The sequence below is a fragment of the Pinus tabuliformis genome, chromosome 9 (genome assembly GCF_031772625.1).
Source record: "Pinus tabuliformis cultivar Carrire ecotype Pingquan chromosome 9, CPIR1, whole genome shotgun sequence".
In the NCBI taxonomy this organism is placed as follows: domain Eukaryota; kingdom Viridiplantae; phylum Streptophyta; class Pinopsida; order Pinales; family Pinaceae; genus Pinus; species Pinus tabuliformis.
Window position 1 is genome coordinate 708983096 of NC_142307.1, and position 288358 is coordinate 709271453.

Sequence of the window (288358 nt, forward strand, 5' to 3'; positions counted from 1 at the left end):
TTGAATAGATGCGACTGTTGGGCTTTTGAGCCTACATGAGTTGTAGGTCAGCTTGATAATAATTCCATAAACAAAATAAATTCATATCTCCATGAATACTTATCAGAATCGGATGAGCTTTATATCAATCCTACACCTCTCGACAAGAGGAATCTAATAAAAATATTATTAGCCATGAATAATATGACCCACATAAAGTTTTTCCCAAGTTTCCAATTTTAACAACATGTCTCATAGTGTTGTTGTGTGTTTATCACTATATGTGTAATAATAGATTCAACCAATAGAGATTTTGCACATTTTTGTTAACTCATAAACATGATTGAGATCTACCTATCTATATAGTGGATTTACATATTCTGAGAAATTAGAAATTGATTCCCATTCAGATCAAGCAATATGTTTATCAGAACAAAAGAGAAAAAAGAAGAAGGAAAGAACATAAATCATAGATAAATCTAAGTCCTCTTGGGAAGGATTCCTTAAGAAAAAAGTATATAGATTATGGATGAATATTCGATCATATTCATGAGATTATGTAAATATCCTATTACATGGTATGTATTGAGCGTAATAACAGAACGATTTACTTTTTTTACATCCTTCTTTGTTATTTGAATGATTAACTTCCCCACAAGGAAGAGCGCTTAGATCTTTCTGTACAAAGAAGCATGATAACCCTGAAGAAGGGGAAGATAAAGAAAAAAATGAATTAAAGGGAGTAGGGGGGAATGGGGAAAAACCCCAACATCGAAATGATCTTGGACAACCCCAAAAAAAGTACAAAATCCAGGATCTTACATTAAATTGATTTGTGTTTAAATTCAAATAGTGTATAACCACATGGATAAGCTCACATTAACCTGTCAATTTCGAATCCAATTTGTGATTTGGAGGAATGATATGATCAATAAGGATAATTACAATGTAAGATCTAAATACCTATCTTTCCAAAACTTCCGTGTTAACTATTTTATGGTTCATTTTTTTAGTCAGCCTATTGATAGAAATCAATCGTTTTCTAGATGCTCTGGTTTTTCCCTATTTTTAATTTTTTTCCCTCCCCTTAAAGCCAAGGGAAAAAATATTGTGCTAGATTGACTTCTCCTACCTCTTGGATAAATTAGTGAATTTAGCCTAAAAAAATATAATTTTAAGAATGGAAAGGGGTAGAATTTAAGTAGAAATCTCGATCTAAAGATTCTTTCCACATTCAATTTTGTAAGTACAACTGAAAACTCCTAATCTATCATTTTTCTACTTTCAAATGTTTCATTGTAGGATCTCCAACTATCAACTTCTATACCTTTTACTTTTTTAGGTTGAAAAGAAAATGAGACCCAATATTAAACGTAATTTTATGGCCAAGAGTGGAGGTATAATTTTGGAGAATGGAGAAAGGAGAGATTATTGTGAGGGGTTCTTGAGGCTTTTTGTACAATTGCATAATAGAGCGCCAACTACTAAGATTGAGGAATTTAATGTAATTTGAGTTATTTTGCATAAAAAATGAAGAGGTCACTCTATTAGAAGCAAACCCAGAGATGTAGCCCACACTAAGTGAACTTCCTTATCAATCTCATTGTGTTCCTTTTATTTATCTGCAACTATTTCTTTTTATTCATAATTTTTTCAATGCTTTTTGTTAAGTTCTGTATTTCACATTTTGTTTAAGATGAAAAATCATAGGCTCATCATAAAAGATCTTGATCACTCATGGTTCTAGTGTTGGCTCATAGTTCTGATGCCTCAAGGTTCTGGTGTTTTCTCACAATTCAAGTGTTGCATCTTCTTCGTGGATGTTGTAGTTTCTATAATTTAGCAACTATATTGCAACTATGTGACTATGTTGCAATAATGGCATTGCAACAATTATAAAGGAGTGTTGCAACAACTACAAATGAGTGTTGCAACAACTATAAATGAGTGTTGTAGCAATTGGAACCAAAATACACCTTGTGGAAACATCACAACCTATAAACCATCATTTTAACTCAAAGATAAATATATGATCTTTTTCTAATGGTTAATCATAAATTCACGTATAACACTAAATAAATGTAATTGAAACACATTAGGTATAAATTTCATACAATAATGGATTAATACAAGGTTTAGGTAAGCAAAGAGGGATTAGAAGTAGGAAAAGGATGGTATTTCTGGAGCCCGTCATCTCCCCCAAGCTGAAATGTTGCATGCCCTCATGCAACCCGGTACCTCTTTATCAGCCAAATTGTAGGGACACTTCTTTTCTTCCACTGCATACCTTCTTTGTTCTTAACATTTTTGAGTTGCCTCAAAATTTTTCCATGAATTGTTATAAATCATGCTTCAAACTTCAACATTAGCCTCGTGAAAAAATTCTAGTGATCTTGCAACAAATTTGATGGAGTCACAACAAAATTGTACAATGGGTTGCAATTAGAGTGTTGTAGGATTAGCAACAAGATCCTTTTATCCTTTTTCTACGAATCGATTTACGAATTTCTACAATCATACTTGTCATATTTCATTCATTTTCTCCAAAAAGTATCATGACCATCTGGTGCACAGATCTCAAGATATAATCAAATCATCCTTTGCGCATAAAAATTGGAGTAGCAGCAATAGTGTTATAACAAAAGTAACAACAATAAATCATAATAGTTTAAGTCTTATGGCATGGTGATGTTTCATTTTTATTTTTTTTTGTATAGCAGCGACAAGACTTCCTATTATTGCTTCGTGTGTAACAGTAATAGGGAATCCTTATGTCATTGTTGCTAAAAATGATAACAACTCATTTTTTTCTATGTAAATGTATTCTATAGTAGTGTCTTCTATTGTAGGTTATTGTAGAGTAATTTATTAGTCTCCAAAGTCTACTGAAAGGCTATAATTTACTGGAGAATATGTTGTTCAAAACCATCTTATAATATAGTGTACTTGAAAATTCTCATGGATCAAGCAAGAGAGATATGGAATTAAAAAAATATTGGTTGTCCCTTTCAGCTACGTAGCTTTTTATTGTTGGTTCTTGTGGAGCAACAACAATACCTTATTTTTCTCTTATTGTTGGTTTTTGTGTGGTAGTAGCAAGTGTTGGGCCTCACAATTATCATGATTCCCTTATCCTATTCCTTAGTTTGTTGTTTTCTTTTATTTTTCTTATGTTTATGATATATTAACTTGTATAATATAGGACTTAAAAGGAATTAGTTTACCTTTATTATTTAGCCTTTATATGTGTTGTTTTGATTACAAAAGTGTTATTTATTCATGATTGAATCTTTATTATGAACGGGGATTTTGTGACATAACAAAGGCAACCGACACTTGATGTCACTTCTAGAACTGTCGGTGGTAACATCGGGATAGCATGATGTTGTTTCAACCAACTGTGGCAGATCAAGCGAGATTGACTCTTATCCAAGTAAATGTGTTAAGGACAAAGCCCTTGATTTTCCTATTTGGGTGATATTAATACTTTTTGAAACTAAAAATGAGCATCTTGAGAATCGATTTTTTTTTGTTAAAATATTTATTGTTTTTATCTCCCTTGACTGTAGTATAAAGACATGGGCTTATGTCCTGAAAAATAATTTTTTTTGTAACTTTTTCATCCATTTGATAGATTCGCTAAAAAGCGTTAACTGTAACCATTTTTCATAATATAATGCAAGTTTTCATAGCTGAGAATTAATCCATTCTTCTTATCCTTTCTACAAGGCATTGTGACTCTAATAGTTTGGGTCCACTTGTTGATGAGGCGTTGTCTTCATTTGTATTATTAAGCTCACATTTTATCTTCTTTCATCGATCATCTATCTATTAGATTAGTTGTAAATCGTCTATTCCCTTTGAGTAGAGATAATATTGATTGTCTTAATATTGATGTGTAGGTATTTCTCATTTAGAAGTTGATTTGTATTTGTTATTTCTTTATTGTTGTTTCCTAGAGGTTATCTTTTAATTGTTGATGCTTTAATACTAGTTGGATTTCCCTCTTGTTATTTCTTCTTTCCTTTTTCATGGGTATAATTTTGCAACATCGTTCCTTTGATTTTACCACTGTTGTTTTCTAAGTAGCAGCTTAACATTCTATAGATTTTCTTATTGTTTCCTGTTAAGAGTGATCAGAATTCAATACTTTTGAATGGTTTTTAGAATACATTCGACCTGAAATATGGATCTTATGAATGCATGCTTCAAGTTAGGAATCGATTCTTTCATTTTAGTTAATTTTCTTGTCAATAGAGAATTAGTAAGCATTAGTTTTAGACCCATATCTTGCATATACTTTGCAGATAACCTTGAAATAACTAGATGAATCATTGGGTTGATAATTTAATGTGTGGTAGTTAGTTGCTTCCTTAGAACAACTAATTGTCCCAACATTTTGGTGTTATTTTCGGGGAGGTTGCTAAAATAGAGCACTATTGTATTTAGTTGCATACCTGACTCCCTAAGGGTTAGATATTGAAGACGACAGGTAAGAACTTGCGCACACACCTTGGTCAAAAGAAACTTGTGGTGGTGTCTACCCTCGTTTAAAATATTTAGGCTATTTAGTATGCATGACTAGGAAGAAAATTAGAAGTAGGAATCAGATAGAAATAGATCAAAAATATGCTTTTAAAAGTACCAAATTCTAGGGTCAAGTTGGTCTTTGACGAGTGACCTTTATAGACAAAATAATTCAAAGAAAGGAATCTCAAACCTTAGTAGGCCCGCAAAGGATATCTAGGAAGGGATCTACTATTATTACCCCTCCAGTAGAAGAATATTCTATTGTGGCTGAAGCGATGTTTCAGAAGTTGCAAAAAAAACCCATTTTAGAAGAAATAGCGCTGAACCTTGGGTCTGAATTTCAGAGCTTTTCGTACTATATTTGCGGAGATATGATCTGAGGAAGTTTGTCTTTTTGCAGACTCCTGAATTACATTCCAAACAGGTGACTTGGGGAAAATCGTCATAACTTTCTTTCTGAGCATCAGATTGAAATTTCGTAAGAAGGCACAGAAAGAGGACGGACTGCAGTTTTTTTGTATATATTTTTCAGAGTCAAAGGTCGAAACAGTGACACGTGGCACTTCATACAAGTTCGCTCTACTGAACTAGTCTATAATCAGGTCACTGCGGGAGATTGTGCATAACTCTTTCTTGGAGAATCCAATTTGGATCAGACTAGTGGCATTGGAAAGAGGACACAGAAGGCTACTACAAGTCACAATTTTAGAACTGGATGATTCGAAATTATAGAGATACATCAGATTCAATATCAGGCTTCTACAAAGTGAAAAAAGGTGTGTAGTTTTTTTTTTAAATTTTTGCGTAAGCTTGGTTTGAAGGAATTCAAAGGGCATAGTAAAGCATTATTATCGGTAATTGATGCCCCGAGGAAAGAAAATGCAAACACCTAGTAAGCAACCTGAAAGCTCTAGCATGACTTATGAAGAAGAGGAAGAAATGCAACATGATATATCAAAATTACAAGACCAAGTGCAACAAGTGTCACTCGCACAAAAAGGAACAGAATCTAAGATGGATGGTTTAAAGAAAGATGTAGAAGCTAAGATGGATGGTTTAAAGAAAGATGTAGAAGCTAATATGGATTGTTTAAAGAAAGGCGTAGAAGCTAAGATGGACGATTTGAAGACAGACATGGAAGAATTGAAGAAGTTGCTACAAGAAAGGGTCACTAATGGTGAAAGGGTAGTAAAGGAAACTCATGATGAGAACAAAAGAAATGTTAATCATGATTCCATAGACTCTAATGTTGGATCAAAGACCCACCATATTCCAAAAATCGATATGAGGAAGTTTGATGGCAAGGATCCCGCAACATGGATATTACAGATGGAGCAATTCTTCGATCTCAATAATGTGCAAAACACACAAAAGGTACGTATGGCAACTTTATATTTGGAACCAAATCAGTTTGTATGGTATCAATGGCTTTGCTCTCGTAAACAATTTATCACTTGGGCAATTTTTACGGAAGAATTGATAGCACATTATGAGGATACAAAAAGCAACACTTTTTTTAGCCAATTGATAAGTCTCAAACAAAAGGGTTCAATAATGGAGCACATTGAGGAGTTCCAAAAATTGAACATAAGGGTAAAAGATATTCCAGAGGAGCATAGGATTGATGTGTTCATAGGGTCTTTAAAGGATAATATCCAACATGATGTTCGCCTTTGGGAACCTGATTCATTAGAGAAGGCATTCAGGTTAGCAAGAAAAATGGAAAGCAAAATTATGGCAACCAGGAAGCATACCACTCACAACTATAAAGACGGAAGTGTTGTTGCCCCTAGTCTTCCACAACCTATAAGGTTGACACCACAACAATTGGAAGAAAAAAGAGCAAAAGGGCTTTGTTACAGTTGTGATAGCAAATACACTAAAGGTCATAAGTGTGCTGAGAAGAAATTATTCTACATAGATTGTGAAGAGGAAGAAGAAAAGGAGCAAGAAAGGTCAAAAGAAGAGGATATACTCCAGGAACAAAGCCTAGATGAAGAACAAATAAATCCGACCATATCTTGTAATGCATTGGCGGGAATTACCACTCCTCAAACCATCAAGATAGAAGGACAAATCAAGAAGAAAAAGGTAATAGTGTTGATTGATTCAGGAAGCACCCACAATTTTATTCATTGTAAGGTAGCAAAAGAATTGAATTGCTTCCTATATCCAGCACCAGAGTGTCAAGTGATGATTGCAAATGGAGGAACAATAAATTGCTCTGGAAAGTGCCATAATATCAAGCTATCCATGGGAGAATATGTATTGACTAGCCCAATGCTTTCCATTCCAATGGGAGGTGCTGATGTTGTACTAGGAGTCCAATGGCTACAATCCTTGGGTACAATAGCTTTTAATTTTCAAGAACTTTTCATCAAATTTTCTGTGGAAGGAAAGGAAGTTGAATTAAGGGGTATTGCAGGGAAACCAGGAAAGATAATCAGCTCTAATGGTATGACAAAGCTTCTAAAAAAGGAGCAAAGAGGTGTAATTGCACAATTATGTTCGCTAGATGTTTCCACATTGGAATCATCTATTTCTCCAGATCTCCAAAAAGTCTTGGACAATCATTCCAAGGTATTTGAGACTCCCAAAGGTCTCCCACCTATGCGTGATCATGATCATGCTATTCATCTGATTCCAGGAAGTGTTCCTCCAAACATCAGGCCGTACAGATATCCCTATGTCCAAAAGAGTGAAATTGAACGTATGGTTGCAGAAATGCTAGAGGCTGGTATAATTCAACCGAGTCAAAGTTCTTTCTCTGCTCCAGTAGTATTGGTGCACAAGAAGGATGGATCATGGCGCATGTGTCCGGATTATAGGGAGCTCAACAAGCTCACTATTAAAGATAAGTTCCCCATTCCTGTCATTGATGAATTACTGGATGAATTGCATGGATCAATTTACTTCACCAAGTTGGATCTTCGTTCAGGATATCATCAAATCAGAATGAAGATTGAAGACATTCCGAAAACAGCATTTAGAACTCATGAGGGTCATTATGAATTTTTGGTCATGCCTTTTGGCCTTACCAATGCACCTTCAACATTTCAAGGTTTGATGAATTCAATTTTCAAACCATTCCTTAGAAAATTTGTGTTAGTATTTTTTGATGATATACTAATCTACAGCAAGTCTTGGAAGGATCATGTTGAACATGTTGACAGGGTGCTACAACTATTGGAGGAGAAACAATTATATGCAAAAAGATCCAAATGTTTCTTTGGAGTCCAGGAGGTGGAATATCTGGGTCATATTGTATCTCATGAAGGAGTTAAGGTAGACCCTAGCAAAATTAAAGCCATTAAGGAATGGAAAATCCCCACATCCATAAAGCATCTGCGAGGATTTCTTGGGTTGACAGGGTATTATCGCAAGTTTGTTAAGAATTATGGGAGAATAGCAGCACCTCTAACAACATTATTGAAGAAAGATGCATTTTCATGGACTCCGGAAGCAACAAAGGCCTTTGAACATCTTAAAGAGGCAATGTGCCAAGCACCGGTCTTAGCTACACCGGACTTCACAAAAACCTTTATTGTGGAATGTGATGCTTCAGGAAATGGAATTGGTGCTGTTCTAATGCAAGATGAAAGACCCATTGCTTTTGAAAGTCGTCCAATCAAGGGAAAGTTTTTAAGCAAAGCTATTTATGAGAAGGAAATGTTGGCAATACTCCATGCACTTAAGAAATGGCGACCCTACCTAATGGGAAGACACTTCAAGGTAAAAACGGATCATGATAGCCTTAAATACTTTTTAGAACAAAGATTATCCTCTGAAGAGCAACAAAAGTGGGTCACAAAGATGTTGGGTTATGACTTTGAAATCATCTACAAAAAAGGGAAGCAAAATGTGGTGGCAGATGCACTCTCAAGAAAGGATGAGGATGTGGAAGCATTGTTGTGCGCCATTTCTATTATCCAACCAGATTGGATAAACGAAGCAAGGGAGGAATGGAAGAATGACGAAGAAGTGTGGGCACTTATTCGAAAGTTACAACAAGATTCCAGTACGTCTGATACATTTAGCTGGCAAAATGATTCGTTATGGTACAAAGATCGCTTATACCTCTGTAAGAATTCCCAGCTAAAACAAAAGATTCTTATGGAATTGCACACTTCTCCCTTAGGAGGGCACTCAGGATTTTTAAAAACTTACCACAGGGTTAAGAAGGAATTTTTTTGGGATGGCCTTAAATCAGATATTCAAAAGTTTGTGGCGGAATGTTTGGTTTGCCAACAAAATAAAGTTGAAACAATTAAGACACCGGGTCTATTACAACCTTTATCCATTCCAAGCCAACGTTGGGAGGAGGTTTCAATGGATTTTATCACAGGTTTACCCAAGTCTGAGGGAAAGAGTGTCATCATGGTGGTAGTTGACAGACTTACCAAGTATGCACACTTTTGTGCATTATCACATCCATTTAAAGCCAGTACAGTTTCTACTGCATTTATGGAAACAATTCAAAAGCTACATGGAAACCCAAAGATTATTGTAAGTGACAGAGATCCCATTTTCACTGGAAATTTTTGGACAGAATTATTTTCTTGTCTTGGTACTCAGTTAGCTCATAGCTCATCTTATCATCCTCAATCTGATGGGCAAACTGAGATAGTAAACAAATGTTTGGAAGGATATCTTCGTTGCTTTGTATCTGATAAACAGACACAATGGGTCAAATGGTTGCCTCTGGCTGAATGGTGGTATAACACTTCCTTCCATACAGCAACAAAAATGACCCCATTTATGGCACTTTATGGGTATCAACCACCATCCATCACATCATATTTAAGAGAAAATTCTAAGGTTCAGGCAGTGGAACATCACATCGAACATCAACAACAAGTCCTCCAACTCTTAAAGGATAACCTCGTGTTGGCACAGAATAGAATGAAACAACAGGCAGATCAACATCGCAGTGAAAGAAGTTTTGATGTAGGTGATTGGGTATTCCTACGGCTACAACCATATAAGCAAATGTCCCTCAAGCAAGCTAAGAAGGATAATAAATTATCACCAAAGTATTATGGTCCGTACAAGGTGTTGCAAAAGATTGGTACTATGGCATACAAATTGGAGCTTCCTGCAGCTTCTCGATTGCACCCAGTTTTCCATGTTTCATGTTTAAAGAAGGTTATAGGCGACAAGCTCCCAGTTCAAACAATATTGCCAGAACTTGACGAGGAAGGAAAAATTATATTGGAACCGGAAGCAGTCACAGAAACAAGAACTCGACAGCTACGAAATCGATCAATTTCAGAGTATCTTATCAAGTGGAAGAACTTATCCGCTGAAGATTCCACATGGGAGGATGAGAATTTTATGCAGAAGTATCCAGAACTACTCAAGCGTTGAGGACAACACTTTTTTGAAGGAGAGGGGCATGTTGGGTCCCTATAATACTAGTGATTACCCCATTACTATTGTAGTTATACCCCTTATTAATATTGTTGTGCCCCTATTGCCCCCATATTGTTATTACTGTGCCCATAGAATCCCTCTATTGTTATTTTTGTGGCTTTATATTATTATTGTTAGGTCGGCTGGATTATATTGTGACTCCTTAGACTCCTATATATAGAAAGGAGGTTTTGTCATTTGAATCATCCAAGAATTGTTCATTTATGTAATGTAAAGGAGGTTGCCCCCTCGAAGAGGCTGAATTCTAAGGCGTTGATCTATCTTTTCTATCTTTTCTTGAGCTGGTTTCATAACAGATCCTCTCAGCAAAACCAATAGAACTGCAGGCAGCGGAGTCTCGCATGGTGAAACAAGGTAATATATTAGAAAATTTTAAAATTGATATATAAGCAAACTGACTACACAATTGGACTTCTTGCAAATAAAGCAGACGCAGACTAAAGCATAAAATGCATTAGCAATTTTCTACCCTTGTTTCCAACGGAAGCATGGTTGTGAATAATTCTCATTGGATACAATGTAGGTGTGTGCTATCTGTACTAGAGAACACTCAACTAATTGTCGTCCCTCTCTCCCTAGATTGAAGGTTCTATTTAAGGAAGTTAAAGAAGATTTAGAACGTGCATATTTCATAGCACAACGATGACAGTGGGAAAACCATCCTACAAGTATGGTTCAAGAGCCTTCCATGTTCTTTTCTGGATAATATAGTTGACAACAGTTTCCTAGACTTACTTGGTAGGGGAAATAACATTCCAACATCACCTAGCAGACTCAGCCATATTCCCGATCACCTTGGTTAAATCAGTCATTTCTTGGACCTTATTGGTCGAACCAACAATATTCTACACCACCATGGCATAATTCATCCCTCACAATAGTCAAACAAACCTACTCAGGGGCCAATGTGGTTCCAAAAATGGCAACACCCCTTTGGGCCTATCAATCAATCGTTGGGCACATTGCCTCAATCGCAGCCATCACTACAACCACGGCTTCAGTTACCTCCAAATGCTCCACCTATGTTACACCCTCAACTACCTACACAACCAAATCCAAATTTAAATAATAGGCTTGTGCAACTTCTAGAAATTGTTGGCACTTCTGATTGTTGTCCTCGCTCCTTAGAATGTAATGAGTTGTGCTTAAGATTTGGGCAGACCATTTTTCTAGAGGACCCGCAAAGTAACTTAGAGCAATCAAAAGATGAAAATTATTCCAAAGAGTAGCATTAGACAGACAAACCCCTTTCAGTTGTGATAATCACTGAAACAGAATCACCTAGTAAAGTAACTAAAAATCAGGAACCGAGTAAATCTACAGATGGTGTCCCTCCATTTCCAGAGAGACTAGCCATAGTAAGACCGTTTACATATCCTAAATTTGATCTTGTAGGGGAATTACAAAACTTATGTATTAAAATTCCTCTTCTCTAGGTTATTAGAGACATACCTATTTACACTAAAACTATCAAATATCTATGTGTCAAGAAACCTAGAAGAAAACCAAAATACCCTCCTATAGTCCATGTCATCAGAAAAATTTCTGACCTTATCTTAGGAAGGTAGATACCCATTAAGTATGATGATCTGAGAAACCTCGCGGTCACCATTTAGATTCAATGTCTCAACTTTCCAAATCTAGTGGACTTAGGAGCTGTTATAAACATCATAACACCTTAAACATGTGCCCTCCTTGGAATAAACACATTAAAACCAACCCCAAGCATGTTGGAGTTAGCTGACAAATCTATGATAAAGATGAAAGGAACCCTGGATGATATTATTATCTCCATGGATTCCTAGGAGTGTCCGATATATTTTTTGGTCCTTAATCCTAAAATTAAGTTGGAAGGAGACCCTCTCATTTTCAGAAGACCATGGCTTGCCATAGTTGATACATACATTGGGTGTTGGACTGATAGCATGACTATTTCCAAAGGAAAGGTCATTAAGAACCTTATTTTATATCCACCTTCTAGACCCAATGTATCATCTGACAATCTTAAGTGGCTTCCTCTTAAGTATGAAGAAGGCGGATTACATTCTCTTCTTACTATTGACAAAGCTATTATTTTCAAAAGATAGACTGAGGATGACACAATCAGAGGTTTTATCAGTCATCCCTCCACCGTAGGACATCCAACATGTCAAATGTTGAAATTCGTACTTGATAATGAAGCCCAAGGTGATCCAATCAAGGAGTCAAACAATGATCACATACCTACAACTGCAATCCATAACAATGTTCCTATTGAGATTGAACCAGGCAAAACGTTGAACATTAGTGCTAGTCTTGATAACCTTTGGCATGATAAATCAATACAAATCCTTTGAAAATACAAACAAGAATTTGCTTGGGATTGTGTAGACATGAAAGACATTGATACATAGTTACGTATACACCACATCTACATTGAAAAATATGCTTGAGTTATTCTTCAACCGCAAAGGATATTGAATCCACATCTTAGGGACATAGTCAAGCAAGAACTCCAAAAACTACTTGATGTCAACTTTATATACCCTATATCTGATAGCCAGTGGGTTTCACCATTGGTTGTAGTCCCTAAAAAGAATGGAAAATGGAGGATTTGTGTAGATTACAGGGAACTAAATAAGGCCACACAAAAAGACCATTTTCCTCTCCCATTTGTAGACCAAGTCCTTGATACACTTGCTGGGAAGAAATATTTTTCCTTCCTAGATGGATTCAGTGGATACAATCAAATTCAGATTGCTCCAGAGGATCAAGACAAAACTATGTTCACCTACTCACGGGGAACATAAAAAGTCTTACCATTCAGGCTTTGTAATGCACCAACCACTTTTCAGAGAGAATTTATGAGTATATTTTTTTATCTAATCAATGATGGACTTGAGATTTATATGGATGATTTTACTCCTTATGGTAACAAATTTGATGAATCTTTGGATAATTTGGAAAAGGTTCTTGTAAGATGTATAGCTACCAGACTATGCCTCAGTAATGAAAAATGTCATATGTTGATGACAAAAGGTGTAGTCCTGGGACACTTTATTTATGTTTCAGATATTCAAGTAGACCCAGATAAAATTGAGGTAATCCTCAAACTTCATGTTCCTCATACACCAATAGAACTACATATCTTCCTTAGTTGTGTTATATACTATCGTCGTTAAATAGCACATTTTTCAAAAATTGCAGCTCTATTATATGCATTAACTGGACATGTGGAATTCGAATGGACTGATAAGTGTGATATTAATTTTGCAAAGTTGAAGATGTTGGTGTCAACAACACTTGTGCTGCGGAGACCATATTGGAGCCTGCCATTCCATTTATCTTCATATGTATCTAACATGGTGATAGGGGCAGTTCTAGGACAAGAAGAGGATAAGAAACCTTATGTAATTTATTATATTAGTGAAAACTTAACACTTGTAGAAATAAATTACATTGTGACAGAAAAAATAATTTTTGGCTGTTGTTTGTGCTATAAACAAATTCCATCATTATATAACAGGTTATCCAGTTTTATTGTATACTAATCATTTTGTTATTCTATATTTATCCAATAAACCTATTACCAATGGAAGATTAACTCATTGGTTACTTTTTTATAGGAATTTGACATCACTATAAAGGACCGAGCTGGAAAGGAGAACCATGTCGCAGATTTCCTATCTAGAATTCCACCCATGATCGATTCCTCACCAGTAGAATATCGATCCCTGAATGAACATTTGTTTGTCATGACTGTCAAAAAATTGTGGTACACTGACGTTGCAAATTACTTGGCGAGTGGAAAACTATCATCACATGTCACCCCGAGAAAAGAATCACATTATTCAACGTAGTTCTTAATTCGCATGGATAGGCTGTTATCTCCTTCATACAGGGGCATATCTCCAAGTTTGTAGATACAATAGAGAGGACTAGAACTACGACATCCTTAAGGCCTGCCACGATAAACCCTATGGAGGTCATTTTGTCGACCACGGGACTAGTCATAAAGTATTGCAGATGGGCTATTTTCAACCCACAACATTTAAAGACACTAAGAAACATGTCAAGAGCTGCAATAGTTGTCAAAGGATGGAGCATCCCATTCAACCTGACAAAATTCCTCTCCAACCAAAGCTTGTATTGGAACCATTCGAGAGATGGGAGATGGACTTTGTAGGTCCCATCATCCCATCTTCAAACCAAAAATCACACATTTTAGTTGGCACATACTATGTCACAAAATGGGTTGATGTAGTAGTTGTCTGAAGAGCCACATAAGAGGTAGTCATCAAGATCCTATTTGAACTATTTGTCTTATATGGTTTACCTTGAGAACTTGTAATCAACGGAGAATCATAGTTTACGGTCCACAAAATCTCTGCAACGTTTCAAAAGTATCACATCAAGCATAGAATTACTTCATCCCACCATCCACAATAAAATGGTTAGGTGGAAAGCACAAATAAGTCTTGGAAGGAATCCTAACTAAGACAGTATCTACAAATCTCTAGGACTATGCCTCTAAACTCTCGGAAGCCTTGTAGGCTTATCAGACAACCTACCGTAATACTACCATATTTTCACTGTATCAGCTTGTTTTTGGTAAGGATCCTAGTTTTCCGATCGAATTTGAAGTTAAGACTCTTAGAACCGCTTAGGAAGTTGGTCTGGACCTTTCAGAACCACAAAGGCAGCACCTTTAAAAACTCAATTAAATGGATTAAATGCACCTTGTCGCTCTCCAACATATAACTATAATTCAGCAACAAAGAGCTAAGTGGCACAACTGTTTGATTAAGAAGAAGACATTTCAAAAGGGGGATTGGGCACTATTACATAAATTTAGATTTCAGGACTTCCCAAGTAATCTTCAAACAAGGTGGCTGGGTCCTTACGAAGTTAGTGAAGTTTACGATAATGGGACGATATGCCTTACTACGATTGACAATTCTGAAATTTCCTTTCTTGTTAATGGTCATCAACTTCTCCTGTACCATCGGCCACCTACAAAAGAGTCATTTCTTCATTAAATCAATAATGATGCAAACTTGTAGGTTGTAGTCGAGTGGGGGTATGTCCCCACGGCCACGATCACGTAAATCTTCTTTGAAATCCTTCATTACCACGTACATAATGTAAATAATTTTTACCTTTTTATGATGTGTATATTTTCTTTATTTTGGAGAACACTGTGATCAGTTTTGAAAACTTTGTTGTTACAATGTTGCTGCAATCACTGTTTCCTAGGTCACGATGTTATTTCGTCAATCTTTGTTTCCTTTGTCACAATAATGTTTTCACAGTTGTTGTTTCCTTAGTCACAACACTATTTTCATAGTTGTTGTTTCCTTGGTCACAACATCATTTTCACAGTTGTTGTTTCCTTGGTTACAACATCATTTTCACAGTTGTTGTTTCCGTAGTGACAACATTATTTTCACAGTTGTTGTTTCCTTAGTCACAACATTGTTTTCATATTTCTTGTTTCCTTAGTCACAACACTATTTTTAAATTTGTTTTATCCTTAGTGACATAACTATTTTCACAATTGTTGTTTCCTTAATCACAACACTATTTTCACTGTTGTTGTTTCCTTAGTCACAACATCGTTTTCACAGTTGTTGTTTCCTTAGTGATCACAGCACTATTTTCACGGTTATTGTTTCCTTAGTCACGACTATTGTTTCTGTAGACGTGATTGTTGGTTTCTTAGATGTGGCTAGTACTTATGAGTTGTTTGCAAATATCTTTGTTTTTCCTGGGATAAGGAACATTTTAAGACCTTCTTCAATATGATGGTTGGGTAACTAGTTTGTTTAATGTTTATCACATAAGAATTTACTTTAAAAAGGAGAATTTCTTTTAATATGACTTTATCATATGGATTTTTGAATCTCCTAAAATACTTAATTCCCTAATTTTGTAAGAAATTTATAAAGTATTCATTATAAATTCCTTCTATCACCACCTAAGGGGCCATCTTTTTACTCCAATTTTAAAAACAATTCTACAATTATTTTGAAGAAATTAAATTTTGGAAACAAGATTAGCCAGCTAAAGAGTAGTTATCATAAAACTTTTTATGCCATCCCTAACTCTTAAGGAGAGTATTTTCCACCCCATCTATTAAGTAATCTTCTATGATTAACAAAAATCATAGGAGAAAAATAACATAACTAAAATTCATCAAAGGATAAGAGGTCTCATCACGAGCCAACCTACCATGATCATAGGACCTGGTGAAATGGAATTACTACTTATGATCATCGAGCCAAGTGGTGGGCTCCAGTATTGTAGCAATAATGCTACAACTCCTGGAACTCCCTTCTTTAATTTTATCAACCCGGTAGTTCGTAACAAACTTGGAAGCGACGGTGCTGTATGCACAAGTACTAGCTCTTGCTGCAGCTGTCACTTGGTCAGCTGGCACAAGTCCGCTAGGGGCTCAAGCCAACTTCTATGAGCTCTTAGAAGAAGCTTTTTAACTGATGGACGAAAGCTAACTCAAAGGAAGCTAATCCACTTGCGGAAAGAAACTGAAAGCCAAAAAGAAATACAAACCCTAGCAAACCCTAATTCTACCAACTAGTCCTACTGATGCAAAAATGAGAATGCAAACTACGAGAAGAGATGCCATTACTTCTAGGAAGGTAAAATGCATGTGTCTAAGTTATCACTATCTAAAGAAAACATCTTTTTGTATTTTTTATTAAGTTATTAGAATTATCATGCATGTGCTTTTAACTATTTTTGACTGTGCAGAGGTGGATCAAGGAGGAGAAATGCTTGGGAAAGGTTGGGAAGGTTCAGAGAGGGTCTAAGGGGTCCCTAACACCCTTCCAGAGAGTCTCACAAAGTTTGGCTGCCACGAAACCGCGTTTATGAGCTTCTACAGGAAGTCTGCAGGGGTTCTACAGGATGTTCTGTAATTCTCCTACAGGATGTTTAGTAATGGAATTTTGGAGCATGGATGGAGGGAAAAAGGTGGAGGAATGAGTATGGAGGTGAAATAGGGGTGTAGGGGAGTTCAAGACTTGGAGGATGTAGTTGAGGAGAAGGTGTAGATGGCTAGACTTGTTCCAAGAAGGGATGAAACGAGGTTGCACAAGAAGATGAGAATCATGGCAAGCGAATGAGGTAAATGTAAGGTAAGGGTTCTGAGTGAAGGATGAAACAGGTAGGTTGGATGGGGTATGTGCAGGTAAGGAAGGGTAATAGGTCCTCTGCAAGTGGTATTTCAAACTGAACACACAAACACTTATAAAACCTATGACCTAGTTACTTAACTCTATTCTGACCTAAGTAACAACAAAAGGAAATGAACAGCAGTTTATTCGAAATGAAATGCATGAACTAACTTATGCCACTAAGAAATCATCAACTGAAGCATTTAAATACTACTAATATCGGCATCTACAAAAGAGGATTCCAACACTAAGAATTGCATGGCAAAGCAAAACAGCGTTTTTGTTGGCAGCAAAGTCACATTGGTCCCAGCTCATGATTCCACTGAGGGGGAGGTGAGATCCAAGGTGTTTGGTAGCCTTTTTCTTGTTATTATCCTACCAATCTATTCTAACCATGAGAATCTACTTTAACCATCAAAAGAAATCTAAATAACAAAACAAGATTTAAATACAAATAGCAGATTTTATTCTAAGAATGCAGCAAAGACACATAAAGGTAAACAAAGGAGGTACTGGGCGCTTGAGATGGGCCCAACCCCAAGAGCTACAGCCTCCCAAGAGAGATTTAGAGTTGGTGCAAAGCTAGATTCATCTTTATTGATTAAGAAATGAAGAGTTACATCAAAACTGTCCACAAGAAGGACTTGAAAATGAGCTGAAAGCAAAGCTAATCTATTGCAGAAAAATTGAACTACAAACTAGCTAACTAATGGCTGCAAAATGACTAACCACTAGCTACTATCTACTGGCTAACTAGCTAACATCCACTGGCTAACAAAATGACTAACTGGCTAACCAAAATGAGGCCCTAAGCCTTCTTATTTATACAATTTGAGGACCCAACAGTCCTCCTAAAATTTAGGGACTCGGCTGCCCAAAACTTGGAGTTAACAGCAGTCCTACTTGACTTGCTTGGCTGCCCTTGTGCTGATTGATTCGGTGGCCCTTGAACTCCGAGCTGATGGTGGAGAATTCGATGTAAGGGCCCATAAATGAAGGGGACACCTTCCTACAAATCCTCTCCCTTGTTCTCCCACGAATTTGGCTGCCAAGTGCTCATTAAGACCTTCAATTTTGTCTCCAAATTGACCAAAAAGGCTACACAAAGCACCCATTAGACTTGTTGGCATAATGACTAACCAAATTCACTCTATTAGCATAAATATAATCAAAAACATGCAATAAACTAATGAGAATGGTGGATTAAGTCAAATTAGGAGGTTGAATGAGCCCAAATAATTATCCATTTTTGGGGCTCATCACCAAGGTAATGGCCTTCAGTCTTAACGCCAAGGGACAATATTTCTCATCACAATCTGGCATGTCCTCTTTATTAGTTCCCGTGAATGGCATTGTTATTAACTAGTCACCACGCCAGGGCAATGGCCTTCCGTAGGAATTTAATAAAATTTAAATAAACTTATATATATGAATCTATTTTTAATAGATGGGACACTTGCATTTAAATAGGTTAAAATGAAACCCTTTCAAGGTTATGGATGCCTGCTGGCAGCAGTGGACATGCATACGATATTAAAGTTAACTTAAACACTACAATTTAGTTAGCTATGTTGTCTCCTCAAAATCAATAATCAACAAAGGAAACTATTAGATTTGCTAAAATATACTTTGGGGTACTATTAATATAGCTCCTATAAATTGATGATGTTGGTTGTTAATGAGAACTAATGGTAATTCTACATATCAGGGATAGAGATTTTGGGACATTCAGAAATCTAGCATTTTTCATCATCTTTCCTATTAACTCTTTTTATTTTTATTAACCGAACTTAGTTTCCAACAACCTATTATGTTTAAATCATCGCCTTCCCATGCCTTTTATTTATTTTAACATTGATGTTTTGGTGATCATAATGATTTTCGTCATTATTGCACTTTATGATTGGATGGTCAAGTTAATGATTATTTGGCGTGATACAAACATTTCTCATCCTCCCCACCATTTTTTATGGTTGTTTCCCATGATTAATCAATGCAGCTTTATCTTTAAATTATGACAAGATCTTGTCAATTCATTAAATTGATCAACGACCACATTCGACCCTCAAATTTGATTGGGGGACAAGAAGGCGTTGTTGCATGTTATGCTCACTGAATTTCCATACTTTTCATAGTGTTGTTACCACATTATACTTTGAGCTCTGTTATTTCCATTTGCAATCATTCCTTGTTGAATGGATAACAATGCGAGGTCATTTAACACGCCATGAACCAACCCAATTATAGGCCATGGAAGAAGCGCGCAATATTTTCAATCAAGCACGATGCTAGACTATTTTAGATGTTTGTAGGGATTCAATAATGAAGTTGCACTTGAATTCATGCAGAATTTGAATGCAGGGGTAACAATGGTAAAGAATGTGTAGATACAAGTCAGTGAGGAAATAGTAGCAGAAGTAACATGCCTCTCGTCAGAAGGAGAGAAATGGTAGAAAGTACCTACCTCGCTAAAAAATGCGGCCCTTCTATTTTTGAATCCAGGGGAAGAACTAGTTAAGAAAGGAAAACGATATAACCCCAATTCACTTCCAAAACTTCGGAAAGAGTTAGAAAGAATTTTTCAGCGATACATCACTTGCAACAGAAGGTATGATGTAGTTTGGGGTCGTCACCTTAAGTAAATGGCATATCTAAGATAAAAGTTAGTCTTGAACCTTCCTTATTTTATGTATTTGCTTTTACATGAAACTATCAGTAGATAAAGAAGTTTTAAAGATCATTTTTTAGTTGTTAGCCATCATGGGATCATTAAATTTATAGTTTTGAGGAGTTTAAATCAAATACAATATAGAGTCGAAAAGGATTTTTAGGAAACCCTAGGAATGAGCAAGAAATCCCCTTAGGAAGTGAAGGGATTGCTGAAACACTTGGAAATATTTTTGTTGATAATGAGCACACAGAAAAAGGCAATGAAACCAACCAAAATGAAACCTCAATGATAGGAGATTCCTCATAATAAGCTATGAAACTTGAGATTATGACTCATCATAAACTTAGAAGAGCAAAAAAACAAGTGGCATCCTTTTTGGACTCTTTGCTCAAAAAGAGGAGAAGGTCAGCTAGACTAGTTAAACTGCATCAGGGGAAGAGTTCCTTAAACCCCCCTGAATATTCAGTGAAATAAAACTTAATTCAATAAATTTATGATGAGGAAGGAACACAACAGAAAACCCCTAAAGAAAATGTGACTCAAGATTAATCGGCACCAGAATGAACGAATCTAAGATAGGAAGAACAAAAAATAGAGGTGGCTCAAGCACTAGAAGGATTAGAAAGCTTATTAGAAATAATGAATCTAGGGGAACCAACATCCACCATAATAGAGGAGCCTACAAATCATATAGGAGCCCTCTTAATTCTAATCAAGATGCTTCGCCTAATTCTCCAGCCGCAACTCCTTCTGTTGGATCCCCAACCACTGTCATTTTAGATCCATCCATTGATTCTGAAGTTATTTCAACTCAAGAGAACTCCATGGATTTTGTTTCCATTGTATTAGAACCCTCTTCTCTAGAAGATATGGCTCCACAATTTCCTTCTGATGATTTGATTGATGTAAGCCAAGAGCTTAATGTTGCTCCTTCATCCACAACAAGTGGACCTTAAACTGATATTCTAATTAATGTTCCCTTATAACCTTTGATCGATAGAGTGCTAATGGAAGTTTGTAACTCACCTATTGATCCTTTAGTGGTTGATTCTACCCAAAAGACTACTATCAAATATTATGAAGTAACAACTTATGTCTCTCCTACTATTGCTTCAACAGTTTTGGCTAGAAACCCTACTCAAATAACTGGAGGTACAATACTTGTGAAGAATAAAATAAAAGGTAAACTTCTCAAGGAAATTATTACACTAAGGAAAGAAAATGATAAGTTACAAAGGAAAGTACAATAGCTGAGAAAATGGTTACAAACTAGTAGACAATTTTATGAGAGTCATAAGAAGAGAGTTGAAAAATAACTTGGAACTGAAGGTGGGAAGAAAGTTTTTAAGGTCAAGAATGTTGAAACTCAGACTGATATTACACCTGTTTCTAATGAAGCAGAAGTTCAAACTGATCTTGCATTTGTTTTCAATGAAGCAGAAGTTCAAATTGATCTTGCAGGAACTCAAACTGACTTTGCACCTCTCTCTACTGAAGCAGAAGTTCAAATTAATCCTACACCTATTTTCATGAAGTCGAGACCCAGATTGATCATGTACTCATTCTTATTTAAAGAGGAGCGCAAACTGATGTTGTACCTCCTTACACTCCATTAATTGTAGATGTTGTAATAAGGGTGTTGAACAAAATCCTTGCAGAGCATAAAGAGACCATAGCTAAATATCGAGGGGGAAATAGTGCCTCAAGGGGAATATCAAAAGTTGCTTCAACGGTTTCAGGCATTAACAATAACAAAGGAAGAAACACATGTAAAGCTAAGAGATGCCAAGAGGAAAATTCAGGTATTGTAGGAATGTATTCATAAGGTCATAGAGCAAAAGGATGAAATTTGTTCTATTTTTTCAAATATCCTGACATGTAGATCTCCAGCACGTAATTATGCTTTATTCCTACTTGAAAAATATTTGTTGCTTAAATATAAGGCTATACAATGTGGCCAACCTTATGAATTCAATAGTGTGCTAGATTTCATCATTGTTTTTCATAAGCAGGATGAGAAAACAAAGTATCTCATGTGTGAACTCTACATGCATAACTTCCTTTTGGAAGAACATTTAAATGAAAATATTGTTCCATTCATTGGATATGTCCAACTTCAGGCTTTTATATCGTTTGCACTAAATCAAATAAAGTGGGAGAAATATTATCACACCTTTTAGCAAAGAGAAAATAATATTGATCTTTGGGTTAGAGGTGACTCGGAGAAACCCTTTGCTACACTTCATCACCATAATTCCTTTATAGAGAAGCCTGACGTTGTTTCCTCTCCTAAGCAAATTCATAATGACGTATTACACTTAGGATGGGAAAAACTAGAAGACATAAAAGATGAGGCTATTAGTGGAGCTAAAACAATATGGCAAGTGTCATCCAAAGAAATTAAAAATATGGAACCTTTTGGGTTATACAATTTCCAGCAAGTTATATCCAAAGTGCATGATTATTGTAATATTGTGTTGGAAGAAGGAATCAAATATATGGGATGCAGATACAAATTCCCTATGATTTGGTGTCCTAAACCTTACTATAAGTCTGATTATGAATTGTCAAAGGCAAGTAAGTATGTGGCTTTTTAGGAAATCAAAAGTAGGAGTGGATTCAGGCTCAGAGGAGAAGAACCCTATGGAGCCTACTCCTTAACTACCTTACATGTTAATTATTTATTTGCATGAGGACATGAAAAAAGGTCAGTTGGGGGGTGATGTTGGGCCTCACAATTGTCATGATTCCCTTATCCTATTCCTTAGTTTTAATGATTGTTTTCTTGTCTTTTTCTTAATTATTTTACCTTTATTATTTTCCTTTCGATGTGTTATTTTGATTAGAAAAATGTTATTTATTCATGATTGAATCTTTATTGTGAATAGGGATTTTGTGACATAACAGGGGGGCAGTCGATACTTGATGTTGTTTCTAGAATTGTTCGTGGTAAAATAAGGATAGTGTGATGTTGTTTCAACCAAATTTGCCAGATCAAGTGAGGCTCTCTTGTCTAAGTAAATATTCTAGGGACAAAGCCCTTGACTTTCATGTCTGGGAGTTATTAAGACTTTTTTGTAACTAAAAACGAGCATCCTGAGAATATTATGATTCTCAAGATTTCTCTTTATTAAAAGATTTACTACTTTTATATCGCTTGACTATAGTATAAAGGCAGGGGCTTGTGTCTCAAAAAAGATATTTTTGTAACTTGTTCATCCATTTGATAGACTCACTAAAAAGAGTTCATAATATAATGCAAGTTTTCACAACTGAGAATTAATCCACTATTTTGATCCTTTCTACAAGGAAGTCCGACTCTGTTTGTTTAATCCCACTCTTGGATGAGGCGTTGCCTTCATTTGTATTATTAATCTCGCATTTTATCTTCTTTCGTCGATCATCTATCTACTAGATTAGATGTAAATCGTGTGTTCCCTTTGAGTACGAATAATATTGATAGTCGTGATATTGATTTGCAGGTACTGTTCCTTTAGAAGTTGATTTGTATTTGTTGTTTCTTTATTGGTGTTCTCTAGAGGTTATTTCTTATTTCTTGTTTCAAGGGTATAATTTTGCAGCAGTGTTCCTTTGATTTTACAATTGTTGTTTCCTAAGGGGTAGCTTAGCATTCTATAGATTTTCTTGTTGTTTCATGTTAAGAGTGATCAAAATTCAGTACTTTTGAATGTTTTTTAGAATATATTATGCCTGAAAGATAGATCTTATGAATGCTTGCTTCAAGTTTGGAATTGATTTTTTCATTTTAGTTAATTTGCTTGTCGATAGAGAATTAGTCAGAATTAGTTTTAGAACCATCTCTTGCATATACTTTGCATACAGTCTTGAAATAACTAGATGAATCCTCGAGTTGATAATTTAATGTGTGGTGGTTAGTTGATTCCCTAGAACATTTAATTGCCCCAAAAACAAGGCTTTATATTGTTCTTATTGTTAGTTCTTACGTGGAAATGACAAGGACTTTTATTGTTCTTACTATTGATTCTTGTGTGGTGGCATCAAGGACTTTTGTTATTCTTATTGTTGGTTTTTGTGTAGAAGCAACAAGGATTTATAAGGCAAATTTGAAACCTTCTCATGCATGCATATTAGAGTGGAGATGGTGAGGGAATGTCATGGAATGTAAAGGTGATGGTGACCCCCCTCCCCCAAATTGAAAATATATTCCACCCTCAACAAGTGGAAAATGATTTAGAAGTAGGACAGAAGCCTAATTCGTTTTCCAAATACAAATCCATAACGTCCAATGAACTTAGATTAAATAAAAGAAAAATAATCATGCATGAACCTACCTAGTAAGTATTATAATAGTTGATTGATAGGTGTTGCAATAATTGACTAGTAGTTATTGCAACAACGAACTGACTGATGTTACAATCTTTGATTGATATGTATTGCAACAACTAGGTGATAAATGTTGTAGTGTTCGATTAATAAGTGTTGTTATCACACAAAACGTGATCATGTAACAAAAATTACTAATAGGGTCAAAATATACCATGTTAGCATTGGTTTCACACATTAAAACCCACTTTCCCCTAAGGAAACATTGTAAGGAACCACTTTTCTTAAGTTATTTCCATTAATTTACCCATTTCCATCAGAATAATCCATAAATTCATAATTTTATATTATTCTCGTAACTTTACTCTTCTAGATGAAGATAATAGAATTTTCAACCATTTTATTTACTAAGCATAGAAATAATTTAATAAATCATTTATTTATGGATTTTTATTTAGCAAAGTTATTCACTAATCTATTTGACATAAATTGAAATTTGCTTGATCATAATTAAACTGCATGTTTCAAACGAAAAAAAAAAAGTATTGTGGCATTTTAAACAAGCTACACACAATTTCATGAATTTATTCACTACAAAAGTATTGGACTATCAATGGCACTTCAACTGTCATCACTTTCACATTTATTCTTTATTTTGTGGGGTTCTTTTCTCATTTTTTTTCTTTCTATTTTTTCTATTTATACCCTCTTTTCATTTTTTATTTTCATTTTTCTATCTTTTTTGGAAATCATTTGCAGTATGCAATATTATTTACAAACTGAAATATTGAAAGAAATCATTCAATCATCATTTGATCCTATAAATTATCGGACCCTAACAGATTCCTAAAAAGATAGGAGTCTGACTAAGTTAATTTGAGTTAGGGACATGAAGTTCAGTTGTGTGTAGTGGGTTCCTAAATTTTAGGAGCCTAGGTTGAGTTAATTTTAGTTGTAGAAATTTAATTCAGTTAAATTGAGTTATGGTCAGTTAAACTAGTTCTAATTGTCGGAGGAACTAGTGGAAGGTCAAGTTGTGGAAGAGGAGCTTCAACCACACTGAGTGATAATACAAATAACTAATCAATTAGCCTAAATTAACTCATGCATGTACAGAATTCGAGTTACTCGGTTGATATTGGAGTTCAAGGGCAGTGTACTATCAGTTGTAAACTATTCCAAGTTGTACAAGTGGTGCATGCAGTCAGAGAATTGACCTAAAAGATTGGTACAATCCGGATGAGGGAATTTCCTAATTAATAGGGACCTAATTCCCAAGGAAACAACACAAGGAATTAGGAACTTGGAGGGCTTGAAAATTGGCTAAATATTGGTCGGGTTCAGTAAGTCAGGCAGAGGATAGAAGATACAAGTGCAGGTTGTGCTTGATCTTGAGCAAGCTTATTGTACTCATCCAGATTATTTGATTAATGCAATACAGATACTAAGGGGTTTTAAGCAGTTGCTTTCCCCTAAATAACTCTTTTTGCATGTGTCATGTTTCCTTTTTCATGTCTATGATTCTTTCTTTTGATGATGAATTTGCTATTACAAATCAATAGAGTAGCTTCAAGTATTGTCATTTAGTAAATATCATGAGAAGTATTGAACCTACAAATTAATTTCTACAAATTGAGAGAGAGAGGAAAGCAAATGACAAGAAGAGGAAGCAAAGAGTAAGAAAAGGAAAGAAAGGGAGCACAAGGAGAAGGTTGGATCAACAACTTCAGTAAGATGATTTTGCAGGTAACGTTGCATGTGTGATTTCGTAGCTGAGGTGTGAATACATGGTATATGCATTTGTTTATTTGGTTCATTTGTTGTCATTGGCATAGGTTTTTCCTAGTTTTACAGTGCTTTCAATATTGTCTTTCCATTTCCTGGATAGTCATGGTGTGATGGGATTCATTCTTGGTTTAGCTTTGGATTGTCGGAAGGTTTTGGATCTGGGTGAGGTGGTCTCAGGAAAATCCCAAGAGTTGGGCTGGAGATGGTTTTCTCCAGGAATCCCTCGACAGGTGGGTGGAGATAGGAAAATTCCTCTCAAGGTATGGTGAAGTAATTTTGAGGCATCCATGCTTCGTTTGGCGTTGTGATCTCGGGATTGGTTTAAGTGAGATAACGGTAGATTGAGGGTGGAGGTGGTTTAACCTTTAGATTCCCTGTTTGATTTTATCTTGGTTTATCGCATGAGATCACACATTCATGCTTGGAATATGGCATGGGGGTGATTGGCTGAAAGAGAGATTTGGTTTAGCCCAATCTATGGTTGAGTGGTACGTGGAAGTCCCTAACTTGGTTTCCTTTTGTGTAAGAGTTATTTTCCCTATTATGATATATTATCACTTGTACTTGTTATTATGTGGATTTTATGGCGGACTTGTCATGGTTTCTATTCTGGTTATATGTTGGTTCTATATTTGGTTATATGATGTTGTCTAGCTATGGATCTCCTTTATTATTTGATAGTTTATTAAATGGTTGATGAATGCATGGGCTAACAAGTGTTATTGCAGCTAACTTGAGAGGGCATTAGGCCTTCTCGATGATTCTTATATGAAGTTCAGACTTTTATGATCATATATGCCTTCATGACCTGTATCTTATATGTTTGTCACATGTTTGAAAAAATGTCTATCTAGGATTATGCATGGCTAAGTCAAGTTCTTGTTCAAGTTATGAATGGTTAGAATTTTGAGCATCTTGTTTATGTTTCTAGAAAGTTATAAGAAGTTTTGGGCAATGGTCTAGAGGCTATCTTGAAAAGTGGCTCAAATCTCAGAACCCTAGGCACAAAATTGTCATAACCGCATGGAAGCAAGCCTATGCGTGCGATTGGGACCTAACAACCACACTGATTTTGTGTTGTGCGTGTGGTTAGGGAGTCTCTCTTGTGAAAAGAATTGCAACTTGTGGATTGATCACATGGGGTGGTTTGTAGTCCTTGCAGGATGTCTATAAGTTGTGGATGTGTTGGACCTGCTTCCATAACTAGAACTTGGAGGTCAAGTCATATCATAGTAACACTCATCTCATGTTCACCCTAGGGATCTTGTAAAAGTGGGTAAATGTGGGTTTACACATTAGTATCAGAGTGAGGTTGAAGCACTGGACCTCAGGGTGAAAGAAGATCGCCATATAGGTTTACACGTTTGGCATGCAGGTATGATGGCTAATGGTTGTTATATGCATCACAATTATATGCATGCCTGTAATTTTATTGATGTTGTGGTTACATGTATGATAGATGCTAGTTGATTAGTGTGTTCATATGCACGTGCATCGATTAGTTATGCATGATAGTTAACTTGTTGCTATATTGCTTTGCGGTCATGTGCATGATGATTATTGTCACCACAGTTAAGTTCTTGCAATTATTATGTATTGTCCTAATCTGGATTGATTTGTGCAGACGAGATAGCCTCCCCTAAACTTAATTAAGGTGAGTTTGATCATGTTTATATTTGGTTTATCTAACATGGAATGCTTGTAGGAAGAAGAAGATCAGAGATGACAAGCAAAATGGTGGATTATAGTTCAAGTGACTCTCCTTACATATTAGTTGAACAACAAGGAGATGAGTATTCTCCTGACATCGCAAATACATTGAGAATTTTGAAGGTGGAAATCATAAGTTGCAAGGCAGATAATAAAATGATGATTGAGACACAGGAAAGGCTTGCCATAGGTTAGGAAAAGTAAGTAAAGGTTAATATAGTGATCCTCCATAGCCTATTAGAATTGCAGAGATAGGGTTAAATAAGGATTAATCATGGATAGGAGGAAAGGACTAATGGGGCATATGGCAGCAGGTCTCTATCATGATACAAGTTGGACAAAGAAGATATAGTCAAAGGTGGCAGATGGTTGGGTACACCTGACAGAAGAGGTAGTTCTTATGAAATCTATTCTAGTTTTGGTTCAAAAGGACATCATTTTCATCATCATCATCATCCTTATAGGAGGAGCGAGAAGCAATACTTGCTAAAGGAGTTCAAGAAAGTCAAGCCTCCTACTTTTGATTGAGAGATGAAGAAATCAAAAGATGTAGAAGCATGGTTGCTTGGTATGAAGGAGCTCTCCAGATTACATGATTATACATAGAATATGAAGGCCAAGATAATGATCTTCGGTCTCAAAAGAAAAGTAGATAGATGGTGGTCATATGTGATTCATGTCATAGGCATCAAGCTATAAGAGTTGAGTGGTCATGAGTTTAAAAGACTATTTGGGAAAAAGTACTTGTCTGAGAGGTATTATGATGAAAAGGCAAAGGAGTTCTATGAGTTGAAGATGGGTTCCATGACAGATGAAGAGTATATGACCAAATTTCTGGAGTTGTTGAGGTATGTGCCTTATCTTAAAGATGAGAATACAAGGGTTCAAAGGTTCATCAATGGACTGCCATTAGCATTCAAGGATAAGATTGAGTATGATGAGCCTCGGTCATTGGAGGAAGTCATCAGAAAATTGAAGCATTTTTACGAGCCGTCGAAGCACAAGTCTAAGCCTAAGAGGGATTGGAAAGGGAATGAGAAGGGTAAAGGAAAATGGCCTCAGAAGTGGAGAAGACCTCAAGATGCAAGTCAGAAAGAAAATGTGGCTCCTTACAAGAAATTTAATGCAGTTGAGAAGGGATATGGGCCTCAGCCTTGAGAGCAACAAAATAAAGGTAGTGGTAGAGAATTGTTGCAGTGTTGGATTTGTGCCAAGGATCATCACAAGAAGGATTGTCCATTGTACTAGGGTGGCAGGCCTCAGATCTACAGTGCCCAGAAGACACATACAGTTGAGGATGTTAGTCAGAGAATTCCTTAAATTTATGCAACACTTGAGCTAATTATATTTATGTTAGTCCTGACCTGGTGAATAAGTGTGGCTTGAGTAAAGAAGTGAATGCAGAGTCTTGATTAGTGCAGTTTGATATATGAACCAAGAAAATAGTTCATAATTGGGTGAGAGCTTATGCATTTGAATTGAATGGTATGGATACATCAACACATCTAAATGTGCTTCCTTTGGGTTCTTATAGCATGCTTTTGGGTATGGATTGTTTGTTTACACACAGGACCAAGGTAGATTGTTATGAGAAAGCTATTATGTCTGGATGATGATGGAGAAAGGAGAATATTGTGGGAAGAAGAAGCCTACATCAATGAGGATGGTTACAGTTATGCAAGCTAAGCACAGTTGTAGGAAAGGGTGTGTATTGTTTGCAATGCATATTTCCAGTGACAAAAGAAAGGATGCTTAAGAAGAGGAAGTCTTGAAGAAGTATCTTGTTTTGTAGCAAATTCAAGATGTGTTCCCAACAAAGAACTTAGAGTTACCGCCTCATAGAGAAGTGGATTTATCTATTGAGTTGGTACCAGGAGAAACACCAGCATGAAAGGCACCTTACAGGATGAGTACTCCAGAGTTTGTGGAATTGAAGTTGTAGCTAGAGGAAATTCTTGATAAAGGATACATAAGGCGAAGTGTGTTGCCTTGGGGTGCACCAATGTTTTTTGTAAAGAAGAAGGATGGCACTATCATATTGTGCATTGATTATAGGCAGTTGAACAAGGTTACGATTACGAACAAGTACCCATTGTTACGGATCAATGACTTGTTTGATCAACCGAAGGGAGCAAAAGTGTTTCAAATATGATTTGAGATGATGATATCATCAGGTGCTTTTCAAAGAAGAAAACATTTACAAGATTTCACTTCGTACTAGGTATGGGCATTATGAGTTTTTGGTGGTTCCTTTTGGTCTTACTAATGCTCCAACCACCTTTATGTGCTTGATGAATAGTGTGTTTCATCCTTATCTGGACAAGTTTGTGATAGTTTTTATTGATGATATATTGATATATTCTAAGAATGAGGAGGATCATGCAGAGCACCTGGCAGCAGTATTGATATTGTTGAGAGAGCATCAGTTGTATGCCAAGCTCAACAAGTGCAGTTTCTTTCAGTCTCAAATTCATTACTTGGGACATGTTGTTTCCAAGGATGGGATAACAATGGATCCATAAAATATTAAAGCTATCATGGAGTGTCCAACTCCTATAAATGTGGGTGAGGTCATATCATTCAAGGGATTAACAAGTTATTATAGGTGGTTCATTAAGAACTTCTCATAGATTTCCTATCTTATTACATCTTTTCGAAGAAAAGGAGAGAAGTTTAAATGGAATGAGAAGCGTTAAACTATTTTTGAGAAGTTGAAGCATTTGCTTACAAATGCTCAAGTCTTGAATATTGCAGATCCTGATAAGGAGTCTGTGGTATGTGCAGATTCTTACAAGGCAGGACTTGATGGAGTGCTGATGCAAAAGGATTGGTGGTATGTTATGAGTTAAGGAAGATGAATGAGCACGAGCAGAACTATGTGACCCATGATCTCGAGTTGGAAGTTATCATTCATGCCTTAAACATGTGGAGGCATTATATTCTTGATAGGAGGCTTATTCTTATGAGTGGTCATAGTGGATTAAGGTACTTGTTTGACCAACCCAATCTGAGTGTCAGGAAAGCTAGATGGTTGGCTACCCTCAGTGACTTAAATTTTGAGATCAAATACATTGAGGGCAAGGAGAACAGGGTTGCAAATGCTCCTGGTAGAAGAGCGGAGGTGAATCACATTTTAGCTATGAGTTCTTATGACACAAATTTGCACGAGCAAATTTTCTAGGCAGGGCAGCATGATGAAAGGTACAAACAACTGAAGCATAGGTTGCAACAATAGAGTGAAGGTTAAATGGATGAGTTGCATCACCTCACGACATATGGCTTGGTGAGATTTAGGAATAGGATTTATGTGATAGATAACAATGAATTGAAGAAGCTTATATTGAAGGAGTTTCATGTCAACTTGTATTCAGGTCACCCATGATATCAAAAGACTTTGACAATAGCCAAGAAGTTTTATCATTGGTCGAATGAGAAGAGAGAAGTGGCTGAACTTGTTGGCAGATGTTTGGACTTCCAGTAGGTGAAAGCTGAGTGTAACCACCCAATTAGTCTATTATAGTTGATTCTAATTCCAGAATGGAAATGGGAGGTCATTTCCATGGACTTCATTACAGGTTTTCCGAGGACATCCAAACAACATGATTCCATCATGGCTTTGGTTGATAGGTTGAGCAAGGTAGCTCACTTCATTGCGGTGAAGTCTACTAGTTCAGCTAGTGAGGTAGCTTAGATATTCATCAAGGAGATAGTGAGGTTGCATGGTGTTCCAAAGAAGATCATATAAGATAGATATGCCAAGTTCACTTCCAAGTTTTGGAAGGAGTTGTTTGCAGGCTTGGGGACAGAGTTAGATTTCAGTACAACTTATCATCCGCAAGCAGATGGACAGACAGAGAGGGTTAAAAGGATTCTTAAGGACATGTTGAGGATGTATGTCATGCATGAACAAAGGAAGAGGGAGGAGTATATTCCACTAGTAGAGTTTGCATATAGTAATGGATATCAGGAGTCCTTGAGGATGAATCCATTTGAGGCTCTTCACGGGCGAAGTTATAATACTCCTATCAACTGGAGTGATGCAGTGAACATGGTACTAATTGGACTGGATATGTTGGTTGAGATGGAGCAGGAGATGTAGGTTATTAGAAGGAATTTGAAGGCAAAACATGACAAATAGAAGAGTTATGCATATCAGCATAGAGCATTCAAGGAGTTTCAAGTTGGGGAGCATGTGTACTTACGTGTAAATCCCAAGAGGAGGTCCTTGAGAATTGGATCATGTGCCAAGCTGGTGATGGGTCCCATTAATAGGTATATTTTGAGTTTCATTGTGTTATCTTCTAGCCCTTAGAATTGTCCTTTTCTCACATTAATTCGCATTTTTAGTCATACTATGCTTAGCATGAAGAGTAAAAAGTGTTTGTCGTAGTATGTGGCCTAATGTGATTAAATTGTAGGAAAAAGGAACATTGTTTAGGCATTTATTATGCAGGGGGTTGATGGAGACAACCAAGAGATAAGCTAGGGAGGCTTGTCCATCTCCTTAACTCTCTAGCTCGGCTTTAGATCATCAAATCCTCACTCACAAGATTGAATTCACTAACAAATGAGTAACTCCGAGTGCAATTGAAGCTCAAGGAGGACCAAATCCACAATTTTCGACTTATTGGAGGGAACCACTCCTATTTTCAAGGGAGATACCATCAGCTAGCTTTTTGTATAAATAAACCAGCTGAAAGTATCATTAGGATTCAAATTTTTTATTTAGCTAGGAGTAGCTCTTAAGCCCAAGTCTTGACCTTGTTATTATTAACTTTCATGTGATGTATAAGACTATTATTTTATGCTAATGAGAAGTTTGTTATTGAAATGCATCTGAGCTGGTTCTAGAGGGTTGAAACCCTTGGGTTTGGGCCCAACCCAGAGGCTTTAGTCCCTCTTTTGTATTTATGTATTGTTCTTGTTTCTAAGAATTTCATGTCTTTGTTTTGTTGCAGTAGATGTTAAGATATAAAAACTTGTGATTGCAGGCTTCCCTATAACCTCTTTTGTGGGGAGAGTGATTGGAAGGATTTACAATCTTAGTTCAAAAACATTTGTTTATGATTTATTGGAAATAGATAGATGTTAGTTATCCTTTTACATTATTACCTTCTACAACTTAGGAGTTATTTTAGTGATCAGAGTATTGTTGTGAAATAGAACAGATGCATGCATTTGGTCATTTGATGCATGCATTTGGTCAGTTGCAATGTTGTGATTGATTTGCAGGGGTGGGAACATCTTTTCATCTCCACTTGGACTTCTCCATCTTCTCCCTTTACCCTTTACACATCTTCTTCCTTTACCCTTTACACTGCTCTCAAACTATGTTTCCATGGTCATTTTGTTTAGGCAATTAAGGACACTGTGGGCATCCACCTTGGTGCAAGACAGACCTCCGAGAGGTCTTGGGCTTGGCTAGGATGCCTCCCCAACATTCATTCACTCCCTCCTACCTTCATCCATCTTCTCCTACCCTCAAAACACCATCTCCACCCTCAAAAGGCTCTCGGAACCCCTCCTGTAGCAATACAGGGCCTCCTGTAGCAATACATGACCTCCTGTAGCAACACCTATAGCAGGCCTATAACACCATTTTCCTCCACCTATTTTTATCCCCACTTCAACCTTAGCTTGGTTAAGATGAATAATGACCCCCAACTTGTGATTTGATGATCTAGAGAAGCTCTTAGACCATTCCAACATGTTTTTTTCCTCACTCCAAAACATAGTAGAATTAGTGTTTTTAATTCACAGGCATGTTACAAGTTAGATTTCTTATTTTCAAGCAAATGTAAAGTAGACCAATGATACATGCAAGTAGGTTATTGATTTGATAAAATGTGAAAAATAGAGTAGCTTCACTTCTGCAAGTAGACTAGCCCTTTTTGTCTCATGTAATGTTAATTAGCATTTACAAGTTGAATCAACGACATTTCCAATTTCATAGTTAAAATCAGTTTCATAAGGAGTTTTCACTGTAGTTAAGTTGGAGGAATGGTCTTTGAACACCTTGATCTGGTGTCATGACTAAGGGTGCCATGAGTAGAACCTAACCTACTGTGCATATAACATTGTCACCTATAAGTTTGTACGAACCCTGTGTTGATAATTTAAGTTGAGGAGCCCTTGGAAGTTGCAACACACTTGGTGCAATACCAAGGCTGACCACTTTTTGGCACCATTGTCAAGGAGGTGTCTATGTAGGTGTTGTTTCTGCTTAAGCATTGTTATTTTTTCCCTGTTTTACATCAGTATTATTACTTTGAAAAAAAAAAAATCATGCCTCGTTGGAGTAGGGATAACCAAGGAAAATTCTCACCAAAAACCCCCACACCCTCAAGCAACCAACCTTCACTCTTCTTCGGTGGTTGTGAACTTCCCTCTTTGACTACAAGGGAGTTAGAAGACTCTCTAGGTGAGCCAACTGAAACTTTTGAAGAGCCTATTGGAGAAGAAGAACCTACCTCACCTACTCAAACTATGGATGAAAACTAGAACAATGAGATTTTCCCTATCAGAGAAACCAATAGAGAGGCTAGAATTAAAAATATAAGCCTTGTTTCCCTTCCACATTTCCATGACCTAACCTCTTAAGATCCTGACACCTTCATGTCTGAGTTTGGTGTTGTCTATAGGACCTATGACTATGCCTCTGATGAGCAGAAGTTGAAGATATTTCCTTCTACCCTCAAATATGCAGCCTTGCGCTAATTTATGAGTCTACCTAGAGGCAACATCACTACCTGGGCCCAAATGCAACAAACCTTCAATGATAAATACCGGGATTACTGTAGGTCCAAAGAAACAAAGGAGGAAATCTTTAGGATGACCCTTGGACCCAATGAATCTTTGGAGGACTATGAGGAAAGGTTTCAACTCAATTATAGGAGGGCCAACAGTACCCTTCATACTGAGTTACTCAAGCTAGTTCTTCTCTGAGGGATCAGGGAAGAGGTAATGGAAACCCTCAACATGCTATCTAGAGGATATATCTACCAATTTCCTTATGATGACATCAAAATTGTATTCAAGAATTACTCTAGGGTTGTTAGGAAGAAGGGTAGGTCTAGCCAAAGCTTGGTCAGTTCCTCTCCCTCCACAACATCCATCAAGCATGAGATAGGGAATATGTTGGAGGATTTCAAGAGTGAAATGTTGCATACCTTTGCCCTGCAAATGGATACTATGCAAATCAAAAGGAAACAAGAGGAAGCAGAAAGGGCACTAGCTATTTTCTTCCCTAGATGTACTAAAAGACATCCTAGGAATGAATGCCCATTGAATGTCATAGAAGTCTGCCTAGTATGTGAAGAGAATCATGCAACAGAAAAACGCCCCTCTTTGCCATGCAAGTGGGCTAGAACAATTTTTCTTCATTAACAAAAGAAGACCCCCAGGAACTCGACCATATCAACAAGGCATGCAAGAAGCACATTATCCCCACTACAATCCAAATCAGAATGCACCTTTCTAGCCTTGGTACCCTTCCACTAATCGATCATGGTCCACACCTCTTCCTTGCCCTTATGCTCCCCCATATTCTCCTCAACCTTTCAACCATCCTTTTCATCCATATCCAACCCAATCTTCCTAATGGGGAACCACTCACAAGGGTGGAGGCCTAAAAAAGACCAGCCTCCTGCATTACTACCTCAACCACACCTAACTCATCATATCCCACTTAAGAAACCTCAAATGCTTGGTCAACCCAATCCGAACCCGAACAATAAGCAGGCACAACATGTCTACAGTGGAGAGACATCCTATTATGCTCATGCTACGAAAATTCAAGAGATCAACCTTCGGTCTAGGAGGGTTCTCCCAGATATTCACTGACCTTCTCCACCTGAAGAGTTTGAAGAAGAGAAGGAAGAGAGTGACCATCAATTCTACATCCCCCTATCCTGAAACGTTAGTCTACCCTAACCAGCACACCGCATAAGAGGTTGAACTTCTTGGAGAATTGAATAATTTTTGTGTCAAGATACCCCTTCTCCAGGCCATTAAAGATGTTCCCATTTACAACAGTCTTATTACGGACAAATGTTTCAAAAGGCCTGGGAGAAGAAGAAGAGATACCCCCACCATCAATGTTGTTGGACAACTATCTGATCTAATTCTTGGGAGGTGTTGTAGTGGCTACAACCACCCTCCAAAATTTTGCCTTAGCTTTGTTTTGGAGCCTCCCTACCAACCATCCTCAACAGCATGTATTGCACTGTCAAGTACATGAGCTTTAGTAGTTTTTCAGAAACTTTCCAACTCGTGCATGATAGCTTTATTCACTCCCCTCACAAGTTGCTACTCCAGACTTGGTCTAGCTGTTGGCTGAGAAACTCCCTCAAGAAATTGCGCAAATCTGACTGGCAGCCTACTGGGCTCAGAAACTGTGCAATCCTGTCACACAACCTTCCTAGTGAAAACTGCGCAATCTGGCCCAGCAATGCTGCTCAGCCCATAAATTGTGCAATTTTGGGCAGCAGTCAGCTACTCCTCCCAGAAATTACGCAATCCCTCTAGACAACCAGCCCAGCTTCCTCCCAGAAATTGTGCAAAATTTCCCCTCAGTCAAGCAGGATGTTGCATGTGCCCTCAGGTTGACTGGTTCCACCTGGGACCAAGAAAACTTGACTTGCATGCATGGATTTTTTTCCCAAAATAGCAAAAAGCATCCCTAGATTTTAGGGAGTTATTTTTAGCAGATGGAGGTTACATGCAAAGATTGTTTTAGAAACTTTATTCCAAGCGTCGCTTTTTCCTAGATTTGTGGCATGTGCATCATGAGCCTCACACTTATTTATTTGACGCTTCAAAGCTCATTCTTCACATCGATCTTGGATCTTTGACATCCCACACCACATTTAGGAGTCTTCAACACATCCATCTTAGCTATTTCTGAGTAATTCTGCTTAACTTGTCTTTTGCAACATTTCTATCGCTTTTTGTGCTTTGGCTTGTGTGAGTGTTGTCCGCGTGATTTATGTGAATGCTTGTTGCCGCTTGCATGCATATTAGCTTATACAAGCACCATTTTAGTTTTCGTTAGCATCTCACTATTGTCACATGCATGACACTGTTTTGCACGAACGGTCACCTATTTGGCGGCTCGTCTCACACACATGCATGTTGTTCCATTTTTTGAATCTTGCATTCACTGTTTGCATGCATGATCATTCACCTCTACTTACACTCAGTATTTCCATGCATTCACATGTTCATTTGCTTTTAGTTGCTCGTCGGTAGGTCTGGGCAACCTTGGCCTGGACTCTGCCTCACCAAGACGGCATTACGCAATCCTGAGAGGGAAAGCTCTACCTTCCTCCCAGAAAATGCACAATTTTGGCCAGTGACTACCCTCTAGTCTTGCCTTACACAATTTTGAGAGGCAGTGACTATTGGCTCAGAAAATTGCGCAATGCAGTCCCTGAGCCTGCAGCACTTGCGAGCTGAAATTGTGCATTGTGCAGTCCCAACACCCAGTAGGCCAGTCTGGATTGCGCATTGCACAATTCCAACTACCAACCAGCCTCCCGACAATCTGGATTTCCTTTTGCACAGTTCCGGTAGTCAGTCTCCCGACCTCCCAACGAAAATTACACAATCCTTGCCAGTCAATCCCCAGGTATGTTTTCTTTGGTTTTAACTGACATATTTCTTAACATGCATGTCACCATGTCTCCATGTATAGCAGGTGTTCGTTTGTCTCTCAGTAGTTCAATATCAATGGCCTCCAAGAGAGCAGGGTCAAAGGACACCGACGGAAGCACAACTGGAGTAGCAGTTGAGCAAGTGTCTACGAGTTTGCCGATCTATGAAGACACGAAGCTGATCGTAGATAGAGATATCAAGCTGAAATGGCAAGAGGTCAATGATTCATTCTCAAGCACATTTGGGGAAGATTTCGAAGACCACCGAGTCTATGTGAACATTCACAAGTCCGGCTTGTATCGAATTGCATGCAGGTATCTCGCATTCCCATGCGCAGACATGATACATTGGATCGTCTCGCACATTAATCCCGAGACGATGACATTGAGCAGTGTCAACAAGACAGAGATTTCTACCTTCAAGGCATAGGATATCAACAAATGTACCATTTGTCGAAGCTAGTGATCACCATGGAGACACCCTTCAGCATACTTAGCAGCAATGCCAACTCCAGGGATATCTTGAAGAAGTGGGTAAAGGAGCTAGCCAAGTTCAGGATGACAGCCAACCAGATTTACAAGATGAAGATATTGTGGAAGGCGTATCAATACTTGGTCATCTTTTCATGTTACTTGTATGGTCAAGAGAGCACGTTGACCTTCTCATAGAGTTGGGTGATCGCGTTGGACCAACTGGCCAGTGAAGGCAAATAATGCAACTGGTCCAACATGTTGGTCCACAGGCTGAAGGAACAGGTCACAGTAGCTCAGGATCCGTCCAAAAGTCAGTAAGCAGAAATATACATGTTCGCCTACATCTTAGATGCAATTTGTGCCCATCTGGAGTTCCTAGGCATGAAGTGGGCATGGACATCAGCGGAAACCTCTGTCAATACTTATTGTAAACTGTTTTCTAAATTTAGCTTTAGAGGAGTTATCACACGGCTGTCAGATCATTTTGTCACCCCGGTGTACAAGACGATATTTGAGCAGGATCCACCTTGCATGTCGAAGGCAGCAATGGAGGCACTGATTGATACAGCGGATTGGTATGCCTCACCGTACGACACCTTATATGGGTGTACAACATGGAGAAGCCTCTGCATGTTTTGCCAAAGTTTGCCATGGACAAGCTCATCATGCAAGAAGTATTATACCACATCTCCGTAGGAATGTCAGTTAGGCTGCACCGAAAGAAGAAGGCACCTTGGCCCACTCTTCTGTTGCGGATCGAGCTGTACGAGATACGGAAGCTCAAGCATGCGGATGTCGAAATAGAGGAGATCAAGAAATATCCTTTCGACATCCGAAGCTTCAATCTGTATGACCCACATTGTATTGTGAAAGATCACTACACAAGAGTACAGTTTCAGTGGATCCATGGGGCATGTCATTGGGCGAAGGAAGACCCATGGAGATATTGTTACAGCTTCTCCAGGCCAAATGAATCGGTCGACATCACTGTGGAATGGTTAGCGAAGCAGCATCTAGGAGAGCACCAGCAACAACAGAGGTAAACATACCGGTGCGCGACAAAGGCAAGAGAATGATTGTCGACTGTGCGGAGGCTGAACAAAGCTATAAGTTCATAGCAGAACCACTTGTACAGAAAGTAGCTTCAATAGAGGAAAAGATGCAACAATGCGACAAGAGGAACACATAAAGGCAGAGAGAAAAAAAGAGGATGGAGGAAACACTGAAGAAGTTGCATGAGTTAAAGGAGCAACTCCGGAAGGAACACGAGTTGCACAAACAGGAGAAGGAAGCACAACAAGAACAAGTACAGCAGGGGCGCAACATGTACATACAAATGAAACTGCTCCCGTACAGGTAGTATACTCATTCGAACAACTGGCACCAAGCAAATAGGGTGAGCAGTCACAGGAGCAAGAATTTGCTCAAGAGATTGAACAAGCACTTGAGTAGATGGATATGGAGCAACAAGAGTTAGAGCAAGAAATCTAACTCATGCCTTACCACCAAGAGGTCGACCCACCAGCTTCACCGGATCACAAAATGGAGCAAGTCCCAAGCAACCAAGGAAACAATGAGATCCTTGGAGACAATCTAAAAGAAGAGATGCACAACATATAATTTGACGATTCATAGCATAGAGTTGTGCAATCACGCAGAGTATCTACTTCAAATGAAAATACATATCCTGCGCAGTTTGAGGAACTAGTGATCGTGTCTGACGTGCACAAGCATCTGACAGCATTGGCTGATGCTACCAGAGCATATGCCGAAGCCACTAACTCGAGTGTTTGCTTCTTGATAGATGAGAATGAGTGAATGACTAAGAAGTTACAGATGGCCAAGCAAGGAGGAGCACTGGTTATAGCATCTGCTCGAGCAGAGTTGAAGAAGGCGATACTAGATGAAGTATTGTCTCAATGGTTGGCAACAACAATGTGCTAGGAGAGAACATATATTCTCAAATGTGCATACTGTTATTGACTACATGCAAACATGGACAATGAGATACAAGGGAGCCTCATTACACTTGCCCAAGATGATGAAGCCCAGAGCAGTCGAGCTGAAGGCACACATCCAACGTCAGATCCAGAACTATGAAGAACCACCGCAACTCATCACTAGTTTGTAGGCTTCGCATGCACGAGTATTCAGGATTATGGATGTTGTTGTGCACTCACATGCGATCCCATCTATTGGGACACTCGCAAAGGCAAATACAAAGGCACAAGTCCGACTGGAGCTTGACTCATACTTTGACGAGTTGATGCGCATAGCCACCAACGCAAAGTTGGTGATTAGTGCAGACACCATGCATAAGTATGTTGCTGGTACAACCAAACTCAAGACAATTATGCACATGTTATTAGACGAGTTGGACAAAGGAGCCATAACAGTGTACCCAAATTCTACAGAGGCAAGAGTTCATTTCCAGAAAGATGTCACCATAGAGTACACGGACACCATTGCAGACTACCGAGCTTGGCAACAGTTTGCTACTATCTACCACCATGAGGATGTCAAACAGTCGGTCTTCCCACAGCTGTCCAAGTCATAGTGATGTCTTGCATCGCTTGCTCAAGCCTATTTTCTCTCACATGGGTACATGTGTAGATTGTATGTAACGTCTTGTCAAGTGGAAGTTCAAGTGTTGATAGTTGGATGTCACAGTCATAGAGTAAATGAAGAGTCATGAAGGTAGATGAACAGTCACAAAGGGGAATTTCAAGGGCCACCCCACCCTTTGCTATATATAATCCCTCATAACTCATTGTATAGGCTTTTGGTCAACCAAGCTTCCAATAAGAGTATCTTAGAGAAAGCTTGGAGAGTATTGTAACGAGCCTTGGCTTCTCCATTGTGCAAAGCTAGTACATCTCTTTGGAGGGGCAGGCGACAATGATTGTAACGCTCTGATGTGGGGCCTAGTGGTCGGTCATGGTTGTACTGTATGATTGGAACTTTCACTTCTTAATATAATAGAACGATCACGTTTCATGCATATGTTGTATTGTATTTAAGCTATCTTATTTCCTCTAAATGATATATGTATATGTTTGCTTATGCATGTGTGTATAGACTCTTTCTGTATATGTATGTATGAATCTTACTAAAATGTCTTATTGGTTTAACCATCACTTTGGATTGCTAGCTTACTTTCCTTCCAATGTGTGATGCATCTTTGCTCGTGTGTTCCCTTCTTAACTTCGTGCTTTCACAGGTTTCCAAGAAGCACACTCACCTCACTCTGTGTGTGTTAGAACCGCTCATGCACCTTCCTTGACTTGCTGCATATGTCACACCCTTGCTACCAACATGGACATCTTACTTGCCTCTGTGCGCAACCGCAGTCAAGGCGATACCGTACGACCCACTGCTGGGACTCCTACACCAAACGGCCTGAGTTCTAGTTGGGACTTCTTACCGAGGAGATCCCTTGACATGTTGGCGGGTCCAGCACTGTCAACAGGAGGGTGATCTCCCCAAAATACCTAGACCCTGGTAGCTCAGTAATGGATGCGCACATCGATGGCATTATGGTCCCTAATACCCTGATTGATCTTGGGCTGCAATAAATGTGATGACTAAGGAAACCATGTTGAAGCTTAATCTCCAAGGGGCTTTAAGAAATACCACCACAGTGTTGCAACTTGCAGATAGATCCACAGTAGCTCCTGAGGGAATTATTGAGGATGTCATGGTCTCCATTGCCTCTTGTGAGTACCCTATTGATTTCTTAGTCCTCCAATCCAAAACCAAGTTGAATGGCTATCCTCTCATCTTAGGAAGACCTTGGTTGGCCACTGTTAATGCCTACATTTATTGTAGGGCTGGGAACATGTCCATCAAGAATGGACATTTATCAAAACAACTTGTGTTGTATCCTCCTGCTCAACCTTCTATTGAACATGATTTACCCATATGGTTAGAGGATGAGGAAGAGGATGAATTGCATCACATAACCCCCTCCCCAGGCTCCACTCTAGATATTGTTATAAGAGGGGGACAAGTTGGTGAAGATGTCCTTATGGACCATATCTTACAAAACTAGCCTCCCACTGCCATACCGGTTGATGAATTGCTGAAAGAATCTAAGAATAGTCCCTGGACAGACTTGTGCTCTCTTGACTCTAGCCTAGAACATATCAATATTGTGGAGTTTGGCCCATCTAGAACTCTAAAGATAAACCCCTCTCTCTCAGCCAAACTTGAAGAATAGTTGTGTAATGTACTCGTGCAACAACTTGATGCTTTTGCTTGGGATTATAAGGAAATTAAAGGTGTACATACCCCAGTTTGTACTAATCATATTTACATCAAAGCGGGATGCAAGATTATGCACCAACCCCGGAGAAGGATGAACCCAACTCTTAAAGACATTGTGAAAGAATAATTACAAAAACTACTGGATGCAGGGTTCATATACCCCATTTCAAATAATGAGTGGTTGTCACCTCTTGTTTTAGTTCCAAAGAAGAATGAGAAGTGGAGAATATGTGTTGATTACAGAGAACTTAACAAGGCTATAAAGAAGGACCATTTTCCTTTTCCCTTCATTGACCAAGTCCTAAATGGTCTTGCGGGAAAGAAATTATTCTCCTTCTTGGATGGATTTAGTGGATACAACCAAATCTAGATCAACCCTGAAGACCAAGATAAGACCACATTTACATGTCCTTAGGGTACCTTTGCCTATAGAGTTCTTCCATTCGGTTTGTGCAATGCCCCTGCTACTTTTCAAAGGGTAGTTCTAAGTATTTTTGTTGAACTTGTTCATGACTCTGTTGAGATATACATGGATGATTTCACTCCTTATGGATGTGACTTCCAGGAAGCTCTTTCTAATCTGTGCAAAGTCTTGAAGAAATGTATTGAAATGAATCTCTCATTGAGCCCTGAGAAATGTGATTTTTTTATGAATGCAGGGACTATCCTTGGCCATTCCATATCCAAAGAAGCAATGCAGGTTGACCCTAACAAGATTTCCATAATCAAAAGGGTCCCTATCCCTCAACTTGGATTAGATGGGTATTATAGAAGGTTCATTAAATATTTTAGCAAACTGGTTTCATCCTTCTTTGGACTGCTCGCTAAAGATTCAAGTTTGTGTTGGAGAAACAACTATCAAGAAGCCTTTGAAATACTAAAAGAAAATATGACCACTGCACCGATACTTAGGGTCCCAACTCAGCATTACGTTTCCATATACAGACATATGCATTAAACATAGTTGTAGGGGTTGCCTTAGGACAAGTGGAGGAAAAATTGCCTTATGTTATCTATTTCATTAGTAAGAATTTTTCTAAAGTTGAGTTAAATTATACTATCATTGAAAAGGAACACTTGGTTATGGTGCATTCTTTGAACAAGTTTAGGCATTATATCATTGGTTATCAAACTTTGGTTCACACTGATCATGCAACCATTAAGTCTTTAATGAATAAACCCGATATCAATCCTAGCATAATTAGATGGTTGTTATTATTTTCCTATTGTTGATAAACTAGGGCAATAGAATTGCAAATTGCTTGTCAAGACTAACCCTGTCGGCAGGAAAGGAATAAATGACCGATGATCGAGTTCCAGATGAACATCTCTTTTCCATATCGGTGATTTCTCCTTGGTTTGATGATCTAGCCAACTATTTGGTTGCTGGGAAGTTCCCTCCTAACCCATCCTATAGGGAGAAAATCAAGATTGTCAGGAAGAGTGCCCCATTCACTTGGATTGGGGGAAACCTTTTCATATTGGGGCCAAATTAAATCCTGAGAAGATGTATGAGGGAAGAAAAGATCTTTGAAATCCTCTCAGCATGCCATGATGGACCTTCTGGGGGCCACTTTGATGCTAAGAGGACAACCTTCAAAGTTTTACAATGAGGTTATTATTGGCCCACTTTACATCAACATGCAAGGAGGTATACCAAAAAGTGTGATTAGTGTCAAAGAATGGGTAATCCAACACCCAAGGATGAAATGCCCATACAACCTCAATTGAATCTAGAGCCATTTGAAACTGGGGCATGGATTTCATTGGACCTATGGATCCCCCACCAAGACAAAAAAGGTATATCATTGTATACACTGATTACTTGACCAAATGGTCTGAAACAAAAGTAGTAAAGGCAACAACTGAGCATAAGGTGTGTGAATTTATGAGGGAGAACATCTTCTACAAATTTGGCTTTCCAAGGGAAATCGTCATTGATCTATTAGCACAATTTACATCAAGTTTGATTGAAGATCTTATGAAGCAGCACCACATTAAGCACAAGACATCAAATGCCTATCACCCTCAAGAAAATAGGTAGGTGGAAGTCACAAACATCGCATTGGAGAACAATCTTACCAAGGTTGTTAGCAACAATAGAAAATATTGGGCATACAGACTTGTGAAAGCCACTTGGGCCTACAACACCACTTTGAAGACCACCACTGGATTCACTCCATTTGAGTTGGTCTATGGGCATAAGGCCCTATTGTCTATTGCATTTGAGTATAACACCTTGAGGATGGTAGCTCAGTTAAAATTGGATCTCACTATAGCACAATATGGAAGGTTGCTCCAACTCAATGGTCTAGATGAGTTCAGAATGCAAGCTCTCCTACACACTAAGGTAATCTAGCTACAAAGGAAGATTTGGCATAATAAGCACATTAGGGAAAGCACTTTTCAAAAAGGAGATTGGGCCTGTATGATTCCAGATTCAAGGATTTTAAGGGGAATTTAATGACAAGATGGTTGGTTCCTATCTGGGAGAGAATTGTCATGAGAATGGGTTTGTCCAAATCAGAACAATTAATGAGGTAGAGATTCCCTTACTTATCAATGGTCATAGGTTGAAGTTGTACAAGAAACCTTTATCCAGGGAAAAATTTGTCATTTTAGTCATAAAAGAGTTAAATGTGATTGGGAGGCTCATAACCCTGAGTCCACCAAATTTATATCAAAATAAAAATAAATAAGAGGGCCTAGATGAAAACCTCCACAAGGCATCTGAGGCCAACTCCTAAGTTGAAAAAAATCTCTGAGGAAGCCCAGGAGCAAGAAAATAAAAATAAAAGATCCCCTGGTGAAAACCTCCTCTGAGGCACCTAAGGCAGGCATGCAGGTTGAAAACCACTGTAGAGGCAGCCTGCTTGTCTAAAAAAAAAATATAAAAAACAAAAGAGAAAAAAGAGAAATAGAATGAAGGAGTTCTTACACCACTTATGCTAACATTTTCTTATTGCAGGACTCCAAAGAGTGACAAAATCATGGTTACAAAGCATAATCTACAAGTGTATTCCTCCATTCTTCCACATATACATTTCATTTCCACACTCTCTACTCACATACCCACCTCTCTCCATCGTCCAATCAACAAAATACTCCAATTTCGCCTCCTCGTTGTGATGCTACTGGAGGTCCTGTAATGCTACAGGAGGAGGATCCAATAGGAAAAAGAAACCAAAAGGCCATGTGGTCTCTAGGAAATTCTAAGAGGGGTCCTCAACCCCATCACCCATTCACTCCATCTAGTAAAAAAAATTGCTAAAAAATTCCACTCTGACATGCATACAAAAAACACAAAAGATCCTTGTTTTCTATTCTTCTACCACCTACACCACTTCCTCATGATCCTAATATTGTCCTCATTCCTTTCATCACTTTCCCTCAACCTGGCATGCAAAATGAAGTTTTGAAGGGAGGATTAAATGACTGCTACAAGAAGGAAACTCCTCATGTAGCAGCCTGTACAGTCACAACAAAGCTCCCCGAAATTATTTTTTCAACCACAAAGAGCACCATGGAGCCATTTCTACAGCAGAGAGGAGGCACATCATCCTTATGACCCAGGTCATCTACTCCACCAGCAACAACTTGGACACAGGGAAGGCAACTACACACATATCAAGGTTATCAGATAGAAGATCATCAAGTTATGAAGGCTTGAACAGAAACAAACCAAGTAAATCAACTCCCTCAAGATCATAATGTTATGAGGCCCAACTCCATCATGCAACCATCTCCAACAATTCAATCCACATGTAGGCTTATGTATGACAACCCTCACCTCTTCCTTATGCATAAAATGCTAAAATGTGTTAATGGTCGAGAAAGGAGTTTTAATATGCTGGAGGTGGCCAGTGAACTTGGCCACCCTCTGGTAGTTAAATAAAGTTCATATTAATTCATCCATTTATGTGGGGATGTCAAATCAAATGGGGTGGTGATTATGAGGGGTGAGGTGATATTCACGAGGAGAGGGGTAGTGATTGCAAGGAGTGGGAACAACGGTTCAAAAAAGGAAACTTGTGTATGTGCCATGTCACCAAATCGCTTTGAGAATTTACCACAAATGGAATATTATATTCTCAGCTCGACTTCATTTGCACCATCGCTCATTTCAAAAAAGAAGTTAGAGGAAGGTTGAGCTATTGCTATCAAACTGCATAGGGTGCCACCGAGATGTTTCGAACCCTGTTTGCAAGTGTTATAGGAGGAAGCTACAGGAGGGTCTAAACTGCTAGAGGAGGGCTAAGAAGGAGCTAGGGGAGGGAATTTAAGGGTGAAAAAGAGCCATATTGACCCGAAATTGTCTTCAACGCTCATGCACATACAAAGCTATTTTGAAAAGGAGTAAGTGGCTTCCTCCCTCCTTGATTTCCATATGATTACATGAGAAATTATGCCTGAAGTTGGTAACCTTTTATATACAATTGAACAACATGTCTTTTGGAAATTGTTGTGTGTAAAGGCAAGATAGGGGTAGAGAAAAAAAAAAAAATTGATATAAATTATAGCAACCTTCTCCCTCACTGATAAAAAGGACGTTTAACACTGTTTATACCACTGAGATTGCTCTGAAGAAAATTGAATTCCACACCTAAGTAACACCAAGAAGGGGCAGTAGAAGAAATGTGGGGAGGATTTAAAAGAAGAGAACACACAAACACCAAGATAATTCACCAACACCGTCCTATAGTGAACATTTTTAAATGATATTAATGGTTGGGTTTCTTTGAACTGTTAAAAGTGTGTGATGATGATACCACTTATGAATTTTCCATGTCATTGCATTCTTAAGGAGAAGATAGTGCCACCATCGTTTTCCGAGGATTGGCCATCTCTTTAAGCCCTGAAACTATAAGCCGAGTGACCACATTACCCTTGGGAATTCTATGGAGCAAAGAGGACAAAGAAGTGAGTGTCACAAGTAAGAAAAACTTCTTCATTCTGAAAGAAAAAACCTGTAGAATATAAGAATGGAGTGAGAAGGGAGAGCCTACCTTACCCCTGGGATGAGGTGGCTTATCACATCCTCAAATATATATCTTGTGAAGGGAGATTGAGTGTGGTATATGCCTACCATTTCAGGTTGCTCCATGAGTTAAGATTCAAGGCATAATTGCCTCTCCCTCAAAGACTTAGTGTTCCCCATTTCCTTCTATAATCAATCATTGAAATGAGCCAAAAAGTGAGGGAAGGAAAGCATCAACACATAGCCCACAATATCCTCATCACTTTAAATTGTGATGGATGCTTTGAGCCACTTAAGGAACCCTATCCTATGGACTGATTTTTTTGACATGGACAGGAATGTCACCATTGAAACCCAAGCCATCACAGTTGGAGAAACACCAGCCTCTAGCACTAGAGGAAGGGGAGGAAAAATAGAGGAAGAACAGGCAGGAAAAACATAGGAAGAAGAGGTGGGAAAAACAAAGGAAGAAGAAGTAGAGCTTAAGGAAGAATAAGGAGAGAAACAAGTAGAAGAAAAATAAATCCTTGAGAAGACTTCTAATACCCAAGGAAAAGAGAAGCAAGGACATCAAACAAGTATCTCTCCAGGGAATACAAAGCAAGAAGTGGTGTCACATTTGCCACATTGAGCACACATGTGAAGCCCAAGAGGAGGCAACTAAGTCAAGGTCCCTTATATCTAAAAACAAGAAAGAGTACCAGGATTAAACAAGGGAAACCAAAACCTCCTTCAAAGGTCCCTATAACTATTGAGGAGTCACCGAGTAAAAAGGAAGAAGTGGGGCCTAGTGAAGGAAAAATTGAGGAGATTACCTCTCTTAAGGGAAAAGTCAAACCACCTGTGACATGTGTGAGAAGCCCCACCACCAGGGAAGTGACCTTCAAGAAACCCAAGACACAAATTGCCCTTGAGCAAGCAGAAAAAGAAGAGCTACAAGAGAAACATGGGTTGCTACAAGAGAAATAGGGGATGTTACAGGAGTAGAAAAAGGAGCTACAGGAAGGAGCAACCACCTCAAAAGCAAATGAAAAAGGCCTCCAAGAGCTTCAAAAGCCTAATCCACACCTCAGTCTAGAATCCTACTACAAGTTTGTTGAAGGAGGTAGGATTATACCCCAAAAGTTCGCCATCCGCTCTTCTTTGAATTAGAAAATGAAAGAGGAAGGACACATAGATGAATGCAGATTGCCAAATCCAAAAATGTAGAAGATGTGGGCCTAATGGAGGAAAAGATAAATGAAATGGGCAAGGAATTAAATGACCTAAAACTAAGGGAGTCAACCATGAGGGAGCAGCTATAAGCAGAAAATATAAGACTGAAAGAACATCTGCAAGAGAAGGAAACACAACTTGCCACTACAACAAGTCTCTCTATGGAGGCCATATAATGCAGACAACCATCCAAACCCTATGCTCCTTTCCTCAAGGAGTAGTGAATGTAATTTCAAATTAAGACACTAGCACAGTATGCGCCTTTTCCTTTCCAATACTACAAGCAATTTTTGAGTTTTGCAAAAAGGCAAGTATGGAGGATACGACAAAAACTAGCTGAGTTTTATATGCATAATCTGATTCTAACATATCTGAAATTTTGGGACCCTAATTCAAGATTGGGAGACATGTAATTAATGGCATTATCATCTTGGTTAACACATGAGGAGATAAGGGCTGAAGAGGTAAAGAAGGTGATGGCAAAGGAAGAGAAAGAGCCCTTATACATCATATAAGAATTGGTAAGCCCTGAAACTATCATCAACAATAAAAACCACATATCCTCTGATTATGATATAGCACCTAAGTACATAGCAACCCAAGAGAAATCCATTCTACATTTTGAGGACACTTTTAGGATGTTAGGAAGAGAGAGCCTACATGCTTTTTAGAGACGGTGGCATGCCTTACCCCACATTCTGCAAATTAGAGAGTATCACTCTCCTGAAAGGCTGAGGAATGCCATGGAAACAACCCCATTGTACAAAAGAATCACACAAAGCCTGAAAATCAAATGGATAGGACTCAAAATCAGTCTACCTGTGTTGTTGGGCTTACAAGAAGAAAGAAACCAGGTAGAGGAAAAAAAGGTATGGATAGAGATAGAGGCAAATGGAGGTTTTTAACCATAGGAGGGCACAACATCTGAGGTGCCTTGGGATGTCAGGGAGGCCACGAGGGCCATGAATGAGCTTCATATGGATGACTAAGTTACTAAGAAGGTGAGCACACCTCTAGCAAGAGGCTGATGATGGGTCTCATTAATAGGTATATTTTGAGGTTCATTATGCTATCCTCCAACCCTTAAAATTGTCCTTTTCTCACATTAATTCACATTTTTAGTCATAATATGGTTAGCAAGAAGAGTAAAAGGTGTTTTTCATAATATGTGGCGTAATGTAATCAAATTTCAAGAAAAAGAAGCATTTTTTAAGCATTTACTATGTAGGGGGTTAATGGAGACAACCAGGAGAGGATATAAGGAGGCTTGTCAACCTCCTTAACTCTCTAACTTGGCTTGAGATCACCAAATCCTCACTCACAAGCTCGAATTCAATGACAACCGAGTAACTCCAAGTGCAAGTGAAGCTCAAGGAGGACTAGATCCACAATTTTCGAGTTATTGGAAGAAACCACTCCTATTTTCAAGGGAGCTCTCATCAACAACCTTTTTGTAAAGATAAACCAGTTGAAAGGCTCATTAGGATTATAATTTTTTATTCGGATAGGAGTAGTTATTGAGCCCAATGCTAAACCTTGTTATTGTTAACTTTCATGTGATGTATGAGACTATTATTTTACGTTAATGAGAAGCTTGTTATTGAGTTGCATCTGAGCTAGTTCTACAGGGCTGAAACCCTTGGGCTCGGGCCCAACCCAGAAGCTTTAGCCCCTCTTCTATATTTCTGTCTTGTTCTTGTTTCCAAGCATTTTGTGTCTTTCTTTTGTTGCAGTGGATGTTAAGCTATACAAACTTGTGATTACAGGCTTCCCTATCACTTCTCTTGTAGGAAGAGTGATTGGAAGGTTTTACAATCTCAGTAAAAAAAACATTTGTTTATGATTTCTTGGAAATAGATAGATGTTAGTTATCCTTTTCCATGATTACTTTCTGCAACTTAGGAGTTAGTTTAGTCATCAGAGTAGTGTTGCGAAATAAAACACATGTTAATCAAATTCAACTCATCTTTTCCATGACAATTTATCTCACTGTTTTATTGATCATTTGATGCATGCATTTGGCCAGTTGCAGGGTTATGATTGATCTGCAAGGGTGGGCACATATTTTCATCTCCACTTGGACTTCTCCAACTTCTCCCTTTACCCTTCACACTGCTCCCAAACTATTTTTCCACATTCATTTTGTTTATGCAATTAAGGACACTGTGGGCATCCACCTTGGTGCAAGACGAACCTCCGAGAGGTCTTAGGCCTAGCTAGGAGGATTCCCAACCTTCATTCACTCCCTCCTACCTTCATCCATCTTCTCCTGCCCTAAAAACACCATCTCCACCCTCAAAAGTCTCTTGGAACCCCTCCTGTAGTAGCACTTGCAGCAGCACTTGTAGCAGGCCTGTAGCACAATTTTCTTCCACATGTTTTGCTCCCCACTGCAACCTTAGCTTGGTTAAGATGAATAATTACCCCTAACTTGTGATTTGATGATAAAGAGAAGCTCTTAGACCACTCCAACCTCCTCTTTTCCTCACTGCAAAACATATTAGAATTAGTGTTTTTAATTCACAAGCATGTTACAAGTTAGATTTCTGATTTTCAAGCAAATGTAAAGTAGATCAATGATACATGCAAGTAGGTTATTGATTTGATGAAATGTTCAAAATAGAGTAGCTTCACTTATGTAAGTAGACTAACCTTTTTTCTCTCATGTAATGTTAATTAACATCTACAAGTTGAATGAATGACATTTTCACTTTCATAGTTAAAATCAGTTTCATAGGGAGTTTTCACTATAGTTAAGTTTGAGGAATGGTCTTTGAACACCTTGATCTGATGTCATGAGTGAGGGTGGCATGAGCATAACCTAACCTACTGTGCATACAAAATTGTCACCTCTAAGTTTTTACGAACCTCGGGTTGATAATTTAAGTTGACGAGCCCTTGGGAGTTGCAACACTCTTGGTGCAATACCAATGCTCATCAGTTGGCACCTCAATATTGTGGGCCTTTTGAGATCCTTGAGAGGATTGGACTAGTGGTCTACCAACTTACACTACTGCCAACAATGAATGTCCATGATGTTTTCCATGTTTCATTACTTAAGAGTTATGTGCAAGATGTTGATCATGTCACTGATTGGTTTGTATTGCAGGTGGAACCAGAGGGAGAGTTCTAGCTAGAATCTCAATGTATATTGCAACAAAAATAATTCATGCTCCAAAACCAAAGATTAGAGCAAGTTAAAGTGTAATGGAAGCACTCTGGGTCCAATGAAGCTACATTGGAGATGGTTGATTAGATGCGGACTTTGTATCCTTCATTATATATATATATATATATATGAGATTTATTATAATGCTCCAATTAGCGGTATGTTTGTTTTGTTTTCAAGAGGATGTCATTCTAAATATTGCATCAAGATATGTATAAATCTCCATAGGTAGTATGTTTTGTTTTCAACGGTTTGTTGGTCAAAGGTGTCATAGAAAACCAAGGACGGTGTTCCCCCAAGGGGCAGGGGTTCTTAACAACCCTGGGTTAAAGTTTCATGTAATAAAGGATAATAAATGAAAAATAAGACCAAGGTCATGGGACACGTATTCCAAGCTGAATGTTGGGCAAAACATCATAGTGGGCATCATTTGTCGTTTATTCATGTCTATGGAAATTGGCAAAAGCAAAGAGGTAATAATTGGCATTTAATTATGAAAATAAAGGAAAATAGGAGAAACGGAAGGTGAACAAACACAAATATGCATGCAAGTGAACTTAGAGGAAAAATGAAGGAAAATGAAGAAAAATGAGACATCGATAATAAAAAGGCATTAGAGAAACAATTCACAATTTTTTGTCAGTTTTGGCTTGGATCAATTTAGAGCGAGAGAGAGAGAGAGAAAGAAAGAAAGCAATTAAAGGAAAACAAAGTAAAAGCAAAGGACAAGTAGAGGCAAGCAAAGGAAAGAAAAGGATAAGCAGAGGCAAATAAAGGAAAGTAAAGGACAAGTAGAGGCAATCAAAGGAAAGCAAACGACAAGTAGATAAAGCAAAGAGAAAACAAATGAAAGCAAGGGAGTGTAAGGAGAAGGTTGGATCAGCAACTTCAACTAGCAGATTTTGCAGGTAACAGGTTGCATGTGTGATTTCCTAACTGAGTTGTGAATGCATGGTACATGCATTTGTTTATTTGGTTCATTTGCTATCATTGGCATGGGGTTTTCCTGGTTTGAAAGTGGTTTTAGCCTTGCCTTGCCATTTCTTGAATGAACATGGTGTGATGGGATTCATTCTTAGTTGAGCTTTGGATTGTTGAAAGGTTTTAGAACTAGGTGTAGTGGTCTCAGGAAAATCCCAAGGGTTGGGGGTGGAGATGGTTTTCTCCGAGAAGCCCTCGACATGTGGGTGGAGACAATAAATTCCTCAAGGTATGGTGAAGGAATTATGAGGCATCCAAGCTTGGGTTGGTGTTGTGATCTCGAGACCAGTTTAGGTGAGATCACGGTAGCTTAAGGGTGGAGGTGGTTTAACCTCTAGATTCCCTATTTTATTTGGCCTTGATTTATCCCATTAGATCCCACATTCATGCTTACAATATGACACAAGGGTGATTGGCTGAAAGAAAGATTTGGTTCAACCTAATCTACGTTCAGGTGGTACGTGGAAGTCCCTGACTTGGTTGGCTTTTGCATAAGTTAATATAAGTTATTTTCCCTATTGTGATATATGAGCACTTGTACTTGTTATTATGTGGATTTTATGGAAGATTTGTCACAAATTCTATTTTGGTTATATGCTAGTTATATACATGGTTATATGATGTGCTCTAGCTATGGATCTCCTTTATGATTTGATAGTTTATTGAATTGTTGACGAATGCATGGGATAACAAGTGTTATTGCAACTATCTTTAAAGAGAATTAGACCTTCTCAGTGATTCTCAGATGAAGTTCAAAAATTTATGATCATATACACATTCATGACCTATAGCTTATATGTTTATCATATGTTTGACGAAATACCTATCATAGATTAGGCATGGCTAGGTCAAGTTCTGAATGGTTAGCATTGTTAGCATCTTGTTTATGTCTTTGGAAAGTTACAGACATTTCTAAGAGTGGTTTGGAGGCTAGCCTGAAAAAGCGGTTCAGAACTTGGAACCGCTGGCACAAAATTGGATCTTTTGGGTCACAATCGCTTGGAAGCAGGCCTATGCATGTGGTTGGGACCTCGTACCCACATTGATGTTGTGTTGTGCGTGTAGTTGGGAAGTTTCCCTTGTGAAAATAACAACAACTTAGGGATTAATCACCCGAGGTGGTTTGAAGGCTCTTGAGTGGTCTATAGTCCCTGAGAGATGTTTGTAAGTTGTCGGTGTGTCAGCCCCACTTCCATAACTGGAACTTAGAAGTCGGGTCATATCATAGTTACACTCGTCACATGTTTACCCCAGGGAGCTTGTAAAAGCGAGTAAATGTGGGAGGGGGCATTTACACTTGTGATATCATAAAAAATAAGACTTGGCACCATGACATCCCTAATTTAGAGATGAAAACAATCTATCTTATTTTTTTGAAAGGGCTCTTGAAATTCCTTTGGATTTGCATTACACAATAATACTTTTCCCTTGTAGATTGTAGAGGAAACATACCATTAATAAGAGTATATAAACATTAGAGGCCACAAATTTATTAGAGGAGGAAAGGGGCCACCCATTTTTTTTACACCAACCAAAACCCTCTAAACAAAATAAAATAAAGGATTTATCACACTTATTTGGTAAAAAAACAATGACCGACTGATATATCTATATTTCAAGGCAATTACATCATAAAATTGCAGTGACCGTTGAATCTAATATTGACTTATAGTTTCAATTAGATGAAAAAAACAAAAAAAATGAAAGTTGTATTAGCTTATGAAGAGGCCAAACACAAAAAAAAGAAGAAGAATATCAACAAGAAAAAAGAAATGACAAATGAGTTAGTTATTTGTTTGGAATTTGTATTCTCTAAACATTTATAACGAATATATTGAAGAAACTGAAGAAGCCATTAAAGCTGTTGAAATCACTTAAAAAAACAAAAAAAAGGTTTGGAAACAATCATTTAAAAATCCAAACTTGAAGGTGACAAACTTTAAGTGAAAATAACAAATGTTAAATGACAAAAAAAAAACTAAAACCCTAATTAGAAGATTACTCTATATTTATTATTATACTTCTATTTTTGGCGGAAAATCCACAAGTTGTTTTATCTAACCATTCAAAAATGGTCACAAGTCATTAGATAGGTACAATAAAGAAATTTGAGATTGACACACTAAGGTTAATAAAAAAACCATCTTCTAAAGTATTTTTTTACAATAAAGACATTTGAAATTGAAGCAGTAAGGTTGATAGAAAAACCATTTAAAATATTTTTTTTTAAACTTATATGACAATGTTATTTTATAATTATCTAAAATATGTTTCATTTTTTTTTTTTAATTTTAAAAATATTTTTAACATCATTTAAATTGATTTTTAGTGTGGTTCATTATAACTTATATTAAAAAAAAATTATATCACTTATCATTTTTTCACAATTTTTGTTTTCAAGAATTATAACTTTGAAACACTATAATATTTTATAAACATTATTGAAATATCATAATAATTTATAAGCATTATTGAAAATATTATTGAAATATCATAATAATTTATAAGCATTATTGAAAATTACATACATTATGTTCAGTGTTTTTACTATCACAATAATTTTATGATAATTTTATAAAATATTTCAAATCATCTTTATCATTATAATAAATTGTGTGAATACAACAAATTGAACAAAAACATTTAATTCTAAAAAGGATGTAAAATCTACTAATATGTAAATGGCTTGAGGATAGTGTCCAACATTTCGCGTAGACACTCCACCCATCCTTAAGACCAAAGAAACTAAGTGAAAACAAAGAAGTTATATAAAACCTATTCAAAATTTTCAAATTCAGAATTTAGAAATTTCAAAAAAAGAAATTAGCGACGAAATAAAATGGTATCCTAATTTATTTGTTAAAATATAATAATTTTCTTGTTAAATATCCATACTAAACTTCTTAGTAAATAAAAAATATATATAATGAAGATATTTACTAAACTATTCAAGAAAATGATAAAATAAATGATATATATATATATATATATATATATAAGATGAATTATAATGTTTTTTTTTATTAATGATGTATGCAAGTTAAACAAGACTTCCACTTTTTATGAACAATTTTCTCAAGTCAAAAGAAATTATTTTAAAGATGATTTATGCACAGGAAGATTATGTTTATCTGATTTCATAGAATCTGCTACCTCAACAATCACAACATCTTATAAGTCCACTTCCAAATTAACAAAAACCAATTTGATGTAGACTAAAAAGAATAAGATATTTTATAATTTTAGAAGCAATTCAAAGATATTGTAAAATACACATATTTGACTATCGTTTCAATACATGTATACACATACATCTTATCTTGGAGAGCGCTGGAGTGTGTTGGGGAGAGTGTTCAAGTATGAGGGCGGAGTGTGAGTGTTGTTGGAGTGTGAGTAGAGTGTTGTTGCAGGAGGTGCTTGCTCTACTCTTTCTAGTTGCGAGTGAGTACAAAGGGTGAGGTGAGTGTTGTTTGTTGCGTGTTACGGGATAGTGTTGTCTGTGCTCTCTGTGTGTGTTTTGGGTGTTGCGGGAGTGTTGTTGGTGAGTGTTAAGGGTGAGGTGAGTGTTGGGGGTGACAGAAGTTTGATGATGAGGTGAGTGTTATGGGTGAGAGGAGGTTGTGATGAGTGTTGAGGGGGAGGGGAACATTGCTGCAGATGAGAGGAGGTTGCAGGTGAGGTGAGACCGAGGAGCGCGGGTGAGGTGAGATTGAGGAGTGCGCATGAGGGAGAGATAAGTGTTGCGTGAGGGGAGTCAAGGCATCCAGGAGTGAGGCTGCGTGTAGGGAGGTTGTGTGTGAGGGGGAGCCGAGGAGTGTTGCGTGTAGTGAGGCTGCGTGAGGGGAGTCGAGGAGTGACGACTAGGGACTAGGTTAAGCGGCAAAAGGGGTTAAGTTGAGCAACAACAGGTGGTGCAAGTAAGGTCAAAGATTATTGCAAAGTTCTGCGATAATATGTATGCCACATTTTCTCACCTTTGTTGATATCAAGACAAAATTTGTAACTTTCCCTCATTTTTTTGCATGCTGGCACTGAGAAATAATTTTTCACTGCTATCAAGGGGGTAGGGAACATCAACGTATCATCTAAAACCATGCCCACTCTTGAAGTGGGCCAAGGTAGCATTAAAATAAGTGATTGTAGATCTACGACTATTAAAAACCAATTTTCAGTTGAAAACATATGCCCATAAAATCTTGGAATAGTAAAATGGACTACAAACCGTTTTGAGACAGTGAGAAGGCCTACAGAAATATATCATGACACGAAATGGAAACCCCTTTTACTAGAGTTTCAGCAGGTTAACACAAGTAGCTCGAGTGATAAATGGATCTTTGTAAATGAGAAACAATACTTGGGGATATCAAAGCGCAAACAAGTTAGTAAAAGGAAACCATAGTAGGAAAAGAGACACATCGTGTTTTTACCAAAAGTAACAAAAAACAACTATGTGGCAGCAGATACAAGGTACCATACTATAGTGAACCAGACTAACCATGGATGTAACGAGGGCAAAAGGAAGGAGGCACTCTCATCCCGAGAAACATATAAAACAAAGCAAGTTAAAATTGAAACCTCTGTATTAAACAAAGGGAGTAGAGAGGAGGGACCTCAAAGCAACAAAGCTCTATACAGTCCCACAACCTCACCTTTGGTATGCTCTCCAGAACTTTATGTAAATGAGTTCATGAACATGAAAAGGATGATTGAAATTTTGGAGGCAAAAGTAAAATAGGAAGACAATGAAATAAATTAAGTCACAAAAAGATAGAGGGGGGATTGAAAGAGAGAACAAGTTGCTAAAAGAGTAGGTAAGAAGCCTACAAAACCAAATGAAGAAAGGGAAACAAGATCTAATCAACTTAAAACAAGAAATTGAACAGGCAAGAGTAACAACAAAAAAAATCATTTGGAGCCAACGGGAGCAACTAGCACAATTCGAGTGGAAAAAATTTAGTCAGTAATGGTAGACATGGAAATAAGAGAAAGTAAGCTAATGAAGCAAATAAAAGAGGTTAAATCCTGGGCTCAGGTAGTAAAAGAACCGACAAGTGAACAAAAGGAAATTATAGAAAAACAAATCAAGAGACAAATGAGAGAGGAAAAGGACAAAGAAGAAAAAGTGGTAAATATCATCATCAAAGGCGTGAAGGACTTTGGGGAAAAAGAGAGAACGAATATTCTAGCAAGGAATTTTCTCAAGGATGAGTTGCATTAGACATGGGGGATTCAACACGCCATCAAGATAGGAAAGAATATGGGAGAAGGAAGGAATAGACATGTCAGAGTTACTTTAAGAAGTATAGAGGACAAGTCTAAGATCCTAAAGAATAGAGAGTTGCTTAAAGGCACTCATGTCTACTTAGAAGAATATTTAACATTCGCCTGACAAGAAGAAAGGAGGAAAGAATGGGAGAAAGTAAAATCAACAAGAGAGGCAGGAAAGTGGGCATGGTTGAAAAACTGGAAAGCCCAAGTCACTGCTAGATTAACACACAAGAAATATGGATTTGGGGCCTCACAGGAGTACCTAAACACGGTAAGTTACCCATGGAGAATAGGACCGGGGTTGGCGCCCATAATAGAGGATAAAGACATTATTTGCCTTATGGAAACACATGAGCATAATGGATGTAGAGTTCCAGACTTTGAAGGATACACTAAAATCTTTGTTTGGAATGAAAAAACTAAATCAGGTAAAGGACATGGAGGAATAACAATCCTAATAAAATAAATGTGGATCAGGATTATAAAATTGGAGAAAGAAGACCCAAATAAATAATTTATATGGTTGAAAATAACAAATACAAATGCAACAATATGACTGTTTGCTTTTTATTTTGCTCCAAAAAGCTTAAGATCTAGAAATTTCTCTATAGATTAACTTGATAATGCAATATGACTAAAGCAAAATACTTTAATCTGCTTCTACAATTAAACTTGCGGAAGCTTAATAGATTTGAGCAAGATCAAGCGGAACACATATAACAAGAAGAAGAAGAATTAATACACATGAAATGCAAAAAATACTCGGGGGAAAGCCTCAGCTAAAAACCCCACTATCTGTATTATCATACAAGGTGAAAATACATCAGAATTCTATAAAGCCTTAGCTCTCACAGCTAGCCAGCTCTCAATACAATCCTCCTGGATGCTCATAGGCAAACAAAGCTTCTCACAAGCCTTCTCCTCTGCCCTCCAAGCTCCTATTTCCTTGCGCAGTTACCTCTGGGATGATCTCCTTCACCCAGTGTAACACTGCTCTAACACACTGTCAGAATTGCGCAATCCTCAAGGAACCTTCCCTTGACTGCATGGATGAGTTTCCTTTATAGGAAAACACATGCAATTGATAGTAACTTGTCCTTGACATTTAGCTCAACTGGGTCTTTCTCAGAATAGACATGCATGAGTTTCTGATGAGAGAATCTTCAGTTATCTGGAGTACACTTGTTGAGTGCATGCATGCATCAACTGACTGATAACTCACAATTAGTTCCTCAAACAGTTTGGAACTAATTTAACTGGACTTAACTCGGTAAACTGAGCTAACTAATTACAACTCAATTATAACTCATCCTTATCTCCTTAATTTAAGGGATAACTATTGCATGACTTCAGCAAGACTTCTAGCTTGAATTTCTCCATCTAATTAACTCAAGATGAATTAATTAATTATTTTTCAAGCAGCTCGTGAGACTAAATTCGAATTTAATTCACAATTTTAATTCAAGGACAAATTAAAATTGGAATATTCTGGATTCTATTTTTATCATTTCTTGTTGCTATTTTCGACACAAAATTATACAAAAAAAGGAACCTAGAGAGTGAAGACCCCTATGCTGCACTAAAAAGAGATATCTCAAACTTTAGTACTAAGGGATAAATATTTATAATTAGTGATTTCAATTCTAGAACAACAAACAATCAATCTATTCAGTTGGGCTGCGATATGAGGGAGGATAACAATCCATTATGGCCAAAAGAGAATGAAGAACACCCGTGGAAGAGGACATCATAAGATGAGAAAGGGAAGGTTTCTCACTTTGGAGCAGAATTAGTAGGCCTTTGTAGCCCAAATGACATGGTTATATGTAATGGCATGAAAAATTGGACCTCCAATACTATCACTTGTAAAACATACAACGGGCAAAGCACAATAAACTATGTTATATGTTCTCAAAGAGCTATGCCTAAGTCGTTGAACTTTAGTATTGAGTGTTTTCTTATAGAGCTAGACTCTAACCATTTGCCTCTCCTTATTAAGCTTGGTATGAATACGAAATGCCAAAAGGGGGAACATACCCAATACTCACACAAGAAAGTTCATGATCAAGGGAGAATTATCCTAAATTGAGAAAATCAAGAGCTCTTCAGGGTCGGTCTTAAAGAACACCTTCAGTTGGCCAAAAACAACAATAGGGGCTACGAGGAAAATGGAAGAGATAAAAGATATATTTGCAATAATATGTTGATTCTCTTAAGACACCAAGCCTTAATTGTATGCAAGAGATATAAGTCTATGAAGAGGATCTGAAATACCTTCCTAGCTAATCCTTGGTATGACAAGGAGTGCAAGGAGGCGAAAAGATCCCTCAAAGAAAAGGCAAGCAAAGAAAACAAGATTATATATAAGCAATTAATAAAAAAAAGAAAAGAAAGAAAGCTATGTGATTGCAATAAGGAAAGAATTGATTTCTTTCCAGAAACATAATCCCAAAGGTTTGTGGAAGGAACCGCAACACAAGAAAAAACAAATAGAAAGTAGTATCACAGATGCCCAGTGGTTAGACTATGTAAAACTTCTATATGAGTAGACAAATGAGAAAAGTAAGCCTCTTATATCTGTATCCTCAACAAAGCTATTTTCAGTTGGGGATATTGAGCAAGATATAAAGAAATTAGCAAATGGTAAAGCGCAAGACATCGATAGTCTGTAGACATTTTTTTAAAATGGGGTGTGAAGTTTCTATCCCCGCACATTAAGGAGATATTTAACAGAGTCAATTAGGGTAGCTTTTCAGTTGAATGGAAAACTAGTGTTGTTATACCTCTTCACAAAATTTGAGACATCAATAACCCATATAACTACCATATTATTATGATCAACCCTCTTCTTGGAAAACTTTTCGAGAGCACGTTAGAGAGCAGAATCAACGAGTGGACAGAAAAAGAGGGAAAAGGAGAAAAGGGGCAAGCTGGCTTTAAAGTATTCTACCATTGATCATTGCATCACTCTAAGGCATCTTATCAGAAAAGTTTGGGATAGCCAAGGTGGGGAAGCATTTTGTTGCTTTGTTGACTTCAAAAAAGCCTTTGATATTGTCCCTAGAGATAAGCTAAGGCACATAATGGAAGAGCTACAAGTCCAAAAGGGATATAGAGTGGTAGTTCATAAGATATATGAGCGCGTTAGAGCCAAAATTAGAACGAAGGAGGGTATGTTTGAATGCTTTGGCAATGACATAGGAGTCAAACAAGGATGCCCTCTTTCCCCCACATTGTTTGGTTTATATATTGATAAACTTGAAGAGTGGATAAGCAATATCGAAGGAGAAGGCATCCAATTAGCAAGATATGTGGTGAAACTGCTTTTATATGCAGATGACCTTATCCTTATTGCCAAATCCATGCTAGGTTTGAGAAAGCACTTGAAAGCTCTAGAGTTCTTTTGTCAAGATGTAGGAATGCAAGTAAATATCAACAAAACTAAAGTCATGATTTTCTCTCTGAAAAGAAAGAAACAACATGATACTTTTCTCTTTGAGGGCAACCCCTTGGAGGTTGTATATGAGTACAAATATCTAGGAATTGAGTTCCACTACAGGCTCAGTTGAGAGACATGTATATCAAAGAGAATCTAAGGAGGGTGGAAAGCTTCCTACCTTCTTCAGAACAGGTGTAGGCAAGCTGAATTATGGGATTTGAAGACTAAGAAAATCATCTTTGGTTTATTAGTGGTGCGGATTATCCTCTATGGTTGTGAGATATTGGGGAGTAACATGTTAAGCCTCAAATGATGACAAATAGAAAGAATCCAAAAGAATATAATCACAAGTAGCCTCAAAGTCAAATCAACGGTTCCATATGATATACTTTTAGTTGAGGCTGGTATTTTTCCAAACGAGGCTTCAACGATCATTCATTTGGTAAGTTACCTAAAGAAGGTTGAAAATATGGATAAGCACTGATGGCCCAAGTTGGTTGTTAAAGAAGAGCTAAGTCATCGGCAAAAGACGTGGATGAAGAAAAATAAAAAGTGTTTAGGCAATGGGACGAAAATCTGCATGATTGTCCTCACGCTAAGGAGGAGATAAAAAAGTGGGTGTTAGAAAAATTCAGGACTGCCATGTGGACAAAACAAGTAGGTAGAAAAAAAGCATATTATGTCAAAGAATTTAACCTCGTGTGGAAGCATGATGATAAAGAGTATTTGTGTTCGCAATCAAGGGAAAAGCTAAAATATTAATTGTGCAGTTAAGAACCAGCTCCCATCATCTAAGGTGTGAAACCAGTAGATGGGCGACCCCTAAAGAAGAGTGGGAAGAATGAACTTGCATTTTTTGCAACATTGGGGCGATAGAAACAGAGTGACATTATATCAAAGAATGTGCAACATATGAAGGTATTCATCATCAGTTTGATAACAGTCTAAAGGTGAACAATCTTATTGAGTTTTTTGAGGAGGAAAGACTTCACAAAACAACAAATTTCTTACTCCAAATTCACAACAGTAAAATTAACATGGAAATTTTTTTGAATATGGTTTAAGTTGTTAATTGGCGGTCCCTTAAACTGTGGGGTCTCGTGGACGTCATTAAAAACCATTCATTCATTCATCACATAACATGCCCTATAAAAAAAAGAAAATGAACACGTAGACATTCTCATCCTCACCTTGCAATCAATAAATTATTATGTTAATAAAAAATATCACTTCTAATTTACAACTAATTAATCATTAATAAAAATAACTAATTCTCTGTAATTTATAATATTAATATAATAATCTAATATATCACACTTATAATTATAATATAAGATTAATAACCCATATAAAATAATATATAAGAGGAAACCGCAAAGTACCATTCCAAATATAGTATATAGAAAATGAAACATATAAACATGAAAAATGACTACCACAAATATTAAAAAAGGAAGAAGGAAGGAGGCCTCCACCACAGCCCCAAGAAAAGAATTCCAGTCCCATAAATTTGGCAAAAGAAAAATAATCCACAGGTCATACCGATCGAAGTCAACAAATTTCAAATTTGTCTTCAAACACTCCTTCCCGCTCTCGGCAGGTACAACGAAAAGAAGGGCGAGAGAGGCGAAGCGAGACAGGGGAATCCACCCATCAATGGCAATGGTTCAATTCTGCGGAGACGACAACGATTTGGACGATGCCGAGCTCTGGGCCGTAATCGATTCGGTCGCTGCCCACTCAGCTCAGAAGAAACAATCGCGCAAACCATCTTCCTCACCGCAGAACCAGAAAACAAATTCTAGCAAGCTTGAGGCAGCACTGACCGTGAGGGAAGTTCCCAATTCCCCGGCTCTTCGTCCTCCTCAACACCTCTCGGAGGTCACACCCGACCAAAAACGGGCACAGAAGAGCCACCGGAGATTTCCAGAGCACAATGCCCTTCCTCTTCCTTATCCTTCTCCTCAGCAGCCGGGGCACCGTGTCGATGAAGAATCGAACGGCGGGGAAGTTATCCAGCGACCCTGGTTGCACCGTCCACCGCACGCACTTACCATTTACGACAATTCCAACATTGAAGCCCGCAGGCACCATTATAACAATAACGACAATTACAGCCACAATCGCAATTACAATTACAATTACGCTTCTGCTGCTGTGAAGGCCAAACCCTTGCAGCAAATTGCTGTAGGATCTCCGCCCCCAAAGAGGCAGCACCTTGTTCAAGATCTGGCCTGTCGTCCCGGCGGCAGCATGGACGAAAAGGAAAACAACCCTGCCATCATCCCCGCCTCTTTGGATGGCCACAATAGCTTTTGGAATGTTGGAGTTCCCTCCGCCACGTTGTTCAAGCAATATCAGAATACAGCCATGTCAGTAAGTCACTCTTCCTCTCTGAATTAATTAACTATTTTTTTCTTTATGGAAGTCGCTTCAAGAAGCACATCTGAGGTTTCACTGTATAACTCATTTTTCCTTCAGTTTGAGTGCCAAGTTCGAGATTAATTAGACTTACACCTGGCCTCATCCCTGCTATTGGTTGCAACGCATCTTAGTAGAATCGCAGCAGACAACTTACTACTCTATCAAACTCACCAGTATATTGAGGTCTCATTGGCCAAATTAATTTAATTGACTTTCCTTTTTCTTTGCCCATGCCATTTGCACTGTGAGAATGGAACCCCAGTAGACAACTTAGTACTCCACCAGCCTCACCAGTAGGTGAAGGCCTCTTGACCAAATTAATTTAACTGACTTACCCTTGAAGCCACGTTGGCAAAACAAATAATGAAAAGAAGTCTGAAGGAAACTGCTGTTTCCGAAATTAGTTAGGTTAGTTTTTGTTGTATTTTTTAGCTGGAGGAAAGACAGAAGGTTGGGGATGAAAAGGTAGAGGAGGAAGAGGTTGCAGTCGCACAGGATGCAAATCTAAACAGAGCACATGAATCTTTTTGCAAATATCGGGGTGTAAGGACTGTAATTCTGTAAACCTACTTATATTGTAACTCTTTGATCTGTAAATTGCCATGGTTATATCACTGGAACAGTTTGTCACAAAAGATCTTATAATATCCTGAAATTTTAGATTATGCAATTTATTTCATTAGATAGCAAATTAATTACTACTACAAAATCTTGGCACTATGATGTGTATCACTGCTGCAAAATCTTTTACTCTTTTGCTATGCTCTCAAATCCTACTCCTATATGCTTTACTATAACCATGGAATGAGTACAATTTTAAAGAATGCAACCCTTTCTTCTAGTGGCCCAATATTTAACATAGCTTGATAGTTGTCTAGGGTTAGGGTTTTTGCATCCTTGACCCTTAATTAGTGATAAGATTTTGGACCTAGAATCTTCTTCAAATCCACATGCGGCTAGTGCCACATGTGAGTTATGGGGGTTGATGTAGTATCTACTTGTTACCATAGTTGTCAACAAGTTAAGTCAACTTGTGGGAGTTCAACTCGACATATGAGCTCTAATTGAGGTGATTTTTGCACCGTTGGAAAAGTCTTGCTATGTAGAAATATTGTTTAATACCTCAAAGTGGTTCTAGAAGAGTTCGGCCTCAAATCTCCAAACCGGGACATGCCATTAAGACAAACCCTGCAACCCAATTGCTCCTTTCCATCCAAATATTATCAAGACAATAACAAATTATATATAATGATCTAGTCTGGATCACTTTTTGATGAATATATCTTCATCCTTTAGGTTTGTTCATTTGGAAAGATTTTTTTGTGTGCAAATATGTATAAGATCAACCATATCCAGTTGATTCTCCCATGTGGAAGTATGTGACAAAGATTGGAAAAAGGAGAACCCAGGTAGTAGCTTCTCCCATGTGGAAGTATGTGACAAAGATTGGAAAAAGGAGAACCCAGGTAGTAGCTTCTCCCATGTGGAAGTATGTGACAAAGATTGGAAAAAGGAGAACCCAGGTAGTAGCTTCTCCCATGTGGAAGTATGTGACAAAGATTGGAAAAAGGAGAACCCAGGTAGTAGCTTCTCCCATGTGGAAGTATGTGACAAAGATTGGAAAAAGGAGAACCCAGGTAGTAGCTGCTGGTGGAATTGTTGCAAGTGCAAACATAATATTATAGGCTCATACATGATGGTTAAAGCCCATTTTTTTGACTTTCTAATGATGGAGTTCATCATTGCACAAAATTCCCCAAAAGGATGTGGATGGATATTGAGAGTAGGATGTTGTAGATATAGCTTAGGTAGAAATGAGGGGTGACAATCAAGAAATCTCAAACATGGGAAATGATGTTTCTTTTATTATTGAAAAAATTTGCAATAGTTTGAACAATGGGCCCTTGGCCATGTCACCCTCTCACTTCTATGAGTAATTAGAGAAGATTTTTCTTTGATGATCGACATCATAGACAGTGGTCTTGATGATGACGTCCAACATTCTCCACAAACAATTGCCCACAGATGCCTCTCACATTATGCCCAACTCACTCATTTGATGATATCAATGCTCGAGACATATAAGGTACATTTGTCCATAGCTTTTTTTTTGTTGAAGCAAGTATGGATCCTTCTATATCATTGAGTCAAAAAAATAGTGTACAGTATATACAAACGTCCACCCGACGCCGAAGAAACAGAAAAGAAATAAAAGCTTTAGCCACCAAGGGCTCAACCTTACAGCATTACATCCAAAAATTCGTGCCTAAGAAATAACTAACATAACTAAAGTCTAACCCTCGGAAAGCCCGCGAACATTCACTCTGCCTCCCTCCGGAAAAATCAAAACCATAGATCCTTCCCAACAAATCAAGAAGATCAACGACCTAGGAGAAAGACGCATAGCAAAGGAGTCCAAAGTTTAACGGTCCTTCCCCACCAAGTAGCACTGTCCCGGTCCACCGTTGATTTACTTCACCCGAATCCAACGGTTGAGAAAGATTTCGCATAGGACAAGAAGGTGCAAAGTTAATCTGCGATGGAGGGCAGTTTTCAGAACACCCCCCTGCCACGTGTCGCAGGAAGAATGGGATCGCAGCGAAAACGCCAAAACCATTACCACTATGAAGGCGACGTGATCAGTCGAAAACCGCCTGGGAGGTGGTTTTGCAAATTGGACCCTGAAAACTAAAACCCCCAGATGTCGAATGACCTGGTTCCACTTGCAAATGTTAAACTCCCTCGCCTAGGTTTGGGATGTTGTGAGGGTGAGCATGTTCCATCGTGCAGAGACAGATGGGAATCAGCTGAGATCTTTATCACCCTTACTCCTTGAGTCCGGGCGACCAGACATGGTACTCTTCTCTTCAGCGACCAGCAACTCAGGAACTGAAGACACATATAGGGGAAAATCAAATCGAGCTGGTCCCCATGGTTTGGAGTCTAAACACTTCCCTATCTTCTTTCACCTGTTCGCAGCATAGAGCTCTCAGTCTGCTTGGACTCAACTCCTGCCACTTCCTCGACACATTATTCTTTGTGCAGCTGACTCCCTGGTTGGCCAAAAGATCCACAAGCTTATTTGCCTTTCTGCGAACATGGTGGAAACTGACAGTGCGCAGGCCCTGGAGATGGCTTTGAATTCTTTGGAAGACTCAAATTAATTTCCAATGCTTAGAGACTTTATCCGACGCAGTTCCATTATGTATTTTTTGCACTGAGTTGATAATTAACTCCGAATCTGCCTCTATCATGACATTTAGACAGTTGTCCTGTTTCAGTAAATCCAGGCATTGTTCCATAGCCATTAGTTCAGCCATGTTGTTGGTGGCTATACCTAGGTGGCAATGGAAGATGAAAACAATACTTCCCTCTGCATTTCTGAGGACCCCTCCATACCCTGTTGTTCTCGGGTTCCCTTTTGAAGCCCCATCAATGTTGAATTTTAAATAGCCTTCCAGAGGAGGATGCCAAAATTCCTTCTCCGTATCCGAAGAAATGATCTTCTTGTCAAGGCCTAGGAGGGTGAGCTCCTGCATCCCCAGTTGCCTGAGAATTTTTAATTCCGCTTCTGAGAGGGGATTTTTAGGGGGGGTGCGAACAGTGGTTCCCACAGTCTCCTTGAGCTATTTCAGGATTATCTCCAGCAGGTGTTGTGGGGGCTTTTTTTCCTCCTTAAAAATTCTTTTGTTCCTCTCCTTCCAAACGTTCCATATGATGAAGCTTGGTGTAAGAGCCCACGCTGAGTTAAGAATTTCATTATCCGAAATTTTTTTCCTCCAGTTGCTGAGGGTACTAATGATGCTTCCTCTGTCTCTATCAGACTGTTGAAAGATTGTAGCAAAAAAGTCCCATAACCAGGAAGTGAAAATGCAGTTGTTGAGTAAATGTTCCAAGGTTTCTTCTTGAGTTTCACAGAGCAGGCATCTTGAAGGCCCCTGAACACCTCTCTTCCTTAAGTTATCCCAAGTCAGAATTTTCTTGTGATATACAACCCACATGAAGAGTTTGATTTTCATCCACCCTTGATGCCTCCAAAGGTTTTGCCATATTTTGTCCGGAACTAGGGGATCGAGCTCAAGGAGAATGTTTTTTGCTTCCTTAAGATTAAAGGTGCCCTCTTTGTTATTTCCCCATCTCAGTTGGTCTTGTCCCTCTGCCACTAAAATCTTCCTTTGCTCTACTATTTTCCTGAGCTCCTTTGCTTTAGTTTTCAGAAGATTGTTATTTCTGCAATCTATGTCTCTCCAGATTCTCCACTTATCCGTAAGATGCGAATGATTCCAGAAATCCTTAACCTTTATTAAACCTTGGGAATCTGACTCCTGTTTAAGATCAAGGAAGTCTTCTTTCACCAGAATTGATTCTTGTTGCCACTTGTCTTCCCAGAAAAGAGCAAGATTTCCTTCTCTGATTTCCCAGAAGCTATTCTCTTGTACTAGTCTTCTATTCTCCCAGGCTTTGTTCCAAATATAAGAACCCTTTATATTTCCTGACATTCTTATAAGATCACTGTTCTGCTAGGAACTAGCATATTTTTCTTTCCAGATTTTTGCCCATTGAGTCTCTGGATGCTGGACCCAGCGCCACCAAAGTTTAGCCCCTAGAGCCTTGCTGAGAATCTCTTGATCATCCAATCCTAGCCCTCCATGGTTCTTGGGCTTACAATTTTTTTTCCAAGACACCAAGGCCCATTTCCTCTTGGTCTGCTCCCTGCCCCACAAGAAGTTTCTTTGAATATTTCTCAATTGTTGGAGGACCCCTTTTGGAGTTGGGAGGGCTGATAACATGAAAATAGGGATTGCTTGAAGCACTGCTTTTGGAAGAACTAACCTGCTAGCAAGGTTTAAAGATTTGATGGTCCATTTATTGACTTTGTCCTGCAACTTGTTGATCAAAGGTTCCCAAATAGTTTTGAGCATTAGTTTTGCAGTTAGAGGGACTCCTAAATATTTTGAAGGAAGGAAATCCCTTTGAAAGCCCAGAATTTTGGAGATGTTTTTTCTGAATAGCAATATTGGTATTGAAGAAGAAGATTTTTGATTTAGAGATATTAACTTCCATACTTGAAGCCGACGCAAAAAGATTCAGAACTCTTTTGTAGTTTGAAGCTTCTTGGACTGTGGGGATTCCCTGTAGCATGGTATCATCTACAAGTTGTTGGTGAGTAAGGGCTTGCCCATTATCAGTAAGCTGCAGACCTTTAATCTTTCCTGATGATTTCGCCTGCTTTATAGCTCTACCCAGTCCTTCCATCATGATGATAAAAAGAAAGGGGGAGAGCGGGTCACCCTGTCTGAGGCCTCTAGAGGGACTGAAAATCCCCGAGGGAGAGCCATTGACCAAAATAGAAAAACTGGAGGAGGTCACCAGTGCCATTACCCATCTGACCCAGATATGATCAAATCCAAATGCAATCAACATTTTCTTAAGGTAGACCCAATTTACCTTGTCATAAGCTTTGGCAATATCTAGTTGCATGATCATACCCGCCTGTTTCTTGCTAGTTAAAGAGTGCACCACTTCTTGCGCTTGAATGATATTATCCAGAATTTGTCTGCCTTCCACATAACCCGATTGCTCCCCTGATACCAGAACCGGAAGCAAAGGTTTGAGTCTGTTAGCAACAATCTTGGATATAATCTTATAGATTACATTGCATAGGGCTATGGGTCTGTATTTATCTGGTGTATGAGCAATCTCCTGTTTGGGGATAAGGGCGATGAAGGATGTATTGAGGGCTTTCAGAATGGTTTTGTTTGACCTGGAATCCTCCACGACATTCAAAATGTCCTGCTTAACAATATTCCAGCAAGCTTTGAAAAAGTCCACATTGAAACCGTCCGGGCCCGGTGCTTTGCCATTCTGCATGTCTTTGAGGGTGTCACATAGCTCCCCTTCCGTTACTGGTCTATTAAGGTTAAAGTTGTCCTCTCTGGAAACCAGTTTCGGTACATTACTAGTTATTTCCCTGATGGATTGCTCTCTATCTAAATTGTTCTCCTATGTTATACCTTGGAAGTGGTGGACTAACACAGATTCGATAGCCTTATGGGAGATCTGAAGTTCCCCTGCTTCATTCTTGATCGAAGAGATGCTGTTGTGAGCTCTATTGGCCATGGTGGTTCTATGAAAAAACTTAGTATTACGCTCTCCTTCTTTTAGCCATTGAACTTTGGACTTTTGTCTCCAAAATATTTCCTCTTGTTTACATAGATTCTCCCATTCCTGATAATGTTTATCCGCTTGATCATTGATATCTTTATCAAAGCCTTCCTTGATTAGAGCTTGGTTGAGACCCAGCATTTTGTTTTCAACTACTTTCTTTTCTTCAAAAATATTACCAAAATCCTTCTTGTTCCATTCCTTAAGCCGGAATTTGATGTGCTTTAGTCTTTTGTGAAGAAGATACATTTTGGTCCCCTGAATTTGCAAGTCTTCTGACCACCATTTTTCAATGTTGCTTGTGAAGTTTGGGTGTGACAGCCAGATATTTTCAAATCTGAAAGGTTTGTTCCTAGGAGTGCTTATACCCTTGATTTCCAATTGAATTGGCCAATGGTTTGAGCCTCCAAAGGGAAGAACTCGCACTGTTACCTCTTTACCATTTAGCATAAGATTCTTAGAGATGAAGAATCTGTCTAGCTTTGAGGCAATAAGGGCATCTCCTCCCCTCTTGTTATTCCAAGTAAAGAGGTCAGTATTCCAATTAGTATCAACAAGATTTATGTTGTCAGAATAGGTTTGGAAAGCCATGGAGTCTTTACTTAGAGATCTTGTTCCTCCTTTTTTCTCTGAAAGAGATTTGATCATGTTGAAGTCCCCTCCCATGATCCATGGTATATCTGCATGTCTGTTCCTGAGATCCACCAAGGTATCTAGAAACCTAAGTTTGTCATCTATTTTCTGAGGACCATAAACATTTGTGACCAGAAAGGTGTCCCTTTCTCCTACCGGTTGAATAACAACCGATAAATAATTTCTGGAAGCCTCAGCCTCCAGAATGCCTATTCTGTGTGGATTCCATAGAGTGAGTATGCCCCCTGCTGTATTCTCTGCTTTTACTTCTAGAAACTCATAGCTGCTGAGCCATTTGTTGTGGATTTGTCTTACCTTTTGAATGGAACATTTCGTTTCTTGGATGAACATTATATCTGACATTTCTTGTTTCATTCTGTTACTAAGCATTCTCTGCTTTCTCTTACTTCCTAGACCTCTAATATTCCAAGATGTCAACTTCATTATAAAAGATTTGTAAAGGAGTAGCTGGCTAGATCTTTCATCTTACCTGAATCAATCATCAGCTTTCCACACTCCATCAAGAGTTCATTCTGCTTTTTTCTACCTCTTTTCTTGCCTGGGTTTTTAGTGGCTAGTCCCAGCGTAGTTTTCATTGTTTTCACACCTCGGTTGTCCTACTTATCTATGTTGTTCCCTCGCTCTAGCTTCCCAGTTTGCGTTTTCCATAGAAACAGCTGTTGTATTCTGTTGAGTTCCTCTTGAGGTAGCGAATCCACTCCCCCTGTCGTTCCCTGCCTCAAGAATCCTTCTAGGTCTAGGTTTTCTTTGTCAAGAATTTCTAGTAGTTCATGGTCCTCTGGGTCCGTATCATTCTGGGTCATTTCCTGATCCATTTCTTGTTCAGCATCGCTCATAGTGGCTTCTTTCTGGTACTCATTATTTTGTGTTTGTTCCAGGTTTTTTTCCTTCTCCTTTTCTACAGAACTCCCTTCCATTGCTTGATCTTCTTTAGTAATCTCTTCCTCTTCCTGAAGCACCTGAAAACTGTTCTGCCTGAACTGTTGTCCTTCGCGCTGCTGATTTTTCGGTCCTCTTTTACTTCCTTTACTTCGATTAACCACTTTCTGGAAGCTATCTGATTCTTTCATTGTGTTGATTCTGCTTTTGTTTATTTCTTTGTTGAGCGGACAGTCTCTGAAAAGATGTCCATGTTCATGGCATTTGCGACATCTGAATGGAATGTGCTCATAATCTACTGTTTGCACCCATTCTTCATCAAAAACTTCCAAGAAAACCTCCTTCGGTAGAGCTCCTGATAGATCCATTTCCACATATTCTAGCAAAGGAAGTATATTTTCCCCTTCTAGTGGCTTCAGAGGCTTTAACATAGCGACCTAATTTATTGCCTATGGTTGCTAATGATTCATTTTACCAGTAATCAAAAGGTAGAGAATAGAACCTTACCCAGATCGGTACTAAAGTAAAAGTTTCCTTTTCTGGAACAAAGTTCATCATCCATGGTCTCATGTAAAGCCCTGCATCAGCATAGAAGTAAGGCCCTCCTTCAAATATTCTGTCATTGTTTTCAATATTTGTGAACACCACCGTAAAAAAACCCTTAGACCCGAGATGAAGATCTATGCTCCCTTTAGGTTTCCAGTGGTATTTAATCCACCACTGTAAAGCTTTTTCAGTGGGCCATAGTCCCATGAACTTACAGATGATGGCATATGTCCCCATGTGCTCCCTGTGCGCCTACAACCCTAGATTATTCAAAATAACCCTGGGAATGAAGTCATCTTTGGGTTTGTAGGGTCCCTTGCTTTTCTTGTCTTTAGTTTCCTGTTTTTTGTCTTCTACCTCTTTGTCTTTTGTGCCATATTGATCCTTATCTATGGGTTCTTCTGTTTCCTCTTCCGTAATTCTTTTTCCTTCCACCCCTGTTTCCCTAGCATTTTCTAGAGGCTTCTTGCCTCTGCTGGCCACGGCCTCCTTGTAGGAGGGAGTGGAGCCCCCTCCTCTACTGCCCTTCATAGGGCTCTCTGACTGCCCCTGTCTGCGCTGAACGCTGTTCGCCCTCCACTGTTTGCTCTCCGCTGTGCCCGCTCACATCTGCCGAGCCGAAATCCTTGGCCATTCGTGTTTCTTATATCTTCACTACAAACACAAATCCCAAATTTATCCATCACGAGAAGACCTCTTTGGTTAGATCCATAGTTTTCTATGGAATATGTATGGCTACAATATAGATATGATACCACATTTGTCCATAACTTCATTTTAAGTGTTTATGTTCAATATATTTGGCATGATAGCAAGGATTATGTGCTGAATTAGATAATGAATCGTGATGCTTGGAAGCTATGTCTTTTGCTTTGTTTCACCTTGGTGGTCATCATCAATTTTCTAGTCAAGTGTTTCCACTCTTGGAAAAGGGCTACTACTGGGGGCCTTATAAGGGTAATTTGTCCATGTCTTTTTCCATTTTTAACATACTCCATCTATCCTCTGTTCCTTGTTCTTTCTTTTGGGTTGGATGTTACATGTATCACAAATAGGTTTGTGCTTCATAATCCCATGAGAAGAAGGGGTTTGGATGCCTTAGGTTGATGTATTTGTATTAAGAAAAGAGAAAGGGCACGATACAAATTTCAAAATGCAAAGGAAAAATGAAAGGGATATTAATGATGATTCAAAAGCCAAAGTAAGCTTGAGCTCTACCCCCTTGCTATGAGGCCATTGCCCCAAGTCCTATGTAATGAAATGCATAACGAAAGGACTAAGTTAGGTAACCCCTACAAAATGAAATGCATATACAAGAGAAGAGGGGCTTGTGAAGAAAAATAAAAGATCAAAAGATAAAAGCAAGAAAAGGGGTAGTAGGACACATTATTAAGGAAGGAGTAACTCAATGCATAGGCATTCCCTCTTTATATACAAGAGAAGAGGGGCTTGTGAAGAAAAATAAAAGATCATAAGATAAAAGCAAGAAAAGGGGTAGTAAGACACACTATTAAGGAAGGAGTAACTCAATGCATAGGCATCCCCTCTTTTAAAGGTGTTCACGAGGATGAATATCTTATGTAACCTTACATGTCAATGATAACATTCCCATGGAGTAAACCCCAAACCAAACCATTGCCATTTACACTTATTCTTTGATGGGTTTCTTGTGAAATACTTCTCTTCCTAGGTACTAGTACACCTAACAGGAATTTATGATGATCCTCCTACACCTAAACTTAGGAAATTTCATCAAGTGATAAGCTAGCGTGAAGTTTGAAGAAGATACCTAATGGCTTTTACATTGGATGTGCCTCAATTTTTATGTTGCATTGACTCTTGTACATACATCGGATGGTCATACTTGGATGCTTGTAGCCCCTCCTTGATGATAATGCTTGCATAGATCTGGGCTTTTGGAGGATGTTGATGGTGCTGTTTTCCACACTTGATTGAGGACATTCCATACCTATTTGAGGATGATGGACCTTGTGATGACATGGTTATTGAAATTTTGTAAGACACTATGTGGATCTTCTTGGGTTTGTGGTGGACAACCCTAGATATTCCCCTAGATCCATTTACTTTCTCCCAAGGGAGTACTTAGTTGACCCCATGTGTCCCCAAAAAATAAGTAGGCACTAGTCTTCTCCCCATAGTCAATCATAAAATCCAAAATTTAACTTTTGTTTTATTGCTTTAGCTGTAGGGTTAAATTAGGGTTTATAACAACTTTACATGAATTTTGAGCCATTAGCAGTCTGGATGTCTAGGGTAATTGTGCATTCAGTTGGCTTAGAACTGATTTTATCATCATACATTACATTGCTGATTTATTTTACAGCCCTTCTAGGTTTATATGTGTTGTTTTCTAAGACTGTTATATGTATTTTAATTTTCAGTTTTAGCTAGTTGATTAAACTCTAGTTTAATTCTTAATTTTAATCCCTAGTTTCATTTGCTAATCACTTATTTAAGGGCTGATTTTATTGCTACTGTAATTACTTGGTCTATTTCTGCAATACATCATCTTTTATGCAAGTTTTACAATGTCAATGGCATTTTCTTCTTTTGTAGTGCTTGACGATATTTCTTTCATAAATACTTGCCAAGACTTCTAAATCGATGTAGATCCTCATCCATTCAAATTTGGAGATTGCATCAATTAACCACCTTTTCCTTACCTTGAATATCATATCCTATTGGCGGTAATTGAGTAGCTAGATAGGCCTCCTTAGACTTGATTTGTGGAAAGTATAAATTTCAATTTCCCTAAAATGAAAATTTGAAATTTGATTTCAAATCAAAAGTTTTGTTTATGTAGGAAATGATAAATCTAGAATTCTAATTCAAAAATTAAGCTTTGCTTGATCTTTCTTTATTATTTTTGTAATAGTGGCACTAAATAGAGAATAGAAACTAGAATTCGAAATTTCGAATCTTGTCTATGTCTACAATATGATTCATAAACTTTGAGTGATGAATCTCAATATGGAAAATGAATATGAAATTTGAATAGTGAGGATTGAAGCAATTTTTTGATCATTATGTATATTGAATGCCTATTTTTTTCCCAAAACTTTAGTTCAATGAAACCATAATTGCGATTTGAATGTTAGTTTTTTATTGTTTTGGTAGCATTAGACATGTGCTCTATTATCATTTTGTGTATAAGAGGCTAAGGAACATGAGATCTCCAAAACCCATGAAAGGTTTCACGAGATAAGCTTGTGAAATGCCTTAATTAAATTAATTAGCCATCATGTAAATATTTCGTAAGTCTAACTTAGGAAAATTGGTTAATTAAGGTGGATTAATTAAGGAGATCGACTTATGCTCTAGAAACTTCTAAAAAATCACACAGATCAAATATGATATGATCTTAGCTATTGATAAGGATCTAATCATGGTCGTTGGTGCTCCAACAAGAGATTATAAGAGAAAGTCGATGGGATGGAGAAAGACATAAGAGGGGAGTGAGTTACCTTGGCAGATTGAGCTATCTAGTTGTCGTGATTCAACAAGGAAGAGGGTTTGAGCCAGAAGGAGAGCATCAATGATTGAGGGAGCAACAAAGGAAACTTTCTGAGGAGTTTCCCAACAATTTTATAGTGTGAGAGAGGCAAGAAAAGGGAGGTCAAAATCTTCTAGTCATCCTAGCAGTGTGAGTTAGCCAACCCAGCAAGGCGAGTTGTCAGGAAGGATTCGTATCAGTTGTAGAGGTCAGATTTCAGTTTGGAAGGAAGGGCAAAAATTTTCTAGTGGCAGAGGGAGGCTAGATGGCCCAATAGGAGGTAGATCAGGGGCTGTATCGCTTGCATCAGGCTGACAGTGCCAACAGCCAGAGAGGCAGTGTGAGTAGGCCAAAGGGAGGCCGAATTATCTTGTAGAGGGAGAATCTTTATCTTAATTATTTTGGCTTGTATTTTTACAAGAGGATTGCCAGTGAGGCATCCAGATTATTGTACACTCCATTTTTGCTGCATAATAAAAAAATAAACCCTCATTTGTTGCACCGACTTTCCCTTTGGGGTTTTTCAAGGGACGTTAGTCCAAAAATATTGGTGTCGATTTTTATTGTGTGTGCATCTATTTCTCACTTCTTGGTTTTTATTTTATGCAACGTGTTTTATGGTGAATATTGCAATTGTGAATTATTCGTTTTTGCCGTAAACAATTAAATTGATAACAATTAGGGGAATAATATCCATTAATTGCAATCAAGGAATTTTCACATTGAAGCACATTTTTTGAGCTTGAATTGGATTGACTTCCAAATGATCTAATTCAAAGCATGTTGATTCAAAACTTGTGTTGGCAAAGTTTGACTTGATCTCATGATTTTAGCATAGATTGCAATTTCAAATGGTGAGTCAAGGATGGATCATGCTAGTTTGTTTATAAAGCAATATTTTGTAGGTTTCCCTCATTTTTTTCCTGTTTGAGCTAGTTTCTTTTATAAGCAAATGTTTCTAGTTCTTAGTTTGGACTTATATTATGTATATGAGATATTGATTCATCCATGACATTTTAGACATCTATTGATAATGTGCATTTCATGGACATAACTTAATTGAGTATTGAGTATGAAAAAAGAAATACTCAATTAATATTGAGTATTGAGTATTAATTTGAAATGTGTGTACATATTTATTTTTTTCCAAAGAAAAAAGTACATATTCTATTTATAGTCAAAATAATATACATTGAGTCTAGATGTCATAACATTCTAGTGGCACAGAGGCACAAAAAATATTGTTTGGTTGGATGACCGTTTAGTTAACATATGCAAAGTACATCAACTATTGTTATGATCCAAAACTGATATCTTCCAAAAATAAAGAGAGCCCTTGATAATAGATGAAAACATCATCTAGTGTCTTGTTTGAAAAAAATTGTTTTGTAAGACCATACTTCTGCAAAAGTAACTTGTTCCGAGGAGCCAAAAAGAGGGGGAGTTGAGATTCACGTTTCCACTGTTCAGTGCCCTATTATCCAAAACCAACATATAAATCTTGTAGATTCCAACAAGTGAAATGTAACCATTAAAATAGAGTCAAAACAATGTTTGCATCAAAATGGTGCTGCTCTTACGACATGAAAGAGCTGTGTAGGAAGAAAATCTGATTGATTAGTTATGCCTAAGGGCATAGCTAGTGTTGCATGATTGAGCCTTCATTGCTTTCATGGATTTCCCATTATCCCTGATCTAGTGCCAATCCTCTCGTCGAATTTTGATCAGTTGTTTTTGTTTCGTTCCCTGTAGATATGAGTGAAAGATAAGTGAGAAAAGGATATTGTTTTATGGATGACATTTTGGTACAATTTAAGGAGAGTAGTGTTGAAATATGTAACTAGGTTCAGTCTTCATAATATGTCATGTACTCTTGATTTTTGTATATTTTGTAAAAAAAAGAAAAAGTTATTATTGTTATTTTATAACATGGGTTTCATGCTCAAAGTCATTTTTATTTTAGGTCAAAGCACCCATTGTGTGCTTCTAGGGATTGTCAAAGTGTCATCGAGTCAATAGAGTCATTATCTTATGTAAAATACCCCTTTGGGCATTTTATATCAAGTCAAAGTATTTATTTTCAAGTAAAAAATGTAGATCTACCCTTCCAAGATCTAGTTGTACTAGTAGTGAAGAAGTCAACCTCATTAGGGCTATTTGTCCTCCTTAGACCTATATATATGAAGCCATCGACCTCATTTGAAAAACTATCGATCAATTTGATCAAGGAAGAAAGAACAAGAAGAAAGAAGGCAAGCGAAGATCTAGAAGAAAGAAGGGAAGACGAAAAATCTGAATTTTCTCTCTATTTCTATCACACGTGTGAAGGAGGCTAGGGTTTTGCTACATCTACAAACCCTAATTTCTGAACTATCCAAGAAGAGATGAAATTTGAAGTAAAGAAGTCAGCTTGATCATCTAGAAGCCTTTGAAGAAGAAGCAGCCCAAGCGAAGGAAGAAACCTAAAAGAGCCCTAATCACCCACACGTGCAAAGTTGCAGCTAATCGCAGGTGGGCTGAAAGTTACAGGATTGTAGTGAGGGCTGAATTTTGTTGCTGGGGATTGAAGTTGAGCATTAGGAAAATATTTGACTTGGTTTGACTTGGTGAAAAGAAGCATATCCTCAAGAAGGTTGACTTGGTCTTGGAAGGGTCTTGGTAGCCTACATCTTGTGTCCATTTGTTTTATTGATCTTCATGTTTTAGTATCTGTTTGATGATAGGAACACTATAATAATAAGAGAAGAAGAAGCTAATCATAAAGAAAAAGTAAAAGAATATCACAAGCAATTATCAATGTAAAGAGAAATCACTTAATCTAGCTACCCTAAATTTCTCAACATGGTGTCAAATCTAAGGTGACAAGGAAAGGCAACTTGAAGATCATTCAATTGAAAAGGATACAAAGGGCCGAGCATAAGAAGGAAGAGCATCGAAAGAATCTAGTCATCACATTAGGTGACCTTATCATCTTAAAGAAAGAACTTTTGGAAGAAGGAAATAGACCTCAAAGACCCTACCTCCATCTCATCATCTAAAAGAAGGAAAGACACTACACACTTGAAGCATCTTGGAAAGCCTCCCACATTCTACATCAACATTAAAAGGAGAAAGAAGACAAGTGACCTTTGAAGAAAGGATCACACCTCAAGCATCTTGAAGAAGAAGCATTTTGAAGAAGGAAGATCATCCCTCCCTCATTCTAAAGCTCACACTCTAGTGGAAGACATCATAATCAAGGAGGCATCTTCATTTGTCAAGTAAGTACTTTTATATTCATGTCTCTATCTACAAATCAAATGACTACTTTTTGCAAGGATAACAATAAACTTGTTGGGTCATCAAACTATCTTGCATGGAAGAAGAGAATAGATTTGATCCTCATAAAAAATGAAGTTTTTGATTATGTCATGAGATGGATCACCAAGCCTCCTTAAGATCAGTCTCAAGCATTATCAAAATATATGAAAGGAGAAGAGCGAGCTCAAAGAGTCCTCTTTGAATCTATCAAGGATTCTCTCATTCCATTTGTAGTAAAATTGAAGACATCAAAGGAGATTTATGACAAGTTGGTAACTCTGTACTCTATAAGTACAACTCGGGAAATAATATCCTTGAGGACCGAATTATACAAAATGAAAGTAACAAATGAAGAAGGGGTGGCTTCATATCTCATGAAGGTATCTCAAATTAAAGATCAACTACAAGAGCTAGGAGAAACAATGTCAGATCGAATATGACAACTTGTGTACTCAATGCACTATGAAAAGAATGGGGCAACTTTGTATCAAGCATCTATGTAAAGAAGGAAGCTACACCATTCAATGATCTAAGGGCATTATGTAAGATTGAAGAAACCAGATTAAAAGCAAAGGATGACGTTGAATTAAATGAGCCATCACAAGCATTTGCAACAATGTCAAGAAAGAAAGGAAGGTTTGGAAAATTTGAGCCTCAAAAGAAATTTCAAAAGAAAATTGACGTGTCTAAGATTCAGTGTTATGAATGTAATGATTATGGGCACTACAAGAGGAATTGTCCTAAACTCAAGAAAGGAAACAAGACAAGGAAAGAAAGAAGTGAAGCCCATGTAACTGAAGAAGTGGAATAACATGATGAAAAGAAAGCAAAGAAAGAAGTGAGAGACCTCTACTATTAAAGGTCTCTCATGTATTGAAGTTCATTTTCAGATAACAGTCATGGTAGAAAGCATTGCAGTTAAAATAGGATGCATTGTAGCTGTATTGAGATGGTGTTAAAATTGGCAATTAGGGCCAAACTCCACATGGGTCATCTTATTTATGACAGCTGATATTTTTCTTTGATTACTCTCTCCGAGAGGTGGAGGATTGATCTAAAGATCATCCAATTTTGACATGTACAAATGAAGTTATGAATTTATTTTGATTATGGACAAATTGTCAAGGTCGGCCAGCAAACTCATGCAGGCTCAGAAGCCCAACAGTCACGTCTATTTATCCTCAACATTAGCCTATAAATACATGATGCCTCATCCTCATTTGAACACCACTCATCTTCACACATCTCTCTCTCTCCTCATCTGATTGGGTAGGGATTTATGGGCAGCTCCTCTCTCCACACGTGATTGGGTAGGGATTTATGGGCAGCTCCTCTCTCCACACGTGCGAAGGAAAGGAAGGACATTTTTTGGGTTAGCGTTGACCAGGTTTGACCGAATTTCTAGAAGGCTATTTTGGGCTGCGTTGACCAAGCATTGACTTGTTTGACTGCGTTTTTGTGAGGGTTATCTCTCATTGGGCAAGCCGCAGAAATCGAGGCAATCCGTTGACTGTTTGACCAGTGCTGATTGTGGTTAGGGCTAACTGCAGGTTGACTGGGATGAATTCGGCTGTTTTGAGGGTTGTTCCATCTTGCTGTTTGGGGGCTGAAGTTGACCAAATCTTTGAGGGTCAAATCTGCACTGTTGACCAACATTGACTTTTTTGGTTAGGGTTCTTTTGCTGCTGTTCTAAATTATCAGAATTTGTAATTTGTACTATCTCTCTTTGTTGAACTATTGAAGACTAAAAGAATAATTGATCAAGGGTTTCCCCACATTGGGGTTTGTCCCTGGCTGGTGCCACATCTTGTGTCCTCTTGTCTTCTACTGTTTATGTTTATGTTCTGTTTGCATTTTACTATCATGTTGATGTGATTGCTAAACTGGATATTGATATTGGGCTAATAAAGAAATTGAAGTAAAATTGCTCTAAAGCATAGAACATACCATTGTTGCCTAAAATTAACACATCATATTAGAAGCATAAAAGGATAGCCGATGTAGCAGTTTGCATGGTTGATGCAAGTCATCTAGCAAGATTGGAAGATGAGAGCTCATCACACCTCATCATCCTTAGAATGAAGTATTTGTAGAAAAGGATCTTTAAGATCCTCCACATGAATCTTTGTTGAAAAGGTGCATCAATACTTGAAGCAAATGTTACTTAGAAAGTCTACATTCCACTTAATGTGGGATCCACAGTTTAGAAGGATGAAGGTATACTGATAGGAAGTGTAGCATAATGGTTTGTTTGAAGTATTTCCCATCTTCAAACAAGGGAAAGGAAGCCGCTAAAGGAAGTCTAGATGACCATACTTAGAAAGAGGTATGCATACATTTGATAACTTTTTTGATAGACAAGCAAAGTCATGTCTTCATTTTGTTTCAGAAAAGGATGATTGAAATGCTCTGATGTAAAGAAGGATTGGTTATGACATCTCCTTGAAGAAATTATGAAGACCCTGATAAGTGTGATGAAGAAGGAGAACCTGGGTAATGGAAGCCTTGGAGATGGATTTGTATAGAAAAGTATGTTGATGTTGCAGAAGCAGATGATTTGACAAAGGGTCATCATAAAGAGGTAATTCTGGTTTAATGTTCACTTTTGGTTTTTGAAAAAAAGCATTTGGTTGGATTGGAACATGGCTACCTACAGAAGGTTGTAGAAATTCACCTACAACTAGTACACATAAATTTGGATGGATGATTCTAAAGGGAATATGACTTGGAAGAGGTAGCAGTATGAAGGATAACTAGATAATGAAAAAGGTCACTTTATGATGATAAGAAGGATGACATGACTAGTTCAACACTATGTTTTGTTGAAAGAAAGTGATGAGAAAGATGGTTGAAGCCCTACAAAGAAGTTATGGAAGAAGATGGCTCCTTGATGTAGAAGTTGAACTTTATTCATGACATGATGATGCTGAAAAAGGATCCCTACAGGCAACAAATAGTACCATTATCTCCACAGAAGAATCGATAGATGTTGTCCCTAGTTAAGAGGGAGCTTGGTTATATTCCTTTCATGTAAAGGAATGAGTAGATCCTCCCTAGTTGAGAGGGAGAGATCTTGTCTTTGCATCATGAAGAAAGAATGGAGGATTGGGTAAGCATCTGAGATCGATACTTCTTGGGATAAAAGTAGTCTCGGGGACTAATACTCTTTGAGGATGAGGTAGGGCATCTAAGACAAGAGTAGTCGAAGAGGAGATTCCTTGAGGATGTGTAAATCCAAGAGGGGAATGGTCCTAAAAGGACATACCTTGTAAACATCCGGATGGGGTATGTACCTTGAGAGACTATGATGAAGGTGTCTATAAATCAGTCTTCCCAACATTGTGCTTTAATCTAGCAGAGAGATAGAGCTGCTAGTCAAGGCCTTGCTATATGACAATGTTGGTTGATATGATGAGATGCACTGATATAAGTTGAAAAGATAACTTATGAGATGGCTTACCAATCTGACTTCCTATGAGAACTCTTCAATATGAGAATGTCCTTGTACCATTGATATTATGAATACCTCCCTAGTTCAGACGAAGTGTTGAAATATGTAACTAGGTTTCGTCATCATAATATGTCATGTACTCTTGATTTTTGTATATTTTGTAAAAGGATAGAAAAAATTATTATTGTTATTTTATAGCATGGGTTTCATGCTCAAGGTCATTTTTATTTTAGATCAAAGCACCCATTGTGTGCTTCTAGGGAGTGTCAAAGAGTCATGGAGTTAATAGAGTCATTATCTTATGTAAAATACCCCTTTGGGCATTTTGTATCAAGTCAAAGTATTTATTTTTAAGTGTAAAATGTAGATCTACCCTTCCAAGGCCAAGTCAGCCTGGTAGTGAAGAAGTTGACCTCATTAGGGCTATTCGTCCTCCTTTGAAGCCTATATATAAGAAGCCATCAATCTCATTTGAAATATGATCCATCAATTCGATCAAGGAAGAAAGAAGCAAGCGAAGATCTAGAATAAAGAAGGGAAGACGAAAAATTTGATTCTTCTCTCTATTTCTCTCACATGTGCGAAGGAGGCTAGGGTTTTGCTGCATCTACAAACCTAATTTCTAAACTATCCAAGAAGAGACAAAATTTGAAGTAAAGAAGTTAGTTTGATCATCTACAAGCCTTTGAAGAAGAAGCGACCCAAGCGAAGGAAGGAGGAAGCCTTAAAGAGGCACAATCACTCACACGTGTGAAGTTGTAGCTAATTGAAGGTGGGCTGAAAGTTACAAGACTGCAATGAGGGCCGAAGTTTGTTGCTGGGGGTCAAAGTTGAGCATTAGGAAAAGATTTGACTTGGTGAAAAGAAGCACATCCTCAAGAAGGTTGACTTGGTCTTGGAAGGGTCTTGGTCTTGGAATTCGTCATTTGAAGATTCTATTAGAAGAAAATAGATTTTTTGTGGATTTTCATCTCTGGGAGAGGTTTCAGCCTTGGCTAGCAACCTACATCGCGTGTCCATTTTTTCTATTAATCTTCATGTTTTGGTAGCTGTTTGATGATAAGAACACTATAATAATAAGAGAAGAAGAAGCTAATCATAAAGAAAAAGTAAAAGAATATCACAAGCAATTATCAATTTAGAGAGAAATCACCTAATCTAGCTGCCTCAAATTCCTCAACATATAGTTTTTTAGTTTGGTTGTTCCCTGCATCCATTTTATAACGACTATGGAGTCTCCATAAATATGAAGCTCAAAGAGATGTAGATAATTTGCTAATTGTAGTAATAATTTGAGAGCAAATAACTTAGCGAATTGTTTGATGCATTGCCAATGTTGTAAGAGAATGAGAAGAAGTGAGTATTTGTCAGATAAATAAGATCCCCCAAGCCTCCTAAAGAAGAATTTTGTTGTGATGCCCTGTCAGAAAAAGCCTATGATTTGTATTTAATAATTTCAACTTCAGAGTTGTTTCGGACATGAGTAGCAGGTTGGTTTATCGGAATAGAAGTCAGAAGGGCAAGGCTATTTATTGCCAATTTGATAAAAGATTGACCTTGGTTCTCAAAGATAACGTTGTTTCGTTCAAGTCATATGCCCCGACATGCAATTAGGGTGGAGAGCTCTTACATTATTGGGGTGTTTCTTACCAAGCCAATCTTTTAGGCATCCATCCACTAAGTTCCCTTGCCATGTATGGGTGGTTCCAATATATTTCTTAATATAGGCCTAGGCTCTGACAATAAACAAACATGTTATCAAGAGATGAGGGATATCTTTAGCATCCTCCAATCAAAGTGAACATCTACTAGGCTTGCAGAAAGATCTTTTTTGAAGAATCTACCAGGTTGGGGCTTTATTTTTCAGGAGCAACCACATAAAAAGCATTGTTTTTAGCAGGCAATTTTGTTTCTAGAGCTTTTTGACCCACCAAGGAGGTGGGTGGGCTGTTGGCCGTTGTGCAATAGCAAGATACCCATATTTTGGATTGTAGATTCCTAAAGGAACATAAGATGAGACTAGAGTGCATGTCCTAGGTGAGAGAGAGACAAGATTATGGCGAAGGGAGTTGAGATACTTGTTCCATTCAATAGTTCGAGCCCCCTCAAGTTGTAAGTATTTTTCCCACTTGCAACCTTGTTGGCCCATGAATCACATCTAAGTAGATGCGTGATTTGAGAAGAAAATTCCTTGAGAATGAAGATGATGGGTGAGTTGGTTAGTAAGACTGTGTGTCTCACTGCTTCTTGTCCATGGATCCTTCCCAACTAGTAGCTTTGAACCATCCCTAATTTTCCATTTGAGGCCTTGAAGAATGACAATTGCAAAGTTTTTAATAGCTTCCTAGACTAGTGATCTGGAAAGTGATGGTCTTCTGGGAGCTTTGAGCCAATCTAAAATTGTAGAAGGATAGATGTATTTTTTTGCTATTATTTGAGCCCAAAGCCTAGAAGTCTAAATTAATAGCCATACTCCCTTTGCAGCTAGCACTCTTGAGAAACATATGAGGTCTTATAAACCCCAACCTCCAAGTTGCTTTGGAAGGGAAATAAAATACCATGCTGTAAGAGTAAAGGGTTTATGATCTTGTTTTCCAATCTAAAGGCATCTTAAGGGGTTTTGCTTAATTTTTTGTAAGATGCCCATGGGATCCATGCAAGTGATGCCTAGTATACATGAATAACTTCTGTCACAACCTTGTGAAGGACCAACCTGCGAACCCTAGATAGTCATTTGTCACTCCAATTTTTGATTATGAGTTCAATTTTTGCGATGAAGCAAGCCCAATCCTACTTCTTGTAGCTATTAGGGTTTAGAAAGATATTTAAGGGTATCACCCAAAGGTGATGGGGTAACTAAGAGGATCTTATATACAAGGTCAAAATCTTCTTGGTCAAGGGCATTTTCAACCAAAGTAGATTTGGTTCGGTTAATCAACATGCAGGTAGCCATGGAGAATAAGTCTAATATGCGATTTATAGATTGAAACTGCCTACATCCATTGCTAGAAAACGATGATGTCATCCATAAATAAAAGATGTGTAAGAGAACAAGCATGAGAAATCTCAATACCCCTTATAGGATGGCGTTTATTCGCATTAATGATAGCCCGATTGAGAGCTTTGACCACAAGCAAAAAGAGGATACGGGACACGGGCAATCTTGTTTGTGACCTCTTTGAGGATTGAAGAAAGGTGAAGTCGATCCATTGATTAATAGGGCCATCGAAGAAGTACTAATGCAACTGTAGATCTAGGATACAAAAAGTAGGTTGAAACCAAGTTGAAGAAGAATCAATCTAATATATAGCCAATCCACCTTGTTGAAAGCATTAGATAGATCCACTTTATAAATAACACTTTTTGCTTTTGAGTATGGATGGAGTGAAGGCCCTCGTGAGGAAGACCAATTGCCTCATGGATTTGTTGATCCTACAAAAAAACAAATTGCTCCAAGGATATGTCCTAAGAGAGGAGAGGCTTTAAAGAAGGGCTATGATCCTAGAGATAATCTTATAAATACAATTGCAGAGAGAGATGGAATGAAATTCATTGAAGGAGACAAGCTTATTAGATTCGGGAATAAAGGTAATGAAGGTTGTGTTAAAGGGGGCAAGAATATCCTGTGTGGTTTGGAGTATTCCACCACTTGCAGTAAATCATCCCCAATAAATTCAAAGCAAGCCAAATAGAATTTAATGGAAAAGCCATCCGGTCCAGGGCTTTTGACTTTTTGAAAACCATGAAGAATTGCTTCGAGCTCTATTTTTGTGATTTCTTTCATTAGCTCTTCATTGTCATCTTCATCAATAAAACGGGGAAAGAGGGCAACCATTCAGAGAATCTTGCCAATGTTTGCCCTCCCAAGCAATTTGAAAGTGTCTTTAGAATATGATACCTCCTCTTTAGAGGTTTCCTTAAAGGAGGTAGCTTTGGATCCATCATCCTTATTGATTTCCCAAATAATATTTATGAAGTTCTTGTGGTTTGCTATTATGTGGAAAAATTTCGTGTTGTCATCCCTAGCCTTCAACCAAAGGGCTCTACTTTTCAGGTGCCATTCCTTCTCCTTTTACTTTAGAATGGTTCTCTTCTTTGCTTCTAGTTCTTTCTTGACTGATAGTTGCTTACCAAAGAATGAGGAATGGTCCCTATTCTCCATGAGGTCCTTAATTTTTTCTCAATTTCACATAGAGACTGTTTGCCTTGACGTTTTTTCTCCATTGTCCATTAAGAGATGGTCTTTTTAGCCCTTTTTAGATTCTATTAAAATTGAATCGGAGGGGGTGATCCTTGAGTGGGATTATATGAGGACTAATCTGCCTTAATTTTTCCCGTAAGTGATGGATGTTCAAGCAAACTAGGATTCAGTTTAAATGGTCCCATAGGGTTTTGAGAGCCAAGAATCATGTTCATTATAACTGGGATGTGATCTGACACTCTCCTAGAATCTACCCACTAGTGAATATGAAAGGGTTGATCCAAAAGTTTTTCTGAGATGAGGAAGCGGTCCAATCTCTTAGCAATATATGAAGTACTAATCTTGTTATTCGTCCAGGTTGGAAGAAGTTTTGCAAGGAGGACATCTATTAACCCAACATTCTTAATACTGTCCACAAAATCATTCCCAATTGGGTCGAGATGAGCTAAAGGGCCCCAAATTTCGAATTTCCCTAGATTGAAATTTAGGTCCACCCAAAGGTGGATGAAATCTAATCCAAAATAGGGGAGACTGAAGTTATTATCCCAGAATGATTTCCTCTCCAAATATGGTCTGTATGCATTTAGACAAGTAGAAGAGAAGCTATCATCCCTTAAAGTAAAAGTAGTAGCCAAACATGACCCGGAGGCCCATGCCAGTGAGAAAAATAATAGAGTAGGGTTCCAACAAGTGATCAACCCTTCAAATTTCCCCAATGCATCTGTATGGTGGAAGGACTAGTTTGTAACCAAGGGTGACAAAATGGACTCCACGTTGTGGCCTTCGATCATAGTCTATTGCAAAAAGATAATATGTGGCAAGAGGGATGCGATCAATCTCTTTAGAGCCAAAGTTTTTAAGGGTTGGCTAGACCCAAAATAGTCAAGGATAGTAATCTCATTTTGAAACCTTCCTGGGGCCTGCTGCTTTAAGAACCCTAATGATTGATTTTTGCTTCCTCTTTTTTATCTTTGAGGAAGCTTGTTTCATAGCTACGAGGGATTTCCTTCCTCTGCATGAGCCTTGAGGTATTTGATCGTCGATAGTACCAAGGCCTCCACTATGTTAGGATTGATATCTTTTTTTGGAGGGTGCTCTTTGCTGGGTTGGAGGAAAGTGATATGAGGTTATAGTGATGCTTCTGAGAAACAACAAGGAGGGGAGGGAAAGACTCTTGAGAGAGGAGAGAAAGGTTGGTGATAGGGGATAAGGGATTTGAAGGGGGAGAAGGGGTAAAAAAGAGATAGAGGGAGAAGGTAGGGGGATAGATAAATTTGGAAGATCCCTAAGGGGGCAAGAACACTGGGACAATAAAGGAGGAACAAATACGTTTGCAAATAAAGAAGGGGAAGAAGAAGTGATGGGAGCTGACATACCCGATGAGGAGGTCTAGGCGATTGTAATAGGGAGTACAACTTGTCTTTGAGGCTCTTGTGAGGCTGCTACAATTTCTCCTTTAGGCTCCTCCGAGGCTGGAATAGGTGTGGCTTGAATATTTCCCATTGGGACCGACCCCTATTGAATGGTGTTTTATTGATGCCAACATGAGTCTTGAATGCTCTTAATATATGTCATCAAGTACATCATTTGGAAATTCCATTAAACAAGAAGCCGTGGAAGGAAGGAAACCCCAGAAGCCCTGCACTTGTTGAAGTTTATAAGGGATGAAGATTAGTGAATTTTCTCTAGAGATCTTCATCAATTGATGCTCCTTGTCGTGCCGATTCTAATGATATGTGGCACATCATGAGGCTCTTCACGATTTGGGAGATATGTTTGATCAAAGAATAAATCCCCCTTCTTATGGTTGAAGTCCCCAAAATGAGATGGTGATGACTTCACGGTTTGGGAGATATGCTTGATCAAAGAATACAACCCCCTTCTTGTTGTTGAAATCCCTAAAATGAGATGATGTGGCAGCTCATCATTTGCTAGAATATTGAGACCAAGAAGGGTTTTCTTTGAAGAAATAAATTAAATAAAATATTATCAAAATTAATTTGGTCCTATTGTTTGTGGGGTTTTGGCTCTAAGTCAAATTCAAATTTAATGGTTGCCTCGAAATTTAAGTTGACCTAAATGATTTGGCCCCAAAAATGATTTTTGAAATTCAAAATTTGAAATATCTTGATGGTTAGCTCTCTCAAATTGACAAATCAACTTGACCCCCTAAAAGGCACCTCAACCTCTATAAATACAAGACATTTTTGTCCTCCACATATACATCTCCTACACTATTCTTGTGAGAATTTTTAGAGATTAAATTCGGCCTTGTGGACCAACAAAATATCATTATGGTGGCCCGAAATTGCAGTTGTATTGGCATGTTCTTTGTTTTTTGGTGAAAAATATTCTCTGCTGGGACAGATTGTTTGAGGCTACTCAACCTCCATATCTAAGGTGATTTGTTTTTTTTTTTTTGGGTTAAGGGCTTTGTTGGACCACTATGGCCATTCGACCTTTCTTTTCCGAAGTCATCAGGACTAAACTGAGACAACTTTTTGTGGGCACATTTCTACATTATTCTTGGAACATATGCGGTAACTCTAAGGGAAATTTGAAACATCTTTTGAAGCCAAATTGAAGGTTACTTGTAGAAGAATTTTCAGCCCTAGTGGAATGACTATTCAACCTCCATCTTGAAGGAAATTCGCATACAAGTTGTGGCGTTGATTAAGGGTCTCCTATGGCACATTTCTGATATTGTGAGGTCATTCTTTTGAAGATTTTTGTGGGCATATCTAAAGATTTTAAGGCAAGTTTTATGTCCTCTGAAAGCAAGTTTCGCTAAGGTCATTCGACCCTCTGGGTAGACGTATTTGTGGTGAACATTTTAAAGATAGTTTGTTATCCATAGCAGATCATCCTAAGAAGCCATTTGGTGGCTACACTTAATGAAGTTTTTTGAGATATTCTTGTGCCTTCAAGAAGGCTTTCGTGCCCTAATCTCGGTCCTCTTGAGAGGCCTAATTTTTGTGGACAAATTTTTTGAAGTGGACTGATCTAGGGATAATTCTGTCTGGCTTTAGGGCTTTGACCTGGTTAAGGGTGCCATTTTCATAGAAGTATCGTAGACTTGGTTATAAGGCATATCTTGTGATTGTCCTGAAGCTTAATTCAACCCTTTGTCTTACTGAGATCTCATGGAGTCTTTAAGGCATAAAAAAAGCGTCCTCTGTGACATTCTGTTGAGAAATGTAACTAGTTTCGGTCTTCATAATTGTTGTACTCATTTCAATATGTATCCTATTTAACAAACAAGAAAAAGAAAAGAAAATTATTATTATTAAAGCATGGGTTTCATGGTCATATTGATGGCCTTTTAGGTAAAAGCATGTTCTTCATGCTTTAGGGTTTGTTAGGTCTTAGGATTCATAATCATGAGGCAAAGGAGTCAACATCATGTTTATAAGACCTTTTTGGGCAATTTGTAATTGTAAAAAGAAATATTTTTGAGTCTCGAAAGTCCAGGAAACTCCAAGAGTACAAATCGGCCCCCGGATCCTCAAGTCGGCCTAAAGGAGGGAATTCAATCCCTTGAGAAGGCTATATAAAGAGCAGTTTGACTCCATTTGGAGACACACTCACTCACAATTTTGATGATCAAGAAAGAATTCGATTTGTAGTTGGGAAGAAGAAGAAAAGGAGAGCGAACATATGGAAGAAGTTGGGAGACTGAAATATCTTGTCTTTGGGCTCTATCTCTTTCACACATGCGAAATTATAGGGTTTCTAAGTTGCAGTTGCAGGGCTGAGTTGTTGTAGGACGAAGTGTAGCATCTTGTAGCTGGGAGGGAAGAAAATTTTGTTTACACCTCACTGACCTTAGAAAGAGTTGTCTTGCTCTTCGAAGGTTCTAGAAGGAGTCAAAGTGGCAGGTTGAGTAACACTATTGTAGTTGGCAAGTCGAAGTTGTAAGGTGTAGCAGTTTGGTGCAGAATCAAAGGACTTAATGCGAGGTTGACTTGGTACTAGGAGAAGGACTTGGTTTAGGTATTGGGTCTTTGTATCTCATTTGAAGCAGATTCTAAGAAGAGTTTCTGGGTTTTCTCCTCGGAGGGGTTTTGCCTTGACTGAGAGCCTATATTTGTGTCCTTTATTGTTGTTGCTGTTCTTGGTATTGTTTGATGAAAGGATCTTACTAAAAAACATTAAAGAAGATAATAAAGATTCACAAGCAAATATTAAGGTCAAAGAAAATAAGTATAATAATTTGCCTCTATTGATTTCTAACATGGTATCAGAGCTAAGGTGAGCAAGGAAGGCAACCGAAAGGACATGAGAAAGAATTGTTGGTCAAGGGATAGGAAGCTCTCAAGGCAAAAAAGAAGAAGATTGTCTCTTAAAATCTCTTTGGTAGAAGGCCCATCTAATCTAGGGTTTCTACATTGAAGAAGATCAAAACTACATCCATCTTGCAAGGAGAGCATTGATCTTGCAAAAAGGAAGTCTCTTTGCAAGACATCAATTTTGGAAGTTGTTGGTGGAGGAATCATAGGGAACATCTTTCAAGGGCATCATCAAGAACTCTCCAAGGATCTTGAAGACATCAAGAAGGTTGGAGATATTATTCAAGTATCACACTATCTCATAATGGCTGAATCTTCAAGTCATGTAGGTTCTTTCTGCAAGGAGAGCAATAAGCTCATTGGGGCTTCAAACTATCTAGCATGGAAGAAAAGGATTGACTTGATACTCACAGAGCAAGATGTAATGGGATATGTTACCAGAGAAGTTACTGAACTGAGAAAGACAAGACACAAGAACTAGCAAGGTACAAGAAAGGGGAAGTAAGAGCTCAAAGGATCATAGTTGAATCAATCAAGGATTCTCTTGTTCCATTTGTGGCAAACCTGAAGACTTCCAAGGCAATGTATGACAAGCTAGTGAATTTGTACTCTGTAAGTACAAGTCAAAAGATGTCATTACAGAAAAACTATATAGAATGAAGAAATCGAAGGATGAGGATATGGCATCCTTCCTCATGAGAGTCTCTCAGCTAAGAGACCATTTGCAAGGACTTGGGGAACCAATCATTGATTTTGAGGTGACCATATGTGTTCTAAATGCATTGCCACCAGAATGGAGCAACTTTGCAACAAGTGTCTACTCCAAGAGGGGTTCAACTCCCTTTGATGAGTTGTGGGCACAATGCATACTGGAAGAATTAATGATCAAGTTCATGGATGGCATTGGATCAAATGAGCAGTCTCAAGCCTTTCTAGCTCAAGTCAAGAAGATGAAGAAAGGAAAGTCTGGCAAGTTGAAGAAGAAAGATATGTCCGCGGTGCAATGCTTCAAGTGCTATGAGTTTGCTACAAGAGGGACTGTCCAAATCAATAAAACAATAAGAGAAAGGATAGAAGTGAAGCTCATGTAGCCGAAGCAATGGGAGAACCTGAGAAGAAGGCAATGAAGGAAGAAGTGAAGCATCTTTACTACTAAAAGAAGGTTCACCGAATTCTAGGTTCTTTATGAATGTTGATTTCTCTTTAGATGATATGTTTTGCATAAGCATCATAAGATAGAAGCATATGATAGTAGCATGTCTGGAATTTATTATGTTGCTTAGTAGAAATCATCTAGGATATAATGTTAGACCATTTTGCATAATGTTCATCCAGATTATGTTAGAGATTGTCATCTTGCTCTATGAAGGACCATCATCTTGGAAAGTCCTTGGGAAAAGCATCATGACAGGAATAATATGTATTCTATGTAATGTGGAAACATACTGGTAAAAAGGGATGAAAGGTTGCAATGGGTTAGGATACAAACTTTTTGTGAGATATATGGATATCTAGATGATTGCATGAAAGCATAAGAATGTATGTTGAAAAGTAAACTTACATAAGATTCATATGTGCAAGAATCTTATGAAATGAAGTTGGTTACAAAGATATGCTTAAGTACTAATGACGCTGAAAAATAATAGAATGTGACTTACTTAAGAATGTATAGAAGATTGGCACTTTCTCTAAAATATGTATTTGATATTGATTAACATCTAGTATAATCTCTGGAAGAAAAGTTGTAACTTGGTAATCAAGTTCAATCCTTGGGCACTCTGATGCATGAAGGAAATATCAAGTGGAGATGGTCAATGTGGATGTTGATAGTACGAGAAGGTCACCATGGTGAGGTAAACCTATATCATTTATGGATTGGTTATTTTGCTAACATATTATTTTTGGCTACTGGGAAAATAATGTTGCAGGAATACATGATGACAGTTGGGGCAAGTTCAATTGTATGGATGAAGAATGTTGAGAATGTCTGGTACCTAGCAACTGTAAAGTCAAGATGAGTCCATCTTGGGATTGAAAGGGTAGCTGTACGAGAAGATAACCTGAAGGTCAAGGAAGATCACTTTCATGATCAGATTGAAGATTAGGAAGGCTCAATGCAATGCCTTCATGATTGAAGAAGAAAGTGATGAGCAAGTAAGATGACCTGGATCTTGTCACAAGTACGAAAGAGTGGAAATGGCTCCATGATACCTCAAAAGAAAACAAGTGATGCAAAAGAAAGAGGGAGCCATGTGGCTATAAAGATCAAGTAGCTGATACTCTCATGAAGACAAGCAATGAGGCTTATGATGCTGGCTTCCATTATTGGAAGGAAGGAATCTCCTTTGGTTTGAGAGGGAGCAAAAGGAGTCTCTGTGAATAAGGAGCAAGGTTCTATTCTCAAGATTAAGGGAGAATAGGGATGTACTCTCTGGTTGAGAGGAAGTGATGATGAGCATGACATATGCACTGTCCTCATCGGGAGAATGACAGAGGATTAGATAAGCATCTGTGGTTTCCTTAAGAAAGGAAATGATCAACACTCTTTGAGGATGAGACAGGAATCCAAAAGAAGAGTGGTCGAAGAGGAATGATCTTTGAGGACTCATGTACGGAGATCCAAGATAAGAATAGTCCTAAAAGGACATACCTTGTGGACATTCGGATGGGGTACATACCTTAGAGAGGTAGTGCAATATCACACATAAAGCCTCTTAGCATAACACTCTTGAATAAAAGAAGAGCTTGTCTAGTTGGGCCTCAGAAAAAGTTTTGGTTGTAATGATGATGCTTACAATATGGCTTATCAATTTGACTCTTCTTCAAAACTCTTCAGTTTGAGATATGATGTTGTTCTAGTTGAACAATTATGAATACCTCCCAAGTTAAGAGGGAGTGTTGAGAAATGTAACTAGTTTCGGTCTTCATAATTGTTGTGCTCATTTCAATATGTATCCTATGTAACAAACAAGAAAAAGAAAATATTTTTTTATTATTAAAGCATGGGTTTCATGCTCATTATTGATGGTCTTTTAGGTAAACACATGTTCTTCGTGCTTCTAGGGCTTGTTAGGTCTTACGATTTATTGTCATGAGTCAAAGGAGTCAACATCATGTTTATAAGACCCTTTCGGGCAATTTGTAATTGTAAAAGAATTATTTTTGAGTCTAGAAAGTTTAGGAACCTCTAAGAGTACAAGTCGGCCTAAAGGAGGGAATTTGATCCTTTGAGAAGGCTATATAATGAGTAGTTCGACTTCATTCCGAGATACACTCACTCACAAGTTCAATCATCAAAAAAGAGTTTGATCTGTAGCTGGGAAGAAGAAAAGGAGAGCAAAGATTTGGAAGAAGTTAGGAGATTGAAATGTCTTGTCTTTGGGTTCTATCTCTCTCACACATATGAAATTATAAAGTTTATGGGCTGCAGTTGCAGGATCGAGTTGTAGTAGCATGAAATGCAACATCTTGTAGCTGGAAGTGGAGGAAATTCTGTCTATACCTCACTGACCTTAGGAAGAGCTGAGCTACAAGGCTGAAATTGTAGAGTCAAAGTTGTAGGTTGAGTAGTAGTATTGTAGTTGGTAGGTTGAAGTTGCAAGGTGTAGCAGTTTGGTGCAGAATCAAGGAAGTACTTGAGGCAAGGTTGACTTGGTACTAGGAGAAGGACTTGGTCTATGGATTGGGTCTTTGTATCTCATTTGAAGCAGATTCTAAGAAGAGAAGAGTTTCTGGGTTTTCTCCTTGGAGGGGTTTTGCCTTGGCTGAGTGCCTATATCTGTGTCCTCTATTGTTGTTGATGTTCTTGATATTGTTTGATGAAAAGATCTAACTAAAGAACATTAAAGAAGATAATAAAGATTCACAAGCAAATATCAAGGTCAAAGAAAATGAGTATAATAAGCTGCCTCTATTAATTTTCTAACACATTCTTTAGGGATCAGAGTACTTTTGACGACAGGATTTAGTAGGCCAATGTGGTAAGCCTTGTTTAACTTACTGGAAGCATTTCTTGTGACAAATACAAAACTTGGTGAGGACTATGGTATAAATCTGAGGCTGTGATCATTAATATCTGTTTGAAGTTTATTAAGGAATATTCTAAAGTTGTGGCAAAATTTGTTAAATTTCCATGAAACTCTGCAGCTACTTAGTGAATTACTGAAAATTAAAATCTAGTTAACTTTCACCATGATATATAGCTTCTTTACAACTTATAAGCAACATAATAAAGACACATAGATAAAAACACATGCACAAATTAACACACTTATTTTTCTCAGGAAACCCAAAAGAGAAAACCTACTTCCTTGATGTGGCTATTTTATTGATTGTTCTTGAGCACTTGGATCTATTACAAAACAATATATTTGTTTGAGAAAGCTTTTTGATTCTCTCACAAATATTAGCTGATACAATTGATCTTGGCTGGCCTTGATCTTGCTTGATGTCGGTCCTCTAGCACAAAATTGTTCGTCTGTTGCCTCCTTGACTTGCTTTGCAAAACCTTCTCTCTTCTGCTTGATCTCTGCGTGCTAGAGGCTCCCTAATCCTTAAGCATGAGGTCCCTATTTCCTAGTGCATATCAACCCCTATTCTCTAGTGCAGATCAACTCTTATTTTATAAGGAAAATCCCTATTTCCTTGCGCAATTCCTGCCTCCTATTTCTTAGAACACAACCCCTCTTCTTAGCGCATAACCAATTCCTAAATCCTACCGCACTTGTGCCTTCTATTTTCTAGGACACAATTCCTGCACTCTCCACAATCAAGGTTCTCTCACAAACTTGTTAGTTCTGTCTTGTCATACAAACCTTTCTGCACAAAACAATGAATTCCTTGTGCCTTTGTCCTCTTCTTTATAGGCACAATTCGAACATGCAAGGAGACACAATTCAAATTTAGAACTCGAGTTCTGATTGAAAAGTTAATTGAGAATAACACTCTTTCTCTCTCCAATCAGCAATGGAGTTCTTAACTCCTCCTTCCTTCAATCAAGATAAAGACTAAGTCGCTCTAATCAAACTTCTAACTACCACCTCGTTTTGTAGTCAAACTAATGAAGATTCCTCTTTAACTGAAGCTCCAACTCTATGCATGCTAACTTGATGATTATTCCAGTGAATTGGAAATAACTCATCCTATTTGAAGTATAACTCATGAGGAAAATTCGAGGTCTTCACTGGCTAAGGGACAAGCCATAATAACTTACTCACTACATTTTCAACACTCCCTGTTAGCGAGGAAGGTACTTTTGGAAGAACCTCTTCCACCTGGATCTGTCTTCAGCACTGCCACATTATCTTTGTTGCAGCTGCTTCCTTTGAATAGAAAGACTTCCCTGCTTGCTATTGCGGAATTTGACCTGAAGACTTGTTCTTTCAAACCATGCTCTTATGCTTTGAGTCTATCACCTCAGTCATAAGCGCCATGTACCCCATGTATCTCTGTGGCTGCTTACTCTGCTTGAAGGTGGTATTGGGAGGTCGAACTCTCTTTTGATCTTCCCTAAACAACTCATTTTCTCATTTGACTCGAACTCTCCCTATACTATGAGTCACTGACTGAGTGGCTGCCGTCGCTCGCCCTAGGCCCTGCTCCTCATCATCTTGCTGGTTGGCCTAACTTCCAACTAGCTGAGACTCAAATTGTGATATTGGTTGAGGTTCCCTCTTGAGTAGCTTCTTCTTAGGTACTCTAACTTGTCCTTGCTTTAGGGACCGCTTCAAAGCTATGCTCTCCTCAACCATCACTTCTCTATTTTTCTTGTCATGTTTCTCAAGGCGACGCCTGTCTCTACCTGGAACTTGTATAGATTCTTCATCCTCACACCTCTCTGCTTCACACATCCAAAAGCCAAGTGCTTGAGGTCAGCCTTACTTCTGTTGAGGATGACATCATAACCCTTGTCCTCAAGGTTAGCTACTGTAACAAGGTTTTGCTTTAGGCTTGGAACATAGAGGACATGTCTTAGATGGAGAGAGCTACCCGACTCCCTCTCAAAACTGATAGCACCAACTCCTGTAGTCGCATACATGCCGACATCTCCTATCTCAATCTGAAATTGCATGTACTTCTCCTTCAGGTGGCTGAAATACTTCTTGTTCCTAGTCATTTGGAAGGATGCTCTTGAATAAATATACCATACATTGCTGTGTACTGAGCTTGCCATGCAAGCTATCAGTGAGAAATATTTCTCGAACTGAGCAGAAAACACATCTACCTTAGTTGCTGCAACCACATGATCCTTACTGGACTCCTTCTAATTAGGACACTTAGTGGCATAGTGTTTGAATGGATGGCAATGGAAGCACTTGATCTTACTCAAATCCTTCTTCTTCTTGCCCTTCTGACTGGACTCGACCTCTCCTTAGCCCTTCATGTCCTTGGATCTGCTACCTTTGCCTGCCATGGCAAAGTTCTCCTCGTCCTCTTCTAGAACTTCTCTACCAACTCTCGTCTCTCTCCGGATTTCTTCTTGAACACAGTCACTCCATAACCTTTCCTAATTGGTAATGTTTTCTCTGCCACTTACGGCATCCTGAAAACCATACGAGAGTTATGAAGTCCTAGAAGCACAAGACTCACAAGTTCACTGTTTGCTACAATCACATCCACACCACCTAGGTTATCCCAAACCTCAGTGAACTTTGAAAGATAGGTGATGATGGGCTCTCCTTTGCTCATCGAAATACTCCTTAGCTTCCTCTTGAGAGCAAGCTTCCTGGCAACACTAGAACCCTGATACAAATCTAAGATAGCTTTAAACATCTCATATGCTATCTTCTTCTCATGGAGATGAGGAATAACATGATCTCTGATCCCCTCAAGAATGACCCTCCTCGCCTTGGTGTCATTCTTGTTATGCTGGATTAATTGTTGGGTATCTTGAGGGGGAGCTATTGCCTGCTTCACAAACTCGAGCACTCCATTATCTTCCAAGACCACTGAGATTTGCTCCTTCCATGAGTAGAAATTCGAGGCTCCCTCTAAACTGTGATTTGACCTTAGTCCTTGGAACACCATACTACTATCCAAAGAATTGCTTTGCTTTTCAAACTCTAACGCAAGCCTTCTACTTGATCTACGTTATCCACTGACCGCTCAATTTGGTGCTGGTCTTTACACTGATCTCTGCTTTGATACCATGTTAAATTTCCATGAAACTTTGCAACTACTTAGTGAATTATTGAAAGCTGAAATCCATTTAACTTTCACCAAGATATAAAGCTTCTTAACAATTTATAAACAACATAATAAAAACATAGAGATAAAAACACATGCACAAATTGACACACTTATTTTTCTTTAGGAAACCCAAAAGGGAAAACCTACTTGCTTGATGTGGCGATTTTATTGATTGTTCTTGAGCACTTGGATCTATTACAAAGAAATCTGTCTCTTTAAGAAAGTGTTTTGCTTCTCTCACAAATCTTAGCTAATACATTTGATCTTGGATGGCCTTGATCTTGCTTGATCTCGGTTCTCTAGCACATAATTGTTCTTTTGTTGCCTCCTTGACTTGCTCAACAAAACTTGCTCTCTTATGCTTGATCTCTATGCACTAGAGACTCCTTAATTCTTGCGATCTCCCCATTTCTTGCAATCTCCACAGTTAAGGCTCTCTCACAAGCTCATGTGCTCTGTCTTGTCACACAAACCTTTGTGCACAAAACAATGATTTCCTTGTGCTTTTGCCCTCCTCTTTATAGCCCAATTCGAACATGCAAGGAGACACAGTTCAAATTTAGAACTCGAGTTTTGATTGACATGTTAATTGAGAGTGACACTCTTTCTCTCTCCAATCAACACTGGAGTTCTTAACTCGTCCTTCCTTCAATCAACACTGAAGACTAACTCGCTCTAATTGAACTTCTAACTGCCACCTCGTTCTGTAGTCAAATTGATGAAGACTGCTCTTTAATTGAATCTCCAACTCTATGCATGCTAATTTGATGATTATTCTAGTAAATTGGAAATAACTCATCCTAATTGAAGTCTAACTCATGAGGAGAATTCGAGGTCTTCACTGGCTAAGGCACAAGCGAAAAGACCTTGCTCGCTACATTTTCAACAAAATCATGTTATATTTGATCTCCTGAAGCAAAGCATTCTTATGAATCATCTCTTGTTGTGACAAGTCTAAGTCTAGATAGGTAGCAAACTATTCAGGGCCTACTACAAACATATCTAAAGTTTATTATCAGTACAATAATCATTGAGCAAAAGCAGCCCTAAAATGAGCCAATAACTTCCTTGACTAACAACCTCATCGTTATGTTGAAATATGTAACTAGGTTCGGTATTCATAATGACATGTGTAATCAAGATTTTATGTAATTGATGTAAAGAAGAAAAGTAAAATTATTTATGATATGCTTGAGTCATGGGTTTCATGTTCAATTTTATTTTTATTTTTATAGATGAACCTCCCATTGTGAGCTATTAGGTTTGGTCATTAAGTCATAAAGTCAATTAAGTTATTGTCATGTATTAAGCCCCATTTTGGGCATGTTACATATTGTAAAAGAGAATTTATTTGAGTCCTAAACCCTCCAAGACCTCGTCACAAGCACTCATTCAAGCCGACATTCCAAATAAGCTAGAGATTGTTCTAGAAGAAAATGTCAGCCTTGACACAAGCACAAGTTGGCTCAATTTGCATGGACAAACTACTATATAAAGGAGGACTCAACCTCACTTGAAGAGCATTCACTCAAGCATATGAAATAGAAGATCAAGCGCGAGAAACACAAGAAGAGAAGCCTCTCATCAAGCGAAGAAGGGTGAAGAAGGAGCCGAGGTAATTTTTATCTGTTTTAGGGCAAATACCTGTCACACGTGTGAAGAAGAGTAGTAACATCTGCTGTAGAAGGAGCTGAGTTAACACGACTATCCTAGGAGGTAGAATCAAGGAAGAAATCAAGTCACTTCACAAGCCGAATTGCAAAAGAATCAAGGAATAAAATCATCGTTTATCCCACATGTGCTGCAATTTGGTTTTTGAAGAGGTCGAGAATTGCAGGTCTGAGTCAATTAGTTGAAATATGAAGAGAAGTCGAGATCTAAGGTGAAGCAATCAGTTTCACTAGCGTGGAATCAAGGAAGAAGAATTGGTACAAGGAAGTCTTGTGACTTGGTCTTGGAGGGGTTGTTAGGTCAAGGGTATTGGTCTTGTAATTCACTACTTGAAGATTCTATAAGAAGAAGAATTCGTTTGGGTTTTCCTCTCAAGTTGAAGAGGTTTTGGCGTTGGCTGATCGCCTATATCTTGTGTCCCTTGTCTCATTGTTGTTCATATTTTGTTAACTGTTTGATGAAAAGAACACTATAACAATCAAGTTAAAGAATAACCTAATAAAGCAAGTAAAAAGTATTCACAAGTAGTTATCATCACTAGAGAAATCACTTCTTGTCTCTGCCCTAGATTTCTCAACATGGTTTTAGAGCTCATAAAAGGACACTAAAAAGGGCAGCTCAAAAAGGGACACTCAAACCCTCAAAGATCAAGGATCTAGAAGGATATCAAGGACCAAAGAGTGAGGAAGATCCTCTCATCTACAAGGCATCTTGAAGACAAAGGCTACATCATCATCTTGAAGAAAGTGTCAAAACCCTAAGAGAGCTGGGTATAGGGCCTTTTCATTACTTCAAATAGGAGCTTCACAAGACTATGAATGGGTCTCTATTAACAACAAATTAAGACCTTTCCAAATTGAGGATTAGGGCCTTTATTTTGACCTGCGTATAAGGCCTTTTTTGCGGGCGTATAGGAGCCTCTTGACAACGCATGGATGACCTTGGATTAGGTCTTTCTATAGGTGAACATTCAGTATTCTCCATGTTCACCTATTCCTTAAACTGTGAGTAATTGGTGGTCTAAAGCCTTGTAGTATGGGTGTGTTCACCCATGTCTAATGTTAATCATAGTAGAAGTGGTTATCTGGCTTGAATATGCATCATTCTTTCCATTCATCGACCATTTTTCAACATTTTTGTTGAGTTTGTAATGTTCTCGAGCAACTCTGATATACAACCTAGGAGAGTTTCTTAGGGTGATAACAGGATTCATTAATGCCCTCCTATGATGGGTCACTTCTTGTTGACATCAGCTCATTATCCAAGAAATTGACCTAGGAACAACCCTTTCGGTACTTTGAAGCTTGCATGCCTCAATGTCAAGTTTCTCACTTCCGGCGATAGGTTTACATTAATGGCCTTCGACCGAAAGATTTTTCGTGGTGTTCGACATCGACTCATGTATTCACACCACGTGAATTGTACTGCAATACCTTGAGGGTCATCATCATCATCGGTGATTCCTCTCGCGCCTGTTAACAGCTTACATCATTGGCTGGTAATCAGGGGATGTCTTTCCATGTTCGACATCAGAACATCTTTTCACATGGACTGACTTGTACTTTCGGGCGAAGGTTGAATGAGTTTTGAAGACCCCAGATCTAGTTTCATCCATCTGGGCTGCGATATATTCAGGAAAATAAAGACGTCAAGTGTACATCATTGCTGCACAAATAATCATCCAAACTAAAGGATGATGGCTCTACCAGAATCATCGGTTTGCTACATAGACGGTTGTCTGTCCTATGTACATGAAAATGAATTTATAAAGCTGAGCATGGAAATGCCCGCCTCGGCTAGATCATGAAAATATTATGAAGATAATGTATTGTATTGTATCTTATCAGAGGTCACCTTCCAGTTCGAAAAACCTCGGATCCTCATAATAAAGCATTTCACCAGACATCAAAAGATTTACGACCTCATGCTTTAGGGGGAAACTGTTACAGACATATTTGGGCACTGCAACCCCAATCATATATGTCCATAAACCAAGGGCTTCTAAGTCCCTAATGTTGTTTCATACCCTAAAGGAGCAAGTGTGTCAAAATGACTTGAAAATCTCTTCTATTTATGATAAAACGTTGAAGATAAGTTGGGGTAATTTGGTTGTTGGCCAACCTTGACAAATTGTCACATAACACAAATAAATTCATATCTCCATGAATACATGTCGGAATCGGATGATCTTTAGATCAATCCTACACCTCTCGACGAGAGGAATCCAAGAAAAAATATCATCTGCCATAAATAAGAAGACACACATGGAGTTTGGCCCTAGTTTCCAATTTTAACACTCCCTCTCAACTAGGGAGAACTCCATTTGATAATCCATCTGCCAGTCCGTACTATCTTTTTCATCAATGTAGTTCCCTGCACTGGTCTGCTTTGCTGAACTATGAAGAAGAAGAAGTGATCGAGAATGTATCATACCATTCTCTATTGACTTGAAGTCAGTCCCATATAAAGAGAGTGTCTCATACCCTCTTATTGATCCGAAATCAGTTCCAAATAAAGAGAGTGTCTCATACCACTCTTATTGATCCGAAATCAGTTCTAAATAAAGAGAGTGTCTCATACCACTGTTATTGACTCGAAGTCAATTCCAATTGATCCCAGATCAATATCATCCTAGCATAGGGAGTACGGTAGTATATGATGCATACATCGGTAGTACTATGGTCCCTATCCTCATTTCCCTGCTCATTGGCCAGATGAGAGGTACTTCCCATGAGTCCTAGACTGCATGGGTAGGATGTCTTAGCATGAGAAGGATGAACCACTCATCTTGCCTACATGTCGCCATGGGGTATTCCAGGGGAAGGCTGAAGCACTCAACCTGTACACAACAAATCACTAGGGGAAGGTTGAACCACTCATCCTATGATTATGTCTCAGCAGGAGAAGGATGAACCACTCATCCTGGCTACGTAGCAAACCACTAGTGGAAGGCTGAACCCCTCACCCTATGGTTGCTCATCGCTCCAAAAAGTACCCCAAGACTCCCGGAGCTCCTAGAGCTCCATATATCATACAAGGCCCTCAGAAGAGGGTCTCTCCTCGACTCCTAGTCATTCTCAGAAAGTCAAGAATTTGACCTTTCCCAGGGGCTTCATCTGAATATTAGCGACCAACACATTAGTCCCAATGTTTTGGAGCCTTCTTGCTCCTTGTTGCACCATATCCCAGATAAAGTGATACTTGATGTCTATATGCTTGGAGCGATCATAGAACACGAGATTCCTCAACGATCGAATCCCCCTCTGGTTGTCACAGAAGATCACAATGGTATCTAGGACATGTCCAAACAGCTCACAAAAGAGCTTCCACAACTAGACAACTTCACAGGAGGCCATACTCTCAGCTATGAATTTGGCCTCAAAGTTGCTCAAAGCAACCGACTTCTGCTTCCTGCTCATCCAGGATATCGAAATAGAACTTGAAGGTAAACAACACTTAAAAGTGCTTTTGTGATCCTCCACAATGCTTGCCTAATCAACATTAGAATAACAATACAGCCTCACAACTCCTGCAATATATCTCAGTCAATGAGTGATTGTGCCCCGAAGATATCTCAGACGATTCTTGGCACCAATCCATTGTGAGTGTCGAGGCTCAGCCATATGTTGGCTCAACATGCTAATTGCAAAACATATGTCTGGAAGAGAGTTCACCAAGAACATCAACGCTACTATGAGTAGATGTAACTCAGAGGCATTTCGCAAATCATGTCCGACAACACTACTGCATAACTTCTTAATGTTAAGCTCCATTGAGGTAGTCACGGGATTGCAGTCCACCATTCCAAATTCAAAGTCCAACTCCCTCTTACTTTTACGAATGAGAGGGTCTGCACCTGTCAGAAAGAGGTCATCCATATAAGGTTCCAGTATGAGAGGTCTATCATCCACAACCTTAAGGCAAAGGTTTGGATCGACTTCACTCCTAATGAATCTCAGCTTCATCAGATAGCTATCAATCCTCTAATTCCACACCCGAGGTGCTTTCTTCAAGCCATAGAAAGCTTTCTTTAACCTGCATACATGAGATTCCCAATCATGAATCTCAAACCCCTCAGTTGTTCGACATCTATGGTCTTGCTATTACATGAGGGGTATGGTCCCCTTGTAAGTTTTCCTTTGGGACATCTCGGACATGAACCTTCATGCTCTTCTTTGAATTCAAGCATCGTTGACACCATCTGTCTCACATCCGGTAGGGCCTTACAATAAAGATGGGCAGACCTCCGGTGCCATTGAAGAGATGTGTCACACGAGATGGTCCCCAATGGGCTTCCTGGAACTTGATACAAAGTGCCAACCATGAACCCAAGAGTAAAAGCATCTTTAAAATTCCTTTTCCAAGCACGTATCTTTCCATCTATGAATGCCACATTGTAACCTTTGTCTTCCATTGTCGAAATGGACACTAGGTTCGTCTTGAGATCAAGTACAAAAAGAACTTGCGAGTTACCCTGATCCAATTGAAGAGTAACATTCCTTACACCCTTTACGGGATAGGTGGTATCGTCTCCATGTATAATCTCCAAGTTTGTTTCCTTCTCTATCATATTAGAGAGTGCTTCCTTGTATTCGGTGAAGTGCCTTGAGGCACCACTATCAATAAGCCAATTTCCCAACGAGTCCGGAGGAGAGGTAGAGGAGAGGGCCGATATAAGATAATATTCTTTTTGCTTATCAGAAACAACATTTGATTCTTCATACCTAGAGTTCCTTGCTTTCTTGGAGAGTCGGCCATTTCCTTGATGTCCTGCATTCCTTTTTCCTTTGCTATTGTACCTATCATTCCTTCGATCATTGAAAATGCCCCTAGAATGATTGTGATCATCATCATGTGATGTGTCCCTTCTATTTGGACACTCCCTCACATAATGGCCAAACTTATTGCCTGCAAGGCATCTGCCCTTCCTTCCACCCTTAGATTCCGACTTTGACGCTTGTCAATGGAATCTCTGATAATCTTCTTCGCTTCGACTTCACCCTTGGTGTATTTGTTGTTTGGAGCAACCAGTGCATTTGATGGAGGCTCCGAGATTTTACCCTTCACGTAATCCAACACTTCTTGCTCTTCCAATTCAGCCGAGAAGTGGGATGAGGAACCCATTGAGGCTTTGACTTTGTCCAACTGTCTTCGGTGATTTCTCTTTCACTCTTGCTTGGGCTTTGTCTTCATCTCTCCTCTGATACGATGTTAATTTTAGGTATGTTCTATGCTTAGCGCAATTTACTTCAATTTTTCATATTAGCCCAATGTCAATATTCATATTAGCAATCACATCAGCTTGATAGTAAAGTTCAGATAGAACATAAACATAAACAGCAGAAGACAAGCCAAGACAAGAGGACACAAGATATGGCACCAGCCAGGGACAAACCCCAATGTGGGGAAACCCTTGATCAATTCTTCTTATATTCTTCAATAGTTCAGCAGAGAGAGAGAGATAGTACAAGTATACAAAACTGATATTTATGACAGCAGTAGAAAGACCATCATTCTACTAATGATGACAGTTCAGAGATGCAGTCCTGAATTCCCATGACAGTCTTCAACCAATGAGAGTGCTGTAGTAGATCATCAATCTAGAAGCCCTTCTTATTGCTGCAACATTCCACTGATAGCTTGCAGCACCTACAGACTTCAAACACTCATGAAGAGTAATGCAGCACCTACAGACTTCAAACACTCATGAAGAGTACTGTATCATATCCTTTTGGAGGATCATCAATGCTGCTGCAATATTCCTCTAATTTCCTGCTCCAGCAATTCTAGATAGGGCACAAGAAGAATCCCTTTAACCTTCCATACTGTCAGCCAACTAAGCCCTCCAAGGGCTGCAATCCACCTAGGAGAGTCTCTCCTAATCCACGCTGCCACCTGTACTCAATGTACACTGCAATGCTGCCTTGGAACAGCCTTAGCTGCTTGCTATGGCTTGCAGCCTAGCAAAGCAGCTAGCTGTAGCTTCAGATTCTTCCAACAGGCCCAAGTAAATCCTTGACTCATGCCTAGTCATAGCCTTTAATACAACGCTGTCACCTACAGCAATTTATGCTGCGATAGGACTCCTTTTGCTGTGGCTAAGGGTCTCTCTTAACTGTGAATAAGGGCCTTCCTTAACTGTGGTTTGATGCCTTCATAAGTTGCTGATTAGGGTCTCTCCAACTGGCTAAGAGAGGTGCGTATAGGGTCTTTTCATGACAGCAAAGAGGAGTCTTCACAAGACTACGAATGGATCTCTCTTAACAGGAGATTAGGTCTGCGGAATAAGGACCTTTAGGACAGCGGATTAGGACCTTTCCAAAATGAGGATTATGGCCTTTATTCTAACCTGCGTATAAGGCCTTTTCTGCCAGCGTATAGGAGCCTCTTGACAGCGTATGGATGACCTTGGATGAGGTTTCTCTAGACTGTGTTTTAGTCTCGTCCAGGATTGCGGATTAGGGCACCTTTAAGACTTCTATTAGGGCCTCTTCCTTGCTGCTAGATAGACCTCCTTAGATTGCGGTTAGGGCACCCTTAAATATGTGGCTTTATCTCTTCCTTACTGCGGCTAGGGTATGGCTAGATCTTCCTCCCTTTAGGACTGCGGCTAGGGCATCTTATTACAGCGGCTAGGTCTCCATTAAGATCTGCGTCTAGGGCTCTCTTAGAAGACCCTTTCTTCACTGCATCTAGGGCTTCTCCCTCTTGATCTCTCTAGCCACCAAACCCAAACGAGTGGAGAGAGATCTTAGGAGAAGTGTGTGTTAAAATGACTTGAAGACCTCTTCTATTTATAATAAAACGTTGAGGATAAGTTGGGGTAATTTGGTTGCTGGCCGACCTTGACAAATTGTCACATAACACAAATAAATTCATATCTCCATGAATACATGTCAGAATTGGATGATCTTTAGATCAATCCTACACCTCTCGACAAATCCAAGAAAAATATATCAGCTGCCATAAATAAGAAGACCCACACGAAGTTTGGCCCTAGTTGCCAATTTTAACACTTGTGCATATTATAGTTGAACTTGCCTTTTACATTGCTTTTGTAACTTCATTAGTTAGTTTTGCTTTTAATTGTCATTATAAAGCATTTCTTTTCATAGCTAATGCATCATTGTAATAATTAAAAGCTACCTCCAATTATAATATATCTTGGTTGAAGTAGACGATAGGGATCCTCCACCCCTATTGACTCCTCACTCTTAGTTCAGGGCCTAGGCGAGGGTGAGGTTTGGGGAAACGAGTTCTTTGAAATTTGTTTCAGATTAGGACTAACTCAAATTAACCAAGATAATCTCATCACATATCAGAAATCATGTACATTTCGAGGTAGTTTGGTCTAAGTTTGGTTTCATGGTTCATATTTGGAGTTGGGCTTTTAACTTGGATAAATCTTATTGATTCACGAGCATCCTATTTGTCTTTCATATATTCCTTGTAAGTTGATTAACACTTGTTTCCTTTGTTGCATTTGCTAAAGTTGTTACTTGCCAGCATTATCTTTGAAAGCAACTATCTTGTGGCTTTTGGTTTACTTTCCAAGTTGTTTTGCAAAGCTGTATCTTTACTTGGAATCTTTGGCAAGCATCTGCTTTTGGCACTGGTCCCATGTCAATACTGGTGAATCTATATTTATTATGTGCTCATTGAGCTTGTAGATTCACTTGGATGGTATATCTTGAAGTGTATCAATTTTGTAATTAAGTCTTAGGAAAACTAACTTGCTAGCTTGAAGCTAGCTGAACCTTAGACAACTTTAGGGTCTTCCCCCCTTCGCATTGCTAGGAGTAAGCCTAGACAGAAGAGTTGAGAATTGAGTGCCAGTCTCAACTCGAAACTTGCCTGCAGGGCCACACAAAGTGGAGTTAAAGACTTTCTGCATGATAATTCTAGGTGTGGGTTAATGCAGCAACAGGGTGCATATATCAAAGTGGCACGTAGTGTAAATGGTACAGCTAGCGTCATTAATTATTTAAATGTGTTTATGAAGGAACTTCCACGCAGAAAGTGGAATCAGAGAATGAAAAGGCTATATGATGATTATACTTATTGGTCAAAAGGGAGAGAAGTCCGTTGGAATATACGGCTTACATTTGTGGTAAAGTCACTTTATGATTTCTGGATATGTTGATGTTTAATTTTTTTATAAAGCAGTGAATCCCACATTCATAAGTGCGAATGATTTGCTTAGTGAACAATTGTATATAAGGCGGTAGACTCCATTGTAATATGTGCACCAGTTATTCTTTGATAATATCATATTGTGTCATTCTGAGAAGGTTCCTTTGAGCTTAGATATGTGACTCAATTCTATCTATAGTTTCCCTTTTTAGTGATCTAGCTCATTTTGTAATAAAGTCAACGAGTTGTTATTTTATTAAAATTTATTACGTGGATTAAAATCAGCCTATAAATCTTGTTTGTTATTAATATTAATAATTGTTTTGGGAGAAACTTTCATGTGTGTATCAGACTTTTGTTTGTTCATATAAACACTATTTAGTATTACAATTTACAACTACTCTTGTATGTCCTGTCTTCTGTATGTCCAATTGAATTACATTCTTTTTGATATGCTGTCGAGACATTTTCCCATGTGCACAAAATATGAGTAGCTTCGGGTCATCCTCATCCCTGCCATGAAATTGTGAGGATTAAAGAACACATCCAACATTTTTATTTAACTTAAAGGTGTTATCTGCTTAGGCATTATTTTTACGGATGGTTTTTTTATTGCAGATTTTGGAGAAAGGTGACTATGTTGTACTGCAGGGGAAACCATTCATCAAGAAGACTGGTAAATGTAACATGAAAGAAAATTTTTAACGGGTTATTTGGGTTCTTAATGTTTCTTTTGGTGCCATTGATGTCTTTTTGTGTGGATGCACTTGGCAATATGCAAAGCTTGTTGGTTTTGTCCTAACTGTTTTTGTTGGTTTTTTTCCCATAGGATGGCGTAAGATAGCATTTTTCTTCAACATTTCATTTGAGATAAAAGACAGGACCATTCAACTTGATGAGAGATCCAATGTGATCCGTGCTGAATTTGTTGTCCGTGCAAGCATGCAGTATGTGTTGTAGTTTGTGGAAGTCAATAATTTTTATTAAAAAGTCTAGGTGAGCTCTGTAATACAATTATTCTTTTGGTCTGGCTAGGGGTGGAAGATTTTCAGATGGATGGGCTTCTTGTGATCGTGGAGAGAAACGATTCAGTAAGCCCAATCATGATATTCCAGGGACAGCCGAGACAAGGGCCAAGACTAGAGCTTGCCAGGTTGATACTAAATCTTTCTTATATTGATTTGAATTTCAGAGAATTTTGATTTGTTTATTATTGTAACATATGTCAGATGTTCTCTTCATCAGTGCTAAACACTGTGCAATGTGAATACCTTTGAATTTAAGGTTACATTGTTTTGGATGTGAAGCATTTTTATTTGTATATTATTGTAACATTTATCAGATTTTCTGTTTATTTGTGCTGAATGTGGGGAAACATTTTTTTATTTATGTATTATTGTAATATATGATTGTAACTTTTGTCGGATGTTCCGTTTTCTAGTGCTGAATGCTGTGAATACTTTTAAATACGCATTTATGTAGGCACATATTTTAATTATTTCTCTTTTACTGTCGATATTAGTTCTGTAATATCAACAAGACTAGGAAGCAAGGATACACCATGTTTTTGACATTGTTTATGTGGTAATCCCCAAATTTGAAAAACATATGGTGGAGAAAGCAAATGTGATAAATACCAAAAAGTGGGATAGGTAGAAAATATAATAAATATTGAAATTTAGAATAACTCGCTAGAGTTATTATGACATCCTGGTAACTCACCCAGGTTATTAGCAACTTTGGGATCTTTATCCTCGTTTCCTTTTAGAATTTAGACATTGTAACTTTATATTGCATGGGTAAGGTTTTGATTTTGGATCAATTTCTCTAATTGTGTTTGGGCTAACATTCACTGAGCAAACTTTTAAGCACACTGTATTGGGGCTGTTGAAAGTTGGCAGATTACGCCCTGTCCAAGCTTTAAAAAACGATCTAGTTCTCTGAAATATCACAAGTGAGAAAAGTTCCATGTTTGTGATGAGACACATTTCAAGAAGGGAAAAATTCCAAAACAATTAAAACTCAGAAAAGTTTCTTCCTATCAATGTTTCCATTCTGTTCCATGCAATATCGTGCAAAACATTTATCAATTGCGAATTTGCGATATTACACAAGAACAAAAAACAACATACTTCATTGTATTAGATCACAAGAGAAAATGTTTTCTTACATGACATTTGTAACTTTATGATCTGGATTGGATCATTACATTGTTTGTCATCCATCTCGATGCTTTTGGAGTGGAAATAGTGGAGGAATCAACTCATCTAACCATTTTTATCAGCGGGACCCAGTTTGGCAAATAGGGTCGGAAACCTCTCCGGAGCATTTCGAGGCACTAAGCTGTTGGAAAATGTAACTAGTTTCGGTCTTCATAATTATCTTTGTACTTGTGACATTGTATATTTTTGTAAAAGGAAGAAAAAGGATTATTATTTTCTAGCATGGGTTTCATGCTTAAGTTGATTTGTCAGTTGGTCAAGCGCGTTCTTCATGCTTCAAGGGTTTGTCAAGTCAAAAGAGTATTTGTCATAAGTCTTGAAGTCAAGTTCCATTTTGGACTTTGAAAAAAAATGTAAAAAGAAATTATTTTGAGTCAAAATGTCAGTTTTGTCCCTACAAGACCAAGTCAACCTTGTCTCTACAAGTCGGCCTAGTTTTGGGTAATTCGACTTCCTTAGATGTGTATATATAAGAGCAGCTCGACCTCATTAGATACACTCATCAAGCAAGCCTGATTTCTTGAGAAAGGAGGAGAAGAATCATCAAAATAGACAAGGAAGAAGTCAAAGGAAAGAGGAGAAGAAAAGCGAAGTCAAAAAAGAGAGAATTTGCCCTAGAAAACCTCACATGTGCGGAATTTCAGGGTTGTATGAAGAATGAAAATTGTATGTCTATTGCAGGAGGCCAAAATTTTGTTGTAGGGGCTGAAATCTAAAGTTTGACAAACTTTTGGAAGGGTTTGACTGTAGTTGACTTGAGGTGACTTTGACTTGCTGGAAAGGCTTCAAAGCAGGGTTGTCTTGGGGCTTGTGAGTTGACTTGGTCTTGACATTTGGGTATTGGATTTCATATTTGATCTGATTCCATAAGAAGAAAAGACATTCTTTTTGGGTTTTCCCCCTTTGAGAGGTTTTGCCCTGGCTTGGAGCCTATATTTTGTGTCCATTGTCTTTTATGATGTTGATGGTTTATGGTGTTGATAATTATTTGATGAAAATAATCTAACAAAAATAATAAGAAACTAATATAAGTTTACAAAATTCTATTAAGGATAAGGAAAATTATTTAAATAGATGCCATACTAGATTCTCCAACATGGTGTCAGAGTAAATGTGAGAAGAAGGCAACTTGAAGATTATCATTGTTGGCATAAGTGAAAGACATCCATTGAAGGACATCATTTGCTAAATGACACAAGGAAGGGCTCAAGGAAGAAGACCTAGTGACCTAAAAGGAAGAAGACTATAATCTCTCATTGAAGGCTCTCTAGTACAAGAAGAAGAACATCTATCTTTCTCTCTTGAAGCCTCTTTACTATTGAAGGACATCTTTGATGCTATTGAAGGTTCTTGAAAGCCTCAAAATAGTTGAAGGCATTATCAAGGACACTTGTTTCACAAGTACCGTATTTTTCTCTGTTTCAATCTACAAATCAAATGGCTTCATTTTGCATGGAAAGCAACAAGCTCGTTGGATCAACAAACTTTATAGCATGGAAGAAAATGATTGATTTAGTGCTCATAGAAAATAAAGTCATGGAATATGTTCTTGGTGAAATTACTCAACTAGAGAAAGAGAAGACTCAAGAATTAGTAAGATACGAGAAGGGAGAATTAAGGTCACAAAGGATTCTCATTGAATTTATAAAGGATCATCTCATTCCCTTTGTTGCTGATTTGAGTACGTCTAAAGCAATCTATGATAAAACAAGGATATCAAAGAATGAAGATATGGCCACATATCTTATGAAGATCTCACAATTAAGGGGTCAATTGCAAGGGCTTGGAGAAGTCATCTCCAATTAAGAGATGACTACTTGTGTATTAAATGCCGTGCCACTTGAATGGAGTAGTTTTGCAATTGGTCCTACTCAAGAAAAGATACTACTCCCTTTGATGAACTATGGGCTCAATGTATCTTGTAAGAAACAAGATCGAAGGCAAAGGATGACACTGAATAAAATGAAAATTCGCAAGCCTTTGTTGTAAAATCCAAGAAGAAGAAAGGCAAGTTTGGAAAGTCCAAAGGAAAACAAGATATGTCTAAGATACAATGTTATGGCTGCAATGAATATGGACATTTTAAGAGGGATTGTCCAAACAAGAAAAACAACAAAAGGAAGGAAAGGAGTGGAACTCACATAACTGAAGAAAAGGAAGAACCAGAGAAGAAGTCAAAAGGTGAAGATGCTAAGGATTTATACTATTGAGGGAGCTACACATTTAGTAGGTTTATTTGTAGTTTGTCTTTCTTTTATTAGAAAGTAACAGTTAAAGTAGCATGCACCATTGCATTCTCTAGAAGAGTATTGATTTACATGGCGTCATAGAAGGAAACATATGATTGTAGAAGATTTAGAGTCTACATGATCAAATTGCTTTGGAAGAATTTATCTAGCTGACAAGAATTGAAAAAGATTTGGACCATCTTATACATCACAGTTCATCCAAGTATTTTTCTGACATAATGTTAGAGGTAGTCATCTTGCAGAAAGGATCATCGAGATCGTCAAATAAGAACTATCATTTAAGGGAAGGTTCTTTTATATTGAGAAGCATTACGACATGACATATATATTCCATTTAGTATGGAAACAATTATCTTGAAGAATGAAAGGATGTTGATGGTCAAGTTGCGGTTTGAAAGGCAGAACTGAAGTCTTTCTCCTCCTTGGAAAGGAAGCTTATCTTTGATAAGGAAGCTTAAGAAGCAAGGTCATCCAAAGCAAGGATGGGTAGATGGTTAAGGTATGCATAACTGTTCTCTAGAAGGTAAAATTCATGTCTACAGGAATCTTGTAGAAAGAGTTGGTCGTAAGAATGTGCTTGGTAACATGGGCATGAAAGGTATTGCATATTGTTACTCGATGCCTGTAAAAAAAGAGTGCGTATGCTTTGGAGTGGCAAGGCTCTTCCATAAGATAACGTGTCATAGAGATTATGATATCATTCAAACATCCAAATGGTCTCTTAAAGAAAGAAGATTGACAATGACAACTTCAAGGAGAAGTTGTTTTAGCTTGTTGATTAGTTCGTTACATGGGCACTTTGATTGAAACTTAATATCATGGAAAAAGGATTTTGATACAATATGAAGACAGACCATGCAGAAGGATGTTGATCTCAAAGGAAACAAGTAACTGATATTTGACATATTGACAAAAGGCCATCATGATGAGGTAATTATGATATTGATGTTTTGGTTCTCTGGTTGGTAAATGGTTTCTCTACCTGGAAGAATGTTGCAGAAACTGAGAAATGCATAATGGCGGTTTAGGCTAGTGCATCTACAACTGTTTGTTTTGAACTCAATTAAAAGTATACATGGATTGAGTAGATGGCTTTAGTAATCCTTGGAGGATTATATGGTCAAGATGTCTAAATCATCTTGCGATTGAAAGGTAGCAATACAAAAAGTTAACTTGATGTTTATGTTTCATGTACAATGAAGATCACTTTCATGATAAGAGGGAGCTATGACTAGCTATACTTTGTTTGGCTCAATATAATGCTCTTGTTGGTGATGACTAGAGGAAAGTGCTATGAGAGGTTGATGGCCTGAACCCTTTCATAGATTGAGGAAAGAGTTTGGCTCCATAACATTCCAAAAAGATTAAAGCTCAATATGATGAGATGCAAAGAAAAGGAGTCATGCAACTACTTGAAGATCTCCATGAAAGAATCAGTAGCTGATGTTTGCGACATGTTAAAAAGCTTGTGCTTATGTCTTCCTATTTAAAAGGAAGTGAGGAATCTCCTCTATGCTTTAAAGGGAGTAGGAAAGTCTCCTTAAATGATTGAAAAGGAGTAAGGATCTATTCCCTGATCAAGAGGGAATGAGGATCTCCTTTCTGGTTAAGAGGGAGTGATGATGGACATCATATTCTCTTCTTCATGTGTCATGCATTAGGCTAGGACTAACAACTGTACGTTTAGTGAAGGCCATGGAAGAAGAATGGTGACTGGAGGATTGGATAAACATATAGGATTGGTACTCCTTGAGGATTGAGAAATCCAAGAAAGGAAGTAATCTTGTGGACTGATGCTCTTTAAGGATAGGATAGGGTATCCAAGACAAGTGTGGTTGAAGAGGACTGATATTCTTTGGGGATTGGAATTCCAAGACAAGAATAGTCCTAAAAGGACATACTTGGTGAACATCCGGATGGGGTATGTGCCTTATGAGGCTAAGATGTATGCCTTCCAGCATTGTGTTATAATCTAGTGGAGGGTTGGAGCTTGTTACTCAAGGCCTTGCAATGTTGATATTGGACAATGCTGGATATGATATTGATGCTTAAAGATGGCTTATCAATCCAACTCTCCTTATGAGAATATTTCAGTTTGAGAGAATCTTTGTACCAGTTGTGTAATTATGAATACCTCCCTAGATAAGGCAGTGTGTTGGAAAATGTAACTAGTTTCGGTCTTCATAATTATCTTTGTACTTATGAAATTGTATATATTTGTAGAAAGAAGAAAAATAATTAATATTTTCTAGCACGGGTTTCATGGTTAAGTTGATTTGTCACTAGGTCAAGCATGTTCTTCATGCTTCTAGGGTTTGTCAAGTCAAAAGAGTATTTGTCATAAGTCTTGAAGTCAAGTCACATTTGGACATTGAAATGAAAATGTAAAAAAAATATTATTTTGGGTCAAAACATCATTATCCCTAGAAGTCCAAGTAGGCCTGGCTCTTCAAGTCGGCCCTAGTTTGGGGTAATTCGACTTCCTTAGATATGTATATATAAGAGCGACTCAGCCTCATTCGATACACTCTTCAAGCAAGTTTGATCTTTTGAGAAAGGATAAAAATCAACAAAATAGAAAAGGAAGGAGTGAAAGGAAAGAGGAGAAGAAAAGCGAAGTCAAAAGAGAGAGAATTTACCCTAGAAAATCTCACATTTGCGAAATTTCAGAGTTGCAGGAAGGCCAAAAATTGCAAGTCTGTTGTAGGGGGCTGAAATTTTGTTGCAGGGGCAGAAGTCTTAAGTTTGGCCAACTTTTGGAAGGGTTTGATTGTCGTTGACTTGAGGAGACTTTGACTTGTTGGAAAGGCTTGAAAGGAGGGTTGACTTGGGGCTTGTGAGTGGACTTGGTCTTGACATTTGGGTCTTGGATTTCTCATTTGATCTGATTCTATAAGAAGAGAGGAGATGCTTTTTGGGTTTTCTTGCTTTGAGGGGTTTTTCCCTAGCTTGGAGCCTATATTTTGTGTCCATTGTCTTTTATGATCTTCATGGTTTATGGTCTTGATAATTGTTTGATGAAAAGAATCTAACAAAGAATAATAAGAAGCTAATATAAGTTCACAAGCTTTTATTAAGGATAAGGAAAATTGTTTAAATACCTGCCATACTAGATTCTCCAACACAAATAATGTTTTTTGGAGGGTAAATCTTCTTCGCTTTAGAGTTGCACCTTTTTTCCTATTCTATACACAAAGACCTTTCAAACGATGCAAGAATCGCCACCATCGAAGTTTGTGTGCAAAAGTTGACTTTCCTGTTTTGTCCACCATAATTTGAGAGGATACCACGCCATCTGCCATTACTCATGGAAAAGGGGCTAGTTGATGTTTGTTGATTTTTACCGATATTTTGATTGTGTCTTGATTTTGCTGATGTTTGCTGATTTTTACCAGAATTTTCCCGATTTTTACGATTTTTTGGTTTTCCGGACCCTAGCGATTTTGACAAGAATAATAAAGCTTGCAATTATATATGAGCTCACAATTATAATTACCAATGATCAAATGATGAATGAATGCAAGGTCTATTGAGCGTGAAATGGAAGATCTTGGTTGATTTTAAGTATATGCCTAATCTAGATGAAAGCCTCCTTCTCAATTGTTTTGAAACAAGTCTTAAACAAGGTTGTAGAGAGAACTGTGGGCGAAGGAGTTTAAGGCCTCATTAACGATACCTGCCTAGGAGTTCTAACGACCCAAGTGCCTCCGTTCCAACAAGGGATTTCCCACAAGAGAACTGCAAGGTCACCTGTTTTAATCATTGAGTAAGGGTCAAGCTTGTCAAATTGTGTGAAGAAGGTGGTCCTAATTTTGTATCAACCAAACTTATGCTTGGAGGTGAGTTTTAGGAATGCAAAACTAAATTAGAATGATAATGCAATTGATGATTAGATTAGGTAGTTTCAAAGAGATACAATAATAACAATATGCTTCAATGTGGGAGATATAAAACACTTATAACCGAGTTTGATGAAAGCAATTTAGGATTACTCGATGAAGCAATTACAACAATATCAAATGCCTTAGTTATAATGTTTGTTAAGATGCTCTTCACTCATATGATATGACAATGAGAACAAGTGAAAATTTAAATGATGCTAACACAATTAACTAATGACAAATGAGATTGCTATCAATGATTTTAATGAGAGAAACAACTCAAAGACTAGATCTAACTCTGATATCAATGAAGTCCTATCTAATCAATGAGAGCAAAAAGAGAGGGTTAGTATCTAAATCCAAAACAAGAGAAGTTAACTAATAGATAGAGGCTCCTCCCAATCTGAAAATTTCATCTATTGCAACAACTGTAAATTATTCTTCTAACTGTAAATTTAATTATGTAGTTTGTTTGCTACAACAAACAACAAATAAAATCACGACTGTAATTTTCACCATAAAAATACTACGGAAAATAAAAATACTAGAAACTGAGAAATTCTAACACACACAAGAATTTTAACATAGTTATTTTTGGACAATTGTCCTTGGAAAAACCCAATGCGGGAAAACTAGTGCAACAAATGATGGTTTTATTATTCTTCTTCAGCAACAAATCTAAGTACAATAATTTTGATGCTCTACTGGCAATCTAATCCGAGGAAAATACTGGCAAAATTGTTGTGATATTTTTCTCTCACTCCACCCCTTATTTCTGCCACCTAGATTGGCTTCCTAGCATCACATTGGAGCTTCTGTGTCACTTTCTACGCAGTGGCTACACAGAGCCTCTGTGGAATTTGACGTTCCTCTCATTGCCTCTTCCTGGAATTGGAAAACTTCCTCCTGGAATGTTGCTACCCTCCTCAACCACCTGCTACTCACCCTCTGGCTCTATCTTCTGTGCTGAACCACTGCCATTGAGAAAATCGAACTGCCTGGGCAACTGAGTGTCTACACTGGTGTGTTCTCCATCACCACATCGATCCCTTCTTATATGTTTCTGTTGGGACTCCAATGACCAAGATTAAATAATCAATGGCTCAAATCATTTCTGGATCGGTTCGTGTGAGTTTCTAGACGATTCTGAACTTATCTCAATTAATACTGATTAATTAACCATATTCCCTAAGTTTAGACTTATGAAATAGTTAAAAAACGATTAATAATCTAATTGATATACTTCTAGGCGGAATTTCCAAAAATGATTTTTGTGTTTTGGAGATCTCACGTATTCTATCCTCTCCACCAAATTCCGTGGCTAGAACGCATCCGATGCTACAAAAACTAAAACTCAAGACCTTGAAAAGAGCACAAGAAGATGAGCAACTTTAATAACTAGAACTACTCTTCAAGTTATCAAACATCAAAGAGGAATCCACAAGGCAATAGATGGTACACTCCAATGATCAACAACTTTCACGAGATCTCAAAATCCCCTCACAACCTTGATGGATCAGTAAACAAAGCCCATTGCCAAGCAAGAGAAAAGGCTGTAAAATTTTATTAGATTTTATGAGTTATATGTGACCAATTATGATGAATTTCAAGCCTTTTATCTTCAAATTTTTATGTTAAAACCCTTAATTTAATTATGCTTCAGATATGAGTGGTATTTGGCCTCCTTAGGGCCTACGACTAGGAAGGATAAGGCTTGCTAGGCCCATGATATACACTGAATGAATATGTGTCACAATGAAGTGTCAAAGGGCTAAGCCCTAGCCACAAACTAGTGATAAAACCCTTCAAACCAAGGAGCAATACTCTTGCAATCACAATGTGTTAGTCCTTGAAACAAATGAAGCTAAGAGCAAACCTTAAAAGGCTTTGCGGCTAGGCTATATGAGGCTTCCAGGTCTTGCGGCTAGGCTATAAAAGGCCTCCATGCCTTGCGGCTAGCTCTCAAAGAAACCTCCAAGTGATTAGACCCAAAACCAAGTAGACAAACACTGGCAACGATGGATATAAACCTGCAAAAAGTGTTTGAATCATATGCAACAAGAATAAGACCCTAATAGGTTCGCGACTAAGGAAATAGGCCTCTAGAGGCTTGTGGCTAGACCTAGGATAGCCAATAGGGCTAACGACTAGCCACAACAAGCCTTGTAATCAAACTTGAGCCACAAGAATGAGTATATATGCTTGCAAAACTAAACCCAATTAAAATTTTGATGGAAAAATGGATGAAATAATTTACAATTTTTTTCAAGCTCAAACCATTGCCAAACAATTTTTAATGTGAGACCAAGGGCCTAATCCCTAGCAGCTCCTTTAGACAATGTTATATCATAAAGGGAGTGAAAAAATGATGGATCGATGTCTTTAGAGGCCTTAGAGACGCCTTAAAACCCTTGCGACCATAAAGAGAAGCGAGACAACCCTCCAAAAGGTGAGACGTTGAGCCCAAACTCTAGCCGTCTAGGTTAGGTGAGGGCTGAAACCCTCTAAAAATTGATCTCTTCCTTGAACCCTGAATATCCACATGCAAACAAGTTCAAGAAGAAACCCTAGACATCCCCTTGAAATCTGCAAGAAAATTAAGCTAAAAATCCCAATAGCTATATACAAAAATTTAAAAGCTATGTAGAAGGGTTAGAAACAATTATTTACAATTTTGTTTACAAATTTAGAATGATTATATGGCTATTATAAGCAAATCTATTCAATTATTACACAAATAAATTAAAAATAGAGGAGCGAAATAATTTTATAGGTGAGCAATAGCCAAGGTCTTTGCAAAACCAATTGTTAGATAAGTCTTAAAAATTTAACAAAGTGGGCTCTTTTGCTTTCTTATCTTGTGAGTTGGCTGGTCCAATCGAAGACTTCCCCTCACTCCCAAGATTTGAATACCATATAGTCCCTACAGTGTACACATTTAAGATCAAGTTATTAGATCAATAGGGGCTATATACACATAAAAACCCTCAAAATCTAGAAATACCTGCTAGATCAGTCTAGTTAGAATGGTTTTCCAAACCCAATAACTAACGCAAGATATTTGTGCAAATAGTTGATCCATCCACTAGCTAATGAAATAATAACTTATAAAATATTATTTAGTAGAGCATTAGGAACCTCATCTAGAGAAACATTACCACAAGAAGTAGAAGAGGAACATCACCATGAATAAACCCCAAAGATTTTTGCTTTATTGTTCCAGAAAAATATTACAACAAACATAGCTTGACTGGGAGCTCTATCACATTTTTTCTGATGATTAGATGATACAATGAGGAGCAAAATAGCTTGCTTATATAGAAAATTAAGAGCATCAAAGCCCTCCAAGTGGAAACAGTGGCTAGTTCGCTTGATCCATGGTTTGATCTTTGTCAAAATAGTTCTAATCCTTGATAACTATAGTACAGATCTACAGGAAAATTCGAAATCCTTGATGGGTGTGATGGATGGACCAATATTTGACTTTTGGTTGTTAGAAAATCAGAAAGGCATAAATATTTTCTTATATAGATAATTACTTGTGATTTTTTTATCTTTATGTTCTTTTATCCATCAAGCAATTACCAAAGCAATAGCACAAAGACACTAGATTTAGGCGGACAACCAGGGAAAAACCCCCATCTAGGGGAAAACCTAGTCAACAATTCTTCCTTCAATAGTTTTACGACAAAATCCAAGACTCTTGACCTAGACAAAGACTCCCCCCACACCAAGTCAACCCTTTCTTCCTTTTTGCATATGATATCCCTTCAATAACAATGTCGACCTAGCAACAACAACACCAACTTCGATCTGACAAGAGAGACTTCAATCTCGTAGAGGAATCCACCTGAGAAAGAGAGAGATAGGACAAAATTTCGATTTTCCCTTTTTCTTCTTCTTCTCCAATTTCGCACTCCCTTTTGTCTTCCTTTCTTACTTCACACTTCCCAACTTCTTTCTTTTGGATATCGAATTTATGAGAGAGAGAGTGAATGCTCCAAATGAAATCGAATGCTCCAAATGAAATCGAATTGCTTCAACATATAGGCTTCTGGTGAGGTCAAATTGCTCAGTTGAGGCGGACTTGATGTCGTCTCCTTGAGTCCGACTTGGTGTGGAGGGGACAAATATCATATTTGACTCCATATTAATTCTCTTTACATGATTCAAAAGCCCAATAAGAGTCTCTTTAAATGGACAATGACTCTAATGACTTAGAATAAATCCTAGAAGTCCTCAATGGGGACTTTGACCTAAAACATGATGACCCAAGCATGAAACCCATATAAATTGTCAAAACCCGTATAAATTGCTAAGCCGATTGGGGGCACACTGGTCCATGTGCATTATCTCATGTATAATTTGGGGCAACGTACAAATTGTTGGGGATGCTGAAGGTGCCCATGGAGTGGAATGCTGCTCTGCAAGTGATAAGAGTCCCATGGCTCTCAACACTTCATCTTTAGGGTGTCATATACTCCTCTAGTGGACTTGGGCCCCAATTACATTGCCCAACCCATGATGAAACCACTTGCCAATCACAGATATTGTCTAGTGCGACAAATTCACCAGTAGGTACAATTAATCATTAGTGCTTTTAGGTGAACCAAGCTTGTTAGTCAAGGGCATATTCAAACTTCATATGGGGCTTGTCCTCCAAATTTGGGGCTTTGATCTCAAAGTTATGTTACCACCCTAGGTAGGAGTGGCTAATAAATGCTCCTATTAGGTGATCCAAACCACTAAGGGGAATTGCATGTCCATGGTGCATCATTCAATTAATAGGTGGCTTGTGAATGATAATGAAATTAATGGGAAACAGGGGTATCAAGGCCGTCTGCTATGGGTACAAGGATAACAATGATGAGGGATGTCCACATATTGGGTATGTAGATGTAGGAGGGAGCAATCATGGATATTGATTTACCCCATCCTTTGTTTTTGTACCCTCTTTATTTTTGTTTTGCCCTTTCTTGATTTTTTTCTTTGTATTAGTTCTTGGGGCTCTAGGGAATGAGAGCATGGTGTGAATGATGTAAAACAATTATTACTCCCTTAACATGGGGCAGTTCATCCCCCATGAAGGGCTGGGACGTGCATGGGTTCCTTTAATGATGTGAGGGGAACTCATGGGCCCTAGGAACTAGGGTGATGGCCATAATGATAACGGGTAAAGCTCATGTTTGGCTTTTGCCCACGTGATTTTGCCCCGACCCAGATATGTGGACATGGGTTGTGATAATGCCTCCTGGATGTTGTTGTCATGTGGACCCAAAGATAGAAAAATGTGAAATGGGGCTCATAATGTGCCAAGGGGAGTAAAAAATGTAAAACAAGAAAACAGGAGCATGCTACCAAAGTCAGGGTTTCCCAAGTAGTTCCCTTCCTAAATCCATGGGCCAATAGGGGAGATCCCACGAGACTAGGATTGAAGATTAACGACCCATTTAAGGTAAAGGAACAAAACAATGGTCAAAACCCTTCCTTTTTCTAAGTCACCCAATAATTCATGCCTAAAATGCCCATATTAAAAACAAGCATAAGCACCCTATTGCACAATGAAAAACATACCTTTTGGATCAGATTTCCCACCTTCTACCATATGCTCTCAATAGATGGGCAAGGAAACATACAACTGATGCAGGGATCAAAGATAAATTGACACATCATATCAGTTATGAGGTGGCTCTTAGGGGCTACCCACTGTTGGCTGGAAGAAGATGAGTAGGAGAAAAGCTCTCCTAGGGGTACACACTTTTGGTGGACATGAGCTCATTGTAGAGTGCATGATCGATGTACTCGAATAGGGAGGACATGAGATCCCCAACAATCTTCTGGGACGTAGACCTGTGTCATGCACACCATTAAACAACTATTGGAAGCATGTGCATTGGACATAGTTTATCACCCATATTTTTTTATCACATTATTAATAAACCATACAGAAAAGTAAGTCTATTTTAAGATTCAATCCAATCTACTATGCAATATAATCTAACATGAGAAAATGAGATGATGATGCTAGCTATGCAAACATGGTATGCAATGCATCTACACTATCACAAAATGCTAACATACTATGCATAAACTAAGTATAGTCATATAACTAATGTAACCAACATATTATTAGATCCATATCATTCCTCTTGTCCTTATAATTAATCATGAGATAAATCCAAAAGTAGATATAACAATAATCATGTGCAAGGTCACAAAGGTGGGAGGTGGGAAAATAAGGTGACCATATTTTATGAAAAGAAACCATGGATGCAAGGGAAAAAGGAGAATTATGCATGCACCATTAGATCATTCCCTCAAGTTTGAATATAGAGAAGTGATTAAACTCAAGTACTCCTTCTCAAAAACCTCCTTTGTGATGCAATGCTTCATAGTGTCCTTAGGGACACAATAGGAGTGATGAGGAAATGGCTGGCATGGAGGATTACAACAACTGGGTTGTTTGTTACAAGGATCATTTTGAAAAGATGCAACCAACATAGGCTCATCATTCACAAGACTAGTGTCCAAGGATGGCTCAAAAATATGAAAGATTATATTTTCTTGATGATATGGAATGAGGCAAGACAAGGATCCTATTAGCATCATCATCGGTATCATAAATTAGATCCTTGTCGAAGAAATAGCCATTGACATCCGATTTCCCTTCTTCTACATGCTCGAACTAAAAAATGTCAACTTCCAAGGGATGAATGGGATCAACCTTTTTAAGGTGTTCAAGGAGCGCATTATCATAGATAACATGCTTGAAAAGGGAGGGGCTCTTCTCAACTTCATTTTACAAAGATCCATCTTCATTGGGATCCTTGTCACGCTTCTTCTCAAAATCACCCTAATATCTTCACTAATGCTTTCATCTTGATGATCTAGAGAGGACTGTTGCACATGGCATTCTTCAACTTCTTCACTATTGCGGAGGAAGACCACTTGGTGGAGAGCAACAATCAAGTTTTGTATAACATCCTCAACATGACTGCTTGATCCCAAATACTAAAGGAATTCTTTAGCAAGAACCCTAATGGAGGGGATACTCTTTGGTCTACATCATTCAAGCCAATCCCTTCGATCTTCTCAAAGAGAATCAATGAAAAGCGACATGAGAAAAAATTCATGAACGATATTGATTTTAGAAGTGTACTTGAGGAACTTGACAACATGATCCATGACTGAAGAAGGATCTCAATTGAATTTGGGGGTATGTTTCCTACAATTTGAATCCCATTGCTTAGGATATCAAGGAATTTCCTTCACATGCAAGGCTGGAATATCTTATGCAAACCCCAAGGAACCAATGCGTTGAGTCTCGTATAACATACAAACTAGGAGGCACTAGGGGGGAATTTAAGATGCCTTGAGACATGCTTGCTCCATGCTACAAGCATTGACTTTGAGCTTCAATGAAGAACAAGGGCTTCGTTCTTCCAATGGAGTTGCCAAGAAAGATATATTTTGTTGTTAGGGAAGAAGGTAAATACTTCATAAAAGTAAGCTCGCTTCCTGCTTGGAAAAAATGCCAAAAATGTTACCACAAAATCTAGTAGGCCTTGGAGAGGGAAATCCTATGAGACAAGAGCTAGAGTAAGTGCTAACAATGGGGTAGAGACCCAATGTCACCTTGATAAAATGTGTTGCTCTTTACCAACTTTCATCGATGGGAGCTGTCTCTATAGGAAGGAGATCACCTAGATTAGATATGCTAGGTATAGGGCACATAATGGTTTAACTAGAGCTCATTCGAAAGAGACTCAATAAAGGTACAAGACTTGAAAGGAGTGAATCACTCTCTAAGAAAAGCCTTAGAAAAGAAGGCAGAAGACCTAGGGTTTTGAGGTTTTTAGATGGTAATAGTTATTCATAGGGTCAAGACCTGAGATACAAGGCATCTTGAGATACTTCAACAAGTACTAAGCTCATATGACCTTCAAGAACTTCCTCAAGTTGAGGGGAAAAGAACTAGGGTTTCCCTATTGGAGCAACACCTAGTGCAAGAGATTTTATGGATGAAATTTGAGTGGATGCCCAGATAGCCTAGAGCTTAAGCTTGATGTTTAGGCTCTCAAATCACCAAAAATCCTCCTCCCTACAATTTCGCTACAAACCCTAGATTTCCCTAGAGTTAAAAGGACCAATTTTAGGGGAGAAAATTATGGAGAAAATTTAGGATTTTTCACCATTGATTTGGACTACTGCCTTGTCCTTTAGGCATATGCAGTCAAGGATGAAGTAGATTGGCTAGATCCTTTCTAAGCAAGTTAAAAATTGATGCCCTAGGTGTCAACCTTTAGCATTTACCCACTTCACAAGCAAATGGAGTTTGATGGAGAGATTAAAGATTTCCTCCTCTTGAAACATTCATTACATTAAGAAAAGTCTTTCGGTAGAAACCATATAAGAGAAATTTTTGGCCGATGCGTTTCGAACCAACAAGTGTGGTTCATCAGTACCAGATGAAGAGGCAGAGCATGACAAAGGCTTAAATAGATAGCAATTTAGAGACCATAATTTAAAGTAACGACTATATTTGAACAATAATATTTAAACTATGATATTAATTTATTAATATATTAAAAACAAATATTATTAAGTAACGACTATATTAAATGACTAGTTTTTGAAAAATAATATTTAAATTATCATAATAATTTATTAATTTATTAAAACCATATATTAATAAGTAACGACTATATTAAATGACTAGTTTTTGAAAAATAATATTTAAATTAATTTATTAAAATCAAATATTATTAAAAAAATTCTACTACTGGGAAGAACCAAAAAATAGAAGTCAAACTCCAAACAAGGATGGAAGTAAAAATTATAAAAAGGAGTCAAGACCCTAATCGAGACAAGATCATTTAATAAATATAAATAATTAATGGAAAAAAGATAAACTAAACTAAAAATAATTAATGGAAATAAATAAAATAAAACAAAAATATACATAAGTCAAAACAAAAATATACACAAGTCAAAAGAAATATATATAATAAAAATAAATAAATAAATAAATAAATTCAAAGAAAAGTAATGAATAAATAAAACAATGTCAACAATAAAATACGTCGCTGAGGCCCATTAAACAAATAACAAAAATACTAAAAGGAGTTAAGAATGAATAGAATGATAAAATACTTTAAGAAAACACAGAGGGTCAAGAATATAAACTTTAAAGAAGAATAAACCAAAAACAGATATTATAAAAAGAACAACAATGCCTAAAAAGAAACCTAAAAAACTAGGAGGACAGGACAAGAGTGAAAATTTCTGAATCTTGCAAACAAAATTCCTACTGCAGTCACTTGTTTAGCATCTCCTACTTGTTATTTCATTCAACAAGTTATTTAATTTCATAAATAGCGATGAAAACACTACTGCAGACTACACTGACATACATATCACAAACTGAAACAATAAATGAGACAAAAACACAAGGGATACCATTATTTTTGGACAACACGTCCCTGGAAAAACCTAATGCGGGAAAATCGGTGCAAGAGATAGAGGGTTTTGTATTATTAAGCAAGCAGAATATAAGTACAACAGGTTCCCTCTCACATCGGCTAACCTTATAGAGAAATCACAATAGCGAGAAATACATACGAGGGTTTACCTCGTCCCCAAGCCCTTTCGCTGGATCGATTTGCTGGAAGAAGACTGTCGCTTAGCCTTCCTGGCTCAGAACTTCGCTTCTCTAGCACAATCTTGGACTAAAGACGACACTCTACACTGCCACTGCGTGAGCCCCTCCTGGACTGCGTCAGTGTTGCGTGAGCCCCTCCTGGGCTGCGTAGGCCTCTGCGCTGTCCTCCTGCTCAAGCTGCCTCTCTCCTACATATTCCTTGGCTCGAAACTTACTCTTTGATCCAAATCTCTGCTTCTGCCCCTCTCATTGCAACAAATCACTAGCTCGATTCTGTCAGCAAACCATGCCCCAGAAAGTCGAACTGACCGATCAATATGCTCACCTGGTGTATCTCCAACTGAACCTCAAGCCTCCTCTTATGTTTTTCTTGTTGATGAATCAACGATCGGGATTAAGTCTCTAATCAACGACTAAGTTTAAATTAGACTCGATCCTCGTCTCTTAGAAGCTTCTCACCCATATTTTCATTAATACCCATTAATATTTTTATTTTCCTAAGTTTCAACTTAGGAACCCCATTAAAAATATTAATTATTTTAATAAAATACAATCCGGGTGGAATTTCTCCAAATGATTTCTGGGTCTTGGAGATCTCATGTGTTTTAGCCCCTCCACAAAACTTCGGAGCTAGAGCACATCTGATGCTACCCAAAAATCAACAACAGGGACCAAACTTCTACCAATAATCCAACCATCGTCTCTATTCAAATTATTGGGTCTTTTTTCGATTTCTAGGGCCTCCCTCAATTTACGATGATGGAAATGCATAACCCTAGCAACGACTTGGGCCCCCTCAATGCCAATGTGATGCTTAGATTTATTTGCATGCTCTGCCAAAGCGAAGGAGTGGGTCCTGCCATGCTTCATGTCGGCGACATGCTCACGAATCCTTTGATTAATCAAGTGACCGGTCTCACTAATGTAGGGAGTCCCACAAGAGCATGTGATAACGTAAACACCCTTCATATTCTTGGGGTCCACTGGGTGTTTTACAGATCTAAGGGAGTTTCGAATGGTATTTAAAGGCCTAAGGGATAAAGCCACCTTATGCTTCGTGAGCATGCCGTTGACATCAAGCATGGCAGGACCCGCTCCTCTGCTTTGGGAGAGCATGCAGATAAATCTAGGCATCACATCTGCATTGAGGACGCCCAAGTTGTTGCTAAGGTTAGTCATTTCCATCATTGTAAATTGACGGAGGCCCTAGAAATCGGAAAAAGACCCAATAATTTGAATAGAGATGATGGTTGGATTATGAGTAGAAGTTGGGTCCTTGTCCTGTCCTCCTAGTTTTTTAGGTTTCTTTTTGGGATTTATTTTGTTTGTTTATTTATCTATGTAGGTATTGGTGTCTTTTATAATATTTGTTGTTGGTTTATTCATCTTTGTAGCTTATATTCTTGATCCTTCGTGTTTTCTTAAGTATTTTATCATCCTATTCGTTCTTAACTCCTTTTAGTATTTTTGTTATTTGTTTAATGGGCCTCAGCCCCGTATTTTATTGTTGACCATGTTTTATTTATTGATTACTTTTTTTTGAATATATATATATATATATATATATGTTTGACTTGTGTATATTTTTGTTTTATTTTATTTATTTTCCATTAATTATTTTTATTTTAGTTTATTTTATTTAGTTTATTTATTTTTATTTATTAAATGATCTTGTATCGATTAGGGTCTTGACTCATTTTTATAATTTTTGACTTCCATCCTTGTTTGGAGTTTGACTTTGATATTTTGGTTCTTGTTAGGTTTTTTTTGTTTGTTAATTCTTCCGATTATTTCCCAGTGATAGAATTTTTTTTAATAATATTTGATTTTAATAAATCAATTTAAATATTATATTTCAAAAACTAGCCGTTTAATATAGCCATTTCTTATTAATATTTGTTTTTAATAAATTAATAAATTATTATGATAATTTAAATATTATTTTTCAAAAACTAGCCGTTTAATATAGTCGTTACTTAATAATATATGTTTTTAATGCATTAATAAATTAATATCATAATTTAAATATTATGGTTCAAATATAGCCGTTACTTGAAATTATGGTCTCTACGTTGCTCTCTATTTAAGCCTTTGCCATGGTCTGCCTCTTCATCTTGTCCTGATGATTAACCACACTTGCTGGTTCAAAACGCGTCGACCAAAACTTTCTCTTATGTGATTTCTATCGAAAGGCTTTTCTTATTTCATTAAATTCATTGCATGTTTTACAATGAATAACATATGCAATACTCAACTAGATAGCCTTTCAAAATTAAATTTCAACAATTAGGTCACAAAATAACTTAACCTAGAAGCAACAATTCCATACATTAGACAAGTTCAAGATAGAAAATATTCACAACGAGCACTTACAAGACAACCTGCAGTATATCCATCCATTATCCAAAATAGTAGATCCAAAGATAGTAAAAAATAACTTCCAAATATCGCAATGCATCAAATAGAACTCCAATAGCCAATAAGGGACAAGTGCGAAAATCCTCTAAGAGGTTGAATTTCAAGTGTGATGACAATGAGAGACTAAAATGAGGTCTCATCTATTTATATATGTCCAATCAAGTCTTATGGTAGCCTAAATCCCCTGTTAGGTGTCAAATCATGGGATAAACTAGGTGTGTTTACAAGGCAAGTATATAGCCAATGTAAAATGATAAAGATAAACCCATAAGAGGGTCAAAATGCTGACGCCATCGCTGCGTGGGCCTCTTGGAGGCATGTGTTGAGCTCTCTTTGTGCCAAAGTGAATCTAGAGGGCTCCAAAAGTCATCAACTCGGGGTTGGCCCCTAGATGTCAATGCGAATCTTTGTGTGGACCCCAAAATGGCCCTCATGGGTCTCTTGGTGATAAAATAGCCTGTATTTGCTCCAACTTTGAGGGCTCAGAGGATGGTGCTATCCTTCCATGTATTGGTAGCGATAGAAACCTCATTTGTTTCATAGATCAACTGACAGAATCCGTATATATTAGTAAGCTGGCTAGGGGCACACTAGTCCAAGTGCATCATCTCGTGAATAATGTGGGGCAAAGTACAGACTGTCGGGTGTGCTAAAGGTGCCCATGGAGTGAAATGATACTCTTCAAATGATAGGAGTCCCATGGCTCTCAACGCTTCACCTTTAGGGTGTCATATGCTCCTCTAGTGGACTTAGGCCCTAATTAATTTGCCCAACCCATGATGAAATCACCTGCCAATCACACATAATGTCGGGAGCTGCATCTTCACCATCAATTAGAATTAGTGCATCTAAGTGAACCAAGGTTGTTAGTGAAGGGCGCATTGAGGCTTCATATGGGGTTTCTCTTCCAAATTTGGGGCTTTGATCTTGAAGTAGGGTTACCTCCCTAGGTAGGAGTGGTTAATAAGTGATCCTATTAGGTTTTCCTTGCCCCTAAGGGGAAGATAGTTCCTTGGTACATCCTTCAATTAATATGTGGCATGTGAATGATGACGAAATTGATGTGAAAGTTGGAACACATGTGTCAAGGCTAGATGCCATGGGTACGAGGATAACAATGATGAGGGATGCCCACATATTGGGTATATAGATGTAAAAGTAGTAGTCGTGGATACATGAATTTTCCCAACCTTGGATACAAATTCTCACTTTTTCTGTAGGTTGAGACCTCCCCTTTCCAGGTTGATGCTCCCCTTTTTAAGAACAACAAGGAGACTTCCTCTAGCAGAAAACTAACAACTTCTTGCTAGATTTGGAACTGTTTCGGGAACTGCACTAAGCATTCTAGGTTGAGACCTTAATGGTCTCACTCTTCAAAGCATTAGGGAGCACCTCCTCTAGCATAAGCCGTTAGCTTCTTGCTAGATTTGAAAGTGTTGGTGGTCATCTGTAAACTGCCGCCGATTGAGATCGAGTTCTCCCACCTATACCTCATTTTGGAGAGCACAATCAACCAATTGTTGTAATTCATTTTTTGCATATTTGTATTAGAGCTCTCTTCTTGGACTCATATAGACCCCTTCAGATTAAGTGAGGGAATGTTGGACACCTAATCTGCTAAGGGTTGGTATGGTGGAATGTGAATAGTCACTCGAGTCCAAGAGACCTTGGAAGATGGAACTGCCGATCATAAGGATGTATTTTATGTATTTTCTTTGTGCATAGAAATGCACAAAACGATTTACCTTATCTTGTGTTCATCATTCCATGTGTGTGTTTAATAGTTTTTCCACCCCTCTTTATTTGCCTTCTTCCTTTTCTTGATTTTTTTCTTTGTATTAGTGCCCGAGGCTCCAGTGAATGAGAGCATGATCTGAATGATGTAAATCAATTATAAGCCCCTTAAGGTGGGGCAATTCATCGCCCACCAGGGTTTGGGACGTGCATGGGTTCCTTTAATGATGTGAGCGACGCTCATGGTAACTGGGAACCAGGATGATGGCCATAATGATAAGTGTAGAGTTCATGTTTTGCTTTTGCCCACGTGCTATATTAAATGTCCCGACCATATTTTTAATTTTATGATCTTCCTTTTCCTTTGTTTCTTGCTTGTGGCCATGATATGCTTTTTAACTTTCTTTTAGCTACATCAACCTCCAAGGCAACATTTGCAGACCCGACACAAATATGTGGACAAAGGGAGGGGACTGTGCTAGTACCTCATGGACCAAGTGGTCATGTGGACCCAGAGAATAAAAAATGTGAAATAGGGCTTGTAATGTGCATAGGGGAGTGGAAAATATGAAACGGGAAAACGAGACCACACTACCAAATTCGAGGTTCCCGTGTAGTTCCCTTCCTAAAGCCCTGAGCCACTAGGGGAGATCCCACGAGACTAGGATTGAAGATTAACCCCCCATTTAAGGTGGGGGACAAAGCCACAGTCAAAGCCCTTCCTTCTTGCAAGGCACCCAGTAATTCTAGCCCAAAATGTGCAAATGGAAAACAAGCATAAGCACTTGATGACATAATGAAAAACATGCCTTTTGGATCGGATTGCCCACCTTGTAACATATGCTCTTGACAGATGGGCGAGGAAACACACAAATGATGCAGGGAGCAAAGATAAAAGGTCACATCACATTGGCTATGAGGTGGCTCTAAGAGGCAAATCTCTCCTAGGGGTACCCACTTTTGGTTTGTAATGGGTCTAGCAATAGTACTTGGCCTAATATCCTGGAGAACTAACTATGGAGGCCCAACCGTGCCCTTAGATGTCCTACTTGACTAGCCAAGTACTAGAGAGTGGTTTCCTTGAGTGTTGTTATTGGTGTGCTGTAGCACCAAGATATCCAACTAGATTGTCTATAGCTGGTTCCAAATGTTGAGAAATCGAGGACATAGGGATTAGGGGATTTCTCATGAATGATAAATATTTGTGATGCAACTTTTACTTAGTCTTTTAGTAGCTTTTTTCTTTCTCTTGATTATGTTAATGTTTTCTATCATCAAAACAACTACTTAATCATAAATAAGCATGAGACAAGAGACACAAAATATAGGTTATCAACTAGGGCCAAAACCTCTCCAATTTGAGAGGAAAACCCAAACGAATTCTTCTTATTATCGAATATTTAGGTGACGAATTCCAAGACCAAGCCCCTTGACTTACTAACCTCTCCAAGACCAAGTCACAAGGCTTCCTTAAAGCAATTCTTCTTCCTTGAGTCAACGCTACTCAAACAGATTAGTTCACTAAGGATCTCGAATTCTCTTCAGATTTTGGCCTGTTACCCACCATTTTGTGGTTGATATCCCATTCTTCATTATGGCACATATGGACCTCATTAGGCCTCTTGGAGGGCCCTACGATGTGTATTGTTTATCATTTGACCTCTTAGGAGGATAATTGTTTGATTTGTGAGTTACTTTGGTGGGCTTGTCACCAAAAGTTAGGTTATTAGCACATTAGTTTATTTTTGGGGCTTATGTAGGCCTAGGAGACTAATTCGAACTCTTCATTAGTGTATAAATACAAGTGAGATGAGTTCATTTGCTCATCATCACTTTGGATTGGATCTCTTTTTTCTATTGAGAATTTCACACTTTTTGTTGGAGGATGAGTTGGAGCTTTATGGATGTATTTTGATGTTCGGATTTGGTTTATCTTATCTTGGAGCTTCTTTATTGTCAAATTGTGGATGGTTGGATATGCTCTATTACATGTAAGTACATGCTTTTAATGTTATTCTTATTTTACTTTGTCCTATACATTGGATTGGGAATTTTGCTGTTTTTAGGGCTAATTGCTGCATGCATTTACTGCTTAAAATGTGGAATTTTGTCTCTATATAGAATCTCTCGATGTATGGGCCATGTAATTTTGAATGAAATTTCCCACGTATAATTCATCAACTAATTCATCTTGATAAGCCATCACCTTTTGCAAGTCGAAGTATAAAGCTTTAAGGTTGTTTCCCCTTGCCCTAGAAGCAAGCGCAATAGAGTTAAGGCCTTGTTGACTAAGAGACAAGGTCCTCATTCATATTTATCCTAGACTCCATTCTCCCAATACTAAGGCGCTGATCTACCCACACGTGGTTAGTCAAAATCAACTCTTTTTCACCTTCTTCTAGGTCTAGCCAAGTTGGGTCACCTAGGGCATCACTTTCTCGACAAAGTAGTCCTCCAAAAAGTTCGATTTCCTAGCCTTTCCTTCACTGGTGTTTCCTCAAGGACTCCTCCAATTTTGAGGCCATTCCGACAGTGGAGTTGTGGGATAACCCAAGCCCTAGCTCCGAGATCAAACTTTGCCATAGCATCCCCAAGGCTAGTGCCTCATAATATCAATTTGACACCTTTAAGTGTAAATTCTCGCTTTGATCCTTTTCTACTCCTTGTCTGGGCTAAGAACATCATTGATTGCTAAATTCTGCCCCTTAACCTAGGTGGGTCCACTTGATCCCGTGTGGTCTCGCACCTCTGAAAAGTCAAATCTTCAAGAACCATTAAGTAAGTCAAGTTCAATAAGGATTTTAGGATTTGGAAACTCCTTCATAAGGTATATTCCTCTAAACGTGACCCTCAAGTACTCATCTCCTTCTATTAGAAATCTTCGTACCTTGCTTGACAAGCAAGAAAGTTCATAAAGAGTAGGGAGTCTTAGCGTAGGTGATAGTGGACTAAGGCTCCATCATTGCCTTTTGATCTAGAAGTTTCCCTTTAGGAATCCCTTTTATGCCCCTTTCTAGTTTGAGCAGTAACACGATGTATTACCACAGGCCTGCAACTCTTGGCCTCTTCAGAAACCATAGTTGCAGCACGTGTAAGAGATAGACAATGATTTGTTCCCTTGATTTCCTTCAGTTGTATAGTATGACCTCCAATTCGGTTTGATGGATGTCTTGTTTTCTTCCTTGATTCAACTTCTAAGATGACTGTAATAACCTCGACTTCTTCTGCAGCAAATGACACCCTTGATCTACAAAATAAAATCCCTTGAGCATGAAACCCATGCCTCAAGCATAACAAAATACTTTGATTTTTCTTCTTTTCATTAGTTACATAAAATCATGATTTACACGTCATTATGAAGAACGAACCTAGTTACATATTTCAACACTCCCTCTTAACTAGGGAGGTATTCATAATCCATACAAGGTTCTTGGACATTCTCAATTTGAAGAATTCTCATAAGAAGAGTCAGATTGGTTACCCATCTGTTTAGGATCATATCATCAAACATTGTCACATAGCAAGGCATTGACTAATAACTCCGTCTCTCCATAAGATTAAAGCACAATGCTGTCAAAACCAATGATTTATAGACACCCTCATCACTAGCTCTCTCGGAACATACCCCACCTGTGTTCTCTTAGAGTATGTTCCACCAGGACTGTTATTATCTTGGATTCCCTGTTGTCAAAGAATATCGGTCCTCTACGACTACTCTTATCTTGGATGCACTACTCCTCAAAGAGTATCAGATGCTAGATGCTTACCCAATCCTCCATTGTATCTTCCCAGGTGAAGACAAGAATGATGTGTCTATCTCTGCTCATGACCTCCACTATGACTTACAACTGTTAGTTTTAGTCTAGTGCATGACACATGAAGTAGAGAACCATATCTGTTAGTCCATCTTAATTGGGGATGACCAACCCATTCCATAAAAGGAATGTACCCAAGATCCCTCTTAATCAGGGACTTGTTCAATCTCCCTCTTAACCAATGACTTGCTTCCAACAACCCTTTAGATGTAGATCACGAGACAACCAATTGCTTGAGGAGCTCCTCCTTTCGATGACATGAACTTCTTTTTCTTTATTCACAAGTCTTCATTTTTTTCAGACTTCTTCGTAGGGCATCAACCATCCATCACTTTCATTCATGAATCATGTTAGTTATGTCATCCTTTCTTTTATTGGAAAATGATCCATTAGTCCATATTTGGCCTCTCCTTCATGCCTTGCTACCTTCTTTGCATCATGTTTCCTTCAAGATCTTTTTGCCCCACCACATGAGTGTCAATTGTAGATGACATCTACAACTCTTCTTTTGGTAGCCCTGCATTAGTCCATTCAGATGTTACTCAAAATTAGAAAATGAACATTAAATCAAAAAAAACCTTTGTGAGGGTCTTTCATCATGACATCTCCTTGTTTTCATCAACATCCTGCATATATATTGACGCATCTCCAAAAGGATATACAACGTCAATGGTCTTTTTCTTTTTCAGACTTTATCTGGATATTCATATTTTTCCCATGGAGATATCATAGTCAAATATTCTAGTCCTTGTATGTTGATCGCCTTCTCCATAGTTGCATCTTTCATGATCTCCTCCTTTCTTTATTCACACATTTCCTCCCGGGAACTTCCAATTATTATTCCTTCAACTTTGTCAACCACCTCATATTTCATATCAGGACATATTATGTTGATTTCATCTAGTCAATGTGTGACCCATGCCTCCATGCATTCTTTTGACAGGAGGAGAACCTTTCTTTTGATCATGCTCTTGAGGTAGAGCACTCATTCATGATATTTGCAACCATATGACATGACTCTATTTTATCAAGTACAAGCATACATACCTCATCTCTTTCTTTTGGTCATCTAGAATTCCTTTGACAACTTTTTTGATTGAAAGAACTTCAATCCCTTGACCTGCTTCATTTCTTTTGATATCATACCATCATCTCACGAATCGCATACAAGTTGGAATTCCCGGTGAGACACTTGCTTCTTCTAGTAGGTGAACCTTCCAATGAAGATTCCAATAGAGTATCTTGATCATCCTCATCCTCCAAATGCTTTGTTTGATTGATGTATGATGAGATCTATACTAGATGAGTTTCCTTTTCCCATAAGTACTACTTATGCTTCTAACGAGGTTACCAAGAGCTACATCCTTTTATATGTGATAGCCATAGACTTCTATTTCAGTCATGAGCTCTTGCTTTCAATCGTATGCTTCTATGATGCTATCTCCTAAGATGATGCATCCTATCACACTTCTTATGATTCCTACCATGATAGTTATACTTTACAGTAGAAAAACTTGAAAACAAAAATTTGAAAAGAACTAGGTGAGGAAGACTATCTCAATCATAGTAGAGATCTTTTACTTACTCTTTCTTGGATTTCTTCTTTTCAACTTCCTCCACTTTTTCAGTGATATGGGCTTCTTCTCTTCCTCTTTTGATGTTGTCCTTCTTGAATTTAGGACAATCTCTCTTGTAGTGCCCATATTCATGACTTCCATAGCATTGAACCTTTTCCATGTTCTTGTTTCTTTTTGGAGGATTAAATTTTCGAAACCTCTCTTTTCTCTTTGCCATAACAACATATGCTTGAGTTTGCTCATTTGATCCTACATCAGATTTTGCTTTCAACTTGGTCTCTTCTATTTTACATAGTGATCATATATCCTTGAATGGAGTAGCTTCCTTCTTCCCATAAATGCTTTTTGTAAAGTAACCCCATTCTTCAGGTATCCTTAGTCATTTGTTTGTTTGACATAATTTCTCCCAAATCTTGTAGTTGATCCCTTACTTAATATATCCTCATATAATATGAGGCTATTCCTTCTTCTGATATCATTAGCTTGTAGAGTTCTTGTCTTAACGAGATGACTTCCCCTGTAGTGCATATGGAAAACAACTCTACAAGTTTGTCATTAATTTCTTTTGAATTTTCAAGTTTAGGTACATAGGGAATGGGGGAATACTTGATGGATTCTATGAGAATCCTTTGAGCCCTTACTTCCCTTTTCATATACCTTGTGAGTGCTTGAGCATTGTCTTTTGGAGGTTTGGTGATTGAGCCCTTAACATGTTGCATGACCTCATTTTCTATAATGTTTAGATCTGTCCTTTTCTTCCATGCAAGAAAATTTGAAGCCCCAACTAGTTTATTGCTTTCCTTGCAAAGAAACATTTTGACAGATTCAGATGTAGACATAAATATAGTTACTTGTGAAGATGCTCCTTCAACTTGCTGCCTCCTTGAATTTGATATAGATAATAGAAACTTCTGCTTGATGAAGATGGTTTTCTTCAAGAGTGATCCTCGGCTCCAAAGAGAGGGAGATCACTTTGAATCCTTTGATGATGATGATAACGTCCTTGATCTTGCTCCTTGATGAGTTGACTTTAAGTTACTTTGATTTGTAGAACTCTTCAATTTGAGTAGAGGTAGAGTCTTTGTGGTCTCTTTCCTTGATCTTGAGAGAGGATCCCAAGAATGCTTCTAGTGTAGACTTCTTCTTTGATCGATCTAGGGTTTTGACACTTTTCTTCTAGATGATGATGTAGCCCTTGCCTTCTTGGAGATGAGAGGATCTTCTTGATTCTTTGATGCCCTTGATGCCTTTCTAGAACTTTGGTCTTTGAGTGCTTGAGAGTCCCTTATTGAGTTGCCCTTCCTTGACTTGTCACCTTAGCTCTGATACCATGTTGAGAAATCTAGGGCATAGGGATGAGGTGATTTCTCTTGAATGATAACTACTTGTGAAGCAGCGTTTACTTAGTCTTTTATTAGTGTCTTTCTTTCTCTTGATTATGTTAATGTTTTAAATTACTTTGATTTGTAGAACTCTTCAATTTGAGTAGAGGTAGAGTCTTTGTGGTCTCTTTCCTTGATCTTGAGAGAGTATCCCAAGAATACTTCTAGTGTAGACTTCTTCTTTGATTGATCTAGGGTTTTGACACTTTTCTTCTAGATGATGATGTAGCCCTTTCCTTCTTGGAGATGAGAGGATCTTCTTGATTCTTTGATGCCCTTGATGCCTTTCTAGAACTTTGGTCTTTGAGTGCTTGAGAATCCCTTATTGAGATGCCCTTCCTTGACTTGCAACCTTAGCTTTGATACCATGCTGAGAAATCAAGGGCATAAAAATGAGGGGATTTTTCTTGAATGATAACTTCTTGTGATGCGACTTTTACTTAGTCTTTTATTAGCTTCTTTATTTCTCTTGAATATGTTAATGTTTTCTATCACCAAACAACTACCAAATCATTAATAAGCATGAGACAAGAGACACAAAATGTAGGCTATCAACTAGGGCCAAATCATCTCTAACTTGAGAGGAATAAATTCTTCTTCTTACAGAATCTTTATGTGATGAATTCCAAGACCAAGACCCTTGACCTTCTAAGTTCTCCAAGAACAAGTCACAAGGCTTGTTAAAAGTGTGCAACTGCTGTCAAATTCCACTTTGGATAGCTCACTTGATAGAGATAATGATTGGATTGAATTCCTTTTTTTGAGAGGACCAAAATCGACCTAAAGATCGCTCAAATCGGATAAGGGAAAGTGCACTTATGAAGAAAAGCCCACATGTGCATATTTGATAAGGTCATCCCCAAAGCAAAGTGGACTACCTTGAAAGGCTATAAATACAAGTGACCTCTACCTCATTTGGACACAATGATGAGACACTCTTCTATCTTGTTTTTGGCTTGCACATGTCTGATGCTCGTCCGTAGAGGATCTCGTTCGCTCTGAGGTGAAATTGCAAGGTTCAAGGCTCGCATCTTTAATTAGGGTTTTGGGCTCTAGTTGCAGGCACAAAACGTGAAGGATTCAACTATAGTCGCACACACAAAAGGTTATCCGTGCCACTAGAGACAACCCTTCATCCATACGAGTTAGGGTTTCAGTAGTCCAGATCTGACCCTAGTCGCTCGCATGCCAGGCTTAAGGGAGCGACTGGGACAACTTCAGAATTAGGTTTCTGAGTATATACATTGTTGGGATCATTTCATGGACTATGCAGTTGTTATGTTGGTTAGTTGCATAGATGAAGATATAGATCATTGTACTCTCTTTTGTTGAATAATTTGATGACAATCTAAGAAGAAGAATTTGCAAAGGTTTTCCCCATAGTGGGCTTTGGCTTGGTCTCTGACCAATCCCGGTGTCTCTATGTGTGAATGCTTTTCTTCTATTGTTCCTTTTATGTTCCATTGCATTGATGATGATGATATTGTTCTTTCTACATAGTTGCATATAATGATGATTAGTGACGTAAATTTGAATAATGTTATGATGTTGTGGGGTGAACTTAATGTGTTAATGAAGAAATGCAATTATCAAAGCAAAGAACAATATAGCCCTAAGAAAAATTAACAAGGCTTCCTTAAAGCAATTCTTCTTCCTTGAGTCAACGCTAGTTAAACTGTTTGTTCCACCAAGGATGTCGGGTTTTCTTCAGAGTGCAGCCTATTTGCATAGGCTTGCATCTCTCAAGCTCCTCCCATAGGCTTGCAACTCTCAGCCTCTTCAGAAATCCTAGTTGCACCATGTGTAAGGGATAGACAATGATTTGATCCCTTGATTTCCTTTGCTTGGATAGTATGACCTTCTCTTGAGATTTGGTGTGATGGATGTCTTGTTTTCTTCCTTGATTTGGCTTCTAAGATGACTGTAATAACATCGACTTCTTCTGCAGTAGATGACACTATACTCCCTCACACGTGTAAAATATATTTGCCCAAAACACAGATCTAGATTACTTTGGCTTTTTATCCTCCTTTATTCTCTTGATGGTAGGCTACTTCTCTTATGTTTCCCGCGCTTGATATCTTGTTTTAGATGCTTGATCGAATTGTTGCTCAAGAGAGGCTGAGTCCTCTCTCTATATATAGTGATCTGCCCATGAAATAGGCCGACTTGTGCAAGTGAGTAGGCTGACATGCTCTTCTAGAATGATCTCCATCTTCTTTTGAGGGCCGACTTGAAGGGATGCTTGTGACAAGGTCTTGGAGGGTTTATGGCACAAATAAATTCTCTTTTTACAATATGTAACATATGCCCAAAAGGGTCTTCAGTGGATGACATTGACTCACAAATCTTTATGACAATAACCAAACCTAATAGCTCACAATGGGAGCTTGATCTACCAAATATAATTCCTTGAGCATGAAACCCATGCCTCAAGCATAATAAAATAATTTTATTTTTCTTCTTTTCATTAATCACATAAAATGACGATTTAAGACCGAACTTAGTTACATATTTCAACACCAATTATACCTAGGGTGCTTTATATATATGTAAAGGTATGTGGAAGTGAGATTTCATATAAAAGTACTCTTTGATGCTTTACTAATCAAAAGGTTACCAAAAGGGGGTTAGAAGGGTTTCCTGGGATGTGATTTCACTTGCATTTCTTGCATGTATTCTACCTTGGTGGTTGTGTTATCCATTAAATGATATATCATTGTGTTATTTAATCACATTGGAGTAGACATTTGAAAAGAAAATTAAATAATTTATGAGCTTTCTATCCTAAGATAAAGCTATTGAATTCAACAAAAATAACTTGTGCAACGTAGGGTTTGAGGTTGGAAGTATAAAATAGTCACAATTACTATAATTTTTGGATTGGTTATTATGACCCTAATTTTGAAATTCCACAACTTCTTTGGATCTACGAGCATTAGCTTGATTAAATTTTATGCACTCTATCAGTAGGTATCCTATTTGCAAAATTCGTACCCTTACCATTAAAATAAATACTATTTTTAAATCAAAGATATCTCCACTTCCCAAACTCTCTTTTTGTTGTTGTTGTTGTTCTTTGAAATTAGGTATTTTTTTGAGAGGAATTTAGTTCTCATATTGTATTCTTCAAATTATTCATAGAAGGTTTCATAAATCTTATCGGATATTGCCATCCTTTTTTATTCTTCTAAAAAAAATTCGCTCTGATACCACCTTTAGAGTAATTAAATTCAAAACCTTTGGGGAATGACATAAAATTTAGTGCAAAATGTAAGAATACAAGAGAAAAACGAGATAAGCCTTGACAAAGATCTCTTTCATAATAAAAAATAGGGAGCTATGTTCACTTCCCTCCTTAAGGGGGCAACCTACGTCAACAATACTTGAAATATATTCAATTTTTTTAGAAAACATTACAAATCCTTCCACTTAATATAAAGCCAACCATAGATAATCCTAACTGTTGGAGTTTGGTTGTCATTGATGTCAACCCAAGCAACGACCAGAAGAAACCCCGCTTTTGATGAAGAAAGTGACAGGGAAGATTAGTGTTTTTGCAACAAGTAAGAAGTCACAACTAGATCTCCTCGGTAAGAAGTCACAACTAGATCTCAAACTGCTTGGTGTAGGAGTCCCAATAGTGGGTCGTACGATGTCGCCTTGACCGCGGTTGCACATAGTGGCAAGCATGATGTCCTTGTTGTAGCAAGGGTGTGACCGGCGCAACAAGCCAAGGAAGGTGCATGAAGGGTTCTAACACACGAAAAGTGGAATGAGTGTGCCCCTTGGATACTTGTGGAGACACGCAGCATGGAAGGGAACACACGAGCAAAGATACATCACAAGCTGGAAAGCAGGTGAACCAACAATCCAAAGTGATGGTTAAACCAATAGCATATCTCAACAAGATTCGTACATATATATATAAAAAGAGTCCATACATACATGCGTAAGAAAACGTATACATATATCGTTAGTGTAACCAAGACAGCTGAAATACAACAATAACATATGCATGAAACGTGCTGGCTCTGTTATATTAAGAAAGTGAAAGTTCCAATCATACATGCAACCATGACCAACCACTAGTTCCAACAACGGAATGTTACAGTCATTGCATCTTGCTCCTCCAAAGAGATATACTAGATCTGCACTATTGAGAAGCCAAGGCTCGTTACAATACACTCCAAGCTTTCTCTAAGATAATCCGATAGGAAGATTGGCTCCGAAAAGCTTGTATAATGAGTTATGAGGTTCTTGTTAGCTCTGCTACATATTGCTGATATTCGAAGAATCAGAAGTAAGCTCGGTCCTTGTTTTTCTCAAAAGAAAGCCTATAATGGTCATCCTTACCTTCTCCTTTACCTCGTTCGCTCTCCCTTCATCTCCATTTCCTACGCTCTTTTGTTGAAAACCATATAAAACTCCATTGTTGTTAAGCCCCGAGCGCTTAAACCCATACCCCATAAACTCGCGCCCACACGATTGCATGCCTTCACAAACCCTTCCACCGCAACCGTTGATCTCTGTCACCCTGATCCAACGGTCCTCCTGTCACATCAAACAAAGCGACCCACATGATTAAAACCCCCACCGTCCGATCATCTCCGTCGCAATAACGCGCGATGGAAAGCGGTTTCATTCTTCCCCCGTCGCCACGCATCACACTTTGAATGGAATCGCATGCCGCTGTCCTTTTACCGCGCTGCGTCCGAAAGCAGTGTGACCAAAACAGCTTACCGCTTAGCCTCCCGTTGCCGCCCGATAAATCTCGCGCGTCTCCTCCACCTGATAGCCGTAGGATCTGTACGCCCAAAATCCAACGGTTCACGATTGCCCGTTCCCATATCTCCCGATACCCTCAACCAAGCAATCCCCGCCGTCTATCCCCTTAATCCGACAGCCAGTCTCGCTCCTCCATCCAGCTCGTACACTCGCCATGCAGTCCACTTGCCCTAACCATTCCGTGCACTCGAAGGATGAAGACAACCGCAAACCAGTACCCGATGCATTTTTCCTCAACAATCGCATTCAACAAACAGTATGGCCGAGAAGGAAAAGGACGAAGCACGAGCAGATAACTGCATTTAACAGTTATGAAACTTCATCCTATACGATACTCCACCTGCTCGAGAGGACAACAGAGTGTAGGAAAGGATCAGATCTATCCACTGAAGCAAGCAAATGCACCAGAGACTCCATCAAGTAGTTAAATGCGGTTGGTGGTCAATTATGACCCCTCTATACTTAGAATGGCCGAGTGCCTTTGTAATGAAACTCTATATACCCCGAAACAAGATGTAAGCAAGGTTGATGGTTGATGTTTTGATGTAAGGTTCAACTTCTGGAGACTGTAACTATTTTGATACTTGCAGCGTCTCGTCTTCATTTTCGGCTAATACAAGCTTCTTTTGCTGTTAATTAGTCACTTTTCATCCTTTTTCTGCTCTAAGCTGTGCCTGATATGTTGTATTTCTGAGCTCTTGATGTTTAGCATTAGAGAAGCTGTCATCCTATCTCTGTGTTAAAGTCTTGTATGTATCAGTGGATAAGCTATTCAGGTTTCTTTTCACCTAGTGCCAGAAAGCTGTCTTCTTGTTTGTGCATAGGGAATTAGATTTGCAGACTTCTTTACTGGTTGCAGCCGGCCATCACATGGTCTTGTGCATCTGCTGGTGTGGTCAGTATTCTCCATATTCACCCAATCCTTAAACTGTGAGTAATTGATGGTCTAAAGCCTTGTAGTCTGGTGGTGTTCACACATGTCTGGAGTTAAACAAAGTAGGAGTGGTTATCTGGCTTGAACAAGCATCATTTCTTCCATTCATCCATTTGCAACATTAAGTTGAATTTGTATGTTCTCGACCATCTCCGAGCTACAACCTAGGAGAGTTTCTTGGGGTGATAACATTAATTGGTGCCGTTGCTGGGGAGAGGAGGTTGAAGCTCAGCTTCCCTGGGAGAACGACACAGTTCCAGCTTTGACGATAGACAAAGTCTAGACACATTTCTGGTTGTAATCATCTATCTGGTGACTCTACTGGAGGACCAACCTAGTGGGGACTCCACGTTACAGTGCTGGCTCAGTTTGTGAGGCATACCTGGAGAAATCCTCAGAAATCACCAGTTGACCCAGTGCCTGACCTTGAGAAGATTGCTAAGCAAAGGAAGACATCACAGAAAGGAGCATCAGGATTAGGTAAGTCTAAGAAATCTTATGTATCTCTGCAAGAAAAGATTATAGCTGTGGATATACAATTTGAAGGTTTAGAGCCTAGCATTGCTAGTGAAGAAATACCTTCAGAGATTCATAAAGTTCCTGGTTCATCTAGTTCCCCTTTGGATCTCAGTCCAAAGAAAGTCTCCCATATAGTCCCTCATATTCCTTTGTTTCTGTCATCCATTTCACTGCTTTCTACTGTCCAGACTGCCAGTATCCTTCCACCTACCCCAGTCATGGTAGGCCAGCAAGCAGCCACAAAGATGGAAAGAATCATAACTGCTAGGTATGGGCCTCTGGTCTTGCCTGTTCCTTTGAATGTCATGCCTGCTGGAGAGTATCAAAAATATATGCCCAAGTTCACCGGTACAGAGGGAGTAACAGTTGAAGAACACCTTGAATCTTTTTATAGTTATGCTGATAATGTAGATATTAGTGAGGATGATGTGTGGATGAGGGTGTTTTTCCAGAGCCTTGATGAAGAGGCCAGAAAGTGGTTCAGAGAATTACCCCCTAGGTCCATAGCAGACATTGAAGCCTTAGACGATGTATTCTTGAAGCATTGGGGGGGGGGGGTTAAAAAAGATCTGCTATATTACCATACCGAGTTTGGAAACCTTAAGAGGGAGAATGGGGAATCATTGCCTGATTTTAATAAAAGATTCAATTGTATGTATAGTAAGATACCAATTGAAGTAAAGCCTACCCCCACCTCTGCCAAACTCACTTATGCCAATGCTTTTGACTCCGATTTCTGCCTGCTTTTAAGAGAAAGAAGATGTGCCACTCTAGCTGAAATGCACGATGCAGCTCTAGAGGTGGAATCGAATATCATGGCCGTAGAAAAGCTCAAAAGTCATGCTGATAGGAGGCAGAGAGGTGAGGCTTCTTCTTCCTCTGCTTCATCTTCAGAGCCTAAATTAGACAAAATGACTAAAATGATAGAGTCACTGGCTGCTGAGATATCTAAGCTGAAGGTTGAGCAAAGCTTTTGAAAGGCAAGGTTTCCAAACACATTTGCTCCAAGAAACCCAAATCCATTCAGAAGAGAAAATGAGCAATTGCAGATCATTCAGAGGGGTAAAGGAGTTGGTGAAGAACAAAAGGTTAAGGCTCCCTTCCAAAACGTGGTCATGGAAGAGGAGCAGTTTGAAGAAGAGGATGAAATTCATTGCATGGAAGATAAGGGCGGTGTTGCTTTCTTGACATTGGCTGCCTATGAAGAATCAAGACTCCAAGACCAAACTAGTTAAGAGTGGGACAGAGAGGCTGTTCTGCAGACTGTTGAACAACAAAGATATAATCTGAGGTCAAAAGGAAGCAACATCAAGGAAAATCTTGCCCAAAGAGCTGCTGTCCCAACAGAGCAACAGAATATCAGGCAGAAAAGACCAGCAGCTGATCCTGTCATCCCCAAAGCACTAGCTCAAGAGGTAAGAGGTCCTGACAAGTCCCCTTCCACTTTCATCTTTGAATCAGAAGTCCAGAAGCTAAAAATATTTGAACCTCTGATAGAACTTGTAAAGAGCGAAGTTTTTAGAAAGCCTATCCTTGATGCTCTTGAGCTGAAAATCTCACAAACCTCCACTGACTATGTCAATTTGCAAGATGATAAGCCTGCAGTTGTGCTTAGCCCAATGACTGAACCTGCTGATGATAATTCCCTGTCATTTTATGTCTCCTTGACCATTCATGACAAAATCCTCCACAACTGCCTGCTAGACACAGGGGCCAGCCACAATCTGATGCTTAAAGCTGTCATGGAAGAGTTAGGCCTTGATATCACTAGACCATATCATGATTTATTCTCATTTGATTCAAGAAAGGTAAAATGCCTAGGACTAATCAAAGACTTAGGCATTACCCTAACTTAGCTACCCATGAAGAGCATGATTATGGATATTGTGGTAGCAGATGTTCCCCCTAAGCTTGGCATGCTGCTGGCCAGAGGGTGGATTAAGAGACTAGGTGGGACATTACAAAATGATTTATCTTATGCCACTGTCCCAGTCTTTGGAGGGGAAAGCAGGAGATTGTACAGAGAAGCACAACTGGCCTACATCATTAGGGATGAGAAGAATCCTTCTAATTATCCCATTTATGCTGTGGACACTGATTTTGGAGCATGTATCCTCCAAATTGAAGAATCCCAGAAGGCCTCAGCGTAGATCAAGAAACCAGTGAATCATTCTGAGGGAGAGCAAGGAAGTCAGGTTTGGGAAATGTTCTTTGATGGAGCATGTTCTATGGAGACTGCAGGAGCAGGGGTGGTGCTAATTTCTCCAAAACAAGAGAGCACACATTCGTCTTTTAAGCTATCTTTCCAAGTCACCAACAATATAGCAGAGTATGAGGCTCTGATATTGGGCCTTAACGCAGCTAAAGACAGAGGAATCAGAAACATAAATGTGTTTGGAGATGCTGATCTTGTCATTCAGCAAGTGAACAAAACGTTTCAAGTAAAGCACCCAAGGCTAAAAGCATATAGAGATGAGGTATGGAGACTCAAAGATTCTTTTGATTTTTGTATCTCATATATCCCCAGAGTCAGAAATCAGCTTGCCGATTCCCTTGCTGTGTCTGCTAGCATGTTTATCCCTCCCATGCGTCCCATACTAGTTTATGAAGTTCAAATGAAATATAGACCATCTTTGCCTGATAATGTCTAGCATTGGAAAGTTTTCGAGGACGATGATGAGGTAAATAGGTTTCTTCAAGTTATTGATGAATTCTCCGAAATGCAAATCGATCAAGAGAATGAAGCCTTAGGAGAAAATCCCCAGTCCTAGCTCAGAAACAAAATTGGCAAAAACAACATTGTCCAACTGCCCAGCAATCACATACCTAAAGGCCTAGTCCCTTTAGAAAAGCTGTTTGACCAGAATGATGTACCTTATAAGGCTGCCCAAAAAGAAGACCAATCTGCAGTCCATAGGCATAATATAGGGAGTCCAGAACAACCAAGATATATAAATCTGTCCACCCATTTGTCTGCTGCCCAAAGTTCTGAGTACTGCAATTTAATGAAACAATTTGCTGATGTTTTTGCCTGGGAATATAGTGACCTGAAAACATATGACAAAAAGATCATCCAACACAAAATCCCTTTAGAGAAAGACACCATTCTTTTCAAGCAGAAACTGAGACCCATTAATCCTTTGCTCCTTCCTCTAATTGAAAAAGAAATCAAGAAGTTACTGGCTGCCAAAATCATAGTTCCTCTGAGGTATTCAAAGTGGGTGGCCAATTTGGTAGTGGTAAGGAAGAAAAGTGGAGAAATCAGGCTCTGCTTTGATTTCAGAAACTTACACAAATGTTCTAAGAAAGACAATTATCCTCTGCCCAAGATGGAGCATTTGTTGTAGAAGGTCTTAGGAGCCAAAGTGATGTCTTTCCTAGATGGATTTTCAGGGAATAACCAGGTTGATGTACATCCAGAGGATCAAGAGAAGACTACATTCACCACTCCTTGGGGCACTTTTATGTATTCCAAGATGCCTTTTGGGTTGATGAATGTTGGAGCCACCATTCAGAGAGCTATGGATATAGCATTTGTGGGAGAGAAGGACAAATTTGTCCTTGTCTACCTTGATGATATAACAGTGTACTCCAGTAGCCATCAAGACCATTTACAACATTTGAAGAAAGTGTTCCTGAAGTGCAGAAGGTTTTGGATTTCCGTCAATCCCAAAAAGTCACAGTTTGCTTTAGAAGAAGGCAAGTTGTTAGGACATATTGTTTCTGCTGCAGGTGTCAAAATTGACTCAAGAAGAGTAAGAGCAATACAGACCTTGTCTGTCCCTAGATCGAAAAATGATATCCAATCCTTTCTGGGCAAGATAAATTTTGTAAGGAGGTTTATCCCAAATTTTGCAGAACTTGTAAAACACATTACCTCCATGTTGAAAAAGCGGTTGGAAATCAAATGGACTGATGCAGCAAGAAAATCTTTTGAATCCATCAAAAGGGCTATTATGGAAGCTCCTACTTTAATCAGCCCAGATTACAACAATGAATTCCATATATTTTCATTTGCCTCTGATGACACCCTTGCAACAGTTTTAATGCAAACAGATGAGGAAGGCTTAGAGCATCCAGTGGCATTTTTTAGCAAAACCTTAAGGGATGCTGAGTTGAGGTATGATATCATTGAAAAACAGGCATATGCTCTTATAAAATCTTTGAAAGCTTTCAGAGTTTACATTTTGCACTCCAAGGTAATTGCATATGTACCCTCTGCTTCAATAAAGGATGTCTTAACACAGCCCGATGCTGATGGAAGAAGGGCTAAATGGATTGCAAAGCTTATTGAATTTAACATAGAATTGAAGCTCACCAAGCTTGTCAGAGGTCAGGGCCTTGCTAGACTTATGGCTGAAGATAATTGCAGAACGCTGGACATAAATCTTATCAGCACAATTTCAGAGAATGGTCAGACAGAAGAACAAACAGCTGAACCAGGGAAAATTCAGTGATTGGTAGAAAATATAGCTTCTTGTGATTGGTATTCTGCAATAGCTCGATACTTGTTGAAGCTAAAAGTTCCTCCAGGCCTTGGTCCAAGCTAATCCAAAACTATCAAGCTCAGGGCAGCTAGATACTGCATTCATGAAAATTTGCTCTACTGGAGGGACCCCTCTGGCATTCTTTTGAGGTGTCTGGACAAAGAACAATCCATGGAAGTGATGCAGCAGTTTCATTCCAGCATATGTAGAGGACATCACTATTGGAAGACTACAACTCACAAGATCCTCAGAGCTGGGTACTATTAGCCCACCTTATTTTCTGACGTCTTTTCATTTGTTAAACTTTGTGACAGGTGCCAAAGATTTGAAGGGAAGCAACATTTGAAGTCCCTGCCCTTAAAACCCATACATGCCAGTGGCCCTTTTCAGCAGTGGGGCTTGGATTTCATTGGAGAAATCAATCCACATTCCAGTGGCCAACACAGATGGATCTTAGTAGCCACAAATTACTTCACTAAATGGATTGAGGCCGTCCCTACCAGAAAGGCTGATCATCATGTGGTCATGAGGTTCTTGACAGAGAATATCTTCACCAGATTTGGTTGTCCACATAAATTAATTACATACAATGCAGCAACATTTAGGGCAAAGAATTGGTGGACTTGTGCAACTCAATGGGCATTAAGCTGGTTCATTCCACCTCATACTACCCTCAAGGAAATGGTCTAGCAGAATCTTCTAACAAAAGCCTGATAAGAATAATTAAAAAGCTGTTGGAAGACAACAAAAAGAATTGGGATTCTAAGCTCAAGTATGCACTGTGGGCTGACAGAGTGACCACCAAGAAATCCACAGGGAATTCTCCATTCAAGCTGGTATATGGGACTGAGGCTGTATTCCCAATTCAGTTAACCCTCCCTGTGGCAAAGTTCTTGCAAGAAGAGCAGAATGAGGAAGAGGACATGGCAAAAAGGATCACTGATTTAGCAGAGGTACATCAAATCAGAGAACAGCTGGTTGAAAAGTCTGCAGCACATCAGAAGAGAATCAAGGAAGCTTTTGACAGGAGGACAAAAGCAGATAATTTTTAGGTTGGAGACTTGGTTCTTAAGTGGGATGCACTGAAAGAGAAGAAAGGTAACCATGGGAAGTTTGATGCTTTATGGATAGGGCCTTTTATCATTTCTCAGGTCCAAGGGAACAATACTTTCATGTTGCAAAGTATGGAAGGAGAAACAGTTTTTGATGGCCCGGTTAATGGGCGTTTTTTGAAAATTTATGTTATTTAAGGTCTTTGGCCTTAAATTTATAAATATGTTATTTTATCAGTTTTAGTGTAAACTCAGTTAGACTCCATGCCCAATGGAACACTAGGGAATTTTTCTCATTTGGTTTTGACAGGAAAGGCATTGGTCTGCAAGTTCTTGAGACCTCACAGGGAGGATCTCATCCCCATAAGGAGCCAGTGTTGGCTCTGCTACATACTGCTGATATTCGAAGAATCAGAAGTAAGATCGATCCTTGTTTTGCTCAAAAGAAAGCCTATAATGGTCATCCTCACCTTCTCCTTTACCTCTTTCGCTCTCCCTTCATCTCCACTTCTGCGCTCTTTTGTTGAAAACCATATAAAACTCTATTGTTCTTAAGCCTCGAGCGCTTAAACCCATACCCCATAAACCCGTGCCCACATTATCGCACGACTTCACAAACCCTTCCGCCGCAACTGTTGATCTCTGTCACCCTGATCCAACGGTCCTCCTGTCACGTCAAACAAAGTGACCCGTGTGATTAAAACCCCCATCGTCCGATCATCTCCGTCGCGATCGGACGACGTTCGCTCTTTCCACGCCCGCGAACTATTGGGGCGATAATGCACGATGGAAAGCGGTTTCATCCTTCCCTCGCCGCCACGCGTCACACTTTGAAAGGAATCGCATGCCATTGTCCTTTTACCGCCCTGCGTCCGGAAGCGGTGCGACCAAAACAGCTTATCGCTTAGCCTCCCGTTGCCGCCCGATAACTCCCGTGCGTCTCCTCCACCCGATAGCCGTAGGATCTCTACGCCCAAAATCCAACGGTTCACGATCGCCCGTTCCCATATCTCTCGATACCCTCAACCAAGCAATCCTCGCCGTCTATGCCCTTAATCCGACGGCCAGTCTCGCTCCTCCATCCGGCTCGTACATTCGCCATGCAGTCCACTTGCCCGGACCATTCCGTGCACCCGAAGGATGAAGACAACTGCCTACCAGTACCCGATGCATTTTTCCTCAACAATCGCATTCAACAAACAATATGGACGAGAAGGAAAAGGATGAAGCACGAGCAGATAACTGCATTTAACAGTTATGGAACTTCATCCTATACGATACTCCACCTGCTTGAGAGGACTGCAGAGCGCAGGAAAGGATCAGATTTATACACTGAAGCAAGCAAATGCACCAGAGACTTCATCAAGTAGTTAAATGAGGTTGGTGGTCAATTATGACCCCTCCATACTTAGAATGGCCGAGTGCCTTTGTAATGAAACTCTATATATACCGCGAAACAAGATGTAAACAAGGTTGATGGTTGATGTTTTGATGTAAGGTTCAACTTCTGGAGACTGTAACTATTTTGATACTTGCAGCGTCTCGTCTTCATTTTCGGCTAATACAAGTTTCTTTTGCTGTTAATTACTCACTTTTCATCCTTCTTCTGCTCTAAGCTGTCCCTGATATGTTGTATTTCTAAGCTCTTGATGTTTAGCATTAGAGAAGCTGTCATCCTATCTCTGTGTTAAAGTCTTGTATGTATCAGTGGATAAGCTATTCAAGTTTCTTTTCACCTAGTGCCAGAGCTGTCATCCTGTCTGTGCATAGGGAATTAGATTTGCAGGCTTCTTTACTGGTTGCAGCCGGCCATCACATGGTCTTGTGCATCTATTGGTGTGGTCAATATTCTCCATATTCACCCAATCTTAAACTGTGAGTAATTGATGGTCTAAAGCCTTGTAGTCTGGGGGTGTTCACGCATGTTTGGAGTTAAACAATGTAGGAGTGGTTATCTGGCTTGAACAAGCATCATTTCTTCCATTCATCTATTTGCAACATTAAGTTGAATTTGTATGTTTCGAGCATCTCCGAGCTACAACCTAGGAGAGTTTCTTGGGGTGATAACAGTTCTATAAATAGCAAAGGGTGGGGTGACCCTTGACATTCCCCTTTGTGACTCTTCACCTACCATCATGACTCTTCAACTAATACGTGACTGTTACATTCAACCATCGACACTTGATCTTTCACTTTTACAAGATGTTACATTACAATTTTCAGATGTACCCATGTGAGGCAAAGTAGGCTTGAGCAAGGCATGCAAGCTATCACTAAGACTCAGACAACTGTAAGAAGACCAACTCTTTGACATCCTCGCGATGATCGACGGTGGCAAACTGATGCCAAGCTTGGTAGTCCGTGATGGTGTCCGTGTCTCAATGGTGACATCCTGTTGAAAGAGTACTCTCGCCTCTATTGCATCCGGGTACACTGATCTGGCACCTCTTTCCAACTCGTCTATTAACATGCGCATCATAGTCTTGAGTGCAACCGGAGCAACAACATACTAATGCATAGTGTGTGCACTAATCTCCAAGTCGGTGTTGGTGGCTACACGCATCAACTCTTCAAAATACATGTCCAGCTCCGTTTGGACTTGGTTCTTCAACTTTGCCTTGGTGAGTGTGCCAATAGATGGGATCATGTGCGCGCACACATTGACATCCGTGCTTCTGAATACCCGTGCATGCGAAGCCTGCAAACTGGTGATGAGCTACGGGAGTTCCTCATGGTTTCGGATTTGATTCCAGATGTGTCCCTTCAACTCTACTGCCTTCTGCTTAATCATGTTTGGCAAATGCAATGGGGCTCCTTTGTATCTCATTGTCCATGTCTGCATGCGGTCAACAACAGTGTGCAAATTTGACAAGATGCGTGCTCTCCTAGCACAATGCTGCTGCCAACCGTTGAGATGGACAACTGCCTTATGCACGATGCCGAATCTGGAATACAACATCCACATGACTGTTTCGAGGGACGATACTTCATCTAATATCGCTCTCTTCAACTCTGCTTTGGTGGATGATGTAACTTGTTCTCCTCCCTGCTTGGTCGCTTGTAACTCCTTGGCCATGCGCTCGTTTTCTATTATCAAGAATCGAACACTCGAGTTGGTGGCCTCGGTATATGGTCTAGTAGCATTGGCCAATGCTGCTGGATGCTTGCGCGCATCAGATACGATCACTCGTTCTTCAAACTGCGCAGGAGATGTGTGGACATTAGGAGTAGGCACTCTGCGCGACTACACAAATCTGTGTTGCAACTTGTCAAAATATATGTTGTGCATCTCCGCTTCTGGATTGTCTTCAAGGATCTTTGTCTCCTTGATCGTTTGGGACGTGCTCTGCTTTCGGATGTGGTGAAGCCAGTGGAATGACCTCTTCGTTATGAGGCATGAGGTCGATATCCTGATCTAACTTTGGCTGCACCACATCCGTATCCATCTGCTCTAGCATTTGTTCAATTTCTTGAGCTAAGTCTTGCTCCTGCGACTGCTGACCCTGCCCGCTTTGTGCTAGCTGCTCCGATGAGTCTACAACTTGTATGGGCGCAGTTTCGTCGATCTGTGCATGCTGTGCCTCCTCCTGTGTCTTCCCCTGCTGTGCTTCCTTCTCTCTTTTGCGCAACTCCTTGTTCTTCCCAAAGTTGCTGCTTCAACTCTTGCAACTCCTTCTCTACTTCATCCATCCTCTGTTTATCTTTGGCTTTGCGCGTTCCACTTGTCGTGCTGTCACCTCTTAACCTCAGTCTCCAGAGCTGCTTTGATCACGAGTGGATCTGCTTTGCACTTGCGGCTTTGTTCTGCCTCTGCGCTGTCATCAACCTTTCTCTTGCCTTTGTCATGCGCAGGTCTGTTACCCTCCACTGCTGCTGATGACGGTGCTCTCTAAGATGTTGCTTCGTGCCGCTTTCCTAACCATTCCACAACTATGCCGACTGGTTCATTGAGTCTGGAGATGCTGTGACAATACCTCCATGGGTCTTCCTCAAGCCAATGACACGCCTCGTGGATCAACGAAAATTGCACTCTCGCACAGTGGTCCTTTACAAGGCGATGTGGGTCATACGGGTTGAAATTTCTGGTGCCGAAAGTGAATCTTTTGAACTCCTTCGTCTCAGCATCAACATGCTTGAGATTTTGTATCTTGTATAACCCGATTTGCAAAGGAAGAGTGGACCATGGTGCCTTGTTCTTCCTATGCAGTCTAGCTAACAACCCTATCGAGATGTGATACGACACTTCTTGCATGACGAGGTTGTCCATGGCAAACTTTGGTAAAACATCTAGAGGCTTCTCCGTGTTGTACATCCGTATGAAGGTGCCAAGGGGTGAGGCATACCAATCTGCTATGTCGATCAATGTCTCCATCGCTGCCTGCGACATGCAAGGTGGATCCCGCTCAAATATCATTTTGTACACCGAGGTGACAATGTGGTCAGACAACTGTGTGATGACTCTGCGGAAGCTGCATTCAGAGAACAATATGCAACAAGTGTGAAAAGAGGTTTCTGAAGGTGTCCATGACCACTTCAAACCTGGGAACTGCTGACGGGCACACATTGCATCCAAAATATAAATGGACATGTATATCTTTGGTTGCTGACCTTTGAGTGGATGCCGGGCTCCTGTCACCTGTTCCTTCAACTTGAGAACCTACATGTCGGACTAGTTGCATGGCCTTCCTTTGTTGGCTAGTTGGTCCAACACAATCACCTAGCTTTGCTGGAAGGTCTCTGTGCTCTCGTAGTCATATAAGCGGCATGAAAAGATGGTGAAGCGCTAATATGCCTTCCGCAGTGTCATCGTCTTGTAAACCAGATTGGGTGTTGTCCTAAACTTGACTGGCCCTTGCACCCAACTCTTCAAAATATCTCTGGAGTTTGCGTTGCTGCGTGTGCTGAAGAGTTTCTCCATTGTGATCACTTGTTGTGGCAAGCGATACATCTCCTGATAGTCCTTCGCCTTGAAGGTAGCAAGCTCTGTCACGCTGACACTGCTCAATATCATCGTCTCAGGATTAGTGTGCGAGACAATCCAATTTATCATGTCCGCGCATGGAAACGTGGGATACGTGCATGCAATCTGATACAAGCTAGATTTGTGGATGTTGACATAGACCCCGCGGTCTTCCAGATCTTCCTTAGATGTGCCTGAGAATGTATTGTTGATGTCCTGCCATTTCATTTTGATGTCTCTGTCTATGACTAGCTTGGTGTCTTCGTAAACGGGCAGACCCATGGAAACTTGCTCAACTGCATCTCTAGTTTCACTTGCAACGATGTCCTTTGACCTTGCTCTCTTGGAGGCCATTGTACCTGTACTGTTGAGAGACGGATGAACACCTGCTATACCTGGAGACATAACAACACTCATGGCAAGCAATCAATCAGTTAAAAACCAAAACAAATTTGAGGATTGACATGCAACACACCTGGGTGATTGGCAGTAAAGAATACACAATTTTCACTTGGAGGCCGAGAGATTGACAGCTGGAACTGCGCAAAGCACAGTTCGGGCTGTCAAGAGGCTGTCTGACTGCTGGAATTGCGCAATGCATAGTCTAGTTTGCCTGCTGAGGGCTGAAACTGCGCAATGTGCAATTTCACTCAGCAAGGACATGCATGCCTAGAGACTACATTGCGCAACTTTCTTGGTCAGCAGGGCACTGCCTCCCAGAATTGCGCAATGCAAGCCTAGAGGTTAGTGCTGGCCAGGTTTGCACAATTTTTGGACGGAATTCAGAGCCTTCACTTCTAGAAATGCGCATTTATGTCTGGGCAAGGCAATGTCCGGGCTAAGGTAGCCCAAACCCGCCAACGGGCGACTGAAAACATGAGAAGGTTTGAATGCATGGCGAGATTGAGTGTAAGCAAGAGTGAATGATCATACTCGCAAACAGTGAATGCACGATTCAGGAAACAAGAACACATGCATGTGTGTGAAACGAGTCGCCACAACGACGACCGTTAGTGCAAAACAACGTCATGCATGTGACAACAGTGAGATGCAAATAAAAACTGAAATGGTGCTTCTACAAGCTAATATACATTGAAACGACAACAGGCGTTCAACAAAACCAAGCAAACAACATTCCTAGAAAGCGAAATACGAAAAGTGACATAAAAGCAACAAAGTTGTTAGAGATTGATATGGAAATGGTCTACCTTAGTAATCCCTCATCCATTGATTTCTTATCATCGATTCGTCAACATAAATGTACGGATTTGGAGGCACGCAAAAGGCACATATTTTACAGGAGGAACAATGGCGCTCAAGAGCCGTGCTATTTGGATCAAGAGCGGGGATAAAAATACTAGATTTTTGCAAAATTTCGCTTCCATCAGAAGAAACAAAAACACCATTTGGGAGATTGAGGATGGATTGCGGGGAGGGGGGAGCGCAGGGGGGGATTTCCAAGTTATTGGAGATCCATAGGGTGATGGTCGATTATTTTGGACTTTTTTTGAAGTCAAGTGAGGCTATGGATATTGATAATCAACTAGAGTATATTTGATCCTATCCACAGATGTTCACAGAGGAAGATGGAATGGTTGTAGGCGGGTCGATTTTGATGGCGGAAACCATTTCAATGCTTGAATATTTCTCAAGGGACAAATGCCCTGTTCTTGATAGTTGGACTGTCAAAATTTTTACACATTTTCATGATAAGCATACATGTCAAACATGGGGCAATCTTGGTGCAAACAAAAGGATACAGGTGCTGTTAATGAGACATTGATCGTGCTTATTCTTAAGTCTTCAAATCCTACATCCTTCCACGATTAGAATTCCATATCCTTATGCAATATTACCTACAAGCTAATATCTAAGATTATTGTGAGATGGTTGAAGGAGAAACCTATTGCCAGGAAACTTGGGTTCGGGGACGGTTACAGGGACGAGTGCAGGGATGGGTGCGTCAGTTTTTAAAATTGGGTACGTGGGTTCGTTGGGGGTATATTATAAGTTATATATATTATATATTTTATAAATTATAATATATATAAATTTTGAAATCTTCTGACTTACATGTTAATAATTGTTTAAGTTGAAACCTAACAATATGCATGTAAACAATTGTTTCAGTTCAAACCTAACAATATGCAAGTAAACGATTGTTTCAGTTGAAACTTAATAATCTGATACTCTTCTATGACATTGGCTGACAGACCAAAATCCTTTTAAAATACACAAAAATTTCGTTATTGAGTTGAAACACAATGTTGTTAAGGTCTATAATAATGATAGGGACGATATATTCATGCTAGAAAAGATGATTGGATTCCTATCAGTCAAAGAATACCTATGGATGAAGTTAACCTCCAGGAAATTCATCATTAACAATTCCTCAGAGAATGTTTCCAGATAACATAATGTCATCCTTCTACCAATCCTTTCATGAACAACACTTAAGCTTATATATTTTGTGGACCTACTAACTACATCCCAATAAACTATGAAGGCTGAGAATAGTGTTTGCATTGAAAATAACATAACAACCCTTCTAGTATGATTCTACCATATTGAGATAAAACTACATTACATCATTCTTGTTGCATTAACTTGGGAATCTTTAAAACCCAACTTCAATTGTAAAAATGTCATTATAAGGAACTGGTTAATTGAGGATGCATTAAAATTAATAAGTTATTTGTAAGCTACTCTTGGGAAGGAGGAGATTATCTTCCATCTGATATATTATATGGATATTCGATACCCAAATCATTTCTATATCATTTGTTTGACATTGGAATTTTGAACTTCCATGAACTTATTCAACAAAATGACAAGCCATTACGTGGATTATGAGAAGAAAAGGATTTTTGAACAAAGGAAAAAATCCATCAAGAACCCCTCTCACACTTGTTTTTGGGGTTCACACACCCATTTTGGGGGTTCGATGAAGCCGATTACACAAAAGAACCCAACCCGAAAATATTGAGTACCTGGTTCTTTTGGGAAGTATCACTTTCATTTGGGTTCGTCTCGGAAGTACTCATTCTAACACCTAGTTCATGGGAATGAGAACCCAAGATGAGTTTGTGAACCCCACGCCCGGGTTTGCGAATGTGCAACACATGGAGAAATTCTCTTCATATAGATCGCTTGAACAATTTGATTTCTTGAAGCACTGACGGATCCAGGATGGCGTGGCCATTGCTTAGGAGTGCATACACTCTGTTAAGATGTGTAGAAAGGATCCCATAGTTTTAAAATTGGACCTGCATCATGCATATGACTGTGTGGACTGGACATTCCTCTGCCTGATCTTACACAAGATTGGGCTCTTCGTTGGGGTCATATATTGGACTATGGCATGTGTCTCCTCGATAAGCTATGCAATTTTAATTAATGGAATTCCATCATTTTTTTCTTTTTCTTTTAATTTTATCTTCTTTCCGAGGATTTAGGAGTCTTCAACAAAGTTTCTCTCTTTCTCCATTGTTGTTTCTATTGGTCATTGATGAGCTTAGTAGGCAGATCTCAGAGGCAAAGGTTCAAGGACAATTTGTAGGTCTACAACTCACAAAAGAGATATCTATAACACACCTTATGTCTGTTGACAATGTTCTTGTTTTTGGAGAAGTCTCATCGAATCAATGGGCACATCTTTTCCATATCATTTCAAAATTTTGTGAAGCCTCTGGCTTATTCATGAACAATTTGAAGTCTATACTTATTTATGCATCTAATGAATTGGATAAAATATCAAATATTACAAACATCTATGCGGTTACATCCTTTCCTTTGGAGGCTAGTTTGGCATGGCTTGGTTTTAGGATGAAAACGAACAGATATCTCAACTCAGATTGGCAATGGCTACTAGACAACTTTGCTTGTCGATTATCCACTTGGGCTCACAGATGGCTATAACTAGGTGGCATACTGATCCTTGCTCAGTCGGGTTTGTAGAATATTTCGATTTATTGGATGCACTTATACCTTCTCCCAATACTTGTCATAAAAATAATTAACACCATTATTGCAAACTTCCTATGGTCTGATGTAAAGGATAAGCATAAAATCCATCTGGTGTGATTGGATGAAATCACTAAAGCAAAAGGAGATGGGTGGATGTGGATTAGAAAACACTGAACTCTTCAGTTGGGCACTTCTTACAAAGAGCTTTTGGCGCGCCATATTTGGGTTTGGATTATGGTTGTTGATTGTCAACAAGAAGTACTTTAAAAGCTAATGTACACAAGATTGGATTAGGATGGGGACGGATTATTCAAATAATGGTTCCTATATATGGAGGGGCTTCATGAAAGTAAAATAGTGGCTCCTTGAAAATATTCGATGGAATATTGGCTTTGGCAGATCAATTAGAATTGGTATTGACCCCATTTATGGCATATTGGGTGATCATCTTTTGTCAGAAGAGATCATACAATTGCTACACGCCAGGTGTATTTATTACATTTTCCAAATACAAAAGTATTGGGATCCATTACAACTATATCCCACCTGGAAGAGTGTAGTGGAATTGGGTATAAATGGAGCATACGTTGATATATGGAATAGGTACAATATTCAATTGACTTTGGTGGGTATTTCGTTTATGCTCTCTTCTGATAATCTATGCTGGAACTATGCCCTTTCACAGGGTCAAATATCAGTTCATGAGATCTACGTTTTCATTACTTTTTCCCTAAATGTATAAGATGAAAAAAGATGGTTATGAAAGGTATGGCCATGACGTATGCCACTAAGGATAAAACTATTTGGATGGCTAGTATGGAGAAATAAGGTCCTCACCTGGGACAATCTTTGCAAATGGGGTTTCCAAGGTCTTAGAAGATGTTATTTTTGTCAGGGTCATCTGAAAATGTGATACATTTATTCATACAATGTCCTTTCTTTATTGCCATTTGGGTCAGAGTGTTACAGAGCCTGAAGATCAATGCTAGTTAGTACTACCCTACTATTGAAGAATGTTTGAGAACATGGAAATCATTGTTTTGGGAGGACAAGCCTCTACCCTTCTTCATATGTTGGGCTATTTGAAGGGGCTGGAACACCACTATCTTTGCAAACACCTCTTTCGACATTGGCCACATATGCAACAATATATGTGGATTTTACAAAGAATATTGTTAAGAGCTGCGACATAAAATATCCAAAAGAATAAAAGGGATAGACCTTTCGACTTCATATTTGATTGGACACTTTTATGGAGTCGCACAAAACATGGTTTGTGTATGTGGTGTTTATATAGCATTATCTTCGAATTTTATATACAAATTTTGCTGGAACGAAGGAGCTGGTTCTAACACCTAGACATAGGTTATCGCTCTATGAGGTATTTTGTATTGCGCCAGATGGCTTAAGTGAGACTCGGTATATATTTTTGGCGACTTTAGGGGGACGATAGATTGGATCATTAAGGTATGTACTTTGTTATATACCTAGGGGGGATAATATGGGGTACAAAGGGAGGTACCCAAGGGAATACTGTAATAATGGGATGGGCCATAGTAAGAAAGGAGAACACTCCACAAGCCATATGCCTGTTCATACAATAACCTTTGACATCTCTCAATGTGGAGTCTCTAGCCTCTATGTAGGCCTCATACATACAATACCATGGGTCATTACCATGGTTCCTTCAATACCATCTATCTAATACCATGGACCCATTACATTATTACTAACCACTTGTGGTCCCTTACATGATACCTGTTAACCACCTTATGTATTACTATGGCCCATCCCATTATTACATTATTCCCTTGGGTACCTCCCTTTGTACCCCATATCATTCCCCCTAGGTATATAACATCCTTCGTGCCTCCCCACCTTGACCATTGGATATGCAAGATCTATAAGATGGGGGTGTTATTTCAATAGGTCTCCTTTTCGCATGTTCACAGATAACACAACTCAAATGCCTATGCCTTATCAAAGAAGGGTCTCGCTATGCCGCCTGGGGCGATTCACTACATGGCTCATATGTTGGGAGATACACACAGTCTTGGAACGATTCCACTGGTCTAAGACTTAAATTTTATCATATGATTTTGTTTGCTCTATGGCATGCTCATCTTTCTAGTTTTTGGTGATAGAGACTCTATTTGTATGTCTTTAAAGTTTTACTTGTTGTACATAAGAGGCATATGTTTCCTATGCTCCGATAATGCTAATATATTTTTGAGGGGATGATCTAGTTTTTTTGATAAATTATGCTTATCAGACTTCATGTAAACATGGCCTTCCAGTGATGAAAACCTGTTTGATTTTTCTTTCCTGAAAAAAGATTTATGTTAGATCTTTGCATTTTGGATTTGAAATCTCTCAGGTCGATCTTTATGCGAATGGCTTGAAAATCAGAATGTGGAAAAAAATGCTTCAGATCATGCTTGAAACATATAGGAGTAACATTGATTATTCATGATTTTTCTTTCCCAAAGAAAGATCTATGTTAGATTTTCCCATTCTGGATTTGAAATCTCTCAACCCAATCTTTATGCGAATGGTTTGAAACTCAAAATATGGAAAATAAATGCTTCGGATCGTGCTTGGAATATATAGGAGCAACATTGATTGTTCATTTGCTTATTTGCCATGATAGCTCGTAAATAAACCCACATTTTGCTATCTTGTTATGAAATCAGCTCACAAAAAGATAGAAAAGATAGATCAATGCCTTAGAGTTCAGCTTCTTCGAGGGGGCAACCTCCTTTACATTACACAAATGAACAATTCTTGTATGATACAAATGACAAAACCTCCTTTCTATATATAGGAGTCTAAGGAGTCACAATATAACCCAGCCGACCTAACAATAATAATATAAAGGCACAAAAATAACAATAGAGGGATTCTATGGGGCATAGTAATAACAATATGGGGACAATAGGGGCACAACAATATTAATAAGGGATACAACTACAATAGTAATGGGGTAATCACTAGTATTATAGGGACCTAACATGCCCCTCTCCTTCAAAAAAGTGTTGTCCTCAACGCTTGAGTAGTTCTGGGTGTTTCTGTATAAAATTCTCATCGTCCCATGTGGAATCTTCAACAGATAATTTCTTCCAATTGATGAGATACTCCGAAATTGATCGATTTCGTAGCTGTCGAGTTCTTGTTTCTGTGACTGCTTCCGGTTCCAATATAATTTTTCCTTCCTCGTCAAGTTCTGGCAATATTGTTTGAACTGGGAGCTTGTCGCCTATAACCTTCTTTAAACATGAAACATGGAAAACTGGGTGCACTCGAGAAGTTGCAGGAAGCTCCAATTTGTATGCCATAGTACCAATCTTTTGCAACACCTTGTATGGACCATAATACTTTGGTGATAATTTATTATCCTTCTTAGCTTGCTTGAGGGACATTTGTTTATATGGTTGTAGCCGTAGGAATACCCAATCACCTACATCAAAACTTCTTTCACTGCGATGTTGATCTGCCTGTTGTTTCATTCTATTTTACACCAACACGAGGTTATCCTTTAAGAGTTGGAGGAGTTGTTGTTGATGCTTGATGTTATGTTCCACTGCTTGAACCTTATAATTTTCTCTTAAATATGACGTGATGGATGGTGGCTGATATCCATAAAGTGCCATAGATGGGGTCATTTTTGTCGCTGTATGGAAAGAAGTGTTATACCACCATTCAACCAGAGGCAACCATTTGACCCCTTGTGTCTGTTTATCAGATACAAAGCAACGAAGATATCCTTCCAAACATTTGTTTACTATCTCAGTTTGCCCATCAGATTGAGGATGATAAGATGAGCTATGAGCTAACTGAGTACCAAGACAAAAAAATAATTCTGTCCAAAAATTTCCAGTGAAAATGGGATCTCTGTCATTTACAATAATCTTTGGGTTTACATGTAGCTTTTGAATTGTTTCCATAAATGTAGTAATGCAGTAGAAACTGTACTGGCTTTAAATGGATGTGATAATGCACAAAAGTGTGCATACTTGGTAAGTCTGTCAACTACCACCATGATGACACTCTTTCCCTCAGACTTGGGTAAACTAGTGATAAAATCCATTGAAACCTCCTCCCAACATTGGCTTGGAATGGATAAAGGTTGTAATAGACCCGAGGTCTTAATTGTTTCAACTGTATTTTGTTGACAAACGAAACATTCTGCCACAAACTTTTGAATATCCGATTTAAGGCCATCCCAAAAAAATTTCTTCTTAACCCTGTGGTAAGTTTTTTAAAATCCTGAGTGCCCTCCTAAGGGAGAAGTGTGCAATTCCATAAGAATCTTTTGTTTGAGTTGGGAATTCTTATAGAGGTATAAGCGATCTTTGTACTATAATGAATCATTTTGCCAGCTAAATGTATCAAATGTACTGGAATCTTGTTGTAACTTTCGAATAAGTGCCCACACTTCTTCATCATTCTTCCATTCCTCCCTTGCTTCATTTATCCAATCCAGTTGGATAATAGAAATGGTGCACAACAATGCTTCCACATCCTCATCCTTTCTTGAGAGTGCATCTGCCACCACATTTTGCTTCCTTTTTTGTAGATGATTTCAAAGTCATAACCCAACATCTTTGTGACCCACTTTTGTTGCTCTTTAGAGGATAATCTTTGTTCTAAAAAGTATTTAAGGCTATCATGATCCATTTTTACCTTGAAGTGTCTTCCCATTAGGTAGGGTCGCCATTTCTTAAGTGCAAGTAGTATTGCCAACATTTCCTTCTCATAAATAGCTTTGTGTAGAAACCTTTCCTTGATTGGACGACTTTCAAAAGCAATGGGTTTTTCATCTTGCATTAAAGCAACACCAATTCCATTTCCTGAAGCATCACATTCCACAATAAAGGCTTTTGTGAAGTCCGGTGTAGCTAAGACCGGTGCTTGGCACATTGCCTCTTTAAGATGTTCGAAGGCCTTTGTTGCTTCTGGAGTCCATGAAAATGCATCTTTCTTCAATAATGTTGTTAGAGGTGTTGCTATTCTCCCATTATTCTTAACAAACATGTGATAATACCCTGTCGACCTGAGAAATCCTCGCAGATGCTTTATGGATGTGGGGATTTTCCATTCCCTAATGGCTTTAATTTTGCTAGGGTCTACCTTAACTCTTTCATGAGATACAATATGACCCGTATATTCCACCTCTTATACTCCAAAGAAACATTTGGATCTTTTTGCATATGATTTTTCTCCTCCAATAGTTGTAGCACCTTGTCAACATGTTCAACATGATCCTTCCAAGACTTGCTGTAGATTAGTATATCATCAAAAAATACTAACACAAATTTTCTAAGGAAGGGTTTGAAAATGGAATTCATCAAACCTTGAAATATAGAAGGTGCAGTGGTAAGGCCAAAAGGCATGACCAAAAATTCATAATGACCCTCATGAGTTTTAAATGCTGTTTTCGGAATGTCTTCTGTCTTCATTCTAATTTGATGATATCCTGAACGAAGATTCAATTTGGTGAAGTAAATTGATCCATGATCTAGTAATTCATCAATGACAAGAATGGGAAACTTATCTTTAATAGTGATTTTGTTGAGCTCCCTATAATCCGGACACATGCGCCATGATCCATCCTTCTTGTGCCCCAATACTACTGGAGTAGAGAAAGAACTTTGACCAGGTTGAATTATACTCGCCTCTAGCATTTCTGCAACCATACATTCAATTTCACTCTTTTGGGCATAGGGATATCTGTACGGCCTGATGTTTGGAGGAACACTCCTTGGAATCAGATGAATAGCATGATCATGATCACTAATAGGCGGGAGACCTTTGGGAGTCTCAAATACCTTGGAATGATTGTTCAAGACTTTTTGGAGATCTGGAGAAATAGATGATTTCGATGTGGAAACGTCTAGTGAACATAATTGTGCAATTACACCTCTTTGTTCCTTTCTTAGAAACTTTGTCATACCGTTAGAGTTGATTATCTTTCCTGGTTTCCCTGCAATACCCCTTAATTCAACTTCCTTTCCTTCCACAGAAAATTTCATGAAAAGTTCTTGAAAATTAAAAGCTATTGTACCCAAGGATTGTAGCCATTGGACTCCTAGTACAACATCAACACCTCCCATTAGAATGGAAAGCATTGGGCTAGTCAATACATATTCTCCCATGGATAGCTTGATATTATGGCACTTTCCAGAGCAATTTATCGTTCCTCCATTTGCAACCATCACTTGACACTCTGGTGCTGGATATAGGAAGCAATTCAATTCTTTTGCTATCTTACAATGAATAAAATTGTCGGTATTTCCTGAATCAATCAACACTATTACCATTTTCTTCTTGATTTGTTCTTTTACCTTGATGGTTTGAGGAGTGGTAATTCCAGCCAATGCATTACAAGATATGGTCGGATTCATTTCTTCTTTATCTAAGCTTTGTTCCTGGAGCATATCCTCTTCTTTTGACCTTTCTTGTTCTTTTTCTTCTTCCTCTTCACAATCTATGTAGAATAATTTCTTCTCAGCACACTTATGACCTTTAGTGTATTTGCTATCAGAACTGTAACAAAGCCCTTTTGCTCTTTTTTCTTCCAATTGTTGTGGTGTCAACCTTATAGGTTGTGGAAAGTTAGGTGCAACAACACTTCCATCTTTATAGTTGTGAGTGGTATGCTCCTAGTTGCCATAATTTTGCTTTCCATTTTTCTTGCTAACCGAAATGCCTTCTCTAATGAATCAGGTTCCCAAAGGCGAACATCATGTTGGATATTATCCTTTAAAGTCCCTATGAACACATCAGTCCTATGCTCCTCTGGAATATTTTTACCCTTATGTTCAATTTTTGGAACTCCTCAATGTGCTCCATTATTGAACCCTTCTGTTTGAGACTTATCAATTGGCTAAAAAAAGTATTGCTTTTTGTATCCTCATAATGTGTTGTCAATTCTTCCGTAAAAATTGCCCAAGTGATAATTTGTTTACGAGAGCAAAGCCATTGATACCATACAAACTGATTTGGTTCCAAATATGAAATTTCAATATGTACCTTTTGTGTGTTTTGCACATTATTGAGATCGAAAAATTGCTTCATCTGTAATATCCATGTTCCGGGATCCTTGCCATCAAACTTCCTCATATCGATTTTTGGAATATGGTGGGTCTTCGATCCAACATTAGAGTCTATGAAATCATGATTAAAATTTCTTTTGTTCTCATCATGAGTTTCTTTTATTACCCTTTCACCATTAGTAAGTATTTCTTGTAGAAAATTTGTCAAATCTGTCTTCAAATCTGCGGTGCCTGTCTTCAAATAGTCCATCTTAGCTTCCACGTCATTCATTTTAGCTTCTACATCTTTCTTTAAACCATGCATCATAGATTCTGTTATTTTTTGTGCGAGTGACATTAGTTGCAGTTGGTCTCGTAATTTTGATATATCATGTTGCATTTCTTCCTCTTCTTCATAAGTAATGCTAGAGCTTTCAAGTTGCTTACTAGGTGTTTGCATTTTCTTTCCTCGCGGCATCAGTTACTGATAATGATGCTCTACTATGCCCTTTGAAATCCTTCAAAATAATTTTTCAAACCAAGCTTAAACAAAAATTTAAAAAAATCTACACACCTTTTTTCACTTTGTAGGAGCTCGATATTGCTTCTGATGTATTTCTGTAATTTTGGATCATCCAGTTCTGAAATTGCGACCTGCAGTAGCCCTCTATGTCCTCTTTCCAATGCCACCAGTCTGATCGAATTTAAATTCTCCAAGGCAGAGTTATGCACAATCTCCCAAGATGACCTGACTATAGACCTTTTCAGAAGATCGAACTTGTAGGAAGTGCCACGTGTCACTGTTTCGACCTTAGGATCTGAAAAATATACACAGGAAACTACAGTCTGTCCTCTTTCTGTAACTTCTGACGAAATTTCTATTTGATGCTCAAAACAAAAGTTATGACTATTTTCCCCAGTTCACCTATTTGGAATGTAATTCGAGAATCTGCAAAAATGCCAACTTCCTCAGATCATATCTCCGCAAATATAGCATGAAAAGCTCTGAAATTCGGACCTGCGGTTCAGGACGATTTTGGCCCAAATGCTTTTTTTTAGCGTCTCAAACGTCGTAGAAAAAAAGTTATAGCGCAAATGCCATGATGACCTGTTTGGAGGAGCGAAACCCTAGAATTCAAAGCTCTGATACCAAATGTTATGAAACCAGCTCACAAAAAGATAGAAAAGATAGATCAACGTCTTAGAATTCAACCTCTTCGAGGGGGCAACTTCCTTTACATTACATAAATGAACAATTCTTGGATGATACAAATGACAAAACCTCCTTTTTATATATAGGAGTCTAAGGAGTCATAATATAACCCAGCCGACCTAACAATAATAATATAAAGGCACAAAAATAACAATAGAGGGATTCTATGGGGCACAGTGATAACAATATGGGACAATAGGGGCACAACAATATTAATAAGGGATACAACTACAATGGTAATGAGGTAATCACTAGTATTATAGGGGCCTAACAGATCTAGTGAAGAAACCCACAATTAAATTCGCATCCAAAAACAAATAATTGTTGAGAAATCTAGAGGCAGCAAGATAGGTGATTTCTCTTGTGTATAACTGCTTGTGATGTGTTTTTACTTAACTTAATTAGCTTCTTCTTTCGCTTGATTATATCTAGTGTTGTTTTCATGATGTTGAAAATTGTGTAACTAGGTTCGGTGTTCATAAATATGAAATGTACTTTTGATTCTTGTAAATTGTAAAATGGAAGAAAATTATTATTATTGTTTTTGGAGCATGGGTTTCATGCTCAAGGTCTTTTATTTATCAGTCAAGCACCCATTGAGGAGCTACGTCCACCTTTGAGAAGCCAATATAAAGGAGGAAACTCGACCTCCTTGGAGCATATTCATCTCTCAATCATTCAAGCGAAGGAAGAAAGCAATGAAGAAGAAAGGAAGAAAAAGACTTGGTTTCGAGCTATTTCTCTCTCACACGTGCGAAGGAAGGGGTTTCTACAACAGATCTAGGGTTCTCCTCTACAAGTTCAATCTTGAAGAAAAGAAGGCAAGAAGGTCAAGTGAAGGTCACAAGAAGCCATCCTCAAGCTCCAGAAGTTACAGAAAGCTTAGCGAAGGTCTAAGGAAGTATTGGGAGGGTAAAAGCAGCTCACAGGTGTGGTAACAACAACTGCAGGAGGGCTGAAAATTTTAGGTTTGAAGTGGAGACTGAAATTCTGCAGCTGGATGTCGAAGTTGTGCTATTGGAAGAGATTTGATTGGGTTTGACTTGGACAAGGAAAACACATCATCCAAAAAGGTTGGACTTGGTTTTGGAGGGTATTGGACTTGTTCTAAAGGTCTTAGAGTTCGTCAATTGAAAAATTTATAGGGAAGAAAAGAGATTTGTGGGTTTTCCTCTCAAGTGGAGAGGTTTTTTCCTTGGCTTGCAACGTATATTCTCTGTTCTTGTTTTTGTTTTTGTCACTGTTTGAAGATACACAAACATAATAATAATAAGTGAAGCTAATAAGTAAAGAGAGATCACAAGAAATTATTGAAGAAAAAGAAATCACTCTAATAAGTGCCCTTTAGATTTCTCAACACATCAAACGGCTACCAAATCATAAAGAACGTTAAGACAATAGGAGACAAAATGCAGGCGATCATCCTGGGCCAAAACCTCTCCACTTGAAAGGAAAACACACAAGAATTGTTCTCTTCTTATAGAACTTCAATTGATGAATTCCAAGACCTATGACCCTTGACTAAGACCCTCCAAGACCAAGTCAAATCTTTCCTTCTTGACGAACATTCCTTCTAACACTTCCTCAACAACTTTTGCAACTTAACCTCCATCAAATTCTTCTGCAACTTCGACTGCTAATAGAATCTTCTGCAACTTCAACCCCCGAGCAAAATCTTCTGCAACTTTGACCTCCAGGAGTTTCTTCCTCCTTTCCTCTTCGTTTGGGTTGTTTCTCTCTCCTAGATAACTTGACTTGCAAAGTGTATTTCTTGATGCCCTAACTCGACTTCTGTAACTCGATCTTTGCTGCTGTAATAGGTGCAATGATTTCTTCACACGTGTGAAGAGTAATAGCTCAAAAATAGTCCCAAATTTTTGCTCTCCTTTTCTTCTTCACACCTTTTCCTCTTCCTTGATCGAACTTGTGTGAAGTGTGAATGAATGTTCCAAGTGAGGTTGAAGTATATTATATATAGGTCTCCTACTATGTCAAATTGCTTTTTTTAGGCCGACTTGATCTGCACCATGACGAGGTCTTGAAGGGACTATTGACTATTTTAGACTCAAATAAATTTTCTTTACAATATGTAACATGCCCAAATGGGTCTTGGAGACATGACAATGACTCAATTGACTTGTAAACTCAATGACAAGCCCTAGAAGCACTCAACGGGTGCTTGACCTATAAATAAATTTCTCTTGAACATCAAAACCCAGACGTCAAGAAGAACAATAATAAATTTACTTTTCTCATTACATCAAATACATAAAATCATGATTACATGTCATTATGAAGACTGTATGTAGTTACATATTTCAACAATAACGCCACGATTCACATTTGAAAACGTTGGATCTATCCACGTTCGAGGACAACTAGGTTCTTCACATCCCAAGAGAGGGAAACACTTTGTGTCTAAAAATAAGGCAGCAATTGACATTTAAGAAGGGGAAAGCAATTCAAATTTCAAGAAAAAATGAATCTATTGACATCACAAAACAGTGAGAAGCATTTCACATCCCAAAACATTGCCATTTATAGTTTGAAAATGTGTGGGAGTCATTTGAACTCCATCAGTCTTAAAAAGGAGGAGGTAGAATGTCAAATGTTATGGCAATTTTGGACATTCAATGTTGGAGTCTATGATTACGCAGGTGTTAAGATTTTGGTTCAAGATGTGGTTGGTGCCAAAACTTGAAGTAAAGATAACCCATGGTAGCACGATACACTTCAAAGTGTGAGAGGTGAAAATCTCCTTTTTAAAATCCCTACCCTTCGTGGTCTTCTCGATGGCAATTCTGGACTCTCTTTTGATTTGTCAATAATTAGGTAAGATTGAATGATTTCTAAATTGAATGAAGAGTGGTGCTTGGGTTCAAACTTGGTGAATTAACGAATCTGTCGGTAGGGTCCTGTAACACTGAACTCTCTTGCTTAGTCATTGAAATGAACGTTGGCTTTTTAAGCGCCAGTAAATACAAAGAAATTGGGGTTTGGGTAAGAAATCTGAACATCTTCATGGACGATGTGGGGATTCCATTATGGAGAAACTAGGCTCTCGAGCTATAGAGGGTCCAAGCGCTTTTCCCTTTAATGTTCTTTACGTCGCCTTTAATCTTCTTAAGCTCGAGGGGAGAAATTGTTCTCGATAAAAGGAGGGGATTCCCGTCGTTACTTGGGCTTCCACGGAGCAGGCTATAAAACATTATCGGTCTCAGATGGGCGGATAGGCAATAGTTTGCCAGTGCATTCAGATCTTGGATTCACATCGAAAGGAATGTTTTTGATTTGCTTTATTTGCATGAATCCACGTTACTATTGAGATTTCGGAACTTGCTGAGTGCAGAGTCAAGGAGCGAAGTCAATTTTCTTCTTTGAGTTGTCGAGATGTGAGCAGCGATTTTACGTCGCAAGTTAAGATGGGAGAGGAAGGGGAAACTTGAGTTTGAGGCCCTACATTGGCTTTCAAATTCACGCTTTCGATTATGTCACACCCATGAAGAATCCGGAATCACTTGCTCTAGGTCATACAGCGAACGAAAGGCGAAACGTTGACATTGTCTGTTTTTCGAGAACAATCGTCAGTAGTCAGGTCTTTGGATATTGGAAAATATTCTAGTTCATCCTTTTCTAAAGCCAAATATATTGTCAAAACTTAAAAGACTGTCTGAAAGCAGTAGATCAATCAAAATTATATATTGCGAAAATACGTTCTGTAGCATATAAGATATCGGAGACAAGTAAGCTCCTTTATGCACCGAGGGTCTTCCCTATAAATAGATACTATAATGTCACATTATAGTATAATACCCTTGTTAAGTGAAACTGCTGGTAGTATGCTATGTCATTAAGTCAAAACTGTTTGAAATTAAATGGCTAAGTTGATATTTACCTGTGAGCACTGTCCGAAAATTGATGTTTTCATCCATTTCTACATATATTATATTTGATTAGTGCAAACATAGTCTTGCGTTTAGTGTCTGGAGGATGCTGGCCTGTCCTCTTGTTCTAAATACTGTTACAATGACCTATCGACTAGCTTGCTATTCCCCTACTGATTATCTTGTCATGGACTAGTGGAGACTCTTGCCTGGGCTTTGTGCTGATTTATTTTAGTATAATGGTTTACTATTGGTGTTTACACAGGATCTGCTTGGGATTGGAGAATATAAGCCTGGAGATTCTAAGTTTGGTTGATACACCGTGAGATTGCTTCGGTTCTTGATATATATGAAGATTGGTGGGTTTCCTAATCTGTACGTCGATGCCATGCTCCTAGTTACGGAAAAATCTGTAACTGGTAAGGTGTACTTGACAAATTTATTTGAGGTCCAACTATTATTGGGTGCTGAGCAGTCTCTTTGATGTATATTACCATTCTTAGATGCTTTTTTTTCTTCATATAGAGATAGCACGGTTCCAAGTGAGATGGATATTTGCCATTTACAGTTCAATTTCTCCCATATCTCATTCAGCCAGGAATATTCTTTCCCCAGATGTGAAATGTATTTTTAGATACTTGCCAATAAACAGGTTATGAACACGAGGAATGCATTTATTTTTCCCAAGTGATGCATCATATTGTCCCACGTTCTTGTTTCCTTTTTCACATGATGTCATTTTCGGTTAGCTATGGATCCACCAGATTTGTGCAATGATAGGATCAGAATAGAGGCAAAAGACACATACATATATATCGTCAGAAAAAAATGAACAAGAAACCTAACACATTCAGATTTTGAATATGCAAATTGTCGTGAGCTAGAAATGGGAACACAAGCAATTAATTGAACCTAAGGGCACAGCCAAATAGAAAGATGAACCGTTATTTCAAGATTTGAAAACAGATATATTGATTCTACCACTTCAACAAAGAGAGCAGAGTATAGATGCTCTTAATTGTTTACGCAAGCTAATGTCATAATGTAAAAGACATATCAAAGAGAACGAAGACTTTCCATGATTAGGACATACAATTGTGTTTGCACAAAAACACAAACACGCTTTAAAAAAAAACCTGAAAGCAAAGCTTAAAATTGCTAGTTAGTGACACAGACTAGAAGATTGGGAGAATAACGTAAACAGTAAAAAATATAATATTGTGTTACTCTTTTTGAAGTGTATTTCAATAGGAGACAACTGTTGTGGTAAGATGTAAAAACTTTGTATACAGAGATGACTAAGCCATCTCTTAGTCAATTTACCTGTGTAGACGCACAACAGGAAAGTGAAACAAATATGCGTGTGAACCTACTTTATAGCTTTGACGTCTCCGGAAGTATTTTAAATATTTTATTCCTAGTATTGTTTCATTATGACTATTTCATTTTTCCATTGTAACAGACTCCTACGATGCTCTTATCTGAACGTATTTTAATATCAATCCGGGATCACTTAATTTACAAAATGCTTAGCAAAATATATGCGTTCTTGGCTATTAAGCTGTCATTTTCAACTTATCTACAAATACTTACATATATACAGACAAAGCTGAAGAAAATGTCATCATGGCAGAAGCGGATTAAACTAAATTCTACTGTAAATACAAAGAAATACTTATGCTAACTATGAAAATCTATGTGTTGCAAAGAGAGTGAATTTAATGCTAATAAGCTACAGAAATTAGATCCAGCTGAAAAGAAATTACAATTGCATGCAACAGAAAGAAAGAAAAGGGAACAAAGTATTCTATTGCTGATAAAACTGACTGCAACTAATGTTAATGAATTAAGTGAACGGTTCAGAATAATAGATAATTAAAGAGAGAAATACGGAGCAGTTAATATAAAGAGAGTTTAACTACGGTTGCTGTCGAAAAAGTATGCTGCAGTGTAGAAATTTATTTACAGAAAATGATGTATACACAAAATGGATTGATGAAATATATCCTAATTCTAGGAAATTGATCGCTGCATGAAAGTAGAATTGCATAAGGAAACATACCAAAAACTAATATCATCGTGCATGTAGAGTGGCTATTGCTCTATAGTCAGCCGATGATTGTAAAAACACATTTCACGCACGTGAGATCACGAACAACTGGCTTTTGTATTCAAAAAGACAATAATAACATAATCATAACGTTGAACCTTTTTCATTCTGTTCTCAAGTTCTTATGCAAAACAAAACTGATAACTGACTCGCTAAATTTAAGTGGCTCTTGCGTAATTTTCATTAATAAGTTGAAAATTACATATTGTAAATGCTTTGAGAAGCATATGCAGTATAGTGTGGCAGTCCACCTTCAGATGTTCTTATACAAAAATCCCCGTAGGGTTGTCTGGTAATAATTACATAATTACAAGTCTGATATAAATATGTACATAAAAAAACAGCTTTACTAGAAGAAAAAGTCTCTTTGTGAATCAAAAAACATGAAATCAGGGTCTGTCTGCTCCTTGATTCCTCTCTCTGGATTGAGGCCTCCTTGGATAATTGGTTGGAAACCTGATTGCGTTCCCTGTAGATGTGATGACAATAGATGGAATCAAAATGTGATTTCAAAAGAAAAACATCAGCCAAAATATTCTTGAGTGTGTGCACATGACAGATAGATATGCTGTTGAACCAGTTAATGATAATCTTAGAGTCGTAAAAAATTTGTGTTTTCCTACACTCCTTTTCTAGTGCAAAGTGTAAAAGGTGTCTGATGGTGATCAACTCAACAAAGTTGTTTTTTCCGATGCCCAAACCCATCTGAATTTTGAAAAAATGATTATCAAATAGATGTAAAAGGACACCTCTTCCACAACCATTCTATTGGGCAGACCCATCAAAATAAGCCCATGGTAGGCTCTTGTCAATGACTTCAGGGATAATAGTTCTTTGAGGTGTAGGTTGGTCATCGTCTGGGATGCTGGTGTATAAAGATATAATATGTGTAGATGTTTGTGACTAGAGATGTTCAATGCCCTCGAAAATAGATTTGTTCCGAAGCAGCCAAATAGACTAACAAACCAGAAGAGGGAGGTTCCTAATTTTAGAAGGTTGAGCAGATGTCCACCACGATTGCCAGGCCTCAAGGATGGAGTCCCCTTGCCATCTTAAGGTAATTGAGAGCGAAGATAGAACCAAAGTCCAGAAATGTAAAATGGAGGGGTAGTGAAGGAAAAGGTGATCAATTGACTCAGATGCCTATCGGCAAAGGACACACAAGGTAGGTCCATGGAAAGAACGCCTATTTAAGTTTTCTCCCGTAGGGGCTTTATATCGGAGGACAGTCCACATGAATAGTCTAGTATGAGGCATGGCCTTTAGCTTCCACAATACACTCACCACGAGTCAATAACAGGGGGCTTATGAGCAACATAAATGATAGTATACCCTTCCTTTGGAGTGTATTTGTCATATGAGTTCATCCTCCCCATCAGTTATCCTTACATGAGATTCAACAAGAGCAGTAATGTAATTGAGCCGGTCTTGATGCCAAATTTCAGGGATGTCTAATTGTATAGCAGATTTCCAAGCCTGAGAAAAAATGTTGTGTTCTCTGGATCTGCTATATGAGCTAGATATGATATACAGACATTAGATAAAAAAAAGTATGAGATTGGGAGGAATCCTATAAGCATTACCACAACCATACCATGGATCCATACCAATGCGAACTGAGGAGCTAGATCTTATTCTCCATGCGAGTCCATCGCGGGTGAATGTTATGGAATTTAAAACAGCTCGTCAAATGGATGAGATATTGGAGCGGTTCCAAGAAGGGAGTCTGACCCAATCAAGGATGTGAAGAGGCCATATATATTTCTGATAAACCACCTCTGTCCATAAACTTTTTGTAGTGAGGACTTGCCAACCCATCTTGGTAGCAAGCGCTTTAGAGGAGTCAAGATTCTTCAGTCCCCAACCTCCCCATTTCTTGGGTAAAGCAATCAGATCCCATCTGACCCACACATAGATGTGGCCATCTTGTTTCCCTTTCCATAGAAATTTGCAACACATTTGTTGTATTCTCGTCAAAATACCCTTAGGTATCCATGCCATGGACATCCAATACACCAGAGTGGCTTCCAATATAGATTTGATTAGAACAAGACGACTTGCCCTAGAAAGATATCTGTGATGCCAAATATTCAACCTCCTTTCAATCTTGGCCACTAGCCAGGTCCAATCAACAATTTTATAATGGAGGGGTTTGAGCCGAAACCCAAAATACTTGAGCCCTTCATCAAAGGGTAGAAGTGCGTAGGGAAATCTTTGGTGAGCATAATGAATCTCGTGTGGCGAGCATCCAATAGATGAGATAGTAGATTTCCTATCATTACACTCCATACTAGTGGCTAGACTGAATAATTGCAATATAGAAAAAAATGTTGAAGAATCACCAATACCCCCATTAAGAAAGATTAAAACATCGTCAACAAAAAGGAGATGTGAAATAATGCAATTATTGGTGATCTTAATTCCCTGTACACGACCAGGTCTTTGTTCTTCAGATATGAGTGAACTCAGACCTTCCATGACAAGTAGAAATAGGAGGGGGGACAAAGGATAGCCACACTCAGAATGAAAGAAATGGGAGGCTGATCCATTTATAAGAACACATTATGTGACCTTGGTAATGCAACACATGATCCAATTGATGAAATTGAGGGGGAAACCTAAATGAGTAAGGATCATTCTCAGATATAACCAGCTGGTGCGATCAAAGGCCTTTGATAAGTCAATTTTGAGGATCATACCCTTGAGTCTCTTAATCTTGATGGAGTGTAAGACCTCTTTTGTAGTGCCAATAGCATCATGTATTTGATCGTGATTTAGAAAGGCAAACTGTTAAGGTGAAATGTGAGCAGACATAATAGGTTTAAGATGATTATCAATGATCTTGGCAATAATCTTTTAAATGAAATTACAGAGGGAGATGGGTCGGAAATCGTTGAAGGTCTGAGGGGAGTCAGTTTTAGGTATAAGAGCAATGAAAGTCGAGTTGAATGCATAATACATTCAACCACTGATTCGACAATCCTCATTAACTTGTAACATATCTTTCCCAATTAGCTCGAAAAAGGCCAAGTAGAATTCAACCGACCATCCATATAGCTCGGGGCTCTTATCCCTTTTAAAGCATTTTAATGTGCCTTCCAGTTCCCTCCATAGAAACATGCTTATTGAGATCTTCGGCTTAGTCATAATCAACAAAGTGAGGGAAGAGAGCAACCACCCTGATAAACTCGGCTAGGGAGGCTTCGTCAGGGCCCTTGTAAAGTTGACTAAAATGTGATGAGCTGAGCGATGCAAGTTGATTGAAGGTTTGGACTCTTTGGCCTTCCTCATTAGTCAATTGCCATATGGTATTGATAGCCCGACGACCATTTGCAAATTGATGATAGAAATTCATATTATCATCCCCTGCTTGTAACCAAATGGCTCAACTCTTGAGTCGCCATGTTTCTTCTCTGCCTTTTAGAATCCTATTCCTTTTGACCTTAAGCTCATTGAGGTGGGATTTAGCTTCAACAGATGAGTAACCTCTCCCATCCACATCTTTCGGACTAGCGAGCTCAAGTTCCATATTGTGAAGTATGATGTCATCATTTTTTCTCTAGTCTTTTCTTGCCTGATATAAGGTAGGAAACCACATTTCTTTTTAAACTGACAGGTGTGCCAAATCTTAGCATCTATCTAAAAAACTGTTTTTAACTACTTTCCTTAGTTGTCCACATTCAACCTAGTTCTTAACCTCGCGGTCTACAATTGTGGAAACAAAAGTCCCTCAGGCTGATTTGGTAGGAAAAGTAGTTACTAGGAAAAGCAAATATTTACAAGAGAGAAAAGGCACTGCTGTTGGTTGAAGTTTTTGTTAGGTTCCTATACCAACATGAGTCATAATTTTGAATGACTAAGGTTAAGTCTTATAATATTGTGCATACCTTTGCTTTCTGCAAATGTTTTCCATATTATTTAAAAATAAAAAAATGTAAAGAGGGTATGTCCTAAAAAAATATCAAAGGACAAAAAGAAAAAGAGAAGGTCCAAAAAATGAAAATATGTGAACTCCAAAAACAAAAAGAGACCATGAAAGTGTGCAAGTCTAAATGCCACTGCTATTTACTTCTTCTGCAAATAATGGTTGTGTGCAGCTTATTATACATGAATTTTATGTTTATAGCTTAAATGCACCCAAATAAGTGAAAAAAATGTTAGGGTAAGTAATGGGCAAATAGAAGAAACGCTGCTGAAGTATAAAGTTGATTGGACAAAAGCACATTGATCATGCTTAATCATATGTTTTAATGTGCATGAGCAATTAAGAAAGCAAAAACAGAGGTTTACAAGTTGATTTAATTGACTGACCCTTATTCATTTCATCCCTATACTTACTAATTTCCCCATCCACAAATATGTTCTAGTACTAAAAATCCTTTAAGTCATAAAAGCTCAGAGCATTTCTTTGACTTTTGGTGGGACCGAACATCAAGTGTTAGAATCTCCTTCATGAAAGTCATTCCCCTTCACTACCCTAATAAAACCTCTTTTCCTAAGGATAAACTTCATTTGCTTAGGAAAAGAAAAGCAATTCCATGTTAAATCTCTTTTCATTCAAAAAAGCCACAAAACATCTTATCCTAAGTATTGAGTGTATGGAAATAAAGTGCGCAAATATTACATTTTACATTATGCTAAGGATATACCCATTTCGCCAATTTCATATTAATTTTTAATTTATTATATAAATCCCATAATACCTTTTCCCTTATATTAATTAAATCTCTTATATAAATATCCCAACCCTTAGTTTAAATATAAACTATAAATTACCCCATATCCCGACAAAACCAATTAACCTTGTTATTAAGCCCCGCCCGATCGATTAAACCCGTCATTAACCTATAATTATCCCACATTGCCGAAGTTTAAAGCACTGAGCCTCCCTTGCAACCCATGGTTTTATCTCCCGCGCACTTCCCTCGCCCGTTTTCCGTCCGATCACCAACCCCCTTATCTGACGGTCCACAGCCATATCGACTGCGTCCGATGGCCGATCGTTACCCGCCCGATAAAGCGGTTTTCCCGGCCCCCCGACCGCTACGTGTCAATCGCTGGAGTAGATCGGGTGACCCCTCCCAAATACCGCCCGACTCACAAAAGCGGTGCAATGGCCTGGGACACTGCCTCCCCGCTCAACCCGATAAACCCCCCCATTGTTCATTCATAAAATTTGCTGCCAAAAAGTGACCGTTGCTCCATAAAAATACCGGGAAGCCTTTTTTCGTCTTTTTTCGTTTGTTTTCTTTGTGAACCTCTGCGAATCACTTCGACCCCTGCAAACCTGAAAACTACCAATTAACCTCATTCTAGTCCTCAAAGAAGCTGCAGAGACCACCTACAAAGCTCTCAAATCCCTTTCAACCTTCCCCCGTCGTCCAAAACACCAATTTGAAGTCAATTCACCTAAACTCCAGGTATTTGTGAACAAATTACCAGACCCCCTTTCTAAATTTGAAAACGTTCACTCTTGAAGTATTTTAATTAAGTAAAATTAATTAAAAATTACTTCTGAAAGTTTCCAGTTTCCATTTAAAAACCCTTGAATAAACCTTTAAAACCAAATTCAAATCCACAAGCACTGAATTATGGCTGCCCCTGTTGCCATGGATGTCAGACCTATCACAACTTCCCATCTGGACCTAGACCATCTTCCCCTGGCAGATAGGGATTTCCAAATCAGGGATACCAGTGCATATGAGGTCCTGCTTAAACTTCATTGTTTGAGTAGGGACATATATCTAAACCATTGTGATGACATTGGTATTTGGGAATCCAATTTGCCCAAATACCAATTTCCCCAAGTGCATGTCTTCCCTGAAATTGTCCATATGTGCCATTCCTGTTACATTCCCATCTAGAGAGCTATTATGTCCCCTAACCAAAAGATTTTGTTCACCATCACAACTAAATCAATTAATGAGATGTTACAACTCCAACCAGGCCCACATCTAACTCCATTCTCTGTTGGGGATTTGTTGGACCAGTACTCCAAATTCAGTCTGTCTAGGTTAGTCCAAATATTTCAGACATTCATTGTAGAAGAGCAACATATTCCCAAAGATTCCCCTCCATATGTTTATGCCATTTTCTCTGAAAGGGGCAAGCACATTGTCACTATGATATCATGCATTTTGGGTTGCAACACTGATGAATTTGTCGATGAGCTTATCCTGGCCTTCATATCTTTTTACACCCCAGGACAACCTCCTGCTGTTTTGTATGATTATGCCCAGTTCATAGCTGAAAGAATGCATGAATAGTTCACCAGAATGCACAATGAGAGACTATTTAAATACTCATCTGTTCTCTACCATATGTTCCTATACTATCAGCCAGACAAATTTCCTTTTACTCTTCATAAGATGGATACAAGAGGACAACCTAGGTTTGTCATATGTTGGACCCCACTCTTCCACAAGTTTCAATGACCATATACCTATACAGATTTCATTGATTCTTTTGTTTATCCAGTCATGACCATGTTCACAGGGAGCCCTCCACCCAGAATAAGTCAAGAAATCAAAGGGGTGCTTCAGTGGTCTAAACAAAGCAAAGTGGGAGATTGGTACCTTTACCAAAATCACATAGAGATAAGAATCTGTGGTTGCCAACTTGCACCATATAAACTGCCCCAATACCTCCCCATGAGGTTGTTTGCTCTAGAGTACTATAGACAAATAATGAACTCTGATGAGATCAATTTTGTCTCAGCTAAGAAAAGATCACAATTTAAAGTAAAAAACTAGTTAGGCCCTTCATTTGCAATTCTAGAGAGGCAGACCAAATTTTGCAGCAAATGAAGTTCCAAAAGAGTTTTATGTGGAGGTATGACCCCCAAGAGTTTATGACCAGATTGAGAAAGAAGGCTAAGTTGGGACCTTATATTCATCACCCCATACCAGAGATAGAAAGATATGCCAATCAATCTGAGTGGGTGGAAAACACTCTTGTAGACAATGATAGTACAAAGGTAGATGTAGAGAACACCTTGATTGACTTAGAAAGACAACTTGATGAGAACTCATTTCTACAGGTACCTGAACAACTAGAAAGAACCATGAGCACCTCTCCTATCATGCAGACTCCTCAAAATGAGGAAAAGAACCCCAAAAAGACCAGAGAGGAACCCTCAAGTTCAGGAATGGGCACATCAAATATACAATGTGAGACCAGTCAGAGCAAAAGGCCTAGGCTAAATCTTGTTTCAGAGCAGGAAGACATGGAAGGCTCAGTAGAAATAACTGACACTGAGCTGGACAAAAGTAAAGGCACAAATCCATCTGGGGAAAGACAGGGACCATCCACATCACAAGACCAGATTTTGGAAAGGCAGCTAAGTGTAGAAGTATCCTCATTTAGTAGGCCTGTTGATAAGGATAAGGATATAAAAGATAGATATAAAGAGATCAAGATGAGAAATGAGAAACTGAAGGCCCAAACTTATGCTCAGTATCTCAAACTCACACCTACCAATCATACCAGGTTGATGTCAGCTTTCGACATCAAAGAGGGAAAACTACAGATGTCCTTCATAAAACCAACTGCACAACAACCAAGGACATCAGCAGATTACAAGAAAATTGATTTTGATGTGTTGGCAAGGGATATACATCTCATGGACCAAATTGAGTTTCATAAATAGGTTGGATAAATGATTTGCTCGACCCTTACAGGTAAAGCCATAGCTGCCCATCAACTGCAGAATTCATTGACCAACATCTCAACGCAATATCAATTAGAGAAGACCTCCTCATAGGCCAAAGACACCAGAATTAAGTCTTTGGAAGACTTAGTGATTGAATTGGGACATGATCCCAAAGACGTCATAGCCACCGAGCAACTAATAAAAAAGAAGAATGATGACATTGCAACACTTAAAAAACAATTGAAGATACCTCAGCTGCAGCATTCGCAAACACTGGAAGTTTTGGAGAACCAGATTAGACATGAAGAATTGATGGACCTAGCCCTGAAACTCAATAATCAATAAAGGGAGACTGAGAAGGAAATGGACACTTTAATCCAATTGAAGGAAAGTGATATTGCCACTACATCTGCAAATGTCATCCCAACAGTCTCAACAACAGTGCCTTCCACATTGGCAACCTCATTGGCTCTCACAGCTCCTATGCCTACAACGCAACTAGTTTCCACAAAGTCTACATCAATAGCAGGTGCTTTAGGTGAGGAAGCAACAAAGTTGGTCAGAGCCATGGAGAAAATGTCCATACAGGCTTACAAAGATGAACAAACTGAAAGAAAAGGTGTCAAGCTTGGAAACTGATTACAAGCATGCCAAAATCATGCACAAGGAAGAAGTGCAAAAAGCAGCCAGAATGAATGAAAGATTAAAAGCCATGGAGAAAGATCTGACACTAAAGGAACACCTTGGGCAAGCCAAGGAATTGTTATGGGCCAATATGATTGACTCTGTCAATGATATTTGGCCATCTATTCTAGTAATTTTTGAACAGATAGATCTAGGAAAGAGTCAAGGAAGAATTATGAGACATGCCTGAAGATGCAACCAGAGTTATCTACTTTCTCAATAGTAAAAACAAGTATGAACGTCAGGAATTGGAAATAGAAGACATGACAGAAACCATTTTGGAGGTGAGAAAGGTCCTTTCCAAGATAAACTTAATGTTAAAGTTGGAGGACAAGTGTCAAAATATGCAGGTAGTAGTTGATAGATTTATTTCCAAGTTTCAAATTTTGAGAAAGGGTTACCCAGTCCCTTGGTCATAAATGACAAGCTCATGAAACAACATGATTACGACAGCAAAATCAGAGAGCTAGCTAAAGAACATACCAGTACATCATCAATAAAGGCATTGCCAACAGGCAAGGTTCTTTACCAAATGTTTGAAAACTTGTTTTTCCTCCAGCATGAGGTAAAACACTTATTCATCACTAAGCCTACTTTTGGTAAGTACACCAAGGCAGATGAAATATATAGAAGGATGTTGAAAATCAAATTACTGGATGTTGAATGGTGGGAAAAATTGACTGATTTACTGTAAGAAAATTGCAGTAAAAAGGTAAAAGCAAAACAACCAGGCAAAAAAATAAAGACAGGTCAACAGGGTCAAAGAGTATTAGTGTCAAAGAGTATCAGATGAAAGGCAAAAGTAAATGAAGCTTCCAACGTAAATAATCAAACAACGAAGCAGCACAAAGGGCTAAAAATCAAACCATAAAGGTCAACAATACCACAATAAATGAGACAACATGAAATCAATTCAATAGCTGTCTCTATCTTCTTGTAAGAAGATATTCTTATTTCCTAAATTAAATCTCAAGTTAGTTTGAGATATTTTGTAATAATTTTTGTATAAATACTTCACAATTCGAAGTATGTAGGGTGGATTCTTAGACATTTCTATAGACTTCTTCATCAAAAGACTATAAAGCTATTGTATCACTGACTGAACCAACAAGATGGAATGATGAATAAAGACAATATATTTCACAGGATTCATGTGTTAAGCTAAGTGCAGAGAAATATTTTCTTATGTCATTGTTATCTTTCTTAAAGTTTTTCCACAATCTTTAATGTATATTTGAATCTTAATGCTATAACTGGAACAATATCTCAACATTTGTTTAATTACACTCTGTTTTAACAGTTAGGCATATGAATGTTTTCTATTGATATCTAAGTTAAGGAATTCGTAATTGCTCCTTAGTTTAGGTTGTTGCTTGCTAATCCAGATCAAAGGATTCTTAATTGCCCTTTGCTTTTGATTACCCTCTGTTCCTCATTCATATCTTGGTTTGAACACCCTTAATTTCTCTCTCACCCTGATTAAAACCAGTCCACCCGACTATCCCAAAGACCTGCACTTTACTCTGCTAGATTGCCCTTTGAACATTCCCTTTAGTGATTTGATCCAGTTCTGCTGTCCTTTTGTTGACTCCATAGCCCAATGGTCTGAAGACATTATTCTATCCATCTGTTTCAAGGATCTCAACATCCAATCTTCAATACAAATAAAAACCCCCCAGAACATTCATAACTAGCCTGAAATCCCATCAAACAAAGCTAAATCGTATAGAGAGAGCCCTCTCTGAGCCATAGGTTGGCTAGAGCCTATGTTCCAAAGTTAGTTTGTGGTTACGTCGGTCATTTCATTTCTTCTAACAACTTCTAGAGAAATTCATGAGTGATAACAATTTCAATGGCAGTGGTTTCAATTTTCAGATTTATTTTTGGCTTCAAAAAGTTTTTGGGATATCGCTGTACAAGTTGGTGCGACCTAGATAATGTAAAGAAAACTCTTCAGCGTAGTCACCGTCACAGGCCTTGTTCAGTGCATGATTGCCTACAAAAATCTTTGTAACCTGTCTTTCTCACACACAAAAGATAAAATTGGTTGACTTGTTTGAAACCTACAGAACATACATTATCCAATCAACCTACAACATTATGTAGAAATTCATCAACATATTATTGAAATACTTGTCTCTTTCTACTTAGTCCCATCATACTAAATGTAATGGAAAATTGAGATAAATCATAACATGAGTGGAAAGATAGATGAAATAGATTGTTTTATCAAGAAAATGGGTGATAACTGAATGATTAGGAATGCCAAGTTCGAGCGTCATGACATTGCACTAATAAAGCTATTCAGTATAACATTGCATTCGACTGGTTAAGTTTATTATAGGGATCAAATTGTGCAGGCTATAGATTATAATGTTTGTGGTATTATGGCCTTGTTTTGTAGTGCATGTGGGTGAGCTATGTATCCATCTTATCTGGGAGTGGATGCTATAGTGTTTCTCAGGAGGAAATGGGTCTTGGCCGGATCCCACCTATAAAAACTCTATATACAGAGACAACTAAGCCATGTCTCAGTGAATTTATGTGCATAGATGCACACTAACATGAAAGTGAAACAAAAATGTATATGAACCTACATTCCAGATTTGACATCTCCAATATTAAATATTCTATTTTTAGTATTGTTTCCTTATGACTTTCATTTTTCGATTGCATTGATAAAGATATTCGATATCACACTAATTTTAATGGTTGAGGCTATCATAGGGATCAATTGGTATAGGATTTGTGTTGCAATATTTTGGGGTATGATCGCCATGTTTCACGGAGAATGTAGGCAAGTGACGTATCCATCTTGTCGAGAGTGGATGCTATAGCATTTTTGAGGGGGAAATGGATTTGGGCTAGATCCCTCCTAAAATTTTATGGATAGAGACGACTAAGCCGTTTCTTAGTTAATTTACCTGTATAGATGCAAATATGCATATGAGGTCACTTTGTAGATTTGACATCTCCAATAATATATTAAATATTATATTTTTAGCATTGTTTCCTTATGACTTATTTCAATTTTTCATTGCACTGATAAAGCTCTCTAACATGACTATGCATTTGAATGGTTGATGCTATTTTAGGGATCAAATTATCGGTTATACATTACAATCTTTTGGGTTATTATGGCCATGTTTCACGGAGGATGTACATGAGTTACATATCCATCTTGTATGAAGTGAATGCTATAGCATTTTCGAGCAGGGAATTGATCTCTGTTGGATCCCACCTTCTTTGGTATTGGATCGAATAAAAGGAAATGTGGAAAATCGCTGTGGAGGGAGGTAGTGCAGATGCCATATGTTAGGTTTAAATTTTTGGTTTTCATCCAACATTGTACATTAGGAATTAGCTTCTGTTACATGAGTTTTGACAAAACTAGAACCAATGGGATATGAAAATTTTTGAGACTTGGGAGAGAGTTTGTTGTAACCCCTCTGTGTTTCCTAAAATTGTTGTACTACTTGGGGTTTTGGTTCATGAGCTCAAAGAGTATTTGGGACTCTATATCTAGATAAAAATGGAGGAGAAATAAAAAGAAGGCGAAACACGTGAGGTAGTGGAATGTGGGCTTTCCCTTGCTTTTAATTTCAAATGGTTAAACAATGATTACTCACTGGGTGGGACCTAGTCCATGCGAGAGCGACCTCGTCTTGGAGGAGCCCCAACATGGTAACAAGCGAGACAGTTAAAGCCAACACTTGGCCCTGGAAAACCAAGGTTAAAAGGGCGGACATGATAGATCAATGACTACAATGGGTTCCGAAGGGGTGGGGGTGGTCGGGCATTGTCTCTAAGCCCGCCCGAGAACTCCATTGGAGGAAGATAGATGGGCCCGCCACTTGTCGGGCTAGCATGGTGACTATGTCCACAGTCAGAGCCTCACCGTTGGGTGAGAGTGAAACCATTCGCCACATCACCCTCCTCCCTTTCTTATCACCCAAGTCGACTCCGCCACGTGTCTCCACATCACCTGTCAACTTGTGTGGAGCCCTCTTCACGTCTACAATGTCCAATTACCTTCAGTCATTAAGAGAAACCGAGCTCAGGAGGGATCTATGTTGAAGAAAGTGTAACTAGGTCCAATGTTTATAATGACATGTAATTATGACTGATGTAAATGATATAATAAAGAGAATAAAATTATTTTTGTATGCCTTGCTGCATGGGTTTCATGAGCAAGAAGTTTATTTATTAGTGGCTCCCATTAAGAGCCTTAGGATTTATTATTGAGTCAAAGAGTCAATGTCATATATGAAGGAGCTCTTCTTGAGCATGTGTTCAATGTATTCAAGTCTATAAAAATGTCTAACAAGCCTCAAAAGACAAGCACAATCCTCTTGAAGAAGTCGGCCAACAAATTGAATTAAAGGAAGATCACATCGACTCACTATATAAATACACATCTCTTCATACTCTCAAGTCGGCTTATTTATGGAGACGAAGCCCACTATAAACACCCAACTAGGGTCTGCACAAAAGAGGAGTACATAACTCATATTTCCTGGGATTTTCAGATGGGTACAGGAAGTACAAGAGGACAGTTACAGGAAGAATTTCGGAGGTCTGTCCACAAGGTCAGAAAACTTAAGATGTGTACAATAGTTCAATATCACAGTCTTGGCATATCAGTCTTGGCATATCTGTGATGAAGAAGACTTTAAATATGGAGAGAATACAATCACTGTCTCAACATACTAGACAGTCTCGACATTCCTATGATGATCTCGGTGCAGGGAGAAAAACTAAACCACTGTCTCGGCTTAATTGTGATGATGAGGATCTAAGTGATCCCACAGTAAAACACTCTCCGCATGCTATACACAGTCATGATCTCGACATAATGTAAAGGTGAAGGTGTAGTAAAGCGCAAGGATCTCGGTGGTGCAAATAATGATGACTTCGATATAACAACAGTGATGATTTCAATAGTAGTGATGATGATCTCAACAGTGATGACTTCAATGGCAATGATGATGATCTCAACAATGATGAAGAAGAGGGTTGGTGTCTTGGTCTTGGAGTGGCCTGATAGGTCAAGGGTCATGGTCTCGGTATTCGTCAATTGGGATCTCTATAAGAAGAATTTTTGTGCGGGAGAGGTTTTGGCCGTGGCAGAAAGCCGACATCTTGTTTTCTTGTCTCTTTGTTTTGGTAGCTATTTGATGAACTAAGAAGACACACTCTAATATTAAAGATCGTGCTAATAATAAAATTAAAAACATTTCACAAATAGTTGTCATGACTAGAAGAATATCATTAACTTCATTTGCCCTAGATTCTTCAACATGGAATTAGAGCTAAGGTGCTGAAGTCAAAGGAAGGACAACAAAAAGAGACATTCAAGGATCAACATCAAAGCAAGTTGAAGGGCTTTGTGTTTCAAAACCTACATCAAAGATTGAAGGAGACATTCTACAACAACAAGACAGTTTAAGTCCTACAACCTACTAATTTGGATCCTGGATCGCAGTCAAAAGAAGAAAACACAGTACTACCCACAGTCTTGGTGCCAGGATCAAGTAATCTCAATCAAAAGATGAAGCATTCAGATCTCAGGGTACATGGAAATAATTTTGGTGCCTCCCACAGTTTCGGTCTACATCATACCTGTGATAGTCACTGCCAGTAATAGTCCTTCCTATCGTTACAACATGGATCTTATCTAAAGAAAGCATCAATGCATCTGCTTCAACAACTTTCAACATAATCAAGGTGAAGATTTTGTCTTCACATGTCAAGTAAGTATTTTTCATTAATCAAATGGGTGAAATGACTTAATAATTGCAAGGACAACTATAGGTTGGATGAGTCATCAAATGTTCTTGCATGGAATAAGGAGGATTGTCACAATCCTCATAGATAAGAGAAGTCAATGAACATGTCTCCTTTGAATTCATGGGAGGGAACTCTTAAAGTCCTCTCATCCCTATGTAGCAAGAAAGGAGGCATAAAAGAGATATATGAAATGCTAGAAGATATACTCTGTGAAATAAAGTGTTGAAGGTTAAAGAACTCAAACATTTCTAGAAAGGAAAAGGAAGTTTGGTCCTCAAACAAAGACAAAACAATGCTATGGAAGGATTCTGAAAATAAATCTCATATCACCTGAAATATGGAGGAAGCTGAAAAGGGCCAAGAAAAAGAGGGAATAACAAATCTCTACTATGATTGAGATGATATCTGTCACAAAAGGGTCCTATCATAAGCTTATGTTATAGATATGAGCATGATAATAATATGTATCGTGGCATCATGGAAGCAGTAGAAACGAGAGATTGTGACATCACCATGGGAATCATGAAGGACAAAATCCATGACAATCAAACACGAAGGATATATCTCTTGGGAATCTCATCGAACATTGAAGGAAAGAAAGATGGCATCCAGGACAAGGCTCATCATACATTAAGGCAAAAGGAAACATATGCTAGAGGGGGATATGCAAGATCCTCAAGGTTCTTTGATGGAATCCTCATCGGAGAGTTCACTAATCTAGAGAAGAAGCAAGTGTTTCATCATGAACTCCAACTTATGGAATTCATGGGATGATGGTGTGATGACATGAAGCAGATCAAGGGATTGAAGATTTTTTCAATCAAGGAAGCTGCTGGAAGAAGCCTAGATGACCTACAGGTAAAATGAGGTATGTATGCTTGTGTTTAATATTGTAATGTCATGTCGTATGGTTGCAGGTAACATGGATCATTACTTCTATCTTAAGAAGCATGATCGAGAGAAAAAGGATCTCTTCCTCCGAAAGGATGTTGGAAGGCATAAAAGCCGCACTAGATAAAATCAACATAATATGTCCTCATATGAAGTATGAGGAGGTTGTCTACTATTAAGAAGCTATGACTGAAAGATCCTGGGAATGGAATGTGTGATGAAGGAAGAGATTGTGAGATATGCAACCATAATGAAGGCTATCAACATCCAAAAGACCAAGAGGACGCCCCTGTAGATCAGGCCACGACCTGATGAGTGCCCCAACACTCTGTTTACTAGCTGCTATCGGAAAGGATGCTTTGTTGTTCTATTAGTTTAGCTGCCACAACTAAATGGATGCTACAACGCCCTGTGCAAGCCATAATTTTCCCTAGCACCACCCTGCAACCCTGAAGTGTTCTCAAGCCACAACCTGAAGGTGACTCCAATCACCTGCCTTGACGAGCCAAAAGACCACATTTCACAATTTTCAGACTAGATACCCCTGTGCTCTGAATCATACTAGAATGTTATAAAGAAGATACTGTTGTTGCATATACCCTATCAAGTCCTGGTAGCCACTAACCACTGTACAATATTGATCACTGAATAATGTTGCTCGATTGATCATCGCACATCAAACCCTGACTATCAACGCTAGCAAATGAACTAACAATTGCACAAGCTAACCACTGCTCATCACTGTATAACCTGCAACCACTGACCACTGCACATCACTGCCTATCACTACTCACATAGGCCACTACACATCACTACTGAACCACTGCACTGCACATGAATAGATGAGCATTCATGAGCTCACAAAACTGGCTACCAACATCATTGTCCCAAAATGCCTGTACTGCTGCATGTGAAGAGTGATAATAGCTCAAGCCAAGGTGCCTCAGGTCATCCCTATGACCTTCTTGCAAAGCTCTCGAACTTGGCCCAAGGAGGGCTATCAACATGTCTTTTCACTTTTATTGTTGATCGCAAATTAAACACTGATATTCATATCCCATGCCAAAGCTGTACAACAAGGTTATTAACACTTGTCAAGAGTCATGTCTATGTGTCAAGTCATTTCACTACAGGTATATAAGTCTTATGTTAAAATAGGTTCACTATAGTCTATAGGTCAAGCTTAAATGTTATATGTCGTAGATTAATCAGTTCAAATCACTGCTAAGTGTCTCTTTAAATGAGGTCATAATATCGCTGTCAAGTTATAAGATACATAGTCATATCATCAAGTCTTTATTTGAAAAGTTAACTCATGGACACATCTATCACAATCAAATCAATGTGTCAAATAAGGTCATTAACATTGTCATATTGTCGAAGGTTGTATCACTTAGTCAAATGTTAAGTCATTGTGAAATTTTACAAGTCAACATATACATGAAGACTATTATCTCAACTTTCAATACATTACAATGAATGTCATTTTGTTAAGTAAGGCATAGTTCCATTGCTTGACTCCTTATATAGAAAGTTTCCAACTATTGCTGTTACTATTCATCTATATCATATGCAATCAACTTCATTCAACTATTCTTGTCATATCAAGTCATGTTATGTCAAGTCATGTCATTGTTTTAATAGCCAAAATAAATCAAGGTCTGTCAAGAATGCTGCCATAGTTAACTTACTAAGTTAAAATCAAATCAAATCATGTCGCTGTTTAAGGTCATGTCACTCTTTTGTTATTACACTAAATTAGTCACCATATGTCAAGAAGTATGTCCTAAGTTCAACAAGGTCAATGATTGGCTTAGTGCATTTGATACAGATACTCAAATGATGAACCCCTTACTACAACTGTCTTCTGGTTAGAAACAATGTCATATATTGACAAGGGGACCAATGTCTTCACACATGTGACCTTGAGGTCTATATATCAATATGTCACGTTATAGGTTCACTGTCTATATAGTTCCTAGGACTGTTCATAAAAGAAGTTTGCAATCCAATAATCAAACCCTTCCATACCTCATGACTGCAAACTTAATATAATATGTACATGACCGAGACCTAATGCTGTTGAGAAGCCCTTAAAGGAATCCACAAACAAAACTTCAATCTATGTTAAACATTTGAGGTTGAGGTCTGCTTACGTTGTCCCAGAATTGAAGTTTATAACAATGCTTCAAGCAACAAGGCCAAAAAAAACCAGATCAAGCCTAGTCTAATCAGGAGGCCGAAAGTATTGAGATATAGTGGTTGTAACCAAGAGTGGATTTTTTTCAGAAGAATCTCCCTATACGAATCAAAATAAACAAACAAAATATCCATGAACTAGTCCTAACAAGGAGGCTGAAGTGATGTTGTGAAAGCTTTCAACAAATCAACCAAAATACCTAAAATAATATTAAAGCCAAACAAAGTCCACTTGTTGACTTACCTCAGGTGACCGAACAATTCTGTGAAAGAAAAGAAGTCTTGGAGATCCTTCGTTGTTCCTTGCCTCAGAAAGCCGAAGATTTCAGAGAGTCTTCCACAGGCAGGTTGAAAGTATTTGAGAATGTTATGTGTTATAGATTTAGATTATGTTTCTTTTTATAGAGTTTAGAGGGACTTAATAAGTGACTATTATAGGACAAGGAAAGGGCTTCATGACGGAGTTATAAAATTTTTAATTAAGTCATGTCTTGTGAGTAGTAAGAAAGGCCGTGAGCCTTATAAGTGAGAAAGGCTGTGAGTTTTATGAGTGAAAGATATTAGCCTTTACAATATGAGGGTTAAATTTTATAAAAATAATAATTTAATACTATTCCTAATGTTCCTTAAGGTATGGTTAATTTATTTTATAAGCGCTATAAATTTGTTTGTTTAATTTCTAAGGAATTTGTACACTAACCCTCTTTGGTATGTTTTGTAGGTGACACATGAGTGTATTAAGTCAATGATTGATTTATTGTCTTTGGTTCTGAAGTTATGTAACTTATATGGGGTGAGATTACAATGATAAACAATGTCATATGTTGACAACCGTAGGAGGATGTGTCATGTCACTACCCCTTGGGGTTTTATCCCTAAAACTAGGGTCACTAACTTCAATTGTGAATATCTCTCAAACCAGGAGGCCTCTCGGGGAGAACCACATATCAACAAAAACATATTTTCGACGAGAATCTAATGACCTAGATCTCCGACCCAAACTCAATGATTTGACCTACCTAAAACCCTCGAAAAATTCAGGGTACATCCTCAGTCTAGGGAACCGAAACCCTAGGACTTGGGTTTTCAACCATCATACAATATAATTGCCATCTTGATGTAATCCGACAATTACTAAGAAGCGTCATTAACCATTTGACATCAATGATTGGTGTTTTTGGTCAAAGTCAAACCCAATCAACTCCATGGGTTGATATCAATGACAACACCATCCAATAATCTCCCCCTTTGTCATTGATGGAAACACATGTACTCCTTCTGTGAGTACAACTCCCCCTGCCTTCATGCTTCACCTCCTCGAGATTTCAATCTCCTTCTTAGGTTTTTCTCTTCCCCCTTTGACATTAATGGCAAAGGGTTACACCCCCTGAGAATTTGCTTGCTTCATGTCGACTTGTTATCTGCCTTGTGGACTTGTTATTTACTTGTGCTCCCCCTAATGAGAAGCCTCTTGTAATAGTCTATCAATGAGGATCCTTGTGGACTTGTGTCCTGTATGTGCTTCCTTTAAAGAGATGAAACTGCCATCTTATTCAAACTATATGTTTGTCAATCGTAGACTTGTGCCATATACAATTGCATAGATTGCTCTTCAAATTTCAAGGAGTCAATGAGCTGAACCATTTAGAATAGTGAGTCATCTAATAGAACATCTTCACTCGAGTCATTAACCAAAGCAACTGTTGGTTCCTTATGACTTGTTAGGAATCCTGAAAGCATAATTGCTGAGACCTTCTTGCCTTCCTTCTTTTCTTGCTCTTCTTGTACTTGTTCATCCCATACTTGTTTTCTTTTCCAAACCTTCTTATTCTTGTCGTCAAGCTTTCCATTCATGGTTGTTTCCATCTTGTACTTGTAGTGATGAGCTATGTGCCCATGGTTATGACAATTGATGCATTAATTGTTGTCCATAGGTGGATCCAAATGATATTTGCAATCACGAGCGCTATGGCCATAGTTATGGCATTTGAAACATTCAATGTTTGGCCCATCTAGCACGTATTCTCTTCTGACAAAATCATCGTGGAACCTGTCTCGTGGTCTTGCAAACTTGCTTCTAGGGTTTTGTAGATAATGATTGTACATGTCAAAAACTTTGCAATCCCTAGCCATATGTCCATAGTTAGCACATAAAAACAAATAACCATCAAATGAATGTGCGTAGGTAGATAATTCATTTGGATGCAATGGTCTTGATAATTGTACTTGTCAACAACTTTACAATCCTTGGCCATATGTCCATAGTTAGCACATGAAAAAAAATTACCATTAAATAAACGAACATACCTGGAAGATTTATCATTCTTCCTTGGAGGCGATGCTATAGTCTGTTGTTGTCCTTTGCTCTTGACTGTGTGGGTCTTGTTCTTTGGAGTTGCAACATTCTTCTTTTGCTTTTCACTTTGATCAATTTCCTTCTTAGAATCATTCTGCAAAGATGTGGATCTTGTACCTTCATCAACTGGAGCTTTAGCAGCTTTAATTGCGTTCATTTTTGCTTCATCTATCTTATCTTGCAAGTGTTCTTTTTGTGATCCCTTGAGTTTGTTGATCTCATCAGGGGTTGCATCAAGTTCTTCTTTCTTTTGAGCAAGATCTTCTTGAAACCATCTTTTCAAGATCTCCCTTCTTTTTTCTGCGTCCTCATCCTATAGCTTGAGAAGAGTGGTCTTCTCTACTTCTCTTTTGAGAACATGTATATGTCCTTTTTGCTCCTCATCTTCAATCCTTAGCCTGCTTAGTTCAACTGAATAGGTTTCCAATTCCTTTTTCTTTAGGTCAACTACGGATATATATCTTTGATAGGATTCCTTCCTTTCAATTTCTGCTTCCGGCATCTGTTGTTTGAACCTACTAATCTCTGCAAAGGTTGTGTTGAGTTCTTGTGTCTTTGTATTCTTGACTTCTTCCAATTGAGTTATGGGATTGCTAATCATCTTCTCAAACTCTTCATTTTATTTGATGAGTTCTTTTGCTGTCTTCAATTTTGCTTCCAAAAGACTTGTCTTTTCCTTTTGACTTTTGAGTTCCTTTATCACCTTGATCACTTGATTTTGAAAGTCTGTCTTACTCATTTCTCCAATTTCTTCATCATAATAAGAAGGATCCAAATTTTCAATAACATCTTGACTTGATTTCTTTGTTTAATAGAGATTATGAAGCTTTTCCCAAATAGCTTTAGCTGTTGAACATTGATCGACATTTGTTTTCACGGAATTTGGCAAAACATTCAAAATTACATTCATGGCTTTTGAATTGTACCTTTTAGCTTCATCGGTAGATGTGTCCCCAGAAACGATTGATTCCCATACTCCATGTGCTTGCAAATGTACTTCCATCTTGGATTCCCATATCCAATAATTGTCTGCATCAAAATCACAGGTTGGTACACAATACTCACTTTCTTTAGATTTTGTTGTACCTGTAACTTCCTTTGAAATCCTTGCAACTTGCTTCTTTGAATTTCCCATCTCTATGCTCTGAAAATTGCCTTCCAGCGGTTAAGTTGTTACTGAAGGAACCAAGCTCTGAAACGAATTGTTGGAAATACTGAGAGGGGGTGGATCAATATTTCTTAGCAATTAGCACTTTTTAATCTTTTTTTTAGAGCATTAGTTAATCTTTAGTTATTATTATTGTTCTTCTTCAGATGATCATAAACAATAATCAACAGTAGACAACACCATACAAGAATGTAGAAAGATAAAACATAGGACATAAATATTTTTAGGTGGAAAACCCCCTTTGGGTAAAAAACCACCGAACGCTTCTTTAGTAATTGTCTTCACCCTGTTAAAAGAAAAATGATTACATCAAGATTTCAACTACAATTGAGGGAGGCATCAACCCCATAATTCATAGGCCACAACTTGTAGGACACTACTAAACCCTAATATGCGGCTGAAACTAGAAGGATGCCCCAACACCCCTATAGATCAGGCCACAACCTAGTGAGTGCCCCAACACTCTGTTTACCAGCTGCTGTTGGAAAGAATGCTTCACTACCGTGTTAGTTTATCAGCCACAACTGAATGGATGCCACAACGCCCTGTGCAAGCCACAACTTGCCCTAGCACCACCCTGCCACCCTGAAGTGTTCTTAGGCGACAACTTGAACGTGACTCCGATCACCTGCCTTGACGAGCTAGAAGACCACATTTCACAATTTTCAGACTAGATACTCTTATGCTCTAAAACAATACTAGAATGTTATAAAGAAAATACTGCTGTTGCATATACCCTATTAAGTCCTGGTAGCCACTAACCACTTTACAATACTGACCACTGCATAATGCTTCTCAATTGATCATTGCACATCAAACCCTGACTATCAATGTTTCCAAATCAACTAACAACTGCACAACCTAACCACTTCTCATCACTGTATAATCTGCAACTATTGACCACTGCACATCACTGCATGCCACTACACATCACTACTGAACCACTGCACTGCACATGAATAGATGAGCGTTCATGAGCTCACAAAACTGGCTACCAACACCACTGTCCCAAACTCCTTGTACTGCTGCATGTGAAGAGTGGTGATAGCTCGAACCAAGGTGCCTCAGGTCATCCCCATGACCTTCTTGCAAATCTCTCAATCTTGGCCCAAGGAGGGCTATCAAAATATGTCTTTCACTTCTATTGCTGATCACAAATTAAACACTGCTATTCATATCCCATGCCAATAAGCTGTACAACAAGGTTATTGACACTTGTCAAGAGTCATGTCTATGTGTTAAGCCATTTCATTGCATGCATATAAGTCTTATGTCAAAATAGGTTCACTATAGTCTATAGGTCAAGCTTGAATGTTATATGTAATAGATTAATTAGTTCAAATCACTGCTAAGTGTCTCATTAAATGAGGTCATAATATTGCTGTCAAGTTATAAGGTACATAGTCATATCATCAAGTCATTATGTGAAAAGTTAAGTCATGGACAAGTCTACCACAGTTGAATCAATGTTTCAAATAAGGTCATTAACATTGTCATATCGTCGAAGGTTGTATCACTTAGTTAGATGTTAAGTCATTGTCAAATATATCAAGTCAACATATACATGAAGATTATAATCTCAACTTTCAATACATTACAGTGAATGTCATCTTGTTAAGCAAGGCATGGTTCCATTGCTCGACTCCTTATATAGCAAGTTTCCAACTACTACTGTTACTAATCATCTATGTCATATGCAATAAACTTCATTCATCTATTCTTGTCCTATAAGGTCACGTTATGTCTAGTCATGTCACTGTTTAAAGTCATAGCCAAAATAAATCAAGGTCTATCAAGAATGCTGCCATAGTTAACTTATTAAGTTAAAATAAAATAAAATCATGTTACCGTTTTAAGGTCATGTCATTGTTTCGTTATTACACTAAATTAGTCACCATATGTTAAGAAGGATGTCCTAAATTCAATAAGGTCAATGATTGGCTTCGTGCATTTGATGCAAATACTCAAATGATGAACCCCTTCATATATTGGCAAGGGGACCAATGTCTTCACACATGTTACCTTGAGGTCTATATATCAATAGGTCACATTATAGTTTCACTATATATATGGTTCCTAGGACTGTTCATGAAACAAGACTGCAATCTAATAATCAAACCCTTCCATACCTCATTACTGCAAACTTAATATAATATGTACAGGACCGAGACCTAGTGATGTTGGGAAGCCCTTAAAGGAAACCACAAACACAATATCAATCTATGTTAAACCTTGGAGGCTGAGGTCTGCTTACGCTGTCCTAGAATTGAAGTTTATAACAATGCTTCAAGCAACAAGGCCAAACAAAAATAAGATCAAGCCTAGTATAATCAAGAGGCGGAAAATCTTGAGATATAGTGGTTGTAACTAGGACTGAATTTTTTTCCAGAAGAATCTCCATATACGAATCAAAATAAACAAACAAAATATCCCCGTACGAGTCCTAATGAGGAGGCCGAAGTGCTGTTGTGAATGCTTTCAACAAATCAACCAAAATACCTAAAATAATATTAAAGCCAAACAAATTCCACTTGTTGACTTACCTTAGGTGACCGAACAATTCTGTGAAAGAAAAAAAGTCCTGGAGATCATTCACTGTTCGTTGCCTCAGAGAGCCGAAGATTTCAGAGAGTCTTCCACAGGTAGGTAGAAAGTATTTGAGAATGTTATGTGTTAGAGATTTAGATTAGGTTTCTTTTTATAGATTTTAGAGGGACTTAATAAGCGATCGTTATAGGGCAAGGAAAGAGCTTCATGAGGGAGTTATAGTCATGTCTTGTGTGTATTAAGAAAGGCCGTGAACCTTATGAGTGAGAAAGGCCGTGAGTCTTATGAGTGAATGATTTTAGCGTTTACAATATGAGGGTTACCTTTTGTAATAATTGTAATTTAATACTCTTCCTAAGATTCCTTAAGGCATGGTTAATTTATTTTATAAGTACTATAAATTTGTTTGTTCAATTTCTAAGGAATTTGTACACTAACCCTCGTTGGTGTGTTTGTAGGTGACACATGAGTGTATTAAGTCAATGATTGATTTATTGTCTTTGGTTTTGAAGTTATGTAACTTATATGGTGTGAGATTACAATGATAAACAGTGTCATATGTTGACAACCGTAGGAGGAGGTGTCATGTCACTACCCCTTGGGGTTTTAGCCCAAACACTGGGGTAACTAACTTCAATTATGAATATCTCTCAAACTAGGAGGCCTCTAAGGGAGAACCACATATCAACATAAACATATTTTCAAAGAGAATCTAATTATATTGATCTCCGACCCGAACTCAATGATTTGTCCTACCAAAAACCCTCGACAAAGTCGGGGTACATCCTCAGTCCAGGGAACTGAAACCCTAGGACTTGGGTTTTCAACCATCCAACAATATAACTGCCATATTGATGTAATCTGACAATTACTAAGAAGCGTTCATTAACCATTTAACATCAATGACTGGTGTTTTTGGTCAATGTCAAACCCAGTCAACTCCATGGGTTGGCATAAATGACAACACCATCCAACAATGCCATCATCTTAGAGAGCACATTCAACTTATTATTGTCATGCATTGTTGTATTTTTGTATTAGAGCTCTCTTCTTGGACTCGTATATACCCCTTTATATTAGGGGGGAGAATGTTGGACACCTAATCCGCTAACGATTATGGTGTGGAAGTTGAATAATCAAAGGGAATCGAAGAGACCTTGGAAGATAAATCCAAGAGTCACACCAATGTATTATAAATGTACATCTTGTGAATAATAAATCATCTCACGACTATCCTATCTGTTGTTCACATTCATGTGTGTTTAACACGAAGCAATCACTGTGGCTGTCTTATGCAAAAAGATTCGCATCAGGAGTCGATGTTGTAATCCCTATGTGCTTCATAAAATTATTGTACTGCAAGCGGTTTTGGTTCATGAGATCAGAGAGTATTTGGGACTCTATACTACATAAAAATGGAGGAGAAAGAAAAAGAAGGCAAAGCACAAGAGGCGATGGAATGTGGGATTTACCCCACTTTTAATTTCAAATGGTTAAACAATGATTACTTATTGGGTAGGTCCCCATCCATTCAGGAGCGACCTCGTCTTGGGGGAGCCTTGACAAGGTAAGAAGTGCGGCAGTTAAAGCCAACACTTTCCCTTGAAAACCCAAGGTCAAAAGGGCGCAATTGATAGATTAACGACTATCATATATTCCGGAGGGGTCAAGCCTCGTCTCTCTGCCTGCCCAGGTACCCCACCAGAGGAAGATAGCTGGGTCCGCCACTTGTCGGGCCAATGTGGTGACTACATCCGCAGTCAGAACCACCAATGGGTGAGCGTGGCAGGCGAGCGTGAAAGCATTTGACTCATCACCCTCCTCCCTTGCTTACCACCTAAGCTGACTTCGCCACATGTCTCCTCCACGTCACCTGTTAACCTGCGTGGATCCCTCTTCCTGTGCAGAACGTCTAATTACCTTCAATCATCAGGAGAAACCAAGCTCAGGTGGGATCTCCGCCTTTAGCTCCATGAGAGACCTGAATCCGAACAGTGGCAAATTCAAGAGCTCAGGGAAGCTAAGCACTGGTCGTTGATAAACAAGGATCAATGATCCTTTAACGAGAGAAGGATCACGAGAGGAGGCTTCGTATATATATGTAGTGGTCACAAAAGGGCTGTGGAGTAAGGGAGATTGTAGAATCATTGGAGACAAAGATAGAGGTCGAAACAAATTCGATTGAAAACGAGATGAAGTCGTTGTAGAAGCGTCTTGGAGAAGAGTAGAATGGACAAATACTTCGTGTTTTATACCTTGGAGGAGAGATCTGAATAGAGTAAAGGGCTAAAAGGAGTCAAAGTACAAAAGTTGGGACTAAACCAATAATGCATAACACTTAGCCAAATTCTTCTTTTGGAAGAAGTCTGTCAATAGACAGAGTTGATGAAACATAACTAGCAGTAGACAACACCAAGGATACAAAACTAGCACTAGACAGTGTCAAGAGACATAATTTATAATACCGAGCTAGAACCCTGGAACGCTGTAACATTTATAAAATGACAACTCCCAAAAGTGCGAGGAATGAGGGATCTGTAAGTAGACAAAAGTTTTTTTCGTTACCCAGGACTTGTTGTTAACGGAATCGCTTGACGAAGGTTTGACCCGGGAGATCGGAAACCTAGAACCCCGTAACATATTTTAAATTGAATTTCAATAGAGCATCGGGGTTGCTGGGAGCAGGGAATAATAGTGTAGAAATCCAAGAATCCTAGACACCCGTAGCTATTTCTAATTGCATTTCAAAAGGACTAGTGGACCAGGAATCGTCGAGTGATGACAATGAAAAATAATTTCCGTTCGCTAGATTTGTTAGGCGACGGAGTTGTGGGGCCCACACAGAGAGTGGGCATGGTAGGAAAGGTTTTCCTTTGTTAAATTTATGTGGGCCATCCCAAGGACCCATAAGTGTGCAACTATTTTTAATTGAATTTCTAATGAGTTATGGGGACTCAAGGTCGTGGGTCTATATGAAGATAAAAGAGCTTGTGGAGCCATTTTGCAACTGTTTTCGGTCTATTTCCTCTGCTATACTAAATCCTATCCGCCACAACGTTTACAAGGATTTTGATCCCAATGGGTGGAAGGAAGCATCTACCTTAGGGGTCAACTCCAAAAAGTTTTGATTCAAGTAGTTATGAGGGAGAAAACCACAATTTAATTGACAGGTAGCCGTGAAAGGAGTAAAATGACAGAAGCGTGGTCAATTCACAAACCCACCACGAACCTAGATAATGGAACCCAAGTCCACTTCAAGAGATCAAGGAAGTCGCCGATGGAGATATTTTTTTGCGCAATCATGAAACAATCGTCTCATTTCTGCAATTTTGTTAATATTTCATTTTCAGGAAAAGAATCAAGTCTGTTATGTGATAATTAGGACAACTAGGCTAGTCGCATGCTCAGACATCTGTGGAGTTCAAACTACTCTAAGACTCCTTATATTTTTGTAACTGTTCCTGTCTTGTCTCTCCCTATAAAGGGGATGAATATCTCATTAGAAGGGTTCGATTTTCTATCCCAAAGGCTGTAATTTTTTTGCCAAGTTTTTCAAGTTCTGGAGCTTATCAGATGTATGTTGTTCTTGAAGATTAATGAAGAAGTTTTTGGTGATTCCAAGTACTGAGATGTGTAGTATGTAATTCCTTCTCTATTTATTATTTCATATGTGTTTCTTTCCTCTCAGAAATTGTGTAATTACAACTACTGGATTCAATCTTAAACAACATGTTTACCTATGATATGTTATGGCAAATGGTACCTGTAATGTGTGAGATTGAAAGCCTTAAAACAAGTTCCATGGTTTCTGAACCTCATTACCTCTATCTTGTTCATGATTCTATTGGAATTTGGTGCATAAGATTCTGTGTTTGTCTAACGCTCTGCGTTGGGTTTCTCTCCTTGTATTTCCTCTTTCACCTATATTAAAACAACCAATGAAACTACACTCTCTAGGTTTCGGCCACCATAACTGAACATTAAATCTTGGGAATGACATACTCTTTAAGTGTATATTGAATTTGCCCCTGAATAGGGTGATTGGACTAGATTTCATAAGTTTGTATCTAATTCTTTAGGAAAACAAATAAATCCTTAAGACACACTAAAATGTCCTAGGCATCGAACCTTCTCCTCAACGGTGGGTTGTCTCTAGGAGCGACAACAGAGTGAAAGGCTAGAGTGTAACCAACTTGAAAACTCTAATTGTGGCAATAAATGACAAGAAAAATATCCCCACGGTAGCACAACATCAAACCATATTAGGTCAATAGTGCAAATTGAGTGCATTAGAGGGAAGAAAATCAGAAGTGTGCTTGAGAGAACATGTAAACAAATAACAAGAACAAACTCATGACTTACGGTACTTGTAGGCTAAATCACTCGTAGTAGAGAGGTTGAGAAATTCACATGATGAATATTACAAATGAGACTTGAGTATGTATTTATGCAGAACTCAGAGGTAGGGTGCCCTCTGAGGTAGTGGTTATGGATCTGGATAATGTGGAGGTCTTTGCTAACTATTTAGAAATATAATAAATTAATGTTGACTATGATGGCTTTAGGCACAACCCTTGAAAACATTGATACACAATAACAATGATTATAAAGTTAGGCCAATCATGGGTGTTTGTGAAAATTACACCATCATTTCAATATCCACCATTAAGCTAAGCATGAGGCCACGGATAATGATGAAAATACGAATGGGAGAGGTGGATTATAGAGACCCAACTTGATAAACAATTGATTGTACTCATGATGCAAAATATAGTGGGTGTATGTGTAACCAACTTGGGTACATTTGAGAGAGCATGAATACAACTGGGAGAACAAGAAAGTTTGTTGAGAGAGGTTCTATTGATACCCAACTCCGATATAGTAGAGAGAGCTTGAATGCTTCTAGAATAACTTGAAATGTAAGTGGGTTTAGGGATACCTAACTCAAATAGAGGTTGACCTTGGCCAAGCGACAAAGGTAAGGATGCCCAACATATAATATGTTTGGTCCTATTCATAGCATCCGCATTTAATATGAACAAAAGGGTTTGGAGAGGATGCATTACATCATAAATTCTCCCCTTGAAGTTAAACATAGGCCATATAGAGAAGATATAGTTGATGTGAAGATCATATCTCCCCTACCAACATGGTTCCATATATTGGTGTAGATTCATTTGGAAAAAGGTATAGAAGAAGGATCCGTTGAAGCATGATTATTAGTTGAAGGTACAAAGAGGGGCTCAAAATTTCCTTGAAAATTGTGGTGCCAAATTTAGTACATTTGAAAATGAACAAGATCACACCCTAGTATGAGCTGATCCATTGTAATAGGGTGAGACCCATTTGTTGAATAATTTCCTATAGAAAAAAATGTTGGATAGATACTGTGGAACTTTTCATAGAAATTCCATCAAAGAAGGTAAGAAAATTAGGCTATTCCCCCTCGAGAATATGTAGTCATATCCCCACAAATTACACTATGAAACAATAATGGAGAAAGATGCCTTGCATCACAATTTGAAGTGTCCATTGTAAAAACACCAATTTGTGGACGATAAAGAACATCTCCAAATATGGTGGTGTCATTAATGATTTCATAACAAATAACACGTGTGCTTTCAATCAGTTCATGAGTAGTGGGATAACATTGTCAAAATCCTTTGATGTACTTTATGCCAACACATTAAGATGTGAACGCGATGATGTCATACCTCGAATATTAGAAGGTCGTTTATTGAGTACTCAAACAACCCTTGCTTTGGAAAAGGGCAATGGTATGCTCTTTCCAAATGTCATAGTCAAGCCTATTTGGTAGAGCAAATGCGTATTGGGTCCGGAGGTTCATCAACAAAGAGGCCTATGTAAATTCGTTTTAAATTCACCTTCATAGGCTTAAGAAAATAAAGGTACCAATATATCTTGAGAAATCTACAAAATACTACTTGCCACAAAGAAATGGAAGAAAAAGTGTTGGATTTAAGGTTTGAAATGTTTTGAAAATGCTAGAAAAGAGGCATTGGTCTTGAAGGAGGGTTTAGGCTCTAGGAAATAGTCACATGAAATTAGTGATGCCACTTTTTTGAAGCATCAAATTAGTTTTTGAAGTGGGGAAAAAGTGTGAGTTGAAACATTGGTTGTGTAGTCAGAATGATATTGTGATACAATCATACAAACGCCTCAAATCTATGGCTCAAAATATGATCCAAATAAATCAACCACTAAATCCTCAATTTGGTTGACTTTTATGTGGTAGATCTCCAAATAAGTGCATAAAACATGCTTGAATCATTTGAAATAAGGTGCCCTTCTCCGAACAATAAAACCATGAAAAAATAACCTAAAGAACATTCAAATGAGGCGCTAGTTTACATGCAAACTTTGTTCACAACATATATTAGAACATAGAAACAAGATGGAAACCCTAACTAACAACGAAATGTGTAAGGGATGTTCACAAATGATTTGATACCATATTGAGATTCATAAGAGAAAAGAAATTGAATGGAACCAACATGCAAACCCTAATTTCTTTAATAAACATGACGAAAACCATCACTAGTGCACAACAATATAAATCCCTAATAACTTTGCTAGATGTTAGTTGTAATTGCAAAAGAGAGAAGCATTGTAAATGCACCTGAGAAAAGATGCAAGCCAAGGAAAGCTAGTGAAGGAGTAGGGCGATGAAGAAGATCACATAATGAATAATAGAAATGAGGCTTAAGTGTATATTTATTTACAACTAAAGAGGTGGGGTGCCCTTCCTTATATGGGCTAGAGGCCCACAAAATGTGGGTCATCGTTAATCATCTAGGAATAAAGTGGATTTGTGTTGACTAAGTGTGCTTAAGTCCAATCGTAGAAAAACACTAAGACAATAACAATGATTACAAAGTAAGGTTAACCATGGAAAACATGGAGATTAGATCATAATAATGGTTGCAATAATGGTCTATAATATTTAGAAGCTCCTCATAAATTTCAATCCAGTGCATTGTATTTAACAATAGCTCATAGCATGTTTTGTAATGGTTAAAATTCAATGCAATCCAATGCATTGTATTTAACTATTACAATGCATGGAAGGATTGATATATTATTATTTAATTGCTTTAATTATAATATAGTAGAACATGCATTGTTAACACCTAATTGAGCTATATTCGAGGAGTCAATATGGTTTGTGCACTTGTACTAGAGTGCATTTAATACCCATGTTTGTATGTTATGTAAATATGGTGTAATTATGCACATTTTGATATTTAGGTTGGTGAGATGGAATAATTTTATGGGCTCACATGCTTGCATACGTGTGTATATGTAGATCTACATTTTGAGGTTAAATGGCCCAACGACTTGGTTATTTGGGCAAAACGACCACAAGGTCAAGGTTTTAATTATGTATTTTGCACATAATAACAACAACAACAACAACAACAAACACGAAATAGTAATAATAATTGGATAATAATAATAATTATAGTGGTACACATGTAGCTTAAGCCACTATCCTCTTGCCTTCACACTTTCTCACACCAGGTGCTCTCCTCATGCCTCTTCACTGAAACCAATATCATGATCTGGTTTTCATCTATGTTGGATTTCATCTTCAGCTCTGCACATGCCTACTAAAATAGATATCTGATGTCATATTTAGGTGCTTCATCCATGCAATTCTCTCGGTCCCTTCACTACTCGACCAAACACTACATTTATTTCTTCAACAAGTAGCATCATCTTCTTTAGGGCCCGTCGTTTGGTTCTTATACCACTTGTTAATAATTAAATTAATGGGAGATAAAAATAATTAAGAAACAATTATGCCGATACCATCAACACACATGAGTTACCCACGAAAACCCTGATTGAAGAAAAACCAAGCAACAATAAATATCTTTTCTTATGGATTAAAAGCAACCAATATACTTGACCTAAATGAAATCAAGTTGACCAAACACCATGGCTCTAGCTATTTGAGCCTTTTTCTCAACTTTAGCATATTATAATAGAGAATCACCAAGCCTTTTAAAGGCTTTAACTACATGTAATGGCACTAACTCAATATTGTGGTTCGTCGATACAAGGTGCTCAAAATCACCATTTTTGACATAACAACCTTGGTTGTTTGACCAAGTCAAGTCTACCTAACAATCCCCCTTTTAAACATGACTTGGGGTGATTAACTTGTCCCCATATCTTTGTTTACATCCATATAAAAGGTTTACCATCCATTAGAATGCATGGGTAACCAATTGTTTTATTCATCATTTTTTATGACACCTTCTCTTGTATGTGGTTCATCAACCATCTCAAATCCTAAGATTTCACATTCCTTCCTCAAGCTAGTATAAGAGTACACATGTCATCCTTGTACCTGTTCAAGTGGTTTATTCCACAACTTGATCCTCCATCCCCTCTATGGATGAGAGGGATGGCATCATGTACTAATGTGCGGTAACATGTATGCCTGAATAACAAGCCTTACAACAACCTCGGGGAATACTTCTTGCATATGACTAGGATTTACAACTTGGACTAAATTCTCTAGTGCATTCATGAACTACTATGACTCTTCATAACATGCTAGCTCCTTCACTAACCCTCAAAACCATTGTATCCATCTATGTTCTCTTTCCCATGCAAGCACATGAACACTCTCATTATATCTCCAAATTGTGTTGATCGATAATTTGCACGTAATCCTTAATCTCCATTCAACAATAATCTACTATGCTTGTCTTACCTTGACTTGGCCTTCCAGGATCATTTCTACATCCTCTTCATAACATCCTTGCGATATCTCATCATCCTAGCTCTTGAATTTTACCTTACACAGATTCATCCCAACAACCTCAACATTACTTTCTTCAACTCTTGGTTTCTTAGCAACAACATCCTCAGGATATGAAGGGCCCTCTTTCGTTTGCAGAAAATATCAGCATAGATCTTAGGAACCCACTCTTATTTTTATTGGGTTATGGGCCTACCTTGTTTTTGTTGCACCACTTTGATGATAGATCTCTTGTTCTCAAGAGATATTTCACTTTAACTTGTCACACGTTGCTGTTACCACAAGGTCATACAAATCGACAAAACTCCTCTTGCCATAACTTCAACACCAATGTTATAAGAAAGGAGAGAGAGTAAAATATAATAGGCAACACCAATGTTATAAGAAAAGAGAGAGAGTAAAATATAATAGGCACAAAAATGAACAAAAATCATGAAAAATTCAGAGGAGACAAATTTTACATGGTTTGTGCAATATGGGCTACATGCATGTATAAATGGTCATGCCTTTTATTATGGCATCAACAAACTCTTCGACATTTTTACATTCTCCTCCTTTTTACCATGCCCTCACAATGACAAAAAGAAAATTTACAGTGGAGTCATCCATGCCTTTAAATAGATTACTTTAAATTAGAATACTATAAGCAACCAAAACCTCAAGCCCATAAGCTACCAACAGTAAATTGACTCTATGACCAAGTTAGGTTAACGTAACTATCGTAACAAACCTCTCTTTTTCTTAACCCATAATTCAATGATAATTTGATTTCTTGTTTGTATTTGCTTTGTTTAACTTAATGATGTTCCATGAATTTGTTTTTGTTATAAGAATCGATTTTATTTTATTTGATGAAAACTTCTTAAAATTAATTTATTTTTTGTTAATATTTTTGATTTAACTATGTTTTCTCTATATCATAATATGCTATATGATTCCATATTTATTTATGCTGTACTTTTGTAGAAATTCCTTGTAGATTCAAACTTCTAATGGTAATTTACTAAAACAATACACTTGAATCTACTGTACTCATTAGCGGAAACAATTAAACGATCGTGAAATCATGAAGCATACAAGAGAAAGTATTCAATCAACACATTACACAATGATTTTCTGGGGAAAGCCACAACTAAAACCCATTCTATCTGTATATTGAATTAGTCAGAAAATATGAGAAGATTACAATGCTTTGCCCAAGCCCAAGCAACCTATGCACTATCTCTATTTGTCTCATTGCTTCCTAGACAAGCCCAAGCCAATAATTAATCAAATTTTGGCTTGCTCAAATCATCTTCAAAGTAAGACATTCTACTTGGGTTTCCTACTTGGTACCTGTAAGGAAAAAGTCTGGTGAGATATCCATATGTGCATATTTTTCAACCTCAACCGAGCATTAGATAAATATAACTACCTAGTTCCACCTATGGAACAAATACTCCAAACAATATCTGGGTTGAAGATGTTCTCACCGCTAGATGGATTCTCTAGATATAATCATGTGCTAGTGGCGGAACCAGATTGTCTAAAGACCACCTTTAGGGTAGAGTTGGGGAATTTTTCCTTTAAGCACATGCCATTTGGACTTATCATTGTCAGCATTAATTTTCAGAGGGCTATGGATATCACTTTCTATGGCTTAATTGGACATAGTGTTGTAGTTTATTTAGATGATGTAATAATATTTTCAAAGAAGAGATCAGACCATGTGCGTCATTTGAAGAAAATATTTGAGCGATGTCGTATGTATAGGATTTCTTTGAATCCCAAAAATAACATCTTTGGTGTGTTGGGAGGTACTTTCTTGGGATACATCATTGCTAAAAGTGGAATCAAGGTTGATCCGGAAACGGTCAAAACTATAGCTCAAATCCATTTTCCTATGAGAAAGAAAGCTATGTAGTTTTTCCTGCGAAGATTAATTTCTTATGAAGTTCATCTCTGATGTGATTTACAAATGGGATCAAATAGAAAATGATTCTTTTTCCCGTATTAAACAAGCCATCACTGATGTTCCTGCATTGTATAGTCCAAATTGACAAATATTTCCTGTTATATACTTTCGCTTCTGAGGCATCAATCGTGACCGTATTGACTCAAAATGATAATGAAGGAAATGAATGACCTATATCTTTTATGAGTGTTAGTTTACAAGGGTTAGAGTTAACTATCCTTCCATTGATAAATAGGCTTATGTAGTATATAAGGTAGTTAAGCATTTCAGGCCCTACCTCCTCAAAGCTCACACGATCATATATGTACCTCATCCAATAGTTAGAATGCTCTTTGTGCAATAAGAGATGGGTGAGAAGAGAGTGAATTGGATGACCTTCTTACAAGAAGGTGATCTGGAGTTCAAGCTAGTTTATACTATTAAGAGTCACGACCTATGTCAACATGCAATAGAACCAAGAGATTCTCCACAATTAGATCTTCCAGGATGGGAACAAGAAATAGAAATGTACAACCTTGAACAAGTTCCCTCGACAAGTTCAACAACACCTTGGTATTCTGATATACAACAATATCTAGAGCATGACACCTTGCCCACATATTTATCGAATAAGAAAAAAAGGGAACTTCACCTTAAAGCTCTATCTTATCAACTCGTACATGGGGTGCTTTTATGAAAGAACCATAATGTTGTCGTAAAAATTGTTGTAAAAAGATGCCTAGAGCCTAAGGATACAGAAAGGGTTTTGAAATGTTTGCATGATGGACCAGCTGGTGGACACTTCATGGGTGATACAATTGCGCATAAAGTAATGAGGGTTGGTTATTATTGGCCCACTTTATTTAAATATTCCCATGCTTATGCTTGAAAGTGCCAAACATGCCAGAGATGTGCTTGTCGAGACCCAAAGTCACCGCCCCACTGCTACCAATAACATTTGAGGAACCTTTCCAATGATGGGGACTAGATGTTATTGGTGAAATATTTCCACATTCGTCGAAGCAACACTAATACATTTTAACAACAATATATTATTTCACTCGGTGGGATGAAGCGATTCCTCTAATGACAGTGAGTGACCAGGAATTCATCCAATATCTGAAGTAGAATATCATAATCGGTTTTGGTGTTCCAACGTCTCTTGTCTTTGATAATGCAACTTACTTTTATTTGTTGAAACTTTATGAGTTTTCATTAGAAATTGGTATTGCTTTAAAGAATGCATTAAATTATTACCCACAGGGGAATGGTTTAGTAGAATCAACTAATAAAAATCTTATTTGCATAATCAAGAAAATTGTCTTCACTGAACAAAGCAATTGACACAATGCTTTGGTGAATGCATTATGGGTTGACCATGTAACTCCTAAACCCTCTCCCAAACCCTCACCATACTTCCTCATATATGGTAAGGAAGTATTCCTACCGCCAAATATGTATCTCTAGAACTTTCAACTTTCCTAAGGGTCTTAAGGAAAACCATGTCTCCTTAAGAAAGGATCAAAGCCAAAGAAATATTTTTCGTGCACCAAAATGTATCAAGTGCTGGTTCATTAAAAAATATGTGAGAATTAAGAGTTTCGATGTGGGAGACTTAGTATTGAAGTGGGATGAATCCCATGAAGAGAAAGGAAAACACAAAAAATGCCAATCTTTGTGGATTGGCTCCTTTACCATGGAAGAAACGCTCAATCATAATGCTTTCAAGCTGAAATATTTGGATGGGAGGACACACCCTCTTCCTGTTAATGGATAAGATCTCAAACACTACTTTCCGTAGAAACTCTAGGCTACATTCCTCTATACAATGTTCTTTCTTTCTTGTTTCTTGTTTGTTTTATGTTTTTTATGTCAAGTCATTGTCTTGTCTTGTTTCCCTTCATTGGTCATTGCACATAAATAAGACCCTTGTATGAAAGTGTGTATGGATTTGAAGGACCATGTGGCAAAATTGATAAGGGATGTGACAACATTAATGCTTGCCTACTTGTTGGTCTCCTTCTTTGTTTGGGAAAATTCCCTAGGTCAAGTAACGTCCAGACGGAAAATACGATACATTCAAGAAGATAACCTTGGGTGAACCTATGATACCCATATTCATTTTAGCATCCCCACTCCTCAAACTTGGTGTTGAATCTACTTGGTGTTTTTTCTTTCTTATCTAATCGAGTAGAGAAAGGATAAGGGGAAAATATATAGTGAGGAAACCTATATAAGAGGTTATATATATACTTCTCTGAAGGGGCAACCTCTTCTGCTCTCAATATGTCGGGATCCCTCTTCCACCGCATTTCAATAATAAGTGCATATGAACATTCTACTAAATAAAATAAATAAAGGGTGAGAAGAGAAAGACTTCTTGTGTAGAGAGGTGAAGCAAGTAATTTTGTTGCGGTATTGACAAGCTCGTTCATAGTGAAGCAATGCCCATGCCCTTGTAGTGACTTCGCCAGGTTACTGATCAAGTCAGTTGGAAGTGGAGCAACACCAGAGATGAAATTCAATACTCTAAATATCTTAAACTCATTGTTATATATTACCCTTTCCTGTATTGAAACAATTGTGATATGCCGTAATCTCTTGTGTGTTGGATCAAGGCAAGGAATGGTGGATACCACATCTATAACCGGATTGAGTGGGAAAGTTAAGGCAATCCAATTGATGAATCGATACTGAATGGCTAAAACTTTATTGAAAGGTATTCCTAGGAAGAGAAGCTGAAGTTCACCCAATGTGTCACCAAGTGTTGTCGTTGCTACAACACCCTCCAAACCTTTGTTACATTTGAATTTTGAAGCCTACCTACTGTCATATCAAGTGTTTCTTTCGGTTACCAAGTGTCATCTCATGTTATTTATATGTTTCATGTGTCCTTGTTCTTTCTTAGGTGTCGTTGCATCGTTAAGAACATCTATAATGCACTTCACAATCTTAATACACTTTCTAGTCGCAAAAAGACACTTTTGGTCTCAAATGCACACACTTTGTCTGTTTTACTTGGAATGTGTTTTCAACCTGGTGTTTTGATGTATACTTCTCAATATTTGGTCTTGTCTAAGTTTTACTAATGAGTTGGCATGTGTCACACTTGTATTTACTCCAAAATTGTTGTGTTTTCCCATGCCTTATCTTCCAGACTTAGACAAATTTTGATTTTCACAAGCTTTCCCACTAGGCCTAGGAAAACGCATTGCACACTCTCAAGGCTTATTCAGTCCCTCCTTATTTGTTGAGACTATGCCATGCACCCAAGCCTAGCACTGTCTCCCTTCCAAGAGCACAGTGAAATCTCAGGCATCAAGACCCCCTTGTTCTTCTTAACTGCGCCCTCGTTATGTCCTTTCTCCTAGTTGAGTGCACAACGCACCAATAGTGATCAGTCAAGCCTACCTTGAGCCTTGTCAGTGCACCCTGCACCCTCCTTGTGCCTAGGCTTTCCCATTTAAGTGCACCTTGCATCAACAATGCACAATGAATTCCCTTGTCTCTTGTGATTGCACCCTACGCCCTCCGACATGCTTCCTCTTCTCAACAAAGTGCACAACACATCCTCAGTTGCCAACACACAACCCCTTGTCTCTTGTCGGTGCGCCATGTGCCCAAAAGATTCCTTTTCCCTTTCTGAGCACACTGTTGATTCACAATCAGAAACTTTGCATGAAACATAATAGAATAGGATATTTTTGGGCTAATGTTTTCTTGCCATAAGTGATCTTACATGCAGGTTTTACTAGATCAACATGACAAGGATGCATGGGGATATTTTTCAAAGGAAGCATCCCAAGGAAGCATTCGAAAACAAAAGAAAAAACGATTGAGACAAATGAAAAAACATCACATTCTGGTGGTCAAAGTGATCCATAACGATTCCATATGATCTCGAGACCCTTTGGAGGGTATATGGAAACAACAACGAGAAATATACATCAAGCATTGAAGATATAAGTGGCAACATTGTCACCTTCCAAGAAAGTCCATGTCTCAACTCACTGGTCCAAGTAATCAATGTCAGTGGCTTGTCATGTTGTCACCACATGATGATGTGGAAATAATGATGTAATATGAATATGTGGAAGTCCAAGAGTCATATATTGAAAAAAGAGCCACATAGTGAATTCTAAAGGTCACATATATAGAAGTCCAAAAGACACAAAGAAGTCCAAAAGTCATGTTTAAGTTCGAAAGTCATTTGGAAGTCCAAAGGTTATTTAGAAGTCCAAAGGTCATTAGAAGTTGAAAATTCATTTGGGAAACTCTAGAGTCATAGGGATGTGAAGAGTCATGCCTCTAGTTATAAAGGAAGCCTCATTACTCAAAGAGAGGACTTTTCACCTTGGCTTCTCCCACAAGGCATTAGATAGATAAAGATAGTTCTTTGGGGAGCAAGTAGTGGCTCAAATGCTCCACTATTGGAGCTAGTGGTGTTCATTGTACTCATGTATCTTTGAACTTTTTCTTAATACTTGAAGCCTATTGGGCCAACACATTTTCATGCATATCTCGTGGAGGTTTTAAGACTATTCTTTGAATGTTTATGGTTTATGATGGCGTTCTTATGCATTAGATAAATTAAACTAACTCAGTGGCTTTGGTTCTTATCTCATTGATTCATGATTAATGATTCTTCCTCATCTATGTGTGTGTGTGTTTACTAGAATAACATTGTTACTTTTCTTTTAGAGACTATCTTTTGTTTCCTTGTAGTGAAAGAACCTTAATACATTTGCAAATGAACATTTCACAAGGAAAAATTGTTTTCTCATTCAAAGGTACATGCATGATACTCCCTTATTCTAATTGCTAAAGCCAAGGAAAATCTTTGAGTAAATGGCAGTTGGGACATATTCGGAATGGGACTCCTGTACCAAATGGTGTTAGGTGTAGTTGGGACTTCATATCGAGGAGATCACCTATATGTTGGCGAGATCAAATACCGTCAACACACCTATAGCATAGACTAATCAATCACATGATTATAATATTGTGCATATATTTTAAGCAATGAAACATGGGATACATCATGGAAAGTTTTATTGATGGAGGTAAGGCCAACCTATAGGCCACTGGTCCAATAATTTCAAGGATCTCAAAAGATCCACAAAACTGAGGTGAGAGCTTTGCACATGACCCAATATTTAAGGAACTTTTCTTGGGTTTAACCCACAAATAGACATGCTCCGCAACTTGGAAATCTTTATGTACCCTATGCTGATCAACATAGTTTTTCTACCTATATTGTGCCACCCTCAACTTATAATATTCATTTGATGCTCCATCTCTTTCAGCATATCGGGTCCAATAAGGACCTTGGTCACTAGATTGTTCCAACTGATAGGAGTATTGCAACTTCTTCCATAAATTGGCTTGAATGGGATCATTTTTGTAGACTCATAGTGCCCATTGCTGTATGCAAACGCTACAAGGGGAAGATAATCTTCCCACTTCTTGGGCTAGTGCATCACATACATGCTCAACATGTCCTCAAAGATTCTGTTTGTCCTATATGTTTTCCTATCTATTTGCAGATGATAAGCTGCATTGAATGCCAATATAGTCCCCAAGCCTACGAATAGTTCCTTCCAAAACTTTGAGGTAAATTTGGCATCTCTATTTGAGATGATCTTCTAGGGAACTCCATGCAACCTCATAATCTCCTTTATGAAAATTTGAGCCACCTAGCTAGTTGAATTGGTGGATTTAACCACCACAAAAATGGGTCGCCTTCCTCGACTTGTCAATCACCACCATAATTGCATCATGCTGCCTAGAGGTTCTTGGTAGACATGTAATGAAACCCATATATATAACTTTGCACTTCCATTCCATAATGGGAATGGTCTATAATAAATCGATTAGGTGTTTCCATTTATAACTCATTAGTTGGCATGCTATGCATTTAACAACAAAATCAAGCACTTCTCTCTTCAAATTAAGCCAACAATAAAAATTTTTGATGGCCGTGAGAGTGATTTGATATCTTGAATGGTCGAAACATGGTTTCTCATGAAACTCTCTCATTATAAGCCTCTTTAAATCATCATTATTTGATACGTAGATTATGTTCTTGAAGCTAAATAGGCCATCACATCTGAGATTATAATTCCCATCCTTAACTTCTTGCTGCAACTCTCCCTTCACTTGCTAATATTTTTCATCATGTTGGCTGCATTCTTGACCCTTTCCACCAGGTTCACTTCATAAGAGCTTATAGCTACCGAGTGATTCAATTGAATCTTTCTACTGAGTGCATCATCAACCTTGTTTTCCTTGCCTTTGATATGCCTTATTTCAAAGTCAAACTCGCTAAGTGTAGCCAACCACCCAACTTGTCTTGAATTCAACTTAGGTTGATCAAATAAATATTTGAGTCCACCATGATATATCATGAGTTTAATTCTTCTTCCATGGAGATAATTCCTCCACATCTTCAATGCACAAATAATGAAAACTAGCTCTAGATCATGAGTCACATAATTTACCTCGCGATCACTTAATTTCCATGACTCATAGAAAACCACTTGACCTTCTTGAATCAAGACTTCATCGATTCCTTCCTTGTAAGCATATGTGCATACCACAAAATATTTATCTAGATCCACAATCCTCAACACGGGTGCATTAGTGAGGAACTGCTTCAACGACTCAAAGCTTGCTGCACATTTAGTTGTCCACTCAAACTTAATTCCTATTCTTTACAAGGATGTCATTGGTTGGCCTATCTTGGATAAATTCCTCGTGAATCTCCTATAGTTTCTTACCAATGCCATGAATGAGTTAACCTCATTCACATTCTTCGGTGTTGGCCACTCCATGGTAGCCTTGATATTTTCCGGATCAATTGATATCCCCTTCTTGGAGATAATGTTCCACAATTAATGTATTTGTGATTGGGAGAATTCACATTTTCTAAGCTTTGCATAAATCTTGTGTTCTCTCAGCAATTGTAATACTGTAGCTGGGTGCTTTTCATGCTCTTTGTCAGTTCTTGAATACACTAATATGTCGTGAACATAAAAAATGGAAAAGTCCAAATAAGGACACAACACATTATTCATTAGACACATGAAAGTGAAACAAGCATTAGTAAGCCCAAAGGGTACCACGACAAACTCATAGTGCCCATATCTTGTGTAGAAATCAGTTTTATGAATATATTCTTCTTTGATACGCACTTGATGATGTCCAGACCTAAAATTGATCTTGGAGAAGACTGTAAATTATCAATCTGTGGCAATGTATATCGTTTCTTAATGGTTACTTTATTTAATTTCATGTAATCAATACAAAGTCAAAGCATCCCATCCTTCTTCTTCACAAATAATATTGGAGCTCCCCATAGTGACACACTTGGACATATGTAACCTTTATCAATCATATCTTTGAGCTACAATTTAAACTCAACTAGCTTCGACATACTCATCCATTATGGTGCTTTGGATGTTGGTACTACTTTAGGCACCAATTTAATAGCTAAATCAAATTCCCTATGAGGAGGTAACCTAGGTATGTATGCGGAAAACACATCCTCATATTGCTGCAACACTGGATATTTTTTCAGTATTTTGATTTTTTATTTCCTGCATTGTTGTGATTAATTTGACTGAAATTGGTTTTCACTTTCCTTGCAATATTTTCCTTTTCCCAACATCATCCAAGCATTCAATTTCTTTTTCAAAATGATCCACTTTGGTTTTGTACACGTGCAACCAATCCATGCCCAATAATATGCTATACTCACCCAATGTAAACAAGTTTAAAAGTGTTGTTGTGGGCATGCCACTAAGTTCAAATGTACATGATTTCAACCAGTGACTAATTTTAGTCTTTGTTCTCATTGCCAATTGAACTGACCACGGTTCCCTATGTGATTCCTTAGTCAATTTGCATCTTTCCATAATCTCTGGGTTGACATAGTTGTAACTACATCCCGTGTCAATTAAAATGGAAATAAATTGATCACATAACCTACCTTCCATCTCAATGATGGATGCTTGGTGGTCTTCTTGGTGATTATTCACTGATGCATAAATTATGGGCAAGCTCTATGCTACGTTCCCCACTGTGTGAGCTTCTTCGGCACTGTATATCTTAGGCCATGCGTTCCTTTGATGTGGGCAGTCTCTTTTACAATGGTTTTCACCGCACGTCCAACATTTCAATTGTTCTTTTGTCTCAGTTGTGCGCTGCTCTATTGTCAGCTGGTGCACACTACCTTTGGAAACTGGACCGATTTTCGGTCACGATAGGTTTTCTTTTACTGGGGGTATGCCTTCCTTTCTCTCCACGATTTTCTTAGGCCATTTCTTTTTATTTCCGGTGTTGGTCCTTGCTCTCTAGTCACTTTTGATCTCTAGCCTATATTTTGCTTGCTCGTAGAAATGTTTCAATTTCTTAATGACATCATTCAAGGTCTGAGGTTCCAACAATTCCATTCAATCTCTGAATATCTTAGAAAACCCACTAATGAACCTTTGAATCTTGTCCTTCTCATTTCTAAGATATTGCACATATCTTAAAAATTCCAGAAACCTGGTGACATAATCATCATCTGTCATTTGTCCCATATTGAGCTCATTGAATTGTTTCGCTTCGCTGTGATAGTATCGCTTTGATAAACACTGATTTTGAAGATATTTTCAAACTTACAGTAGGTCAACTTCTCTTCAACAATACCTCTGGCATTATTCGTATCTTCCCACCATATGTCTGCTTCTTTTCAAACTATAGCTGGGAATCTTAGCTTTCATGTTTTCAGAATAATCATTGATTATGAAAATTTTCTTGATACCCAACAACCAATCTTCCACATCTTCATCCTTCCTCATGTCTCCATCAAATGTGGGAAGCTTGGATTTCTTAAATTCATGCGACATATATCCTTTCCTCTCCTTCTCTGATTACAATGATGATGATGATGATTCCTCCTAGTAGTAGAGCTAGAATATCTACTAGAGTGGTGCACATAAGTGCTACTTCTTCCTGCTAGGGTACTTAGTGGTACACTTCCATTAATTGTGTCTTCACTCTACCACCTATGCCTCTTCCTGGAATTGTTACCATCTCCTCCATTTTTCTTATCTTTTGGTTCTCGAAGGCTTCTCTTGCCTCTGTGACTAGTTCCCAGCTCATTGCAAGATAACTGCGTTTATTTCAACTTGCTTCTCTTGAGATCTTACCAATATTTCATTTTCTGCCTTAAAAATTCTAACCTCAAACCTTAGGCTCCTCAATTCATCCATCCAACCAGGAGAGTTTATGCCTCCCCCCTTGGCCAATTGATCTTTCTTTTGCATTTGTCCTTACTTCTTCATGTAGGTGAGATGTCCGTCCAAAACTTTATTCTACCATCTTGCTGATAATTTCTTAGTCATCATGATGTAACACCCTCTACTATTATGGGTGATCCTCATCTAATGTTATCTTACATTATGTGTTGTCATTCGCATATAATTGTTAGACACATAATCACGTAAGTAAATGAAAAGAAATCATGTCCATAATCCTGCTTTTGTAGAATCGTTATGGAAAACCTTGGTTGAAACAAACAATCCATATTAGTATACTAATGTTAGTCAATCAAGAAATTATTGATACACAAGCCTACATAGTCCACAAAATATACATCTATCAACACAACAATTAGCTCATTAATCACAATGAAATGGGTCAACTGTTAGTCCATGCTAAATAGGAACATCACACAGTAACTATGTCATAAGAAGATCACAAAGTAACTATGTCAGTCAAATAGTCATAGACCATATTTTAACACCTAAACATTTGTTTGGTTAATTTCTAAAAAACGCTATAGGGCTTTCTTGCAGGAATTCTATAGTTACTTGCCCATGATAGATCCCATCCAGTTGAAGTGTTGAACCTGAATGCTATGATACCACCCTGTAACAACCCCCTCCTAATCATCACCATAACATCGATTAAGAGGGGGTGGTTACTATACTAACCCAAGATCCAAGGTGCCATTATGGAAATGGGATCCAAAAATCGATCTCTTTGACTCACTTAAAGCTTGATTCTGACATCACCATTGCGTTCATCTCGTCAAGACAATTTCAGTGATATAAAACTTTACCTCAATTTGACCTTCGGATCAATAGATGTGATCATTGCAATTTTGGAAAATTAGATAGTGTCACATCATCGTCTTATCCACGTGGCTATGCCCCCTGGTTAGCCTCCCAACGCCACATGGAAAATGGTTAATGGCTTTCGACCCATTCATGGGTTTGGGTTCCACAACCCAACACTTGCATTAAAGTGAAACCTTCACCTAGATGCATAAATACATACATATACATATATGTTAGAGGCCCCTTAACAGTCGTCATTTTCCACCAAACTTCCCGTCTCCCAGGATTTGTTACCCGGTCATTACAATTGTGCGCTTGATGTTTTACTCCGAGAGTGACTCACCGGGCTGACCCATATGTGGGTCTGCATAACTCCAATGATATGCTTATCAGGCACAAGTGTATTCCACCATAGCCCGAACTCACATCACCCCGTTCGTTTAAGCATGCAATCCTCTCTATACTTTCAGGAAATAACCTCCGGGCTTATGTGCCCTGGACAGATTTTCACCTGGTACTATCAATCCTTTTGATTGATCCTCACTGGAATAAAGCTGACAACCTTACTAACTTAGCCTAGTCCTTGTCAGGCTAACTCTTCCTTTTTAGCAATTTTTTGTAGGATTGTTAAGAAATTATTCAGAGAACATAAATTAATATTGAGAATTACTGAGAGGAACAAATATAAAAATTAACCAGCAACAACCATAAACACATAAACACACATGTTTATCCGGGAAAACCCCAAATCCGGGGAAAAACCCAACCTAATGATATTTCATTAGCATTGGCCAAAACCCTAGCCAATCCGACCAAGTGAGCCTTCACCGCTCACCTCCAGGCCTTGCATTACAATGAAGTCCTTCCAGCCTTTTATAAGCTCCATTACATATAATACCACGGGCAGAATACTATGGGTGCACAATACCATGTGCCCCAAAACCATCACTGTTTAACCTGGTCAACTTTGACTCTATCCCGAGTCAAGTTTACCTAACAATTCCCCCCTTAAACTTGACTTGGGGTTCCTTGACTAACTCTAGCCAAACCTGCTAAGTGAGACAATCCCGCTCACTCTAGCCCTTACCCCCCTCAGAGTTTTTACCTAAGGTATTGTTAACCCAACATCCCCCCTATCACTTAGGTCTAACCAGACTTTACTAGTGATTACCTAGGGGTACACATGCCTTACCAGGTCTTACAGTAGTATGCCCATTTATATGCAATAATTTTGACTTCATTAATTTTTATTTTTTTTTAATTTTTTTAATTTTTTAATTTTTGCTCTTCTAACCCATCCTCTCTCATTTAGTATGGCCAAGCAGCTGCTTGCATTCAGGTGACACGTGTACATGGTCCGGAATAGTACACTGCGCTTAAACTGCCAACGCCTTTCCTGGAGGAAAAACCAGTTCGCTGACAAGGAATACGCAAATCTCTTTCACTTGGCTGTATTCTTGACCTACAAAAACGGACATGTCCAAAACCGAACGAGTGGTATCAATTTGAACGCAATTGGAAGCGTCCATGGGATAACTTCTGTTGGGAAACAGAAAGCCGAAGGCTTTCGAGTAAATGCTCTCTCTGCCGTAGAAGCTTCCCACTATATTCAACTCTGAACTACTGGTGTCTCTGTCTTTATTGGCGGGAATGGAGTACACCCTTTTCTTCCTTCTCTGCAGGGATTCATTGGCAATTTCGCTCTATTGGTATGGGGAATCTCTCTCTTTTGTTCTCCCTGCTCCATTCTCAACACAGAGCCGAAAGGGATTCCTCCATGCCATTGGCCGAGGAGGGTCGTAGCATAAATTATTCCTCTCTTCTCTTCCAGCTAACATTCAAAATATTCTCACAATGTTCTTTGCGAGATTTTCATCGATCTCCACCATCGACGGCAGATGCAACGACATCCTACAACCAGAGTAATTTACCTACACCTTGAGCACGTGAGGAGACATGTAGATATAGGAAAACCCAAAAAAAATAGCACCGACACCAGCAATCCTTTTTTGGATCAGATCTGACCAAATACGCCTTCTTCAGATATATATTGATACAATACCTTCATACACAAATCTTGTACCATTATTTTCTAGACCCAGATATGTAAAAGGCTTCATTGATCTCATCAAGCCCTATAAACCCTTGGCATCAAAGAATCCCTTTGAAGCCAATATCTGGCTCTGATACCAATTGTTAAGAAATTATTCAGAGAACATAAATTAATATTGAGAATTACTGAGAGGAACAAATATAAAAATTAACCAGAAACAACCATAAAAACATAAACACACATGTTTATCCAGGAAAACCCCAAATCTGTGGAAAAAAACCCAACCTAATGATATTTCATTAGCATTGGCCAAAACCCTGGCCAATGCGACCAAGTGAGCCTTCACCGCTCACCTCCAGGCCTTGCATTACAATGAAGTCCTTCCAACCTTTTATAAACTCCATTACATATAATACCACAGGCAGAATACTATCGGTGCACAATACCATGTGCCCCAAAACCATCACTGTTTAACCTGGTCAACTTTGACTCTATCCCGAGTCAAGTTTACCTAACAAGGCTTCCAAGATGTAACCCCTCCAAGCTTACATCATCACAGACCTTTACCCAACTATCAATCATCCCCCGTCTTAATCTTGGCCGCTACTTACGCTGGCCTTGTATTGAGTTAAGCTGCGCGGTCTTATGGCTAGAAATCTAGCCTTGAAGCCAACCCTTACTCGGCCTGATAAATTCTATCATAGCCAAAAATGAGGTTAAAGGGGCTAACAATAAGGCCTTTCTGCCTAAGTCATTTGTAAAGGATTACGGACATGGCTCTGCCACAATGGTTCTGCAAATGCTTAAAATCACACTAGAACTCAACATCGCTACTAAGCTAGGTGAAGCACACATTGGTGCTATCCTTTTTGAGCTTGCGACAAAATAATCCTCTGCAGGTTTTTAATGGCAGAAACACAAGATACGAAATATGGAATTTCCCATTTAGCCCTTCAAGACTTGCGGTCTCCTTGATTCCTTAATAGCCAATGGGAACGGGTCAATCTCAGTCCAAAGATCCCAAGGCCCGTCTTGAAGGTCCAACCAAGACAACAAGTTTACAACGATGATAAAAAACATATGACGCCTAAAGGGCCACAAAGGAATCAACAATAATTAAAGAAACAAGGAATTCTCCTGTTCATTTCCATGAAAAGCATGGACCATAAGCACTGTCACTTAACTGACAGTAACACAAGCCTGCAATCATCTCATTCAGTTGAACATGAATTCCAAGAAACTTAATAACCAAAGTGCCCCAATTTATGAATACCCACTATTGAGTACTAGTCAAGCTGATCACCATGGATAAAGCTAATCATTTAAGCAGGGATTTTCCCTTGCCATCTCCACACAAATACATCACTCATATCCTTGAGACTTCAACCTTAATATGTACATAGAAATGATGCATCTTTGTATGGAATACAAGACTTTAAATCCAATTCATCCAAGCTCATGAGGCCATGTCTCACACAACACCGGATGTAAATCTATTAGATTGAGCTTTTAATAAAAATGGATGTACAAACCCAACACCAGGGTATGCATCACTAAAGGCTTGAAGAAGGATCTTATATAAATAACGTGTCAATGAGGATAAACGAGGAAATCCTCCATATTACCACCTTGCGACACACCATGACAATACAAGCTTGAGATTAACATAATCAACATATTGCAATAACGAAGAATAATGCTCATGCTAATAGCGTTGTAATAAAATCAATATTCTTACACACTATACCAATTCCCTTAAAATAATATCACAACATACCAGTGAATTCTTTAAATATGAATCACACAATCATGTCTCATGTATTACTAAAATCATTCAAAACTAAAATAAAAGGCTCATTCATCAACATAGAAAATACATGAGAACCTATTATCTTATGAATTTTTGGGTAGCTGAGTCTTAGACTATGACTCTCCAACCAACCATAGATATCTGTATCTAGTTCTCCCTTACAGTTGTCACCCCCGAGCCAAATTGAAAAGATTGAGGGGCCATTTTCTTAAGGGATTGAAACATAATCTTTATTGGCTTTAGGGACTCCAGATGCCTCTCCACATCCACCCTCCAACTTGGGGACTCCAGAACCACACAAAACCAACCTACAACAAGGAAACTGTTATTACTCCAAGAAACTCTCCTAGGTTGTAGCTCGGAGATGCTTAGTAACATATAATCTTCAATATTGTTCTCTGAACTATTGGAATAAATGATGGTTTGGATCAAGCCAGATAACCATTTCAACTATGTTTTAACTCAAGACATGCATGAACACCATCAGCTTACAAGGCTTTAGACCACTAATGCTCAATAGTTTGTAGATTCAATGAAAGGATGGCGAATACTGACTGTACTAGCAAATTGCATACATAAACATAAATGAATGGCTAGCTACGGGCAACAAAAGAGAATACTGGCTGTACCGGCAGATGCATATAAGACCACCTATGAATGGCTAACTACAAGCAGTAAAGAAGCTTACAAATCTAATTCATCAAAGCAGAGATAAGATGATAGCTATCTGGCCTTAGACACAAAAGAAAACATGAACAAACTGTTCATGTGCAAGCTTAGAATAGAAGGGAAAATGGAATATTGAACATATAACAACAAAAGAAGCTTATATTACTAATGAATGAAGATGAGAAGCTTGAGTAGCAAAGTCTCATTAGTCTCCAGAATTTGAACCCGTATTACATCTTACTAACAGCTATTTATAGCCTGTTTACAATACCCCTGAGCTCTAAGAGGCTCAGAGTCTTAATCTGTTTGATCTGTCCCTTAACTGTTTGATCTCCTCTATGGGCAAGCATGGTTCGGAGGTTTTCATCTTCTGACAGAGGAATAACCACCTGCAGATATTTTGGATAGTTTGTTGCACTGTCTGGGAGCTCTCTTATGTCAAAGATGCTCCATGACCATTCTGTTTGTTGGGATGGGCTGCACTGTCTACTCCATGATCGATTATGTTGTTGTGGCTATGCTGCGTTGTAGATGCCCATGATATTTCTATTTCGGGTTAGCTGCGCGTGCTGTGGCTCCATGATCACTTTCTGGCCTTTGTTTTCCCTGCAAACTGTCTCCCGGATTATGCTATGTGGTGGAAAGGGTCTTTGGGCTTCTGTTTCCCTCTAAACGCTGAGAGTGACTGTTTCTTCTGTTAAACACATAAATACTGTAAAAATCCCGCCAAGCTGTTCCTTTCGGACTTCAAAAGTCCTCAAACATGTCTTATTATCCTATCGGGTCCGCCGTTTGGGTCGCTGTCGCCTATCGCAGGTGGCCTGGTCCCTTTATATTTTCCCCGTATTCAGAAATACGTAAAACACTGAAAAATATGAAAATTGGCTTTTCCCGGATCTCAAATTTTATATATTTCACTTCCCGGACCCTTTCAGTTCCGGGCTTTATCGCATCGGCGCTATCTAAGGCTCCCTTTTTATTTTCGTTTAAACAACTAAAATACACAAAAACATTAAGAATAGGGCTTTCTGCGGACTTGAAATATGATACAATATTGTTTATAACCCTGTCGGGTCCGATTATCGGGTCGCTGTCACGTATATGTAAAGGCCCTGCCCCTTGGTCAGCGCTGATGCGATATTGTGATGCAATCTGATCGCAATCACATATCGCTCCTGCCTCGGGCCGTTTGTAAGCACTCCATGCTATCTCTGATAGCGATCGCCGATCGCAATCGCCATTTCCCTTGGGCCCGTGCCGATTTTTGTCGATTGCCTGTGCTGATGCGACCCGCCGATCAGATCTGGACCGTTGATCGGCCAGATCTGACGGCTACTGTGCTTTGACTGTTTTAAGCCTGCGCTTTTGGTTTTTCACGATTTTCAAGCGTTTTTTGCCTCCCGCTAGTGTATTTCTGCCCTTCCAAGGGCTCTCCTCTTGCGTTGTTTTTGACCTTGGGGTGATTTTGAGCAGATGCTGAAGATTTCAAGAGCATTTAAATCATCCCTTGGGATGATTTTAAGCAAATTTGGAAATTTTTAAGAGCATATATGGATCCAATTTTGGGCCTTTTGCTAGCGAGGCTAACACTGGCTCCTTCTGGGGATGAAATCCTCCCTCTGAGGTTTCAAGGATCACAAATCAATGCCTTTCCTATAAAAACAAACTCAAATCTTCTTCTCAGTGTTGCATTGGGCATGGAGTCTATTTAGTATGAAATAAAAACTCGAAAACAACATATTTACAATACCAAGGCTTGAAAGCCTTAACTGAAATAAAGTTCGAAGAACAACCCATTGAATGGGCCATCAAAAACATCTCCTCCTTCCTTTGATGCATTCCTTTTAAGAAAACAGTCACCAAATTGAAAATTGACCCTTTTTACCTTTCTATGAAAGGTTTCTTTCTCCTGGTGAATGTGTATATCAGCAAATTCATCAAAGACTTGCAAAAACCTATTGATTTGATTCTCTACTTCAAAAACTTTCCTGCATTTGGTATTATCAGGCAGAGATGGTCTATATTTCACCTGATCTCTGTATGCTTTCAGCCTTGGATGTTTTGCTTGGAAGGTTTTGTACACCTGCTGAATGATAAGGTCTGCTTCATACTTTGTTGTGTCATTTGTGACTTGAAAAGTTAATATGAAGGATGAATCAATGCATTCTTGTGTGGGGGACACAAGGACTTCACTTGTTCCTATAGCTTCCTTAGAGCAAGCCCCATCAAATAACATGTCCCAAATCTGTGGGCCTTCTTCCTCTGTGATTTGGCAAACTGGTTTTTTAAGCTGCGTACAGGCCAACTGATAAGGCTTGGTAATGTCAAGACCGAGCTTATCCATGACAGCCTTGGGCATTGGATTATGGCTGGCTCTAGTTTCCAGAAGGCAATTATGAAGGATTTCATCATGAATAAACAGAGAAACATAGAATGGTGGGGAGCCGTCTTCACAAATTTCAATCATTGGGCTAAGAATAACAACTGGTTGGTCATCTTGTAGATTTACATAGTCAGTGGAAGCTTGGATGGCATTAGGCTCAAGAGACTCAAGGATAGATTTCTTGAAGGACTCATTCTTCACTGGTTCAATCAGAGGCACAGGTATTCTTGGCTTCTGAATTTCTGATTGAAAACTGAAAGAAGAATTGTCAAGGCCTCTTACCTCTATGGTTGGAGCTTTGAGGATGATAGGATCAACTGCTAGTTGCTTCTGCTTATTAGCTTGCTATTCTGCAGGGACAACAACTTTATGAATAGGAGTTTCTTTGATATTATTCATCATAGACCTCAGATTATATTGGTGCTGATCTTCAGTTTGTAGAACAGCTTCACCATCCCATTCTTGGATGATCTGGTCATTGAATAATGAATTCTGATAGGCAACTTTAGTTAAAAAGGTGGCGCTGCCTTTGTCTTCCATACAATGGATCTCATCATCCTCTTCAAAGTTCTCTTCCTCCATGATTGCATTTTGAAAAGGGGTCTTCACCCTTTGGTCTTCATTGGCCTCTTTGCTTCTTTGCAAAATCTGCAACTGCTCATTAGGTCTTCTATATGGATTTGGATTTGGAGGAGCAAAGGTGTTAGGAACCCTTCCTTTCTCAGAGTGTTGCTCAACCTTTAATTTGGAAACTTCACAGGCTAATGACTCTATCATCTTGGCCATTTTATCAATCTTGCGATCTGAAGATGATGAAGGCTCGCCCCTCTGTCTTCTTCTATCAACATTACCTTTGACATTTTCTGCAACCATGATGTTTGATTCTACTTCCAGGGCTGCATCTTGCATATCAGCCAAAGAAGCACATCGCCTCTCCCTCAACAGTAAACAGAAGTCAGAATCAAAGGCGCTGGCATAGGTGAGTCTAGCAGAGGTAGTGGTGGGTTTCACTTCAGCTGGTATCTTGCTGTACATGCGGTTAAATCTCTTATTGAAATCAGACAACAGCTCGCCATTTTCCCTTTATAAGTTCCCAAACTCAGTGTGGTAGTAAAGGAGATCCTTCTTATCCCCCCAATGCTTTAGGAATGCATCATCTAAGGCCTCAATATCTACTATAGATGTTGGGGTCAGTTCCCTGAACCATATTCTAGCCTCTCCGTCTAGGATTTGGACAAAGACTTTCATCCATACATCATCTTCACTAATGTCCAGGTTATCAGCGTAGCTATAGAATGACTCAAGATGTTCTTCAGCTGAAATACCTTCAGTCCCAGTGAACTTAGGCATATACTTCTGATACTCTCCAGTAGGCATAACATTCAAAGGAGTGGGTAGTATTAGTGGTCCATACCTAGCAGCTATGATTCTCTCCATTTTGGTAGGTGCTTGTGAACTTGCCATAACTGTGGTGGCTAAAAGAGTACTGGCAGTCTGAATGATGGAGGGCTGAGGAGTGATTGATAGGACTGAAGGAGTATGATGGATAGGTGGTGAGGTTTCCTTTAAGCATACAAAAAAAGGAAAACCTAAAGAATAAGGAGCTTTATGAATCTCTAAGAGTTTTTCTTCACTGCTAGTATTAGAAGCTATACTCTCAATATGTATTTGTTTTATTACAGGCCTTTCTTGAAGAGATATAACAGATTGTTTAGGTTTACCTAAACCTGATGCTCCTTTCTGCAATAACTTTCTTTCTTTGATAATCTTTTCAGGGTCAGGTTTTGGGTCAGCTTGTGACTTTTGAGGATTTCTCTGAGTATGACTCACAAACTGAGTCAGAACTATGAAGTGGAGTTGCCAGATAGATGATTACAACCAAAAAAGTGGCCAGACTTTGTTTATCATCAAAGCTGGATCTATGTCGTTTCCTAGGGAAGCTAAGCTTTAGTTTCCTCTCCCCAGCAACGATTCCAATTATGTTATCACTCCAAGAGTCTCTCCTAGGTTGTAGCTCGAAGATGCCTGGTAACATATAATCTTCAATATTGTTCTTTGAACTATTGGAATAAATGATGGTTTGGATCAAGCCATATAACCATTTCAACTATGTTTTAACTCAAAACATGCATGAACACCCTCAGCTTACAAGGCTTTAGACCACTAATGCTCAATAGTTTGTAGATTCAATGAAAGGATGGAGAATACTGACTGTACCAGCAGATTGCATACATAAACATAAATGAATGGCTAGCTACAGGCAACAAAAGAGAATACTGACTGTACGGGAAGATGCACATATGACCACCTATGAATGGCTAGCTACAAGCAGTAAAGAAGCTTGCAAATCTAATTCATCAAAGCAGAGATAAGATGACAGTTATCTGGCCTTAGACACAAAAAAAAACATGAACAAACTGTTCATGTGCAAGCTTAGAACATAAGAGAAAATGGAATATTGAACATATAACAACAAAAGAAGCTTATATTACTAATGAATGAAGATGAGAAGCTTGAGTAGCAAAGTCTCATTAGTATCCAGAAGTTGAACCCGTATTACATCTTACTAACAACTATTTATAACCTGTTTACAATGCTCCTAAGCTCTAAGATGCTCAGAGTCTTAATCTGTCTGATATGTCCCTTAATTGTTTGATCTGCTCTATGGGCAAGCATGGCTCAGGGGTTTTCACCTTCTAACAGAGGAATAACCACCTTCAGATATTTTGGACAGTTTGCTGCACTGTCTGGGAGCTCTCTTATGTTAGAGATGCTCCATGACCATTTTGTTTGTTGGGATGGGTTGCACTGTCTGCTCCATGATCGATTTTGTTGTTGTGGCTGTGTTGCGCTGTAGATGCCCATTATATTTCTGTTTCGAGCTAGCTGCGTGTGATGTGGCTCCATGATCACTTTTCGGCCTCTACTTTCCCTGCAAACTGTCTCCCAAATTATGCTATGTGGTGGAAAGGGTCCTTCGGCTTCTGTTTCCCTCTAAAGGCTAAGAGTGGCTGTTTCTTCTGTTAAACACAAAAAAACACAGAAATACTGTAAAAATCCAGCCAAGTTGTTCCTTTCGGACTTCAAAAGTCCTTAAATGTGGCTTATTATCCTATCGGGTCCGCCCTTTGGGTCGCTGTCGCCTATTGCAGGTGGCCTGGTCCCTTTATATTTTCCCTGTGTTCAGAAATACGTAAAACACTGAAAAACATGAAAATTGGCTTTTCTCGGATCTCAAATTCTATATATTTCACTTCCTGGACCCTTTCGGGTCCAGGCTTTATTGCATCGGCGCTGCCCAATGCTCCCTTTGTATTTTCGTTTAAACAACGAAAATACACAAAAACATTAAGAATTGGGCTTTATGTGGACTTGAAATATGATACAATATTGTTTATAACCCTGTCGGGTCCAGTTATCGGGTCGCTGTCACATATATGTAAAGGCCCCTTCTAACAGAGGAATAACCACCTTCAGATATTTTGGACAGTTTGCTGCACTGTCTGGGAGCTCTCTTATGTTAGAGATGCTCCATGACCATTTTGTTTGTTGGGATGGGTTGCACTGTCTGCTCCATGATCGATTTTGTTGTTGTGGCTGTGTTGCGCTGTAGATGCCCATTATATTTCTGTTTCGAGCTAGCTGCGTGTGATGTGGCTCCATGATCACTTTTCGGCCTCTACTTTCCCTGCAAACTGTCTCCCAAATTATGCTATGTGGTGGAAAGGGTCCTTCGGCTTCTGTTTCCCTCTAAAGGCTAAGAGTGGCTGTTTCTTCTGTTAAACACAAAAAAACACAGAAATACTGTAAAAATCCAGCCAAGTTGTTCCTTTCGGACTTCAAAAGTCCTTAAATGTGGCTTATTATCCTATCGGGTCCGCCCTTTGGGTCGCTGTCGCCTATTGCAGGTGGCCTGGTCCCTTTATATTTTCCCTGTGTTCAGAAATACGTAAAACACTGAAAAACATGAAAATTGGCTTTTCTCGGATCTCAAATTCTATATATTTCACTTCCTGGACCCTTTCGGGTCCAGGCTTTATTGCATCGGCGCTGCCCAATGCTCCCTTTGTATTTTCGTTTAAACAACGAAAATACACAAAAACATTAAGAATTGGGCTTTATGTGGACTTGAAATATGATACAATATTGTTTATAACCCTGTCGGGTCCAGTTATCGGGTCGCTGTCACATATATGTAAAGGCCCCGCCCCTTGGTTAGCGTCGATGCGATATTGCGATGCGATCTTATCGCAATCGCATATTGCTCCTGCCCCAGGCCATTTGTAAGCACACCATGCTATCTTCGATAGCGATCGCCGATCGCAATCACCGTTTCCCTTGGGCCCGTGCCAATTTCCGACGATTTCCTGTGCCGATGCGACCCACTGATCAGATCTAGACTGTTGATCGGCCAGATCTGACGGCTACTGTGCTTTGACTGCTTTAAGCCTGCACTTTTTGTTTTTCACGATTTTCAAGCGTTTTTTGCCTCTTGCTAGCGTATTTCCGCCCTTCCAAGGGCTCTCCTCTTGCACTGTTTTTGACCTTGGGGTGATTTTGATCAAATGCTGAGGATTTCAAGAGAATTTAAATCATCCCTTGGGATGATTTTAAGCAAATTTGGAAATTTTTAAGAGCATATATGGATCCAATTTTGGGCCTTTTGCTAGCGAGGCTAACAAAAACCGTCCAAAAATCCTCTAGGAAATTTTCCAGGAATAATTTCTCCACCCGCTCCCTTTGGGATTTGCTAAGAATCACTATCTCCACGCTCTGGCTACTGGGTGTTGAGAAATTTAAGGGGGGAACAAGTGTATGTGATTTCTCTTATTTTGATAACTGCTTGTGATGTTTTTTTCACTTGACTAGATTAATTTTTTTTTCCTTTATTATTATTATCAGTGTTATATATCATCAAACAACTACTAAACCATAAAGAACAATGAGACAATAGGACACGAGATATAGGCGATCAACCAGGGTCAAAATCTCTCCGGTTGAGAGGAAAATCCATGATAATCCTTCTCTTCTTATAGAACTTCAATTGTTGAATTCCAAGACCTATGACCCTTGACCAAGACCCTCCAAGACCAAGTCATCCGTCCTTCTTGATGAGATTTCCTTACACAACTTCCAACAACAAAATTCGACCTTCCAATAACTTCTCCAGCAACTTCGACCTTCCAATATCTTCTACAACAACTTCGACCCCAACAACAATTTTTGCACTTCGACCTAGCGGCTTCAACAACTTTGACCTAGCAACTTCAGGAACTTCGTCCTAGCAGTTTCGCAACTTCAGGAACTTCGTCCTAGCAGTTTCGCAACTTCCGGAACTTCGTCCTAGCAGTTTCGCAACTTCGATCTAGAGGCATCTTCATAGCTTTGACCTTGCTTCACAACTTCGATGCAACTTCATAGATTTGACCTTGCAGCTTCAAAACTTCGATGCAGCTTCAGAATTTTGTCTAACCTAGAAATTATAGAAACCCTAATGTGAGAGAGTGAGAGAGAGAGAGAGACAGAGAGAGAGAGGCCCAAAAACTTTGATCTTGATATTCTTCTTCCTCTTCGTCCTTTTCTAGCTTCTACCTTGAGGAGATCGAACTTGCTTGAGTGAGTGAGAAAATGAGGTCGAATTCCTTCTTATTTATAGGCTTGTGAGAGGTACAAATTGCTTTCTTAAGGCTGACTTGTCCCTTCTTGTAGGCTGACTTGATCTTTGTGCCATGACAAGGGCTTGGAGGGTATTTTGACTCTATGGTAGCTCAATAATTTTTTCTTTACATTATGTATCATTCCCAAACAGGTCTTCAATACATGACAATGACTCAATTGACTTTCTGACAAACCTAGAAGCACTCTCCTTGTTTGCAGGGCTACCAAAGGCAGATTTGTGGATGTCATATATATTAGCGCATCCAGATATATATGCAGGGCTACCAAAGGCAGAGTTGGTAGCCTTATATTAGCCCATCATGACATCTCCTTGTTTGCATCAACATCCTACATATATATTGACAAATCTCCAAAAAGATATACAACATCAAGGGTCTCTTTCTTTTTTAACCTTTATCAGGATCTTCATATATTTCACATGGAGATATCATAGTCAAGTCTTATAGTCCTTGGATGTTGATGTCCATCTCCATAGTTTCATTTTTCATGATCTCTTCCTTTCTTTATTCACACATTTCCTCCCAGGAACTTCCAATCATAGTTCCTTGAACTTTGTCAACCACCTCATATTTCATATGTGGACATATTATGTCGATTTTATCTATTCCATGTGTGAACCATGCCTTCATGCATCCTTTCATAGGATGATATCCTTTCTTTTGATCATGCTCTTGAGGTAGATCACTCATTCATGATATTTGCAACCGTGTGACATGACTCTATTTTATCAAGTACAAGCACACATACTTCATCTCTTTCTTTTGGTCATTTAGACTTCCTTTAGTAGCTTCCTTGATTGAAATAACTTCAATCTATTGACCCGCTTCACTTATTTTGAGATCATACCATCATCCCATGAATCCCATACAAGTTGGAATTCTCGGTGAGACACTTGCTTCTTCCAGTAGGTGAACCTTCCAATCAATATTCCAACCAGGGATCTTGATCATCCTCATCCTACAAATTCTCCTTTTGAATGATTTATGATGAGATCTATACTAGATGAATTTCTTTTTCCCATAAGCACTACTTAAGCTTCTAATGAGGTTACCAAGAGCTGCATCCTTCTATAGGTGACAACCATAGACTTCTATTTCAGCGATCTTTCATGCTTCTTTACGATGATTCCAAGAGCTCTTTCTTTCTATCATATGCTTCTATGATGCCTCTCCTGAATTGATGCATCATATCATGCTTCTAATGATTCCAACGATGATAGTTATGCTTTACAACATAAAAGTTGAAACATAAACATGAAAAGAACTAGGTGAGGAAGACTATCTCAATCATAGTAGAGATCTTTTTCTTCATCCTTATTGTCTTTCTTCTTTTCAACTTCCACTTCCTCAACGATATGGGTTTCTTCCCTTCCTCTTTTGTTGTTGTCCTTCCTTAGCTTTGGACAATTTCTCTTATGGTGCCCATATTCATGACAACCATAGAATTGAACCTTCGAAATGTTCTTATTTTTATGAGGACCAAGCTTCCCTAACTTCCATTTTCTTCTAGGCATGGCAAAAAATTCTTGATCTTGGTCACTTGATCCAACATCGTTTTTTGCCTTCAACTTGGTTTCTTCAATTTTGCACAATGACCATAGTTAATTAAATGGAGTAGCTTCCTTCTTCCCATAGATGCTTGATGTGAGGTTGCCCCATTCCTCTGGTAGTGCGTCGAGAAATATGGTAGCCATTTCCTTGTCAGACATTATTTCTCCCAACTCTTCGATTTGATCTCTTATTTCTGACATTCTCGTAAAGTATGAGGCTATTCCTTCTTATTTTGATATCTTCATCTTGTAGAGTTTGAGCTTCTTCTTTCAACGGTTCAATAATTAAAACTTTAACATGACCAACGAATTCATTTTCTATGAGGATAAAATCTATCCTCTTCTTCCATGCAAGAAAGTTTGACGAACCAACCACTTTGTTTCTCTCCTTGCAATATGAAGTCATCTTTATAGATAAATATCAATATAAATATACTTGTCTAGTGAAGATACACCTAGATGATGAAATCTTTAGCTTGATGCCTTCTTGATTTTGATGATGTTGTAGATAATAGAAGGTGTATTTCTTCAAAAGTTGTCCTTGGCTCAAAGGGAGATCACATTGATTTCTTGATGATGATGACAACGCTTTTTATTGCTTTTCTTCTTGCTAGTTAAACTTGTTTTGCAACCTCAAGTCTCAGCCCTTCTTCATAATTTCGGTTTGATGTAGCAGTTTTTCAATTTCAACCTTTTCTGTGATAACCCTAGTTCACACGTGTGGCTAGATGGAAAATTTTTCCTCCTTTCTACTTTGCTTGACTTGACTTGACTTATTTTTCTTGTTATTTTTTGGCTTGCAAAGGAGACCTTTGTTGGCACAGAACTTGATCCTTGATGGTGGCTATAATTCGATACTTGATGCTACAGAAGGATGTCTTAATACTTCGTTCGTGTGGATAATATAGCCCAGAAATAAAGACCCAAAAGTGCTTCGCTCTTCTTTCCTTGTGATAATGATTGTAGGATGTGAGAGATTCCCAAGAACGCTTCAAGTGTGGAACCCTTCTTTGGATGAGATAGGGTTTTGAGGTCTTCTTTGATGCTCTTAATTATTCCTTTTCATTATGATGAGAGGGTTAGACCTTCTTGATGATTGATGCTCTTGATGTTTCGAAGATGATCTCTTTATACTTCGGCCCTCGAGTATCCTTCTTCATGTTTCCCTTCCTTGATGTAGTCACCTTAGCTTTGATACCATGTTGAGAAATATAGGGGGGCAACAAGTGTAAGTGATTTCTCTTACTGCTTGTGATGTATTTTTACTCTACTAGTTTAAATTATTCTTTCATTTATTATTATTATTGTTCTCTATCATCAAACAACTACCAAATCATAAAGAACAATGAGATAATAGGACACAAGATATAGGCAATCATCCAAGGCTAAAACCTCTCCAAATGAGAGAAAAATCTGTCACAATTCTTCTCTTCTTATAGAAATTCAATTGATGAATTCCAAGACCTATGACCCTTGACCAAGAACCTCCAAGACCAAGTTATACTTCCTTCTTGATGAGCTTTCCTTACACAACTTCTAGCAACAAACTTCGACCTTCCAACAACTTCTCTAGCAACTTCGACCCCAACAACAATTTTTACAACTTCGACCTAGCAACTTCAACAACTTCGACTTAGTAGCTTCAATAACTTCGACCTAGCAGCCTCACAACTTCGATCTAGAGGCATATTCACAACTTCGACCTTGTAGCTTCATAACTTTGATGCATCTTCACAACTTCTATGCAACTTCACAGCTTCAACCTTGCAGCTTCACAGCTTCAACCTTGCAGCTTCACAACTTCGATGCAACTTCAGAATTTAGTCTACCCCAGAAATTTTAGAAACCCTAATGAGAGAGAGAGAGAGCCCAAAAACTTTGATCTTGAACTTCTTATTTTTCTTCATCCTTTTGCATATTCTGTCTTGAGGAGATCGAACTTACTTGAGTGAGTGTGCAAATGAGGTCGAATTCCTTCTTATTTATAGGCTTGTGAGGGGTACACATTTCTATCTTGAGGTTGACTTCTCCCTTTATGTAGGTCGACTTGATCTTTGTGCCACGACGAGGTCTTGGAGGGTCTTTTGACTCTATTTTGACTCAATAATTTTCTCTTTACAATATGTGACATGCCCAAATGGGTCTTCAATACATGACAATGACTCATTTGACTTTATGACAAACCTAGAAGCACTCAATGGGTGCTTGACCTAAAAATGAATTTCCCTTGAGCATGAAACCCATGCCTCAAGAATACAAATAATAAATTTAATTTTCTCTTTTCGTTGAATACATAAAATCACGATTACATATGCCATTATGAAGAGTGAACCTAGTTACATATTTCAACATTGGGGACTCAAGAGGCAATTTCTTCCGCATCTAGAAGTGATTTCCTCCTTGACTCCTTGCTAACCGAAAGTTGTCTTCCCCCCCTTGCTGCTACTGGACTCTTTCTCTGTTAACGATGGTGCTGAAGTTTGTGATCCGTCCTCTGGGCTGTCTCTTTTTTCTTTTTCTTATTCGAATCATCCCCCACTACCAACACAACCCATACTCAATAAATGCTCATCTTGTTTGCTTTTCATGATCTCCTAAGGAAAGTATCGTTCTCGTACTTCTAATTTAGTCCCATAAATTAGAGGAACACCAGGTCATTAAATCCCAACAACCAACCTTCAATGGTTGTCACATAATTCAGATTTTTGTTGATTTTTAATGTACCTTGGACAAGTGCTTCCCATGGGTTAGTCTCTACTTAGGGAAAAGTGTCCAAAATAATTCTTTTCCTAAGTGTGAATTTATAAAGTGAAAGTGACTTTATAAGTGGTAAAGGCAATTTTAAATTATAAAGTGAAAAGTGACTTTAGACATAAAGTACAAAGTGGGTACTTTATTTAATGGGTGAGTTAAAAATAGAAAGTGAGAATTAAATGCACATTTATTCTTATCCCTTGATCTAAATGAATCTGAGCCATTAGTTCTTAGGGTTGCGCAAAATCCATTTAGGGAAACAAAAGGGGGAAAAGAAAAGAGAGGCTGCATTCATTCTTCATGCGCAGATTGGAGAAAGGAGGCTAAGAGTTGGAGAAAAGTTATGAAGGAGAAATTTGTTGCAGTAGGCTGAAGGAACGATTTTTGGGACAATTTGGGCATGGAAATCAAGGTTTAGAAGACAACATAAGGTACAGTACGAACAACATTGAATGATGTGAACTGCGCGCCATTCGAGAGATGTTTTTGAAAAAAAGAATATTTTCATAAAAAATCCACACAGTCCATACAATGGTACAGAAATTTGTACAGTTCGTACAATCGTATCTGTATAGTACATATTTTCAGCTTCAAGTGGGCATGAAAATCGAGGCAAAGTGACATGATTTTGAAGGAGTTTTGGGCTGAAGAGATAAGTTGTATTTTGCTATTTTGTTTTGTTTGCAAATGTATTTTTCCTGAACTTGAAAGATTAATAATTTTGAAGAACTCTCTAACAGGTTTTCCTTGGAGAAGAGTGAAGGGGTTTTGCCTAGGTCTAAGTTGACCAAAAATTTGTGTGTATTTTTATGTGTGTTGTTGGTCTGATTATGTCCATATTTATTTTCAGCATTTGTTGACAGTCCCATGTGTCTTAATCTGAAAATTTCATTTCCGTAATTCTATATGTTGAATGCGTGTTTATGGGAACGAGCATTTAACTGAATGGGAGTGATAAGGTGAAATTAAAACTGGGTTGGGATTGTTGGAAACTTTTTTTAGTCATCAAATTTCAACATGGTATCAGAGGTACAAGCTGAAAACTGCAGTTTGAACAACATACAATAGTTTGGGACAACGAACAGTGGTTTGGACAACAAACTAAATTTTTGGACAACAAACTAATATTTTGGGGCAACAAGGTGAAATTCCACGCAGATTGGACTTTTGGGAGAACAAGGTGTGCTGGAAAGTTCATTTATCCATTTTCTTGGTTTTGTAAATTTTGGACAACAGTCATGGCCATGTTCCTAAGGATAGAGGACATACTAGATGAGATATCGAACTATACCGTTTGGAAGGACATAAGTCAGACAATGTTTGAGGAGGAAGCAGTTTGGGACATAGTGCGGCAAGTGGTTGTACCTCCTACTGCTGCAGATGGAATTGCTAAATTCACAAAAAATAATGCAAAGGAAAAAAGGATTTTGATGGACAGTCTGAAGGATCATGTGGTTCCTCAGGTGAGAGGAAACACATATGCATATCAGATGTGGACATCTCTAACCACTCTCTATCAGAGTACCAATGAGAGCAGGAAGATGGTACTCAAAGAACAATTGAAGAACATCAGGATGACAAAAGGTGAAAGTGTAGTTCATTATCTTGGCAGGGTCAAACATGTATGTGATGATTTGACTGCTATTGGTGAGACAGTTGCACCCACAAAGTTAGTCATGATAGCTGTAGTGGGACTTCCTAAGTGTTGGGAGGACTTTGGAGATGCTATTAGCTCTGGGGAGAATCTTCCCAATTGGGACAGATTATGGGATGATTGTGTGCAACATGAGATATAAGAGACTGGTAGAGGTGGGGTGAATATAGAAGATGAGAAGGATGTAGCCTTCACAGCTAGGGGGTAGAACAAAGGGAAGGCCAAGAAAGGGGCCTCATCAGATGGGGCTAAGGGAAAGGATAAGAAGAAGAAGAAAGATACAAATATGCCCAAAGTCAAATGTTGGGCATGTCAGAAGATGGGACACTATGTTGCTACGTGTCCTGAGAGGGAGAAAAAGGGGAAGAAGGGTACTGCAAGTTTAACAGAGGTGGAGCAGTTTGATTCACAGTTTGACCAGGACTTTGCATTTATTACTTCTACATCTAGTAGGAGTACATCATCCGATGTGTGGTACACAGACAACGGGGTTTTCCGCCATATGACAGGTGCACGAGCGTTCTTTTCAAAGCTTGCAGAGAGGGCACTTGATATTGAGATTGTACTAGGAGATGACTGCACTGTGAGAGCTGTTGGTGTGGGGACTATGACCTTTGAGAGGGAGTCTTTGCCTCCTTTGAAGGTCATGGATGTTTTGTATGTTCCGGGGATGAAGAAGAACTTGATTTCAATATGCTATGGAGGAGAAGGGGTTTGACATCACTTTCTCAGGAGGGCAGGTATTGATGCCTCCCAGGGGAGCTTCCATCACTTCGGGCAAAGTGATTAGAGTCAGCTATGGGAAACTATACAGGTTTAATTTTTAGTCGGAAGGAGCATTGGTGAATAGCACATCTAGTAGCACTCACACTAGTACCACCAACAATATAGATTTGTGTGAGTTATGGCACCAGAGGATGGCACATATGCATCATGGAGCTTTGAGAGTATTGAGGGAGATCACTACTGGAGTTCCTGATTTTAGTGTCAAGCATTATGAGGTCTACAGAGGGTGTGCTTTGGGAAATTACACCAAGTTACCATTCCCAGTGAGCGACAACAGATCTACAGGTATACTAGACTTGATTCATACTGATGTTAGTGGTTTCATACTGATGTTAGTGGCCGTATGTCTTTTGTGTCTTTGGGGAGTTATGAGTATTATGCTATATTGATTGATGACTACTCTAGGAGTACTTGGATATATTTCCTGAAGACCAAGGGTGAGGTCTTCAGTCGCTTTAAAGAGTTCAAATCTTGTGAAAAAGTAGACATGTAGGAAGATTCTGGTCTTGAGGTTAGACAATCTTGATGAGTACACTGATGGTGGGTTTTCTGACTTCTGTGCACAGGAGGGCATTAGGAGAGAGTTCACGGTTCCTTACAACCCCCAACGAAATGGGGTGTCTGAAAGGAAGAACAAAGCTATTGTTGGGGCTACTAGAGCGATGATTCATGATCAGGGGTTGCCTTTATTTTTGTGGGCTGAGGCCTGCGATATTGCTGTTTATCTTTAGAACAAGAGTCCTCACAGAGTATTGAGGAATATGCATCTGGAGGAGGCTTTCAATGGAGAGAAGCCTCATGTGGCACATCTTTGTAACTTTGGATGTCTCACATATTCTTATATCCCCAAGGAGCAGAGGACGAAGCTAGAACCCATGGCAGAGAAGGGTATCTTTATGGGTTACAACGATACTTCGAAGACTTATCAGATCTTCATTCCTTCTAAACAGGAGAGTGGTGATTAGGAGGGATGTGAAGTTCGAGGAGGAGAGGGCCTATCAGAGATCACGAGAGTATGATTTGAGAGAGTCACAAAATTCTCCTCAGCAGGGAGGTTAGGTATAGGGAGCAGGACCTCAGGGTTCCGGATCTACTGATATAGGTGTTACTTCAGTGTCAGTGACATTTGGGGCACCAGTGGCGAGTTCACCGAGCACTTCTTTAGGGATTCCACTGGTACAGAGTTCACATGGAACTTCAGCTGACACAGACACATGTGCCAATACAGGTTCTTCAAGGACAGGTGCTGGTACATGCACACCAGGGTCAACTGGCAGACCTTTAGGTTCACCAGACTGGGGGGCAGAGGATGAGGTTCCCTACGGGGAAGCTTCTTTAGGGAAGAGGAGGCCCAATTGGTTTCAAGACACCTTGAATGAAGCAGAGTCCGTTTTTCCTCCAAAGAGGCTAAACAGGGAGAGAGTGCCACTTGAGCGGTTTTGTAGTTATGTAGCCAAGGCTACCAACATTGTTTTCTCTGAGCCTACTAGCTATAAGGAGGCTGCCAGCAAGGAGGTATGGAGAGAGGCTATGGTGGAGGAGTATGTCTCTATCATTAAGAACAATGTCTGGGAAGTGATGCCTAGGCATGAGGGTAAGTCAGTTGTGACTTCCAGGTGGCTCTACAAGATCAAGCATGTGCGGATGGCAACATTGAGAAGTTCAACGCGAGGTTTGTGGTTAGAGGGTTCTCAGAGATAGAGGAAGTTGATTATGATGAGACCTTTGCTCCCGTAGTTCAATACACTTCTATCCGGTCCCTTATTTGTATTGCTGCATAAATGGGTTGGCAGATCCATCGGATGGATGTGAAGACCACATTTTTGAACAGAGTTATAGAGGAGGAGGTGTATGTTGAGCAGCCACAGGGCTTTGAGGTACTTGGGCGGGAGACCCATGTATGTCGGTTGAGGCGAGTACTCTACAGACTTGAGTTCTGAGAGCTTGGTATTCGAGGGTTGATACTTACTTGCAGGAGATGAGTTTCATGAAGAGTGATGCAGATCCGAACCTATACTACATTTTTTTAGGGGATGATCCACTCATTCTTGTGTTGTATGTTGATGACTTGTTCATTACTGGGGCAAAGAGATCGATTAGTGGTTTCAAGGAGGATATTTCTATGGAGTTCGAGATGAAGGACATTCAGATGATGCATTACTTTTTGGGGCTTGAGGTGTGGCAGTAGGAGGGGCATATCTTTCTAGGGCAGGGGAAGTATGCTGCGGATGTGTTGCGCAGATTTCACACGGCAGACTGTAGACCCATGTCTACACCTATGATGACCAACTGGAAGAAGCTTCATGCTTCAGATTCTAGTTTGGTGGATCCCACATTGTATAGGAGTCTTATTGGGTCCTTGATATATCTTGTCAACACTAGGCCAGATATATGCTTTGCAATGAGCACACTTAGCCAGTTCATGGTTGAGCCCGGGAAGGTGCACTGGGCAGCTGCAAAGCACATTCTTCGCTACGTGCATGGGATTGTTGATTATGGCCTGGACTATAAGTGGGGAGATGGAGTGAGTTTGGTAGGTTACACAGATTCAGATTGGGCAGGTTGTGCTTATGACATGAAAAACACTTCAGGGTGTTGCTTCAAATTGGGTTCGGCAGTTGTGTCGTGGCTCAGTTGAAAGAAAAAGTTAGTTTCTTTGAGCTCTTCTGAGGCTGAGTATATGGTTTCTAGCCAGGCTAGTTGTGAGGCCATTTGGCTTCACAAGTTGTTGTATGGCCTATTTTATCAGGAGTTGAGACCGACGGTTATTCTCTGTGATAAACAGAGTTTCATTGAACTCACGGAGAATCTAGTGTTTCATGACCGGTCAAAACACATTAACATCAACTATCATTTCATCAGGGACTATGTTCAGAAGGGGGCAGTGAAGCTGGAGTATATATCAACAGATGAGCAGGTGGCCGATGTTCTCACGAAGTCCTTGCCAAGAGGCAAATATGTCCATTTCAGGGACAAAATGGGTGTGGTGAGAAACACTTTCCTCGGTAAGAGGGAGTGTTGATTATTAATGTACCTTGGAGAAGTGGTTTCCCATGGGTTAGTCTCTACCTAGGGAAAAGTGTCCAAAATAATTCTTTTCCTAAGTGTAACTTTATAAAGTGAAAGTGACTTTATAAGTGGTAAAGTCAATGTTAAATTATAAAGTGAAAAGTCATTTTAAACATAAAGTACAATGTGGGTACTTTATTTAATGGGTGAGTTAAAAAATAGAAAGTGAGAATTAAATGCATATTTATTCTCATCCCTTGATCTAAATGAATCTGGGCCATTAGATCTTAGGGTTTCCCAAAAGTCATTTAGGGAAACAAAAAGGGGAAAAGAAAAGGGAGACTGCATTCATTCTTCATGAGCAGATTGGAGAAAGGAGGCTGAGAGCTAGAGAAACATTCTGAAGGAGAAATTTGTTGTAGCAAGATGAAGAAGTGATTTATGGGCAAAGTTGGGCATGGAAATCAAGGTTTAGAAGACAACATAAGGTACAATACGAACAACATTGAATGCTGTGAGCTGCATGCCATTCGAGAGAAGTTTTTGAAAAAAGATCCATGCAGTCCGTACAGTGGTACAAAAATCTTTACAGTCCGTACAATCGTATCTGTACAATACATATTTTCAGCTTCAAGTGGGCACTATTTTTAAGGAGTTTTGGGCTGAAGAGATAGGTTGTATTTTGCTGTTTTATTTTGTCTGCAAATGTATTTTTCCTGAACTTGAAAGATAAATAAATTTGAAGAGCTCCCTAACAGGTTTTCTCCGAAGAAGATTGGAAGGGTTTTCCTTGGGTCTAAGTTGACAAAAAATCTTTGTGTATTTTTATGTGTGTTGCTGGTCTGGTTATGTCCATATTTATTTTCAGCATATGTTGACAATCCCATGTGTTTTAATCTGAAAATTTAATTTCCAGAATTCTATATGTTGAATGTATATTTATGGGAAAGGGCATTTAACTGAATGAGAGTGATAAAGTGAAATTAAAACTGGGTTAGGATTGTTGGAAAAATTTTTTTAGTCATCAAATTTCAACAATTTTTCCTACAACAAGTAAACCTGAGCATCCAAGTAATTATCCGCAGCCTCTGGAATCTATGTCCCATAAGTCAACCCATATTTATTTTTATAAAAGTATTTATATTGCAAACATGAGGTTAATCAATTGGGCTGTTACAATTTTGTAGTATGAATCTTTCACTTGTAAGAAGTGTGTGGAACAACAATTTTGATAGTGGATTTGAGATTAGGATGTGTTTTATGACTATGTAAAAAGACAAGGGTTAGCTCCCAAACTATGATAAAGTAAACTATTCTTTGTGTTTGATTATTAGGAACTCTCATAACCAATTAAAGGGAAATGTTCTAGTTTTTCTCTAATTGAGGATAATAGGGTATACAATTATGTTGGTATGATTGAATCATTTATTTAAATTTGTTGGAGTAAGTCCCTTTTAGTTAGTTTACAAAAGTTGATAAAAATTTAAGGCTTTATCACCTACATAAGCTTTCAATACAACCTCTAATTGAAAAGACTTAGCCTAGTTGATGATTAATGGATCGCTACATTAACTGTTTTGTAAAAGGAACAATTACTAGCACCAACAATTAGATTGATTACTTTTTAATGGGATTTTTTTCACTGGGAATCGTACACGAGGGCTTCATTGGGGGAGAAATACCATATCACGTGCATTCATATTAAGGGATATATATTGAGGAAAAAATGACATAATATATCATAGGATATATAGGGTAAAGGGTTTTTATATTTCTAGGTATAAACAATGGAGCTAAAAGTTAATGAAAAAATATAAAGGGGTAAAAAAAATGTTAATGAAAAAATGGATACCTACCATATCTAGTGAAATTAGGGGTCTTATAAATTGGGAAGGTATATTGGGTTCATATTGGAAGGGGGTTAAATAATATGATTTTTAGAGGTACTTTTCAATATGTAGTCAAATTAGGGGTATTGTTTAGTATGCCATGAAGACACATGATACGACAGAGGTTCATTGAGTGAAGCCCTTGTGGAATCCTAGAAGGGCAATTCTTTCTGCAAAAAAATCCACTTCATGGGACAATATCATCATGGTTGATACCTCTAAAGTAAGCACTATTGCATCCATGTAAAAGCAAGGGATTGCGTCCCTCTAAAACTTTCCCAACTCCAACTTCCTAGATTCAATAATCAAACTTGTATATTTCCCAACCCATCATGCTTCCTTTTATATGACGCTCAAGCACAATGGGTTGAAATCGCAAGATTGGTTGGTGTGTGCCTAAAATCGATATTATCTAGTTGTCAAGGTTCCTTTTTTGAGCAAACACATGATGCAACAATGAGTTCATTGTTTTCTCCATTGGTGGGAAATTTGTTGATGGAATAATTTGAACAAAATGCCCTAAAATTTTCATGTAAAGATCAACTAGTGAATTATATATGTTGATGACACACCTTCAAGTTTTTGGCTGTTAAAAACTTGAACAACACTTTTGTACATAAGGTTTACTAAAGGAAAACACATATAGATCGATACTTGTATGTGTACTCACATCACTATCCTAGCCAAATGATGGGATCTTTAAACGCTTTCATGACTATGTTAAAAGGATTTATGATATTTCAAATTTTGAACAAGAGCATCAACTGAAATGTTAAAAAAAAATGATTACATTGATTCCTAAAATGAGGAGGCCTTTAGAAAAGTTGATGACTATAAAAAAACTATATGGAATAGAGATGACAATTTAAAGGAAATATTTTTTCCTTACATATGAAGAAATATTTCCTCCTTATATATAAAGGCGTAAATGACTTAATTCTTAAAAAAAAAAATATCATGACACCATTTTTTCCACCCAAGAATTTGTGCAAACCAAGTTTAGTGAAATACCATGTAGATATTAACTAAAGAAGATAAGTATACAATATCTATTGCGTTTGCAAATAAACATATGCAAGAGAAATTGGTAGGACCTTTAAAAGAAAATAAAAAAACATTAAAATGACATTACTAATAACAAAATTAAAATTTTGAATATTTGTGTAACACTTTTATAGAACTGAAAATCCCATGAAGATTAAGGATACAAAAATTGCAGCAAATATTGTTAATAATGGAAAATCTAAAATATATATATGAAGTCATTGAAATTGAGAAAAATAATAATAACCTAAAATTGAAATTGAGAAAAATAACAATAGCCTAAAATGGAATTAAAGATGAAAAATAATATCTTGTTATTAATGCAATGTTCCAAATTCTAATATCACTGTGACTGGTTTCTCATCGTTAAGTTGAATTGTATTTTTGTCGTAGCCCATTCTCGAATTTATATTATGCATGTTATCTCTTATTTCTTGTGGTATATTACGTGCTTGTTTCTAAGGTTTTAGCAAGATTTTAATCTCTTGTATGGTATATTACGAGCTTGTTTCTAAGGTTTTAGGAAGATTTTAATCTCTTATAAGTTCATAAGCTTGCTCTCTTCCTTGATACCATAACACAATGCTAATCTCATCTTACCATAATGAATAAGAGGTGTTTAATTGGTTTTATGTCTTTGATAAAATATTATTGCAAAATTGGGTATATCTCTTGGGTGAATGGTCAGCGTATATCTTGAGAATTATCCAATGATGATAGTATATCTACCTCTTATGGTCGTGAAGAAAAGCCACATGTATATGGCTCCAAACATTATTTAATTCCTTTAAGAAGAACCTTTTAGTTTTATATATAATTTTGAGTGTGAATATTGATCGTACTCTCTCATAACCAGAGATGGACTAGGCCTTCTGCGTGATTTAAGAAAATTCGAGGTTATGCTGAAGAAATTGACAGAGAGACAATAATTCCAAGAATTTAGTGTTTACCCCATTTTCACGCCTCATTGATGACACCCTTGGTCGGTGTTGGTTCACCAACGTATAGATGGGGAAGATTCTTAGCTAATAAATTGAGGCCATTTTTTAAGTAATAGGAACTCAATCATAAAAGACTCGTTCTTTGTTGAGATGACTATAAATCGAAAGGCTAAAGCTAATGGTATATTTTTGATCAATTCTGTAATATTATTATACATTTTTATTGATTAAAAAATTATGAAATTAAAGATTCAATAAATATTAAAATCTTATATTTGGTTAAAGATTATTGGTTTATATATGGGCGAATAGTGTCATTGGTTGATGTAATAGTGTTACACTTAATCCTGGTCAATTGTGTTTGGTTAGTTTTCACTATGTCATAGTTGAGTTGTGAGTTAGCAGAGTCACATAATTTATTCAAAATTATATATAATTATGGTTATTTGAAGTCAAGTATAGGCAACCATGTTCCTTATATTAGGGATGAATGGTTTATACATAAGTCTAATGAGTAGTGTCATTGATTAACATAATATGTTTATATTCAGTCTAGGCTTAGGTTAAATAATGGATGTGGAAAGTATTTGCTAAGCAATATAGAGTTCATTTAGGCTTTAAATTTGGTTTTGGCTAGGAAGTATAGTGGTAGTCACACTATCTAGATCCCAGGTCTTCTTGATGAGAGGTAGCAAATGTACAAATTCTAGTAATAAAAAAATAGATTTTATATTCAATCATAGATATAACAAACCTAACTGTTACAGGGAAAAGTGTCTACCCAGAACTGCTTATCCCACTAAGGTGTGATAGTTACCTTAGAAACAAACAAAGTAAAGCTACTTTCGTTTTTCCTTTATGAAGTATAGATAGAGAAGAACAAAGAAGACCAACCTCTGTCTTGCGCTAATCTCCTGGTTCGATTCCTCTCTTTCTTGATAGTCTTTCGCTACTTGTTCTCTTGCACGCCCAGCTTCACAGAGTACCTATAAGATTAAAGTAGCATAGCACTATACAAGAACATGGATCTATAATCATAAACAATCTAGGATCAGATGTAAATTGACCATACAAATGCAGCAAACATAAATGACACAAGAGTATGGAGGAAAACTTGAATAGTTTTTATTGATAAACAAGAAAGAGCCAAGGGGAGTTACAACCAGTTGTTCTGACCCAGCATCATCCTCTCAGCAAGGAAGCCCCTCTTCACCTCATACAAAGCTTAGATCAGCCAACAATCTGATGTTTGTCTCAAGAAACCAACAACAATTCCTTACAATATGCAAAATTCTAGCCTCCTAACCCTTGGATCTCTGGGATGAGAGATCTATATATAGATATTTGCAGAGGTGTGAGTCAGCTCTGGGTTTTTGATTAATGTCTTCTCTCTGATAGTTCTTGATGCCACTTGGAGATCTCATTGATCTCTTACTCATCCTTGGGCGATTCTGAGAGGCAAGTGTCCCAGGAGAAGTTTATGGAAGATTCCATGATCATCCACCTCGCAAACTGTCTCCGCCACTTGTCTTTTCCCGTCCATCGCACCCCATAGAAGGGATTTTTGAAATGCAACGCACTTCCCGTGTGTACAAGGTGAGATGCATCGCACCCTGGCCATGGAGCAAGTGAAATGATCTAGTTTTGACCAATTCTGAGTAGTTTTTCATGGAGAACTTCTGGGATCAGCTGTAATCAGTTGACCTTGTTCCTTTAGGGGTTAGAACAACACTTTTAGGGACTTAGGAGCCCTTGGTTTATGGACATTTTATGCTTGGGGTTGCAGTGCCCAAAAATGTCTATAACAGTTGCCCCCTAAAGCATGAGGTCGTTAATCTTTTGATGTCGGGTGAAATGCTTTATTATGAGGATCCGAAGTTCTTTCAAGCTGAGAGGAGACCTGTAATAAGATATAATACGATACATTACCTTCATAATATTTTCATGATCTAGCTGAGGCGGGCATTCCCATGCTCAACTTTATAAATTCATTTTCATGTACATAGGACAGACAATCGTCTGAGTGTAGACTGATGATTCTGGTGGAGTCATCATCCGTTTGATTGGATGATTATCTGTGTAGCAATAATGTACATTTGATGTCTTTATTTCCCTGAATATATATCGCAGCCCGGATGGATGAAACTAGATCCGGGTTCTTCAATCTCGTTCGATCTTCACTCGAAGTACAAGTCGATCCATGTGAGAGATGTTTTGGAGGCGAACATGGAAAGACATTGCCTGATTACCAGAGAATGATGTAAGCTGTTAACAGGCGCGAGAGGAATCACCGACAATGATAATGACCCTCAAGGTACTGCAGTACAATTCACGTGGTGTGAATAAAGGACTTGGCGTCGAACACCATGCAAAATCTTTTGGTCGAAGGTCATTGATGTAAACCTGTCGCCGGAAGTGAGAAACTTACCATTTAGGCATGCAAGCTTCAAAGTACTGAATGGGGTGTTCCTAGATCGACTTCTTGGATAATGAGCTGATGTCGACAAGAAGCGATCCGTCATAGGAGGGCCTTAATGAGTCCCACATCAATGACACGGAACGGAGAAAATGATTTTAATGGAGGTGAAAACGATCTGATGATATAAGGTTCAGGGTGGCGGTCATGAAAGAATGAAGCGTAAATGTATTGTAGCGGGTGAGACACAGGTGAATTCTCTGAATGACTTCTCTTGAACATATCGGTGACACTGACGTGATGGATTGGTAGCATTAACCCCAAATGTGGATGGTGTGATGGGACCATGGTGATGTGACCGGTGAATGAAACAACCCAACCTGACTTGGATGCGGAGTGAAAGTGTCATGTTCAAGAGCGACTTGCTACCAACAAAGTTTCTTCAAGTTTTCTTCCCAATTTTCCCTAGTCATTTCTGACCAGTACCTCTTTATTTTTGTCAAGCTTGAGGAGGATAACATATGCTTGTTCTATAATTTGCCCTTCAGGCAAACCCATCGCTATGTTTTAACGAGCCTAGCAATAGTGAAACTCGTTCTCGTCTATAGACAAGTTTGTCGCTATTAAAATTTTAACGAGTTTAACGACAAAGATAACTCGGTCCTTTTCAATTTTAGAGAGTCTGAAAAGGAACGTAAAGGAAACTCCAAAGTTCCTTTTTCGTCATCTAATCCCTTAAGTCCGAAAAAGTATAAAACAATACAGAAGGGATGAATTTTCGATACTTTTAACAAGCCGAACAAAACAAGCGCTTGATCTTTTTGTGTAATAATCCCTCAGGTCCAAAAAGATTAAAATTTAGAGGAGGGATAGCACTTCCGGTTCCTTTAATGAGCTGGAGAGGCCAATGGCTTGGCAATCTTTTCATATTTTACGAGTCAATTGAAAAGAGCTTAAAGGAGACTCGTCTTTTGAGGAACGAGTGATAAAAATGGGTAGCAGCTGAATCCTGATAAGCTTTGGAATTTTCCAATCATGGCAGTGTTACAAGGATGGCTAGTGAGATCACTCTTCGCAGCTGTTCCTAAAAAAGGGGTAAACAATCAAATGGAGGTGAATGATCGGCCAATACAGAGTGGAGGTGATGATGAGAACACGACCAAGGCTTTTAAAAGGCTGAAATACTACATTCACGATGGTTATTTACCGGGAAATCGGTTCATTTTTTAATGAGCTTAAACACGGGGGGAAACATTTGCTCATGGCTTATGTTTATTTTTTAACGAGCTTGAACTATGCGCTAAAACTGCTCGATGCGGGTTTATTTTTTAACGAGCTTGAACCCTGCAGTAACACTGCTCGTGGCGGGTTTATTTTTTAACGAGCTTGAACCCTGCAGTAACACTGCTTGTGATAAGTTTGCATGCCCCCAGCATAATAACGCAAATCGAGGTGCATGCCCCCCAAGCTTCATTGCATTCAACTTGGTGGTTGGAATGAAGGTTTACCTTCGAGATCTTCGAAAGAATCGATTTGGAAAGGGAGTCGTTTCATTTTTTAATGAGGTTGACACAGTAAAAGAACTATCCTCATGACTCCTTGTTTCATTTTTTAACGAGGTCGACACGAGATAAGAACCGTCCTCGGAATCCACCGTATTTACAGTATTTGATAGAAAATCAAAAACTGATGGATGATTAAGGTTGTTGGAATAATCTTCGTGGTAATCCGGAAGATGGGAGCGATGGTGGTAATCTTCCCATGGTGCCTCTCCTATCATCATTGATTGAATGATTCCTTCGTCTGTAGAATGTACATGCGACCAAGGATCTGAAGAGGTACCATATTCCTTAGACCTATCTATCCAAACACTCGATGAGCATTGATTTGGGTTTGCCCCCCAGGCTAAGAAAATTGATTGCTACAATATTTCTAAAATGGCGATGATCCATGCTGACAAAATGTTTAGGAATCTTCTGAATCCATTAGATATAGAAGATTTCATATTGCAGGTTTCCACTGTGGCCACTTCCGCCAAATTACTCGGAGGCGGTAGGGCAAAAGTACCCATTAAGGCAGGGTCTTTTAGGAGACCTACTCCGATATTTTGAAGCGAATGATTGCTTCCATGGATCATTGGAATGCTTCCCGTAACTTGTGAACTGTTGGGGAGAAATGTTTGTTGGTCGATGATTGTAATTCCTCCTTGAAAGGGAAATGCAATATTCCTAAAGTAGGTCGACACAACTGCGACCATGGCATATATCCAGGGCCTTCCTAGTAGGATGTTGTAATCGAGGTTTCCGTCGATTACTTCAACATCAATTTCTACTGTTTTTCCCCCTAGTTCAACTTGCAAGTTACTTAAAATCCCGTATTAAAATCCCGTATGGAGTGTACGATCATCCATCAAATGCTTTTAACATTGTTGACGATTGCGACAAGGGTGGTGAGCCTAAATTTTTCTAGCAACTCATCGACATAATACATGTAGATGCCCCCTCATCAATAATTGTTCGATGAACAGTTTTGTTGAGGGCTTTCACTTGAATAAGGAAAGCTAGTTGAGCTGGTAACTGAGGGTCATATCCTTTGTGATTAAAGGATACAAGATTGGAATCCGTTGGGTCAATCCCACCTATTACTGATAATAGATCCTGCTTTTGGGAGAGGCAATTTTGCGGTACCTCAAGTGTCGACATAGCGGACGACGATTGGGCCAGGTCCTCTACTATATTATAATTCTGTGCTACTTTGGCACGAGGATTAAATGTCAATTTGTGTACTACTCCCTTTGGCGGCTTTATCATTGGTTCAGGAATGATGGGTGGCACAACTTCGGTCAAAGTTGTTGTCGAACTACTAGGTTGTTCATTAGCCTTGTTATTTGACAGCTGTGGATTCCCGTAATCTTTATTCCTTGTCAAAGCATCATTTTGCTGCTTTGAGATAGACAACATAAGCACTTGGGATCAGGAAGCATTTTGATTAGCAACCAGTTTGGTTCCCGGGCTTGGAAACGGATCAGTCAATACCGCTGAGGTTTTTGAACTCTTAAAGAGTTTCCTAACTTCAGCTTTATGTGGACAATCTCTCGTCCGATGATCCTGATCGCATATATGACACCCCGCAGGGGGTTTTCTTTGCCCAGAATGGTTTGTAGAAGGTTTTCCAGGAGATGACTCATCCTGCTTCTTTTTTCTCCCTTTCTTTTTCTTCTTGCCCCCTGGTTGCTTCAGTTGTTTGCCCTTGTCGGTCGACACGGCATTTACCTCCGAGGCAAGAAGTTCTTCATTTGCATTTTGATTAGAAATCTTATGGGCTTTCTTAGATGTAGCCTTTGTCGATTTCATGTCTGTCATACCAATCACGCCATCGCCGGCATGAGAGTCATTGTTCGATTTAGGATGTGGAGGGACGGAAAATTCCGGTCTGGGAGCGTCAGGGATTTTATCGTAGAGCGTGCCAGACTGAGTATAGATCAAGTCTAGATATTGTGCACGAGCAATAACTTTCTCTTCAGTGACGACTCCTCCTTTTGCCACATCTTCTGTAATGGAAGGTAATAATGACTTAATAAACCATTCAACTAAAAGCTGATCAGGAACATACGTTTTTACCATTCTACGACGACGTCGCCACTCATGAATATGATCGGATATGTGAGTGGCCGTTGTTTGTTTGAAATTGGTAAGAAGTTCTGTTCCCATTTCGTACCTTATGGGTAACTGAAAATGGGTTAAAAAGGTTGTGGCTAGGGTACTGAAGTTGTCGAATGAAGCTCTAGGCAATTCGATATACCATTTTGCTGCCGGACCAGTTAACGTCCTCTGAAAAAGGCGAAGCCTAATCGAATCATTATTTAGAGTGTTAGATGAACACCATAGATGAAAGGTCATCACATGATTCGATGGGTCTTCACCCGGATTTCCATTAAATTTAGGAATATTTGATGGAAGTTTATGCGGAATCGCCGGCCACCAAGGGGCATAAGCAATTGGATCATTCCTTAGCCAGTTTAGATCTGGTAATTCTAGAGTTGCTACAAAGGGCAACTGTTGATTCAGGTTAGGCGAAGCATACCTAGGATAAGATGGAATCGCCTGAGCAATGGGTCTTTGCATACCACCATAATGTATTTGATGCTGGTAACTTTGATAAGGTTGATGGGCATAACCATTATAGTATGGTTGTTGATAACCGCTTTGGAAATGCAGTTGCCCATTACTTACAAAGACTTGTTGCTCAGGTCCTTGATATGATTGCTGGAATTGCGGTTGTTGAGATTGAACCAGCCCTGGTTGTTGGACCATTTGCTGTTGTCCAATACTGGATGATTGACCAAGATGAGGAGTCATAGTACTTGTTTGAGCCTGAGTTGCTCCAGATAAGGAGGCACTAACTTGAGGTTGTGATTGAGTCGTTGAGACAAGAGGTTGTTGTATCGCAACCTGAGAAACTTGGGGTTGACATACAACAGGTAGCGCTTGTACTTGCGACGCAGTCACCATAGCAGGTATAGTGGGAATATTCGACACAGGGTGGACTGGTTGCATTGAATATACAACCCTTGGTTGCCGAGGCAGTATTGGTACCCAACCGCTGGATGTAATTCCAGTTTGACCTGAACTTTGTTGTAAACTCTCATATGGTTGTTCTCCAAGAGGGAACAATGAAAAGGCATATTGCCCTCCATATGGTGGCAATCCAGTACTTAAAGGGTAGATTGGCCTTTGAAGACACATTGGATCAATTTGTTGAGTTTCAACATAAGAAATACCAGATGATAATCCAGATGAAGAAATAGGAACTAACCATGTCGTTGAAATAGTCCCTGATTGGACTCTAGCTTGTTGTTGACAACTCGCCGGGACAGAGGGTATACTTGCAAACATCGTTGGAGTAGCAGCAGGAGGCTCTGCCGCTGCTGCATCGGATGACACAGTCCTGGATGTCGACGGTTGTTCAGACATATCTAGCCTATCCAAAAGATTTTCTAGCGATTTCGATTGACTTTCTTCCACGATTGCGGATTAATCGATCAACTAAAAATCAAGGGGAAGTATGTTTCCGAATTAGATGAATTTTAGACGCTTTGACACAACTTACTTTTTCAATTTTTAAGAGTCGAGAAAAAACAAAAGATGACTCTAGTCGCTTTCGATTTCTAATGAGCCTGAAGTGACAAGTGCTCAGATGGACCTTTTCCGTTAAGGAGTCTGAAAAGGAATGAAAGGGACTGCTCTGGAAATCTAGGTAGAGGGATTACCAAACCAATCGCAAAACTGCAGAATACTTTTTACGGTACGACAGTCAATCTTCCCGAATGTTGTGTTCAGTGCATTGCGATCGATAGGGCGGTAGACACGACATCCTATGGATAAAGGATTAAGCCTATTGGGGTCTCTCAAAATATACTCGACGGTACGTGGGAGCACAAGTCCGTACTGGCACTTATCGTCTCAAAGCGGAGGAATCACCCAACCATCACTGAGAACAACAGTTACCAGGCTTTACGACGCCGGAATACGTCTCTAGCCTAGACTTCTAGATGTTGTGCGTTAGGTTCCAAAGCGTTGTTAGATTCATTGAATTTATTTTATAGTTGATCTTGTTTATGAAATTTGCCTTTCAGGTTCACCGCGAGATGTAGTATAATTCCTAAAATGCAATCTAAGATGATAAACAATCTTTTTATCTTCTTTGTGCAATGAAAATCCTAGCTACTAAGGAAAGAAAGACAGAATTCTTTCACAAAGAGCAAAGAGCACACTCTAAATGCACTTTCCTAAATCAAACCAATCAGACTGTCTAAATGCAAATGCACATGCATGTATTTGTTTTCGACTTTCTTAGTATGTAAATGATAAAAAGAAAGTTGATGCACAAATCTGAATTACTTTTCAAGCGACAATTATCAACAAGTTTCTTTTCGAAATAAAAAATGGAGACAATCACAACACCTTACGATTTGGAAATGAATACTTGTTTTCGACACTAGAAAAATTACAAATTCAGACCAAAAACAATAGTAACAGGATAATCGACTATCTACAGCAATCAAACTCTTTCCTATGATTGAAAACGACACTTGCGACACTTTCAAATCAAAGGACGACAGTGCGATTATGTTACTTTTTGCAAAGGAGAACTGAAAATGATTCAACAAACACACAAAAACATTTACAGTTCTTTTGTACAAAGGAGGCGGAATAATAGCAAGGAAAAGGGGTTTCAAACAGAGATATACTGATCACAGGCAGCAAAATTCATGAATAGAACTGGAAAGAATGAATCACAGAAACCAAAACTGCACAATGCCTAGTCTGATCAGCGCACCTGTAACATAGGGAATTTGAAATGCAGCGCACCTACTACACTCGGGAAGTGCGCTGAATTTCAGATTCTCAGAATAGTACCTGCGCTGGGCCAGAGACGAGACTTTGCTTGGGTTCCGGGTCACAGTTTGCAGTTCAGTTCATGGGTTTTGGCCGAGCAAATGGTAATCAGTAATGCAACAATTAGGGGTAGATCTAAGGAGGATCTAAGAGCTACCACAAGGGGCAATCAGAGAGTTTGTGAATCAGTTGTTTAAATCATAAACAGATCCTGGAGATTGACTGAAGCGGCATTTATCTACTTTGCATTTGCATAGCAAATGCAGTTCGAAAGCTACCTGGCACGACTTCAGACTCCGCCTGTAAGTTTATGAAATAGACACCAAGGAAGATAAACAAACAAACTAATTCGTCCCCAGCGGAGTCACCATTTTGTTATAGGGAAAAGTGTCTACTCAGAACTGCTTATCCCACTAAGGTGTGATAGCTGCCTTAGAAACAAACAAAGTAAAGCTACTTTCGTTTTTCCTTTATGAAGTATAGATAGAGAAGAACAAAGAAGACCAACCTCTGTCTTGCGCTAATCTCCTGGTTCGATTCCTCTCTTTCTTGATAGTCTTTCGCTACTTGTTCTCTTGCACGCCCAGCTTCACAGAGTACCTGTAAGATCATAGTAGCATAACACTATACAAGAACATGGATCTATAATCATAAACAATCTAGGATCAAATGGAAATTGACCATACAAATGCAACAAACATAAATGACACAAGAGTATGGAGGAAAACTTGAATAGCTTTTATTGATAAACAAGAAAGAGCCAAGGGGAGTTACAACCAATTGTTCTGACCCAACATCATCCTCTCAGCAAGGAAGCCCCTCTTCACCTCATACAAAGCTTAGATCACCCAATAATCTGATGTTTGTCTCAAGAAACCAACAACAATTCCTTACAATATGCAAAATTCCACCCTCCTAACCCCTGGATCTCTGGGATGAGAGATCTATATATAGATATTTGCAGAGGTGTGAGTCAGCTCTGGGTTTTTGATTAGTGTCTTCTCTCTGATAGTTCTTGATGCCACTTGGAGATCTCATTGATCTCTTACTCATCCTTGGGTGATTCTGAGAGGCAAGTGTCCCAGGAGAAGTTTCTGGAAGATTCCATGATCATCCACCTCGCAAACTGTCTCCGTCACTTGTCTTTTCCCGTCCATCGCACCCCATAGAAGGGATTTTTGAAATGCAACGCACTTCCTGTGTGTACAAGGTGAGATGCATCGCACCCTGGCCATGGAGCAAGTGAAATGATCCAGTTTTGACCAGTTCTGAGTAGTTTTTCATGGAGAACTTCTGGGAGAAGCCGTAATCAGTTGACCTTGTTCCTTTAGGGGTTAGAACAACACTTTTAGGGACTTAGGAGCCCTTGGTTTATGGACATTTTATGCTTGGGGTTGCATTGCCCAAAAATGTCTATAACACTAACCCCTGTTAAGGGGGTGTAAGTAGTGTGGTGGGGACAATCTATTGTCTTCCTCCCCACTTGGGTTCAAATCTCATGCTATGAGATGTTTGACTATGTAACATAATTATCTACCTTGATTCTTCGTAATAACAGGTAGATGGATGTGGCATGAGTTTCCAAGATCTTAGATTGTATTGGGAAGTTGGCATACCACAACACAATGCTTTTGTCGCCATAGTGAAGGATTTACCAATGTAGGAAGATACTGCCGAGAAAGCTTATGCATCAAATGAAAACTTCCTTTTCTTTAGCATGGGTATCCTTATTTTTTAGTGTAGATTTCAGAAAATTTCAGAATCTGAGAGGGGTCAAACAATTGATCTCTTATGATCATAAAATTCTGGGATATTTCCAAAATCTATAATAGACATAAGTTCAGAACTCCAACATCGCTCTATTGGAAATTGCAAACATGAATTACAACCTACGCAGCACGTCAGATGAGAGCTATCAAATCATGCGATGGGATTAATATAAAATAGACCATGTAATTCTTAGCTGAAGTGATGGTTGGTTGTGTCCATTATCCTTGACCAACGGACTTTGATGCCTATGATACACATTGTTTTGACATCAAATGGACAATTTTTCAAATATGAAAGGCCTTCGAGCCTTGGGGTTGGCTTGAAATCAGTTACATAAAGGAATTGTTTTCAAAAGTGTGATCCTGCCAAGCCCGCAGGCAACAAAGACAAGTTCGAGGGGTGCTTCACTCGACACCATCACTAGCTTGAAACATATAACACATATTACAATTGTGCTAGGGTACCATATTTTGACATCTGCGATAATGGTCAATTTCATGTGGATCCAAATGTTCTAGCGAGTGATATGAAACACTTGACACATGGAACCAACATTATGAATTGTTTGGCGTGGATTGTGTGTGGCCAAGTGCACACTTCTCTTTGCCGTAGTTTATCTATTAAACATTTTGGAAATTTTTTGGTTTAATTTCTAATCTAATTTGCTCTTAATTGGACAGGGATTTTTTGGAATCACAAGTTTGAGTTGTGAACTCTCCACAATCCAAGTTCTTTAGGGAATTTCAAAGTGCTGAATCTATATGTAGAGTAAAAACCTAGTTAAACAACAAAAATCAAAACTTGACAAAAAAATAACGATATTTCAACCAATAACTCCAAAATATGTAATAATTAGACAACGTTTTTCTCCCAACGAATCACTTCACTTTCCTAGTGATACACAATTGCATTTCATGGCAATACAAAGTTGCTTTCTTTGGTGATACATAACCTCGTTTAATGCTAAAAGATGACTTCTGTAGCAAGAGGATTTCAATCTAGCGAAAGATGGACATCGATCTTTCCCTTATTGTAAACATAAATACTTTCGATATGATATGGGATTTAAACACTTAGTATCATAGGAAACCAACCTTTCCATGAGATATGGAATTGCCCTTATTATGGGCGATTCTAGAACTTAAAAAAAATAGTGCTCATGGGGTTGAGTTATATCTACTCTTTGATTAATACTTCAATGGAGACACTACTAATGGATTGAATTGGCTAAATATCCAATGAATTCAAATAATTATGAGAATTATTATCCAATGAATTCAAATAACCATGAGAATTATTATGAGATCATGTATGTTTAGTCCGTTTAATGCCCATTTAGGAGAATTAAATGCAATAACTAAGTTCCTCCGAAGTTTAGCAATAAAATTAGGGATCATTTACATATAACCTTGAGAATGATTATGAGATCGTATATGTTTAGTCAATTGAATGTCCATTTAGGAGAAATAAATGCAATAAGTAAGGTCCTCCAGAGTTTAACAATACAATTAGGGATCAGTTACATATATGTAGATGTATATGGACATTCATATTGTAAGTATATACCATTAGGCATCATGCAAGGTCATGATGTCTCTTTGTAAGGTGAACTAGGAGGATTATGACTTGTCTTTCATTGTTAACAAATTTGGGTATGCTTTCCCTAACATTTCCAAGTATAAATGGAACTATAAATCATTAGTTTTGGCTTCCAAGTATGCCACCATAGCTCATATATACATAATTATATGTTTCCTAGGCTCTCAGAGCAAATTGCTAGGAAATGAGGATATCACCTTATCATCATATGCTATATCGAGGCTCCGGCTTGTTGAGCTCTCTCATAAAACTTATTATGTCACCTGTGAGGCTTGTCATCTTGCTAGAGCAAGCCATATTTTAGTTATGATGCAGGCTATCAATAGATTAAATGTCCAAACTTATAGTAGCATATTTAGAATTCCATGTCCTAGTTTATTTATCCCACACACACACAACATATAACATTGTAATAGACACTATACTAGAATTATAAATAACTAGAGAACATCAATTAAAAATAAATGCATAGACTTATATGAAATATTTTTCTTGCAACTCAAGGAGTGTGTGTGCCTTTCCAACCAACCCTTAAATGTTCCCATTCTTGCCTACAATTAAGGACAAAAACTTAGGTCCTCAAGTAAATTTTTGACTATGAAAGCTTACTGTACTTCATAATAAACCATGACAATCACTCTCTATCCACTCGACTAGGACTCCCACGAATTGTCAAGATTCCTTCTTAGCTAGTTGTAACTACACAAGAGAAACCGTGCTTTGCCAATGCAACCGCTCGATGACTTCTCCTCTCATTGTTTTCTCTTTAACGTAACTAACATCAAATTTGCAACCCCTTTTTCCAAGCTCAAGTTTGGGTTTCCTTTGCCAAATTATTAATTAAATTCGAGAGTTAACATAACCAAAGACTTAAGGATGATTTCCAATTGGATTCCACATCATTTGGGCGCAAATTTTGGCTACTTAAGAAAGGGGCAAATGTAAATTACAGAGACCATTTACATTTTTTTCTTCAATTTTTTATTATAAAACATTCAATAAATATATACACATAAATATTATGATTGGATTCTAAAAAATAATTAATATTAATTTTTTTTGATAATTGATTAAAATTCAAAAATTAATAAATATTTAGTTAATGATAAAAAATATTATCATTTTTGTATGGTACAATATTTAATAATTTTAAAAATATAAATAATTATAAAATTAAAAATAAATTCATATCAAGAAAAATAAAAATAAACATTAAAACAATAACATAAAATTAATATAAAATCATTTTTTAAATTATTAAATAAATAAATCTAAATTGGAATATAAAAATTAAATCTAAATAATTTTATTAAAAAAAAATTAATTATTAAATAGATAAATCTAAATTGTAATATAAAAATTAAATCTAAATAATCTTGAAAATTAAGAAATCGAAAATGCATAAAGTTATATCCTAAGAAAGAATATGTATATAGATAATAAAATTATTATAGTTTTTATTTAATATTATTTAATTATTTTAAATTTTTTATTAATTAATTTAATTAATTTATTTTTTTGTGAAATTATATTAAAAATAGACGGTTATGTATTTCGAACTATTTAATGTAGTTTATTATTAGTTTTAATGATGAAGTATATTAAGTGGTCGAACTATATATTTTTGAATAAAATTTCAATAAACAACTTCTTTCTTGAAACAATATGAATAATATGAATAACAGAAATATATATATATATATATATATATATTCGCACGTGTATTATTTAAAATATTTAATTAGATCAACCATATAAATTAAATGACTAATATCAATTCATAATAAATATAGACACACTTATTTCATCATAAAATTGGAAAAAATCATAAAAATGAACTAAATTATAACTTTGAGTCAAGTTTGGAGGGTTAACTCATTTGATTAAGTTCCGATTGCTAAAAACACCTTACTAATGCAACGTCATGGAGTCAATTGACCTTGATGCCCTCGAGGTTAGGCATTGCTAATAAGCTCACACAATGTGATCCCTTGGGGTGGATCTACTTGGGTAAATCAGTTGTAACTCTATATCTCTAGTTCGTAGAGAAGTAACTGAATCCATCTCTCCAAACATATAGAAACTTCATGAAAAAGGAAGGGTTCATAAGTTTCTCTTTCGTTTATGGATTGAATGTTTATTGTATGATGTGCACCCCTCCCTCTTAGCATATGTTGTCTGTTGTCCTTGGTTCTACCCCTATCGGTAGATTCCCACCTCTACAAGATTCTTAACCATAAAGATGTATTAGCACTTTATCATCGAGAATCTGTAAATAGACTTTGTTACAATACCATAAGCCAATACCATGACTTATCATTACTATATACCTAATATTCTATAAAAATTAAATCTCTATTATCCACTTCATGATTATTAATAAATAAATTTAAAATATAAAAATCTATTTCAAAATAAACATAATTAATCAACCTAGGTTATGATAATACTAATACTTCAAAATGATAATACTAATACTTCAAATACATTGGTATAAGCGAGATAAATTAGTCCTTACTATAGTACATCGTATGGATATGCATTTCGATCGTAAGTAAACATATTTCTTTTCGATAAGTTAGTTTTTATAAGATTTCGAGTTATGAAATAATGTTTAAATTATATAAAGTTTTTATAAGATTTCGAGTTATGAAATAATGTTTAAATTATATAAAGGTATTTATATTATGAATTTTGATTTCTTATCCATTTTATCTTTTGTTTTTTCATTTGTTTTTACTCATTTATGTCTCGGACACATCCACTTGTGCATTAAGAAAACATTGTTGTCCATTTGTTTTTACAACGCTCGCTTATACTCATTTATTTATGTCTCTAGGTACACACATCCACTTGTGCATTAAGAACACATGGGTGCTAGTTATTAGTCGTTGCCCCTCCATGGTCTTGCACGCCCCTTTAATCGACTCTATTGCCTTCCATGTGTCTTAGTCATGTGATATTAGTGATGAATATGTTATCTACTCAACTATAAATAGCTATAACCATGGTTGTAGAGATGAGATTGGTTTATGGTTTTAATTATTAGGTATAGTTTAATTTATAGATAAAATGATATTTTTTATGATATTTTTTTTGGTTAAGAACATATGGGTGCTAGTTATTAGTCGTTGCCTTTCCATGGTCTTGCATGCACCTTTAATCGACTTTATTGCCTTCCATGTGTCTTAGTCATGTGCTATTAGTGATGAATATGTCATCCACTCAACTACACATAGCTATAACCACTGTTGTAGAGATGAGATTGGTTTATGGTTTTAATTATTAGGTATAGTTTAATTTATAGATAAAATGATATTTTTTATGATATTTTTTTTTCTGGTTAATTTTAATTAAAATTTGGTAGAGATTTAAAAAAATCAAGTTTAAGTTGTTTAATTTGTAGAATTTGAGTACTCTAGAGGTTTTTCAAGGTATTGAATTCATTTATGCATTCAAAATGTATTTGTATTTTAAACAACAAAAAATCACATTCTTGAAATTGTATCACCAAATTTTGATAAAAATACTATTTTGTCTATAAATTAAACTATACCTTTAATTACCATAATATTTCATTTAATTTATTATTTCATGCTTATGGTTCATGTTGGCAGATTCATGAAGACTAGAGATTGATAAGAATGGTAGTCACAAGATTATAAACTCGTAAGTGTTGTCACAAGATAGATCCACCTCGCTGAAGGGGACACCAACTTCACCCAAGGTTAATGTGATTCCTATTTAGTCTTGGAAGTTCACATTCTTGTAGATGCATAGCTTCTATTGTTATGTCTTGCTTGCGTACACATAAAACAATGTCTTTTCGAAATCCAAGCTTTAGCATTTTGTTGATTGTCTGTGTTGTCACCCTCTGCAAAATGTGTTTTAGCTGTTAAAAGAGGGCAAAAAAGCAGAGACGTTTGCAGCCATCTTCCAAGCCACAGAATCATTCAAAGCTAAATCAGACCCCCTCAAGTGGATAATGCTCGGAATTAGCTTTCCAACGGTATATGGAACTTCTCAAATGGACTCTGGAATCAAAAGTTAGAGTAGATTGAATTTACCCTTGAAAAACCAGAAAACAAAGAGAAAATGCATAAGGGTAAAATCTCGGGTCCCGACATATCGACGATCCCGCATATTGGCGATCGGACATCTAGGGTGCAATGCAACAATGGAAGCATTTCGCTAATATGCGATGAGTGATCTCACACATCGGAGGTCCAAGGCATCGAAGCATGAAGAGATCGGTGCATCACAATCGACGATCAAACATGTGCCACCCTTTCAAAGTTGCGTTATTGCATAGAGTTTCGATTGTGATTAAATTCATCAGGATTTGAGCCTCTAGCATTAAAGCGCCGGGAATGCCTTGAAACCTTCAGCAAAGGAAATCAATGGCAAAACAAGAAGAGGGTTGACCTTTACTCTCTTCTCGAGGGGGCCACATGCCTGAACATCATTGGATCCGATAAATGAAACATGGCTACACATGATTGGTTTTGATACATGACACTCGGTAACATATGGTTGGTTCCGATAAGGGACACGGGGAAAATGATGTTAGCATGACGCAATGGTACAGTGGACACAAGGCAGGAACATTCAACATTTTGAGGGGTCATAAGGGGCCAAAACAGGGTGACACGTGTCACCACTCACAAGGTGACACATAGCAGAGGATGATGTCACATTGATGATTGACGATCAAAGGATAAGCATTGTCGCTCCTAATGAAACCTCTGATTGCGATCTGCTGATAAAGGGGCTTCGACACAGGGGATGGCCCATGATCACATAAAGAGCCAAAGATCCAATATCTTAGCGCAGAGGGTGATCAACAATCAATGATCGATGAAACAACACATCACTCCATAGTGAAACCTCCGAGTGTGATCTTCCGATAAGGGGGATTTGATTTCGTGCTAGCGCATGGTTTAGAACAACTTAAAGGACCAAGGGTGCTTAACAATGTACAAAGGAAAATAGTCCCCAGACAGGAGTCTAAAGGCCCTAGCTCCTTACGGCTAATCAACCAGTTATAGCTCCCAGTCATATGATGAAGAAGTACTAAAAGGATCAAAGCAAAAGGGGCCTAAAGGGATCAGAGTTTGCTGTTTCGCAGAGCTTATTGCGTGTAAAGATTGTGACAGGTATAATCCTCGATATTACACTGTGCTTGTTTTATGAGGCATGCTACGTTTTGATAACACAATATAGGGCTTTAAAGATGTAATGGGTCGACAACCGAGGTATTTAATGGAGATATGGGGACTCAGGAAGACTTAATGGCTCAACATGGAGCTCCACTCAGTCATACAATGAAGGACTGTCAGGACAATCTTTGCTTCTGCTCTGTGACAAGCCACCATAGTTGATCACTGCTAAGTGCAGAGAGTGGTGAAGTCAAGCAGTTAAGGCGAAAGTAATGGGAATCGATTGAGCAGCTAGAGGGACACATTGTGGCAGAGACGTGACCTGATCAAGGGCCTTTACAGGAACAACAAAAGGATATTTTCCTCAGTCATCTTTTAGTTTTGCTTATTTCTGTTTATTTTGTAATTTCTGTGTATTTTCAAGAAATGAATCAAATCCTTGGTAATAATTTTAGGCAGCAGAGCTACCACACGTCGAGACATCTAGTCTATTGGATAGCTGACCCTCGGCCGAGATATTTCATAACTGATTCAAATCTCCTCCTCTCCTTATAAATAGGGGGAAGAAACACTTAAGGCGAAAGAAATGGGAACCGACCGAGCAGCTAGAGGGACACATTGTGGTAGAGACGTGGCCTGATCAAGGGCCTTCACATGAACGACAAAAGGATATTTTCCTCAGTCATCTTTCAATTTTGCTTATTTCTGTTTATTTTGTAATTTCTGTGTATTTTCAAGAAAGGAATCAAATCCTTTGTAATAATTTTAGGTAGTAGAGCTACCGCACGCCGAGACAGCTAGTCTATCGAATAGCTGACCCTTGGCCGAGATATTTCATAACTGATTCAAATCTCCCCCTCTCCTTATAAATATGGGGAATAAACACTTAATAGGGGTTCCATAATTCAGCACCCGCAGTGGTCCAAATTCTATGTTTCCACTTTTTGTTCTATCTGCCTATTTAGGAGGGATTTGAGCTATGTATTGCTAAATGTAAATGGACTGGTAAATTGGAATCATTTTGAAGGATGAATGAAACCCTTTGGTGATTCCAATTAGAGCAATGTGAAATATGTTTCCCCTTTGTTTATCACTTCATGTATGTTTTTCTCGCTCTGAAATAATGTAATGAAGCTGTCGGTTTCACTCTTGTTCATGGATGTATATTTTGCTGCTAAGTAGTAACAATACTTGTGGTATTACAAATTTACTTGTGTTATTCGATAACCTACAGTACTTTTATGAGCACAAATTTACATATCCTAATTAGTAACAAATGTATTCATGATGTATAGATTTTGGGACCTGTTAACACCCAGGATGTTCCCTATGACTCCCAAGGGAATACGGCCGGGGTAACCACTAACCAATCTTTTAATCACTGTTTCTAGCCAAACAGTGATCAGAGAGGGCTCTCTCTTTATGATTTATATCTACAGTGATGGTGTTTTAGGCTAGGTATTGAGTACAGGTTATGTTTGTGTTTCGGTTGATGAAATTCCCTTAGACTTCAGTGATGTAGTTTTTAGATATGTTGAATATCATTGGGCAATGGAGTCTGTGGCTTAATGTGTTTGAATCTGTGAGATGAAAGATGGAACTTACAGGGCCTTTTGAGAGCTTTGTTAAAACATATTTTGGCTAAGTGACAGGAAACAGGCAGCACGAAGTGAAAGCATTTAAGAATTTCCACTTATTGTTTACATATTTCCACGTGACAGACTTTGGAGGAGAAAAACAGAGGTCACAGGGGCAATAATTTGAATCCCTGGGAATAGTCTGTTACAGCAAAGAGACAGATTGAAGTGCAGCAGTTAAGAATTGCAATTTCTATCACTGTTTCTGAAGAAAACATAGATGACAGTTTAGGTTTGAGTTCAGGGTAATGCTTGATTAAATCCTGAAACTATTCTTTCACCTTACTATCAAGTGTAAGACATTTAAACAACCAAAGAGAACAAAAGACTAAAAAAAACACATAACAGAAGATTTGAAAATACTTATAGTTTTATGCAACACCCATGGAATCCTGTAACATGCATCCTTCACCACCAGACATCAAATACACCAAACTTCTGGAAGTTCCATTCCTCCTTTGTATTAATTCTCTGAAAATATTACAGCAGATGGAAGTTATCCAAGAGAAAATTCCAGCAACCCCTTCAGCATCTGTGAAGGGTGTATATATACTAGCGGTGGTCTACAGAAATATCTGAGTTCTGCGTTATCTCAGTCTTTACATTCTCACCAACTCTTTAAGATATTATGTCAAAAATTTATTACACATTTAATACACAGTACAGGCATTTTAATGCTCTGTCAGAAGATATTTAGCTTTATAAGAATAGCTAAGTCGGTCTGAATATTTGGAGTTAATGCATAGAAAACCCGACTGTAGGCTGGTACACTATGTCTCGGACCTGTCAGCTGTGACTTTGACTGCTGCTGGTGGTGAGTGACTGGTCTGGCTGAGTTGGCTCAGCCTCTGCTTTTTCTGTAAATTTAATTCCCAAAATTGCCACTGCGCGTGTCTGCCTTTTTCCTTCTGCGCTATTGGTTCTGGCCTGTCAAAATTGTCTGGGTCAAATGTCTCCAGACATCCTGTGTGGGCAGTTGATGTGCCAAAATTGCGCCTAGAGTCTCATCTGCTTCTGTGAATTTGAAGAAATTGGGTGGTGTATCAAACAGATGCTCTATCTCATTCATGAGAAAAAACAGGTTTTCCACCCTGTCATACACCATTTGCCCTGTGGTTGGCCCTGTGTCTGCTGAAGTGCTGGGAGATTTTGCAATCTCTGCTACTGCATGGGCATCAATTCTCTTGTTATAGTTGTCCAGGGTGAGCAGTCTTCCCACGCTGCTCAAAATGTTGGGGAGGCCTCTGTTCTGCAGTGTTACAAATTTCTCCAGGAATTTGTTAATTTCTGTCTGCATGTCCTGTGTTCTCCTCTCCAGGGTCCCAACCAAGTTTCTCAATGTAACAACTCTCTTGGCTATGGCAATTGTTTCTGTCCTGTTGTTGATTCCCATGGTAGCCAATTGAGTGCTGGTCTTGTAATTCAGGATATTGATCATCCTGGTAGCTGCTTCTGGCATGTGTCCAAGGCTTGCCCTGGCTCTCTGTATCTCCTTGTTTGCTTTGGTGATGAGCACCATTTGCTCATCCATAGTCTCAATATATTTCCACTGGTTGGCAATGGATCTTCCAATGTTGCTCCATAATACTGCTTTCATCTGAGCAGTTACCTTTTCCAATGCAAGCTCTTTTTCCAGCTCAGCAATCCTTCTCTTAAGGGTTTTCACCTCTCTCTCCTTGGCTGCCTCATTTTGTTTGCTTTTATCAAATTTCTCATTAACATTAGCCAAGTTCTGTTTGAGCCCATCCAGCTCTTTCATTTGAGCTTCCATAGCTCGGATCTCTGCTTGTAGCTTCTGCATGTCTAAGCTAGCAGCTTGCTCTGATGTTGTTGTGGGGGCTGTGGATGGTGCTGTAGCTCCTGTTTGCTGAGGAGGAGGAGTGATGATCGGAGGTGCTTCCTCAAGATTTATTATTAATGGAGGAGGCTGGGAGGATTGACCTTCCCCTTTCTGTTTCATGGCTTCTTGTAGTGCTGCCTTTGCAGCTTCAGTTTGTCCTAGCTGGTCTTGAGTCCTAACCAGCTCTTTGTATAAGGATACCAACAGGTCTGTGGTATCTTTTTCTTGCCGTTGCTGGGCAACTTCATCTGTTTGTGGATGGATGGTGGCCGGGAGTTTGATTTTCTTTCTTAGGGTTGCCATGTCTGCATCCCTTATTTTCAGCAGTTCTTGGATGCCTTTGACATCCTTGGGATCATGTCCAATATCTATGATTACCTCCTCCAAGGATTTGATCCTGTTGTCCTTGGCCTGTGAGGATGCTCGTTCCAATTCTAGCTGGGATGATGTATTGTCTAGGCTGCTCTTTAACTTGTAATTTTCCAGTGTCTCATCTGCCAGGGAGGCATACACCATTTCACCCGTTTGTTTGTGTAACTCTATCTTATCCATGGGGTGAATGTCCTTAGCCAGAACTTCCATATTTGTTCTCAAATAGTCTGAGGTGGACTGAGGATGTAGAGTTGTGGGCATGAAATGGCTCATTATCATTTTGCCCTCACTCACATCAAAAGCAGACATTAGTCTCTGCTGGTTGCTGGGAGCCAGTTTTAACAAGTGATCATAGAGTTGCACTTTTATGGGATCACTCCTTCTCTTGATTTCTATGAACTGCTGCTTTATACTTGAGTGCCCCTCTCTATGCTGGCCAGAAGAGCTGACCTCTCCTCCCATTGTCATATCTGGTCCTCTTTGAGATGAGCTGGCCGAGAGTTCTCCACTGGGTGGGCCCATGCCCATGGCCTGCCTTATTGCTATGTCCTCCTCTTGGGAGTCATTCAATCTTTGTCTCTTCTCTCCTCTGATAAAGGATGAAGTCTGGGGAGTCTCTCTCTCTCTCTTTCTGGTTAAGTCCTCCTTCTGAGGTGTTTGGAGGACTGAGCTGTCCACATTGATGTCTGTTCTTGGAGACAACTCTGTTTGGGGCTGCTGTTCTGTAGGACCGGGCAAATCTGTCTCTTTATCTTGCTGTAATGGCTGCTGCCCACTAGTTTGTGGTTTATCTTGTTGCTGCCCCAACCCCTGTTTTTCCATTTCTTCTTGCTGCTGTAGCAAGGTGTCAACCTGTTCTTCTGTTAATATAGGTGGTTGTTCCACCTGTTTGCCTTTGTCCTTGCTTGCTGCTTGGGTTGTCTGCTCGGCAGTTCGCTGTTGTGTTGCTGGTGTTGTGGTGGCTGCCCCAATTTGCCTCCTGGTAGTAATTCAGAGATATTCAGCGGGGCATTAGCCGAGAAAACGCAGGACGAGGGGTTTTCAGATGAATTGCAGTTTGTTACAACTCTGCAGGGAATTTTTGGACTTCACAGAGACAATGGTGGAGGTATAACCCGGTTCTAGCGGTGAAAAAGTCTGTTTTACGGTCCTATTATGCCTGTGAGCAGTTTAGAGCAGAATGCAGGTCGTATGGAGGGCAGGGCAGGGTAAATACCTGTAACTTGACGTGCAGAAGTCGTGATAAGGTGTACTGCAGTTGCTGGAGTGGTCGCCTTTGTTGAATTTACAGGTTGGCGGAAATCCGGGCAGAAACGGTTAAACAGAGAGTTCAGCAGACAAAACGATGAAATGGTGAAAAAACGCGTGAAATTTGGTTAATATGAGATTTTTACCCATTTGGCGCTTTTTTTTACGATGACGTCAGCATGACGTCATTGGTGGGTCACGGTGATGTGACGTCAGCTGACGTCATCGGGGAGGACGTGGCGGAAGACGACAGGTCAACGGGGGTGAGGTGGCAGTCCAGTCAGCGGTGAGCTGGACGCGTGGTGGAGGCGGGTACGAGACGTGGCAGACAGGTCAACGGGGACGGGCGGAGGTGAAACCGTGACGGTCATGGTTAAGGCTCTAACCGTCACGGTTTCTCGGGGCGGTTAGAGTACGGCGCCCAGGGTGTCAGAGGGAGCTCCGAGATGGTCCATCAGGCGACGCGTGGCGGAGGAGTGACGAGGCGCAACGTCATGTTCTCGGGAGTTAACGTGCGGACGTGGATAGCGCTCCGATATTGTTGTGGGCCGTCGGATCTGGAAGGCTTGATCCGACGGCTGGCGGAGGTGTAAGGTGCACGGCGGATAGGGCGGCGGAAATATTAACTGTTTGTGGGTTTTTTGACATGGTTTTCAAATGTTTCAACTTCTGACCACCCGCGCTTGCATTTGGGGGCGTGCTGAAGGCGGAATTTTGCCTTTTATAAGGTTTGCGGAGGGTTTGTGGGCTAGAGGGGTTTAGAGAGGGGTTTTTACCCATGCAAAGGTATTTTTTGAGGGGAAATGATCTGCAGCAAAGGGAGAGTATCGGAGATAGGTTCACCATGGTGGCCAGATGTCACTATGATCCCTCTTTGCAGATTTCTCGGCTATTATGCCTAGGGGAGGGAATATATAACATTTAGGGCTTTATACACCTTAGTGTTATTACTATTAGGGCAAGGGGTAGAATAAGGGAGTTAAATAGTAGATTTAGGAGTTAGTAAAGTGAAGGAGGGGAATCTTTGAGAAAGGGGATGTTAATGATGGAGTAGAGGGGAAAAAGTGAAGTTAGTGATGCTCTCTGCTGTGAATCCATGAAATTCACCACCTTTTTTGCTGATATGTCCATTGCCTTGGCAAAATATCTTTGACAACTATGTAATGGTGAACCTGTCCTTTCTGCAACCACAACTGCCTACCCAACTATTTCACCTAACATTTTTTAGTTTCTTCTTGGAGGGGCACTTAGACTTGCAACCCTCAATTGCCCTTTCTTTTCTTTGGCTTTTTCATTTTTTACTCTATCTGCTTCTACCCTTATCTCTTCCAAGGTCCCAGATTAGGCTTTTGGGAACCTTTGTTTCTCTACCTGAACTACTTATCTGCCAAGATTAAGCTATTTGGACAGACTTCTTTCTCTATTCTATAACTCAAAATTGAAACATGGCATGATCCAGCTTGAACTGTTGAATCATCCACAAAATTTGTAATAAGGTCCTCAATATTTGAAGTATTTCCTACACCTCTGATTTCCTGGAAATATGGGATCTTTGTAGTAACAAAGCAGAGCATATTTGGATTTTCAATAATCAATCATGAAATATGAAACCTATTACTATAGGTATCCAACAGTGGCTCCACATGGGGATGGTTTTTCTTTTGAAAGACCAAGAACAGCAGGTCAGATTGCCTTGTTGCTCGATTGTCCATCTTAATCTTTGAGCTCTGATACATGTAACCTGTCAAAATTGTGTGCTTTTTGATGGGGAACCTCTGGTTCTATGTGCCTATTGCTGCTAGGTGCAGCACTTGGAAAACCTCTTCTTACAAACTAAAAATAGAAAACATATATAGGCCTGAATATATACAATGAACCTTTGGATCCTTATCATAGTGGACCATCATAATAGTGCTTCAGCATCCTGCCATTGACAGGACCTTCATCCAGTTCAGTTACAGTCAAACTTTTAAGGAAATAAGTGTTATTACCTTGCACTGCTTGGACAGCAAATGGTCCTTTCCACAAAGAATCAAATTTCCCATGTTTCCCTTTCTCTTCTCTTCTTGCATCCCACTTTAGAACTTTGTCCCCCATATTGAAATCTTCAGCTTTAGTTCTTCTGTCAAAAGCCTTTTTCAGTTTCTCTTGTAGTATCTGCACTCTGCTGAAAACTTGTTCTCTGGTCTGCTGTAGACAAATTATCTGGTTGATCCTTCTTTGCATATCATTTGGCTCTGCTTGGCTTTCTTGTAGAAGTTTCATAACTGGCACACCTAGTGATGAAGGAAATCTGGCCTCTAATCCATAGACTAACTCATATGGGCTGGTCCCAATTGATCTTTTGGTGGTTAATTTGTCTGCCCATAAAGCATTTACTAGCTTCTTGTGCCAGTTCTTTTTGTTCTCTTCCAGCACTTTCTTTATGATGTTTATCAGGCTTTTGTTTGATGATTCAGCAAGACCATTTCCTTGAGGATAGTAAGCTGTAGAATGGCCCAAAGTAATGTGAAATTTATGGCAAAAGTTTACCATCTTCTTGGATCTGAAGGCAGCAGCATTGTCTGTTATTATCTTGTCTGGGCAGCCAAATCTGGCCAGTATATTGTTCTCCAAAAATTGAATGATTACTAAATCATTTGCTTGTCTGCATGGGGCAGCTTCAATCCACTTGGTGAAGTAGTCTGTTGCTGTTAGAATCCATCTGTGTTGTCCTGAAGATGAGGGGTGAATTTCTCCGATGAAATCCAAGCCCCATTGTTGAAAAGGTCTCTCTGTTGCAATGGGCCTCAAAGGGAGTGGCAGCAATTGTCTTTTGCCTTCAAACAGTTGGCACTTGTGGCATGATGTTGTGAATTTCTTCATATCTGAGAACATAGTGGGCCAGTAATAACCAGCCCTTAATATCTTGTCCACAGTGGACTTCCAGTACAAATGTCCACCACAGTCTCCAGCATGGAATTCTTGCATAATTTTATCAGTTTCATTCTCAAGAAGACAGTGCAGCAAAATACCTTCATGGTTTTTCCAGAGTAGATTCTCATCTAACACACAAAATTTGGATGTTTTCATTTTTAGGAACCTAGACTTAGTTCTGGACAGTCCTGGGGGAGCACACAGGTTTTGTAACACATAACAGATATCAGAGTACCATGGAGATTGTTCAAAGGCTACATTGATCTTTGGAGTCGCCAGCTCTGTTTCACTGTCCAGTTGGTTGATATCTAAGGCTTGGAAATTTGATTCTGTCATTAACTTAGCCAAACCTTGCCCTTTAATCAACTTTGTAGGTTTTATTTCAATGTCAAATTCAAGTATGTTTGCAATCCATTTTCCTCTTCTACCCTCTAGGTTTTCTTGGGTGAGAATGTCTTTGACAATAGGACTTGGTACATAAGCCACAACATGAGAGTAAAGGATGTAAATCCTAAAATCTTTGATAGCTTTGATTAAGGCATAGGCTTGTTTCTCCATTATTTGGTACTTTAGGGGGGCATCCCTAAGAGCTCTGCTGAAAAAAGCAATGGGCTTTTCATTCCCTTGGTCATCTTTCTGCAATAAAACAGCAGCAATAGTGTGTTGGGAGGCAAAGGAGAAAATGACGAAGTCTCTGTCAAACTGAGGGTTAGTTAACACTGGGGTTTGAGTCAAGGCCAATTTTATACTTTCAAAGGCTTGCTTTGCTTCCACAGTCCACTTGACCTTTGAGTCTTTCTTTAGCATATTGTTTAGTAGTCTGATCAATTCTGCTAAATTTGGGTTAAACCTTCTCAAAAAGTTGATTTTTCCCAAGAATCCTTGAAGCTCTTTGACATTCCTTGGGTGAGGCATTTGTAGGATAGCTTGTATCCTATCTGGATCAATTCTTATGCCATCTTTCGAAATGATGTGTCCTAGAAGTTTCCCTTCTTCCAAACCAAATAAAGACTTCTTGGGGTTTAAGGAGATGCCATATTTTCTGCATGTTATGAAAATCTGTCTTAAATGTTTCAAATGTTCTTGGTCAGATTTTGAGAAGGGTGTGAGATCATCTAAGTAAATGACCAAGAAATCATGAATTTCTTTTGCAAAAGCAATGTCCATTGCTCTCTGAAATGTTGCCCCTGCGTTTTTCAATCCAAAGGGCATCTTCACATACTTGAAAGTACCCCATGGGGTAGTAAATGCAGTCTTGTCTTGATCATCAGGGTGTACCAGGATTTGATTAAAACCTGAGAAGCCATCCAACAATGATATTCTTGAGGCTCCTACTACTCTTTGGAGGATGTGGTCCATTTTGGGTAAGGGATAGTTGTCTTTGAGTGATACTAGGTTCAAATTCCTTAAGTCTACACAAAGTCTAATCTCACTAGTTTTCTTTCTTGTAGGGACCAAATTTGAAATCCACTCAGAAAATCTGATTGGTGCTATGATCCCAGCTTTGAACATTTTTTGTAATTCCTTTTCAATGGAAGGAAGAAGCACAGGATTGATTCTTCTCAATTTTTGTTTGAATGGTTTTTGATTAGGCTTGAGGGGAATGGTGTGCTGTATAACAGAGGTATCATAAGACTTCAAGTCTTCATAACCCCAGGCAAAGACATCTTGGAATTCTTTAAAGAGATCAACATATTTGGGTTTTTGATCAGGGGGTAAAGCAGCAGACAGCTTTATTATTTTAGGCTTGTCAGTGGTACCAATGTTACATTCTTCAATTGTTGCATCTAATGGCTGCATCTTTGGTTTCCTGGGGATGTCATTTGAGTCAAAAATATCCTCTAATGGGGTAAGGCCTGCTGGGAGAAGATTGTCTTTGAGTTGTATGATTTCATCTTCAGCATTGCCCAGCTCTTCACAGTCAATTTGGTGAATTTGCTGAATGTTTTCTTTGTCGAAAATGGTTGGACTAAGTAGTTGTTTTGCTGTCCTAGGTGACATTGGGTGGGCAGACTGTTGAAACTGTAATTGTGATTGACTTGCTCCATCAACAATTTGAGATTGACTTGCTGTCTCAAGGTCAATATTTGATCCTGTAAACTCTTGTTGCAAAGTTAAAAAGTTGTTTATTTGCCTATCATTCTCAAATACTTGCCATTCTTTGACATTGTTTGGAATAGAAGGCCTATATTTGACTTCTGCTGTGAAACAATTGTTGGGTTGTAGTGGGAATTTGAAGGTTCTGGCAAATGTTGCCAAGCTGTGAGCATGGAGATTGTGGCCCCTTGGAATCTTTGTGAGAACAAACTCGGAGAAAGTTTCTAGTATTTCAATTACAGCAGACCTGTAGGACTTTAATCTTTTGTCATTGGTGACAAAATCCCCTTTTACTTGTTGAATTACTAGATCAGAGTCCCCCATGATTGAGAGGCTATGTGCTTGTAATGATTTTGCAATCTTGAGGCCTAGTAATAGAGCTTCATATTCTGCCATGTTGTTGGTGCATCTAAAATTCAATCTGTAGGCCTTGCCTGTTGCGTAGCCTTTCTCTTTGTTATGTATCCATACTCCAGCTCCTGCTCCTAGCTTGTTAACCGAGCCATCAAATTCTAAGACCCACAAGATGCCTTGCTGTTCAGGAGATTTGAGGTTCTGTTCATGGGATGGCAGTGTGAGCATGAGTTGGGGTTTCTTCTCCCATTTGTTTTCCAGGATAGCTTCATCATTTGTTTGACAATTTTTGACAACTAAAGGAGGGTGAATGGGTATTGTTGGGCTGATTAAATTTTGGCAGGTGCCACTTGTTTGATGGATGTTTTGTTCTTGTATGGGTGTTTCGGTCTTAATGTTATTGCTTAAGGAATTTGTGCTGTCATTGAAAAGGATGAAGGAGTCTATGTCCGAATGGACAGCATATATTGGAAAATTTTGAGGCTTTTCTTCACTGCTGACCATGTATTTCATGAGTGTTTCCCTATAAAGTCTCTTGGGTTGTCCAAAGACAGAGATGGTTGCATATGACATGTCTAATTGCAGGGAGCCTTGAAGCTTTGCTCCCCATGATCTTGATAATAGCATCCCATACTTGGGTGGGATATCAGCAACAACAACATCCATCAAAATGGTTTTGTTGGGGAATTGGACCAGAGACACACACAAATCCTTAATTAGACCCAGGCACTTGACCTGACTAGAATCAAAAGAAAACAAGTCTTTGTATGGTCTTGTGATATCTAAGTTTAATCTTTCCATGACTGCTTTTGGCATGAGGTTGTGAGATGCACCTGAGTCAAACATTGCATTGTGCAGTATTTTATCATGAACGTGTAAGCTGACATAAAAAGGTAAAACCCCTGTGACTACTGTTTTTCCATCTACCTCTGGACCAAACAGTAATTCTGGAGTGTCATCTAGCACATTTACATCATCTTTGTTGTTGGTGAGCTGAAGGGATTTCTTGATCTGTTGCTTATATATGTCATGCTTGGCTAGCTCTGAAAGGGGAATTGCTATCTTTAACTTGCCAATCTCTGTTCCTAGGTCAAAGGGTTTATCCACCTGAATTTTAGGGTCACGGACAGCAGTCCTTTCCTTGTTCAATGAATCTTCTTGTTGGATTTCATCTTGATTTTGGAACCTGCCCCCCATGCCCATGTCTTGAGGGGTGATGTTCGGATTTGGGTGAGAGGATGATGTTGCTGTGGGCTCTTGTGGTGTGGACAGAAATTCAGTGACCTCCTCAACCACTACTTCCTTTGCAGGCAAGTTTGTTTTGTCATTAGGTTCAGTGACTGAGGCTTCTTTAGATTGCTGTTTCTCCTTTACCTTTTCAGGCTGATTTGCATTTACAGTCCGACTTCTTAGTTTGTACTGCTTATGGACTTCATAGACAGCAGTATCATATCCTTGCTTAAAGTCAAAGGATTCTCCTGATTGTGTTTGGAATGTTTTGTTTTCATCCTCATCATGGTCTTCTTGTGTTAGGAAAACATGGCTTTTACCATCCAGACCTATTAAATTGATCTCAGGATCTTCATTGAGCTGATTAGCCGAGGAAGTTTCTGCATAATTTTCTTGAAAAGGTGGTCTGATATCTTGGTCAGCACCTGTTTTTCCTATATTGGGGTTCTGTGTTCTCCTAAAATTTGGGTTTCTAGGAGTATTGTTTTGTGGTGCTTCCCATGATGACTTTCTTTCTACTGATTCCACTCTCTCACCTAGTCTTTTCATGCTGTTTAGTATTGCATCCAACTTCTGATCAAAGCCCGAGGGCTCTTCCTTGAAACCAACCTTCTTTTCCAGCTTTGCCCTGTTTCTTTTGGCAATTAGGTTGGCCTCTACAGTGACTGCAACTCTTTGGGCTTCTGCAAGGGTTGGAGGGTCTCTTTCTCTCAACTGATAGGCCATATCAGAGTCAAAACCATCAGGGAAGTTATAAAGGGCCAAATCAGGAGGGGGCCTTAAGTTCTGGGGAATAGCATTGTATATGTTGTTAAACCTAGCACAATATTCCAACACCGTTTCTTGGGGACCTCTTTTAATAGTGTTATATTCACCAAGTATATGGTGTGGATCTCTCTTTTTCTCCCATCTGTTGGTAAATTCCTGGTATAGAACTTCAGAGGTTGCAATGGAATTTGCATTCAAGGATCTAAACCAAGTTCTGACATCCCCAGTTAGGCTTTGGACAAAAATTCTCATTCTAACACTGTCATCATCTATTTCATAGGTCTCAAAGTGGTCTTGCATCTTTTTAGCATGCTGGATGGCTGTCAAAGGGCCATGGGAGTCAAAAAATGAGAGTCTAGTTTGGTAGTCTTGGGGTAGAGCCGGAGCATTGGCTGGAATCTGCAATGGTGCATATCTGTTAGCCATGTTTATAGGGTTAATAGGGTTGATAAGAACAAATGGGACAACTGGGATTACAGGTGTACTGGGGTTAATAGGATGGATAACAAGTGGAGAACTGGTTGAGTGAGTATGTGCAGATGGTGAAGATGGAAAGGTAGGACTTTGAGGGGTTGAAGATGAACTAGGGGAGTTGGGTGTGGAACGAAAAAGGACTTTGCAAGGAGTGGGAATGAGGATGGGTTGGTCTGACCTTATATCTGAATCAGCAGGTTTATCCTGCTTGTGCTGTTTCCTTATGTTCTTTGGGATGATATTTGGGTTATCAACAATGATGGGTTGATCAGGGTCAGGGTGTGCCCTAGTATGCCTTGGGTTTCTTTTAGGAGCCAGTTTCTAAGTGTTCTTTCAGAACTTTATACAGAAGTTTTGTATTTACAAGGGCAAAATAAGAACTCTGGAATGACTATATATGTTTCAAGGCTAGGATAAGTTTCCCTAGTTAGCTCTTCCCTAAGACTGCCCCTGTATTAGAGAAACAGTCCTAAGATGTCTTGGCTAGCTTCAGGCTTGATGAAAGCTTTGGAAGATAGATAGTGATTGAATAGTCTGATCCCCAGTGGAGTCGCCAATTATGTTAACACCCAGGTTGTTCCCTATGACTCCCAAGGGAATACGGCCGGGGTAACCACTAACCAATCTTTTAATCACTGTTTCTAGCCAAACAGTGATCAGAGAGGGCTCTCTCTTTATGATTTATATCTACAGTGATGGTGTTTTAGGCTAGGTATTGAGTACAGGTTATGTTTGTGTTTCGGTTGATGAAATTCCCTTAGACTTCAGTGATGTAGTTTTTAGATATGTTGAATATCATTGGGCAATGGAGTCTGTGGCTTAATGTGTTTGAATCTGTGAGATGAAAGATGGAACTTACAGGGCCTTTTGAGAGCTTTGTTAAAACATATTTTGGCTAAGTGACAGGAAACAGGCAGCACGAAGTGAAAGCATTTAAGAATTTCCACTTATTGTTTACATATTTCCACGTGACAGACTTTGGAGGAGAAAAACAGAGGTCACAGGGGCAATAATTTGAATCCCTGGGAATAGTCTGTTACAGCAAAGAGACAGATTGAAGTGCAGCAGTTAAGAATTGCAATTTCTATCACTGTTTCTGAAGAAAACATAGATGACAGTTTAGGTTTGAGTTCAGGGTAATGCTTGATTAAATCCTGAAACTATTCTTTCACCTTACTATCAAGTGTAAGACATTTAAACAACCAAAGAGAACAAAAGACTAAAAAAAACACATAACAGAAGATTTGAAAATACTTATAGTTTTATGCAACACCCATGGAATCCTGTAACATGCATCCTTCACCACCAGACATCAAATACACCAAACTTCTGGAAGTTCCATTCCTCCTTTGTATTAATTCTCTGAAAATATTACAGCAGATGGAAGTTATCCAAGAGAAAATTCCAGCAACCCCTTCAGCATCTGTGAAGGGTGTATATATACTAGCGGTGGTCTACAGAAATATCTGAGTTCTGCGTTATCTCAGTCTTTACATTCTCACCAACTCTTTAAGATATTATGTCAAAAATTTATTACACATTTAATACACAGTACAGGCATTTTAATGCTCTGTCAGAAGATATTTAGCTTTATAAGAATAGCTAAGTCGGTCTGAATATTTGGAGTTAATGCATAGAAAACCCGACTGTAGGCTGGTACACTATGTCTCGGACCTGTCAGCTGTGACTTTGACTGCTGCTGGTGGTGAGTGACTGGTCTGGCTGAGTTGGCTCAGCCTCTGCTTTTTCTGTAAATTTAATTCCCAAAATTGCCACTGCGCGTGTCTGCCTTTTTCCTTCTGCGCTATTGGTTCTGGCCTGTCAAAATTGTCTGGGTCAAATGTCTCCAGACATCCTGTGTGGGCAGTTGATGTGCCAAAATTGCGCCTAGAGTCTCATCTGCTTCTGTGAATTTGAAGAAATTGGGTGGTGTATCAAACAGATGCTCTATCTCATTCATGAGAAAAAACAGGTTTTCCACCCTGTCATACACCATTTGCCCTGTGGTTGGCCCTGTGTCTGCTGAAGTGCTGGGAGATTTTGCAATCTCTGCTACTGCATGGGCATCAATTCTCTTGTTATAGTTGTCCAGGGTGAGCAGTCTTCCCACGCTGCTCAAAATGTTGGGGAGGCCTCTGTTCTGCAGTGTTACAAATTTCTCCAGGAATTTGTTAATTTCTGTCTGCATGTCCTGTGTTCTCCTCTCCAGGGTCCCAACCAAGTTTCTCAATGTAACAACTCTCTTGGCTATGGCAATTGTTTCTGTCCTGTTGTTGATTCCCATGGTAGCCAATTGAGTGCTGGTCTTGTAATTCAGGATATTGATCATCCTGGTAGCTGCTTCTGGCATGTGTCCAAGGCTTGCCCTGGCTCTCTGTATCTCCTTGTTTGCTTTGGTGATGAGCACCATTTGCTCATCCATAGTCTCAATATATTGCCACTGGTTGGCAATGGATCTTCCAATGTTGCTCCATAATACTGCTTTCATCTGAGCAGTTACCTTTTCCAATGCAAGCTCTTTTTCCAGCTCAGCAATCCTTCTCTTAAGGGTTTTCACCTCTCTCTCCTTGGCTGCCTCATTTTGTTTGCTTTTATCAAATTTCTCATTAACATTAGCCAAGTTCTGTTTGAGCCCATCCAGCTCTTTCATTTGAGCTTCCATAGCTCGGATCTCTGCTTGTAGCTTCTGCATGTCTAAGCTAGCAGCTTGCTCTGATGTTGTTGTGGGGGCTGTGGATGGTGCTGTAGCTCCTGTTTGCTGAGGAGGAGGAGTGATGATCGGAGGTGCTTCCTCAAGATTTATTATTAATGGAGGAGGCTGGGAGGATTGACCTTCCCCTTTCTGTTTCATGGCTTCTTGTAGTGCTGCCTTTGCAGCTTCAGTTTGTCCTAGCTGGTCTTGAGTCCTAACCAGCTCTTTGTATAAGGATACCAACAGGTCTGTGGTATCTTTTTCTTGCCGTTGCTGGGCAACTTCATCTGTTTGTGGATGGATGGTGGCCGGGAGTTTGATTTTCTTTCTTAGGGCTGCCATGTCTGCATCCCTTATTTTCAGCAGTTCTTGGATGCCTTTGACATCCTTGGGATCATGTCCAATATCTATGATTACCTCCTCCAAGGATTTGATCCTGTTGTCCTTGGCCTGTGAGGATGCTCGTTCCAATTCTAGCTGGGATGATGTATTGTCTAGGCTGCTCTTTAACTTGTAATTTTCCAGTGTCTCATCTGCCAGGGAGGCATACACCATTTCACCCGTTTGTTTGTGTAACTCTATCTTATCCATGGGGTGAATGTCCTTAGCCAGAACTTCCATATTTGTTCTCAAATAGTCTGAGGTGGACTGAGGATGTAGAGTTGTGGGCATGAAATGGCTCATTATCATTTTGCCCTCACTCACATCAAAAGCAGACATTAGTCTCTGCTGGTTGCTGGGAGCCAGTTTTAACAAGTGATCATAGAGTTGCACTTTTATGGGATCACTCCTTCTCTTGATTTCTATGAACTGCTGCTTTATACTTGAGTGCCCCTCTCTATGCTGGCCAGAAGAGCTGACCTCTCCTCCCATTGTCATATCTGGTCCTCTTTGAGATGAGCTGGCCGAGAGTTCTCCACTGGGTGGGCCCATGCCCATGGCCTGCCTTATTGCTATGTCCTCCTCTTGGGAGTCATTCAATCTTTGTCTCTTCTCTCCTCTGATAAAGGATGAAGTCTGGGGAGTCTCTCTCTCTCTCTTTCTGGTTAAGTCCTCCTTCTGAGGTGTTTGGAGGACTGAGCTGTCCACATTGATGTCTGTTCTTGGAGACAACTCTGTTTGGGGCTGCTGTTCTGTAGGACCGGGCAAATCTGTCTCTTTATCTTGCTGTAATGGCTGCTGCCCACTAGTTTGTGGTTTATCTTGTTGCTGCCCCAACTCCTGTTTTTCCATTTCTTCTTGCTGCTGTAGCAAGGTGTCAACCTGTTCTTCTGTTAATATAGGTGGTTGTTCCACCTGTTTGCCTTTGTCCTTGCTTGCTGCTTGGGTTGTCTGCTCGGCAGTTCGCTGTTGTGTTGCTGGTGTTGTGGTGGCTGCCCCAATTTGCCTCCTGGTAGTAATTCAGAGATATTCAGCGGGGCATTAGCCGAGAAAACGCAGGACGAGGGGTTTTCAGATGAATTGCAGTTTGTTACAACTCTGCAGGGAATTTTTGGACTTCACAGAGACAATGGTGGAGGTATAACCCGGTTCTAGCGGTGAAAAAGTCTGTTTTACGGTCCTATTATGCCTGTGAGCAGTTTAGAGCAGAATGCAGGTCGTATGGAGGGCAGGGCAGGGTAAATACCTGTAACTTGACGTGCAGAAGTCGTGATAAGGTGTACTGCAGTTGCTGGAGTGGTCGCCTTTGTTGAATTTACAGGTTGGCGGAAATCCGGGCAGAAACGGTTAAACAGAGAGTTCAGCAGACAAAACGATGAAATGGTGAAAAAACGCGTGAAATTTGGTTAATATGAGATTTTTACCCATTTGGCGCTTTTTTTTACGATGACGTCAGCATGACGTCATTGGTGGGTCACGGTGATGTGACGTCAGCTGACGTCATCGGGGAGGACGTGGCGGAAGACGACAGGTCAACGGGGGTGAGGTGGCAGTCCAGTCAGCGGTGAGCTGGACGCGTGGTGGAGGCGGGTACGAGACGTGGCAGACAGGTCAACGGGGACGGGCGGAGGTGAAACCGTGACGGTCATGGTTAAGGCTCTAACCGTCACGGTTTCTCGGGGCGGTTAGAGTACGGCGCCCAGGGTGTCAGAGGGAGCTCCGAGATGGTCCATCAGGCGACGCGTGGCGGAGGAGTGACGAGGCGCAACGTCATGTTCTCGGGAGTTAACGTGCGGACGTGGATAGCGCTCCGATATTGTTGTGGGCCGTCGGATCTGGAAGGCTTGATCCGACGGCTGGCGGAGGTGTAAGGTGCACGGCGGATAGGGCGGCGGAAATATTAACTGTTTGTGGGTTTTTTGACATGGTTTTCAAATGTTTCAACTTCTGACCACCCGCGCTTGCATTTGGGGGCGTGCTGAAGGCGGAATTTTGCCTTTTATAAGGTTTGCGGAGGGTTTGTGGGCTAGAGGGGTTTAGAGAGGGGTTTTTACCCATGCAAAGGTATTTTTTGAGGGGAAATGATCTGCAGCAAAGGGAGAGTATCGGAGATAGGTTCACCATGGTGGCCAGATGTCACTATGATCCCTCTTTGCAGATTTCTCGGCTATTATGCCTAGGGGAGGGAATATATAACATTTAGGGCTTTATACACCTTAGTGTTATTACTATTAGGGCAAGGGGTAGAATAAGGGAGTTAAATAGTAGATTTAGGAGTTAGTAAAGTGAAGGAGGGGAATCTTTGAGAAAGGGGATGTTAATGATGGAGTAGAGGGGAAAAAGTGAAGTTAGTGATGCTCTCTGCTGTGAATCCATGAAATTCACCACCTTTTTTGCTGATATGTCCATTGCCTTGGCAAAATATCTTTGACAACTATGTAATGGTGAACCTGTCCTTTCTGCAACCACAACTGCCTACCCAACTATTTCACCTAACATTTTTTAGTTTCTTCTTGGAGGGGCACTTAGACTTGCAACCCTCAATTGCCCTTTCTTTTCTTTGGCTTTTTCATTTTTTACTCTATCTGCTTCTACCCTTATCTCTTCCAAGGTCCCAGATTAGGCTTTTGGGAACCTTTGTTTCTCTACCTGAACTACTTATCTGCCAAGATTAAGCTATTTGGACAGACTTCTTTCTCTATTCTATAACTCAAAATTGAAACATGGCATGATCCAGCTTGAACTGTTGAATCATCCACAAAATTTGTAATAAGGTCCTCAATATTTGAAGTATTTCCTACACCTCTGATTTCCTGGAAATATGGGATCTTTGTAGTAACAAAGCAGAGCATATTTGGATTTTCAATAATCAATCATGAAATATGAAACCTATTACTATAGGTATCCAACAGGACCTTAATTAGCGCTCCATTGTTTTTGCCATTCCACCTCTTCAGTCTTCAATACTTTTACCGTAATATTGTTTGGATTCTGTATTATTCCCAACCCTATGCATTAGATTCCTTCCTTTCTCTCCTCCTCTTCACCTTTACTACAACTTCAATATTAAGCTGCTCATTATTGTGTTTCAGCCATAAGAACAAGACATTCCTCTTTGAGATCAGCCTGATTCAACCCCTGTATTTAGATCCATGTATCTGCTTGAGTTCACCTTGATGAAAGACTATTGAACCAAGCCCCCCTTTATTATCTTTCCAAACTAAGTGACAATTAGAGTGCAACAAAAACCCCTCACTGATAATCTTCCATGCACTCCTTTATCTAAGATGTCCTAGACACTGGTCTACAATCAACCCAAAGCCTGTCTCTAGGAAACTTTCTATATCTCGTGAAGCACTTGCACTATAGGTGCTAGAAAAAGCGACAACAATTTGAATGTGTTTTAGTAATATATTATTATACCTACCCCTAGGCAGGTCTTATGCATTGGATATTTGTTGACTGCCTATTAATTCAGTCAAACATGAGAAATATTTTTCAATTTAACAAAGTGCAACTTTAAATTTTTTATTTTTTATTTTTTGCAATTTATTTTATTGACATTTATCTCTCATGGGATTGGTTGTCAATTTGGACATGTTATTGCCCAATGCCTCAAATAATGAGCCAAGAGTACATGGGTCACATCAAATTTTGTTTTGGTTTTTATTGCATTCCATAATTATTTAAGCCAAGAGTACATGGGTCACATCAAATTTTGTTTTTGTTTTATTGCATTCCATAATTAAGTGAGTGAGACATCACATAATTAGGTAATTGATACATTTCTTTGTTAAAAGGTTGCAAAATATTTTTTATATTAATTAAAAAATTTACTATTATAATTAACATGAAAAATGTCTAATAATTTTGTAAGCTAATTTTGTAATTTCCATAATAAATAACTTCTTTATATTTTTAAATTTATATGTTTATCGTCACTAAGTATGTTTACCATTTTATATTTACTTAATATAGTTATAACATTTAATATTTCAAAGAACATCCAAAACAAACCATATACTATAAATAACTATTTATAAATAACACATTGTATTATTTCTTAAGTTAAGATGTATATTAAATGATAATTTTCAACATAGTGAAATAAATTAAAACCAATCCTACCCCAAAGATACATTTTACAGCTACATTTACAAAGCTTAGCTGCTAATTCTTTTAATATATCACAATAATCAGATAGTTTCACTATTTTTTTTACAAAGAAACATGTATAAGCTACTATGTAGCACTTATTTACTTTACGATATAAGTAAATGATTTATAAAGAAAAATATTAATTTTTTTTTTAATATGATTATAAAACGATGAAAGTAAATATATAACAACACTTTCTTCATTTTTAGTTTGTAGCTAATTTTGAGTTAAAAACATGTAATACATTTCGTAGACATTTCAAATGTTATGGTGCAATCATTTTTTGAATTCAATTTTTAATTTTGAAATAGGTATTTATTTATAAATCAATCAATATTAATCGAAGAAAAAATGTCTTCACAAGTTACATGTATTAAAAATGTTGGTGAAGCAAAGCAATTGTTGAAAAACAATAATATTGACTACTATCCTCACATTAACTTGAAAAGAAAACCTTTTAAGCATAAAAGATTAAAGAAGATCTTAATGCGTAACAATTATAAATTTTAGATGCTAACAACTTCCTTTATGAGTCTCTTCTTTGCTTTGACTATGCCTACAATATCTACTTACATCAAATCCATTTGAAGATCAACCTCCATCAATTCCCTATTTTCTTTGGCTCTCAATTGCTTCATTTGCTCACCCATCCAACATCATTAGAATATGAAAATAAAATATTAACTAACATTCATATAAATTAGTTTATAATCAATTAATTTCCATGATCATCTCCTCACTTGAACAACATTGAAAACTTCAACATATTAATATGTTTCCACATGTTGATGTTTATATCCCTTATCATTCTCCATTTTCAAATTTTTGGGATCTAAAATCTCTTAATCATTTGCGTTTTTAGTAATGAAATGAAGGAACAATGAAAACATCATTGTGAAATATGTCATGGTAAATAGGAGCGTATGTAATGCATGATATATCAACATGGGCTCATGCTCATCAAATGGGACTATATGGGAGATAGAAAGAAGCATCCCTATCACTGTGAAAGAAGTTCCATAGTATTTTTTATCTCCGAGATCTTATTTAATAATAATTGAAATTGAAATTGAATATATATATATCTTTTGGGGAAAGTATGTTATTAATAAATTTAAACATTTTTTAGTGATGAGGTTTTTTTAAAATATTTCGTCGTTTATCATTATCCTTTTGCAAATCACCTTATATCCATTTTATTTTTCAAATTAATTTCATCCATGTGGTTACGGGTTAATCTGTTTTCCATGTGGTTGTTGGTTACATTGTCACATTCCTATCTTACTTTTGAACTATATCAAATTCCATTTAGGATTGATTTTTTCATACAAATCGAGCACTAATGGACTAACCAAGTATTTGGTGGTAATAGCTCAACATTTCCCCCGTGTTTATCGAATTCTCAGAGAATCTAAGGAATAAGGACCAATAAGATTTAATTTAACTATATGATCAAACATTAACTAAACTACAAAGTGGATCTAAAAGACAAATTCTTCCAAACATTTCAGAAGCCACTTTAATCATGCCATCAATGTTTGTTTTCTATGTAAATTTCATTCATATATGGCATCCTCAAACCCCAAAGAAACAAAGGAAATACTCATTGATTTGACAAATGAGATATCAAATTGATCACCTTTGATGGGATTTTTGGCATTGGTTGTCATAGAAGGGCAATGGTTTTCTACAAAGAATCCCACCTCAATCGATAATCTCATCATGGTTGAGATGACAATCGTTGTTATGATTAGTTAATAGAAATATAAAGTTCTATGTAGCCTACTATATATGCATGAAATTAAAGTTTAGGGTTCCTCTAAAACTCTATTGACTCTTACTTTCCAGATTCACTGACTGAACCTCTAGTTTTCCCAACACATCATCCTTTCTTTTTTAATTAATCTTGAGACTTGCCTAATAGGTTCCTTCCTATTCATCATCGATTACCCATAATAGGTTCCTTCCTATTTCTCACATTTGATGTGGTCTCATTATACACCATGATTCCAGTCAATGAATCCATTAATGTTGTAAAATGCCTAGCAAATGTTGGAAGCACAAAATTGGTTGGTGAGTACCTAAGTTTGGCATTCTTCAATTTTCAAGGTGCTTTTTATGAGTAAACATTTGGTGTTGTTTTCAAGGTTCCTTTTATGAGTAAACATTTGGTATCATAATGAGTTCACAGTTGCCTCCAATTATGGAAAACTTGTTCATTCAACAATTTGAATAAAATTCCTTTGATTCCTTTCACTTGAAGTATAATTGGTGGATTAGATATGTTGATGACACAAACTCAAGCCGAACCCTTGGATATTTATTAAAGAGAAAGAGTATACCATACCCCTTACATATGTAGAAAAACATACATTGGGGAAATTGGTAAGACCTTCAAAACAAAAATCAATGAGCATTACAACTACATTAATAATAAGAAAATGAAAAATTCAAAACTTCTACAACATTCTTATTAAACTAAACAAGATAAAAAATTCCTCTTGAAGATTGATAGCTATGGAAAATCTAAAGTATTACTAAAACATTGAAATTGAGAAAACTAGCAATAATTTTCAATAAGGATGAGGAATATATAATAAAAAGCCAACTTCTTCTTATTATGCAATGTTCCAACTCATAATGTTGAGATTATTATTTCCTCATTATTGGTTTAGATTATATTTTTAATATTCTCATGGTTTCCATGTTTATATTATTCATGCCGTCTTTCATTTCTCATGGCTATTGCTGGTTTTTGAGGTTCTCAATAAGCTTTTAATCTATTTTTTATTATCATTATTATTAAAAAACTTTATATCAATAAAAATTTGTGTTATGAATAAAGTTGTTACATCAAAAAAGAGGTTATTCTAACTAACTTACTATCCCACATGACTTTCATTGGAATGCCCACTAGATCCAAAAGCCTTGTTTTTTTTATAATTAATCTTTTATAGAACTATGTAGACACACCAAAACACTTGCAAAATATTACGAAATTTACTATACATACTAACTGAAGCCCTTCTACAAACATATGTAGATACACCAAAACACTTGCAAAATGTTACTAAATTACAATACATACTAAGTGATAGGTAGAGGGATTACATCTTTGGGCCCTGATGATGGTGTTTGACCCGCCAACATTCATAGGATCTCCCTGATGTGATGTCCCAAATAGACCTGACACTGTTTGGTGTAGGATTCCCATTCAGAATACAACCATGTTTCCGATGCAGTGGGTTTTAATGATGAGCCTTGGCTGCAATAACGTATAATGACTTTGGTGAAAACAAGTGTGTGACTCTATGGAGAGTCAAGTGCGATGCATGAAGGTTCTACCACACAGAAGGGAGAGTAAGTGAGCCCTTAAAATCATGTAATAGCACATAACTTTAAAGGAACACACGAGCATACATGACATCAAAAGATAATATGTGAAATAGTTCACAAGTTATCATACAACAAGAATTGAAAACGATTCGTACTAATACAAATGAAATATTTCATAAGTATAGGCATAAGTTAAATAACATACATGGAAAACATAAAAAGAATAGTCCTACTATATTTACAACATATGCATGAAACCGTGTCAGCTCTGAGCTTTTATTAAGTGAAAGTTCCAATCATACATACACCATTGACGAACCACTAGCCCCAATAGTGGAATGTGAAGTCAACATCACCTACTCCTCCAAAGAAATATACTGCATCTATGCTATGGAGAATCCAAGGCCCTCAGAAATTTCCAAGCCTTTGATTCTAAGCCTAAGCCTAGCCAAAAGCTTGGCTCCCCAAAATCCCTTTACATGAGTTATGCAGATGTATTTATAACAAGAGGGAGTGACTCTTAAACTCCCATTTTTGACTTTTTGACTTCCCTCACGATTCTTTAACTTCTTTACAAAATAACTCATTACATTACATCATGACTCTTCACATTCCAATATTGACACTTGGAATTCCACTTACAAATTAATTACAAAATAATATTATAATTTAGACTCGTACTCATATAAGACAAAATAGGGTAGAGCCAACTAGACGACCTAACAAGACAAAACACTATCATTCTTAAGTTTTGGAAAATTCAAGCTCAATAAATTCCATATGATATCTCTCGGTCAAGTATCAGTGTCAAGCTTGACACTGTGCAATCACATCTGCAAACTGTGTGATGGTGTCTGGCTAGAAGCAGACTCTAGCCTCCATGGCATCTGGTTGCAATGATTTGGCACTAGTTTGAACTTCCTTATGGAGCATGAAAAAAATTGTTCTCTCTTGGACATGGCCACTGATGTAGTTTTGCATGTTACTCTAATCACTTCCAAATCTTCCTCAATGGAAATTTGTTTGAGTTGCTCCAAGTATTCTTCTATCTCCTTCCTGATCTGGTTCCTAGGTTTTTCTTTAGTGAGTGAGTCAAATGATTGGATCCTGTGGGACTTCACTAAGAAATCTAGACTGTTGTGTAACCATACATACAAGGCCTGAATGTTACCAATGAATGAGGTGAGTTGTTTGCTATTCTGGATCAACATTCACACTCTTTCTTTCTCCATCTCTTCCTGTTGCTTCATTTTCTTGCCCAAGTCAAGTAGTGACTCTTTGTATCACATTGACCATTCGTGCATGACAGTGATTGCAAACTACACATTCCTGAGAGTTTTGACAAATATTTACACTATTATTGCAAGCCATGTACGTGCACAACTGCCTTATACATGGTAACAGGCTCCTCATGTATATTCCACATGGTATCTCCAATTGTTGATACTTCAGTAAGTATTGCTGCCTTCATTTCCTCTAGACGGACCTGTGTCGAAGCTGCATTTTGAGTTGATGCGTGTAGATGTTCAACTTATTGCCTTGTAGCATGCGATTTATTTTCCAATCCCTTATTATCGACCGTCAAAAACTCAGTATTTGACTATGCTACACCTGCGAAGGCCAAGTTTCCTGCGGAAATGGCATTGGGATTCTTCCTGGTGTCATTCACAATAACCTTTTCTCTCATAAAAGCGGGAGATGCGAGGTCATTTGGAAAATGCTTCTTACATGATTGTACAATCTTCTTCTGGAGTTCATTGTACGATAAATTTTACGTGTCTATAATCGAATCACCATCAAGAGGAACAAATTCCCCTTCCTCGCCTGGAGCTGACCTTGCTGCTGGAAGTGGTGGAGACTCAACGTTGACCTGTTGTGTGTTTGGCATCAAGTTGACATCTTGATTCCGTGGCTCTGGTTCCTCCTCCATGATCCATATCAATTGTTCAACCTGCTGAGCAAGCTCCATGTCCTGCATCTATCCACTCTCCTCTGCTCGTTGTTGATTATGTTCTTGCTCTTCAACTTGTTTCCACGTTGTTCCTTCTGCTATTTCTCTTCGCCTCTCTTCTTATTCCTGCTTGTGCTTCTCTTCTCGTTCTTTCTTCTGATTTTCTTCCTCCAATCTCCTGTTCTATTCCCTCTTCCTCTGTTCTACTCTTTGCATCCTATGTTTCCTCTTTGCCTTTGCTGCTAAAGCCGCTTTCATAATAGCTGGATCCACTTTCATCTTGCGACTTTTTTCTCCCCCTGGACTATAAGAAACCTTTCTCTTTCCCTTATTATGCATGGGGTTGCTCCCTTCTACTGGTGTTGCTTCCAGAGTAGCTTCCTTCTATGGAGTCACCTATGAAGTTCCTGCAAAACTAACCGACTCATGGAACTTGAAGGCATTATAAAAATTCTTCCATGGATCCTCCTACGACCAACGAAATGTCCTGCTGAGCCATTGGAAGTGAATTCTTACATAGTGGTATTTGAAAATACCACGGGGATCATACGGATTAAAGTCTCGAGTACCAAATGAAAACTTCTCTATCTCCTTTCCTTCGGTATCTGCAACCTTCAGGTTCTTTATCTTGTAAAATCCAATTTGCATAGGAAGAGTTGGCCAAGGTGCTTTCTTCTTCATGTGCAAAGTTGCTGACAACCTTGTGGAGAGATGATATGAAACTTATTGCGTGAAAAGCTTGTTGATGGAATACCTTAGAAAAATATGCATCGACTTCTAACCATCAAACACTCTAAGGAAGGTGCCATCCAGTGAGGAAAACCAATGTGCAATCTCCAATACTGCTTCCATTTCCCCACGTGACATGCAAGGTGGTTCTTCCTCAAAGATCATATTGTATAGCGAAATGAAGAAGTGGTCAGTTAGCTTCTCCATTACTCGTCAATGGCTACAATCCTAGAGCAGTTTACAGTGGATGTGCACGACATGAACTCGAGGTGTCCAAGTCTAGTTCACGCCAGGGAATGCATTATGTGCGCAGATTGCATTCAGTAAATATGAAGACATATAAAATATCACTTTCCTTCCCTTGGGAGGATTCAGGGAGTTACCTACATGGATAATTAACTACCTAGCCAATAAGTTTGACCAGATGAATGACTTCCCCTCATTCACAACCTGGTTCAATAAGATTTCCCACCCTTAAGGAAAGTTCTTCATGCTCTGCTGACCGTATATTCTGCAAGCTAGGATGATCAACAACTAATAGGCCCTCCTAAGAGATTTTGTCTTTTATGTGTTGGTGGGTGTCTTTCAAAAATTTGATGGCTCTTTTACCCAACTTTTCAAAACATCTTTTTTGCCCACATAGCTATTGGTGGCATATAAGTATGAATCCATGAGTGTTTCTAGTTGAGGCAAATGGTACATAAGACGATAATTTGCTGCTAGAAAAGTAACAAGATTTTGTCCACTGGAACTGCTCAAAGTCATGGTATTCACATCAATATGTGAAATAATCCAGCTAATAACATCTGCACATGGGAAGGCTGGATATTTGCATGCAACCTTGTGTAGCCCTGATTTATGGAAATTAATGTATACATGTCGTTCCTCTAGATCTACTTGGAAGCTCTTCACTGAAAAATCTTCATCACTTTCTGCCATGTATGATATGATTCCTTTTCCACATACAATTGAGTGCCTGAATATACTGGAAAGTTTACTGGCATACTCTCAACTGCTTTCCTGGTACTTTCTGTGGTATGTTTTGAAGCATCTTTCTTGGGTGCCATGGTAACACTGACTGCTAGAGATAAGTGCTCAACAAATGTGATACGTGTGGGAGGGAAAAGGAACTCATGGCAATAATAAATTAGTGTTTGCAAATCCGTTTTCAAAGCAAGATCATGCAACAAACTAGTGAAATGGTGAGAAAGATTACACAATTCTCATGAGAAAGGGAGGGAGACAGGCTGAGGGAATTGCGCATTGTGCAATATCAACAGCCAGAGATGTAGCTTGAGGCTTGAGACTACGTAATCTGCAGTTTATCTTGGGCAGTGACATCGAGAGAGTTTGCATCACACAATCTCAGTGGCCAAGGTGGCAGGACTGAGCCCTAGGAATATGCAATGCACAGTTGGGCCAACCTGTATTGCACATTTCATAGTCTTAGAGGCCAAGCTCTTAGCTTGAGCCTTGGACTTGCACAATGCTCAGGTGGGCAAGGCAATGCATGGAAAAGTGAAGTGAAAATCGGCCTGATGAGGGTGCAGGAAATAAGTAGATCTAAGTGATAATGCAAGTTAAAGTGCAGATCTAACCAAGTCTGGATAGATCAATGTGAATCAAGTGAAGAAACTCAACAAACAGAAGGATAAACAAATATGTGAGGAGAGTCGTCGAAATGACAATCGTCGGTGTGCAAAAACAAGAAAATCGATGCGACACTTATGAAAGACGAATGGAAAACTGAAACAATACTCCTACAAACTAATATAAGTTAAAACACTAGCAGTCATGAAGAGAAACAATCCAAACAACACTCACGAAAGAGAAATGACAAAAAGTGATAGAAAAAGTGACAAAGGATGACAAAAGAAAAACTCACCCGGAAAAGTGACGTAAACTCCATTGAAGGCTCCTTGATCTCCTTGGGAATGCTAGAGCTCCAAGATTGAATATAAAAATGAGCTCTAGAGGCATATATTAGATAGATTTGGGCATATTGGGGTTTATGATGCACATGCCTAAAATAAAGGAAAGGGTGACACTTGGCAGAAATTTCTAAAAATAGGAACTGTGCAACCTTCGGGAAACTAATCATGAATCCCTATTTTTTGGGTTTTTTTTTTTTTCCTCCCCCAGGAAAATTTCCATGCACATTGTCAAGGAAGATTGTGCAATTATGGGGAACTATGGAACTTCTCAGCTCAGTGAATTTCGTAGTTTATGAGCTCAAGGAATGGATTGCACATTTTCTTAGCTTAGTGCTGGGCTGTCATCCATGAATGCACCGTTCTCAAGCTCAAGGTTGAGCTTCCTGTTAAGATTGCGTAATTTCCATCATCAAGGCTAGCTTGCCTTCATGGGTTGCGTAGTTTCTGGAGGCAAGCCCAGACTTGATGCAAGGTCAATTCAAAAGGTTAGCTTGTGACTTAAAATATTAGATAAGTATGAAAATAAACAAACACAAGCACAACATAAAATATAAGTCTTAATCAAATCATGAATACTTGACGACAATCAAAGATAATCTCGTGTAAACAGAAGGCAAGGCTCCAAAATCAAAGCATAAGAAAAAATTTGGATGGTGGTTGTAGCGGCTACAACACTTGGTGAAACACTGGTATAACTCCAACTCTCTGTATGGGTCTTGTCTCTTGCAAAACATGTCTAACTCTTTAGGAAGTATTGTTCAGCTCATTTATTACCATAACTTCTTCACTTAACTTGCATTAAATATATAGTTCCTACCATTCTCTTCATTGACGACATACTTAACCAACCCAAGTAAAACTAAGTTGTTTCGATTAGGGATGAGGAGTATATAGATACACAAGTGAAAATAAATGTCAAAGTCTTATTTTTCATCTCTGGTGTTGCTCCGCTACCAACATGCCTAGGAGACAGAGTCACTTTAGGAACACAAACATTGCTCCATTGCTAGTGATCCTGGACAGTACCCCGACAGAGTTGGTTACTTCACCTCTCTGCGCTTGAAGCCTTTCTCTTCTTTCGTCTTTTTTTATTTATTTTTTATTTTTTCTGTTGTTCATAGGAACTTATTGATTTAACGAGGCATAAGAGGGATCCCAACTTATTGAGAGAAGAAGAGGTGGTCCTTTCAAAGAAGTATATTTATATATATACCTTTGACA

General features: G+C 38.4%; 1 protein-coding gene across 1 annotated transcript; it reads left to right on the forward strand.

Moving 5' to 3' along the window:
• The first annotated feature begins 62488 nt into the window (after positions 1–62488).
• LOC149150666 (peptide transporter family protein) lies at positions 62489–169913 on the forward strand. Its single transcript, XM_089439892.1, has 5 exons — positions 62489–63410; positions 108069–108126; positions 108280–108397; positions 108486–108603; positions 169492–169913. The coding sequence occupies exons 1-5, from the start codon at positions 62691–62693 to the stop codon at positions 169540–169542; spliced, it is 1065 nt and encodes a 354-aa protein (XP_089296018.1). The 5' UTR covers positions 62489–62690; the 3' UTR covers positions 169543–169913.
• Positions 169914–288358: the final 118445 nt, after the last annotated feature.

Excerpts from the sequence above, each read along its gene's own strand:
- LOC149150666 (XM_089439892.1), top strand. The coding sequence starts at position 62,691 with ATGGCAATGGTTCAATTCTGCGGAGACGACAACGATTTGGACGATGCC. Across the intron at positions 108,127-108,279 it reads ACCATTCATCAAGAAGACTG|GATGGCGTAAGATAGCATTT; the intron begins GTAAATGTAACA and ends TTTTTCCCATAG. Across the intron at positions 108,604-169,491 it reads CCAAGACTAGAGCTTGCCAG|GATCTGCTTGGGATTGGAGA; the intron begins GTTGATACTAAA and ends GTGTTTACACAG.